Source organism: Lissotriton vulgaris, chromosome 3_2 (assembly GCF_964263255.1).
Source record: "Lissotriton vulgaris chromosome 3_2, aLisVul1.2, whole genome shotgun sequence".
Lineage (NCBI taxonomy): Eukaryota > Metazoa > Chordata > Amphibia > Caudata > Salamandridae > Lissotriton > Lissotriton vulgaris.
The window spans coordinates 300,516,152-300,804,509 of record NC_141690.1 but is presented as its reverse complement, the minus strand read 5'-3'; positions in this window follow the sequence as shown (position 1 = coordinate 300,804,509).

Sequence of the window (288,358 nt, the reverse complement as noted above, 5' to 3'; positions counted from 1 at the left end):
AAAAAGTTGAACACACATACATAATGAGTTATATACATATATACTTTAAAACAATTAATAAACTATTAATTCAAATTTATTTTATAGTTTTTAAATTATATAAAAATGTACCAACAACATAGAATCTAATAAAAGAAATTCTGCTATAAATTAATACATTAGTCAAACTTAAATTTCCCACTCCAGTCAGTGCAACCGTAGGGAAATTGCTAGATAGTGTAGGGGTAACAATTACTATTCCCACTTCAGTGAGTGCAACAGTAGGGATAGTGTTGGATAGAGGAGGGGTAAAAATGAATATTCCCAATCCAGCGAGTGCAACAGTACGAAAGTGTTGGATTTCAGAGGGGTAAATGACTTTCACTATTCCAATAATTGTCACAGTAGGGAAAGTGTTAGATAGTGGAGGGGTACAAAATAGTATTCCCACCCCAATGAGTGCAATAGTGGCAAAAGTACTGGATACCGGAGGGGTAAAAATTACTATTCTCACTCCAGTGAGTGCAACAGTAGGGAAAGTGATGGATTGCAGAGGAGTAACAATTAATATTCTCACTCCAGTCAGTTCAAAACAACAAAGTATTAACAACAACAAAAATATTTGAAAAACAAAATACAAGAAAAAAGATATCAATATATTAAAAATGTAAATACAAATATATTCAACATTTTAAATGAATTATAATGTTACAAACCTATGACAAATACCTACAAATATTATATTAAATAAAACAAAAAATGTTAAACAACATTTTTTTCATTAGAAATGTTTTAAAAACAAAAACATTAATGATTACATAATGTTTTTTTCTATCCTATAACACCACACAATTCACAACCCACATCAAAATGTAAAAAAAGTATAGTTCCTTAATTAACATAGCAACAAATTAACAAACTCATAAACTCACAAACTCATAAAAATTAATACACTTCCCACACTTTACCATATAATCCCCAAGACCCACAGCTAAAATTAAACTGTAAAAAAATTAATTACAGAATTAAAACTTATTTTCAATAAAAAACTAATTATATTTACCAATTAATTCAAAAAGTAGGTACAATTAATTTACTCCCCACACTGTACCACTATAAAAGTAAAACCCACACATGAACATTTTAAACTAATACCCTAATTAAATGTCAATTAATGAATTAATATTAATGATCAATTAATTATTAATTCATTGAACTTAAATTACTTCCCACCCTTTACCTCTATAAACCCCACAACCCGCACCAAAAACAAATTTTACATAATTAATTACCTGTTAACATAAATTAACAACTAGGTAATAATATATGTTTACAAATAAATTACTTTCCGCAATTAACACTATAAAATCTCAATTAAAGAAATATTAATAAATAAAACATTATAATTCATGTATTATAATTAAATTACTTCCCAACCTATCCCCCTATAAACCCACAACTGGCTACAGAACTAAAAAGAGCAAAAAGTACTTAAAATAAAATTAATACCTACTAAAAATACAGCACATACATTTAAAAACATAAACAATTCTTATACAAAAAAACATACATTACATACATTTAATATATAAACTAAAATACATAACACTATCTACATTTCTGCAAAAGATATTATTAACTTCTGTTTTTGAAAACAATATTTCTTATCTTAATTCAATATTCTTAACCACAATATTCTTGCTGTTGATATTTCGGTGTCACAATATTTCCAATTCGATACTTGTGTAAGTCGATATTTCCAACTCGATATTCTGTCTGAATACCAACCCTGAATTGTTACTTCAGCCACATTGGAGACAGGGTGGGGGTCAGGAAATTCCGTACACTTCACAGAACCTTTCCAGAAGCCTCTCCCATATTAGAGAAGAAGAGCACCAGGGTATTCAAATAGGATGTTCAGGCCCACTCTTCAGTTCATAACTGGACCTGCGGAAGTACTCTCAGGGGACTGCCTGCTAATGTGACCTGCTGTGCACTTTGTTAGACTGCTGCTGTACCTGGAAGGAGTGTTTTGATGCTTGGAGCCTGTCATGAACCCTAGGAAGCCAGCCCAGCTGTTGAGCCCTATATCTTCACCTGCACCCAGAATTACCAGAAGTGACTCCAAGGGCTTGTTCATTTATTCTAAACTTTATTTCGGTTTGTTTATGAACCATAAAAGTACAACAAAAAAAACCAAATAAACACATTTTAAGCAGTGAAATAATACACATGTTACATCCCAGTTCATATACATAGTCCACAAGTTTCCATTTGGTGGCGGAGTCCCGTTAAGATATTTAAGACAATAAGTTATATATTAACAGATTAAAAAGTTAAAATACAGTAGAAACCCAAAGTTTTCCTGGGAGAGTTATCTAACAACAAACCAGGAAGCTTTGTTACTTCCGAAACATTCTCTGTCTTGTTAACCACATAGAAAACAGGAACTTAGCAATGGCTGTAACTATTAGTGCATTAGTATCGGATTTTAAAATTCTAAAAAACTCTAGATAATTCCTAACTCCCAGGTTCACACATAGCTGTATAATCCATTTCTTTCTACTGTTGCAGTAGGCAGGACAGAACAAGATTACATGCATTAAGGTCTCGTTAGGGTTTTCGCATCCTGGGAAGGGGCGAGCTGGGCCCTCTTTCCATTTGTCTGTGCAGAGGCAGTGTAGAGGCAGTGTGCCGTATCTAAACTGTAGATACAGCTTCTTTGCTAGAACCGGTTCAATCATATCTAGTTCCTTCTAAAAGCTGTAAACGTTCTTAAGATCTAAGAAACTATCGGTGAGACTGGAGGGCCTGGCTGATTGGAGAGCTTCCTGTAGATTATGGTGTTTTATGGTCTCAGCCAGGGTTTGTCTAGAGGTAGCTTGGCATGCGGCCTCCGGATTGGACCACAGATTCTCCATGCCAATCCTGGTCGCCTGCCCCCTTATGAATGATAGCCACTGTATCCTGCCTACACTCTGACAGGCCATCACAGTCTTCAGTTCTTCTCTATAGCTCTCAAGCTCCGGGACACTCCACAATCTTCGCCAATAGAGAAGTGGGCGAGAGGCAATTGCTTCTGCAATTGGCCTCAGGTTTAGATCCAGCCTTAGTGGAATTAGCGGTGTGCTTTGTGGTAGAGAAAGCCACTGTCTAATAAAGTTATTCTCAGTAACACCGATCTCAATTGCTGGTCGGTGCCCCCAAAGTTCCGCCCCGTAGAGAGTGGAAGATCTGGCTTGAACTTTATATATTTCTAGCGGTGCACTCACTAGTTTATGCACACAAGTTTTCTGCACTCTTAAGATTCCCCCCGCAGTCTGTGAAAGCCCTAAATTAGCCTTAGAAATTTGAGTGTCCCACCCCATTTTGTCGTTCAGCGTCAAACCTAGGTAGACAAAGTTATTTGCCCTTTCCAGGGGTCGTCCATCCATTTTCGGGTGAGGGCAATTGATTGTGCTGGCGTTAAACACCATGTACTTTGTTTTATCTATGTTAATCACCAGATTCCTTTTCTTACAGAATTCGGTAAATTGGTCTAACACCCGCTACATCCCCATTGGTGTTTTTGAAAGCAGCAGGGTGTCGTCCGCAAACATTAGTGCAGGGAATTTACCGCCAGCTAGGCCATTTAAAAAGATGGAAAATAGAGTGGGGGCAAGTACACACCCCTGCCTGACTCCCTTCTCGATTGGGAATGCTCTAGTCAGCTGACCAGATTTACCAAAGCGTACCTTCGCAAAGGTTCCTTCATGCAGTCTTTTACATTGATGGCACAAGTAAGGAGGAATCCCCATATTAGTTAGTATGCTCCACAGTTGGTTCCTATCCACCATATCAAAGGCGGATTTGAGGTCCACAAACGTTAGGTACAGGCTGCCCCCATCCAGGACCACATGCTTCCAGTAAAGTACCTGGAGCCGTAGTAGTTGGTCAATGGTCGATGTTTTGGCTTTGAACCCTGCTTGCAGGTGAGAGAGAATATTGTTCTCTATAATCCAATCCTGCAGGCGTTGTAAAAGGAGTCTGGCATAGAATTTTTGTGTGACATCAATAAGGCTAATTGGCCTATAATTTGATGGTACCAGCGGAGAGCCCTTTTTATAAACCGGAATGATTCCGGCCCCCAGCCAGGTGCTAGGGAGTTCTTGTCCGTCCAAAATGGCGTTAAATAGGACAGTCAAGTAAGGGACCCATATCTTCAGCTCATCTCTGTAGAGATCACCAGGAATCCTATCCAACCCCGGGGCCTTATTAGGTTTCAGTGCTAGTACCGCTAGTGTCACTTCCGACAAAGTAAAGAGAGGAGGGTGCCAGCTTGGATCCAACCTCAGGGGAAAACTTGGTAAGTCAATAGTTAGGGAAGCGGGACTAGAATAAAGATCTCTAAAGTAAGCACACCAAGCTTCCTCAGCGATGTTAGGGTCGATCTTAGACTTGCCCTCTACCTTCCCAGTGTGAACCAGATTCCAAAAGGATCGAGCATCTTTCGCAATTAATGCCTGTTTGATTGCTTGCCATCTCTCAGTTTCCCATTCAGATTTTGCATTGAACAGGAGATCCTTATAAGCCTTCCTTGCAGTCATAATGGAAGTCCTACTGCCTGTTTTAAGAGCGAATACTAAAGTAGTTTTCGCCCTCCTACATGACTGGTTATACCCGGGATTAGTGTCCCGTGGCTGCCGTTGGCTCTGGTTGGAGGGTTTGTAGAAGCTGCCCGCCAAGGCCGTCATTAATTCTTTCTGGATTTCTAAAACTTTAGCGCCTTCCGCAAAATTTGGGACACTCTTGTACAGTGCTGACAACCGCTCTAGCTGAGGAATTACACTTTTGTACATCAAAGCCAGATTGTCTGGTGAAGTCTTAATAGAGGCCCAGCGGATTCTTTTACCACCCTGTATAATCCTAATATTGCTAGAAACGGTGTCAGCCTCTTGTTGCACCGCCTCAGGATGTGGCAGATCCAGCTCCACCACCAAAGGGTTATAATCACTTTCCGAGCGATCGTGTACATGGAAGCTACAAATCAGTGGCCATAAAGACAAACTAGCCATAAAATAATCGATTATTGACGAATGGCCCATTCCATTATAAGTACACTTTCCTGGACTATCCCCCGGAAAGCGACCATTACATGCTCTAAGTGAAAATGTATACGTCAAGTATGTGAGCTGCATAACCATAAGTGACCAGGATTTAGTTTGATAGACATTAGGAAATGGAATCTGGCAGGCGTCATCCTCGTCTGACAATATCTGAATAACCCCCCCAAGTGGCCCGTAGTGGCAGTTGAAGTCTCCCCCTATTAACACCTTAGCCTCGCTAGGGAGGCTATTCAATAAATTAGTTAAGGACTCTAGAGTCTGTGATGTCCCTCCCCCACGAACAGGGCGTAAATAGATATTGATAATTGCCAATTTGGGTGTGTTTGCGCGAGCTAAAAGAATACATAATATGTCGCGGCTATTAGTGTTGATCCTTTTAACCGAGAACCCAAGGTGGACACCCACCCATATGGTCAGGCCACCAGATGGCCTGCCTCTAGCACTCTTTATGGCAAGTTCAGCGTAAGTAACAAACCCCATTCTATGGTGGGTGGTCATAGCCCATGTTTCTTGAAATATACAGATACCATAAGTATCCACAAAATCACACCAATCAGTGCTGTCTAATTTTGTAGTCAAACCCGCCACATTCCATGATAAGGCCGCTAGGTGTCTACTTTGTCGGGTTGGTGGATCAATTGGCTGATTGGAAGGTGTAGCAAATTCTACGATTGGGTCACCTGATTCAGGGCTCATCTGTCCCTTAGATGAGTCGTGGCTAGATGTGTGGAGTTTGGCCTCGTGTGATATGGAGGGGGCAATAGTAGATTGGAAGAATGTAGACACCAACCTAGTCCCACTCTGAGTGTCCTCCCGGGCTGGCTCCCCTTTACCCACCCTTGAACTAGTTAGAGGAGGAGTGATGGAGGCGGGAAGTCAATCACAGCCATCGAAGCAGGAAAGGACACCATATCTGTTAGAAGTTTCCAGCGGGGTAAAAGGGATCAAATGCTCCATACTCCTGTTCCCATACAGGTGGTCCAACCCCCCTGGAAGCATACTGCGGCCACTAGCAGGAACTATATTCCACCCCGAAGTGTTCCCAGTAGGCAAGGGCCTGAGCGGATGGCCCGTGTGACTGTTATAGGGAGGCATATACGCATTCTTGTTGCGGTGAGGATCGGCTAGCCCTCCGGGGAAAAAAAAGGGGAGTCACATGCGATCTTGGATAAAAGTAGGTTAGATCGTGTGGAACTATGGCAGTATTCGAATTCCCCGAGGACCCTGTTAGTATACATCTGTCTGCCTCTGGGTCCCTAAAGTTTATTACTACAATGTCTCCCTTTAGGTTTTTTTCCCTACTGCCCAACCAAGGGAGGCGCCTGACGTGGACTATCTCCCCATTGATGTAATATGGGAGTGGTCTGTTATGTCCTAGCCAGTGCAGAATCTTGTTTTTTAGCTGGGAATGCCCCTCCCTTTTACCTGCCTCTAGAGTAGGGACTCCTGTGAGTACAACTACGAAAGGTACAGCCTCGGGGGGTAGTTCAACATTGTGACCCTGTGTTTTATCATTAGTGAGCGAGCTCAACCTTCCCCTTCCCAGTTGCTGATTCATGACACTGGGGTTTTCACCACCCTTCTGAGGTTCTCTTGCAGCCTGGGCTATAGATTTTGCCGCTGTTGCCACAGGAGCCTGGGCATGCTGAGATACCGAATTTTTCCGTTGGATACTACTAGGGGGCTTGTTAGCTGTAATATTATCCTTACTGGAGCTCTTGGGAGTACCTACAGCTCTCAGTTTGTTATTACCAGAAGGTTTGTTGGCTCCAATATTGCCATTGGTAGGACCATTAGAGGCAACCAGGGTAGGAACAAGGACATTTGGAGTCTGAGGTAGAGTTGTCAGCAAAGTGGTGGGCCTTGAGATGGTCGTAGAAGGCCCTGTCCCAACTTTATCAGCAAACAATGCCTCTAGATTACCAAGTCGATGTTCCACCCTCTTTAGAATATCCAATATAGGGAGCATAAAAGACCTAAATAGCTGCTCTGGGGAGTCCCACGGGGTGTCAGAGAATGATAAAACTTCTTGACATGGGGGGGAAACTACCCCAGTTTCATTTACTAAGTTGGTAGCAGACAATATAGCATTTGTGTCTAGGGTTGGTATTGCTGCCAACACTATATCAGATGGTACAGGGGCCTTAGTTATAGTTTCACCAGTGGCCTTGCTTTTCAGGGATTTGCCAAACTCGGAGTGGCTAAGCTTACCCCTCTGGGGAGGACCCAACCCCCTCCTCCTTTTAGATGGTGGTGGGCCAGGGGCTTTAGTCGTGTGTAACATCTTGCCCGTCCTTTTAGGCAAACTCCCTAGCTGGGGCACAAGGCACATTTTCTACATCTAGTCCTGTGCAAGGAGGGCATGAAGACAACACATTAGGTGAAGGGTCGATGGGTGCTGTGCCAGGGAACGGTGCAGTGTCTCTGAGGAGTAGGGGAAATTTATCCATGGACAGTGGATCTTCGGTATAAGTATCGATGATAGTATCCGGCTGGGCAGATGTAGGCGCCAAATCAGTCAATGGTCTATTTTTCAGGGACTCAATAGAGCGGCGACATTCAATCCTACGCTCAGTCAGCAAGATCCACAGAGGCCCTGGTGAAGTAATTCTCTAATGTTCCTTTACTGCCCCCCATAGTGCTAGGTTTATCACAGTTTGTAGCCATAATATTATGTTCCTACCTTCCACTTGCAATTGAAGGAGTAAAGGGGGTGGCCCGTCCCGATCTCGGGCGTCCCCGGACGGCCACAGACGGCCCGCCCTTTGCCTGGGCTTCGCTCTGCGTCCCGCGAGACGGCCCAGCGGCAAAACCTATAGGGGTAGGGCGGCCGGGGGCAGGGCACGCAGGGGGCGCTGACCGGATGCTACTTGGTCACGCAGGGACTCCTGGTAGAGTGAGTCCCTGCAGCGCAACACCCCTGCAGCCTCTCAGCCCTCGGCGGGGATCTTCCCAGGCAGACAGGCACCAACGCTGGATCGTCGCACAGCGCAGCGGCTCCCGCGAAGCGGGAGCGGCAAGGAGAGGAGTTGGCAAAGGAGCCGGCAATGACACCGGCAAAGCAGCAGCAATTTCAGCGGGTCCCAGGGAGGTATAGCAGTCACCAAGGGCTTGTTTTCTGGCTTCCTGTTCAGCCACATTGTCATAAAAGGCACCCACCATCTTTAACCTGCACTTGAAACCAGCCTGAGTGAGTCCTGAACCCCTAAAAGGTGTTCCACCAGTGCTGGACCCTTGATTATGGTGCTAAAGATGCCCAGACAACCAATTCCCAGAACTGAGGACTTGTAAGCAATTTGGCTAAAAGCAGCTCTGAAAACCAGGAGGAGACCGGGAAAACAGACTTAAGTATTGCATTGCCCTTGCAACAGCGTGCATGATGCCAGTGCAATGCAATGCAATGATACATCTGGCTCCGCATATTATACAATTCTGTCAATCTTTGCCTCAAAAAGGTTATATGTTTTTGAAACTGAAAAATATTGAGCTATACACCTTGACAGAATATGACTTTCGTCAAATCATTCTACAGTACACGGTATGGAAAATCCTCCCATCGTCTAGAGTGGTTTCATGGGGATGCTGTTGACCTGTTCTATGTAGAGAATGATATCCATAATGGTGGCAGCAGAGTTAAGGTATAAATCTTCTGATTCAAAAAACATATAACACTGTAATTCAGAAAGCATAGAATTTACGGTTTCAGCATCCCTATCATCCGAATGTAACCCAGGTACTATTACATCACCCATAGAAACTTTTAACACCTGTATTATTTGCAGAATCTCCATCGGACCGAATATTTTGGAATTAAGTTTTCCCAAACAATTCCATCAGTCTCTGGAACAGCTGAAATGTTAATGAGGGACAAGTCTCTTTTCATTTTATGCGATGAAGAATGGGTGGCCAACACCCAGTCGACCAGATCTGCAGCAGAATGTTCCGTAAGGTAATGGCCGTTGATTAATAGGAAAGCAACTGTCACAAATCCAATCCACATAAATAAGGATACCAATGAAAGTATGATCCAGAAATATATACAATGAGGGACTAGATAAGTGTGGTTAAAGATAAGTGTGGTTTAACCATGAAATAAAAACACAAATTCAGAACAATCGTCTTTATCCTTATAGTACCCATAGGTACTCATCTGGAAAACAGGAGGTTGGGACTCAGCAGTAGGACTTGAATAAGCCAACTTGGATGTATTCACAATAGTGGAACATTATGAATGACATCTGTTGTAGAAGGTGTGATAGTAGATACAGGTAATTTGTTGGCAGAGGACTCAGCTTCCCCCTCCCTCCCTCAGTCGGCGAGTATTAGCCTCAATGGTGCTCTAAGGTTCTAAAGGGAAAAAAAGGAACTATTCCGTGGCATACTATGAAGTGTTGGCCACATGGTGTAGCTTGACATGTTCAACGGAGACAAAGCTCTTGTTTTTATAATCCGGGAGAGGTGGCACAATCACAGTTTGTGTACCTGGAAGACCAAGGACCGAAACACGAGTACAGTAAGTCGGGCTGAATTCTTTTTTGATGGACGCCTTTTCTAAAAACAGATCTCCAATTTTTGAAAACCTACCGGAGACCGGAAGAGGAACGTCAGTAGTCAAAAGATGAGATGCAGATAAATGGTCTTGTGGGTTGCAGAAACTGCCACATCTTGATGCAAAAAACACTTTGCATGGGGTCTACCCACCCAGAGATTTTTGGGTAGAGGTTACTTGCTCTCATTAAACCCCATGCAGATTGTTCAACCAACCACGCCCTGTACCTTATACCCTAGCCGTTAAGGACTGCTTTAAGTCACAGTTCATTCTCTCCACAGCAGAATTACCCTCAGGTCTACATGGAGAGGTAGAATTCACTTACACACCCATTGATTGAATCATGATACACTTTAGAAACAAAAGCTGGACCTTGGTCCTAGTGGAATGCGTAACTGGCATAAGTCCTGGTGTAGACTTGCAAGTCTTTAATAACAGTTTGAGCATCAGCTGAGTGCTGTGGCCAAACCCAGAGGAATCTAGAGCAAGAATCAACTGCAACCAAAGTACATTTTAAAGCAGCATTCAAAATCATTGGACCGCAATTATCTAAAGAAATGTAGCCAAAACGCTGCTTAGAGATAAAGAGTTGTGTCTGCGGTAGGCGATTGTACTTGTATTTTTTGGTATTTGTTAATCACATATATCACTCTTAGGTCTCACAGCACTAGCTTGTATGCAGAAACCGGGGGAACGAGAAGAGGGAGAACTGCCAGGGGGAAGGGACTCAAAATAGCAAGGTTTTGAGGGATCTGCGGAATTTCTTAGGGTCAATTTCCATATTGAGGTGTATGGGCAACGTGTTCCATATTGTAGGGGAGATTTTGGAGAATGATCTGCCACCTTTCTTGATGGTGTGGATTTTTAGTGTGGTTAGAAGTTGTTTGCTGGCAGATCAAAGGGTTCTTATTGGTTGATATTTTATTAGTTTTTTCCTAGATACTGAGGCACTTTTCTGTTAAGAGTTTTGTGTACCAGAAAGCATAGTTTAAAAGTGACCCGCTTTCTGATGGGGATCCAGTGAAGGGTCTCAAAACTGGGGGCCGAGGGCGAGTGAGAGGGGAGGTTGAGGAGCAGCCTAGCTGCTGTGTTCTGCAAAACCTGGAGCTTTGTTAAGTGTGCTTCATTTATGGATGCTAGTAGGGCATTGCCATAGTCCAAGCGGCTTATGATTAATCCCTGCACTAAAAGCATGCATGACGACAATGTGATCCATTTAAAGATTTTTGTAAGGCTACGCATTAGCCCATAGCATGTGCGAACCACATGATTGACATGATCAGACATGGAGAGTTTATTGTCTATTATCACTCCAAGATTGCGGCCTGCTGCCTTAGATGAAGGGCAGGAGCTTAGGGTAGCCGGCCACCGGTCATTGGTCCACAACTTTTGTGTATTTCCGAAGAGTATAATTTCTGGTTTTCCAGCGTTAAGTTGGAGATGATTGTTTGTCATCCAATCATTGATGTCTACCATACATTGCTGAAATCTGAGTTTTGTGTTGTTGGGATCAGGGCCAACGGTAATTAGCAGTTGAATGTCGTCCGCGTACGACACTGTATCAAAGGCTTTAATTATCGTGGCTAAAGGAGATAGATACACATTAAAAAGTGTGGGGCTTAGAATGGATCCCTGGGGATCCCCCTTGGCAATGGGCTAGCTGCTGGATGTGAAGGCTCCTATTTGGACTTTAGATGTACATTCTGTCAGGTAACTTCTGAGCCAGCGATACACAGTAGAGATTTTAATTTGCTGACATGTGTCACAACATAAAACATATTTTCTGGTTTCTTGGTATAATTTTTGCCACCAATATCTTTGCTGTAATAGTGAAATGGCGGCAGTCACACCCACAAGCGAAGAAGCTATACTTCATGCACTGCTACAATTATTAAATCATGTCTGCCTTGGGAATCATGCGACCACCAACACCAGGAATAGTTGCAAAAGGAACATTTTGGTGATTTAATTGATAGGAATATTTAGAAGGAAAGCCATTTGGTAATGGGGTGCCACTTTCAAAAGCATTAATGGCAACCAAAATATAATTGTCGATACGAGTCTTAGAGCGAGTGATTGCTACTGTTTTAGCTGCGGATACTGCATATTTGGCCAATTCATTAGCCAGAGAATTCCTTATGGTGTATGCTTCCACACGTTGATGACTCAATATATGTATAACATGAGTTTGTGTCAACCTATCCTTAAGATTTGCCACTTTAACCTAAAGCATCTTTTGCTTGATTTTGCGACCCTTGGTGTAGGAAAAGTCACTCCGGTGCAGAGAATAAGGAAGCGAAGACGAAGTAGATCGAAGACGTGGTTTATTTCCAAAAAGCCCATCTGACTCGTACAGAGGTTATCTCATGAATGCCCCTACAACATTTTCTCCCACCTCCCAACCTTCTACCATATTTGAAACAATGCACTGCCACATAAACACAAAGCAACCACGAGCTTTGACAGGAGATGCATGCTTGTGTCTGTCACACACCCAAGCACTCAACACACCTTCCTCGCTTACAAACACAAACAAAAAAATGTAGGTCATGAAAAAATCTTTCAACCTTGCATGAAGGCAATGATTTTGCACGATCTTGGAGGAGAGATGTTCATGATTGACAGGAAATGAAATATAGTTCCCAACATCATTATTTTACCCAACAGCTAAAAATACATTAAACTCTTCCTGTTGGTTTATCATGCCTTTAAACAGGGAGACTCTGTTTAGATTCCATATGCTTCCTCCTTTGATACTGACAGCACTTTTGAAAACCTGAATGACTCATTTGGGAATTGACCAAACAGGGAGACCCTTGGCAACCCCCTCCTTTTTCATTGTGCGTACCAAATCAGCAACAACAATGCCACGTTTGTTTACAGAATCCATTTTCTTTTCCATGGCTTGTTTCATTTTTGTTTTGTACGCTTCAACTCTCTGTCGAACTATTTTATAATCCACTTTTGAGAAATCATTGCTTTCACCTAGGTTCTTCTTCAACCACCAAAGAGCTAGTTCAGTACAGGGTTTGCATCCTCTCAAAAGTTTGAAAGGACTAACCAAAGTGACAGAAATGGGCAAGGTCCTGTATGCCAATCAGTAGTGAGTAGGTGTTTAGAGGTCTGCATGGGAAGTGCTCAGGGGATTGTAGCAGTGTATGTGTTAGTGTCTGGACCTTTGCATAAGTACATGGTGCTGGCTGGGTGATTGGAGGATTGCATGGGTAGTGACAGGGCGATAGCTGGACTGCATGGGTAGTGCTTGGGGGATTGTAGCAGTGCATGAGTTAGTGCCTGGGTCATTGCATGAGTGCATGGGTAGGGACAGGATGATTAGAGTGCTGCATAGAGAGTGTTTGATGAATATAGAAGTGCTTGGGCTTTGGCTGAGTGATTGGATAAGTACATGGTGCTGGCTGGGAGATTGGAGGAGTGCATGCGTAGCGACAGGGCGATGGCTGGAGTGCATGGGTAGTGCTCAGGGGATTGTAGTATGACATTAGTTAGTGCCTGGGTCATTGCATGAGTGCATGGGTAGTGACAGGATGATTAGAGTGCTGCAAAGAGAGTGTATTGTGAATTTAAAAGTGCTTAGATTTTGGCAGAGTGATTGGATAAATACATGGTGCTGACTGGGTGATTAGAGGAGTGAGTTGGCAGTGACAAGGAGATGACTGGACTGCATGGGTAGTGCTTAGGGAATTTTAGCAGTGCATGCGTTAGTGCCTGGGACATTGCATGAGTACTTGGGTACTGACTGGATGATTGGAGTACTGCAAGCAGAGTGCCTGGTGAATTTATAAGTGCTTGGGTTTTGGCGGAGTGATTGGATAAGTGCACACATGTCAAATCAGGCCCGCCCCCTCCCTTCTCCACTTTGCAAACGCGCTGCCTGGCATGGTTTTAAGTGTCTGGGATCAATTCCCCTTGAATCAAGATTCAAGGGGATTTATTAATCTGTTGTTATGTTTTTTACAATATTTATATATTTTTTCTAATTGGCTTTATTGATCCTTTTAGAAATTGAGCGCACAAGTAATAGTCTGTTAAAAAGACCCTTCACGTGACATGGGAGCAACCAGTTAAAAATGGCAAAAACTTTATGTGTATTGCTGGTGAACAAGCTTGCTTTGCAGGTGAAACGCGTCCGGCATTTTGCTGCAACTGACGAAATACAAACTACGTTTTAAGCAAAGACAAGGCACTGGCAATCCTTTTTGTACGGATTGTTGTGCTATATATATATATATATGTACGTATGTATATATATGGTGGTCGTCAGTAGGTTGTTATAGTTAGGACCTAGTTTCCATAGGAAAAGAGTTTTTTGTTTTCCCCTTTGGCGCCGGTTGAGGAATCTTCGCAAAATTTTCAAAACTAGTATTCAGCTTCGGTCAGCTCCTGTCTTGAAAGTTTCAGGGTGATTTGCCAAGCGGGAGCCGAGAAAAAAGGGGGGTCCCAAAACGCTTTTTCCCTATGTTATTTTCCATAGGAAACCTTAGACTAAGCTACAGCCCAAAGTGATGAACGGAATTACACCAAATTTGGCAAAAAGGTAGTGATTGGTTCAGAAAGCGACCTTTATTTTAAATGGTGTAAATCTGTTCAGTGTTGCTGAGAAATTAAAAAAATAAAAGTTTCGATATCTATGGCCACAGTGGGTTTGTGAGCCCTCCCGGCCACGAGCTTCACTGCGATTGGCTGCCAACACTCCAAACCAGAATGTGTTGGCAGCCATCGTAGAACCAAGTCACATGAAAACAGTGAAACAAAGGTGAAAAACAAGAAAAGGGGGCAGGGTAGAAACACCCTGACCCAAGGCCTGCTCAGGGGATCCCACAAGGACCCCCAGGGCCCAAAAAAGCATTTAAAAAAAAATAATTTGCTGGGGTCGCAAATCCCGCCGAAATTATTTTAAAAAATGAGGCCCCTGGGTGGGCCAGGTTCTGGGGGCATTGCCCTATTTATAATTGCGGGGTCCTGCCACCTCCCCGGTGTTCACTGGAAGTACCTGGTGGGCTAGTTGGGCCCCAGGGAGCCTCAGGATTCAAGGGGACTTAATACCCCAATTTAAAATGCGCCACAGGCTCGTTTACACATTTGTCACATCAGGCCTCATTCCCTACATTCACCACTGTGCCAACAGGCCCACGGGCATGTTGTAAATTGGGGGATTAAGTCCCCGTTAATCCTCAGATATTCCCTTGGGTCCAAAGAGCCCATCAGGTACCTCCATAAGGCGCCACAGACCTGCGTTGCAGAGACGTGTAAAAAGGGGCGTGGTCTTGGACCACCTCTCTGCAACGCAGCTCCCTGGCGCTTACTGGAGGTATCTGGTGGGCTACTCGAAGCCATAGATATCTGTTGGCCGAGCGGGTTAGAATGTTGTACTACAACAAATGTAGTATGCAAAGGTTTGAGTCCCGAGTACTTTTTAACTTGTATCAATTTTATGAATATGAGTGTTTGGATTTATTAATCTGTTGTTATATTTTTTACAATATTTATATATTTTTTCTAATTGGCTTTATTCATCCTTTTAGAAATATTCATAAAACAGATATCTATGGCTTTGAGTAGGACAAGTGTTTAAATTTGTACAGCTACTGTTTCCTATTACAGCAATATTGTTAATGTTTTCCTAATTTACCACATATGGTCCTCTATGTGTTCAGTGCATGGAAACCAGCAGTTTTTTGAGCGGTCAGATACCCATTACTTATATTCACATTGTGCCCCAGTGGGCAATCTAAGTAATTAAACAGCATTGATGGTATATCCATATTTAATGTGAATTTCATTTCATCACCCCTTTATTGTACCTATCACAATTCAAATGACAGTTACCTGAGTTATGCCCAAGTCAGCATGTTTAGGATCATCTGTTGTAATTTTAAAAGAATTAATTTGAACTAATCTGTTATAAAGTGCCAGTGCCTTTAAACGCATTAAAAAGATTAAAAACAGTTAAAATAAGGGAGAGAGGGATGCGGCGTCAGTAATTTGATTACAAGTGGGTATGAAAATCTTCTTCCACATTAAGACCTGCAGGGATCTTGGTATTAAGTAAGATTATGTAGTTGGACTTTAATCTTCTCAATGTTCTCATTCTATTCCTTCCCCGCTCGCTTTCTGGGATTGCATCTATCACATAGTACTGCAGTCCTTTCTCGTCTTTCAAATGGTGTAGACTAAAGTGTCTGGTCACTGGGTACGTTTTGTCCCCATTTTTGATTGCCCTCAGATGTTGGAGGATTCGTTTGTGAACAGCCAAGATAGTGCTGCCTACGTACCTCAGACCGCAAGGGCACTGGAGGACGTAGACTGCAAAATCAGTTTTGCATGTGTATTGGCCCTTGATTTTCTTTTCATGAGGAGAAAATCCTATTGTATAGGAGGTAGTGTTTTTACCATGGGTGCATGCTTTACACTTCGCACACTTAATAAACCCATCTTTCCTTCCTAACCAAGTCTTTTTCGTATTGTTCTATATTGGTGGCAGCATGTTACTCACTAAACTTTGCCTTAATGATTTCGCTTTTCTAAACGTAATTAAGGGCCTCCGTTTAGTGAATTTTTTCAGGATGGGGTCATTGTAGATGTTGGTTATTGAAGCTGGTAATCATTCTGCACTGGTTCTCACCACCCTTACCAACTTTGCTTGTTTTTATGGATTGAAAAGGATCTTTCTTCTAGTTTTTTTCTCAGCTTCCCAAATTGCTGTATTCACCCAAGTCTGGGGGTAGCCTCTATCTGCAGAGCGGTTTTCAAACATGCAACTCTGCCTCCAAGTCCTGATCATTGCTACAGTTTCTCATAGGTCTAAGGCATTCCCCATTGGGGAAACTCCTGACTAGGCTGTTGGGATGAAAACTCGTAGAGTGCAGTAGGGTGTTACTACCAGTTAATTTACGGTATAGCTTTGTGTTCAACTTGCCCTCATGTACATAGACTGTCACATCTAGGAAATTCACATTTGTCTTACTTATGTCACAAGTTAGTTTCAAATTAAGTTGATTATCCTGCAGATTATCAACAAATTATTGTGCGCTCTCATGTGAACCCTTCTACACAACAAAGAGGTAATCGATGTATCGATCCCAATATTTCACATTGTTGTGCCATTCATTGTGCCACCGCTTCTGGACCACCTGCTCCTCCCACCAGCCCATATGCAAATTCGCATGGCTGGGGCGAAGCAGGTGCCCATTGCAGTGCCACACAATTGGTGAAAAAATTCCCCATTTAATAAAAATAAATTGTTGGCAAGACAAGTAGATATCATCTTGAGCAACATTTGTGTATGGTGCCAATATATATATATGTCAGTTTACCCACCTGTAATTTTAAAACACAACATATGCCGTTAACATGCATGCCTTGAGCATGAAAATATAAGTAGTGTACGTGTTAATATAAATCTAATATATATCATGCACCAGATTGCTCCATGAAGGGGGGCCCAGCCCCTAGCATAGTGGCTACAGTATAGTGGGCATGGAACTTCCCACCTTCATATCCAAAACAACACAACACTTCTCTGGCAAAGAAGAACTTTGAATCAAAATTCCAGGGAATCCAAGTGCTTTATTTAGACACAATAACATAGTTTGTCAGCCAGCAAAATTATCTGTACCAAGAGGTTTCAGCTCTGCTTTAGAGTCTTGCTCACGAATGAACCTTGTTTTCAGAAATGACCCTGTGTTTAAAGGACTCCTCAGTTAGATGATTCACAGAGCCAGAAGCTCATTTACCCGAGAATGGGCAGTGAGCGTGAATCAGCACTTACTATCATACTGCAGCATTTGAAATCCTTCATGCAAACACTGCATTAATGTCATTTTTAAAGCCAGTTCAGTGTGCAAATTAAAAAACAATCCCAAAGGAGGCATGCATCTCATAGCTGAATGTCGAACACTGAGCCTTTCTTCATGAGTATTTCGTGAGCCTGAAATGCATTTCAGCTCACATCCCTTACTCGTCTTCACTGGTATCATTTAGTGGCAATATCCAGTCTTTTCTAAGAAAGAAGCAAGCAAGTTAGCTTGACCTTGTGCATTTCATCTACACAGCCACACATAAAGAAAGGGTAGGTGTGTCTGAGTGCCCGTCTGCATACTGATGGTTTATCCTGGTCACGGTGGGAAGGAAGAGCCGACACTTGCTCTTAAATGGGCAGTGTCCTGTCCCCACATACAGTGCTGATTAACCCCTGTAGTGCGTCTGGAGCCAGGGATAGGGAGAAAGAACCTCTGTGCACTTCAAAGGCCTTGGTATAAGTACTCAATCTCTGACCTCACCAATTAGGCACTTCTGGATCTGTAAAGAACCTCTCTCAGAAGAATGACTGTGTTGCTACAAGGACTATCACTCTGCTGGACTGCTGCTCTTGAAGAACTGCTTTTCTGCTGTGCTGCCCTGCTATCCAATATTCTCTGACCCCACTGAGAGTGAGCTGGTCTCCACCTTGAACATAGAGTGATATCCATGAGCTTGTTGGCTTGCCTCCTGTTGCTTGAGACTCAGGGATATCAAAGTCTCATCACCTGCTCCTGTGCCTGGCCCATTGGAAGTGGACCCAGGTGCTTGCTCCAGTTGAACAAACACATCTCCTGTCTGTGGGAAGAAGAACAGACGCATTGCTCTCAGAACTGACGCATCGTATCTGGAACCATCTCTTCGGAACCAACGCATCTCTGCCACTGTGTGGAGAAGATTGACACATCCAGGGACAGACTTGCTGCAGCAGGCACTGAGCATTTCCCCAGTAGGCCGACAGGGTGGGGCCGGTTTTAGACTGATGGAGGGTAGTTTTTGTTCCCGGGATCAAGTTTTGTAGCATAGGCCCCCTGTAACATAAACAGCTGCAGTGTTTTACACATGCACACCCCAAAGCTTCCCTCTTTCACCCACAGCTGGCCCGACTCATTTGCTAGGGCAGGTTTGTGTTCCCAGTACGGCACCGGACAAATCGCCCCTCCACCATGGAGTAACCAGGCGCATCGCCTTTAGAATCATCCCACTCAAAAACCAGCACCCCTCCCAAAGGACCCAACGCATCACCACAGAAGCATGGAGAAATCCGGCACAGCACCCCAACTGTGTGGGGATCGTTGATGCATCTCATGCTGTGACGAGGATTAAGGTACATTTAATAAGTGGGACCTGCTTGGGTCCTGTTGTCGGCCTGTGCTCCATTTCGGTCAGCCTGAATTTATGACTTTGTCCTGGTCTAGCCGACAAATTAATTCTTTGAGCGAAATTTGCTTCTAAGCGCTTTTACTTATTTGAATTTTGACGTTTTGGTCTGGTTTTATTTATAAAATCATAATCTAATTTTCTAACCTGATGTAGAGTCTTTTTGTGGTGTTTTCATTGTGTTACTGTGTGTTGTATTGCACACATACTTTAGACATTGCTTCTTAAGTTTAATCTGACTGCTCCGTGCCAAGCTAGCAGAGGGTGAGCACAGGTTAATTTAGAGTGTGTATCTGACTTACCTGAGCTAGGATTGTGGTTCCTGCGTGGACAGGGTACATACCTTTGCCAACTAGAAACCCAAATTCTAACAATACATTCCTGCACATTATGGTGCAGAAGCCCTGTCATCAGGACAGAGTAAGGATGAAATGGAATATGTGAGGGAAACCTAGACAGTGACATAACCTTCCTCAATAGGCACTGAGAAGAGACGTGTGAGGATAGCAACCAATACATTTTTAAAAAGAGAGACAAGAGGTTGAAGTGATGAGGATGCATAGCTTAAATATATTAAACACATTGTTTTTAAGCTTTCATTAATGTTGAAGAGAAATATAGTGAGGCAGTTTAATTTAATGTATTTCATTTTTTTTGCATTAAAGAAAGACATATGACTTTTATTCTTATATTTATTACTAGGAAAATGAGTCCCCAACCCTTGTAGAAAATTAGAATGCCCACTTGCCCAGTGTTTGGGTGCAATCGACCCCTTACACCATGCTATGATGCCACTGAAGGTTGAACTAGTAATAACTAAGCCTGTGGGTATCATTGAACAATTACAGACGAGCTTTGGCTTTGAAAGGGATACAACTGATTTTGCACTAGCCATTCCTGCCTTTCTGTTGTGGTGACAGACTGTGAAATCTTGTTTTTCCACTCTATGCATGTCCATCACCAATAACTGTCAGCCCATCCAGGCCCGAAGGGCAGGACATCTGACTGCTATGCTTTTGAAGTAAGATTCAGATGGTTGGAGATTTGAGAGGGACAAACAGAAGTGAAGGCTAGGCAAAGAACAGTGAGGATCAGAGTCACAAAATAGTGCCAGAAATCAGTTTATCTTTTAGCAGGGAACATGCATTGACAAACTGAGGCCAAAGCCCGACTGCTGGGTCCAGGCTCATTTCATGAAAAACCAAGAAGAGAGGCAAAGGGTTTGCTCCCTGTGTGTCAATCCACCAACCAGGCCTCCTCACTGCTCTTGAAAGTCACAGAGCTCTTAGACAGCAAGGTTTGAACCAAAGACCAGAGTACTGGGTGGGCAAAGCACACAAAGAGGCTTATTTATGGGATGATGGCGTGGGACAGCGCAGCAAGGCACCTTCCTTCATTGTCATATGCCAAAGTGAAAGGGCAGGAATACATTGTATTTAAGCAATACAGTGCATTCCTGTCCTTCCTCCCTATGCTGAGGCCGTTTCAGCAGCCTAGGCCCAATGTAGGCAGCCTTGCACTATGGTGCACGGGTGTCTCCGTTGCTTGCATGCAGGATTGTTATTGTGCAGGAAGTTGCATCTTCCTTCATAAAAGCAATCCTAAGAGACATGTTCCTGCTTGGCCAGATTGCAAAAACGGCTGTTGCTTGGTTCCATTGCCAAGATCTAGATCCTTCAGAACTGCTTTCTCAAATGTTGGCACCTCTGGAGGGACCATAAGGGCCGGGGGATTGATAGTCGATTTCCTACTCAGATATGTATTCGCTGGGATAATGTCCACATTTGTTTCAGTGTTCTCCACACAGAAAAACTGTAGTCTGATCGTGCGGAAAAGTCAGGATAGTTCCTGATGAACTTGAAAGGATTTCCCTTTCTGAGTGGGAACAAATCCAGGTCCTCTACTTAGCCCTCTCTGCTCATCAGTAGTCAATATCCAGGTGCTGAGATTCAAAGTCATGCACTGCTTATACTCGGTTGAGGGTTCGTCATCGTCATGCTCCGAGTATGATGGGGTGACGGAGGGGGGCTCCAATGCATGTGTTGTTGCTGGTGTCTACTCCTGCACTGTCATGAAAATACAACACAGCAGAAATCTGCATTTATGCACATGTTTTACATACATCTTTCTCTTTTTTGAAGTGCCTGGAGTTTTCCCCTTTATGTTTTCCAAGGAATCTTTCGTTTCTTTTTCCTATGATTGCTGTATAGGACAAAGAGCATCCTGAGCGTCATGCCAGGGTAAGTTGAGGCGTGACACCCAACAGTAGCAGATAAGCCTTACTATCTATGTAGAATTAACTCTATGATTGGCAATACGATGTATTTTCTCCCTCTACTGTGGTTAAAATAAGGAGGAATATACATCAGGGATCTGTTATCATATCTGATGCTCTAGTAATCTTTTTTCTACATATAGAATGATCACGGTTGTTAATTTGTCTAAAACTGTTTACTTTGCTGTTTTACCCTAACCTTGTTTTCTCAGACACAAAATATTTGCATAAAAAAACATTTTGGTACATGTGTTTCACAGGTTACAGTCAGTGAATTCTCTACCTTGTAACGTCTCATATGATGGGTTTCATATTTGTCATGAATATCATTTGAGCTTTTTGTTTTGAGCACCTTGAGTAGCAGCACTGATAGAAGTGTCCTGAAGAAAGCCCCAGTACCTCAGCTGAAGATATAGACTGAAACATATCGACCTTTTTCGGACACTAAAGCGAGTTGAATCCCTCCTGCAATGCCTTGCTTTTTATTCCTGGCCCAGGGACTCCCTTATAAATTTGTGAGCCTGTAGCTAGTTTTAATCATCACTTTCACTTGCTCTGCTGCCCTCACCAGCCCAGGCTCATCAATTGGGTATTTATTATTCCTCTCTTTCAAAAAACATCTCTGGGCTCCTCCCTCTTAGTGAGGTTGTGGCCCGTACCATGACTAGGCATCATGGTACGAGGAGGTCCCCCACGATAAAGCATGCCACCTATGGTGGGTGAGGGAAACCATCCTTTAAACTGGACATTTCACCATGGTTATGTTCCCAGCTATGGCAGCAGTATTGATAGAACCAAGGGTTTCTTTTTGTGTTTCACCTCATCTGATTCCTCCATGCTGATGAGATGGTATTGTGTTAAGAAGCCAGGAATCATAAAATCTCTGACGTTTTAGCAGTTTATTTCATCCCTGTCGGATTTTTACAGGAGGAAGTAAATGCTTTTTTATATTGCTATTTTACAAGCATTGTTTTCGTTGACAATTTTAATGAACTGTTATTGTGTTTTCATATATTGCGGCTTACTATGTCGATTTCTATTTAGTTTGCACAGTACCAGTGTTTCTGGCAACCAACTTGTTTTACTTATTTTTTCTTAGCTCAGGACAAAGTATGAAAATTAAAACAGCTAAGTCAGCATTTTAAATTATGGCTGTTTGCACATGGATTTCAGCAACACATGCTTAACTGAGCTATTCTACACCTTCAACAAGGAAAGAAAGAAAAACATTTGATTGATACATGCTGATAGGTTTAGAGGTCCAATACCACCTAGTTCCTAAGCCTTTTTTCTATTTAGGAAGGTACTGGGGGAGTAAAGGACACTATGGGGCCGATTCCGATGTTGGACCGACCTGAGTCTGTCCAACATTGGTCCGGAACAGTAACCCACCGACCTGATGTCGTGGGTTACTGGCCTTGTAGTAAGATGCGACCGAACATTTCGGTCGCATTCGTATACCTGACAATGCAAGCATGCTTTCCGGTCGGAAAGCATGCTTGCATTGCTGAAAGGAGGGGTGCAGTTCATCCCTGCACCCTGTGGCCGGTACCCCAAGGGGATCAACGTAGGGGCACCATAGGTGCCCCCAGGCCTCCGTCCGGCAGCCTCACACCCATGGGGGCTCCCAGAGCCAGCTTCCGACTGCCTTTTCGTGCCGGTCCACTCCCTTTTTGTGCCGGACAGACCGACACGAAAAGGCAGTGAAAAGCTGGCATCGTACTCCCTCGGTCGGAAAGAGGCGACCGGGGGAGTACTGGAGGATTTCCGGAGCCGGTCATCTGCAATCTGGAAATCCGAGTCGGACTCCTTCCTGACCGAGCCCATCGGAATGGCTCGGTCGGAAATCGAAATCGGAATCGGCCCCATAGAAGGAAAGAACTGCTTAACTGGAAGGATCACATTTGACTTGATCCTTTCCTAGAAGGCAGCTGCTGATGCTCCTAGTTTGCCTTTGTTTCATCACACTCCTTTTTATCATTCAGGCTGGCTTTGATGTGACTACTTGTTCACCTCCTGCGCAGCTGCAGGCAGAACAGATACTCAACTACCGGAGGTCACGTGCAGCATGGTCCAGCCGGTGCAGCAGAAACACTAATAAAGTAGCAGCTGCCTTAGAATGCGTGTCTTGTTATTACTCGGCAGGGCTGTTTCTGCAGAGGCGACTCCACACTAAGGTGGGGGAGGATCACCCCACTGTTCTCAGAGCAGGAGAAAAGAAAAATAAAATGATAATAACCTCATCCTTATTGGTTTTAGTTTTCAGTGCTAGGCTGAGTTAAGGCTGGGTGGGGCTGGTAGCACAGGGGAGGAGTGGTTTGCACCCTCAAAGTGGGCATGACTGCTTAGCCAACAGTCTTGAGTTGGCCAAGCAGTCATGCACAGTTTGCATTCCTCACTAGGCTGCATTACACAGCTTGGTGAGGAACATGCAAAAGTTCCCTGTCTGAGTGATGACCTACAGCGCTCAGACCAATCACAACGCTGCATTGCTGCATTTTGATTGGCATGGGGGTCCTCAGGTGCTTTATGTTTGCAGTGGAACGTGAGGAGAAACAATGGCGTTATGAGGTACCGGTGCTGAGGAGAGACGAGGACCTGCAATAGGTAAGTGTTTTTTTTTTTGTTATTTCAAACTTCCCCCTCCCTTTGCACGCAATCCCTGTTCCCTGCCTGCCGCCACTGGGTTTCTGTCCGACGAAAAGGCCCAACACAAGACTGCAAAGAATAAGTCATTAAATGAAAGCTATAACCTCCCTCTCTCTCTGTCAACAAGCAAATAACGCCACCAGTGAGTCTCCTCCAGCCATTTGAATTATCACACAAACAGCTTTGCACACATTTTTGAAATGCAGTTCTTTGGTCCACAAGCATTACTGTTTCAGTTTCTACAATGTACTCATGTTGCTGACAAATTATTTTGAAACAATAAACTTTAGTTGACCACAAAACCTTGACAAAATGATGACGTTCCAAAATGGCAGACGTTTGCGCTTAGTGAAGCCTGCGGTCAGGTCACTCTGTATTTCTGCAAACTTGTTATCCTGTGTGATGTCTACATGGACATCGAGATGGAATATGCTTAGAAAGCCCTGCCCTTCTTAAGGATCTGGGACTCTCACAACAGCTAACTGCTCCATGTTAAAGACAGGCTTTGAATTGAATTCTGCACTATTTCGGTCTGACGTCATTCAACTTTCATATGGACCTTCCCAGCGCCATGATGGGAGTCTTAAAGTAAACAGCATGGATGTGTGGCTGTGGAGTAAGATGGCCCAAAGTAACACTAATTAGACACTACATGAGTATTTAGAGGCTTTGGGGATGCTGTGTGACCATAATACCAAGCTACCAGGATCCCTGCATATAGTGGCTGATGAGTACCTGACACAGAGCATGGACCCAAGAGGCACTAGGCACAAAGTTTGACCATTAGACTTAACCTGTGCCGGTCACTATTCGCTCAGAAGTGCCGGGTGCAGCCTGATCAGTGCTAGTAACAAAAAATAGAACCTGAGGAGCCTGTTGAAACTGGCACCCTCCAGTTATAACCAGTTTGAACTGGTTGAAAGCAGAATGATCTTGCACCTAGTTAGAGCCATTTGTGAAGTGAGAGAAGTAGCATGGACCAGTTGAAACCTGGGACTCCTAAGAACCAGTTGTAACTTTAAAAAAAAGATGAGCTCGTAATATTACCAGGTTGAAACCAGTATAAACCAGGTAAAAATTACAGTAATCAGTTGAGGCGTGTTGCAAGTGGTCAAGACAAGTAGGAACCAGTTGTCACTGATTGAAAAACACAAGAAGCAGGTGAACTTTAACAGCTTAAAACAAATAACATTCAGATGCAATTGATCCAGACCAGTGAGATTCAGAGCGATTTGTAATTGCTAAACTAGTAAGAACCAGGCGAAACTATCTGAAACCAATAAGAACAGGTTGGAGCTGGTAGAAACTCATAAGAACCAATTGTAACCGATCGAATATATAGGAATGGGCATTCACAACAGATGGAGCCAGTTAAAGCTGATTAAAAAGAGGAAATGTTAGAAATAGCCAAAATCAGTAAAAGCATTTAGACCTATTTGTAAACATTATGAAGCGGTTGACATTGGTTGCACATAGCGTGCACTATGAATCTGCTGACTGTCCCTGTTTGCACAATCTGCTATCGTTCCATTATGTACTGTGTGTAACCTTTTTCCAGGTGCTGTCCCCAGGAACATACACCCATGCACTCATGTTTAATGGTTATCACAAAAGAGTCACAGATTGCTCTCTTCAATCATGACTTGTACCTAGAACTTTGGTCACAGGGTACCAACATTAGCTATGGTCTGATATACAGATGTGTTTAGTTATGCTGTCAAGTGCTTATTCTATGACAAAGGAGCCATAAATAAACTTATATTTTCAAGATCAATAAAGTGTCTGCCACTGGTCAATTAAGAAGTATATTTGCTAAATACACATTGATACCTGCCAAGGGGCGAGCCTCAGTCACTCTTGAGTCACTCCTTATGTCATCTCAGATGAAAGACAAGCATGCCCACATAGAAGGCCCGGAATTTTGCACAACTTTCCTGCCGGTGAAATACAACAGATATTAAAGATAGTTTAACTGTCTCCCTTGATACTGTGTTTATAAATGATAGGTCACAAGGTGCAATAAAATGATATTACTAAGTGGAAAAAAACAAACACTGGAGACTTCTTTGTCTAACACACTGGCCGCAAGATCATATCTAGGCAGAGACAAACCGGGGGCAATTCAGTATTTTATCCCTTGAACGGTATTATTGAATTGACCAATAATGACAGAATGCCAAGAGGTAATTCAGTTTCCCAACAAAGAGCCAAGTATCTTAGATGCTGTTACCTTCCACCACGGAGTCGACTCTTTTGCCTTAGATTTGTCCTACATTTATAACGTCTAGTTTATTTTCCAATCCACAAAGATTAAAGCAATGGCATGTTCTAAATACCATCAAACTTCATGATCTGAATCTATTAACTTTGGGCCTTTAGTAAGCTCAGAGAAGGATGAAAATTGTGGTAGTTTGCAGTCTAAGCGAAATGGTTCACCCACGCAAACTCAGAATATTGCTATCAAGTTTAAAAGATTATTCCTTATTCTTCAATTTAAGTACATTTTGATCCAATGATCTTCCTAGCCCTGCCTATTTGTCTGCTGGGACCCACAATGCGATCTTGAGGTCTTATAATGCCTTCTGCCACTCTGATGGATGGAGTACAATCTGCCTAAGCTTCAAATCTGGCCCTTCTGAGCAGATTCCATCTCTGCTTTTCATCAATAAATGTTGATCTGTAGGATCAGGCCACATAAGTCCCAAACAACAGGGGCCCTCAGAGCCAATAGAACAATCTATGCAGGACAATATTCAAAGTCAAAACAAACATTATTTTTTATTAGTAAATCTGCTCTAACCATGATCAAGCTCGAAAAAGGAAAATAACTCTTCTAAATTACTCTACTCCATTTACCCACTCACTCAGTGACTCATTCATCCCAACAAGCTACATTATGACTTAATCCCATTTACTAGCCCGCTCCTACTCACTAACTAACCCAATGTTATCCACCTACTTACTTCCTCATACTGACTCACTCGTTCACTCACTTACTAACTCGTTCATCCCATCAGTCTACTGAGTGCTTACTGCCACTCAAAGGCTCACTCACTAGCTGACTCAAATTAATCTGTCTACTTACGCCAATTAACTCACTTATTCACCGAGTCACAATCTACTTCTTCATTCCCACTCGCTAACTCACGAATTCCATTCAACCCACCTACTTACATACAAAGTCAAAAGTCAAAAGTCAAAAGTTTTTATTTTGTTTCGGTACTCTTTCGAGGACCACAAAATTATTTAAAAGAAAAATACATTTGTTTTTACATACAAATTAATACATTTTCAATGACATTTTCAAAAATTTAAAAATTCTATAACAGACATATTCGTTTGGTGGCTTAACGCATACAGAAATAAAATCCTTTGCATTGACAATCCTGCAAGACCGATATATGGGCTCTAAGCATGATAAGCAGTGACAACATTTATATTTGGACATATGAAGAACAGATGTTCTAGATTCTGTTTACCCCCCTGACACAAGTTACATTGCAAGGTACTGTTCTGTCTCCAGGAAGAGGTAAAAGCTAATACGGGGAGTATACCCAAACGTAACATCATGATCGTGCGCCTTGCGCCATGGGTGAGAGTATATTCCAAATACAGCTGTTTTTGCTTATATTCTTGGGAGTCAGCATAAATCCTATACATAGATAATTTAGTACAGTGGGAATGATCAAGCTCGTAACTCAATTTGGGAGAAAAGTTTTTTAGAAATAGTTTAAGTTGTACAGGTGTCCATGATATCAACATTTCTGCACTCATTTTTGCTAAACGGAAAGCCTCTCCCATGTTTTTAGAGAATATAGAATTAGTGGAGTCCTTACTAAAAGTCTCGATTTTTAACAAATGTCGTAGGGTACCCTCTTTGGAATGGAGAAGGTTATGGGCCCACCTAATGAGGCTTGCTACTGATGTCTCATATGCGCTTGTGATCGAACATTCCAATCTTAGTGCCTGTACAGGTGTTGAATTGGAAACTTTCAGTAACTTTTTTAGAATTTTGCCTTCAGTTAAGTCCATATAACTCCATTGTTTTAGGGGAATATATTCAGAGGCATATGATAGAACCGGGGGGATCTTAGCTCTATAGATTTTTATTAGTGCTGAAAAATGCCTGCTTCCAGTGGTCGTATACAGGCGTGACATGGCCCCAGCATGTAGATCACTTTTCCTTTTTAAATGGTTAATTTGTTTGCTGTTGCTCATGTTATGTGAGAAAATTCTACCAAGATAGGTATATTCCTTTGTCTGTTCCAACATCTCTCCTCCCAGTTTCCATTGGTACTTCACATCTTTTTTCTTTTTTGAAAATGCAACTACTTTAGTTTTACTTATATTTGGAATTAAAAAATGATCTTTAGAGTAGTTGTATAAGATATCTAGAAGACTTTGAAGTCCAAAAGGTGTTAGATCGAACATGACTATATCGTCCGCATACAGCAAAGCATGTATGCGTTGAGCGGCAATTTTCGGTGGAGTGCATAGCCCTTGTTGTAGATGCGATGGTAGGTCACTCAGATATAGAGAGAATAAAATCTACTTCTTCATTCCCACTCGCTAACTCACGAATTCCATTCAACCCGCCTACTTACATACTTTCAAACCCCACTCATTCACCCACTTACACACACCTATATTCTCCCATTCCCTCACTCATTCATCTCACCCACCTATTTACTCACACCCACTCACTTATTCACTGACCCCTTCATCCCAATGACCAGCTAGCTCATCCCCACTCAGTCTCTCACTCACTTACACATTTAACCCGTCTACTCACAAACTCGTGCACTCGCTCCCCCATCAGTAAAAAAGAGGCAGAATACCACTGCAGTGCTAATATTTTTTTTGTCACTGTGTGCACATATACAGAGTACCCACTCATGCACCTCCATTCAGATCTGTACCTCGTTGAAGTAAAGTCTGTGAGTAACAGCAGATTCCGTCCTGGTTCTCGGGTCACTCTGTTGTGCTTGGAGGAACGTCTGTTCAGATCTCACAAAACTAAAAGCGCTAAATGTGCCCAAACAGACTCTTTGGATACTACCAGTGCTGCCAGCTGTAGACAGATGTATAAATGGGAACACAATTCGACCTCCACCAATGTCCACTCTCAATTTCGTGCTTAGAAGTTGCAAGCCAAAGCATCAGTCATGGTGAGTGGGGTCATGTGCAGGGCTGGATTAGGCACCAGAAGCAGCTTGGGCAAAAGAGTTAAAATTAGCCACATTTTGCACCATGAAAGTGAGAAATAGGGGGCCCTAACAGTGCAAAGCAGAATGAAAGTCGAATAAAAGACAAATTTGTCAAATAATTGACCAATCCCTTTTAGATCTGTAACATGGCAACCAGTCTATGAGTAGGTGTAGTCACCTAATTTGTAGAGCATCCAGAAATTGTATGTATTGGTACAGAATTGCCAAATAGCCCTTCCCTGGATGCATTGTTTGTTTACAAAAGACTGAGAGACTATAAGGCCAAGATGATTCTCTAGGAGAACGAAGATCTTTGGGCAAGGATATTGCACAACTCTAAACTCAAGAAGAGCGCCAGGTACTGGTGGACGATCAACAGCCTTCAACAACCAGCTCATCAAGGAATAAATTCCCATATAACAGAGGCCAACTGGGCAAAATATCTATGTACTCATTTCAACAACAATTCATAAGAGGAGAACATGGCTGGGAAAGAAACACGGACCAACCGAATGGATGGAGATGGTACGTTCAGGGAAAAAACTAGACACAAGTCCATTGAGGGCGCAAACAATGATGCAACCCAGATTAGGCAAAAGACCCCTAGTGTCTGAGTGGCAGTTTGCCCAAAATCACCACTGAATAGCAACAAAGATCGCTACAAAATACCAGCATCAAAGATCAAGACAAAAATAGCCAAAGGAAAGCTAGAAGGAGCCACAGGTCTTAACGGAATACCACCAATACTGTACAAACATGATGCTGATTATGGGAGCAAAGCACTTGTCCCAGTCTTTAAGTACATACAGGAAACACAAACAATCCCAGAATTATGGAAAAGATTGATGATCTGTCCTATCTATAAGCAGGGTGACAAGAGCAATCCCAACAATTACTGACTCGTCACCCTAATCGACATAGAAGGCAAGTATTGTGCGGGAATGATACTGGTAGAATTAACATCCTAGGCATTGTCAAAATCCATAATTTCCATAAACCATACTGGGTTCTGTAGAGGACTAGGAACCACTACTAACATTATGGCACGAGCTCTGCTAATGGATGCGGCCGCAGCGGCAAAGCATCCAAAATTCTTATGCTTCATAGACTATAGAGCAGCATTCAATCACATAGACCGCGCTAAACTATGGCAAAAATTGGAAAAGTGGGGGATACCGAAAGCCCTCTTAAACCAGTTCATTTTGCTACACACTGACACCTGGGTCAAGATCAAGCTGGGACACACCTCAAAGCGAATCAACACTTCCAAAGGGCTAAAACAAGGGTTCATTTTCTCACCCCTGGTTTTTAACCTCCTTATGGCTAACCTCTCCGGGGAGCTGGACAAGAGCAAATCGAATGCCGCAAGATTAGAAAAAATACCCCTGTTCAACCAATTTATATACAGATGACCTGGTGTTAATAAGTCGTACACCAATTGGCCTATAACATGTCCTGAATACCTCTAACAACTTTTCACAACCCAATGCACTAAACATGAACTTAAAGAAAACAAAAATCATGACAGTGAATTATTTCAGGAGGAAAAAGACAAATTGGTATCTGGGTGGGTATTGCCTAGACTGGGTAACCAACTATAAATACCTCAGAATCTTATTGGACAGCAAGGCTCGTACAAACCCCGACTGGAGGCCCTGCACTGGAAGGGCACCACAAGCTCCCTAGCAATGAAGCCTCTGAGAAAAGTTCTGCCAGACTTAACCCTAGACCCTTTATTACAGGTTATTGGAGAAAAACTACAACCCATGCTAACATATGGAAGCAAATCAATGCGATGGCCCTGGATAAAATAATCACAAAGTGCTGACAGAGACATTTTCCATCTACCAATCTACATGTACCCCACCTAAATACGATTAGTATTTGGAATACAGAATAAGTAGAAAGGAGGAGGGCATAGATAAAAAGCTGTCATAAGATCAGGGTCGCTGAGCCAGAAACTTGAAACTTGCACATTTGGAGTGAACTGTCATCGCGAAAAATCACCTGCCAGAGAGTGAGTAAAAAAAAAAAAAAAAAAAGAGAGAGTATTTGCTTGATTCTCTGACAAGATTGTGACTAACCAACCTTTGAGCAACCACTATAGCTCACCAGAGTTTTAAAGTTTGTAATAAGAATGACATCTATCACAGAAGACAAGGAAACATTGGCTAAAAGGGCACATGGATGGACAGTGCTTAATGACTATAAAGTTCTCGTACCTCAAATTTACTTAAAAACAAGATTTAAAATGAAGCTAAAAGAATAATTCAGAAAGCTATGTTTTGGCATTTTACCAATCCTCTTGCACCTACCGCCTTGAAAAAGGAGACCAGGAGACCAGACTTGCCGTGTTTGTGGAACAGGAAACGAGGACCTTGTGCATGTCATCTGCATCTGCCCTAGTCTAAAGTACATAGGACACACTTTACTCCCCCCATTATTCAAACAGAGTGCCACCAGGACCTGTAGGCATGCAGTAAAGTCATGCTTTAACCCAGTGGAAACTCAGATAAACTGCCGACTTACAAACACAGTGGAAGAGAGACTCAAACGCAAGCCACAAAGTGAACAGTGAATAGCAAAACCCTATAGATGATCTAAACCCAAACGTTGGGTCACTTTGTATTGGCACATTCGATCTGGCCATGCTACTTGTTGGCCAGCATGCCCAGGCACTTTAAATCTGTTATGACTTTCAAATCTCCAACTTGACATCAGAACTGAGAACAGACATGTTCTTATATCGTATTATAAGCACTCTCAATATAAAAGACTGTGGGGCATATTAGCAAAAAATAGCTAAATGAGCTTAGGGCATTTTTTTTTATCGCTGCCTATCGCCGGATATTATCGCAGAGATAAAATGCTAGTAGCAACGTTTATCTCTAATGCGATAAAATATCCGACGATAGCGACCTAATGCGTGAATATCGCTGGAAATCCAGCGATATTCAGGCATTAACGCTAATGGAGACTTAACCTTAATATCCACCTCCCATTGGATAAACAGGGTAAGTTATGGTCTGAGAAGGCGTTAGATTCTGGCGATAATCACGCTTAGCGCAACTTTTTTAATCGCACAGCCTGCCTTGCTAATACGCGATAGCTGTGTTAGTGACTGCTTTCAGTCGCTAATAGTTTGGGTACGCCCACTTTGCATGTCATTAGCGATAAATATCGCTGACATGCATAGTGGGTTCAAAACCGGTCGCTATCGCCTAAAAGCTGTCACTAACTGCTGTTAGCTTGCTAATAGGGCGATAAAAATATCGCCGCTATAGCGGCAAAAAGTGCAGCTAAAGCGGTGATATGGCCCTTGCTAATATGCCCCTGTATAATCTGATATAATTTATAACTTGCTGCACAAATTGAAAGACGGACGGTTTTATGTGGAATTTAAACTTGTCGGTTATGTTTTTATATTGTGAGTTTTAATTAGCTAAGCAATAAATTACTTACTACTACTAGGAGAACCGCATGTATCCAGCTGCAAATAAACCAAAGCAATTCATGAAGTGCTAGAATCAGAAGTGTGTAGAATTACCATGAATGTAGTGGTACTACATGCTGAAATGCCCCAACTCATGTCCTCTTTCTTAGCCTTGGCTGCAATGAAGACAGCTCTGTTGACTCTGAGGTGCTTACATCAGCCAGAAGGTGGGCTGCTTTATGAGTGATCAGCTTTGGATCCAGACAAGGGGGATTTGAGCAGCGTGGAAGCTCCTGGGAAACTCTGGTCCTGTTAAGAGCTGCTCAGGTGTGCATTTAAGGCACAGATTGCAGCTTCATTACTAGCTTCAAAACATCTTTAATGTAACACTTAATTTATAGAAGACACAGTGTCGCAAGAGAGTAGCTTCCACCAGACATGTTTCTGTTTTGTTCCTGTCAGTCCATGTGTTGTCTTTGGGAAGTTTAATGGTTGATTGGGAGCCCAACCAATGTAGCTGCTTAACAGTCATGGATATGAAATAACAAACACTAGAGCCTGTACTCTGAGTGTAAAATTGACAAATAATAGTAAAGATAGAACAGCGATGAGGCAATTAAAGAAAATATGTGATACCACTTAAAAGGGTCATCTGGTAAATGATGTCACAGTAGAGCTCAAAACCAAAGCAGACATTATCAAACAAAATTAACATTCTAGAACGGTTATCTTTGGAGATTGTTAGAGATACAGAACTGGCCACTTTAAAGGGTACTTGGTGCGATACATCACTTGCCTGAACCTTCATTGATGTGTGCCTTTTTGAAAAAGAGATATGTTTTTGGATAAAAGTGTCTACAGGTCTACCCTGTTCATGGTTCCTCCGGGGTAGGTATATGCGGTCCCCGGCAGTGATTCCCCGGCGGTGATTCCTAAATAGGTAACCCTGTAGAGTCGAAGCCTTCCCAAGAATGTGACCACAGGCTTCACTCTCCCCTGGAGGAACCACAAAGTAATAACCAAACATTATTAATACCAGTGAATGATCTCCAGATAGATGGTATTAGTAAATACGCATTTCAATGGCATGCATTAAAGTATATGGCCAGAGTGATATGGCAAGAGTGGCACGAGGGAGCTAATATAATTATAGAATTTATATCCATAGATCCTGATGAAAAGCCAATAGGGGTATGGCTACAAACATGTCGACCTTTTAGGAATCAGGTACGTTGAACCCTTTTTTCCGAAAATATCCCTTTCTTTTAATCATACCCACCAGATAGCGGAATAAATAGAAAGAACCTACTAGCCAGGTATTTTTTAAAAACAAAACTTCACTCCAGCACACCAACCACCCCACTCCTCTTCCTGATATGATCTCCTTTTTTTCATTGTATAATAATTCAGGTGCCCCCATGTATCCCATAGGTCACATCACGCCCTGCTATGCAGTGGAACGGGATGAACCAGATGATGAAGCATGCCACCAAGTGGCAACCCTGGTAGGTGAGGTTTTCCTGGAAAACTTTTGTTTTCTCCTATGGAGGGTTAGTCTACTCGGTATAGCTAGGCTCTTGTTTTTGGTTGTACAATTATATATAATCAAAAAGAATATACAAGACAGAGGGGCCGACTATGATCTCATCCGGAAAGCCTCCCGCACTAATCGGTTCCGGAATGGTTTCCGAGCGACTCGACCGTGAGCTTCCGGTATGACGGATTAGGATGCATTGCATGTTAATAAACTCCTACAGAGTCGGTAGGAAATCAATCTGCACAACTGAATCGTCCGGAAACAAGCCCAATGTGACAGACTCATTCGGAAACGCTGAAGAATAGCATCCTGGTTACGAATCAGACTCGGTTTACCCCACAACCAGATGATGATGCATCCTACGCGGTTTCTGAAACGTGTCAGTTTGTTTCATAAATGGCAATTGGAAACTGATACAAATAGAGAAAACAAGCTTTGGCATTGCAAAATTCTCCTCCCAAAAATGACCAACTATTAGCCACACCCACCAATACACCTGTATAATGGGCCAAAAACATGACCATGATCCTTTGCTATAATACAGCTGCTGCTAGGTGTTATGAGTCTCAACACATTTCCTGTTCTCTGACTCTCTGCCTCACACACTCACACTTCACCCACCACACAACTTGAACAGATTTCTTAAAAAAGAATTCTTACAAACACACACTCTTTTCTATATTAACACTCACCTTCACACTCACCCTCACCTTCACCTTCACAGTCACCCTCACCATGTCCCCAAGGAAGCTGCCATGTTCCACAGAGAAGGAGTTGCAAGTGCTTGTAGATGAAATAGCCAGAGTAGACCCACTTGTATTTGGGAACATAGTCCAACAGACCCCCCTTTCCCAGAGAAATAGGATGTGGGACGTCATAGACATCAAGGCGAACACTGAAGCACCTATCCTGCGCACAATGGATGATATCGGGAGTAGGTATTATGATGTCTGAAGGAGGGTATAAAAAACTGCTGGTAAGGGAACATGCTGAAAGACAGCGGACTGCCTATGGCCCTCCTGCACCACCTGGGCATTTCACATCATGGGAGGAGAAGGTGCGTGCCATCCTTTCTCCGGAGAGCCTCTATAGACTACTAGAAGTACCATATTTTAGTAAGTACCCACTCCACATTACCAAAAAGTTAGCAAATACACCTCTAAAGAAATCAATGTAAAGGATACAGTTATACATATGACTGTTTTTAAATTAAAAAAACAAAACTAGAGTACATGCGCATGTGATGTGTATGTCATATTGATAAAAAACATACCTGCAATGAATATAAAATGCTCAAAATTACTACCATGTACATACTTCTGACAAGCTCACCACAAGACTTTGTTCTCCAAACACCAGTCACCAGTGTCAGCCATCTTGTCAGCACATATTCAAGCACTCTCAGGAAAGTTGAGTCACAGGTAGGCTGTTTGGGATGGCTGGGAAGGTGGGTGTGGGCACAGGCCTGATCAGAGTTGCAGTGACACCAAACACTCCTCCTCCCACATAGCCAAAGAGGTCCACCTCACACAAGAAACAAAAGTGTCAGACATCTTGATAGTACACTACCCCTCATTGTCTGATCACCACTCCTTCTGGTGTGCAGTTTGAGCCATGTGGGAAGGTGTGTGTGGGCCCATGCCTGATGGGAGTTGTAGTGACAGCAAACACTCCTCACACCCATCCAAAATAGCTTATCTGTGCCTACGGCTACCTGACAGGGTGGGAATATGTACTTGCAAGATGGCTGACACTGCTACTTTTTGTTGAACTTGAAGCTAAATCCATCATGGCCTTGTGCTACAAACACCAGGCCTCAGTGTCAGCCATCTTGCCAGTACATTTTCATTCACTCCTCCCACCCAGCCCAACAGTCCCACCTAGAACTGAGGGGCATAATATCAAGGGGGTTTATCCCCGCTTTTTTGGCTTTAAAAGCCAAGAAAGCGGAGATAAAATTATCTCCCTATTACCTAGCTGTCGCTAACACAAGTTTACGACAGCTAGTAGGAGATAGCGACCATCTTGGGCCCCACTTTGCATGTCAGTGATATTTATCACTAATGACATGCAAAGTGGGCGTGCCAAGATGTTAGCGACAGGAAACAGTCGCTAACATCGCTATCTCCTATTACCAACTTTTGGAGATATTCGCGCTAAGCGCGAATATCTCCAAAAGCTAACACCTGCCCTGAGCAGTTCTTAGCCATGTTATTCAATGGGAGGTGGATAACATGGCTAAGAGCATTAGCTCGGTAATCCATGAATATCGCTGACTTTTCAGCGATATTCATGCATTGCGGCGATTTTTATCGCATTTGCGATAAACCTTGGTAATACCAAGGTTTATTTGCGGTAAAAATCGCTGCAGCTCTGCAGTACATTTTTGTCTCTAACCAAGCAATAGCGATAATTATCGCTATTGCTTGGTAATATGCCCCTGAGTTTCCTGGCAGTCAATGAGAATGTACTGGCAAGATGTCTGGCACTGCGGACTGGTTCATCTCCATAAACCAGTCTGGGTTCTGTAGAGGACTAGGAACCACTACTAACATTAAGGCGCTAGCTCTGCTAATGGATGCGGCCACAGCGACAAAGCATCCAAAATTCTTATGCTTCATAGACTATAGAGCAGCATTCAATCACATAGACCGCGCTAAACTATGGCAGAAATTGGAAAAGTGGGGGATACGGAAAGCCCTCCTAAACCAGTTCATTTTGCTACACACTGACACCAGGGTTAAGATCAAGCTGGGACGCACCTCAAAGCGAATCAACACTTCCAAAGGGCTAAAACAAGGGTTTGCTTTCTCACCCCTGGTGATTAACCTTTTTATGGCTAACCTCCCCGGGGAGCCGGACAAGAGCAAATTGAATGCCCCAAGATTGGGAAAAATACCCCTGTTCAACCATTTATATGCAGATGTCCTGGTGTTAATAAGTCGTACACCAATTGGCCTGTAATATGTCCTGAATACCACTAACAACTTTTCACAACACAACACACTAAACATTAACTTAAAGAAAACTAAAATCATGACAGTGTATTATTTCATGAGGAAAAAGACAAATTGGTATCTGGATGGGTATAGCCTAGACCGGGTAACCAACTATAAATACTTCAGAATGTTATTGGACAGCGAGGCTGGTACAAACCCCAACAGGAGGCCCAGCGCCGGAAGGGCACCACAAGCTCCCTAGCAATGAAGCCTCTGAGAAAAAATCTGCCAGACTTAACCCTAGACCCTTTATTACAAGTTATTCGAGAAAAACTACAACCCATGCTAACATATGGGAGCAAATCAATGCGATGGCCCTGGATAAAATAATCACCAGTGCTTACAGAGAAATGTCCCATCTACCAATATACATGTACCCCGCCCAAATACGCTTAGAATTTGGAATACAGAATCAGTGGAAAGGAGAAGGGCATAGATAAAAAGCTGTCATAAGATCAGAGGCGCTGAGCCAGAAACTCAAAACTTGCACTTTTGGAGTGAACTGTCATGTTGCGAAAAATCACCTGCCACAGAGTATTTGCTTGATTCTCTGACAAGATTGTGACTTACCAACCTTTGAGCAACCACTATAGAACACTGGAGTTTTAAAGTTTGTAACAATTGTAAAAAGAATGACATCTATCACAGAAGACAAGGAAACATTGGCTAAAAGGGCACATGGCTGGACAGTGCTTAATGACTAGGGGTTCTCGTACCTCAAATTTATTTTAAAAAAAGAGTCAAAATGAAGCTAAATGAATCATTCAGAAAGCTATCTTTTGGCATTTTACCAATCCTCTCGCACCTACCGCCTTGGAAAAGAAGACCGGGAGAGCAGACTTGCCGTCTTTGTGGAACACGAAACAAGGATCATGCGCATATCATCTGTATCTCACCTAGTCTAAAGGACATAGGACACACTTTACTCTGCTCAATATTCAAACAGAGTGCCACCAGGACCTGTAGGCATGCAGTAAAGTTATTCTTTAACCCAGTAGAAACTCAGCTAAACTGCTGACTTACAAAGTTCTTTAACACAGTGGAAGAGAGACTCAAATGCAAGCCGCAAAGCGAACAGTGAATAGCAAAACCGTATAGATGATCTAAACCCAAACGTTGGGTCACTTTAAATTGTCACATTCAATCTGGCCATGCTACTGGTTGGCCAGCCTGCACAGTCCATGTTTACATCCTATACATGCTATAATACAGCTGCTGCTAGGTGTTATGAGTCTCAACACATTTCCTGTTCTCTGACTCCCTGCCTCACACACTCACACTTCACCCACCACACAACTTGAACAGATTTCTTAAAAAAGAATTCTTACAAACACACACTCTTTTCCTAATTCACACTCACCTTCACACTCACCCTCACCTTCACCTTCACAGTCACCTTCACCATGGCCCCAGGAAGCTGCCATGTTCCACAGAGAAGGAGTTGCAAGTGCTTGTAGATGCCACTTTTATTTGGGAGCATGGTCCAACAGACCCCCCTTTCCCAGAGAAATAGGATGAGGACGTGATAGTCATCAAGGTAAATATTGAAGCACCTATCCTGTGCACAATGGATGATATCGGGAGTAGGTATTATGATGTCTGAAGGAGGGTAAAAAAAACTGCTGGCCAGAGAACATGCTGAAAGACAGCGGACTGCCTATGGCCCTCCTGCACCACCTGGGCATTTCACTTCATGGGTGGAGAAGGTGCGTGCCATCCTTTCTCCGGAGAGCGTCTATAGACTACTAGAAGTACCATATTCTAGTAAGTACCCAGTCCACATTACCAACAAGTTAGCAAATACACCTCTATAGAAATCACTGTAAAAGATACAGTTATACATATGACTGTTTTTAAATTAAAAAACAAAACTAGAGTACATGTGCATGTGATGTGTATGTCATATTGATAAAAAACATACCTGCAATGAAAATTAAAATGCTCAAAATTACTACTATGTACATACTTCTGACAAACTCACCACAAGACATTGTGCTCCAAACACCAGTCACCAGTGTCAGCCATCTTGTCAGAACATTTTCAAACACTCTCAGGAAAGTTGAGTCACAGGTAGGCTGTTTGGGATGGCTGGGAAGGTGGGTGTGGGCACAGGCCTGATGAGAGTTGTAGTGACAGCAAACACTCCTCCTCCCACATAGCCCAAGAGGTCCACCTCACACAACAAATAAAAGTGTCAGACATCTTGATAGTACACTACCCCTCAATGTCTGATCGCCACTCCTTCTGGTGTGCAGTTTGAGTCATGTGGGAAGGTGTGAGTGGGCCCATGCCTGATGGGAGTTGTAGTGTCAGCAAGCACTCCTCACACCCATCCAAAATAGCTTATCTGTGCCTACGGCTGCCTAACAGGGTGGGAATATGTACTTGCAAGATGGCTGACACTGCTACTTCGTGTTGAACTTGAAGCCAAATCCCATCATGGCCTTGTGCTACAAACACTAGGCCTCAGTGTCAGCCATCTTGCCAGTACATTTTCATTCACTCCTCCCACCCAGCCCAACAGTCCCACCTAGAACTGAGTTTCCCTGAGAAATACTGAGAATGTACTGGCAAGATGTCTGGCACTGCGGACTGGTTCATCTCCATAAACCAGACTGGGTTCCGTAGAGGACTAGGAACCACTACTAACATTATGGTGCTAGCTCTGCTAATGGATGCGGCCACAGCGGCAAAGCATCCAACATTCTTATGCTTCATGCACTATAGAGCAGCAGTCAAACACATAGACCATGCTAAACTGTGGCGGAAATTGGAAAAGTGGGGGATACCGAAAGCCCTCCTAAACCAGTTAATTTTGCTACACACTGACACCAGGGTCAAGATCAAGCTGGGACGCACCTCTCCAAGTGAATCAACACCTCCAAAGGGCTAAAACAAGGGTTTGCTTTCGCACCCCTGGTGATTAACCTTTTTATGGCTAACCTCCCCGGGGAGCTGGACAAGAGAAAATTCAATGCCCCAAGATTGGGAAAAATACCCCTGTTCAACCATTTATATGCAGATGTCCTTGTGTTAATAAGTCGTACACCAATTGGCGTGTAATATGTCCTAAATACCACTAACAACTTTTCACAACACAACACACTAAACATTAACTTAAAGAAAACTAAAATCATGACAGTGTATTATTTCATGAGGAAAAAGACAAATTGGTATCTGTATGGGTATAGCCTAGACCGGGTAACCAACTATTGGACAGCGGAAGGGCACCACAAGCTCCCTAGCAATCAAGCCTCTCAGAAAATTTCTGCCAGACTTAACTCTAGACTCTTTATTACTGGTGATTCAAGATAAACTACACCCTATGCTAACATATGGGAGCAAATTAATGCGATGGCCCTGGATAAAATAATCACCAGTGCTTACAGAGCAATTTTCCATCTACCAATCTAAATGTACCCCGCCCAAATACCCTTAAAATTTGGAATACAGAATCAGTGGAAAGGAGGAGGGCATAGAAAAAAAGCTGTCATAAGATCCGAGGCGCTGAGCTAGAAACTCAATACTTGCATATTTGGAGTGAACTGTCATGTCGCGAAAAATCACCTGCCAGAGCGTATTTGCTTGATTCTCTGACAAGATTGTGACTAACCAACCTTTGTGCAACAACTATAGCTCACCAGAGTTTTAAAGTTTGTAACAATTGTAACAAGAATGACATCTATCACAGAAGACAAGGAAACATTGGCTAAAAGGGCACATGGCTGGACAGTGCTTAATGCCTATAAAGTTCTCGTACCTCACATTTATTTAAAAACAAGAGTCAAAATGAAGCTAAAAGATTAATTCTGAAAGCTATGTTTTGACATTTTACCAATCCTCTCGCACCTACCGCCTTGGAAAAGGAGACTAGGAGAGCAGACTTGCCGTCTTTGTGGAACAGGAAACGAGGGCCATGTGCATGTCATCTGTATTTGCCCTAGTCTAAAGGACATAGGACACAGTTTACTCCGCCCAATATTCAAACAGATTGCCACCAGTACCTGTAGGCATGCAGTAAAGTTAGGCTTTAACCCAGTGGAAACTCAGAGAAACTACCGACTTACAAAGATCTTTAACACAGTGGAAGAGAGACTGTAGTATTCTCTGTGTTGTGCCTCTCAGGCACCTGTAGGTAGAACCTTGTTTCATGATGGTTCCATGCTTTATGCTAGAATGTTAGTTGTTTGGCAGTTTATTGCTGTTTCTGCCTCATGTCGCTGTATTTCTCCTGAGCAGAATAAACTCTTAATTGAAGTATCAAATCTAGTATTCTTCGAACAAACACTACAAAATTGTTGGCGACGATGCTCAGGAGAAGGTAAAGAACCTGCCTTACCTCGTACGGCGAATCCTGTCTACTATTTGTGCATTGTAGAGTACGGCGAATCCTGTCTGCTTTTCGCGCATTGAAGAAAGCATTACCATAACAATGCTGATATAAATAAAACGAAGTCTACGCTGTTTACACTGAATACTGAATGCCTTCTGCTTTTTACGCATTCATAAATAAAACAAAGTTTATTGCTGTTTCTCTATTTTTGCACGCTGGTGCCCTCTAAAGGAGAACAACAAATAGACACTGTCAATGCAACAAAAGAAGTGTGAATTAAATAAAATCTCTTATGGTCAGCGACAGGGCAGGTCAATGAAGTTTTGGAATTAACTGACACTCCTTTTAAAAAAAAAAACATTTTGCTCAGCATGCAATCAGTTTCACCTCCACCTCCATTTCTGGAGACCCTTGGAAATCCACCCATAATTTGGAAAAAATGGTTCGATGCATTCGAGACTTATTTGGGTGCAATCGGCGCGTCAAGATATCGCGCAGAGAGGAAGAAATGTTTATTATTGCATTCTTTAGGTTTTGAAGGGAGAGAGATCTATAAACACTTACCCCCTTGACAAGAAACAACGCAGAAGAAGATGTAGACGAATACACCGAGACCAGAATGAGACTGGAGTTGAGATTTGATGTTAAGCCTAGTCTTGTTGTAATTAGACACAAATTCTTCAAAAGAGAACAGCTACCTGTGGAGGATGTTGAGACATATGTCTCTAGTTTAAGGCAGCTGAGTGCAGAGTGCGAATTTGAGGGCTTTAGAGAACAATTAATTCGAGATCAATATGTTTGTAAATGTCCTGACAAGTCTATTAAATAAAAACTACTCACGTTGGGCAACCCAACGCTTGAAGAGACTATCCGTATGGCCAAGAGTATAGAGTTGTCTAAAAAGGAAGTGAAGTAACTTGAGAAGAAATGTGAAGAAGCAATTTCCATAGTTAGAACTAAGGAGAACAAGGATAATAAAGCGGCTTTTGGTCAACAACGTTTTGAGAAAAACAATTTTTCAAGTTCACAACGTTTTGAGAGAAATGCTTTTTCTAGGAATGACATTTGTTATAGATGTTGTAATCCTTCACATAACAAGAACAACAAATTTTGTCCTGCAAGGAACTCTACCTGTCGGAATTGTGGAAAATGTGGTCATTTTACAAAAATTTGTCAAGTAATAAAACAGGGAAACTCTACTTTCACCAATAAATCTCAGGGACAGAGCAATGTTAATGTGGTAGGAAATGTCACAGAATATTATGAAAGTACCGGAAGGGACTCGGATCCGATCAACAGTATCCAAGATGACCTTAGGGACATGGTTGTGGTGGTACGGAACGATGGTGTTATCACTGGGGACCCCTCAGAATGTGTTGACCCTTATGAAGATTTCGGTGTTGGTAACAAAGTTATTTCCTTGTTAGTAGACTCAGGCGCTAAAGTAACAATGATCACCCAAGAACTGTTTGATGAAACTTGGCCTGAAAGGAAGCTCTTACCACCTGATAGAGCTCCCGTTTCTTATGAAGGACGTAGGATAGCTCTTCTTGGTTTTTTTGAGGATATCATTCATTTCAGGGGAAGGAAAATTTTGGGGAAAATGTATGTTTCTATAAAGGGGTTAAACATTTTGGGGTGGTTTCACCAGGGATTGTTTAAGATGATCCTTAGACCAGGTACTAAAGAACAGGTTAGTATCACAGAATCTTGTGACTATATTGAAAAGTTCGCAGTCGTAGAGTCAAATGACTATATTGAGAAATTAATTTTCAAGTTTCCTACTGTTTTGGGGAACAGTCTTGGAATGATTAAAGGTTTTAACCACGAGATAAGAGTGAAAGATGGGGCTATCCCTGTTAAACATAAGGTCAGGAGTGTCCCTTTCAGCGTGAGAGATGATTTGGAAAAGGAGTTGAGTGGCTTGTGCAAGAAAGGGGTAATAGAACCTATAGAGTCGTCCTTGTGGTTGTCTCCTCTTGTTGTCGCCAGGAAAAGGAATGGTGATTTGCGCGTCTGTGTGGATTTGCGCAGTCTAAATAAAAACATCTGGATTGATTCACACCCCTTGCCAAAAATTACAGATTTGTTGTCTCTTACTAGAGGTGCAAGGTGGTTCACAAAGTTGGATTTAGCTTCCGCTTACCACCAGGTGGTGCTGAGTCAATCCTCGAGACATTTGACGGCATTTGTTTCTCCTTTCGGGAGTTTTCAATACTGCAGGATGCCGTTCGGCCTTGCGTCGGCGGCAGCAGTTTTCCAAAGACTAATGAGTCAAATGTTTAAAGATACTCCTGGAGTAATTGTTTTCCAGGATGATGTTTTTATTTTTGGCGAGAACAAAGAGGATCATGACATTTCTTTGAATCAAGTTTTAGAAATCATGCAAGATAAAGGTATTGTACTTAAGAGTGAAAAATGTGTTTTCCTAAAGGAAAAAATGGAATTTCTAGGACATGTGGTCTCACATGATGGGGTGGAACCACGACCTGGTTTGGTGAAAGCCATTGTAGATGCTTCTCCCCCTGTCGATAAATCTGGTTTGAAGACTTTTATTGGGCTCAGTGAATTTTACTCCAGATTTATCAAAGATTATGCATCTAAAGTTCAACCCCTCACAAACATGTTAAAGAAGAATGTGCCATTTATTTGGGATAAGAACTGTCAAGTAATTTTTCAATGGATTAAATTACAGTTAGTGGGAGACAGTGTTCTTAAACCTTTTGATCCTAATAAAGAATGTGTTCTGACTGTGGATGCGAGTGGTTTTGGTCTTGGGGCTGTGCTCACTCAGAGGAATGGCCAAGTTGACAATGCCATTGCATATGCTTCGAGAGTGTTGCGTGGTGCTGAGGTGAATTTCTCTGTCATTGACAAGGAGCTTTTGGCTTGCTGGTGGGCGGTCAGGAAGTTCAACCCTTTTCTTTGGGGTAGTCATTTTGTGAGTCGCACGGACCATAATCCTCTAGTCTCTATTTTGTCTGGGGAGAAGATTAAGGAGCATACTCCTAGGATTGCTAGGTTGTCTACCAAGTTACTACAATATGATTTTGACATTGTTTATCTGCCTGGTTCGAAGAATGTCAGGGCAGATTATTTTTCACGTTTTCCTATAACTGGGAATGATTGTGATTTTGAAAAGGAAGAAGATCTAGAGGATTGTTTTGTTGCTGCTTTGGATCTTGAAGGAATGTGTGCTATTAATGAGGTTGAGTGGAAAAAGGAGTTGTTAATGGATGAGGTACTTGTTCAAGTTGTAAATTACTTGAAATCTGGTTGGCCAAAAGAAAAGAATGTTTCTGGACATTTCCAAACCTATGTTAAGGTTGCTGATGAGCTCACTGTTGAGGATGGTATTCTTTTGCGGTGTGGAAGGCTCATTCCTCCTGAGAGTTTGAGGAAACGTCTTGTTGATGGTGCACATGAAGGTCATTTAGGGAAAACTTTCACGAAGTTAGGTTGAGGGATGTGTTTTGGTGGCCACAAATGGATGTTTGTGTTGATACTTTGGTTGATAATTGTGTTATTCGCAAGTCATCTGACAAAAGTCACAAGGTAAGGACTCCCCCTTTGGAACCTATTCAATTTCCGGAGAGAGCGTGGGAGAGGATTGGAGTTAATTTAGTTGGTCCTTTCTATCTCTTACCTTCTTCTTCTCGTTTTGCTATTGTTGCCATTGATTATTACTCCAAATGGCCTGAGATTCGTTTTATCAGCGAACCTTCCTCTGCTAACGTTATTCTTTTTTTGAAAGACATTTTCCTGAGAGAAGGTTTTCCTTCGTTGTCATGACGGACATTGGTGTACAGTTCGTTAGTTGAATTTGAATGCTTCCTTAAACAGGGTGGTGTTACTCATAAGAAGAGTTCTTTCTATCACCCCAAGGCTAATGGCCTTGTTGAAAGGATGAATCGTGTGCTCAATAACTGTGTGCAGTGGGCCATTGCCAGCAAGTGCGTAGTTGAGAACGCTGTGCGTTCCTTGTTATGGTTTTACCGTACTACTGCGCATTCTTCAACTGGAGTTTCTCCTTTTGAACTTTTAAGGGGAAGGAAACCTTCTACGAAAATTTGTCCAGGTTGGATGTCTAATGGGTGAAGATGAATGTGATGGATGGCATTGATGGTTTTGTGAGTGACAATGTTGCTGAAGTTAAAAAAAAACAAAAAAATTATTTTGATGAAAGGAAAAAATCTGTTCCTCATAATATTTGTGCTGGTGATGTTGTTCGCATCAAAAATCCTGTTCATGTCACCAAGGGAAGGAGAAAATTCCCCGAGCCATTAGTGTTGATAAGGTTTGCGGAAATGCAATGTGGGTGAATAACAAGAATTGGTGGAACATTTGTAAAGTTGTTAAGGTTGGTAGAGACGATGTTTTCTCTAATAACCTTTTGTCAAGTTCAAGTTCTGATACAAACGATGGTAGTTCTAGCTCTGTTACTAAAGATGGAAATGGTAGTAATAATGATGTAACTTTTGTGCCAGAGCTTCGCAGGAGTCTTAGAGTCTGTAGGATTCCTGCCAGGTTCAGATAACTTGATTCCTGCCAGGTTCAGATAACTTTTTTTGTATTCTGTTTTATTCTCAGTTGTGTCCTGCTACTCTTCTTTTCCCTGCTACTTTTCTTTTCTTACTCGTCCTGCTACTTTTCTTTTCTTTCTCACCTATGTTTCTTCTTCTTCTTTTCTTTTCTATTTTCTATCTATCTTGGTTTTATCTTTAGTTTTATAGAAAAGAGGATAATGTAGTATTCTCTGTGTTGTGCCTCTCAGGCACCTGTAGGTAGAACCTTGTTTTATGATGGTTCCATGCTTTATGCTAGAATGTTAGTTGTTTGGCAGTTTATTGCTGTTTCTGCCTCATGTCGCTGTATTTCTCCTGAGCAGAATAAACTCTTAATTGAAGCATCAAATCTAGTATTCGTTGAACAAACACATTGCAAGCCACAAAGTGAACAGGGAATAGCAAAACCAAATAGATTATCTAAACCCAAACGTTGGGTCACTTTAATCTGGCCATGCTACTGGTTGGCCAGCCTGCACAGTCCATGTTTACATCCTGAAGCACAGGCACTTTAAATCTGTTATGACTTTCAATTCTCCAACATGACATCAGAACTTGGAACAGACGTGTTCTCCCATGTATATCGTATTATCAGCAATCTCAATATAAAAGACTGTATACTCTGATATAATTTATAGCTTGCTGTACAAATTGAAAGACGGACAGTTTTATGTGGTTTTTAAACTTGTCGGTTATGTTTTTATATTGTGAGGTGCTTACATCAGCCAGAAGGTGTGCTGCTTATGAGTGATAAGCTTTGGATCCAGACAAGGGGGATTTGAGCTGCCTGAAAGCTCTGGCGAAACTCTGGTCCTATTAAGAGCTGCTCAGGTGTGCATTAGTGACACAGATGGCAGCTTCATTAGTAGCTTCAAAACAACTCTCTTTAATGTAACACTAATTTATAGAAGACACAGTGTCGCAAGAGAGTAGGTTCCACCAGACATGTTTCTGTTTTGTTCCTGTCAGTCCATATGTTGTCTTTGGGAAGTTTAAGGGCTGATTGAGAGCCCAACCAATGCAGCTACTTAACAGACACGGATATGAAATAACAAACACTAGAGCCTGCACTCTGAGTGTAAAATTGACAAATAAAAGTAAAGATAGAACAGCAATGAGCCAATTCAAGGAAATATGTGATACCACCTAAAAGGGTCATCTGGTAAATGATGTCCCAGTAGAGCTCAAAACCAAAGCGGACATCATCAAACAAATCAACATTCTAAAATGGTTATCTTTGTAGATTGTTATAGATACAGGACTGGTCACTTTAAAGGGTACTTGGTGCAATACATCACTTGCCTGAACCTTCATAGATGTGTGCCTTCTTTAGAAACAGATTTGTTTTTGGATAAAAGTGTCTACTGGTCTACCCTGTTCATGGTTCCTCTGGGGTAGGTATATGGGGTCCCCGGCGGTGATTCCTAAATACGTAACCCCGTATAGTCAAAGCCTTGACAAGAATGTGACTACAGGCTTCACTCTCCCGTGGAGGACCCATGAAGCAATAGCCAAACATTATTAATACCAGTGAATGATCTCCAGATAGATGGTATAAGTATAAACAGCTTTCAATAGCATGCAATAAATTATATGGCCAGTGTGCTATGGCAAGAGTGGCACGAGGGAGCTAATATAATTATAGAATTCATATCAATAGATCCTGATGAAAACATGTCGACCTTTTAGGAATCAGGTACGTTGAACCCTTTTTTCCGCAAATCTCCCTTTCTTTTAATCATACCAACCAGATAGCGGAATAAATAGAAAGAACCTACTAGCCTGGTATTATTAAAAACTTCTCTCCAGCACACCAACCACCCCACTCCTCTCCCTGATATTATCTAATTTATCATTGTATAATAATTAAGGTGCCCTCATGTATCCCATAGGTCACAGCACGCCCGCTATGCAGTGGAACGGGATGAACCCGATGATGAAGCATGCCACCAAGGGGCAACCCTGGTAGGTGAGGGTTTTCCTAGAAAACGTTTGTTTTCTCCTATGGAGGGTTAGCCTACTCGATATAGCTAGGCTCTTGTTTTTGGTTGTACAATTATATATATCCAAAAAGAATATACAAGACAGAGGGGCCGACAATGATCTCATCAGGAAAGCATCCCGTACTGATCGGTTCCGGAATGGTTTACGACCGACTCAACCGTGAGCTTCCAGTATGACGGATTAGGATGCATTGCATGTTAAACTCCTACCCCAATGAAGCTGCCATGTTCTACAGAGAAGAAGTTGCAAGTGCTTGTAGATGAAATAGCCAGAGCAAAGCCACTTTTATTTGGGAACATAGTCCAACAGACCCCCCTTTCCCAGAGAAATAGGATGTGGGACGTAATAGTCATCAAGGTGAATACTGAAGCACCTATCCTGCGCACAATGGATGATATCAGGAGTAGGTATTATGATGTCTGAAGGAGGGTAAAACAACTGCTGGCCAGAGAACATGCTGAAAGACAGCGGACTGCCTATGGCCCTCCTGCACCACCTGTGCATTTCACTTCCTGGGAGGAGAAGGTGCGTGGCATCCTTTCGCTGGAGAGCGTCTATAGACTACCAGATTTACCATATTCTAGTAAGTACCCACTACAGATTACAAAAAAGTTAGCAAATACACCTCTATAGACATCACTGTAAAGGATACAGTTATACATATGAGTGTTTTTAAATTAAAAACAAAGCTAGAGTACATGCACATGTGATATGTATGTCATATTGATAAACAACATACCTGCAATGAAAATTAAAATGCTCAAAATTACTACCATGTACATACTTCTTACAAACTCACTACAATACTTTGTGCTCCAAACACCAGTCGCCAGTGTCAGCCATCTTGCCAGCTCATTTTCAAACACTCTCAGGAAAGCTGAGTCACAGGTAGGCTGTTTGGGATGGCTGGAAAGGTGGGTGTGGGCACAGGGCTTATGAGAGTTGTAGTGACAGCAAACAATCCTCCTCCCACATAGCCCAATAGGTCCACCTGAACCTACTAGGCTTTCCTGACAGTGAGTGGAAATGTACTAGCAAGATTGCTGACACTGCTGCATGGTGTCTGGAGCAGATGGCCTTGATGGGAGTTGCAGTCAAGTCAAACAACAGGCACCTATGTCAAACATCTTGCATGTACACAGAGGAGTGTTTTTACTGACTACATCTCCCGTCAGGCTCTGTCCTACAAACACCTTCCCACACAGCTCGAACAGCATACCTGGGATTATGCTGTCCCTGACCGTGAGTGAACATTTACTGGCAAGATGGCTGACACTGGGGACTGCTGTTTGGAGCACATGGCCATAATGGGAGTTGTGGTAAACTCAGACAACAAACACCAGTGTCAGACATCTTGACAGTACACTACACCTCACTGTCTGATCACCACTCCTTCTGGTGTGCAGTTTGAGCAATGTGGGAAGGTGTGTGTGGACCCATGCCCGATAAGAGTTGTAGTGACAGAAAACACTCCTTACACCTATCCAAAATAGCTTATCTAGGCCTACGGCCACCTGCCAGGGTGGGGATATGTACTTGCAAGATGACTGACACTGCTTCATGGTGTTGAATCTGAAGCCAAATCCCATCATGGCCTTGTGCTACAAACACCAGGCCTCAGTGTCAGCCATCTTGCCAGTACATTTCCATTCACTGTCAGGTAAGGCATAGTTCCAAGTGTGCTGTTTGGGCTGGTTGGGAAGGTGTGTGGAAGGCAGGGCATGATGCTAGTTAAAGTCAGTGCAAACACTCCTCCCACCCAGCCCAACAGGCCCACCTAGAACTGAGTTTCCCTGACAGTCAATGAGAATGTACTGGCAAGGTGTCTGGCACTGCGGACTGGTGTTTGGAGCTCAATACACTGTTGAGAGTTGGGGACAAATCAGACACCAACAACGCCTTGTGTAGGAAACACTATGCAACAGGGTCAGCTAATTTGCTAGTACGCTACCATTCACTGCCAGGTAGAAATAGGCCCAGATAAGCTGTACATGAGCAGTGCATATGGAGTTACTCTCAGGAAACCATAGTTCCATGTGTGCTGTTTGTGCACGGTAGAAAGAGTGTGTGTAGTGTAGGACCAGATGGGAGATCTGGCTATTGCAAACACTCTTCCTCCCACTCATCCCTACAGGCCCACTATCAACCATGCTTTCCTGACAGTGAGTGGAAATGTACTGGGGGATGTTGTTTGGAACACAAGGCCATGAGTAGAGTTGATGTAAAGTCAGACTCCAGTGCCCAGTGTCAGGCATCCTGTAGGTACATTCTTTCACACTGTGGGATAACCTCAAGTCCTTTTGTGCTGTTTGCGCTGGACAGGAAGGTGTATGTAGGACAGGGCCTGATAGGAGATGAAGTCAGTGCAAACACTCCCCCTCCCACCCAAACCAAACAGCTCATAAGGGCTTATGGTTACCTGACAGTGAGGTGATGGTAAGATGGCTCACAGTGATCCCTGGTGTCTAAATTGAGCACAACTACCATCATGGCATTGTGCTCCAAAGACCAGTCCCCAGTGTCTGTCATCTTTTAATCCACTCTCCCTCACTGTCAGTTAGCCTTGGCCTAGATGAAGTTGATGTGCCATTTGGGGGGGGAGTAGTGGTTGCCATCAATCCAAATCCCATCAGGCAATACCATACACACATGTGTCTCACCAATACCAAACAGCAGCCCCGGGATCCAGTGTGAATGATACAAGTGGAAATGTACCAAAAAGATGTCTGACACTGGTGCATGGTGTTTGGAGCAGAAGGCCCTGATGTGATGTGGTCTCAAGGCAGACACCTGTCTCCAGTGTCAGACATCTTGCACGTACTTTACCGCTCACTGTAAGTAAAGCATATTTCCATGTTGGCTGGATGGGCTATGTGGGAAGGTGAATGTAGGACCCGAACTGATGGTAGTCGGAATAACAGCAAACACTCCTCCACACACAGTACAACCAGTTCATCAGGGCCTATGACTACCTTACAGTGAGTTGATGTGTACTAGCAAGATGGCTGACACTGGGAACTCCTGTCTGAACCTATCACAACTAACAAATTTACCTTTGTGCTACAAACACCAGCCCCCAATGACAACCATCTTGCAAGTACACTCCCCAGCATTGTCTGGACAAGACTCTTCCTGGTGGCCTAAAGGGCTGGGTGGGGAGAGGAGTTTATGTTTCACCAATAGAACCTAAGCACTCAAACCGTAGCTCATTAAATTAGTTTGCCAAAAATGGCAAAACGCAGAGTTTGTGATCTCATCTGACCATGGAATAAATGTACAAAATTCATTATCTATGTTGGCACAAAGCTAAGTAGTCACATATTTTGTTCCTCACAGCAATTCTCTTGTGTATATTAAGATGAGAACAAGAAGCATCTCACTCACACCATTCCCCCCAATTTTCAGGGTAAATAAACAGACTGTGAGTGTGTAGGCAGCCACACCTATGTGACTGCTAAAGACATGGACTAAGCCCAGTACACAGGCCTAAAAAATACCAACATTGGGAGATAAAGAGCACATATGTCACGTGAAAGTACAGATGTGGACAACACCAACCCACCTGTGCCATTCGCATGGTGTCACAAACCAGTCAATGACTTTGGATATGCAATGTCAACTAAACACAACATGCCCATGTATGCACATAGCTGGACATGTTCATTAATCCCATTTTGTCAGAATTACATTGTCCTCCAAAAACATAGGCCAGCATCTTGGTTGAAGGAGCTCTATCTAAGTACATTAACTCATCATTAGGTTAAGTAATCGATGTAATGGGTATGATTTGAGGGGCAGTGTGCATTCACATCAATCATTGTGTCATTTATGTACCCATAGGGCGAGCTGGGAGCATCCCGGTAACCAACCAGGACAGCCAGTCCCAGACTCCGGTTGACCAGGAACTCTCCGGCATCGACCTGGTGAATCAGGTGTTGGTTGGACCACAGCACCAGAAGCAGCTACAGCAGGATCCTCTGGGACCACTCCCACCTCAGCTGACAACACCCAAATGACCCCTACCCTGACAGATACAGCAGCACAGAGCACTCTGGAGTTGGCGGACAACAACACCCCTGTCAATGTGGAAGGAGGATCAGTGTTGACTGTGCCACCACCAGCTGGTCCTTCTTGGGTGGCTAGGGATGGTGGGAAGGGCTAACAAGATGGTACGATCTAGGGGCCATTTCTTATTCGCTGTTTAACTTGGAAGTTTCAAAACTAACAATACTGCCGAATAGTCAGACAGGTGACTGCCTAAATGTTTTGTATATTTCACCCATCTCTTCAGCGCTATGCTAATTAAGAAAAAGTCTAACCAGGATTTATGTTGATATTTTTTATTATGAAAGGTATACCCTCTTCTACTTCCCATTCTGTCCCACCGTATATCTATCCAATCCAACTGTTTCATTGTGCATATTAGAGAAGATCTTATTTTACAGTTTTGTGCTGATCTACTGCTATAAGGTCTGTCTAGCAAAGGGTCTAAAACCAAGTTAAATTCTCCTGCAAGTGTTAAAGGGTCTCTAAATGTTAGCAGCTTTACAAGGAGTTCCTTTTGTGGAGCTGGATCGTCCAGATTGGGTCCATAATAGCCTGCCACTGTAAATTTATGCATATGAAATCTAATACTTACTATAGCCCATCTACTCATTTTATCGACTTTGAAGCCTTCCACTGATAGGGCAGAGTTTTTTAATAACTATAGCCACCCCCTATGTAGTTGTCTGTTGTGTAGTGCAAATAACATCCTGAATCCATCTTCTGTTTTTACACACAGTCCTCATCTCTTTCTCTGTTAAGTGTGCTTCCTTAAGAATGAGAATCTGTTCAGGGGTATCTTTTAGATATTGGAGAATTCTCTTCATCCTATTTTTCACCCTCAACCCATTCAAATTCCATGACAAGGCCTTCAGATATATTGCCTGTTCAGTTATGTTTTGTGGCATTCCTTAATTTATAGTAAACTGTTTCGGCGAATGTGACTTTTTTTCCCCTATGCTCCCTACCCCATGACTCCCCCACTTTCCCCTCTCACCCACCCTCTTGCTCCCCTGGAGAACCCTCACTCTTTCTCTTATGGCCCTACCCCGGCCTTGAGGCTTCCCTCTCGGCGTTCAGGACGGTAGGAAAATATAAGCTCTTTTTATTTATTTATTTATTTATCTATTTTCTTAAATGCTACTTACTATAGCTATTCGGAATATCCTATTCCAATCTTTTGAAAAAAAAGAAAAAAAAAGTTTAAACTTAATATATAAAGACAGAGAAAAATGCTAGTCATGGTGATGAGCTATTGCTGCAGAAGTAGTTCCCGCCTCTTCCACCCGCTTGAAGACCCGCATTTTGTTATTAAACATAGCTTTTAATGTAGTGGGTATATTATAGCTGAGCAGTTGCACCTAGCTGCCTAAATGGATCTAATAACTGACATAATTCCCATTGTTTAGAGGCATTTATCGATGTAACATCCGATCTAATTTGGAAAGCTACCCCATCTACACTCAATACATTCTTCTTAAGAGCTTTGTTTAGTATTTCCTCTTTCAGAGTATAGGTGAGGAAATGGACCAGTATTTTTCTGGGTCTAGTTTTGTTAGGGTTTAATCTAAACGGATCTCTATGGACCCTTTGTATGTCAGTCAGAAGGATTTGCTCTGAGATGTCAATTTGTGTTGTTTATTTAATCAGTTTAACCACAGACTCCTTAATGTTTTTTCCTCTGCTCCCTCCGGTACTTTCAGTATAGAAAGGTTATTCCTTCTCTGGGAGTTTTCAATGGCCTCAAATTTCTCCTGAAAATCCATTTCACGTTCCTTTAGCTGAGAAAGTTCATTTTTAATTTTCCTCGGTTTTATCTGTCTGCTCTGCCACTGTACATTCCAAAACTGTAGCTCTGGCTGCCAGAGAATCAAGCTTTTCTTCAATTTTCTCACAATTTGTTTTACATTTCCACTTGATTTTTTTTCAGAAACGAGGAATCTACTTTTCATCTCCTCTGTTAAAGATTGCAATAAGTATGGGACAGAAAGATGTGTTGGTATCTAAGCTCTTACTTGATTTAGCTATATTCTCTATCTTCTTAGGCATAGTTTGATTTGTCTTGGACGCAGCCCTCTCAATAAACTGTTAGCTATGTTTGGTATGTTTGGTATATCACCCCCTGTGTTTGACATCTCGAGAACTTCTGGTTCACCTACTTCTGTCTCACTCTCAAGTAATTGAAAGCTATTGGGGATTAATATATCCTCTGGATACCGGGGTAGCACCTCTACACTGCACCCTTGATTATTGGCCATACAATCCACTGGCTTTAATACCAGGGTGGTAGGCACCACTTTAAAGTAGTTTCTTAGTGAGGCCGCAGGTCTTGTTTTCTGTTCGTTTTGTTGTGTTTGTGGGATAGCTTTTGATTTTCTACTTCTCTTAGGCTTAACCTTGGACTTTGCTTACTTAACTTGATTTCTTTTGGCCAGACCGTCAGACTGAGTTTGAGTACGTTCCCTATGGCCTGGATCCTCTATTTTGGAATTATTTTGGAGGTTGCAGATTTTATCACTTAAACTTCTCAGGGTTTAACACGATATTGAGCCAAAGCCTGATGACTCCCCTTTACCATTTCTATTTCTATTTAATTTTTCTATTTAAAATTATTTATACAGCGCACGTACACCAGCGGTTTCATGGCGCTAAGCTGACCAAGGACTGGACAGGAGAGCAGAAGCTAAGTGGGGACAAGAGTGAGAAGTGGAATATTAATTAAAAAATTTGGCAAAAAGATGTGCCTTGAGCTGTTTCCGGAACAGTAGGTAAGAGGTGGAAGCTCTGAGCTCCAAAGACAATGAGTTCCAGAAAATCGGGGGGAAGGGTCGCAAATTTAGAGCCTCACCATTTCTTTCTCCGGAACCGTGGGACAGTAAGAAGGGATTGGGTAGAAGACCGCAGTTCCCTAGAGGGAACATAGGGGATAATCTCAGATGAGATAAAAGCTGGTGCCGTGCCCAGTCGTGCTTGAAAGGTGATAGAAGCAAGCTTGAACTGGACACGAGCACAGACAGGAAGCCAGTGTAGGAACTTTAGAAGGGGAGTGGTGTGGTGGGACTTAGGAAGTTTGAACACCAGGCGTGCCGCCTGGTTTTGGATCTGCTGCAACCGCCGAAGACTATATGCAGGAATACCTGCATATAGGGCGTTGCCATAATCCAGGCGGGACACGACCATGGCGAGGGTAATCAGTTTTAGTGCATCAAATGAAAAAAAACGTATGGTGCGCAGTGCCAGAAAAGAGGAGGAAACCACAGAGCTGGCCTGGGAGTGAAGGGTGAGTTGGGAGTTGAGCTTGATGCCTAGAGTTTTGACTGAGGTAGAGGGGGCAGGTGGGGAACCAAGGGAAGGGGGCCAAAAGATGGGGGACCAGGGGCTGGATGAACCACCCGTCAACACCAGCTCTGTTTTGTCTGGGTTGAGTTTAAGATGATTGTGGTTCATCCAGTCACGGATGTGAATCATGATGGTTTGAAAATTAAGAGCGGAGTCGGGGGAAGAGGAAAGGTTGAAGACAAGCTGGAGGTCATCCGCATAATTAAATACGGCGACCTCCATTTGTTGCAAAGAAAAAATAAGAGGGGAGATGTAAAGGTTAAATAAGAGGGGGGAAAGGGAGGAGCCTTGGGGAACCCCGCACTGAACATCTCGGAAGTCCGCAGTGAAATCACCCAGGCGGACAGCCTGGGTGCGGTCCCTCAGGAAGGAGGATAACCAGACCGACGCAGTGCCTCCGATCCCCGCCGCCCTGACACGGGAAAGCAAGATGGAATGATCCACCGTGTCAAAAGCGGCCGAGAGATCGAGGAGGACCAAGGCCTGAGGTTGGCTGGTGTCCATTCCCTCCCATGGAGTTTCACACACCCCTTCTGTCACCCCTCTTCCTCCCGCTTTAGCTACACTTACTGTCTTTGGCGACTCTGAGGAATCTGATCCATTCAGCAGGTCTGCTTGCTTCCCAGTAGGACCTTGTATTCCTTGTGCTTTCTTGATGGATTGTGGGAGTTTGAGCCCATGTCTACCCCTGCCTTTTCCACTATGCAAGCATCTTGCTGCCGCTCTTTGGCTCCGTCTTATCTCCAAGGCTGCCCGGGTCCACAGCTCAATCCCGGACCCTTGTTCCCCTTGCACCTCCTGTGACCCCAGGCTCCCTCCAATCCGCCGATCCATGGCTGCCACCGCAGTCTCTGAAGAAATCACTTCTGCCACCTCCACCGTCAGGCCAGAGAAGCGTACTGCGGAACGTAGAAGACCCGAGACACACGACTGAGCTCCACCACGGAGCCGCAACACTATCCCAACAGCCCTGCCTCGACAGTCTCAGTCCGAGAACACTCCGCTCCCGACTCCTCCACTCCTCGAAGTGCATCCTGTGAATCCAGTAGAAACAGTAAGGTTCAGTATTTCCTTCTTCTAAATTGACTTTTTTTGCTTCAATTTGTAAAAGGTATTACGCACCAAATCCTGCGTGTTTTTGAGCTTAAATGCTCATTTTCACATCTTTAACAGCAAGGTCCGTCCTAAACTGCCAGAGCCTCCTACTACCCGCTAACCGCCGTCTGCCATGTTCTCCCTGATCATACTTGATGGCTTTGTAAACCATGTGTATGATGCATCACTTTCAGATTGAGAGATGTCAAATGTGCATAATCTTGGAGTAAGTTACCAAAATGAGATAAAAAGCTGTACAAAGTGTGTAATATGTCGAATTAGAGGTTCTGCACAGAATATGCACCCAGACAGGACAGTGGCATGGTGTTCTACCTGAAGCATTGTGAAAGTGCAGTCATCGGACTTGGAAATGTGTTGACCATTGTTCACATCTGAAAATGGTATGCTATTTATAATGCACACAACATTCTGATTCATCTTCATGACACTGTGCATAGATGACACAAGACAGTATGTCTCGTGCCTCTCACCCTACCTGTGCCTACTACCTAGGTGTCGTCACAATAAGAGTCAGATGTGTGACCAGATATTAGAGAACCTAGGGGTGCCGCTCGTAGTCGCGTGTTGCCAGCAGCCTTTCAGCGCCCTGGGATTTTGTTCCTCAATTGACATTGCCCTCTGACCTGGGAGCCCGCGTGCTTGGTCAATACTGCTTGTGAGAGGAGACCACACCCTACCTACAGGGAGCGGGACTGCGAGGACCAGAGGTGCTTGCGCTGCAACATCTCACGCACCTGGTGCCTCTTCCCATCCCCTTCTTTCTGGGAAGCTTAAAACGACTCGCGGCCCCGCTTCGCGGGAGCCGCTCGTAGTCGCGTGTTGCCAGCAGCCTTTCAGCGCCCTGGGATTTTGTTCCTCAATTGACATTGCCCTCTGACCTGGGAGCCCGTGTGCTCGGTCAATACTGCTTGTGAGAGGAGACCACGCCCTACCTACAGGGAGCGGGACTGCGAGGACCAGAGGTGCTTGCGCTGCAACATCTCGCGCACCGGGTGCATCTTCCCGCCCCTTCCTATAAAGCCCAGCCTCCTGACGCGAACGCGGGACGCGCGCGGGCAAAGACCGGGCACAGGGTGGGCCGTTTTAGGCCGTTAGAGGCCGATTAGGGCCGGGCCGGGCCACCCCCCTAACTCCTGGGTTAAAATAGATTTCATAACATTCTTTAACTCGTTAGCATGTCTCCTAGAAGAACCAGAAGCTATACTGCGGCTAAAAAAGGGCAACTTACTGGACCTATAGACAGTTTTATAACAAGGGCAAACTCCTTTATAGACCAGAGCATCTCACTTATTGAACGTAGGGTATCCCAAGACCTACTAGAGGCTAGAAGATCCTCTATGGGACACCTGGCAAATGTAAGAACGCCGGTCCCTCATAAGGATCAAAGACAGAGTGAGGGTGGGAATAAAAGGCAGAGCCTTCCAAATATAGTCGACCTATCGGTCTCGCAACTGTCGCAACTTTCGGAATCCCAACTAACATCAGATTTAGAAAAAAACCCAGACTTAGTCCCGCACCCCACCCCTGAAGAGGTAAGACAGGCAAGAGGGAGGAGGGAGGGAGCCATAAAGAAGAAGAAACATGTAGCGGCAAGCAAAACACCAACAGGTAAATCAACTCCACCTATAACAGAGACAATAGAGAATACATTTAGCTCCCCTCTGCTGGAAAATCAGAATAGGCATACCGCGATGATACATCATGTACATGATGTTTCACCTTCTACAAACTTAGTGATAGCACCTGACGTCTCACCAACAAAGGAACCTGATCACAATTATAATACAGATCTACTAGCAAAAATCGGAGATCTTTTACAACAAACCCTCATACCCATACAAGTCACACTAACGAACTTAGAAAAAGCCATAGCTGAACTCTCAGCTCTGATGAAATCTAAGCATAACCCTAACCGTACCCAAGAGCCACAAAAAGCATAACAGCCAGTGACGGCTAAGCCGTCTAACTTAACCTCTATGGCCCAAGTCAAAAACCGACCCCTGCACCCACTGTAGCATCTAACCCACAAGTACGACAGTGGCTAAGAAAAAAGTAATAGACAGCTTACCTGCAAACACCTTAACTGTAAAAAATAATACCCCTTGCGACCCCATCAGCACAGCCACGAAAACTAAACAACCTCAAATAAATAGAGAGAGGGAGAGACAACAACTGGGCGAAACACGCCCAGTAACCCTTCCGCCAGAAGCGAGCCCATTTGTTGTCATTCTGAATGGCGTTCCAGAACAGGTGGACCAAAAACCCGAACCAAACTGGTCACTAAAAAACAAGATACAACATTGGCTTAGTATAAACCGCCCACCCCCCCCCTATTGCTCAACCAGAATTCTAATGGTTAGAAGAGCCCCCTGGGTTGGTCAGGGTAGAAAAACAATACAGGGTGATTGTATCTTAATCACCTTTGAAGACCCTAGAATAGTGGAGTACATTTGCTCAGGGGAGGATCTAAGCTTAAATGGGGGGATTGGCACAAAGCGCCTCTCTTTTTTCTATCCACCAAGATTCCCGGATGGTCCCTCCCAAAGGGATGGACCTTGGTACACAGTGGGCCCTCGCTATCGGGGAAGAGAAAGGGAAGAGTGGAGGGGGCAAGAACAGCGGAGAAATTATAGAGAACCATCTCGATGGGAGGGTTGGAATGGAATACCATTAACGAACATGTATAGTGGCTTAGAGTCTGTGGACTGACCATCACAGCCAGAAGACCATGACCCCCTAACTCCAGATAACCCCTCAACTCCAGATAACCCTGATATCCTTCATAATTCCCAAACCGATAATATCCCTAAGAGTGAATCTCCACTTTTGACCATGGTCTCCTGGAATACTGCGGGATTAGGGCCAAAAATTGAGGATGGGAGTATCATGCACCTCGTACGTAGACACCAAATAGTCTGCCTACAGGAGACATGGTCGCCAATAGAACTTCACCTACTGGGCTACAAGACGTACTTTTCTCCTGCGCTGGTGGGCCCAAAGGGCAGGCCAAAGGGAGGACTGAACATCTATATAGCCAATACTATCCAGCAAATAAAAATAAACACAATTTTTTATTTTTTTTATTTTAGGTTTTTATAGAGCGCGTAGTCACCCAAGAGTATCCCAGCGCTAACCTCGAGTTCCTGATGGCTGAAAGTAGGGGAAGGTGATGATTTAAGGGAAGAGAAGGGTTTTGAGAGACTTCCTGAATCGCAGGAGGTTAGGTTCTGATCTGAGACTCAAGGGGAGCGCGTTCCATTGTTTCGCTGTGTTGACTGAGAAGCGGCGGCCACCTGCGCGGGCCTTCTTCACCCTGGGAACCAAGATAAGATTTCCATGGTCTGACCGAAGCACTCTCGTAGGTCTGTAGGGTGTGATCCAGTTGTTAAGGATTGGTGGACCTGCGTTGTGCAGTACCTTATGAGCCAGGCAAAGGGCCTTAAATATCCCTCTTTCCCTGATCGGGAGCCAGTGTAGTTTTTTCAGTGCAGGTTTGGCTGATGTTCTGGCTGGGGTATTCGTGAGCAGTCGGGCCGCGGCATTCTGGGTTTTTTGTAATATTTGGAGAGTGGTTTCCGGGGCTCCTAAGTAAATGGCGTTGCTGTAGTCCAGCCTGGACACAATTAGGCCTTGGATAAGCAGTAGTCGGGACTGGAAAGGGAGTAGGGAGAGCACCTTTCTGCATGATCTTAGTAAGCCGTAGCAAATGCCGGCCGTTTTTCTTGCCTGTGTTCTGAAGGTGAGATCTTTCTCTAACCATACTCCCAGACTCTTAACTTCCGTCTTAGCAGTAGGGGGTTCACCCATACAGGTGGGCCAGATGTTTGGGGGTAGATTCCGAGTTTGGTGCCCTAGGAGAAGAATCTCCGTTTTTGACCCATTTAATTTCAGGGCTGAGTCGCTCATCCATTGATGGATATTCAAGAGGCAATCATGGAGATTGGAAGGCTCTAGCTTGGGGTGAGAGAGAGTTACCACCAGCTGAATGTCGTCAGCATAACTGACGATGGTGACTCCAAATGGAGAGACCAACTCCTCCAGTGGGGCCATGTACACGTTAAACAACGTGGGGCTTAGTGATGAGCCCTGTGGCACACCACACCGGAGGGGGATGGAGGGGGAGCGACTTTCACATTCCCAGACTTGGAAAGAGCTTTGGTGAAGAAAGGACGTGAGCCATTTCAACGCTGTGTCTTTCACTCCGATGTTTTCTAGGCGTTGGGTTAAGACCTGGTGGCTGACAGTGTCAAAGGCCGCACTCAAGTCTAGGAGGACCACTGCCATTGATCCTCCTGTATCGAGTATTTCTCTGGTCTTCTCCACTGCTGCCAAAAGAGCGGTGTCAGTGCCCTGACCTGGTCGAAAACCTGTCTGTGAGTTCTTAAGGAGGTGGTTGGTTTCCAGGAATTGAGACAGCTTTTTATTCACCAGTTTCTCGGCGACCTTACCTATCCAGGGGAGGAGAGAGATTGGTCTATAATTAGATAGATCTTCAGGGTCCAGTGATGGTTTCTTGAAAAGCCCTTTTACGACTGCCTCTTTCCAACTTAAAGGGACTTCCCCTTGGGCTAGAGAGGTGTTGATAAGGGCAGTCAGCTGGGGCACTATGGTGTGGGTGATATCTTTAAGAAATCTTATGGGTACTGGGTCACTGGGGGCGCCACTCTTGATTGACGCAAATGTTGCTGCAACTTCCTCTGTAGTGACTGGGCCAAATAACGCCAGATGAGGCGTATCGGGTTTCGTGGAGGGATTCCACTGTAAGGGAGGTAGGTCCTTAACTTTCCCCGTGGTGCCGAGTTTAGCAGCAGGAAGAGAGGCAAGGATTTTTTTAATTTTTTCGTCGAAAAAGGTGGCTAGATTGACGCATTTTTCTTCTGCTGCTTTGGGGTCCATAGGTTTTTGCGGGGGGTCCGGGACATGGAGGAGCTCTTTAAGGATACTGAAGGTCTCCTTAGCTGAGCAGGAGGAATTCTTTATTTTTTCCTCGTAGAAGGCACTTTTGGCATTATGGAGTGCTTGTTTGTATGCTTTCATGGCTAATTGATAGGCCTCTTTCTCCTTCACCGACTTATTTTTCCTCCAAATGCGTTCTGTCCTTTTGCACTCCTTCCTTAATGCATTAAGGGAAGGTATGTACCATGGGGCAGGGTTGATCCTTTTGATGTGTTTAAGGGTGCTGGTTAGTAAGGCAAGGCTGTCTAGGGAGTGGGTGAGCCACCCGTTAAATTCTCTGTCAGCTGTGTTGGGATCCGCAGAGAGGGGTACGGTGGATTCTATTAACTTCGCTTCCCACTCCTCTGGTATCAGCTTATGCCACCGTCTACCGAGTGTCCTGATTTACTGTTTAAAAGCCGGGGTGGTCTGGCGGTACCAATACATGGGAACCATTAAGTGGTCTGTCCATGGGAGGGGGGTGGGATCTTGGGTTTTAAGGTTCCTGATATTTGTAAAAATCGGGTCCAAGAGCTGACCTTTCTCATGGGTGGCTTTTAAGTTCAAAAGATAGAGGTCGGCTGACGCAAGATCTGCTAGTAGGTTGGCAGCGGTATTGTCCGCAGGGTCTAGAAAGTGTAAATTAAGATCCCTAAGAGGAGGTAGTTGGAGGCTGTAATTGTTTTTAGTATAATGTGATCCATCAGGGTGCCGGAAAATTCCCCTAGCGAGCCTGGCGGTCGGTACACCAGTAATCCCGATAGTGAGATGGTTGCCGAGATCTGGAAAGTGAAGTTGCAGTTTTCACAGTCTTTGACAGTTCCACTTTCGATCCTACAGGTGAGATGGTCTTTGTAAAGTATGGCTAGCCCGCCACCTCTGCCGACCGGTCTGTTCAAAGAGCAAATTTGATAACCTGGAGGAACTGCATTGACCATGTCGAAGTCACTGTTAGGTGTCAACCATGTCTCTGTCAGAAACAATACGTCCAGCATAGAATTCTGGACGAGGATATTTATTTCATGAGCATGTTTTACGAGAGAATTTTTACTATTGAACTGGATCACAATTTCCAGATCATCTGTCTCTCCCTACCCAAAAAAGAGTCTGTTGTCCTCGTTAATTTTTTATAATAACCTCGAGGAACCACAGCTCCAGAGAGTGCTGGTATATCTATATGAGAAATTAACTACCCTAAGGCAGAAAAGAGGAGCAAAGGGCCCAGTATTTATAATATGGGCATTGGACTTCAATTTACATTATTGTAACTATCCAGAGAAAAAATGTGCAGGGATGGTGACAGAGGAAGGTAATCCCCTTACTCACTTTTGTCATAATAAAATCGGTGGAATAATGAACGACCTTCTATCAGATCTGGACCTCCAAATAGTAAATACCCCAGATGGTAGAACTAAATCCCTAGAACCGACCTACGTGGGAAGGGGGTTTAATACAACGGTTGACTATATTCTAATATCGGCTAGTCTTCAAACTAGAGTTAACCATTTTGAAGTTATACCAAACACCCTAAGTGATCACTCAGCCCTCAAACTGGAATTGAACTTAATCCACCAACAATCCCTACCCCTGACAATAACTAAAGCACTGAGCCAGAATAATATAAATCTGGGCCAATTAAATGGATATACAATAAATGGGGGAAGATAAACCCCGGGGAACTTACCGAAGAGCTGATAAAATCAGCATATCCCCATATTAAGAAATGCCTAGACATAATGACAGAAGATGAGGAAGTCCTTAGCAACTTCTCAAAAATTATGGAAAAAATTAAATCCCTACTTACAGCAAAACCAAAAACTGGTCCTCATCCTGATCAAGGCTGGTTTAATCACGATTGCACTCAGGCTCATTCCAAGCTCAAGATAGCACTAAATAAAGATGACAGAGATCCCCACATAATATCCACATTAAGAAAGGAATACTTTGCTATCCGGAAAAAGAGAAAGGCGGAGTTAAAGCAAGCTCTGTGGGATGAACTTCACTCCAGCGCCCAAGCAAAAAACAGTGAAGCATTCTGGAGTGTAGTGAGAGCTCCATTTTTGGTTGATGAAAAAACTCCAAAAATTGAAGTTGCCATAGAAGAGTTAGAATGGGTATCGCATTTCTCAAAAATATTCCAAAATCAAACAATAGATCAGGAAACTGAAGGAAGAAATTTAACAGCCCCACTTTACCCCATCAAAATAGACTTTGAAATTTTGGAGGTCCTTTTGGCCCTGAAATCAAGCAAAAACGGAAAAGCCCCAGGACCGGACGGAGTCCCGGTAGATTTTTTTAAGCACAACACAGATCTCTGGGCCCCTATCATTACCAGGGTATGCACGGCAGCTGCAAAAAAAGGAATTCTGGAGTCCTGGACGAGGTCCGTGATGGTTCCGATTTTTAAGAAGGGAAATCGCCAGGACCCTGCCTGCTACCGTCCAATATCCTTGTTGGATTCGTTGGGAAAGATAGCAGGTAGGGTGATCCTGGAGCGACTCCAGCAGTGGGTGGAGAAGAGAGAGATTCTGTCCGAGTTGCAATTTGGCTTCCGGGAGGGCGCCGGAACAGTGGAACAGGCCCTAAACATTTCCATTATTATGGGAAATTACATACACGCAAAGCAGGACAAACTCTATATGGTTTACGTGGACTTGTCCGCCGCGTTCGATTGTGTCTCTCACACTAAACTATGGTCTCTGCTGTCACAAACGGGGGTAGATTTGCCACTTTTGAACTTTCTGAGGGAACTGTATTCCAAACCTTCTGCTAGAGTCCGTTTTGGCACAAAGGGCGAGCTGTCGACGTCTTTTAGAGTGGAGCGTGGAGTCAGACAAGGATGTGTCCTGGCGCCTTTCCTTTTCTCCCTCTATACTAACAACTCGGAGGTCGAGCTTTTGAAGGGCGCCCAGGACCTCCCACAGGCAAAACAACGCCCGATTCCCCTCTACTCTATGCGGGCGACGCCATCCTGCTGGCACGGACCCCTCGTGAACTCCAGAGGGTACTTAGCAGATACTCTTCGTTTATGGGCACTCTAGACCTCCACATAAATGTGACGAAGACTTTCGTGATGACGGCAGGCACAGGGAGGAAACACCCTAAAGACTTAATCCTTAAAAACCAAAAAATAGAGTTCACATCTGAATACTGTTACCTGAGCATTACAATAGATGACAAATTGTCCTGGAAAATGGCAGTTGAAGCAAGGAAACACTGCTTTAAGAGAGCTATAGCAGCCCTGGTGTCCTTTTCGCAAAAACTGGGAAAACAACCACCCCTGGAATTACTAGCAATCTATAGAGTCAAATGCCAGTCAACAGCTCTATATGGGGCTGGTGTATGGGGTCACATGGACGTCTCTGCCCTACAAGCTGCAGAAAATGCTTTTTTGAGGTTCCTCCTGATGGCCCCAAAGCGATCCTCAATGTACGCATGCCATGCTGAACTAGGCGTTCCATACGTTGAAGATCTGGCAAGAATACAACCGCTACTCTTATGGCACCGCATCTGGACCTCGGAAAAAAATGCACTCACCAAGATGATAGTGGCAGATGCTATGACACTAGATCACGCTCTAAAAATAAAATGGCTAGCCTACATTAGGAACTTTTTTATTGACCTAGGGTTAGAGAAATATTACTCCACTCCTGAAAAGATCTGTGAACTCTTGAAAAAGGAGCTAAAAGTTCTAGCCCTGGGACATTTGGAAAATCTAAGGCTATTATCTGAAGCAGGCAAACCGTCTGTCCAACATGCTGTAATGGTTCAATCCACTTTTTCTATTCAGCCCTATCTAAATCTTGAAATCAGCCTCTTTGATCGTTTCCTTCTGACAAGATTTAGATTAAATCTATTTCACAGATTAATAGCATTCCCAGTAACAAATGCATGGGATCTAACTTTACCACCCTGTCCTTGTGACGAAAAGTCAGCACAATCCACTCTACATGCAGTTATGTTGGGTAAATTTTATAATGAACATCGTAAACTCTGGTTATTGACTCTGCTAAAATCTTGGGGCTTTAGGCAGTGCCGTCCTGCCATGTTGTGTTTACAGTTTCTAGACACAGAAATCACCTGCTATCACGTTCTTAACTTTTTGAAATGCATATTTAGACACAGAAAAAACCTGTAAAGTAATTTTCTTAAATCAAAGTACTGTAAACAATCTGTGAAACCTATTATTGTATGTGAAATTGTACTGCATTCCAAAATTTTATGCTCTCAAATTATTTAAAGAATGACACTATTATGTATTAATATTGCTTTTATGGATTTCTAATACTGAAATTCCGAATACAGAAATTATTATTATTAGAGAACCTAAGTTACAGGACAAATGAGCACAATCACTGTGATCTGTGTGATATGACTCATACAATAACTACACCAGCCTAAAGTTTGACAAGGAAGTCATTTGTTCTGTAGCATTAGAGCCAGTGGTTCCTAATTTGATGACTAGGGATTGCAGAATTGATAACATGTCTTAATTCAATTATGTGAATCCTGTTTCCATAGTGAGCTTTAAATTCCCTTGCAGGAGATGAGACAGGTATGTTCTGACTCAAGACCGTCAGGAGCAAAAGATGATACACCACCTGCTAGTAGTGAAGTAGTTGACACACAATTGATGGACGGAATGCAGAACAAATCAAAACATTCACCCCCAGTCAAGAGGTCTGGGTTAAATCCATCATTTTTTTGCTCACCATGCCACCCCAGCCTAGACCTGGCCATATGCAAATCAGTCTTGACCATGTGCCTCATATAATGTAATGTAATGTAAAGTATATTTATAGAGCACACTGCAACTCAACGGGCATTCTGGCGCTAAAGAAGAAGACAGTAAAGACATCTATGACAGAAGTAGTAGGTATTAAACTCTGGAAAAGAGCCAGGTTTTTATTTGTTTATGGAAAGGCAAAAGATCGATCATCTATCGCAACGCCGAGGGTCGCTTATTCCAAAGTCTTGCGGCAGCAACACTGAGAGCTTGCTCCCCCAGCTTAGCTCTTCTAATCAGGGGTACTTTCACCCAATTAGTTGAGGAGGACCGAAGGCAGCGGGAGGGCATACCAGCAAAATTTACTCTGCAATGGTATAGGCCCCAAACCATGCAGTGCCTTAAACACAACACAGAGGGATTGGAAGTGAATCTTCTGCACTATAGGGAGCCAGTGCAGCTCTGCAAGGGCCTGAGAGGAGGAAGATTGGCGAGGACCTGTCAAAGCCAGCTTGGCTGCCATATTCTGAATTCTATGCAGTCTCCCAGTTAAAAACCTGGGAGACTCTAGCAGTAGGGAATTTCAATAATCCAGCATGCTCAAAATCACGCTCCTAACTACCAAGGAGCATGTGTAAGCAGGGAGCGGAGGAAGGATTTTCCTCAAAATTCTGATAAGGGAGAAGCAACTCCCCACGGTTTTATTAACGTGAGTTTCTGTTAGAAACGGGATCCCTGGCTGGCCAAGCCTTGCGCCAAAGTGAGTCACAGATCACCATTCCCTAGTCAGGGCAAGGGAGTTACACACCAAGATAACCCCTGCTCACCCTCTAGGTAACGTGACGTGAGCAGCAAGGCTAATCTCGGAGGCGATGTGTAAAGCGTTTGGGCGCGCACCCAGCAACAACACCCAAGGCCCACCACAAAGGAAACTCCACACAAGTTTATATAAAAAAATAGCCTTTGTATTATAGGAAAAACGCATTAGATAAGCACACACTTTACAGTGTGCCAACAGGCACGGGCAGAATTTACAGGGGATTATGTACAGGACAGGGCCACATGGAGGACTGTCAGGGGTAGGCAGTTTTAGAATTAGCACTTGTTCTAAGAGTAATAATAATTGTAGGTATAACACTTAGCACATAGACATATAATGATTGTAGCATCAAAATAGTAAATGTAGCACACAACCAGTAATCACTGGTAAAGGGTAAATACCTCCTACGCAACCCTAACCACCTTAGGAAAATCACGCAGGGAACTAGGACCTTATTATCAGGACCCATAGGAAACATAAAACAATCACCTAAGCAGGTCACATTTAGCAAAGGTAAAGAAACATAAAACAATCACCTAAGCTGGTCACATTTAGCAAAGGTAAAGAAACATAAAACAAGCACCTAAGCAGGTCACATTTAGCAAAGGTAAAGACAATTGCGCAGGAATCACATTAGCAAGTAAATCATAAATTGCGCAAGGTGCACATGGCACAACACTAGAACTGTCCCCCAGGCCAACTGGCCTCGCAAGGGCTGAAATACCCTTAGTCCAAAATGTCAGGGCAGGCTGTGCAGGCAGCCAAAAACACAAACCTAAACGTGGCAACTGCCCACGAAGTGCTGGGCAGCTGTAAAGCAATGATGAGCCAACGTTGGAGCCTTGTGGGCTCAAGGACAATGGTGAGGCAACACAGCGTGGGAGCCACGGGGCTCTAACCAACTGACTGTCCCCTGAGCCTCGCTGGGCTCTGCAAAGTAATGGCACCTCAAGCCTCTCTAGGCTCGTAAAACAAATATGGGTACTCAAGAGCTTCTCTGAGGGCTCTAGAACAAATGTGGCACCTAGAGCCTCTCGGGGCTCGAAGAACAAGAAGGCGCTGTGAGCCTCGTGGCTCTTCCAACAGCTGTGGCGCCTTGAGGAGCCTCTCCGGCTCTGAATAACAAATGTGGGCGGGTGGAGCCTCTAGGGCTCAAAAACAAATGTGCCCCTGAGCCTCTCGGGCTCTAAATAAAGAAATGCCCCTCTCAATGGAGGCCCTTGTGTAAGTAACTGTGCCCGTTGGAGCGGCCCGCTGCCTCTCGGGCCGCTCTGTCACCAATGGGGGCCGCCAAGGAGAACCAACAAGGCCCACCCACACTCGCCGGCTGCTCCGGGACGCTGTATGGAAGCTCCCTCTCCTCGGGGCTCCGGCGGTGTCCTGGTGCTCGGGCGGCTCTCCTTCTGGCTGCGGCAGAGGTCCGGGGCTCTCCTCTCACTCGGGAGCCTCGGCAGGATACAGCAGGCTGCTTCCTGCTTCTTCCGCCTCCCCTCAGCAAATCCGAGCGCGGCGCTGGCGCTGGGGCCAATCCCAGCGCGGCGCTGCTCGTGACGCAGCGGGCAGGCTTCTCAGAGCCTGTGGAGACTCGGGCTTGTGACGGTGAAAACGGGGCAATGCCGGGTGGACACCGGCTTTTAAAATAATTAAATAAATTGGGGCAAATCAGCGGCAAGGTCCGTGATAGCACAAACTGCAGGGTGGGCACCTGCCTGGACCATAAAGCGCTCCCCAAGCGCTAGGAGCAACTAAAGCGCTTTCAGCGCTAAGCAAGTAGAATAAAGCGCTCTTAAGCGCAAGGGGCCAAAAGTAAAGTCATGAAGTCCTTCAGGTCGGCAGGGGGGCAAGGCTGGGCCCAGAGCCAGCTCACTGAGTCTCTAGGCAGGGAGACAATCCAAGTGGCGGTCCTCCTGGCCCCAGCAACAGCAGCAGCCCCCTCAGGCAGGATCCTGGAACAGAACAGAACCAAATGTAAGCGGACACAGCCCCTTCTCATACTAATAAATCCTTTGTCTTAGGGTGCAGGGTGAGGGGAGAAACCAGTCGCAGCTGGTTTTGGAGCACCCTTGATGTGCTCAGCCCCTCACTCTTTTCACTGGCAGGGCTAGTGTCATCAGTCGCACCACAGGGGGCAGAGCCAGCATTGTGTGGGGCATGCCCAGCCCTATTCAGGAACCAGGTACACTCCTCCCCAGCCATCAGCATGCTAATCTCTCCACTCACCACTGGGCAGACCCATCCAGACTTCCTGGAGCCAGGCTTGCCAGTCAGCTCCAGCCAATCACATGCCAGGCACATTTTACACTAATATGCCAACTCCTACAAGTGGCACTTCTTCACAAGACACAATCATGCCACATACAGCATTGCGAAGCATTCACTCTCATGAGTTTGCACATACCAAACTCGAGCCTGCACTCCCCACGCATCAGTAACTACCAGGGACACAGACATTCCCCATGCATTCCTATGGGAGGGCAGGCCAGCCTTACTACGTGCATGCACTTTACTCTGGGACACAGGGAAAAAGTGTGCAGAGACCCAAAAATCATCAACACAGATCACATATTAAAAGCAAAAAGATTAGGGGTGAACCTGCCATAAGGGCCAAGTCCAACACAATCCCCTTCCAGCCAAAACGCAGGGCAGACCAATCACCACCGTGATGGGCATCCCTGCTTGGGGTGATAAAACACGGACGCGGGGCCCACAACTGCAGGGACACCCTCCTGTTCTACGCCACTGTGAACCCCTGGGGTTCCTTCTAAAACTACTGTAGGGACTAACTGGGCTACCCCACTGGTACTCTCCAGCTGTCCTTAGCCAGGAACAGGCCCTAGGCCACCCAGGTGCCACTGGTTCCTGCCTACTCACAAAGTGGGGGGTAGTAACCTCTGGCACATAGTAGCCATTCTCCACTCTTCCTGTCTGCAAGACAGGGCTAGACTGCCACTGGTTCTCCAGCGTAGTGTCTACAACCTTAGGTGGACCAGGAGTCTCAGGGAAGGCTCTCCTCCCCCTACCTCTTCTCTTAGGGTTCCTCCTCCTCCTGCGAGGGGTCCCCTCAAAACACCATTCTCCCAACCTAGGGTTTAACCCCTCAGGTTGCACTGGGGTCAGAGGTGGGCTCTCCCACCTTCTGCACCCCCTTCCAGAGTCCTGCTCCCTCCCAACCGGGGCGGTACCTCTGGAGTAAGAACTGGTCAGGACACTGATTTCAGTAGTCCCACCCTGCAGGTCAGGCGAATCCTGAACCTGGCCTCCCAACCTCCGGTCTAAAACCTTTGGCGGAACCAATGCATGGCACTCCAGGACTTCTGGGGACTCACATACTATTCCCCAATCACTCCTTTCGCTGCACTCCTGTACTCTCCCTACTGGAGCGGTACTGCCAGACTCTAGAACCATAGAAGCTCCGCTTACAGATGCTCCAAGTCCTCTACACACTAGGAGATCTCCCTCAAGAGAACTAACAGGTAAGCTTAGGTCCCCATCCTGGTGTTCCCTAAAAAAACCATCCAGGCTCTGAGGCAGGGCTTCTGGTGTCTGGGGACTCTCGGTCTCACACTCACTCCCGCTCCACAGAGACAGGCAGTAAGCCCCTACACCCTCCTCACTATACTGGGACCTAGCTGGGCTACTCTCACCCTCCTCCACCACGCTGGGCTGGAGGACACCTGACCCACTATTGTTGGAATCACTCACTAGTGACTCTAAAGAACCTCTCGCACTTTCCCAGCGGTCTGCTTCCTTTGCAAGGTCCCAAGGACTAAAACATTCTAACCTCAACAGGTGCTGGTACAACTCTCGACAACAGATACTGAGGAACTGTTCTTTGAGAAACATATCAATTGCTCCCCCATCCTTCTGGTCCGGCCAAGTCACCATCCAATCACACGGTGCATCTGAACAGTCATCCACAAACTCCTCCCAATCCTGGTGAGACAATTTCCTAGGTCTCCTGAACTTCAACCTGGACTCCTCTTCTGGGGAAACAGGTACCATACTCGGGGAACTGAGAGTGGGACTTTCTACACTGACATTTAAATAGCTGCCACCACTGGACTCAACCCTCCCTGGGGAATCCAGAAAATTAAAATTGTGCGCAGGGGATAGTCTATCCTCTAGGGCTGCTCTCTCACGGATGATGGCCCTTCTCTCCTCCTCAATCCTCTCCTGCCCTAAGACCATCTCGATCTCTAGCTGTTGCTTCTTAACACCCAGCTGCGCCATAGCCTGGGCATGCTCTAACCTGAGCTGTTCCATCACTAGCTGATACTCCCTTTCTTTCTCCCTATCTTCCCACTCCTCTGGGGACAGGACAAGGGATGGGGCGCTGGTACTGACACTGGACCCAGCAAGGGACTCCCTACCTATGGGGTCCTCACTATCTGCTGGTGCCCATTCACTGTTATCTCCATCAACTTCACATTCTTCAGGGCTCCCCCAGACTCACCACCCTCATGGCGTGCGGCCCGGGCCCTCTCTCTCTCACTGTGCTCATGATCCCACTGACCCTTTTGCCATAGGATCAGGCTGTCCCTCAGCTGGGACTGAGTATCCGACTCACTCACCTCTATGTCTCCTTCTTCACAGAATCTGACCAGCTCTAACCTACTGTATCTAAAAAGACCACAGAGATCAAAAGCAGGCTCCATTTTGGCGGACGTTCTCAAGAAAAGTTTGACACAGGGAACCTTGGGGTCTGAGCTTAACAGGAGTACACAATTAAAAAAATTCAGCAAGCTCCCTATCTTGGAGAACTCTCACTCCTCTGTCCAGTGTTACACACCACTCATTCACACACACCCCCCCTCGGTAAGGCAGTTTCGACCACCCCTGATTTCTCAACCTGACCATAAGCGACACAGGTACCAATCTGGGAGCAGGGCGGGGAGCAAGGTACTGGACACAATTACAAAAAAACACCTTTCAGGAGAAGCAATACTGAAACTTCACCTAAAAACAATAATCCCCAAAATGTGGTTATCTAAAAATGTAGAGTTTTGTAGTGCGGCCTGTCGCCACTCTGGTACAGCGCAAACGCAAGTCCAATCCGCACCACTTGCCACCAATGTTAGAAACAGGATCCCTGGCTGGCCAAGGCTCGCGCCAAAGTCAGTCAGAGATCACCATTCCCAAGTCAGAACAAGGGAGTTACACACCAAGATAATCCCTGCTCACCCTCTAGGTAACGTGACGGGAGCAGCAAGGCTAATCTCGGAGGCGATGTGTTAAGCGTTTGCGCGCACACCCAGCAACAACACCCATGGCCCACCACAAAGGAAACTCCACACAAGTTTATATAAAAAATAGCCTTTGTATTATAGGAAAAACGCATTAGATAAACACACACTTTACAATGTGCCAACAGGCACAGGCAGAATTTACAGGGGATTATGTACAGGACAGGGCCACATGGACCACTGTCAGGGGTAGGCACTTTTAGAATTAGCACTTGTTGTAAGAGTAATAATACTTGTACGTATAACACTTAGCACATAGACATATAATGATTGTAGCATCAAAATAGTAAATGTAGCACACAACCAGTAATCACTGGTAAAGGGTAAATACCTCCTACGCAACCCTAACCACCTTAGGAAAATCACGCAGGGAACTAGGACCTTATTATCAGGACCCATAGGAAACATAAAACAATCACCTAAGCAGGTCACATTTAGCAAAGGTAAAGAAACATAAAACAATCACATAAGCTGGTCACATTTAGCATAGGTAAAGAAACATAAAACAAGCACCTAAGCAGGTCACATTTAGCAAAGGTAAAGACAATTGCGCAGGAATCACATTAGCAAGTAAATCATAAATTGCGCAAGGTGCACATGGCACAACACTAGACCTGTCCCCCAGGCCAACTGTCCAGGCAAGGGCTGAAATGCCCTTAGTCCAAATTGTCAGGGCAGTCTGCGCAGGCAGTCAAGAACACAAACCTAAACGTGGCAACTGCCCACAAAGTGCTGGGCAGCTGTAAAGCAATGATGAGCCAACGTTAGAGCCTTGTGGGTTCAAGGACAATGGTGAGGCAACACAGCGTGGGAGCCACGGGGCTCTAACCAACTGACTGTCCCCTGAGCCTCGCTGGACTCTGCAAAGTAATGGCACCTCGAGCATCTCTGGGCTCTTAAAACAAATATGGGAACACAAGAGCCTCTCTCCGGGCTCTAGAACAAATGTGGCACCCGGAGCCTCTCGGGGGCTCAAAGAACAAGAAGGCGCTGTGAGCCTTGTGGCTCTTCCAACAGCTGTGGCGCCTTGAGGAGCCTCTCCGGCTCTGAATAACAAATGTGGGCGGGTGGAGCCTCTAGGGCTCAAAAACAAATGTGCCCCTGAGCCTCTCGGGCTCTAAATAAAGAAATGCCCCTCTCGTTGGAGTCCCTCGTGGACTCGGAAAGTAACTGTGCCCGTTGGAGCGGCCCGCTGCCTCTCGGGGCCGCTCTGCCACCAATGGGGGCCACCCAGGAAAACCAACAAGGCCCACCCACACTCACCGGCTGCTCAGGGACGCTGTACGGGAGCTCCATCTCCTTGGGGCTTCAGGGGTGTCCTGGTGCTCGAGCGGCTCTCCTTCTGGCTGCGGCAGAGGTCCGGGGCTCTCCTCTCACTCGGGAGCCTCGGCAGGATACGGCAGGCTGTTTCCTGCTTCTTCGCCCTCCCCTCAGCCAATCAGAGTGCGCCGCTGGCGCTGGGGCCAATCCCAGTGCGGCGCTGCTCGTGACTCTGCGGGCAGGCTTCTCAGAGGCTGGGGAGACCCGGGCTTGCGGTGGTGAACACGGGGCAATGCCGGGTGGGCACCGGCTTTTAAAATAATTAAATAAAATAGGGCAAATCAGCGGCAAGGTCCGTGGCAGCACAAAATGCAGGGTGGGAACCTGCCTGGACCATAAAGCGCTCCCCAAGCGCTAGGAGCAATTAAAGCGCTTTCAGCGCTAGGCAAGTAGAATAAAGCGCTCTTAAGTGCAAGGGGCCAAAAGTAAAGTCGTGAAGTCCTTCAGGTCGGCTGGGGGGCAAGGCTGGGCCCAGAGCCAGCTCACTGGATCTCCAGACAGGGAGACAATCCAAGTGGTGGTCCTCCTGGCACCAGCAACAGCAGCAGCCCCCTCAGGCAGGATCCTGGAACAGAACAGATCCAAATGTAAGGAGACACAGCCCCTTCTTATTCTACTAAATCCTTTGTGTTAGGGTGCAGGGTTAGGGGAGAAACCAGTCGCAGCTGGATTTGAGCACCCTTGATGTGCTCAGCCCCTCACTCTATTCACTGGCAGGGCTAGGGTCATCAGTCGCACCACAGCGGGGGGAGTCAGCATTGTGTGGGGAAATCCCAGCCCCATTCAGGAACCAGGTGCCCTCCTCCCCAGCCATCAGCATACTAATCTCTCCACTCACCACTGGGCAGACCCATCCAGACTTCCTGGAGCCAGGCTTGCCAGCCAGCTCCAGCCAATCACACGCCAGGCACATTTTACACTAATATGCCAACTTCTACACAAGACACAATCATGCCACATACAGCATTGCGAAGCATTCACTCTCATGAGTTTGCACATACCAAACTCGAGCCTGCACTCCCCACTTATCAGGAACTACCAGGGGCACAGACATTCCCCATGCATTCCTATGGCAGGGCAGGCCAGTCTTACTACGTGCACGCACTTTACTCTGGGACACACGGAAAAAGTGCGCAGAGACCCAAAAATTATCAACACAGATCACAAATTAAAAGCAAAAAGATTAGGGGTGAACCTGCCATAAGGGCCAAGTCCAGACTGAAAAAACAGTTGCCAGAGGAAATATGAAGATGTAGTATGTGTTTGCTGCACCTTGCTGTCTCCCAATGGATGTTCATGACTAATTGTTTTAATGGCTGCTTTGAGTACACTGGCATATGCAAAACCTATTGGCATCACAGAACAAGTTGCTTCCACCTAGCCTTGCCTTGTAATGTGTGGGCATAAGTGACGAGTTACCCTTTGAAGGAAGTTATTGTCACTGATTGGTCATTCTTGCCCTTGGATACTGCTGTGGGATGGAAGTGGTGATTGCTTATATTGAAATGTCATGATGATGGAACTTTGGATGGCAGTCCATTACTTACTAGGGCTATAGACCCCTAAAGTGAAAAGTCAAGGATGTGTGTTGATGTACCACCTGGGGTCAGACTTTTCCTCTGCTCCAGTGCATACCTCTCCAGATCCTGACATAGTCGAGGTCTGCAAACCACCATGATTCTATTATTTGCCTTTCTGTTGAAATTTTACGTTTCACTGTACTTTACTGTAAATCTAATTCTTATACACATGTTATGTTCAAGAAATCCTCATGCTTGTTATATATGCCTTTTATGAGAATTTTAATGTAATGCTTATTTCATTTATGTATTTACATTAGCTATTAATTTCCATCAACATGTATTATATTGTTGTATCCATTTCCTGTTTTTTCCTTTCCTTCCCCACCTTTTTTCCTCCCTTTCTTTATTTCTTCAATAAAATCAAACTTAAAAAAAAAATAACATTCAGATAGCAGGAGAAAGTAATGACCACTATTACAAATATAATTATCATTTTTCACAACACTAAGCAAAAGCAAATCCTAAAATCATCTAGTAAACATTTTCTGGGCTCCTATGCATTTCAGTGACTATTCATTTTAATTTCAGAATAGCCAACAGCACATATCTAATAAAACACTTTTTTAGTAAACTTTTCAATTGTTCCCTTTATGAGGGCTGGAACATCAATTATATTTGGGACCAGGAGGACCACACAGGGCCATAGGAATTAGGACGAAGAGCTGCAAAGGGCTGCTCCTCCTTAAAAACGGAACATCCAAAGGGGTACATTATTGACAAGAAAAAGAAGAAGTTTTTGGGGATATTGAAGGCGCTGTACAACCAACCCAGAGGGGAGTCTTCTCCCTGAGTCCGTTTGAACCTCACAGGCAGGCTCTTGTTGTTTACACAGTGGAGCTGCACAACTCACAACTTAAGAATCACAGCCCAGTTTCAAGGAAAAAAAAGTCTCTTCTTTCAGGATAGGTCAGTCACCCACCAGGCAAATGCTCTCAGCGATCCTGTCCAGTGTCTCAGGCAGTGCACCAGTTTTCTTCACTTCAATCTAACGGGCACCAGAGACACAGCACCTGTACCCTAATTTCAAGTCCTTCCCTAACTCCTGTATTGCTCTGCTGGCGCACTGCTCATTCGTTGGGGCCACACATTGCATCCAGTGTGCTCAGGTATCTCTTGACCAACAAACAAAGGTGCAAACTTGCATTCACTTTGGGAACAGGATTCAGAGGCATGATGCTAGGATCCCTGAAGAAACCCTTGTTTCAAAAGGGGTCACCTCAAGCAAAGCCTTCTCGCCATTCTGGTCGGTCTGTGACTCTCAGCTGGGCATGATCCACGATTTCTCCTTTCTGATTTGTGACCCCATCTTTCGCCCAAGAAAGGGGCAGGGGTACACACTTGATTACAGGGCTTCCGCCTTCACTAAGGTCCTAGTTGCCACCAATGCCTGTATGGGTTACCTACACTTTGGCTTCAAGCTGGACTGGTGCTGACGCTCACTCCCCAGGCTGAATCTGATGTCCGGGCCCCTCTGGCAATGGTTGTAAGGCAGCAAATATCTATTGGTGGACAGAACAAAAGGTCTTTAGATAAGGCACAGAAACAGTCTATCAAGAGAGAGGATAGTGTCAGAATACTTCTTAGTCTTGGGATGCCCCATATATTAGCAAGGCACCCAAGAACCACTTCCATCTATCTATGTGAGAGTAAAAAGAAAACAACCGCCTGGAACTATTGGCAAGTATAAAAGGAACTCTTTGGTGAACTGACAAGATTAATACATTACCCAATCCCAAGCAGCCAAGGAAGTCTGTATTCATTTTCTAAATTATGAGGAAAAGAGAAAAACATCACATGGCATTGGTGTATTCCTATGTGCTAATCTGAAAACCCTCAAACAAAGGAAATGTTATACACTTTTGCTCATAAATTTTACATTACTGGTACAGGACTGGACTGCAGACACTTCTAAAATGATTCTTCTTAATAAAACCACCTACTTTGTACGCTTAGGACTATGCTCTCATGTTATAGGAGCAGCAGGAAAATCTAAAACTGCTAATTTAACAGGGTTTGCTATCTATAAAACAGCATTTCCTTTAAAACCTTTTTTTTTTCTAAGGATCACATGGACATCTTCCCTGCGTTCTACTTTTCATGATCCAAACTATGCAACATCAGCTCTAATAAGGACTGTCAGTTTATTTACACGGACTAGCTAATAAAAAAAACTAGCAATGCCCTTGCAAAACTATGTAGCATGGAATAACATACACTATTGGTGTTATCACCTAAGAATTTTAGAACAAAAACTACCCACATGTCAATCAATCAATCAATCAGTGGGCTTAAAGCCCGCTACTCACCCATGAGGGTTTCAAGGCGCTAGGGGGAGGGGAGATTCGCTGCTCCGTGTCACTTGAAGAGCCAGGCCTTGAAGTCTTTCCTGAAGGTTTCCACGTTAGGGGACCGACTGATGCTCACCGGGAGCATGTTCAATGTCTTCGCCGCGATGAAGGAGAAAGCCCTCCCACCTATTCTGGTTCTGTGGATGCGAGGGACTTCTGCCAGGGAGAGGTTTTTTGACCGGAGGTTTCTTTCGGGCACGTGGAAGGAGAGTCGTTCGTTGAGGTACGTTGGTCCGGCATTGTTGAGGCTCTTGTATGCGTGAGTGAGGAGCTTGAAAGTGATTCTATCTTCCACGGGCAGCCAGTGGAGTGTGCGGAGGTGTGGAGTCATGTGTTCGAGATGGTGCACACCCAGTACTAGTCTGGCGGCGGCGTTGTGGATGGTTTGTAGTTTGTGGATCAGGGTTTTGGTAGTCCCGGCGTAAAGTGCGTTGCCGTAGTCCAGTCTGCTGGTGACAAGTGCGTGGGTGACGGTCTTCCTGCAGTCCACGGGGATCCACTTGAAAGTCTTACGGAGGATGCTAAGACAGTTGAAGGTGGTGGAGGCCACGGAGTTAATTTGGCGACGCATGGAAAGGGAGAAGTCAAGGATGACGCCTAGGTTTCGAGCGTGGTCGGTGGGGGTGGGCACGTGCTGAGGGAGGCGGGCCACCACGTGTGGTCCCAGGCTTACTGGCAGGGTCCGATGATGAGGATCTCTGTCTTGTCACAGTTCAGTTTCAGGCAGTTGTCCTTCATCCATTAAGCCACGTTCCTCATTCCTTCTTGGAAATTGGTCTGATGTCCTCTGGGTTATGTGTGAGGGAGAGGATAAGCTGCGTGTCGTCGGCGTAGGAGACAATGTTGAGTCCATGTCGACGTACGATGGCGGCGAGAGGGGCCATGTATATGTTGAAGAGGGTCGGGCTCAGAGATGACCCCTGGGGTACCACGCAGATGACGTCGGTGGGTTTGGAGAGGAACGGTGGGAGTCTGATCATTAGAGTTCGGCCCATCAGGAAGGATCTGATCCAGTCGAGGGCGTTGTCCTGGACTCCGGCGTTGTAGAGTCTGGATGCCAGAGTGTGATGCTAGACAGTGTCGAAGGCCGCTGAGAGGTCCAGTAGGATGAGGGCTGCGGTCTGTCCCTGGTCCAGTAGCCGGCGGATGTAATCGATGGCGGCGAGGAGGGCGGTCTCGGTGCTGTGGTTCTTGCGGTAGCCGGACTGAGAGGCATCCAGGATCAAGTTTGCTTCGATGAAGGTGGTTAGTTGGGTGTTGATGAGTCTCTCTGTGACTTTGGCCGGGAAAGGCAGGAGGGAGATGGGTTGATAGTTCTTCAGATCTGAAGGGTCGGCTGTGGGCTTCTTTATGAGGAGCTTCACCTCGGCCCTTTTCCAGATGCTGGGGAAGATGCCAGTTTCACAGGAGGAGGTGATGGTCTGGTGTAGCTCGGGTGCTATGGTGGCGGCTGTCCTGTGGAATACGTGGGGAGGGCAGGGGTCCGTAGGGGCTCCTGAGTTGGTTTTCCGCATGGTTGTAGTGATGACTTCTGTGGTGGAGGGGTCCCAGGCCTTGATGGTACGGTTATCTGTATTGACGGCAGGGGCCGTGATTGTATACGGCGTCTGTTAACTGAAATTGTCGTAGATGTTCCTGATCTTCTGATGGAAGAATGAGCTCAGTTTGTTGCAGAGTTCCTCAATTCAATTAATTTAATTCAATTAATTTATATAGCGCGCTAAATACCCAGAGGGTCTCAAGGCGCTAGGAGAAGGGTGGGGGATTACTTGCCGAATATCCAGGTTTTAAGTTGCTTTCTGAATGCTAGGTGGTTCTGAGTGAGGCGAAGGTGAATGGGAAGTGAGTTCCAGGTTTTAGCCACCAGGTAGGAGAAGGATCTTCCTCCCATGGTGGTTTTGTTGATACGAGGTACAGCAGCGAGGGCTTGGTTGGAGGAACGTAGCTGGCGGGAGGGGGTGTGAAAGGAAAGACGTGTGTTGAGGCATTCGGGTCCAAGTTCGTAAAGTGCTTTGTGTGCGTGAGTTAGGAGGCGGAATGTTATCCTCTTATTGACGGGGAGCCAGTGGAGGTTTTTCAGGTGACCAGAAATGTGGTCGTTACGCGGGATGTCTAGTATGAGTCTGGCTGATGCGTTCTGGATGCGTTGGAGTTTTTTCTGAAGTTTTGCGGTGGTACCGGCGTAAAGGGTGTTTCCGTAGTCCAGGTGGCTTGTGACCAGTGCGTGGGTGACCGTTTTTCTAGTTTCGGTGGGTATCCAGCGAAATGTTTTTTTGAGCATGCGAAGAATGTTGAAGCAAGATGAGGAAATGGCGTTGACTTGTCTGGTCATCGAGAGTGAGGAGTCCAGAATGACGCCCAAGTTCCGTGCGTGGTCTGTCGGGATGGGTGCTTTTCCAAGAGACTCTGGCCACCAAGAGTCGTCCCAGGCAGAGGGGGAGGTACCTAAGAAAAGGACTTCTGTTTTGTCGGAATTCAGTTTCAGACGGCTGTGCTTCATCCACTCGGCTACTTCTTTCATTCCTTCATGTAGGTTGGTTTTGGCGGTGTTAGGGTCTTTGGTGAGTGAGAGGATAAGTTGAGTGTCATCAGCGTAGGAGATGATGTTGAGGTTGTGTTGGCATGCGATGGCCGCGAGGGGACTCATGTATACGTTGAAGAAGGTGGGACTGAGCGAGGATCCTTGTGGCACGCCGCAAATGACTTCAGTGGCCTCTGACTTGAATGGTGGGAGGCGGACTCTCAGGGTTCTTCCGGCGAGGAACGAGGTGATCCATTCCAGTGCTTTTCCCTGGATTCCGATGTTTCTGAGGCGTTGTATCAGGATGCTATGACAGACTGTGTCGAAGGCTGCGGAGAGGTCGAGGAGGATGAGGGCGACTGTGTCTCCATTGTCCAGTAGAGTACGAATGTCGTCTGTTGCTGCAATGAGTGCGGTCTCAGTGCTGTGTTTGGCTCGGAAGCCGGACTGTGAGGAGTCGAGGGATTTGTGGGTTTCGAGGAAGGCGGCGAGCTGGTTGTTGACGGCTTTCTCAATAACTTTGGCCGGGAACGGAAGGAGCGAGATGGGGCGGTAGTTTTTGAGTTCAGTGGGGTCAGCTGTGGGTTTTTTCAGAAGGGCGCTGAGTTCGGCGTGTTTCCAGCTTTCCGGGAAGGTGGCAGAGTTGAAGGAGCAGTTGATGACGTCTCGGAGGTGTGGTGCTTGGTGTTTTTCAAGCGGCGCCAGGATTTCTCAAGACTTCTGCAGGTTCGCTTGGCTTCTTGTAGTTTCGTGGTGAACCAGGCGGCTTACTGCTGGTGCTGTTTGGTGGGGTGTTGGAGGGGTGCGAGTTTATCTGCGCAGAGGGTGATCCAGTGGTGGAGCTGTTCAGCTGAGTCGCTGTGGTTGGCCGAGCCTGAGGGAGGGGCTAGTAGGAGGGCAGCGGTTAACAGGTCTTCTGTGACTATGATCCACTTCCTCTGCAGCGGGCGAGGCGGAGGCTTGTGTGGGGGGAAGCCTGGTAGGTGAAATGGACGCAGTGGTGGTCCATCCAGGAGGGTTCAGTGGTGCGACTGAAGCTGATGTTGGTCCCTCCCGCGAAGACGGGGTCGAGGGTGTGTCCTGATCTGTGGGTGGCGGTGCTGACTAGTTTCTTTAGCCTGAGGTTGGCGAGGTTGTCGAGGAGGGCGATGGAGTCGTGGTCATCCAGGTCGTCGAGGTGGAAGTTGAGGTCCCCAAGTAGAATGTAGTTTAGGGAGGCGATGGCTTGGGGCGCTGCGAGTTGGTGATGGTCATGGCGGTGCGGGTCTGCAGTCCCGGTGGTCAGTATATCTAGCTCCCCTTAAAGGTCAAAATAAGGGAACAACAATCTAAACTACTGATCCTGTCATAATTTCATCAAACAGGAAGGGCAGTAACATAATGTCAAATTTTTATTCATTTTATTAATGCTAACAATGTTTAAAACAGTATTACTGAATAGCCAATTAAGTGACCCATTGCTATTTCACAGACAATATAGACAGGCTAAAAAAAATTGAGTAAAGGAGAGCGCAACATACATATTACCTAGCCTTAATTTGTAGAGGAGATAGCCTCCTTCCCCCATTTTTACAGTAGGAAACCTGAAACAGGTTTCACTTCTGTCTACACTATCAACCCCTATTTGTAGCAACTGGGCATAAACACAAGTTATAGGAGGTAAATAGTACTTTTGAGGAGGTAAAGAATATGAATACCCAAACCCCAATTCTTTTAGCAAATGTACAAGTGAAACATGAGGGCGAATGAATTCAAACTAAATTTCATTGCCTCAGCTTTTAAGCATTAGAGCTGTATATATAGCCAAGCTCACATATACAATTGTATTGTGGTATGTTCATATGAGTGCCAACAAGCAATAAGCACATTCCTCCTTCTTTCCCTGCGCTGCCATCTTGTCTTTCAAAAAGTTTCAGATGTCAAATTGTAAAAGCAGACCTTGCTATGGTAGCCCTGCCAGGCTTCCAAATGTAAAACTGACTTTTAACTTGTCCCAGCTGCCCTATTCTGTGTGCAAATTTTCCATGCAGCTTTCCCTATTCAAAGTCACCCTGGAAATAGAAAGCTGACCCATTCCCCTGTTTGTCAGTTTAATAATTCTGTGGTTTTTTATACATATTTTCAATTGTGAGCAGTGTGCAATTTACTTGTCTAACAATATAGAAGTCAGCTATTTGTATTATACCTAAATGTATGCATTTACTGAAGCCTAAGTCACTTTAAAAGCTGCTCAGTATGCAGAATTTTGTTTTTAAATTATTGAATTTTGCCCAATTTCGACTTTGATATTTGGGGCACTTAAAAATGAATATCCTATAATTTCCTTGCATAATAGTCATCCTCAGAATGTTCTCTACATAGTCCAGGAGTTAGAAATTAAAAATGATCATATATACCCTTTTTTAAATGAGTTTTTTTGCCTGCGCGGAGTTATATTTCATACGCAAATATCCTCATTATGCGGTACAACACAACTTACATTTAAATTTAATGCTGGGAGGTCACAGTATGAGTATTAAGCTTTATAAATATAAAAAAAACTAATTTAAAAACACTTATTTTTTAATACTTTTTAAAATAATTAATAATTATTATTTTTTTTTTAATAAAACCAATCATTTTGATAATTCCACATAGGAAAAGCAAGCTTCATTCCTTGCGTATCATATTTAGACGTATTCATTCATAAGCCTAAGCACCGAAGCCTAACTTGAAATATGAAACATTTTGCGCCACTTTTTTAAAAAGGACAGTCATTATTTAAAATCAGAATCATGGATATGCTTATGTAAAAAGGCTTTAGAAAAGGAAATCCTTACTTTAAATGTTTTCCTGTTATCCAAAATAATGAACCTGATTTTTGCAAATTTTTAAAACAGCAGTCTGAAGTGCAGGGTTTTACACCATGTTCTGTAGTGACAAAATCCTGGCTGAGTCAACATTCCTGTCTCTCCGTGGCCTACAATCAAGACAACAGCTGCTGCTCAGCAGTTAAAACACAGCTGATGTAAAGCTTTTTTAGTGTTGAAATGGAAGCACAGTGACTGTCTATTTTTAAACTGAGGCATTTCAAAGCATGTTCTATAATATATGTTTTAGTTCAATAACAACCAATTTACTCAGATGATGTGTTTGCCTGTTTTTATCTAATACAATGTATCTAAGGAAAATGTTTTATAATTCTTTATTTATTGCAAAACACACAATTTTGTTTTTGAGGCCTATTTTATTCCTATTGAATGTGAATTCTAATTTTATCTTTTAAGCATTAGCAGTTTGTACATGTGCATAGTTGCTTACTCTTATCAATTAAATAGTAACATGTAGTTATTTAGCATATCATATGGTTCATTGCTGGATATTTATTTAATTTGTATTTAATATTAATTAAATGAAATTTTGCATAACAGACTGATGACTGAAAGAAAACACAAACACACACATTGAGCTCATTCCAGACATATACAGAAGGGGTCATACACTCAGAATCACATAATACAGCACGCTTAAGGCTAGCAATCCTTACAGAGAGAGCGCAATCGCTATTTACTCACAGAAGTTGCAATGCAAAACCACGGACCACAAAGACATTTAAACACACATGTAACCCACAGATCAACACTTAGGACAGAAACAAAGAACAGCCCACAGACTGTTCTTAAACCAAACCATTTGTAAATACTAGTTGCAAGTCATTTTTACAAGAAGAGCTTCTCAATAGTATTCCAAAAGACTGCAGAAAAAAAAACAGCCCAACAAAATGTTTTATTTTCAAGAAGCCAAAATACACTCAATTTACTAGCTTAGGCTGGCAGAACACCAAAAAAATCGCTCTGCATATCTCCATTTAAAAACGTGCGCAGAAAAAGATCCTTGTTTGTATTATGTTCATATTTGAATTCCATGGGGATACAGAATCACCAAGGAAGAAATATGTTTTTATACCTAAACCTATTATGGTATTCCCTCAAGGGAGACGGCTAATTCACTTCTCATCTCACTATGATACCTCCAAAAAGCAACACATTCTTCGATGTGAGTTTGAAACAGGCATGCCAAAAATATTGCAAAATATGCAAATATTATAACTCTTTGTACGTTGGGCCGTTCAAACAAATTCAAACAGAGAAAAATCTCCTCATTACCTGCCTACATAAATTGCAATTTATATATTACATACATACTAATCAAAAGTTGGCCAACGCAAATCTTAGCCACAGTAAGTGTTACTAAACTACCTTACGAATTCAAGGCATCAAAACCATCAGCAAGTGCCGCAGAACGACTCTTGCCAATCAAATGGTTGTCCAAATTCTAACTGCCAAGTTCTGAATGACCTAACGGTCGTTTTTTAGAATACTCATGCCAAAAAGGTTCTCAGTCAGGAGTGACATCATGTGGAGGGTCAAAATCAGGAAGATCAGAAATATACTGGGCTGCAGAGACAGAGAATCCCCAGAATCTCTGTGCACAGAGTACCTCCTTAGTAGAGTCCTGTCCTATCCTCCACAGTAGATTTCTGTCTCCTTAGATAGCCACTTCTCTGATGAGGTCCACGTTGGAGCGCCATTTGTAGAAAATAGAAACGTTCTTAGGGGTCCCACTGATACTTTGTCCTTTTAAACCAACAAAGAAGAAATTGGTACAGAAGCTGAAATATAAAAGTACCATCTTTATTAACCTCAAATGAGGGAAACTACATCACACAGAAGCCTTAGCAAATGAATGAGGCAGTGTGAGGAGTACAGAAAACAGAGGCCTTATATATATGCTTAGGGTTACATAGTCAGCATAAGACCAAGGGGCAGTCCTGGCGCATGTAAGCATACAAAAATGACTAATATGGGCATGCAAGATCTGCTTGCTCAACAAAGTGGGAGGAGCTAACAGTTGCTAATTCTGGTGAACACATCCTGACATTTACAGACTAGAAACAGTTGCAAGGCAGCTGCAAGCTCAACTGAGCATGTGCGAAGGTGGAAGATGCTAAATATAGTTCGTTTCTAGGCGGATTACAAGAGCAGCCAACACTGAGGGAGGACAGAGCACATGGCGAGCACGTGGCAGCACATGGCAAACAAGATGGCTGCCAGAAATACAAAATGGCTTTCAGCTCATGCTAACAAATCCCTGCAATATTTAACAATCCCATCATACTAAGATGAGATCATTCTTCATTGACTTATATTGATCAAATTCCCGCCCATAATTTATTTTCTCACGATTTTATTCCACCTAGAAATATTGGTATACAAAGTAATTACATTGTATTTTGATACAGTCTGTTCGCTTCCTCTTCAGAGGCCAGATGAGTAGGTTCCCAGGAACATCGTGGGTAAGAAGTGTGTTGGCAGCCATTCAATGTCAGTGGGTGCATGACTTTCAGGGATTCTCTGCGCAGGCGCAGCTTTTTCAATATGGAGTTTCGCGTCACTTTCAGGCCCAAATACGAGCTAGTAACAAAGTCAAAGAGAAACATATTAAAATACAAAAATCAATTAATGCACTGTATACCACTTATCTCTACTCTAACCCCATATACTTTATTTATACTATAGCATTAATAGTTATGCAGAACAAACAAAGTTTAGTACCAGCAGCAGCATGTGCATTAGTATGAGTGAGCATGAAGCAGACATCTTGGCACTAGTGCGCTGAAGCGAGAGTTTCCCACCAAAGCAGAGGTATGTCACACCACGTAGATGGGGCTGACGCATGTGCAGAAAAGTTCCTGCGTTCTTGGTGGCCATTTTAGGACACTCAGGTTATTGTAAGTAAATACGCAAGCTTCCACAGCTTACTAAATATTTTGTTTGATGGCAAATATTAATAGACAAAACATGTTGATTAATATATTAAACATTATTTCAAAGGGGGCTGAATACAAGCCAGTTTCCGTACATATGAAACCTTGCTCCATCAGGGCCAACAACAGAAACTTGCCAACCCTGTGGAGAAAAGTCTTACCTCAAAAGAAGCTTGAAGAAAGATGGGCGGCCCAGATGCTGCTCCTCTTGTTTATTTTTGGAATTACATGGTATAAACTTATTACCTGTGAAGAGTTCATTCTACCCAGGCTGTTCAAACTATGTGTTTTTGCAAACTCAATTTGTATCTCTCGGTGTACAATAGGAACAATGAAAAGTAATTAGAAGTAGATGCAATAACATAGCTGTACTGGAACACCATATCACCAGCTAACAGACTACAACCTAAATGCCCTTTTGTATTCTCAAATGGCATTCTCGGTTCCTAATGTGTCATGCTTCTTCATTTCTCTGAGAATCTTTAATTGTCTCCGTTTCTGTCCTCACTATAGCTGTAAGATCTTGCAACATACATTAGTGAGGTTCTCCACAGCCACTGTTTAATAAACGCCATGCTTTTTTCAAATTCATCCAATGGATATGTGTTTGCATTGATCCAGGCACAAGTACTAGGAAGTCATTCTCCTACAAACGTTCTTGGTTTACCACTGGAATGTGGAAAACTATGACACACAAACTGATATTCAGGTGAGGTGGTGTAGGTGAGTGCCAATCAGTAGTGTGACAGACAAAGCACGTGACTTGCCTGGCTATGCCTGAACATTAATTAGTTGATTTGGGTGAAGGCAATGTTGTCTTTTACAGCTTAATGCATTAAAACAATTAAAACAATTAACACAATTCTGACATTATTTTCTCTTGAAACATCCACACTCTAATGTTAGTTTATGTAATATTCCTAATTTATTCCTGTTAAACTTAATTTTTCCTATATTTTGGTAATGTAGCAATTGTGCTTCTGTTGTTGCGGAACAGAGACTTTGTGCCTGTGACAAATGTGCATTACAGAATTCAGCTCTTCTGCAGGGTCACCCCTAAAATACAATTGACCTCAGATTAGAATTGTTCAGTTGGAACTATTTGTTCACAAAACATTATTGCAATTTCTGACTCTCCCTATATAGCTCAAATTCCACACACTGCCTCTAAAGACAATGGGAAAATATGGGAAATGAGCAGCCTTCCTAGTCTCCATGCCCCATAAAATACTGTTATATGTCATAGGGGAAGATATCTGTAATAGCATAGCAGGAGCAGCTTCAAAGTGAGGCCGACCGGTGATGCAGCTTGGGAAGCTCAATGAGCAGGTTGGTCCTAATCTTCCCTTCAGATTGCAAAGCAGATTTTAGCAAAAAAAATCCCAAGTTTGAGATTTTGGCTATCTGGGCACCTTTAGTACCACACCCAAGAGTCCAGTACTGCGGGACACCACTTGGAGGTTCAGGACTAACTCACGCTGGGTCATGGTGCAGATCCAAGATGGCAGGAGCCTTTTATGTCCCTGTGGCTTTGAACAGGAGGTCAGTAAACTAGCCCTTGGAGTCACCATTGTAACCCTAGATTCCATTGAAGGTGCAGGGCTCAAACAGCAGGGATGGCCTCTGAGGGTTCAGGGAAGACTCCAGGAAGCAAAGCCAGGGGAAGCAAAGCAGGCTTATGAAGTACACAGCACACCACAGCAGCGCACAGTCCTCTGACAGTCCATCTGCAGGTCAAAAAAGTGAACTAAAAAGTGGGTCTGAGGGTTCTGTTTTCATACCTGGTGGTTTCTTTGAAGTTGGGAGAAGTTTCTAGCGGTTCCTCTTTGAAGTGGTTGGAATTTCACGACTCCCCTATCTGGCTGCAAAGACAATGTGAAGGTGCTAAGCCTTTTGTATGGAGACAGATCATAGGCTATTCAGTTGCAAGGGGGCTGTACCCAGCTCCGCCCCCATCCTGCCAGCAGATGGCCTATTCAGGCACACCCAATCCATCTGTTGTGTGACTGTCTGAGAGGAATCCACAAAGTCTAATTGTCCGATATACCCATTAATGTGACTCAGGACAGGCTGCATGTGGCACCAAATGGATAAACACATCAAAAATACCAACTTTCTAAAAGTAAACAGAACAAATGATGGATGGAATTATGAACAATGCAAACATTCACCCTCAGTTACAAAGATCTGGGTCTCTTTTGTAGTTTCCACTAATCAGTAGGAACTGCATGTTTGTGGGCGACATAAACGTAGGATGGTTCCTGACTGATTCCGTGCCCACCTGTAAGATATGAGTTACCTCACAGTGCCACCATTAGCCCCCCTAGGCCTAAGCAGGGATAGAACCTTTCTTACAACCACTGAACATAGTGACTCTGTTCCCTCAGGAGCCGTGCAGACAGATCTAGAACTTTTCATTCAATAACTTATGCTTTCTTTCGCTCAGTAAAATATATAAAGAATGCACAAATGGACATTCACAATATTTATTGAACTGAAGTGATTCTTGGATAGAACATATGGGTTGCGATGATTCATAGAAGCAGACAAAATTCATAATGAGTGTCAAAACTGTGACTAAAACAAAGAGTTCCACCATCTTGTTGAGACAGCTTATATATGAATACATATACAGTATTTATCACATTCTAGCACACTCCTACGATGCTAACCCAAACTACGTGTCTAGGGTGCAAATGTGTGTTCCACCACGAAACCCCCTTCTGGATGAGCTAACCCCTGTATCTGCTGGGTAAGAGTGTAGACCCCGTCTTGGACATGAATTGGACGCTCCTCACGGAGATGTTGGGCAGCTTCTGGGAGATGTTTCAGCATGCAGGGACCCTTCAAAGTCAGCAGAAGTGTCTCCCCTGACTGTATTCAGAAACAAAAGTTTATATACAGAAAACAGCATCATTGCCTTCGGCCGTGATAGTGATCAGGCTGCAATTGTTTGTATTCCACAGATAGCTGTGTCACCATGTGGATGGAATAAGACATTTGTATCACGCACATGAAGACATTGCAAATAATGACAGGGCATAGTGATGGTGTTCGCATGAACTACTCTGTGCCAGCAGGTTTGGTCTTTCTTAGATCTAACCCAAGTGCCACAAATACAAATCTGTGTCAAATGTGGATGCGGCAAAGGGGAGGACAACTTAATGAAAGAACGGTTTATATGTAAAATGGTAATATTTCCTTACAGGTCTGTTTGCATTGTTCATGATTCCGGCCATCACTTGTTCTTTATGCTTTTGTCTCCCGCTAAGGGAGAAGCGTATAATCCCCTGATGTGGGTCCTGTCCTCACTACGCTACAAAATGTAAGCCAGCATGTCTGAGGATGGGTTTCAGGATGCTTATTTCTAGTCCAAGGAGGGCTTAACTTGACAGTCAGCCTAGACTGCTCCCATGAGGAGCAGGACTGAAACTGATTTGCCTATGGCTGGGTCCAAACTAGGGTGGCATGGTGAGTAACACAATGATGGAATCAACACGACAGATCTATGTTACTGGAAGTGAATGTTTGCATTGTTCAGCCTTGCGTTCATTATTTGTTCTTTTTGCTTTTATTACCCTAAGGAGGAAGGGTATATGTAGATTTGGGTCCCTTGCTCACTGCTACGCTCCATTCAAGCTAGCATGACTGATGAGGGGTGATACCTCGAAACCAGTTCCAGGATGCTTGTTTCCAGCCCAGGAGTACCTGGCTTGGAAGTTCGGGCTGGACTGTTCCCATGAGTAGCACGGTAAAGACTGATTGGCGTAAAGCTGATTACAAATGGGGGTGGCGTGGGGAGCAAAAAAACCCAAAAAATAAACACAGATCTTTGTTAATGGGGGTGAAGGTTTGCATTGTTCAGCATTCGATTCATAATTTGACCTTTTGGCTTTTGTCGCCCTAAGTCTGAAGGAAATTCCCAGACATGGACCCAGTGCTCAGTGTGCCACTGAATTCAAGCTAGCCTGGCTGAGGAGGGTGATACTCCGAAACTGGACCCAGGAATGTTTGTTTCCAGTTTAGGGAGGACCTGGCTTGGTAGTTTGGGCTGGACTGTTCCCACGAGGTGAAGGGTCAAAACGGGATTATGAAGTTAGCCAAAAAACAATGGATTGAACCGAGATCTGTGACTGGGGGTGTTGTTTGCATTGTTTAGCATTATATCCATAATTTGGTCTTTTGCTTTTATCGGCCAAAGGGGGATGGGTATACCTAGATGTGGTCCACTGCTTCTTGCGCCACTGGATTCAAGCTAGTCCGGCTGATGAGGGTGATACTCCAAAACATATACCAGGCTGCTTGTTTCTGGCTTAGAGATAAACTGGCTTGGCATTTCAGGCTGGACTGTTCCTAGTAGGAGCAGGGTCAAGATTATTTGCATATGGATGGATCCAAACCAGGGTGGCTTGGTGAGCAATAAATGACAGATTAAACCAAAATGTTTGGCTGTAGGTGAATATTTGCATTGTTCAGTATTCCGTGCATCCTCTGTTCTTTTATTTTATTGCTCTGAGTGGGAAGGAATGCCCAGAATTGGGTGCCATGCTCCCACTGCCACTGGATTCAAGATACCATGTCTGATGTGGAGTGATACCAGGAAACCAGTCCAATGATGTTGTTTCCAGTTCAGGGAGGACCTGGCCTGGCAATTCGGCTGGATTGTTCCCATAAGAAGCAGGGTGAAGACTGATTTGCAATTAGCTGGGTCCAAACTGGGGAGTCATGGTGAACAAACAAATGATGAATTAAACCCAGATCTTTGGTTGGGGTTGAATGTTTGCATTGCTCAGTATTCTGTCCATCATTTAATCTTTTTATTTTTTGTCGCCCTAAGAGAGAAGGGTGTACCTAGATGTGGGTACCGTGCTCACTGTGCCACTGAATTCAAGCTAGCATGGCTGATGAGGGGTGATTGCATTATACTGGTTCAAAGATTCTTATGTCCAGTCCAGGGAGGATCTAACCTTAGGTTTACAAGTGCTTAGAAACTTGGGACTGCATCAAAATCCATGAAAGATACATGGGAACATCCAAACAATGCTGATGAAATGCCTTTACAAGGCATATCAATGCAACACTGTGATTTGCGCTGCATTGCATTACTCCAGATTTTTTAAGCCACTCAGAGCCACACAAAGTGGCTTTCCATGGCTTAAAAAATCTGCCTCTAGGTTTGCAGTGATGCAAAATGGGTCATGAATGAGTCACTTATTTAAAAAAAAGAATTAATTGTGTAATAGGCTGGCAGCGGTACACTTCTAATAGGCCACCCACAGTTTGCACACTTTGTTTTTTTTTACTTAATATTTTTAAGAAAGCCCATCAGTGGCACAAAGTAATTGGGTCCCTCACATTTTGTATCCCCCAACAGCATTAGTTTATTTTCAGGATTATTTTTCTTCCATCTTTCAAGACACACTGCTAGTAGGCCACTTGCATGCTGCAGCACATTCCTGCCCGACCCTCCACATTAATATTTTTTACAATTGCTTCACAGCAGCACATTGTTACCGGACCACTCAGGGGCATATTAGCAAGAAATGGCAATAACTATCGCTAACCTAGGTCAGTGCTAGTTTTTTTATCACTGTTGATCCCTGTAAGTTATCACCCTGTTAGAGGCGTATTATCCAACGTGTTGCTAACTGGCAATAGGTTCAGGGAAAACTGCTGCTAAAATTAGCGCAATGGCGTTGATGAAACCGGCGATAGAAGGCGGAATCCAGTGAAAAACCCTTAGCGATAGAAAAAGGCACACTAAGCAGCAAGTGTGGACTTAGCCTATCAGTCCACCTCCAACATAAAAGATTTACAAAAAAAGTTTAAATGCAGATTTGAGCATCCAGGGCTAAGTGCAGTACACATCAACAACCCCGTCAAGCCACCCAACATCCCGGGTGACCAGGATGAGACCCTGGATGCTTCTCTGGACCAACATCATGTCCCTGGATCCCTCACTGGACCTACGTCTGGTTCCTGGATCCCTAGCTGGATCTGTGTCTTGTTCCTGGATCCCTCACTGGACCTGCATCTGGTTCCTGTATTCCTCGCTGGACCTGTGTCTTGTTTCTGGATCCTTCGCTGGACCTGTGACTGGTTCCTGGATCCCTCGTTGGACCTACGTCTGTGGCCTGGAGTGGGATGTGGAATAGCTGTGGAGTCAATGAGCTGTGACGGGAGACATTGATGTGCGACGATCGCTCGTACCTCGTGGTGAAGTCTGGCAGGTCGCATGGAGACACGTTACTGACCTGTGTGAGAAGCCCGCCTTGTGCACCTTGGTGCAGTCAATGGTAGAGGTGATCCTGCGCACCATCGTAGTTAGGTCCGCTTTGCATACTATAATCCACCACTACGCCAGGGTGCAAGGAGGGGATTACCAAGGGTGGGTGCCGTCTCCCTGCATCACAAGACGGGTGATGTTGAGCTCGCCGGAAGCTCTGGAGGGGGGTGAGTCCCTTGTTCTACGCTGAACTTGTGTGGTCTGAGTGCTGCAACTACACACCCTGCTGCATCAACTTCATTGGGTGGACTACGCAGTGACTATTGTACCCAGCCCAGTGAAAGCACACCTAGCTCAGGCTCCTGCTGGCTGAGTCACAGATTTGGAGTGAGTGCAGTGGATTGCATCACAAGGTCAATGTCCAGGTAAGGAGAAGGTGGGACGCCTAGCGCAGGAGAGACGGGGCGGGAGTCACTCATGCCAATCACACGTAGATTATGCACCCCCAGTGGCGGCTCCACCGCTATGTTGGAAGAGCATTGACTCACCACCTCAAGCAGGTCAGAAGAGGAGCAATCATGACATGATGATAACTCAATCAATCAATCACTCAGGGGAATTGTAAGTGTGCTACTCACCCGTGAGGGTTTTGCAGCACTGAGGGGGGTGCAGATCTCTTAGCCAAAGAGCCAGGTCTTGCGAGTCTTCCTGAAGGTGTTCAGAAAGGGGGCATCTCTGATGTCTGCTGGTAGGTCGTTCCAGGTATTGGATGCAATGTGGGAGAAGTATCTTCCCCCTGCTCTGGCTCTGTGGATGTGCAGGGTTTGGGACAGTGCGAGGTTGGAAGATCGGATGTCTCATTTGTGTACGTGGAAGTTGATTCTGTCATTGAGGTATTTGGTTAAGTTGTTGTATAGGCATTTATAGGTCTGAGTGATGATTTTGAAGGTGGCTCATTTCTCCACGAGGATACAGTAGAGTCTACGTAGGGGTTCGCTGATGTGTCAGTGCCGGGGGATGCTGAGAACGAGTCTGGTGGTGGTGTACTGTAATTTTGGTAGTTTAAGGAGTAGGGACATGTAAATGGAGGTATAGAGTTTGTTTTCATAGTCCAGTCTGCTGCTGATGAGTGCATGGGTGACTGTCCTCCTTGACGCTGGGTGTATCCATTTGAAGGTCTTACAGAGGATGCAGAGGGTGTTAAAGCAGCTGGAGGTGATGGCATAGACCTGTCTGTTCATGGTGAGGAATGGGTCGAGTACGATGCTGAGGTTTCTGGCATGGTCCGAGGGGGTAGGTGGGCTTCCCAGGGTGAAGGCCAACTGGTGTTGTCCCATGCTAAAGGGGTGGTTTCAGAGACAAGGACTTCTGTCTTCTCGTCGTTGAGCTTCAGGAAGCTGTTGGTCATCCAGACTGCAACGTCCTGCATTCCTTTTTGGAAGTTGAGTCTGATGGTGGTGGGGTCCTTGATGAGGGAGAGGATGAGCTGGGTGTCATCAGCATAGGATACGATGTTGAGGCTGTGTTGTCGAACTATGGCGTCAAGGGTGCCATGTAGATGTTGAAGAGGGTCGGGCCCAGAGATGAACCCTCTGGGACACCGCAGGTGCTTTACGTGGCATTGGAGAGGAAGGTTGGCAGTCTGATCTTTTGGCCTCTTTAGGGGAGGAATGATCGGATCCAGTCGAGGGTGTTCCTTGTGTGCCGGCATCGTGTAGACTGGTGACTGGTGTGTAGTGGGAGACAGTGTTGAAGGCCGCTGAAAGGTCGAGTATAATGAGAGCTGTGGAGTGGTGGGCTGGCTGGTGTGTTGGAGGGGCGGGGTGCCGGCTGTGACTTCTGGTGGATGGACAGCAAAGTTGTTGTGGAGTATTTTTGATCTTGAGGTGGAAGTAGGTTCCACGCTTATCGCAGAGCTCTTGGGACGAGGTGATGTCTGGCTTCGCTGCGTGGGTTGGTGAACTCATGAATGACCTTGAAGAGTTGCCTGGAGTTGGTGGGGTTGTTGAGGATTCGGTTGTGGTGGTCCGTCATGGCGTCCTTGTAGGTGGTGTATATTTCCGGTTTCTTGGGGCCCGATTCAAGAACTAACTTAAGACAAAATTCTAAACTTACTACTTTTGGTATTCACAGAAGGCATTTAGCAGTAGTAAAGTTAGGATTTTGTCTTAAGTTCGACTTATGACAAACTATAGGCAGACTTAAGACAGATTTAAGACAGACTTAAGACAGACTTAAGACAGACTTAAGACAAACTTAAGACAAACTTAAGACAGACTTAAGACAGACTTAAGACAAAATCCTAACTTTACTACTACTAAATGCCTTCTGTGAATACCAAAAGTAGTAACTTTAGGATTTTATCTTAAGTTAGTTCTGTGAATCGGGCCCTTGGTGTTTCTCCAGTTCTTTTCCAGGCATATGCGGCTGTGTATTGCTTCTTGGAGATCAGTGGTGAACCAGGTGGCTTTTCTGGGTGCTGTTTGTCAGCTTGCATAGCAGGGCGAGCTTGTATGGGCAATTTGAGATCCAAGTGTGGAGTTCCCTGGCTGCGACGCTAGTGTTGGCTGTGTTGGAGGCCGGGTGGTGGTTAAGGTGTGGCGGCAGTGGAGGCAGGTGAACTGGCCATAGGTCGTGTTTGGCGAGGCCTATTGTCAGTCTCTGAGTTTCTGGCACTGGTCACAGTCGTGACACAGATGGACACAGACAGGCTTACCTTAGGTGTGCCTTTGGCTCAACAGCGGCACGCATGTGCTGCGCGGCTGCTCAGCAGCTGCCATTAAGTAGGGTAGGGGGATGAATGATCATTTGGGATGCGGGATGGGGGAATGGGCGAGGAAAGGATTGCGGGTCCGCAAGGGTAGCAGCAGCAGGAATCAGGAAATGCGGGCTCAGGGAAGACAGAAAATACAGAATGAAAAGGGAATGAAAAGAGAAAAACAAGGGATAACTAACTGATGTGATCATGCTATGTATCCTCAGGGGGTGGGAGGGTGGGTAGGACTCCTCCAAACACAGAGCAATTACTGTTTGATCAGACCACTCATGACGCCCAAAGCAGTCATGCGCACTTCCCTGTTCCCAATGCAGGCTTCATTTCTGCCTGTATGGAGAACTTGGCCAACCCTCCGGCCCCTTGCTGCATGACTGTCCCATTGCTAATTACCAATCACACCGCTGCATTGCACCATTGTGATTGACTATGGGGAGGGAGCCTGGCTGCCTACTTCCTTTTCCTGGAAGCAGATGCAGGAGAGCAGGAGCTTCGAGGTAAGACTTCCCTCAATAATTTTTCGCATCACCCACTCACACACACATCCCCACATTAATGCACCATCCAGTGTTCTTTCCGGCGTTTACCACCTCACAGCTGTCCAACCCCCTGCACTTCTCAATGGTGGGCGGTGTGCACCCATGCACAGCAGGCCTACCACGTGTGTGCCAAAGGCACATACGTAGTTGCAACACATGCCATAACATCATATTCAGTAGAGTTGGTGTTGCATAGCGGAGACTTTAAGAACATTATTCCCACTTCAGTGAGTGCAACCCAAAACTGTCCCTTGCACCACAAACCCAACTGGGAAGCCTGGAATTCCTTTTTGAGACCCCAGAACACACCCAGAAATCTCATTTGGGACTAATGCACGCCCCTTTTTTCATTTTTAACCCCAAAAGACACCCCATTTTTCATATTTTCCCCAAAAATACACCCCATTTTTCATATTTTACCCCGAAATACACCCCATTTTTCATATTTTACCCTAAAATACACTCCAATTTAATATTTTCACATCCAAAACCCATACCCACCCGAAAAACTTTAAATTACCCCATTACTGATCTCACAATGCGTTGTATTCATATGCGATGTTAAGGTGCCTGCATTGTCAGAGTTACGTTGTTAATGATGCATTGCCTGCATTGTGATGGTCATCTCCTGTGCCAAAGGCAACCATAGGCTACGCTGTTTGCATCCATCTGCCCCTGGACCGTCCTCAGCATCAAGGAGCATTATTCTTGGACACTCCACCGATACGACGCCAGCAGCCTCCTCGCCATCAACTCTGGACACTACCTCGCCTGCCAGGGCCAACCTCTGCTCCGGACCGGACATCGCCATCGCCATCACTGACGGCTGCATTATCACTTCAACCACGCACTCTAATGACTCCAAGATCCGGATCAATCCCAAGAACATCCTCTGCTGCACCCTCATTTGCAGGCCCCCTGGGCCATGGCCTCCCCATTCTCCAAATATCATTGTAGACCTCATTGCTCCCTATGGTCTCCCATCCACCGACGACATCCTACTCGGTGAAATAAAGTTCCACCTGGACAACCCCAGTGACCAGGACACCACCCCCTCCTTTGAAAGGTTCCCTACATCAGATGCAAACAGCAAGTCAACGCAAAAAGCCACATAACAGGACACATGGCCGAGCACATCACCTCCGCCAGCGTGAACTTCAACTGCAGCCACACTCTCCTAGATGGACCATCACTGGTAACAAAGCATCTTCACCTTGCCCACCGGATGCCTCCGCCTTCATCGCACCCACTTGCAGCTGGATCATTGCCACCGAAGAACATCTTGTCAACACCCTCCGCACCAACACTCCACCAATACTTCAAAACTATGACACCGCAGCACTCAACCACCACTGATGGATCTCCAACAGCACCAACATTCGGGCACCCCTCATGAACAGCACTGTGTCAGTTCAGTACCTTCCGCCTGGCTGATGGCAGGCGTGATGGTGAAACAATGCCACAGGGATAGGCTGGCCCCATGCATTGCTGGAGTTGTGTCATGGTTTGTCAAAGTAAGAAATCGACAAGCATAAAAAACAAGAAAAGGAAAATAATAAAATAAATCACAACACCATCTTTGCTGGCCTGGTGGAACATGCAACCATCATTACGCTGCACCTCATGGAGATGGAGAGCAGCCTGAAGCCACCAGTATTCAAAATAGGTGGCCATGCTAGATTATGAGACAACTCCAGCACCATCCAAGAAATTCCTCAAAACTCTCTCAAATTCCTTGAGTTTATCAATCAGTTTGTAGGCGGTCCATTCATGGAGTGCTACTCTATGCATTTCAAAGTAGGTGGCCATGCTAGTTTAGGAGACAATTCCAGCGCCATTCAGGAAATTCCTCCAAACTCTCTCAAATTCCTTGAGTTTATCAATCAGTGTGTAGGTAGTCCATTCTTGGAGTGCTACTCTATGCATTTCAAAGTAGGTGACATCCGAGATTAGGAGAAAACTCCTGCACCATCCAGGAAGTTGCTCCAAACCCTCTCAAATTCCTTCAGTTTATCAATCTGTGTATAGGTGGCCCATTCAAGGAGTGTGGTCTATGCATTTCAATAAGCCATTCACCGATCAAGAGACTAGTAGGTTACCTCTAATGGCGCAGTATACATATTTTATCCACCACTATTGACATATCAAGCCAACGATGTGCATGGGAATCTAAGTCAGTTGTGTTGGAAGTGTTGTGAAGGATTGCCAGAGGAGCGGGTAGGAGGAAAGATATAGATTTATTGCAGCTGAGATGTCACCGTTGTAGAGTATGAGAAGACCATAACACGTAAAGCAGATTGTAAATCTCCTCATCGCACCACCAACAAAGGGCATGGATGAGCCGTAAGGCCCAATTATATTTCCACAGAGTCCAGTGCCTCTCGTAGAGGATGCTAAAGTTCAAGCATTTCAACCATGCTCCCTGAGAACTCTATCATGTTCAAGTAAGAGCATTGCTCAGTCCTCTGGTGTATACTCCCTACCCAGAGTCAACTGCCATGTTGACAGGGTTAGGACCAAAGTGTATGGACTTGATAAGGACACCGTAAAGGCTGGAGAATACATCCCTGCACTGGCCCATACCCGCTGATACTAAAGAAAAGGTGAAGTCTCTCCACAAAACCCTTGTTCTATGTGTGTCACCCCTCTTGAATTCCAGGGGTCCCAATAGAAAGGTTACACCACCATGCCCAGGGCTGTGTTATATCACAGGGGTGCTCTTTGGTGCACAAATGGTGAAATTCCTAACAATGTGTGTGCAGAATGCTAAGCAAAGGCAGTTGCATTTATAATTTGATTCCTGGCAATGAGCTAATGCGTCCTCACAATGTAAACTGCCAGCAGTGCATCATGGCTTCCCAGGAGATGACGTTCAATTTGCATCCACATCGAGGCATCTTTAAGTGCACACAGATAAGAGGAAAGTTGTGATACATGAAAGACTAGGTTTTACAACATCATATGAGGCAAACTAAGTCCTCTGGCTGTAGTGTCCATCCTCAATCTGGCTGCCCTCAGATGAGGCCTAAGGCCACTCCACATGCAGGACCTGATGTCGGCCTTTATTTCCTGAAGCAGTGTCTGAGGAACCTGCAAAGATATCATTCTAAGACATGATATATAGAGGCCCTCATAAGGGCCCCTCTAAAAGTGGCCTTCCAGCTGCCCCCAAGGTCCCTATGGGAGAATACTCAGCCCTCATGGTCTCGTACGTAGGAACAAATGTGTTAGCGAAGGTGTTCTTTCTGTTCAGGTTATTTATAGGCAAAGTGTTTCATTCACCACCTAGTGGTAGGGGGTGGTGTGAGGCCAAAGTCAAGGTTGAGTTGGACCAGGCGAAGTTCACGGAGTACTGCTTCTAATAAATCCCAAATGATCACCTCAAACAGTAGACACTCCTGGAGTAAGAAATAATCGATGCACGACTGGGTGCCATGAAAAAAGGAAAGTGTAATCCCTATCCCTGGGATGGAGAAGGTTCCAGCAGGTCCCATCAAGGACTGGTACCTATGGTTGTGTATCACTGGGCAGCGAGAATGTTCCAGAATCAGATACAGTGTGAGATTCCAGGCCCTACCAAAAAGGAGCATGTGTCCAAAGGAGGTAATGAGTCTGGGAAAACATGCTAGGAAGTGTGTCTTGCCAATGTTGGGAGGGTATATAAATTCCACCACGAGTCATGTCTAAAATCCTTAATTTAGCAAACACCCATTGCCCTCTTCATAAGATCATTTACAGACGACCTTGTAGGGGAGTTTTTTGTCCTATTAGGATGACCACCAGATATATACTGGAAGAGCAGTGGGAGGTAAATTGTGACCAGAGGTCCCCAGCACTCTAGAACTGCTTATAACTGTGCCCACCCAATCTCGTATGAGCTCTAGGGATTCCTCTGGTGTGAAGTGCATTTCTTGAAGAAGCGTAATGTCCGCATTTTTAATGTGTAAGTAGTATAGGATCTTTTTGTGCTTGATAAAAAGGGATAAGGCCTTCATAATCAGAGTGCAAGCGTTAAGGGTTTGGGCAACCCACACCAATATGTTTTTGTGCCATCTAGACAGTCAAAAGTGCTTCTAGTGACAAAGACCCATGGAAGGTCCAAGAGGAGTGTGAGATAGGGTCTGTGGGGTGGACAGGTCCAGTTGGCAATGACCAGTTGTGTGTGGAGTGGTGGAGTTGGGCGAGAGAGAGCAGATACGGTATCACAAACAAACCAGCTTCATAGGTGCTATCAGCCGATGAGGTCAAAAGGGATGCCACCAAGAGTTAGCAGGAGGGGCGGTGTGTCAGGAAAAGGCTTGGTCTTTCTATGGAAGAAGGGAGTTTAGGATGTGAGAGGGAGCACCATGTCTAGAGCACTGGGGAATTCCATTCGGTTTGAGCTAACTACTGCACAGGACAGAGCCAGTGTGCACCCCACCTTAGGGAAAAGAAGGAAAATGGTGAGGTGTTGGGTAATGTGGTTGTCACTGGGAATGTCCAGGATTAGTCTGGCTGTGGCTTCTGTTAGGTCTGGACCTTGTGGAGGAGGTTTGTGTTGATTCTGGCATAGAGGGGGTTGCCGTATTCTAGTCTGATGGTGATGAGGGTGTGTGTGAGACAGATCACTCATATTCTCTCACCATTGGCCTAATTGCATAAATCTAAGACAGTGGGGTAGGGTTGAGGGCGATGAGATGCAGCGGTGAGACAAGGTAGGAAACATGCATGAAGGAGGCTGGAGATCTGGGGAGAAATATGGACATACCTCCAGTGTGAGATTTTATTGTCCAAAGCTTATGACCAAGGTCTCCATATCCAGTTGTAGCAAGTAATCCAGATCCATTACCTGGGATAACTTGGGATGGGCCACAGCCTTGGAGAACAGTAATTGTCTGGTCACCAACTTGCAGAGTGACATAGGACAAAAGGAGAGGAGGCAGTTAGCACCCCCTGGCATGTTGCCCCTCACCTCAGGGCTCCCCACAGTGCGCAAGGGTGTGGCCACTTTAGGGCACAAGGGAAAATAAACAAGTGTAGGCGACTTCTCTTGCCTTAAAGGACACGCCAAGAATGGCCGGCCAAGTGGTCTCCCCTGCAGCAGCAGGACCAGCGGTCAGCAATAGCATACTCCCTAATCAAGAACATTTCCTGCCACAATTGAGCTACAGAAATGGAGGTCATGAGGCAACCAATCTCAATTACATTGCAACACGACCTTGTGGGTTCCAAGACAGCCTATAATAATGGTGACCAGTGATAACACCAGTGCAGCCTGGGAAAATGTTTAAATTGTTGGGTACTGCCAATAGAGGCCCAAAAGATCCATCAGTACTTCAGCATGGGTTACCATGCTCATCCAGAGCCTGATGCAATTTCTGGGACTAATGATGGGCAGAAAGATATTCGGGACAGGACGCTACCTTCAATCAATCAATGTATCAATCAATCAATCAATCAGGGTTGCTAAAGTGCTACTACTTACCCCTGAGTCGCTCAAGGCCCTAAGGGGGAGGGGGGAAGCTCCCTAAAGTGCTGGGGTCATCCAAAGAGCCAGGTCTTGAGGTCCTTCCTTTTGTGGTCGGCCAGCAATCCTCGAATGCAGCCAGATGTCCCTAGGAGAAAGCATCACAGGCGTGTTCATTCCGATAGACTTATTTGCCCTTCAATACAGAAAAAGTGTCTGGCCGAAATTGCACCACATTTGGCATGAAAATAGAACGTTACTCTAGGATGCGCCTTACCCTAGTTTGTTGTAAATCTGTTTAGTAGTTTCATGAACTTTTCATTTAAACTGGTGCTAGGGTTGGGCATACAGTGTTTATATGTTAATAATATCTGGACCGTTAATTCACAGAGGAGCATAGGATAACTGATGTTCTAAAACTTAAAAATACTCAGATCTGATTGGCCGAGGGAGCGTGTTCACCCATTGGCCATTTCAATACTGAGATCTGAAGAAGAATTTGCACTACGAAAACAATCTGACTGGCTGACAGCAACACTGAGGGAAAAGGTTGCCACCATCATTGCAGGGCACAGGGACCCAATCTCATTGTCCTGAAAGTAAAAAAGAAAGGGACAGGGTGAGCACACCCTGACCCCCAAGCACATGCGGGGTTGCCTTCTTGTAGTTAAATGTGAAAAAAAAGATCTTTTTTTTGCAGGATTCACGGATCATCAGTGGTTCCCAGTGCAACCCCCCCCCCCCAGGTAACACAGAACCAGTCATGGGCACATTCCTACTGTGGATGGCCAAGGGCCCGGTGAAGCTGAGGTGGATAACCAAGAAGGCTTTGGCACAAGTCCTGGTCTGTTTGCAGACCCTGTGGCACACCTTTGCTTTGCATTGCAGAAGCCATGTACAGTAGGGGTTGAGAGTATCAGATACCCCAGATGTTCACCCCTTCTGTGCATGGCCACACACCATGCACTTCAAGTATTGTCAGCTCGTGGTGGTTTGGATGCAGGGCTTTGATGATGACAAGGCCCAGCAGGCAACAACCACAATATAGTCTCTCTCATTCACTTGCCTAGTTTCATGCACTCTGTCACCGATTCTCTAAAGCACAGCTTCACTCACCCAACTATCTTCATGTAAGTCACTTGCACTGGCTCATTCAGAGCCACTGACATACAAAACAAACAACATAAAAGCTTTTTTGTTTTAATCCATAAAAGTTTGTTCTAAAAATTACTATTATCCTTTATAAAAAAGCTTTTTATTTGTTTTTACATTTATTTTCACTTTTTTGGGGATAGTAAAGATAAATATAACTGCAAAGGTGGAACAGAAACTTTAAATTAAAGAATGGGGTTTTGTCAATCAGCCTGTATAAAAGATATTGATTTCCTCATGCTCGCACTCTGTTCTTGCTGAAGGAGAGGCCCTCTGGTAATCTGTTGCCAGGAGATATGGTGTGCTGTAATTTTGCGACCTCTGAAGTTCTTCTTCGCCAAGCATTAAGATGCTTGTGCATAGATGTTCCAGATTAATATTTCCTATGACAGTCATGGCTCAGTTTTTTTTCACATCATTTTTTTGGTTGAAGGCGTTTTCTCTCCAGCAGGGATCATGAAGAATTTTCACATGATCGACTTGGGTGGAGAAATCGATTCTTTATTCTGACCATCAGTGCTCATTTCCTCTGGATTTCCCCTCTGTTTGTTATCCTGCCCTGAAGGGACAGCTGAAATTAGGAAAGGGTTCTATCCCCAAAACAGGACACAACAGTAAAAAAGCACAGCTACCTTTATGTGCTGTAGCCCTCCCCTAGAGCACAGAGTGTAATCAGATGCACAAAAAGGACTCACACTGAATGTGAAGCAATACAGCAACCGCGGCTCATGCAGGTAAGAGTGGTTGGGTGTGTGGGGATTTAGACAGAGGAGGACGAGGGAAAGTGATTATTTATTTAATTTTCCCACATGGTTGTCTTTTTAGATCCCCCATCCCCCCCTCCACCCCAACCGGCCCTATCGCATCACCCCTCTTACCAGCACACGGCGCGGTTGCAATACAGTCACGTGAACCAATAAAAGATTTCCCACGATGTGCCAGGATTCCCAAATCCTTGGTGCCACTAATAAACCCCCTTGAACCATGGCACCAGTTCCTAGTACCACAGACGAAAAAAAGGATTACAATGTGGAATTTTAAAATCTCCCACTACAGTGCTGAGTTTCAAGTTGCTCTCGGCAAACGCCTGGCCTCAATCAATAAATACATGTTCATTTTCTTATCAAACTCAACTTTCTAAAACCTAACAAGTTTCACAGTACTGGTTTTGGGTTTATGGTACCCAGAAAGAAAAACTCCTCGTTCCTGATCTCAAGACAGTGTTGCATTGTTTGGTGCCATGGAGGATCCCTGAATCCAGTTGCACAAGAAATTGAAAGGAGCTACCTGATTGGTTAAATAACCCACACTATCGGCAAATTGAGCCGACAGCCTCTAGGGACAAGAAGCTCAACCTTGGAGGACACCACTTGGCCTTTGTCTTTTTAAACCACACACACAAACCTATTTGATCACCATCATGACATCTCAGCTTACTGGAGAAAGTGACACCAAGCGGTGATGGTGGTGGCTTGATCCTTTATGTGTCCTGGTGTGTCCCAGCCTGAGTGGGCCATTGGTATGCCAATGTTCACCTATTCTGTAGTGCAGAAATCAGAGAATGCCCACCCACATTACTTGTAGCTTATGTGCTACAAAGAGGGCATACCAGACATGTACTTATTTGGTACCAGTGGCATGGGGTAACATCTGTGGGCGTGCACCAAATTCGAATCCCCTGTATGGAGATTCAAAGGCTGCAAAGGGATAAATTGCAATAAGAAAGTCTGCCACAAGATGTTCAGCAACAAGTGGAAGAGAAGGAAAATCACAACCTGGAGTTTTCTTTACTTATTACAACTTTTGCAAAATTATCTGTCTGGGGGATATTTGTGGTCGAAATGAATAAAAAGGTGATCTCCCAGACAATAAATAACCATATGCAAAATGTTAAAAAGAGGTTGAGAAAAGTTTTTTTTTTAATTAAGAAATCAAAGAAAAAAGCAAACATTACATTTCAATCAGTCAATCAAGAACTTTATTTCGCATTAAACATGCATAAACGTGCATAAAAGTCATTACGAAGTATTAATACATTACTAAAACCCAATATTATACAGATGCCCACGTTATAGAAAATCAGACATCATTTCGATAAGTTCTTTAAAAATGTTATACATGGCATTATAAAATATAACATTTTATAAAATAATGTGATAATGTAATAATAATGTACTCCTTTCTAAAATACCCACCCTTTCCATAGGGGCTAATTAGCATGTATTATACGCAATTTAATCATTTAAATATCACATTGTAGCAGAGAGTAAATGAACTTAACTCACCTTTTAGGACACACACAATTAAGTCCATCTTTATCTCATGTCAATTAAATCAGGATAACATTATATTAACGGTCTGCCTCGTTTTGTAAAAAAGACGCCATCTTAAAAAAAGACGCCATCTTAACAATACAACTGGTGTTTCTAACGGTAACAGAACTAACGTAGCTGAAGAATAATTACAAAAAGTACGATTACACAAAAGCGGGACAATGCACTGTTTCCTCTCCGTCACATACAAGATCAGACAAACAAGAAGTGGGAAGTAGTTTGTTTAGATGAGGCATTGCAAGGACATAGAGATAAGTGGTTTAGTGAAGATGTATTTTCTGGGAGCCCAACATCAGAGGAACATAATTTAATCTTAACCTTGTCAACAAATAACGGTGCTGGGGATTCACAACAGAAGAAAGATAAGAGGAATGTCCGCTTAGCACATGACGTGAGGCCAAATAAGTAATTACTGTGCTTTTTGATTTATTCCTCTCCCATCTTATCTGTTCCCTTTTCGCTATGAAGAGCTCTTTCAGTCTTGATTTAGGGTAAGATTAACAGCTGCTAGGATTTTTATACAGATCCTCCTGGCCCATAGAGATAATTGTCTGTCTGACATACGTTAACCAGGGACTAGTTACAGCGCGATCAAGTTTCATGATATCACTTATGACGTGCTGGTAAAGATGGCCGTATCTCTTTTCCAGATTGATAGCCACAGCAGTAGCGGGGCCATTTTGATCATATCGCTAATGCAGGGCACTCCCAATTCCTTATATGCAATATAGTTGCTGCAAGTACCTGGGATTGAAAGTAGCCTAGTAGCGAATTTATCTTCAATTACTTGTAGCTCATCTATATGCGTGGTTCCCCATATTGCAGCCCCATATGTGGCTGTAGTAAGTGTTTTTTCAGAGTAACCCTTAATCAGTTCTTCAATTAGTTTACTACCCAAATTGTTAGCAAATTTAAATAGGGCGCCTATGCTTTTTGTCATAAGATTTGCCCTGTTTGACCCCCTCAGTCCACTTTAATTTTGAATCAAATAGAATGCCTAAATAAGCAAATTTGTCCACCTGTCTATGCTTTTGCCCTCTATATGTAGCTCTCTCTGTTTTTGCTTGTCCCCGCCAACTGTCAGAACGAAAGTGCTTGTTTTGTTCACTTGTAAATCCAATTCTGCCATAAAAGTTGAATATGTCTTGATGCTATATTGTAGGGCCATTGATGTTCTAGCCATCAATACTGCATCATCTGCATAGAGCAGAATTGGAAGCATTGTAGAAACGGTATGGAGAACATCTTTACTTTTCTCAACCATCCCCTTATTTAATCTGTTCGTGTACAGTGAGAAGAGAAATGGGTCTGGGACACACCCCTGCCTTACTCCTTTCTGAATTTTAAAAGGTTGGATGCACTCCCTCTGCTTTCCAAAGCGTATCAGTGCTACTGCCTGAGCATATCATTGTCTCATGAATAAAATTATCCCTGCGTCAACTCCCATGGCCTCCATAATAGATCATAGTTTGTCGTGGGCAATGCAGTCAAAAGCTGCTGAGCGATCCATGAAGGCCATGTGGAGCTGACCTTCTTTTGCTAGTGCATATTTTGATGCTATTCGGATTAGCTTTAGGCACTGATCAAGTATCCCTTTGCCCTTTCGGAAGCCATCTTGAACATCAGCTAAGATGTTTTTATCCTCTGCCTGGTCCCCAAATCGATTTAGCAGAAGTCTTCCCATTAATTTAACTGTGCTATTTATTAGCGAGATAGGGCTGTAGCTAGCTGGGTTCGACCCATCCCCCTTCTTGTATATCGGGATGATCACTGATTGCTTCCATGAGGGTTGGTGGCCTGTTTTACTAATTGCATTAAATACACTTATTAGCAGGGGGGCCCATAAAGTTCTGTTTGCAAGCAAGAGATCTACCAGGACCCCATCTGGTACAGCCGCCTTCATGGCGGAGGACTGAGAGAGGGCCAATTCTATTTCTTTGATTCCAAAGGGCAACTTGGCTATTTCCCCTTGATCAAGATTAATTACACCCTCACTTGACTTTCCCCTCTTTTGGACGATTGACTGATATAGGTTACCCAGGTATCTTCATCTACATATGTGTCTAGTGATGGACCTCCATCTTCCTACAGGAAAGGAGAGTTAACTACCTTCCAAAAAGCTTTACTATCCCCAGTAGTTGATGCTTGGATTAGATTCTCCCAGGCTTCCGCCTTAAGTTCATTGAATCTTTTTTTCCTGGCTAGTTTATATGCCGTCCTGCAAGCACTAATTACCTTTCTGTTTCTTGGTACGGTTCTTAGTGCTTTTCTTCGATTTGCTGCCACAAGGGAGCAATTCTTGTTAAACCACCTATTTGAAGTGCAGGACTATTTTTGGGGGACTAATAAATAGAGTAACATGCATTCCACAATCTTTCAAATTCCTCGATCATCTTTTGTTCATTTGCTTGGGGATCTAGACATACAGAACCTCATTATTTTTTGTTAATTACAATCTCTTTTAGCAATGTGTTTACCTCCACTTTATCCCATCTTAGGGTGTACCCATTCTTACTTTGTAGACTTGGTTTTGGGGCACATTTTACCTTCTTTTTCTTATGACGACATCCTAACCATAGGTTTTTTGAGGTAACACTAACAGTCTCAGAGACAGTTATGTAGTCAATAGCAGAATATGTACCAGTTCTATAAAAAGTAGGGTCCAGCTCACCTGTACATACATTAAAATTGTTTCTGATTTCCAGCTACTTAGAGATCAGTAGTTTGTTGACGGCATTACCAGAATCTACATGGTTGAAATGGCTGATTGCCCCACCATTGTGGTCTGCTACCCCGCATATTCATAGCTCATCTTTAGGGCAACTGCTGTCGTTGAAATCACCTACCCAGAGAATTAATATGTGTTTAGGGTGATTATATATCAGCTCCTCCATAGTTCTGCAAAGTTCCTACCACAGAAACTGGATTCATTAAGTTATTATTATAGATATGTATTAGCAAAAGGTCTCTGTTGTTGTGTCCCTTTGTAATTAGTATGTGGAAATAAAAGGAGTTATTCCAGAAAGACAATAATTTAAATTTTGGGCTTACTGGCCTCAGCCATAACACCACAACGTCCCTTGGTGCCTGACTCCCAATACGAAACCCCGTCAGTACCAGGGACGGTGGATTTATCAGTATCCATTGACCTTTCTGTAACACAAATATCCCAGCTTTCTGCTCCTCACCCCTCAAGATCACTTGAGAGAAATCCTATTCTTTTTTCCAACTTGGAGGTGAATCCTCCATCCCCGAACACCAGGGGTCAACGGGAAGGTGCAATCCCGAAAAACAAAAAGAAAAAAAAAGATAACCACCCTACCCCGAACGCCACAGACTCCCAACAGGTTTTTCAGCCCCAATTTAATGATGATCTACATTTATCAACTCACCCTTTACCACTACCGGAAATTTCAAATCAGCCTAGCATCTTAATATTGCCAGAAACAATTGATCTTTCATCTGACAATCGTAGTATCGTCCCAGAAGGTACCACAGGCAAAGGGCGAAACTCTTTCCCGCAAGATATGCCTATTTTAGCCTCCATAGAGGCTCTAATTAAATTACATCTTAACCCCATTAAACTGGTTCTATCTAAGATCGAGAAATCATTAGCCACATTGACAACTGAATTAAAAACTAACACTACGACAACTAAGCCAGCAGCTCCAGTGACTCGGCAACCTAACCCAATACCTATTCCAAAACCGGTAAAATCAGGGGCCACTCTCCCCAAACAAACTTTACAACTTCCTAAAGTGGTGACCACCACAGCGGTGGTTCACCAAAAATCTGCCCCCATAACCAGCCTTAACCCTCAGCAAACCTCATCAAATTCAGCCACAAAACAACCTGTTATTCCTTCTGTTCCCGCCCCTCCTGTACAAAAGGCCACTTCTTCCGGTCCACCACCTGCTCGCCCCGCAGCTAAAACTCCAGTCAATAAAAATGCGGCCTATAACACAAGGCGCAATGTCCCTCGCTCAGCTCATCTCCCCCCAGAAGCTACACCGTATGTAGCTATTGTGACCGGGGTCCCAGCGTTGCATGTCAACTCTGAAGAACCCGGTTGGTCCTTGAAAAATAAGGTTTTTCATTGGTTGTCATTGAATCGCCCACTTCCCCCATTTGTCAACAACGGCATTGTCTCAGTCCGTAGAGTTCCCTGGGTAGGGAAAGAGAAAAAAACCATCCCAGGTGATTGCATCATAATAACTTTCGAAGACCCCCAAATTATAGAATATATCTGCCCATGGGGTGCCCAAACCTCCTCGGAAGGAATTGGCACGAAAAGGTTAGCTTTCTTCTACCCCCCAGCCAACCTCCTCCCACCGGCCCCCGAATGGAACTGGACTCAGGTAGGGAACCGACATAGAAACACGGATTGGATAAACTGGCAGGGACAAGGAGGCAGAAACACCATGCCTTCTTTGGATTGGAGAGGAGTCCCCACGTCTAACAGGTTTGACTGTTTGGAGATGGTGGACTGACCACCAACAGCCAAAGTCCTGGCCGCTGGTAACCCCTCCACTTTAGAGCCCCGACTCTTGATGCCAGTAATTTCCCCTGTCATTCAAAAACCGTCGCCCATACCTACGTCCCCATTACCACCAGCCAAGTTAACTGTTTCAGAGGATATTCGTACCTCCCAACATGTTGGTTCTCAGCTTCACCCCCATTCCAATAACCTGTGTGTAAATCATCATGAAAGTTTGCCCCGATCTCCCAGCACTGAGACGACTTCAACACAAGGCAAACAACCTCATAATGGACTGGTAGCAACTGCCAACGGACCACCAGCGACCACCTCACTGCCGATATTATTCTGGAACGTAGCTGGTCTGCGACCCAGGATGCTATCGGCATCATGGTTGGCTTTTGCTACCTCTCATATGATAATGTGCTTTCAAGAGACATGGATAACTGACCCACTGCACATTCAAGGTTACGTAACATTCCACTCTTCCGCTACTCCCTCAACACACGGCAGACCAAAGGGGGGTCTTGTGGTATATGTATCTAATAAGCTCGAAGTTAAGAAAATTTCCCTGCAGTGTACTTCCTTGTATTACCAGATTCTTTTGATTACTTTCAAAAATGGTATTTCATACTGTCTCATTAATTTTTATAATAATCTTTTACCTGTAGAATGTGTTAAAATTGTTTCTGAAATTTCACTTTATGTAGGCGATCTACGTGCAAGGTTTGCGTCAACTACATGTAATGTAATTTGGGGAGGGGATTTCAATGCACAATTGTGTTCCCACTACATGAATTCTGAATGTGGCCTCCTAGATGAAAACGATTGCCCTATGACACATTTTACTCACTCCTCTGTAGGAGATTCTTTTAATGGTAGTCTAATGTCTTTGGAATTGTCTTTTGCTAACGAACTTACTGACCCCCCCGTGGAATTTAATCCTACTTTTCACGGAAGGGGTTGTTTTAGCACCATAGACTTTATATTATGTTCTTATTCATTAAAGGGTACTGTTTCACAGTTTAGTACAGGATCTGAAATCTCAGGAGACCACTTCCCCAACACAATAGTACTATCTCTAATTTTGAATGCCCCCCAACCTTTAAGAAAAGCCTTCTGGCTCAAGAAACATTGTCCATGGCCAAAAATAATGGGTACTGTGTGAAATGGTCAAGAATTGAACCAGTAGAAACAACAACCACTGTGATCTCAAACGCACTCCCTTGGATCAACACATGCTTAAATGAGACATCCTCCCCAGCGCAAATCATCACCAGTTTTGGGGAAATTCTGAAAGTAATCCAGAAGGCCCTCTTTAGATCTCGCAAGCAGGACCGCTGCAAGGAGCCAGGTTGGTTCAATACGGCTTGCAGGAAAGCTTTAAACGCCTTAAAAAAAGAGCTACATAATCCAATCAGGGACCGAGTAAAAATAGCTAAACTAAGACAGGAATATAAGCAGGCTCAGCTTAACTGTAGGAGAGACCATAGGAACGACTTATGGGCCCAACTACACGAGAGTTGTAATAGAAAAGACAGCGTTCTATTCTGGCAAACGGTAAAAACTCCCTTCCTGAGCGAGGGTAGCTCCCATCAATATTTGGATGTAGCTGTGTCTGCGGATGAGTGGGTGTCCCACTTTTCAAAAATCTTTAGTGACCCCATCGCAGAAAGTGTCACTCAACCAAATTTTGTACCCGAGCCCACTGAGAAAGGGGAATATCCCATTGACCTTAACTTCTCTCTTAATGAAGTTATAAGCGCACTATCTTCTTCAAAAGCCGGAAAAGCCCCTGGTCCTGATGGTGCACCACTAGATATATTTCTTTTTAACATCGAGTTGTGGTCGCCTATAATCACCCAGCTAATCGCTGCTGTATTAAAAGAAGGACTCTTGGCCTCTTGGTCTTCCTCCATACTGCTCCCAATCTTTAAAAAAGGCGAGAGAAACAACCCTACGTGCTACAGGCCCATATCCCTCCTGGATTCATTAGGTAAAGTTGCGGGCCGCTTAATTTTGGATCGCCTCCAGGACTGGGCGACAGAAAAAAACATCTTAACAGACCTCCAGTACGGTTTCCGGGAGGGACTGGGCACTGTTGAACAAGCACTAAATCTAACACTTCTAATAGGGAAATATGCTGGAGTTAAACGGGGAAACCTTTTCATGGTCTACGTCGACCTCAGTGCGGCGTTTGATTGTGTAATCCATGCCAAGCTCTGGTCTATTTTGGACAAGTTGGGTGTCGACCCACCTCTTCTCAAATTCTTGCGGGAGCTCTATACTGGCGCATCGGCTCGCGTAAGATTTGGCACAGGTGGTGAGTTGACCCCATCTTTTCCAATAAATCGTGGAGTAAGACAAGGCTGCGTCCTCGCCCCCTTTTTATTTAATTTATATACCAACGGCTTGGAAGCGGCCATGCTGGAGGGGAGCCGGGATCTACCTACCATCAATAAGCGCCCGATACCAGCACTCCTCTACGCGGACGACTCCGTAATATTTGCTAGGACCCTAGTGCAACTCCAGAAACAGCTAGATAAATATTGCACTTTCATGCTCTCACTTGGGCTAAAGGTCAATAAGACCAAGACCTTTGTCATGCAATCAGGCCCCAAGGTAAAAAGCTCGAAACATCTTTGCATAGACCAATCAAAACTGGAACGCGTCACGGAATACCCCTACTTGGGTATCCTCGTAGACGATAAATTATCATGGAAAAGGGCGATGGTAAATAGAAGATTGCTCTACCAACGTGCAACTTCTGCCCTCGTTTCCTTTTCCAGAAAAATGGGCAAACCATCTCCCCCAGTATTGCTTAATATCCATCAAGCAAAATGCCTGAGAATTGCAACGTACGGAGCCGGGGTCTGGGGCTACGTAAAAACAGATGAACTACAAAAAATACAAAATGGCTTTGTAAAATATCTTCTGGCTCTCCCGCAGAGCGCCCCCTCTTTCGGATGCCATATAGAGCTTGGGATAGATTATCTAACAGATTATGTTAGGTGTCAACCAATGCTACTATGGCACCGCATATGGACAAAGCCCCAGTGTCATCTTACGCGTGCCCTGATCTCAGATTGTCTCGAGATGTCGGCCTGGAAAAACATTCCATGGCTGTCTTTCGTGATTAACTTCCTGAAAGACCTTGACTTTACTCAGTACATCATCGAGCCTTCAGCCATTACTGAGATGAGTAGAAAAACCCTGAAAGCACATTGTCTTACTCATCTAAGGGAACTCCGTATGTCCAGTGAAGTATCCAAACAATCCAATGCCCACATTCTGATGGTTCAGACGTCTCTAGGCACCCAACCATATTTATCATATTACATATCTAATTATGAAAAGTACCTATTAACAAGGTTTCGATTTAATTTGTTTTTCCGTTTAGTTACTTTTCCTAAAATGTCTACCTGGTCACACGATTTGGATAAATGTCCATGTGATAAGGTCTCCCCCCAAACAACAATGCACGTGGTACTGTTTTGCCACTACTACGCAGTACCACGCAGGCGCTGGGTCTTACCTTTGTTACGACAAATGGGGTTGAGGACCTGTCGCCCGGCGTTCTTAGCCCTGCAACAGCTTGACTCGCAATATGTGGCAAAGAATTTAGCTGTGTTTTTGAAAACTTGTATAGCCATCCGTAAAACCCTGGAAATGAACTTGTCTGATTGTCAGTACTAGTGCTGTAAATGTACATAAACTGTACCCCTAAAATGTATTAATAACAATTGTGATTTTTAATGTATTGTTTTATTACGATGTACTTTTTATGATTGACAAAACGGTTAATCGAATAAAAGAATTGAATTGACAATAATTTAAATTCTATGATATTTGAAATCAAAGTTAGGATGCCTCCCTTTGTTCTACCCCTTGTTGATGGCAATGCTGGCGTATGGAAGGAGCGATAACCATTTAGATGTACAATATCCTCCTCCCATGTTTCCTGCAACCAAATTATATGTGAGTTTGTCAGTTCCTCAGGCCATTCAAATGTAGGTCGGGTCTCTTTACTACAGGCTCTGTGTCATTTTGTTATATAATATGTTCTGGAGTGTCTTTTTTTTCCATCACCCTGGTTTACCTGATTTGTGTAGGACATAAGCCTGGCAGGGGGATCGAGGCAACTAACAACTATCCATACTCTCTAGTACGGAGAATCTGTTTCTGATAGGAACGCAAAGACTATCATTCACTAGCGGCCTAGAAGAATTGCCCACAACCCTTTGTGGTGGCCTATACGTTCTCAGCAAATCTGGCGGGTGGTTTATTAAATAACCTAACCGGACAACAGAAATCTGAGACTTTAAAGAATGTCCTGATGGTAATTGGTTTAACAGGTCGCCCTCCAAATGAGGGTGATCAAAATTAAGGATTATGCAATCACTCTCAATTATTTTTAACAATGGCCCTACCCATGGGATTCTCCTGGCCATAATCAAGTGGTCCTGTATAAGAAGACCAGCTCTAGTGAACGTTGTTATCCAGTGACCTGCTTTATCTATGAGTTGTCCTGTTGAATCTTGTGGATTTTCTCTTAGGACCAGGACATTTAGCATTATTAAGACGTATGGGCATGCAGCAGGGGGTACATTTATGTGATTAGTTTTACTTTCTCTCCCCAAAGAATCTGCATGCTGAGTCCTCCTTCCAGGTCCCTGTAGATTACTTCCAGAAAGACCATCTCTATTTTCCATACATATATTGGAGCAATGTGGCGCTGCCATAACTAGATCCTCAGTTACACTACCCTTGTTGGTAGCTATATTTTGAGTATTAAAAGATCTGTGATATGTGTTAATTGTGCAGGAAGGGACTAGTGGGTCTGTCGCCCTTAGAACCCGTGGGGCATTATTTGCGCATCAATAACCTGGTGGTTTTCAGTGGGATTTTTGATTGGAGTTTTATTTGACATGTGTCATAGCACCTTCTTTCCCCATCCTAACTGATTTGTTAGATACTAGTTCCTGCAACATCAGCTTTATGGAAGCCAAGCATAGTATTATTGGTTGCAGTAGCAAAGACAGTTTATCACTGAGTTTGTCACAAAGATTATCCTACTTTTCACCCCCATTCTCAGGCAACAATACTGCATTAATCAGGGGATCTCGAGGATTAACATTAGGCTTTGTCGATAGGTATCACTGTGGACTTTTCGAAGTATTTGGGGGATGTTCTTTTGTAAGGCTCTTTCCCTTTTCACAGTGTCTTTGGCAATGGGGATCACAAGGGTTTCCATACTGGGAGTGGAACAGGAATTAATACAGGTTGATGGCTCAGGGAGAGGAGGTTTTGGGGTTGCCTCACGTGATATCAATAGTTGGGTTACACTCTCGGATGTTACAGATGTACAGGCTCACTTCTCCCACCCCCCATTGAGAGTCTTTTTTCCGTCATAGCAATCTCTTTTGCAATGGCTGTCATTGCTTTTGCTAGGAAAGAGTATAAGGCAGTAATGGTTACCTCTTCTGATGCTGATGGGTTGATCTTATTCTTACCCATTTTTACTTATCCCTCCAAAGTCTTCCACTGGAAAGCCAGATGTTAGAGGGGGGCCCAGCCCAGCCTCCTCCGGGCTTAAACGGGCTTTGACAGGACTCTCCTTTGCCCGGGGGCGCCAGAGCGCATCCCGCACTGTCGGAAACAGAGTGTGCCTTTGATGGTGCAAGGTGACTCATCCCACCTTCCTCAGGTGAGCGATGAGCAGTGTTCGCTGGTGGACCGAGCCCCATTCCAGTTCAAACCGCCAGCTTTAGATGCACCACCAAACAGCAGACAACAGAAGAAAGGCGTCCCGTGCTGCGGGAAACAGAGCGTGCCTTTGATGGTGCAAGGCGGCTCCTCCCACCTCCCTCAGGTGAGCGATGAGCAGTGTTCGCTGGGGGACGTGTCCTACCCCAGCACAAAGCGGCTTCTCTAGATGCACCGAGAAAACAGCAGACAACCGAAGAAAGGCGTCCCGCCATGACATTTTAAACAAGTAACAAAAAAAGCCACTATTGAACTTAACCCTTACTTCAGGGTCACCAAAGTAGAGCTTTCTGAACCTTTGCTGACCCAGTTTTTTTGGGTGTTTAAAAGTCCTTGCACTTTACTCCTGCTAACCAGTGGCAACGTGCTTGTTCTCTCTCCTCTAAACATGGTAAAACTGATATACATCTGATTGAAGTATTTAATTTACTTTTAAGTCCCTTGTAGTTGATACTACATGTAACCAATGTATGTCAATTAAATGCTGCTAGTGGGCTGCAGCTCTCATTGTGCCATCCACTAATGTAGCACTGTAAATCATGTGTCAGGACTGCCATTGCAGCCTGTGATGATCTGCTGCTGGCCTCTGCTGTAGTGAGTCCTAACCCCCAAAATGTGCCTCCCCTGGTCCTGGCCCCAGGGCTAGTCTCAGAGTGTTCTCCTTCAAAAAGAACAAATGATGGACTGAATGCTGAACAATACAAATATTCACCCCCAGTCACAAAGATCTGAGTTTAATCCATCGCTTTTTTGCTCACCACTCCACCCTAGTTTGGTCCCGGTCATATGCAAATCAGTCTTGACTCTGCTCCTTCTGGGAACAATCCAACCCAAAACTGCCATGCTAAGTCCTCCCTAGACTGGAAACAAGCATCATTGGACCAGTTTCAGTGCATTACCCCGCTTCAGTCAGGCTAGCTTGAATCAAGTGGCACAGTCAGCATGTATCCCACACCTGGGCAAACCTTTCCCACTTAGGGCGACAAAAGCAAAAAGAATGAATGATGGACAAAATGGTGAACAATGCAAACGTTCACCCCCAGTTACAAAGATCTGGGTTTATTCCATTGTTTTTTGTTCACCACGCCACCCCAGGTTGTCACCATAAGTGGTACTGGTATGCCCAGATGCTGGTCCCGTGCTCACCATGCCACTGATGTCAAGCTAGCCTGGCTGAAGAGGGGCGGTACCCTGAAACCAGTCCGGGATGCTTGTTTCCAGTCTAGGGAGGACCTGGCCTGGGAGTTTGGTCTGGACTGTTCCCAAGGGGAGGAGGATCAAGACTGAATAGCATACGGCTGGGTCTAAACTGAAGTGGCACGGTGAGCAAAAAGGATTTTAGGCCCAGATCTGTGGGTGAATGTTTGACATAGTTCGGCATTCTGTCCATCAATTGTTCTTTTTGCATTGATCACCCTAAGTGGGTGGGTATGCAGAGATAAATTCCTAGGAAAACTGAAAGAGGTCTATGCACCTAACACAGCCTCTGAGATCCACCTAGTGGCCAAAATATGAATGGCGTCTCCCTTCATATAATATTCTAGAACCACTAAAGCATAACCGCATAAATCAGCCCTCAGGTATCTAATCTCTTCTGCAATCCCTACTCTTTGAACTCTCCCCTCATTATCCTAAAAAACGTAACTTACCCAGCTATGCCCCTACAATAAAAGAACAATTTTAAGCGTACCGCTAAGTATGATGAAACTAAAACTGGACTAAATGGAGCAGCCCCCCTTTCTCTTGATGGTTCCCTATCCACATTAAGAGGAGTGTAATCAACATAGCAAGTGGTAGTCAGTCTACTCCCTACAGAATCTAACCAATTTCACCTATCTATACTACATAGTACTCCCCAGCTTCTCCTCAGAGGCTTGTTTACTGCAGCTATGACTTACTCACACACCTGACCCCACAGCACCACACTCAAGAGATGCGACCCTAACACCTGAAGCATAACATATCCAATAAATCTCTCAAATAATGCTAGGAAAAAGTTTAAACAGTAAGTACCTAAACAACTTGCAGTACAAATAATTTCTGACTCCTACCATAGTATAAAAAACAGCAATAAAAAACAGACTTAATTTTCCACTCAAAATGCCCTTCAAAATGGTGAAACATCTTCCTTCTCCATCTACAAGTTACAAAAAAAAGCAAAATTATCTATGACACTAAACTCTCCACTGCTCCTTCCAAAAATTTTAGAGGGGAGATCTTCATCTCCATCCTTAGGACGGGTAACATCCCAATTCAAGCAACGACCATCACCTATCTATCTTCGACCGGCACGTCTTGTCACTTTTAACCATAGTATCTGAAAATAGTTCTGTCCCCCACCGTTCTCCCTCCCTGCTACCCCTGACTAGAAACCAAGAAACTACTGCCCTTTGGACTCCAATGACATACCTTGCACCGTTACCGCCCCCCCCCCCCAGTCACACTCCCTATGCAGGAAAGCTCCTCTCCGACCACCGCTACACCAATCCTAGTACACAACAACACAAGGCCCTTCTGCACATTCACTGATTACAATAGCACCAATCCAAAGCCTAGTGCTTTCACCACTTGAACCCACTGTGATCGCAACCCATACTCCCATTGTAGAACCCTCCCAACCCATACAATATTAAATAGAAGAAAAACTTGATTCTCTAGCCAAAGACCTCTTTGAGGTAAAGAAACATTCTTGCAAGCGTGGCCAAATTAACATGCAACCTCATTCCAAAGATTGAGAAATGGAATCCCCATAAATGATCCCCTAGTGTCAACCGCCACTTCTCCTTGACCTCCATTCCTTTGAGCTGTCTGTCCCACAGATGCTCCGAGCTCTTAATCCCCTACCCCATTTTGAAGTGGAATCACTCTGCAAATCATATAACACAAATACTCAGCAAGGGGACCACAAGCCTCCGTCCAGTATCCTAATCCATCATGAGTTCCAATAGAATCCCTTGAGTTAATATAGCACCCAGACCATCTGCCCAATACACAACGACCCAGACGCTACATACTACACTTAACTTCACAGACCTCCCTTCCTGCCTGCTTCTTAATTGCAGATCTCCAGTTAAACATGCAACAGAAATAACTGAAAGCATACTAGTTGACGGTATTGATATCGCTTTCCTAAATGAAACCTGGCTCATCCCCATACTGGACTTGCTCACTCCCTCTGGCTATTTTATCATTAGACGGGGCAGACCAAATCAAATAGGGAGTGGCCTAGCAATCTTTCACAAAGATTAAATACAACTGAGAAGATTAGACACCATGGGCTCCTCAACCTTCTAATATCTCGGAGTTGAACTCATGACTAAAGACACCACCACATCATTCTACACACCATCTACCACCCCCTGGTGATAACTTACTCTTCGCTGATAAACTAACTAACTTAATAACAAAGCTGTCCTGTACTGACAGCATACATGTGCTTCTAGGCAATTTTAACCTGCATTGGAACAGCACTGAAGACTCCGCAGTCCCAAATCTTTTAAACCGCCTGCAAATAAACAACCTTAAACAACTCTGCAACGAACAGACCCACAATAATGGCTCCGCTCTAGATGCAATAATTACCGGAAATGAGCTTGTCTCCCTTAGATCTATGATACCCATCAACTGGTCAGATCACCACATAATATTGTTCCACCTCAAGGCTAACCCCAGTTCCGACTTAACATCAGTCAATAAACTCATGTGCTAGGCAAGTAACTTCAAGTGATTCCACTAATGGAGCTGGAATCAAGGATCTACCATCTACTCACTCAACCTCTCCTTCACTCCTTAGACGACCTCATCGCCCACTATAGCTCACTCATGACCAATGTTCTTGACCCAGAGGCCCCTCTCTAACTAAAGGGATCTAGAATAATCCAATCAAGCACCTGGTTTAACTTAGACCTTAACAATGAGAGGAGACATCTTAGACTGACCGAAAGATCGTGGAAACAGAATCCCTCGCCGGCACACCTTGAACCCCTCAGATCTGAACATCTTGCTTACAAAGAAACATATTTAGGGAAAAAGCCACATTCTTTCAGAATCAACTTGACCGTGTGAAGTAAGGAGGCTCTTCAATGTAATAAAACAACAAACTTTCCATACCTCCAGGAAACATGAAACAATTGCCACTAATGAATGCTGTGAAGAAATAGCCAACTTCCTCTCTTACAAAGTTGCAAAAACTGAACAATCCCTTATCCAAGACTCTAGACTATCACCCCAGCCTGATTACTTCGTTGACATAAAAATCTCCATGGAAACTTCTCCCCAAAACTCAACCAATGACCGGGGTGCCTAAGAAATACCAATGCCAACATTGGTCGCCTACAACTAAAAACATTATTAAGTGGACTGATTTCAAATTGATGACAGAAGGAAAAGTCTTCAAAGTAATCAAGAACTTGAAGCCCATATTCCATACTAATGACCCCTTCCTCTTCACCATAGTAGTGATGCTCAACCAGATCATCTCCCCGTTTTGGGCCAAAATCATCAATGTGTGTAGGGACCTAATACCCATGACCCAGATTTCTTTGCGGAGCTCTGGAGGCATATGGACATGATTGGGTTTGGGGTGGTGGTGTGGGGGGAGAATGTAACGTTATCCTGGACCCGTAATACAATAGGGCAGGTGCCTCCTGCCGCCCCCAGCCCCGGTGGAGACCTGGCTCCAGTCTTTACTAAGGGACAATGGGTAAATAGATTTGTGGAGGGCCCGGCTTGTCACTACGGCAGAGGGTACTCACATATCTTCAGCTACCTCCTCATGGTCACGTATTGACTACTTGCTCACAACTAGAGATGTAGACCGCATGAGTGAGATAGGTATCTCATTTGCTGAGGACTCTCTCAGACCACTCCTCGGTGGTGCTTGAGGTTTCGTCCCGAACTACCCTGATCAGGCATTTACATGGTGACTAATGCCCAGTGCGCTGAGTGGCCAGGTGTTTCGAGAGGCCATATGCACAGCACTGGTTGAATTGCTTAGTCATAATGAGGGGTCAGTGAGGTCCCCCTCTGTGCCCCAGAAGGCCTGTAAATCTGTAAACAGGGGTTAATGCATAGCCAGGCAGGGAACCTTGGGGAACTCAGGCATGACTTATCCCAACTCGAGATCGAGATACGAGCCTTTGAGCATGAGTATTACGTAGGACTGCTGGTAGACTTATTAGGGGCTATATGCTGAGAAATGAACGTGTTTGAGGAGGGTGTGCGAGACGCCTTAATTCGGAAAGGAGGCGCAACCCAGACGATATGGAGAGGTGCGGAAAGAACCAAGGCTGGATTGTGTGGAGACATTGTGCTAACAATTTCATTGGGGATTTGCTCAGGTATGGAGAAGTAGCGATCACTGGTCAGACAGCTTTACAGGAGTAAATGTTGTCCTTCTACTCTTCCCTGTATCGATCAATGCAAGCTCAAGCACCTCCTGTTCTAAACTGATTTTTTGATTCTATTCAACTATTATGGATTGGGGACGGGCATCACCACTATTTGGATGAACCCTTTAAGGAGGAAGAAGTGGTACAAGTTATCAGGGCTCTCCTGGCCTGGACAGCCACATTTTATAAAGCCTACTCGTCTTTGCTGGTGCCATATCTGCTAAATATGTTTAACAAATCTTTGGAAAAGGGTTAACTGCCCTCCTCAACAAGGGCCAGATGTACAATATATTTTTGCATTTGCAAACGTGTGTGCGACCAGTTTGCGCATGCAAAAGTACCTAAGGCCCATGTACAAACCTAAATTAGCGAGTCACACTTTATTTGCGACTTGTTAATTAGGATTTGCGGCTCGCTATTAGGAAGGAACTTTTCAGGGGCGTCCCTTCCTAATAGCAGGTCTGAGGCCTATGTATGACTGTTTTGCAACCGCAATTGCGGTCGCAAAGCAGTCGCAATTTACCACCTACTTTACGTAGATGGTAAAGCATTTGCAAACAGGAAGGGGTCCCCAGGGACCCATTCCCTTTGGGAATGCATAAGAAAATATTCTTTAAGGTCAGGCAGTGGTCCCAGGGATCACTGCCTGCCCTTAAAAAATGAAGCGAAAACGTTTAATTTTTAATTTTTTTTAATGCATCCCATTTTCCTTGAATTGGAAAACGGGCTGCATTAAAAAAAACTGCTTTATTTAAAAGCAGTCCCAGACATGGAGGTCTGCTGAGGTCTGCTGAGCCCAGCAGTCCACCATCCCTGGGAGGGCCAGCCATTCACAATGGAGTTGAAAATTGCGAGTGGCTCATTAATATTCATGAGCCTCGCCTTTGACGACCCCATTGGGAATGCCTAACAGTGTCTCTGACACTGTTGTACATTTGCCAGTCGAAAAAGCAAATGGCCCTACAGATGGCCCCAAGAGAAGCACCGGTAGTCACTATGTTAAGGCCCGACAAGAATGTGCCATGGTGTGAATCGTACAGGCCATTATCCATGAATAATGTGGTTAATAAAATTCTGGCCAAGTTGATTGTGTCACGGCTCCTTCAACTGTTTCCCTTGATCACCCACTCCAATCATTCCGGATTTGTGCTGGGGAGAGCCGCCACACACTATTTGCGCACATTTTTAGCAGTCATTCAAGCAATTGAACCTTCACTAGCAGCAGCCACTTTCTTCTTGGATGCCACTAAGGCATTTGATTCGCTCAATGGGTGTATGTTTCCACTGCTGATGCATTTGGGAATCAGCTGTAAATTTATTCCGCTTATTGGGCTTCTTTATGCGAGCCCTAAAGCGTACCTTCAAATTAGTGGGGTGATGTCCTCACTGTTTCGGGTTTCTAAAGCCACGCAACAGGGATGACCCCATCCCCTATAATTGCTATCGCCATGTAGCCCCTTGTGGTGCGCCTCAACAATATCATGGGCACCGGGTCCTTGCTTTTAGCCCCGCCCCCCCCCACTCTCCCCGGCTGGTGCTGGTCTCGATTGGGTTAAGTCGGTGGTTTCCCACTCACGGATGCCACTGAGGAGTTTTCCACTGATTTTCCTCTCCAGTGGATGAGGGAATAAATTAAGGACCTGGGGATCTGGTTGAGTCAAGAGGTGGATATGCTTTGGAGTGCTAACTATGGTTGCGTGATGGACTGGCTGGAGGAGCGTGTGGACTCCTTCTCCCTCTCTCAATGGCAGGGCGGCTAGCAGTAGTAAAAATTATTACATTTCCTAAACTGCTCTATTTGTTGATTAATCTGCCCCTGCTACTGATGGGCAGCTTCCGCCGGTGGTTGAGATCTAGCTTGGTAGCTCTGACGTGGGCTAGGCGGCAGCCCAGGATTACCCGGGAGAATCTTACCCTGCCATTCGAGCAGGGGGGGGGCCTGGGAGCACCCAATATGGATTTATAAGATTTCCATGCGCAGGCGCAATTTGCATTTTATTGGCTGTACCCTACATCATTTATGGCACAAAGGGCTCCGAAGCATGATATTGCAGTGCAGCTGCCATTATCTATGGGACTATTCAGAATGCACCCCCGTCCACAGACGCGATTGGCTGCACAGCATGGGCTTGGCATGAACTTTGCTGCTGAACCAGGTTGGATGCTGTTTGCCCCATCAATCCCAATGTCAATGGCCATGCAAAGAGGAGTTTGGCCATAGAACATATTGGGAGCACGGTCTGCCTGCACAACCCCAGGCACAGGTAGGACACATGACTTTACTGTACTGTAAGTCCTTATCTGCAGTCACTCCTGCTTCACATGGCTAAAAGCCACATGCTGTAAGGGTTAAGCTGCCTACAACAGGTTCTGTACAGAGCCTGTAGCCATTTCCTACAACGCACAACAAAATTCAGAGCAGAGATGTTTAGCCATAAACAAAGGCTGAGGTGCAAAAAAATGACCGTGTGGAATATGATCAGAAAACCCCATATATCTACTGAAAAAATAAAGGTTAACATGACGCTATGGTTAGGTTGGGTTATAGTATCTCCGTGCACTCACTCGTTGAATGTGGTTCAATTGGTTCGAGCGCGTTACCTTGTCGCACTATGCCTGGTAGTGCCTTAAGTCATATATGCAAAATGTGATAAGGGAATCACTGCAAGGCGCGCAATTTCACATGAAACTGGTGGGTTTCTTCAAATGTTTATGCCAAAAATCCAAACCAAAACTTATTTGAAAGCTTAATTCAGAATTTATTTCATTCCGATATAGCGTTGATTTAAAGGGTTCATTTTTTGGAAAAATCAAACATCATTCCATCTTCACATTACTTGTGGCTTGCCCAATGCATTTCGGGTTAGTAGGTGTAACCCTTCGTCAGGGGCCTAAAAAATGAAAACATACAAGACCTTAACTTTCAGAAAAAAGAGCCATGGGGTCAAGATGACCAAACATATAAATAACATAAATGCTAGTATGATACATAATATAGAATTATCAAGCCTGTAAGGTGAGAATACATGAAACAAAAACACATCTAACCCAGCTAATATCGTGAAAATATCGGTATGGTTCAAACGTGCTGCCAGTGGTAAGTACGTGGGTCGAAAATGAAGGCGGTTTAAAAAATAAAGAATGGGATGAGAGCCTGGCAGAGGGCCAAACTCAAACGAAAACTGGGGAGCTTACCGCAATAGTAACGTGTAGTCGTCTCAAAGTTCCAAACGCGGAACCGGTCCGATAAGCGGAGAGCCAATGGGAAGGTTAGTTATAGCTATGTCAGATGGTCACGTGATGCGGGTTCGGAAAAATAATAAGGGCTCAACAAGTGAAACTACAGTGTTGGGAGTTACGAAAAAGGTGTAAAAACACCCGGAAATTAAATAGAAAAATTAATCATTGCAGGGTTAAAGCAAATTCGAAGTCTCCAAAACGCGCTGAAAAGCGTGGCAGTTAAGAGTGTTCTGATAGGTGCGCTGGGGCCACGTGTTGCGCCGAGGAAAGGTAAACAAAGGCTCATGCGGACCAACATCAAACGGGAGAGACATATACTAGCAGACTAACGATTCTAGAGAAAATGTCATACTGGTGAAGATGATTAATTGTTAGGCTGTGGCAAACGTTAAATACAAAATCAAAAATAAAACACTGTGATGTGCTGGGTGACAACATGAACAATTAAACAGGGAATGCTGACTGAATAAATCAGAACATACAAATAGTATACAGCATTAAACCAATATAATGCGAAAAACTGAGAGAGTTCAATATGAGATTGTTCATAGGATCATCCGTGGAGGAGTGGGGGGTCGCTCATATAGCCATATGGAGTGTCATAAGTTACAGAAAGCATGAAAATTCAATTCGATCATTGATCCCTGCTGGTTGGAGGGAATTCAGTTTCTTAATCCAGTAAAATTCCGCTTGTAGTCGTTGTTTAGTGGGATCAATGTCTTGGCGTTGCGGGAGTATCTCCAGTATGGTGAATTTGAGTTGGGTGATTTGATGATTATTTTCAAGCCAGTGTGTTGCTAATGCTGATTTCATATTTTTTGTTCGAATATTACTTTTGTGCTCTGATATTCTCATCTTGATCTTTCTTTCTGTCTGGCCGACATATATTTTGCCACATGGGCATTTGATTGCATAGATCACGTTTTTTGTGTCACAAGTTCCTGTGTATAGTAGATCAATTTTGTGACCTTTAGTTGGATGCATAAAGATGTTACCGGGTATTATATTGTTGCAATGTATGCAATTCAAGCATTTGAGCATACCTTTTGGTGCAGTTTTGATGACTTTTTTGGTGCTGAGTGTCTCTTTGAGGTTTTTCGATCTTTTGTAGGCAAAGGTCAGCCGATCACTGTAGAGATTGGTTAAGTCAGGTTCTGTTCTAATAAGGTTCCAATGCTGATTGATAATTCTCTTGATTTGTGTAGATGCTGTCGAGTATTTTAAGACACACACTGTCTTGTTGTCTTTTAATTGAGGCTTTGATGTTAATAATTGATCTCTTGAGAGATTAGTGACTTTTTTGATGGATTCATCCAACACATCTTTAGGATATCCACGTTTTTGGTATTGTTGTAACTGATCAGTGAGAGTTTCTTCCAATCTGTGAGGGTCCGAGGTGATCCTTTTGAGACGAATGAATTGGGAAGTTGGTAAATGCTTTCTCAAAGTTTCAGGATGAAAGCTTTGGTACAACAAACTCGAATTCCGGTCAGTGGGTTTTTTGTACACTTGAGTGTGTAATTCTTGGTTGATGATTGTGATCTGTACATCTAAAAAAGCAATGGTTTCTTTCTGGATGGTATGCGTGAATTTGATTCTGGGATTTAGCTGATTTATTTCCATGATGTTAGTCAACAATTGTTCTTTGTCACCTTTCCAAATTAAAAATAAATCATCTATATATCTTTTGAACGTCACTAAGTGATCATTCCAGTTGGTGTTGTTCAGGATGTTCTCATGTTCAAATTTAGACATAAACAGGTTAGCATATGAGGGGGCCCCCCCAAAACCCATTGAGGTTCCATTGCACTGATTGTAGAACTTGTTGTCCCATTCAAAGTAGCTGTGGTACAGCGCAAAATGCATAAGTTCCACTAAAAAGATTTTGTTGGCTTCACATTCATCATCTCTTAAAAGACTCCATTCAAAAGCTTCAAGACCTTCATTGTGTGGTATGGAAGTATACAGTGATACTACATCAATTGTACTGAGCCAATATTCTGCATCGGGTTCCAGCTCTATGGTTTTGAGTAAGTTCAGAAAAGATGTGGTATCCTTGATGTAGGTTTGCCCTCTCTGCACAATCGGCTGTAGAAAACGGTCTAGATATTTACCAATACTGTCAGATATTGACCCGCACGCAGACACAATAGGTCTGAACGGTGGTCTTTTCAAGTCTTTGTGAACTTTTGGCAACATATAGAGTTTTGGTCTCCTTGGATATTTGGTTACCAAAAATTTGTATGTTCTATCGTCGATCCATTTTTGTTCAAGAGCATGATCCAAAATTACTGTGAGAGTTTTCAAGTATTCCTCAGTGGGATCTCCATCCAAAGGGATGTAAGTGTTCTTGTCTTGTACGTGTTGATTAACACTCGAATTATAAAAGGTGGTGTCCATGACGATCAGGGCTCCCCCTTTGTCTGCTTTCTGAAAAGTTATTTCAGTATCATTTGACAACTGCATTCTTAGACAGATTGTTTTTAGTGATTTTGTTGAAGTTGATTTTTTGAATATCCGTTAGTATCATTCTTTCCACAGTTTCTATGGTTTTGTGCGAATATGGAGCACAGAATGTGCTCTTTGGTTTGAAGACTGTAATATTGGTGGTGGATGAAGGTGTCGCATCTTTGAAAAAATATTTCAATTTGAGGTTTCTGAAAAACTTGAATAGCGCTATCTCCGTTTCCGCAAGGCTGGTCTTATAAGTCGGTACAAATGTAATTCCTTTGTTTAATACCGCCATCTGGGCTGGTGTCTAAAGTTTAGATGAGATGTTGATAACTAGGTCGGTTTTATTGACTTCTGGCTCCTTGTTCGTTTGGCTATTTCTTCGGGAGTTTCTTCTCCCCCTCCTGATGCGATTGTGGGTGGTGCGTTGGCTGCGGGACTGATGTCTAAAAAAGGCTGCTTCTTGGTAGATGTACTTGGTTGTTGGGTTTTCTCAATAGGTTGTCTTGTCTGTGCAATGTCCGATTCAGATACTAAACTTTCTTGTGACGAATTGGTAGATGGTTTAGTTTTGGGTTGTTGCCATTTCTTTTGATTATAAATTTCTGCCCAGGTGTACACTTCGTCATATTTATAATCAATTGTATCTCTTTTGTATTTTCGGACTTTCCGATCGTTCACTTCTTTGGCGTATTTGTCTAATCTTTTATTTACATCCTCGAGTGTTGTTTGTAAATCTGGAAATTTTTCAAGCTCCTTTTTCATGTTATTTAGATCGACGTCGATTTCTTTGAGAACTTTGGAAAGTTCCTGTATAATTAATAAAATTAAATCCAGTGAACATTTGTTCAGAATTTGGTACCACTTTTCAACAAAATTTTTACTGTTCTTGCACAACATAGGTTTTAGAGCGATTCTCAACCCTCTGGGGATTCTCCTGTTTTTATGATAATGTATCAGTGTCGTCGCATGTAATCTTTGGTTGATTTCTTTTTTGCTTAGAAATTCAAATTGCCGGATTAATTGTGCTGTAGTGGAAATGTTAGGACTGAAAGCTCTGGTCTCTTGTATGAGTCCATAAATTTCTTCTGCCGCTTCAGAAGTGAAGGCTAACAACTCTGCTTGATTGGACGTTAATTGCGCTATTTCGTCAAACTGCATTATTCAAACTGTTTATTGGTGCGCTGGGAGATGAGGTAGGCAAACGTCAATGAAATTAGGTTATAGTATCTCCGTGCACTCACTCGTTGATTGTGGTTCAATTGGTTCGAGCGCGTTACCTTGTCGCACTATGCCTGGTAGTGCCTTAAGTCATATATGCAAAATGTGATAAGGGAATCACTGCAAGGCGCGCAATTTCACATGAAACTGGTGGGTTTCTTCAAATGTTTATGCCAAAAATCCAAACCAAAACTTATTTGAAAGCTTAATTCAGAATTTATTTCATTCCGATATAGCGTTGATTTAAAGGGTTCATTTTTTGGAAAAATCAAACATCATTCCATCTTCACATTACTTGTGGCTTGCCCAATGCATTTCGGGTTAGTAGGTGTAACCCTTCGTCAGGGGCCTAAAAAATGAAAACATACAAGACCTTAACTTTCAGAAAAAAGAGCCATGGGGTCAAGATGACCAAACATATAAATAACATAAATGCTAGTATGATACATAATATAGAATTATCAAGCCTGTAAGGTGAGAATACATGAAACAAAAACACATCTAACCCAGCTAATATCGTGAAAATATCGGTATGGTTCAAACGTGCTGCCAGTGGTAAGTACGTGGGTCGAAAATGAAGGCGCTTTAAAAAATAAAGAATGGGAAATTGCGCGCCTTGCAGTGATTCCCTTATCACATTTTGCATATATGCTATGGTTAGGTTGCTCATAACATCATAACATCTTAACATGTGTTAAAAGAAACTCTGAAATTCACTGACAAAGCTACAGTTAAAGTGCAGTGTAGTTACAACGCAAAATCTTAAAAACACTGAAATTTGCCAGTTCTGCAATCTAACCGTAACTAAAGTTATTGTGTGTTAAGCAAACTTAACCATACCTCTACTTTGAACTCTGTTTTCTCTGTGGATGGCGGAAATTTTCAAGGTACATATACGTATATTTAAGTATTGTAAACCTATAGTTACTTTTAAATACATACCTTTTTAATATATTGGTTGTCAGGATATTTCCTATGATAGTTTTGTTTCACCGTATTTAAAACGTGATATTCTGTTCCCTCTGCCTGACTTATTCGCTGTGCAGCAGGAAAAGGAAAATGTAGGGCTGCACATTGATGTTATATACTAGCTGCATCGTCAATGACAATATTAGTGGATGTAGCAAAAATTAGATAATTGGAAAGAGAGTTCATTCATCCATGTTTTTTAAATGTTCTTCTAAATAGGTCATCTTGAAGTTTAAAGATATGAAAATAAACTATGGCTTTATCTTTTCCCTAAAGATAGTTCTTCAGGAAAGGCAGCTGTCTCCACATTGCCCAGGCCAGTAATGAGGATAAAGCCACTTTATTTGAGGTGTTTGCGGGGGCGGGATTTTGATCGCTATCTTATCACCTTTGATCTAAACCCAGTTCTGGTCGACTGAACCTTTGTTTCCTGTCTTTGAGGAAAGAAGGTGCATCTCTTACCAGGTTAGTTCAATCAATAATGGACTCCGCTCGGAAGAACCACAAACAACTTCTAGCTTTCAAGGATTTATTATAAAGTTAGGGTAAGTTGCAAATACAAGCATCTCAGCATGATATTCACCAGATACATGGGTACGATTACATACATGTGCTCTCTGAAAACCCTCAGACGAGCAAAGAAAACTACCAGGACTAATTCCAGTATTAAAAGAGCTGCAAGCATAGACACGTATTGTGATCTCTCAATCATTTACAGCCGGAATAAAAGGGTCAGGTTAGGCTGTCCCTACCCTGCTCTGGATGGTATCCCTACTTAACAGAATCCCAACCTAACCAAAGGTGTCAGCGGTGAATGACTCCCTGGGGAGATCACCCACTCTTAGTATCTAGATGAAAACCTATGATCGCCAGTCATGACCCCTCTCTGCCTACCCATCCGCTCTCTAAAGGGTCCTCAGGCATCTGCTCTAACTCCACCCAGGGGTGCTGTCCCTAATACCAAAATACAATAACATTTGAGACGCCCCTAGTGAGACGCCCCTCACGTGGTGTTCCTTCTGGCTTTTTCCATGATGATCCTCATTGGGGCCTCGTGCGTTAGAGTTGACCTTGCTTCTCAGACTCTTCTCCGGCCCGCCGATACCCCCCAACATTCCTAAACCCTCCTCCATGTCTGTTTCCTTCTCCTGAACAGAACCCTATTTATCCAACCTTTAATTGGATCCCTCCTCACACCCGCAGACAGACATTTGCAGCTAGGATCCCATTTCTCATAAACTTCTAACAGAAGTTGCAACATTATGTCTCGGCGTCCATGGCTCCTACCAATACGTGTAAATCAAGCATGGTTAAACAATTCAGGCCTATAACATTGCTCATAAGGATTATATTCTTCAACTCCTTTCATTAATCAATATCTCGTGTTAATACTCTACTTTAGGACTATATAACACATCTATAAAATATAAACCTATTGCAAACATAACTACTAAATATCATTTAGTGCAATCCACGTCGTGCAAATGAATACCTTTCCCAACCCTTTCAGCTCTGGCCCTGAGGCCTACTGGGTTCTGTGTTTGCAGCATGTCATTCTTTCATTTTAGCAGCTACACGACATGGATTCAGGATTAATCACGTCTAATAAGGTTATACATGTTCACACATTTCTGCATTAGTTCCACTTCTACATAAATCTCTAGATTAACTACACATGTCAGAGTATAGGCGAATATATTCTTGGCACCCATGGCATTTCTCTTCATGATTGTGCGTACTACGTGTAAATGTGATGCACTGATACAATCCGTTCAGTTTACGCTCTCTCAGTTCCCCCCTTTGATGACCTCTCGGGGTCATCACTAACATTTAAACTGAAGTGATTGCTAGTGTTCCTCGTTTCTGCGTTTCTAGAGCCCACAGGCTCCTGTACTGATTGTCTTGTATGGCAGCTAATCTCTGTAGCTGTTCCCTCTGGGCTCTCTCCAATCTCCTGGATCTATACCATTTGTATGCCCTCACCAATCCCCACAACATGATCACACAGATCAATATTATGATGATAGGTTTCAACACATACCACGCGAAACTCTTTCCTATGTTGGCGAACCAACCTCCAACGTCACCCATTCCATGGCCCACTTTTTCCCAAACATTTTCTCTACTCAGGTCTTCGATCTCTTTGTGGATATTAGTTATGTTCATGATAACTTTCTCCAGGGGCTTTGAATTGTCTGGAATGTAAGTGCAACATTCCTGGACCTTCAAAGCTTTACAGACTCCGCCCTCCTTTGCTAGCAGGACGCCTAATGCAAGACGGTTCTGGAGCACCATGGCCCTTATCGATTGCATCTCTCCTTCCACCAGCATTAAGGACCTTGCAGTGCTAGCAGACAACCTGTCTACGACTGTTGCCAGTCGTCTAATTTTAACATCATTGAGGATCAGTCCTAAAAGAGGAAACACAGCTCCAAATACATCTCCAACCATTTCCGCATCTCCTAGGTCTCTTCTCCCCCTCGCTGAAGCCTTGCCCTCAATGATCTCTAAGTCTTGGGCATGGTATATTTTGGGGAAGATAATTGCCAAATAACATGATCCATACCAGTTGTCAGGCAGTCTCACGTAGGCATTTCTTCCACACACAAAATATACATTTGGAATCACTTGCATTCCTTTCAAGAAATCTTTTGTGTAATATTCTAAATTGAAAGCATGTTCACAACTGACTTCTCCTACGTATACATTTTCATAATACGTTTTGGCTCTGTGAAGACATAACTTTCCTCTCTGCGCTTTATCCAAAGCTATTGGACCACTACTACCCTTTCTCTTGTGTGCCTTCTCTTCCTCGGTCCAATCTGTTTTCCATTGTCCTGATTTTTTCAAAATCTTCTGCCTTCTGTATCGATCATCCACCTGCCCTATAAACTTCTTCTCTATTTCCGACACCTTACATGTCAAATTATTTCTGCGGGCATGTGAAGTATCTAAGGTAATCCAAGGAATGAAGAACTTGGCCAATCTGTCTTCACTCTTCCAGTAGTCCCATTTATTCATCTGTTTATAATTTGGGACTTCTGGTAACACTGAATCATAATTGGAAAAATAGTATTCAAAACTATCTCTCCCATAAAATACACTAAGCAATAAGCTACATGTAATGCCATATGTCAACGGAAGGTGATGATATCTAATGCCTTCGTCTACAGACGCCGGCAACTGCATGCAGACATAGCAGTCCTTAACCTCCATGGCATCCACGTATTCATACAAAAGTTTAGCATAAGCGTTTGACCTAAAGTCACCTTGGGACTCATCCATATGTAACTTGCGGGCTTCTGCTGCTAATAACGCCTTCTCCTGTAAGTTGTCTCCTTTCTCACCAGCAACAGTGGGTTTTGGTGTCACTACAGACTCCTCGTCTAATACCCTTGCCTCCCTCTCATGTCCCACTACATACGAAACTGTGACCACTAAAGCTATTAGAAGTATCACTCCTACTATTAGTGTGCCTATTATACATTTGGCTCTACGATTCGGGGTGCCGGCTTCCATTTCGTCAGACTGTAGGATTCTCTTCCTTATTTCAACGCAAAGCTCTTTTCTTCTCGTCCCTTTACAGTCTCTTTTGTTCCTTCAGTCTTTAGAACCCCACAATTTGAAGCTGGCAGTCTCTTTTTCAAAAAGTCTTTTTGCAGCTTTAACACAGACAACCCTAGCCCTTCTCCGTCAACTAATAGGGAAGTCCCTAAGAATCTCTGCTTCCTGGGCGCTAGGTAATCTTCTTCTTCTTGCTTATTTACAAAAGTCTTTAAGCATCTACAACTAATTTCGGACCTGCGGCTTGAATAGCATAGTTCAATATTTCCAAACGAAGAACGTGCTCTTCGTGGCTGGTTATCTTTGTTCCAAAGTCGGGGAATTGCAGTTCTGTGAAAAACATGTGCTTTAACTTGCTGAGGCGGGGAGGGCTGGGGAGTGTGAAAGTTAGTGACCCTTCTGCTTCGACTCCGGGTACTAATAGCTGTACTTCCACTGTGATGATGGGCTCAGAGCTGGACACCACCACCGCTCGTATCCTCCCTGTCTCCCGTTCCAAAGACATTTGTCGCCAGATATGTCCACTCAGGGGTGGCGTATCTTCTGCTAGGCACACGCACTCTTCTTGACCTTCTTAGATCTGGTGCTTCAGAGCCCTGAGCACCTTCTTCCGGGTCTGAGTCTTCTGATATCGGAGCAAGGGTTCTCTCTGGAGTTGACCTCAGGCTAGAACTCCTTCTTTGTGGCCAATTAGCTTCTCCATGTACCCTTCTGCTCCTTCTCCTTCTGGTCTGTTCACGCTCTCTTTCAGACTGGTCGGTGTCTGATTCGTACTCCCAGCTACTTCCTCCTTCAGTAGCGTCGTCTGTTTCGCTGTTGTACTGACCGTCCTCAGCTTGGTCAGACTCGTTCTCTGCTTCCTCTGGCACCTCTACAGCTTGGCTAGCCCCCTCTATGGCTTCTCGGTCCGCAGCTGGACTTCTATCCGAGAGAGGAGCTGTTTCTTCCAGAGGTGCTGGAACCCTCCGCGTATGCGACGCGTGGATCCAATTGGGCAGGCCTCCCACCTTGACTGCAGTGTTCGTGATCAGGATGATCTGGAAGGGCCCACGCCAGCGAACATCCAGGCAGCTTCTTCTCACGTGCTTTCGCACTAGCACCCAATCACCAGGGCACAGGTCATGGCACAGCTCCTGGCACGACGGAACTTCGGCAGCCTGCACCTGAAGGGACACAGAATGAATGGCGTCAGACAGCCTCTTACAATAGTCCAGGATCATATCATCTGTGATGTTTAACAGTGCAGCAGTTGGGACAGATGGCAACCTCATTGCTCGCCCCATTAACACCTCGTGAGGCGACAGTCCCGTTCTTCTGTCTGGGGTACTACGGAGGCTCATAAGGACCAATGGCAGAGCATCAGGCCAACTCAGGGACGTTGATGAACACATCTTTGCAATTCGGGCCTTAATGGTGCTATTTATCTGCTCCACGATCCCTGATGCTTCTGGTCGGTAACTACAATGCAATTTCTGATCTATGTTCAGGGCCGCACAAATCATCTTCACAAGCTCGCTGTTGAAATGCGTTCCCCTATCTGATTCCAAAGAGGCCGGTACCCCGAATCTAGGGATGAGTTCCCTAAGCAGTAACTTGGCTACCGTAAGGGTGTCACACCTGCGTGTAGGGTATGCCTCGACCCATCTGGAAAATACGCAAACAACCACCAAGACATAACGTAGGCGGTTGCACCTTGGCATTTCAATAAAATCTAACTGTATTCGATTGAATGGACCTCCAGACCTCCCTATGTGGCTCAGTGCAACTGGTGTTCTTTTTCCTACATTCAGCTGCTGACAGGTCACACAACGTTGGCACACCGCTTCAGCTGCTACTCTGAACTTAGGGTTGTACCACGTTTGTCTGAATACTCTCATCATAGCGTCTCTCCCTAAGTGTACTGGACCATGGATCTGTCTGGCCATTGGGCTCACCATCTCATTGGGTAGCACCGCTCTTCCATCTGCTGAGACCCAAAAATGGGCCTCTCCTATTACACATCCTGCCTTTTCCCAGGTTTGCTTTTCAAAGTCGGGTGCGTTTTCTTGCATGCACTTCAGTTCATCCCAAGTATCAACAGTTTCTAATATCATAGCTAATTCAGTTCTTACATTTATTCCACCCACTTCCACCTCTGTGAAAGAGTACCCTTGTTCCGCGCAATACCTCGCAACTTCGTCGGCATATCTATTGCCTTGTGACACGAAGTCCATATTTCGAGTATGAGCGGTACATTTTACAAAATCAATCCCTGCTGGACATTGCAAAGCTTCCAACAGTAGACGCACAAACTCTCCATTTCGAATGGGGGAGCCTGAAGACGTCATGTAACCTCTTTGAGACCATAACTGCCCGTAATCATGAACTACCTCGTAACCGTATTGGCTGTCGGTGTATATGGTGACTCGAATTTGGTTGCTTGCCAGGCAGGCACGCGTCAATGCAATAATCTCGGCTACCTGAGCGGAGTGTACTCCTTCCAGGCATCCAGCTTCCACAATTCCAGAAATTGTACAAACAGCGTAAGCTGCTCTCAACTGCCCAACTTCGTCTCTTACACATGAGCCATCGACAAAGAAAATTTCATCGGGGTCAGTCAGTGGCTCATCCACGATGTCGGGTCTCGGTTTGGTGCATAGTTCAGTCACATCAAGGCAATCATGGTCTGTACATTCATCATCATCGATATCACTTGGGAGTGGCATCAAGGTAGCAGGGTTCAAAACAGAGCATCTCTTGAGGGTCACGTTCTCTGCAGCAAGGATGACTTGCTCATAGCGCGTGAGCCTGCTGTTGGTCAGATGCTGTGTTTTGGTCCTGGTCATCAACAGTTCAACAGAGTGGGGCACGTACACCTCTAACGGGTGCCCCATCACGATGTTCTCACAACGCTCAATACTGACACCTGTTGCAGCAACGGATTTGAGACATCCGGGCAACGCTGCGGCTACTGGATCTAAAGTAGCCGAGAAATAGGCAACTGGTCTACGGGCATTCCCATGAATTTGGACCAACACAGACAACGCACAACCTTCTCTCTCACAACAGTAAAGCAAGAATGGTTTATCGTAATCAGGCATTCCCAGAGCAGGAGCACGACACAGGTCCTCTCTCAGCTGCAGGAACGCCATCAAACAGTCTTTGTCCCATGGTACCGGATCACTCACCTCCTTGTGCGTCAGTTTTTGTAAGGGTTTTGCTTTCAGTGAAAAGTTCGCGATCCACTGTCGGCAATAACCCACCATCCCTAGAAACATCCTGACTTCTCTCTGCGTTTTTGGCGCATTCATTTTCATGATCGCCTCTATTCTGTCTGGTGACACTTTTCGTTTACCCTTCTCTATTCTGTGCCCCAAGTACTGCACTTCTGTCAGACAGTACTGCAATTTTCCCGGGGACACCTTGTGCCCATTTACAGCTAGGTGATTTAGCAAAGCAATGGAATCCTCCCTGCAAGCTTCTTCTGTCTCTGACGCCACAAGGAGGTCGTCTATGTACTGGACCAGAACTGACTTCTGGGGCAGTACTAGACTTTCAAGATTCTTCTTCAATAGCTGGTTAAAGATCGATGGGCTTTCTGTATACCCCTGGGGGATACGACACCATGTTAATACGCGATTTTCCAGCTTAAAAGCGAAAAGGAAATGGCTATCCTCATCCAATAGGATCGAAAAGAAAGCCTGGCAAAGATCAATCACAGTGAACCATTCAGCTTGGAACGGTATCTGAAACAATATCACGGATGGATTCGGTACCACTGGACAACATGAGACAACTATGTTATTAATCTTTCGGAGGTCCTGCACTATCCTAAATTTCCCATTTGGTTTCTGCAAACCCATGATCGGGGAGTTACATGGACTACCCACGATTTCCTTCAATATTCCCTGCTTAATCATGGACTCAATCACTGGCTTTATGCCTGCAATCGTTTCTGGAGTCAATTTATATTGGGGTGTTCTTGGAAACTCAGCATGCGGTTTCACTACAATTTTCACTGGGTCCACTCCCTTAACCAGCCCAATCTCTTCCCCCGTGAAATCCCACACTTCCAGTGCCACAGTCTCTCTCAGATCCCATGGGAGCTCATCCACGGTCAAAGTGGGATACAGCTCCACACATATTCTTGAATTTGCGACCTTGAAGTCAGCATCGTCATCATTGGTCAATACCTCCACTCCTTGTGGTGTGCAGTATATCGTACAATTTAACTTGCACAAAGGGTCTCTTCCTAACAGGCATACAGGACTAGAATCGCAGACCACAAACTGATGCTCATCGCTGTATTTCCCTATTTTCACCTGCACTGGTTCTGTCAATGGGCTAGTCATTCTCCGGTTTGCGACCCCCACCACTTGTATGGTCTCTCCTGACATGGGCAGGCCTGGAACTGCGGCTGATCTTATCGTGGATCGAGTGGCTCCTGTGTCCACTAGAAATGTCGTGGGGCACCCTGCCACTTCGGCCTCGACATAGGGTCCCCTTTGGTCCACTTCTAAGGCTGCCCCGAGGGTACAGTCTTCCCTTTCCACTCTCTGTCCAGTTAGTGGATCGACGTAATAGCATTCCTCTCCTCCTACAAACAGTGGCATCTGTCTATATGTCTTACCCATAGTCCCTACTCTGGGTGGTTGAGGGAACTGGGCTCGTGGAGGTGTGGTCCCCCCTTTGAGCACCTTTCCTTGGTATGGCGTTGCCCCTCTCGCAGGCCTACTCTGGACCTCTTCCTCCTCTACCTCCTGTTCCCCAATTTCAACGTTATAGGGACACTCGCGTTTCCAATGCCCCACCTCGTTACACTGGTGGCACCGTGTTGTTTTCTTCAATGCGGCTATATCCACCCTTGGTCTAAAGGTGGAGTTCTCCTCATTGCCCTTGCTCTGGCTATACTGTTTCTTACCCCCAGTTCCTGTTCCCTGCTGCTGTTGCTGCTGTCCACCCTTACCAGCTGCCTGCATCTGCACCACCATCAGTTTCTCTTTTAGCTTCTTTGCCTTGGAGTCTATCTCATCACAGCAGTACCTGGCATATCTCAGGATTTCATCTAAAGGTTTATTTTGCCAACAAATCAAGTGTTGCTGAATCATTAAACTAATATCCGGTCTTAAACCCAGAACGAATTTAGACACAAATTGCCCTATATCCTTAGGATCCATTACATCCAGTCCGCTATACTGTTTAAACGCCTTCAGCAATCTCTCGTAATACTCGTGAACTGTCTCTTTGGGTTCCTGTCTAGTGCGATCTATTTTGACCCAATCTATGTCCTGCATTGGCACCTTGTCCTTCAGCCAGGTCATCACTCTCTCGTATTTAACCATTACTGTCTAGGACGGTCCATTAGTCCGTGCATCTCTCTCTGGCTCTGTTGTGGGCCACTCAGCGCTAACCTTACATGCGGTCCACAAGTCTCCTGGTACCACAATGTCAAACAGGGTGTTCAGATCTATCCATAGGACCTTTGAGATTTTTACAAACCTCTCCACTTGCTTATACCACGCCACTGGGTTCCCCCTCAATTTAGGGAAGGAGTTGGTAAAAGCTGCCAAGTCCCCCCTGCTCCATGGCACATGTACATAGTTCCCATTTGCAACCTCACGCAAAGGGTATGCCTCTATTCTCTGTAATCCTCCCGGTGTCATACCAAGCATGCTTCTCCTGACGGTTCCCTTCTTGGACCACCTTTCTTCCCATTTATCCAGTGCCCTCCACGTCCTTATTCCAGTGATCAGTTCCCTTATGTGCGTTTTCAATCCTATTGTTCTTCTCTCATCTAAGTCTCGATCTGAATAATGTAGCCTGTGGTTACCCTGTAGTGCTTTGGTTCTTGACAGGTCCACCATATATTTGCCTGCTAGTTCTACTAATTTCTCATGGATTGTTCTCGCCTTTCGAGTAATGTCCTTTGCCATGAACAGTATTTCATCCTGCTCATACATTTCCATTCTTTCTAAAGGCAGGGTACCATCCACCATGTCGTCCAGATCTGACCTTAAGCTGGCGACATCGAGTCTCTTGGCTTTTATCTCAGCTCGCAATGTCTCTTTCGAAGGGGGTTCACTGGCCTCTCTACCATCCCAGCTCCGAGCCCTACGCTTGGGCTCAGGAGAGTTAAGGAGAGTCCTTCCTTCCTCCCATCTCTCTAGGTCCCATGCTCGGCCATCCGATCTTGGAAGGTGATGGAACACGGGCCTGTTACCCCCAATCCTATTTTGTCCACTCTCTCTTTCTTCTCTCTCTCCACGGCAGGTTTCCCTGCTATTCTCCCTCCGGTCGCCATTCTCTCTCTGTCTAGTGTCACTCAGGATCCGGTATGATCCTTCCCGGTTCCCCATATCCCCTGGACTGCGTTCTTGTCCGTAATCACAGGGGCTATGGCGAGGCCTCTCGCAACTCTCGTTTTGTTCGCCATTGCCAGGCACATAGTGGGTACACTTAAAGCTGTCTCTGTACTCCTGCGTTCTCCGGTCTCCTTCACTGTGTATTGGGCGAGACACCCCCCCACACTCGGGGCCCCGGTTTTCCAGGTCTGACCTCCCTCTCCTCCTGATAGGGCAAGTGTCCCCTCTCCTGTCCTGTTCCTTCCCGTCCCACTCTGGACTGCTTTCGCCAGCCCCACAGTGAGTCCAGGTCCTGCTATCCTGGCTTTCCCTTCCAGCTTCCGCGGCAATGATGTTCTTGTGAGCCTCCACTGCCTCGTCCCATTTCTTCATGTACTCACTTAGCTCCTGGAAGGAGTTTCGTCCTGATCCCCTCAGATCCTCCGGCCATCTAGGGCCCCCCGGATCCCCTATCGGATCTACTGCTGTATTTACTGGGGTGCTCCAATCTCTCGGTCTTGGCAACTGACTTGGGGAGTTGATCGTATCATTCCTCCTTGCCACCTCTGCTCTTTCCCTGTCCCTCCGTACCTGTTCCTCCCCTCTAGCTCTTTCTGGGTCATAAATCGATACTATAGGACCTATAGTAACAGGTACTTGCAGGGCATCTGGTAGTGCGTAAGATGTGGCACACTCCGTTTCCGGCACTCTTTGTACCACAAACCTCCCGACCACCTGCTGCACCTGGCTAGATTGGGACAGTTCTTTCTTTGCAGTGGGATCCCAATCGGAAATGGGAAGCGGTCCATGTTCCCCTATGCTGGCCCCCCCTTCTCCACTGGTCTCTACACTTCCTGGCTCTTTGTTATACGGGGGTGGCCTATCTGTCAGTAACCTATTTATCAGGCTGTCCTCTGTCTCGCTCTCTTCATCTTCTTCTAATGGACTTTTGTTTCCTGGCATTTCTAACACTGGGTACAATTTATTTACTTCAATGTTATGCACTCTCCATCTTTTAGCATCCGCATCCCATTTGGCATCCTGCACTGCTCTTACCGATCGTTTCACCCTTTCCTGTCGTCTATTCAGGTTCCTCTCGTGCGCTGCCCTAATCCATGCATTGAGAGCTTCGAACTGGGTCGGTCTAGGCATAGGTCTTATTGAGGTCATGACTGCTTTCAATCTGTGTAGCACCTCTAATCTGAACGTCCCATACTTTGGAAACGTCAGTTCCTCATTTCCCTCTGTAATCTTACTACACTCTGATATCCACATTATTGTATGGAGCCCAACATTTGCCGCCATATAATAAGCCGGCGTACCCTCTGGCGGGGCTTCTTCCCCTTCATAAGATCTCCGCCTCTCCCTTTTAAACGCCGCTCTTAACCATTTGAAACACTTCATAATTATACGCACAATTTCCAGCCTCACTATTCTGTTTACTTCCCGATGACAATCCACCAATCCTAGCGCGGCTCTGCTAGCTGGCCTATCGCAGCGCGGTCTTGCTCCGGCCGGCCAATCCCAGCGCGGCACTTTCTGACGTCACTCGTCTCCGATTCGCAGCAGCACCCCTCCTTTCTCAGCTCGTCTCCCGGTCATGCATGCGTCCCATTCATACTCTGGAAAAATGACTACTTCCGACCAAGCCGTCCCTTTCCTTGACTGTACGTCCACAGTCTATCTATAATTGTCACCACAACTGACGAAACGTCCTCCGTCTCTCTGATAGGTTGCTTACACACAGTAACTTCTGGCCAGCGTCCATTACTCACACACTCACTCTTACGTTCCCCCTATCTCGGTCCTGCGGGCGATCAATGGTACCTCATGACCCCCTTCACTCTGGTTGACAATTACTCTGGATGTCCGATACACCCGAACCACTTAAGCTCTCCTTGAACTTAAGATTTTCACCGGTTGCGCGCGCTCACAACCTGTTCCACAGTCACTCTACAGATGTTCAACTCCGCCAGACATTACAACATAGATACAACACAAAAACACCGCAATCTAACACGCATGACCCTTTATACTCACTCTCGACCGATACTGCTGCTTTTCTGTCTCACGTCATCCGGACCTTCTTCGGCGGGCGGCTCTTCCGATCATCGATCTCTAGGGGCCTTGGGGTAATCTAACCTGGCCTAGGTCACCTTCCTCAAGAAGGCAACCATCCTCTATAGCTACCAACTGCGGGGGCGGGATTTTGATCGCTATCTTATCACCTTTAATCTAAACCCCGTTCTGGTCGACTGAACCTTTGTTGCCTGTCTTTGAGGAAAGAAGGTGCATCTCTTACCAGGTTAGTTCAATCAATAATGGACTCCGCTCGGAAGAACCACAAACAACTTCTAGCTTTCAAGGATTTATTATAAAGTTAGGGTAAGTTGCAAATACAAGCATCTCAGCATGATATTCACCAGATACATGGGTACGATTACATACATGTGCTCTCTGAAAACCCTCAGACGAGCAAAGAAAACTACCAGGACTAATTCCAGTATTAAAAGAGCTGCAAGCATAGACACGTATTGTGATCTCTCAATCATTTACAGCTGGAATAAAAGGGTCAGGTTAGGCTGTCCCTACCCTGCTCTGGATGGTATCCCTACTTAACAGAATCCCAACCTAACCAAAGGTGTCAGCGGTGAATGACTCCCTGGGGAGATCACCCACTCTTAGTATCTAGATGAAAACCTATGATCGCCAGTCATGACCCCTCTCTGCCTACCCATCCGCTCTCTAAAGGGTCCTCAGGCATCTGCTCTAACTCCACCCAGGGGTGCTGTCCCTAATACCAAAATACAATAACATTTGAGACGCCCCTAGTGAGACGCCCCTCACGTGGTGTTCCTTCTGGCTTTTTCCATGATGATCCTCATTGGGGCCTCGTGCGTTAGAGTTGACCTTGCTTTTCAGACTCTTCTCCGGCCCGCCGATACCCCCCAACATTCCTAAACCCTCCTCCATGTCTGTTTCCTTCTCCTGAACAGAACCCTATTCATCCAACCTTTAATTGGATCCCTCCTCACACCCGCAGACAGACATTTGCAGCTAGTATCCCATTTCTCATAAACTTCTAACAGAAGTTGCAACATTATGTCTCGGCGTCCTTGGCTCCTACCAATACGTGTAAATCAAGCATGGTTAAACAATTCAGGCCTATAACATTGCTCATAAGGATTATATTCTTCAACTCCTTTCATTAATCAATATCTCGTGTTAATACTCTACTTTAGGACTATATAACACATCTATAAAATATAAACCTATTGCAAACATAACTACTAAATATCATTTAGTGCAATCCACGTCGTGCAAATGAATACCTTTCCCAACCCTTTCAGCTCTGGCCCTGAGGCCTACTGGGTTCTGTGTTTGCAGCATGTCATTCTTTCATTTTAGCAGCTACACGACATGGATTCAGGATTAATCACGTCTAATAAGGTTATACATGTTCACACATTTCTGCATATGGCTGAGATACCCGCCACCCCCTCTCAACACAATCCCCAAGGATGGGAAACTGGAAACCGATATGAAGTTTTTGGAAGACGGGAGGGAGTGACCCTCCCGGCCGTATTTATTAAAATATGAAACAAAATTAAAACATTAAAATAAACAGTTTCATATTATGTACAATTTCATTACCACATTGCGATGTTTGGCTAACCTTAACATATACTCTAATACAAAGGTTCTCCTAGCCGAACTAACATCCTACAAAACATTTACTTGAAATTTTGAAATTGTACATCCTAACGTTTAAGGGCCAACGGCAAGGTCGTCACCGGTGTCAAGATCCCTAACCCAGAAAAAATCCCCCTCACTTGTGAGGGGCGACCGCACAGAGGCATACCTCAAGTGCAACTACCAATTTCCCTTGACTTGACGGGGGCCCCAATAAAACTCGACGCCATTTAAAGGTCGTACGAGGACTCGTGTGAGGTATCTAGAAGGTAGCGTAGACCCCCCCCCAAATGCCACACAACTTACCACATCTGCCGTCGCAGACGTCCTGGCCCCGGGAAATTCCCCAGGAGGGGGCTGTAACCCCTCCTACCCAGGAAGGGGCCTTGACCGCCTTTCCTTTCCTTTCGGCGACCCATCCTTAGAAGGGACCGCCTCCCCGTTGAGGGGCCAATGGCCACCTCCCCCGAGCGTTCCCATCCGTAATGGGTGACGCCCACTCATAGGGATCTTCCAATTAGTGCTCACCGATCATGACCTTACCGCCCGACCAAAATAAATACGACAATGTTTAACTAAATTACTAAATGGCTAAATACTGAAAGACAGTAGCAACACAATTTTATTAAGAGCATGCTTACTAACGCCGAATTCTTTATTTTGAAAAACAAAACACAAAAATTGACCATTCTTTATTGCATACTCAAAGTCATCACGATAACCACAACCTGTAAACGAAAATCAGAGTTATCCATCAAACTTGCTGTCCTCAGGGGCTGGTGGGTGGGTCAAAATTGGCTCTTCGTTCCGTCTCGAGCTCACGTGCAGCGAGGAGGTGCAGCTTCAGAGCACAGGAACAAGAGGATGTCTTCTTGGCTTGTTGCTCCTTTTATCCGTCTTCAGGGCGGGCGTAAACCCGCCCCTGCCTGCCCCAAGGGCGTGGCCGGCCGCGTCAGTGTCTAGGCCAACCCACTCTAGGGCGGGAAAAGGCGCGCCCCGGCTAGGCCGCTTCGGGCATACCAGCCGAGACTCGCCTCCCGCCCAAGATGGCTTCCCGGGGGGATCGTGGTACTCTGCCATACGTTCGGGGGGGGACCGAATGGTCGCCCCTTTTCATATGGCTGAGATACCCGCCACCCCCTCTCAACACAATCCCTAAGGATGGGAAACTGGAAACCGATATGAAGTTTTTGGAAGACGGGAGGGAGTGACCCTCCCGGCCGTATTTATTAAAATATGAAACAAAATTAAAACATTAAAATAAACAGTTTCATATTATGTACAATTTCATTACCACATTGCGATGTTTGGCTAACCTTAACATATACTCTAATACAAAGGTTCTCCTAGCCGAACTAACATCCTACAAAACATTTACTTGAAATTTTGAAATTGTACATCCTAACGTTTAAGGGCCAACGGCAAGGTCGTCACCGGTGTCAAGATCCCTAACCCAGAAAAAATCCCCCTCACTTGTGAGGGGCGACCGCACAGAGGCATACCTCAAGTGCAACTACCAATTTCCCTTGACTTGACGGGGGCCCCAATAAAACTCGACGCCATTTAAAGGTCGTACGAGGACTCGTGTGAGGTATCTAGAAGGTAGCGTAGACCCCCCCCCAAATGCCACACAACTTACCACATCTGCCGTCGCAGACGTCCTGGCCCCGGGAAATTCCCCAGGAGGGGGCTGTAACCCCTCCTACCCAGGAAGGGGCCTTGACCGCCTTTCCTTTCCTTTCGGCGACCCATCCTTAGAAGGGACCGCCTCCCCGTTGAGGGGCCAATGGCCACCTCCCCCGAGCGCTCCCATCCGTAATGGGTGACGCCCACTCATAGGGATCTTCCAATTAGTGCTCACCGATCATGACCTTACCGCCACAGGCCGGATAGTTGACCGGCTATCCGGACCCCCCACAACACTCCTACCTAAAGGTCATGTTTTAACGTTTTTAGCCAAGCTATGAAGTCTCCTATGAGTAACTCATTCCCCACCCGAGACAAATGCACACCATCCCCCAAATACATACTGTCATTATTAATACAACCATGCGAAATGGAATGCAGTGTATTGGAACGGAACAACCTACTTACTTTATTATTAATTTTTCTTACAGAATGATTCAAAGCAGAAACAGAAAAAGCCCCCCGCCACACTTTTCGTGGGATCATATGGGACCACGCAATTGTACACCCTGGAACTCTCCTCGCTAACCAACTTACAGTGGAAAGCATCGCCTCAAGAAGAAGTCGTCTACCAGTGGTGACCAAATCATTGCCCCCAAGATGTACTATGACTACAGACGGCGGTGACCTCGTCCGCCCTAGCAAACCCTCAAAAAATGATTGAAACTGGTCAATACAGAGACTGCCCCTTCCGTAGAAGGACACCCTGTACCCGTATTCCCCAGCCACGTGAATCATGTCACCTGCCTTGAATACGTCCGCGGCACGCCTCACGTATGAGTGGCCCACGACCCACACTTCCTTTTTCACAGCCGGTGATGTCTGACCGCTGGCCCGGTGTTGGGTTGACTGCATAGTCCGCCCCGCCTCGTAGGCTTGCGCAACTGAAACCAAACAAAGACAAGAAGCGTGAGTATATCATAACAGCTTCACAACATGTGCAACCGCACATACCTTTTATAACAATTGGAGGACCAACGCCCCACACGTTTAACTTGTTCCACATTCAGACCCCTGGCTGTAGCCTCTGTAGCAGCCCCTATCCGAAAGGAATGGGTCCCAAACTCGCCCGGGTTCAAGCCCGCAGCCGTAATTGACATCGCAAGCACCCGCTGAAACTGAAACCTCGTCAGTGGGGTGGCGTCAGCGTGTCTCAACAAGGTCCCCCCCCATGATGCCACCCTTTGTGCTAAATAATCCTCTAAACACTTCACCGGGCACATGGAGGACCCGGGAATCCTGCGTATGATTATGCAGTCACCCATCCCGCTCTGATCGGTCTTGGACCTGACAAACGAGACAGTCATTGTCTCCCCTCTGATCTGAACGTGTTCTCGGCACAGTCCCCCCGTCACATCCTGCTTGTTCCTTGCCACTAGTTCGCTTACCCGCATAGCCCCATGGAATGCCAGCGTAAAAGCGGCTCGGAATAACACAGTCTCGAACTGAGATGAACATGTTGCAGGGAGTGTGGATAATAACAGGGCCAACCTATCCAAACCTATCGGGCGCCTCTCATCTACTCTGCGACCCTCAAGGCGTTGCCACCCACGTAGCGCTTTTTGTACAACGAAAGACGCTGTCGGGTCCTGGATCCCATGAGCCCTAGCAACAAAGGAAATGGCAGCCCGATGCCTCTGGGCCGTAGCCACCGATTTCCCTGCCAGATGTAAAGACATCAGAAATTTCACTACCCATTCCTCCTGGTCCCAAAACTCCCCTCTAACAGTCCCCAAAAAGGCCAAATAGGAACGGAACGCCCCTTCATATGCCTTCCTCGTCCTGGGCGCTAAACTCTCTCCCACGAGGTTACGAAGTTCGGGGCACCGAGAGACCAGAGAGCTTCGGGAAAGGGTGCCGGCTCCGGGTCCGCTGTGGGCAGATAACCCCAGAAGGCCTGCATACGAAAACGAGAAAGGGCATCAGCCGCCTGGTTCATCACCCCCGGGACATGTCTTGCTTTGAATAGGACATTCAGTTGCATACACAGTAATACGATTTCCTTGAGTAGTCTCAGAATCCATTTGCATCGTGCTGCCTGGCTATTGATGCACTCAACCACGGTCATATTATCAGACCAGAACACCACAGAGTGATCTCTGAACCCCTCGGGCCATGTTCTAAGGGCCACCAGAATGGGAAAAAGTTCCAGGAAAGCAATGTTACTTGTCAATCCATTGTCATGCCACCATGCCGGCCATTTTTGTGCAGACCATCGAGTGCCGAAAATGGCGCCAAAACCTGCGCTCCCCGCCGAATCTGTCCACAGCCCCAGCTCCTCAGAGGACGCGGCCGGCTTGCTCCAGACAACTCGACCATTGAAATCCGCCATAAATGCCAACCAAATGCGCATGTCCTGGCGAACCTCCGCCGAGAGCCTTGCCAAAGCTAGCAACAGGCGGTACACTAAACGGACCGGCGACTCGACCTCGAGTGACCTCCTTCCGGATCTTATCCTGTACTACGGTCGTATGCTGTAAGACCGACATCTGGTTTTTACATTTAGCTACACCCTGAAAGTCCCCCACTGGGATGCGGAAACCATATGAAAACCCGTTCCGCAACACCCCAGCGGAAGCACGATCCGGGTATTCGCTGAGCCATGGAATCATTGCCAAGGTATCAATCGGAGTAGGTAAAGGCGCCCCTCGGACTATGTTAGACCTGTTTGGCGCCTCCTCTACCCCCGTTATCACCCGTTTTGGCTCTACACGTGGACTCAGGATGGGATGATTGCCCACACCCACTACATTCGTGTTTAAATTTGCATGACCCCTGCGGCCTAGTACATTTTCCCCTGTTAAAGTTCCAACAAACCCCCCTTTTACCTGTGTTGCCGGTAGGCCTCGAGTGATTGTCGGTACTTGTACCTGAACGAAAGGGCGTCCCCGCATATTGGCGGGAGGATTCGCCAACGTTACTCCCTACTAATGGCAATTTCAACATACCAGTATCCTCCATTTTGGACCATGACACAGAATCATAACAATCCCAAGTTAAGTTTTTATCATGTTCTTTCGCTTTTCTGAAAAGATTATCATAGCAGAACCAATGATTGCCTTCGTGTGATACCGAGTACCCCATAAACCGTGACTGATAAATCGGCAATTCGGGATGCAATTCGGGCCTACATTCCCCCAAGATGGATGTAAAAATCCCCCACGCCTTACCCCAATTGCCAATGTTTTCGTTTACCTTAAAGGCGGCCATCTTTGCGCGCCAAACACTCGGATGCATGAGGTCTTTCTGGCACTTAACATGCTCCATCTCATAATGGTCAGTAAGCAACGAGAACATGTTTATATATTCCCCTGCCCATATCTTCTCTTTAATCGCTAAAGGGACATGCTGACCCAACTTTTCCCTTCGAGAGGGTGCCGACTCATCCCTCGCAATCGGCAATGGCCGCTTACCTGAACCGGTCGCTGTCTCTGAGGCTGAACCTGTCCCCTGAGGTTTCTCCACTGCCGCAGCCGGCGTAGACGCCTTCGCTGCTTCCCGTGTTTCACGCAGTTGCTTCATCAACACCTGCGCGTCGACAGCCGTGGCGCCCTCGCTATCCTTTCCCAACCACGCTGCTAATTGTGCCGCCAGCTCGGGCGGCATATCTTCCCCGGACACGGGGGTGACCACAACGGGAATCGGATTCCCTTCCGCCGGCACAGGAGTGGGTGCTTCGAGCGGGGTACTGGGCCCCGGGATGTCTCCCCCAGCTGCTCCCCTTCTGGGCCTCTTGCCTTTTCCCCCCGGAGCCGCTCCTGCCAAAGGACGTTTCGGTCCCCCTTCTTCGTCCTTATCCGCCATTCGCCTCTTCAGATCGGTCACCTCCTTCATGAGAACTCGCAGCATCTGGTCAGTAGTCATTCGCTTTCCCGCCTTCTTCGGCATTCTCCAACAGAGTATCTGGAAAACAAATAAGAACGATTACAACGCTCAAAATTGGCTCTTCGTTCCGTCTCGAGCTCACGTGCAGCGAGGAGGTGCAGCTTCAGAGCACAGGAACAAGAGGATGTCTTCTTGGCTTGTTGCTCCTTTTATCCGTCTTCAGGGCGGGCGTAAACCCGCCCCTGCCTGCCCCAAGGGCGTGGCCGGCCGCGTCAGTGTCTAGGCCAACCCACTCTAGGGCGGGAAAAGGCGCGCCCCGGCTACGCCGCTTCGGGCATACCAGCCGAGACTCGCCTCCCGCCCAAGATGGCTTCCCGGGGGGATCGTGGTACTCTGCCATACGTTCGGGGGGACCGAATGGTCGCCCCTTTCCATTAGTTCCACTTCTACATAAATCTCTAGATTAACTACACATGTCAGAGTATAGGCGAATATATTCTTGGCACCCATGGCATTTCTCTTCATGATTGTGCGTACTACGTGTAAATGTGATGCACTGATACAATTCGTTCAGTTTACGCTCTCTCATGTTTGTTTGCTATATTTTCACAACTCAGACCTGAAAACTAAGCGTCAGAGCATCACTACAAATTCAAATTGAGTGTGGATGAGAGACGAGATATCATGAGAAATGGTATCAAAAGCTGGCACCTGTGTCTAAGAAGATCAAGGCAGCTTGGCACCTTGATCCAAAATAGCCCCATTCAGAACATGATGCCCTCAGAGACGGAAATAATTCCTTCTCAAAGATCACTTAAATAATTGTAACTTTTTAGTTATTCACTTTGTACACTGCCTTCCCACAATTATCTGTGCATCTAGCTTAAGTCTGAATGATACAGCCATAACTTGTTACCGATATTCTCAATTAGTTGTCAATAGACAATACTCCAATTTCTACGCAGTTCGTGCTGAAAGGGAAGGCATTGTATGGACAATAACTTTATGAAATGAAGAAAAGTAAATAGAAGGGTTTATTTCCAAATAATGTATTGACTAACCCATTGCATAGAGAGACAAAACAGTCAGAAAAACTGGCTAGCAACAGGAATATTTGTGAATATGTGAATGAGTTATGAAATTGATAGGTTTTGTATGGCTAGCCCGGGAACTGTAGTGATTCAGACGTAAGTAAAAAATGTTTGTGAGTCTAGCACCAGACCATTGGCCTCATTCACAAGCCCCTTGCGCCACGGCAGCATCACTTTTTTTTAATGCAATAAATGTGCCACACTGTGCCCTATCTAGAAACTGAAGCTTTGGGTCCAATTCATCAGTTTATAGAACCCTGCATCACGTTGTAGCTTGGCTGGTATAATGTATGCAGCATAGGCGTTACCACACAAGGAAGCCACGTAGAACTCACACAGCGAAATTTAGATTTCACTACTTCACTCTATAACTTTATTGTGTCATAATCCTTACACCTTCTCAGACCATGTATTAAGAAGATTCTTGAATCAAAAAAAAGTTAGTAACAAATTTAATTACAGCACAGCAAAAGGCTTCTGACTAAGTTGGAGTTCAGATGCAACTGGCTCATCCTAGTGGAACCGTCCATCAAGGGAATTCCATGCAGAGTGTGGAACACATGTAGAAAATACACAAGTCACATGCTATTAAAGAAACAGGTCAGAATACATTGAACATTAGCATGCAACATAAGATAATACATAAATGAAATGTAACACATCCCCCTCATTAAAAGAACAAAAAGTGAAGGGGTGATAAACAAAAGAGTTAAACAAAATCATTAAACAATTTAGGAACACTTCTAATTCGGACATTGGTTTTAACTTTTGAATCAACAGATTCAAAACATTGCCCATTACTTTGGCTTCTGTTTTGGTGGTCAATATCTTTAAAATCAGAATCACGTGGAAAAACCCGAACAGGACATTTTGCAACCTTCCTAGTATTCCATACTTTACCATCCTTTGTGATTATGCTGTTGTTAAAAACTTTCTTGACCGGTATAGGTTTTCCATATTTATTTGCACCTTTATTACGAAATACAGGTTTTAAAATTCTTACCCAATGACCAACCTTGAAATCATGTTCTCTTGTTCTCCATTTATACGATACACCCAAAGATGTTCCCTAAGAGCACTCAACCAATATCCTCCCTGTTTTAGAGAATCAGTGACAAAACTCTTAAGCAGGCGGTTAAAACGCTCAACTTGACCGTTCTCATGTAGTATGTGTATGTAGGAATGTGTATTTAATGCCACAACTTTTCACTGGAAACCCATTCATGACATTCCCTTACTGTCCGATCAATCAAATCAAATCAAATCAGGGGCATTTGTTTAGCGCTCAAATCACCCAAAGATCTCATGGCGCTATGGGACAAAACTCCTGGGTCGACTCAAGTAACAGGAAGCAGTTAGTTGTCGAACCGCCAAGTCTTTAGATTCTTATGAAAGCAGTTGTGGTCAGTGATAGTACGTAGATAAAAAGGTTCTTTGTTCCATAGAGCTGCTGCACAAAAAGAGAAAGACCTTCCTCCATTTCTAGTCGTAGGGATTCTGAGGGGTGTAAGAAATCATTTGTTACTAGATCGCAGAGTCCTGCGAGGCTGGTACCAGGTAAGCCTATTTACCCAGTACCCTGGCCCACTTCCGTACACACTTTTATATGTCAGACAAAGAGTCTTAAAACTGATTCTCTTCCTCACAGGAACCCAGTGAAGAAGTTTCAGGTTAGAGGCCGAAGGAGATCTTGGCGAAAGGTTGAGTAACAGCCTAGCCGCAGTGTTTTGAAGAATCTGAAGCCTAGACAGAAGGTCTTAATTTATTGAAGACAGCAGGGCATTTCCATACTCCATGTGATTAATGACCAACCCCTGGACTAATGGTTTTCTGGCTTCCATTGGAATCTATTTGAAAACTTTGCGTAGGTTACGCATGATTCCAAAACAGGAGCCTATGATATGGCTGATATGATTTTTCATTGATAATTTGTTGTCCAGAAGTATTCCTAAATTCTGTACGGTCTGGTTTGGAATGGGACATGGGCCAAGATTTGGAGGCCACAAGTCGTCTGACCAATGCTCTTGGGCCTTGCCTAATAGTACAATCTTCGTTTTGCCTCCATTTGAGCTGCAGATGGTTTGTGCTCATCCACCTGTCAACATGAGATCTGCCCATACCAGGCCACCAAAAATAGTTTCTGATTAAACGCTTCATAGTGGATATACCTGGATGTGTTTTGTGAGCTAACTTGAGGATATCTTGAATACCATTAGGAGGAATGCACTTTTCTTCTTTAAAAATTAACTCGCCTTCATTATGAAGTTCATCTGCGACATTGTAAAAAAATAATACATCTTACTTCACATCCTTCTTCCTAGGCCAACCTTATATCACAAAAGTTTTAAGATCGCACCACCTGTCATAACTCTGTTGACATTATTTCTAGTGTTGTTCTGTGATTTCCTGGTGCTGTAAAGGAATGACATCAGTGATTCCTACAGAAAAATCCAACTCCATAACAACATTTACTTTGACAACATTATCGCTGCATGGAAGGCAGGACAAAAAATCAGCTGTTACATTTTTTTTCCTGGTATAAATTCCACTTTAAAATTATACTCCTGGAGTATTGAAGATAAACGGGCAATTCTGGCAGTGGAGTTCCATCCACCTCCTGTGGACAGAATATGAACTAGCGGTTTGTGATCCGTTCTAAGTATGAACTTGCTACCCCATACATAAATTCTATAATGATCCACTGCCCATACACCAGCAAGCAACTCCCTCTCAATTACTGCATACTTGCGCTCCATCTCATAGAGAGTCCTTGAAGCCAAAGCTACATTCCATTCATTCCCACTATCCTTTTGGGATAAAACACTTCCAAGGCCATTTAAACTGGCATCAACGGTTATGATGCATTCTTTCCATATGCAAAATGGTTTCAAAGTAGGAGCGTTAATAATGTCTTTTTTATAGCCTCAAAAGCTTTTTGTTGCTCATCATTCTATCATTATCATACATAACGTTCTGCCTTAATAATTTCCTCAATGGTACCATCTTGGTGGCAAAATTCTCCACAAATTTATTATAATACTCACACATTCCAGAGAACGACAGAAATTGTTCTTTGTTTATAGGAGGCGGGGCATTCTGAATGGCTTCAACATTGGATTTTTTAGGAATAAGACCCTCACCAGACAACGTATGTCCCAAATATTCAACAGACTGTTAAACATTTACACTTGTGGGCCTTTAGGGTAAGACCACAATTTTCAAGTCTCTTACATACTTCATTTAAATGGACTTCATGCTCTGCTTCATTTTTGAGAAGATTAATATGTCACCCTGAAAACATTTGACATATGTGTCAATGTCTCTAAAAATCTGAAACATTACCCTTTGGAAAACTGATGCAGCTGACGCCAGTCCAAATAGTATCCTGGTATATTGGAAAAGACCTTGAAGTGTAATGAAAGCAGTGTATTTCTTTGACTCTTCTGTAAGTTCTATCTGGTGATATGCAGACCTTAGGTCAAGTGTGGAATATATCTGTGCACCTTCTAACAATGAAACAACCTTGTTGATATTAGGAAGTGGGTGACAATCAATCACGGGCTCAATGATACCATCATCTGACAATTCTTTAATCATCTCTTTTAACTCATCTCTAATGTTGATGGGAACTCCCCTCAACTTCTATTTAGTAGGACTAGCATTTTCTTTCAAAATGATTCTATGTGAGAAATACTTCAATCTCCCCAATTTGTCACAAAACAAATTGTAATATGTATTCACCAATTTGTCTCTTCCTAAATTAACACCATTTGTGTTAACTGTGGCAATGTTGTGCAATTCTTGTTCATTACAAATAGAAACAGGATTTTCCGAACGTGGATTGAGAATCATACCCAGTTTATACTGATCTCGCCAACCTAGAACATTTACCCCTTTCAGAGCAATGTATAGCTTTATATGGGCACATCTTCCTTTGAAAAATAAAGGTACAAAGAAAAAACCCTCCATTTAATTTTTTGAACCATCAAAACTTTCAGCATTGATAACAGACTGTTGTAAATCATCATAATTACACACAGATTGTAACTTTTCTTTAAAATATTGTGTAGTGATAATTGTCCAAGGTGATCCAGAATCCACCATACATTTGGGAGACTTCATGCAAATATCCTTCTCAGGTCCATTATGTATAATGGAGACTAAAAAACCTTTATTATGATCAGGAATTTTTCTGATACTGGCGATCTTGTTGGTATCAGAAGGACCAGATGTAGGGCTTTGGGTTTGATTGTTTTTGCGTTTATCTCTGCAAACATTGCTAAAGTGACCCTTCTGCCACGAACTCTGCACTCTCTATTGATTGCAGGACAACCTTGGAAAGATGCCAAATGGGATCTACTTTCACATCTGTAACATGCGTTATAACTAGAAGAATTATCATGTATTTTACCGGCATGGCTGTAATTGTTATATCTAGACAAAAATCTTCCTTGAGGCATGTCATTTTTCACTTGGCTTTTTGTTTTAACAACACAATCTCTTCCTCAGTTGGAGATTTGTTGGAATTTTGTTTTACATCATCTATCCATTTTTCTAAAAGTTCCGTAGCTTTTGCAGTGGCAATTGCTTCATCTAACTTAGGATCACCCATGACCCATAACTTTTCTTGGATCTTTTTGCATTTGACATGCACAATGATTTGATCTCATATAATTTTGTCTGTGATATTGCCATAGTTACAGTGTATTCTTAAGGATCTTAGGGCTGTTAGAAAGTCATCAAATGACTCATCATCTTTTTGTGCCCTATTGTAGATTTTAAATCTATTTAACGCGATATTAGATGTAGGTTTGAACCTCTTTTCTAATCTGTTTAATGCTTTAACACATACATTCACGTTGTCACCCTCTCCACTTTGTTGCGTAATCTGAATGACGCAGGGCTTTTACGATGGAATACGCCTATGTGTGCTGACGCATTGCTGCATTGCGTCAGTTTTACGACCAACTCTAGCAATGCGTCACTTTTAAGGAAACATATGTGTCCGAGTAAATGAGGCCCATATTTTACACATTAACACCAACCATTACTGGTAGACGTCTTTGCACATGTGCAGCATTGCTAATTGTCGTCAGCATTACACTATTGCTACCTATCTTGCATGCACACTCACGTTCTACCTCTTTAAACTTTATTAAATACATCTTTCCGATAACAGACAGAGTGTACAAACCCAGTGCTTGCCAAACAACAGTCCTGTTCAACTCAAATATAAAATAAAAATTGTGTATGCCGATGGGTAGAGCTGTTGGCAGCCATCAGCAGTATATGTGGTATTTCAGTTGTACCCACACTGATCTTTGCGGTACACAGACAAAATATCGATTTTTTAATATCGATAAGCAAAAATATCGAAGTTTAAATATCGATATACAAAAATATCGAAGGTAAGTAATATCGACAGTCTAAATATCGATATTGGTATGATATCAGTAATATCGAAGTTGTAAATATCGATGTTAATAATATCGAAATTAATAACTTTGATGTTACTAATATCTATTTTTAAATAAATTTAGTGTATATTATATTGTATTAATTATGTTTTATAATTTTTTTTTAATGTTATTTTATTAAATATTGTGTTTAACTACTGTAGCGGGTTGTGGGTTTATAGGGGAATAGGGTGGGAAGTAATTTAATTATGTTAAATTAATTATTAGGAATTATTAATTAATTAATTGAGAATTAATTTTAAATTATTTTTAATTAATTTATTAATTGATAAATATGTTCTGTAGCGGGTTATGGGTTTATAGGGGAATAGGGTGGAAAGTAATTTAATAATAATTAATTAATTGATATATGTTTGTACATATTTTAAATAATTAATTGGTAATTAATTTCTATTAATTAGTTAATTAATTATTATAATTTTTTATCATATTTATAATTATTAATTAGTTGGTAATTAATTATTATTAATTATTTTATTAAATTAATTAAAGTAATTTTTATATATATTATTTATTGTTATTAATTAATTAATTGTGCAAAATAATATTAATTATTAAATTAAATTAATTACAGCAAATGTGCTAATATATTTATTTTATTGTTATTGTTAATTAATAATTAATTGGTAATTAAATAATAATAATTAATTGTGGGTACAGGGGTATTTTTAGGGTTCAGGGTCAGTTTTCAGTTCATGGGTACAGGGGTATTTTTAGGGTTCAGGGTCAGTTTTCAGTTCATGGGTAAAGGGGTATTTTTAGGGTTCAGGGTCAGTTTTCAGTTCATGGGTAAAGGGGTATTTTTAGGGTTCAGGGTCAGTTTTCAGTTTTTGGGTAAAGGGTTATTTTTAGGGTTCAGGGTCAGTTTTCAGTTCATGGGTAAAGGGGTATTTTTAGGGTTCAGGGTCAGTTTTCAGTTTTTGGGTAAAGGGGTATTTTTAGGGTTCTGGGTCAGTTTTCAGTTCATGGGTAAAGGAGTATTTTTAGGGTTCAGGGTCAGTTTTCAGTTTGTGGGTAAAGGGGTATTTTTAGGGTTCAGGGTCAGTTTTCAGTTTGTGGGTAAAGGGGTATTTTTAGGGTTCAGGGTCAGTTTTCAGTTCATGGGTAAAGGGGTATTTTTAGGGTTCTGGGTCAGTTTTCAGTTCATGGGTAAAGGGGTATTTTTAGGGTTCAGTGTCAGTTTTCAGTATTTGGTTTAAGGGGTATTTTTAGGGTTCTGGGTCAGTTTTGGGTTTTTGGGGTACAGTCGTACAGGGTAAAAATTAAATAAATTTAAATTAAATCAATTAAATGAAATTATAAAATATACAATTACATTACATTATTACGTTTTTAATTTATTTTAAATGTATATGTATTAGTTTTAATTTTTTTATTATGTTTTAATATTTTTATTTAATATTTGTAACATTATATGTATTTTATAATTATTTTAACATTATTATTAATACATTTAAAAAAACGATATTTTTAATTCCGATATTTTTGTACTACGATATTATTTTTTCGATATGTTTGTACTTACCTTGTTAGGGATAGGATTCCGATATTTTTGACTTCGATATATTTGTCCCGATATTTTTGTATGTCGATATTTTTGATTTCGATATTTAGTCAGACATTCGATCTTTGCACTTATCTGCTCTTTATTTGTGAGTGACTCACTTCATGTAGGTTTCATTTGCCAGAGCCCGAGAGATGCTGAACAAACCTCAACACTTGGTAGGCAGAGTATCATAGATTTACCTTTACTTTTAACACAGCTCCTGTTAGCATATGGCTAGTCTGAGATGTTGCTAGGTTGTTAGGCTGTCACTGGAAGTTATGTAAATCTGATAACAAGGCCACTATACATTTGCAGTAGATGTACAGCATTTCCCTCTACTATGAATAGTAGGGTTGTTTCACTAAGGAATGAATGTTTTTTCTAGACGTTGCTTGACATAAGGGACAGCGTTCCCAAAACACCTGGCGTTTGCAATACAACAATAGAAGTTTTAAAAGGACATAGCTAACCGTGCATTCAATAATGGACATTTTATAACCGTCTGTTTTCTGGTAGTTATTCATGATTTTTTTCTAAAGAAATAAAAATGAGTGGAAAAGGTACTTGCATATAAAAATAGAATTAAATTGTCAATTTGAAGTATAATGTCTGAAGAGAGAAAGTGTTATGGTTTTTTTCAAATAGCGACTAATTTGGTCTAAATTACTCCACTGAAGGTGCAAAATTTATTAATGAATGTGTCCAGTTGAGAACTATCTGCCTCACTGACATCAATTAAATGTCATCACAAGTAGAGATATTAGGGGAATTGTTTCTGTGCTCGTCAAAGGCATACCTATGTTGTACGGATTTGTCGAGCACACTATTACCTGGGAGGGTGTCCTTTATTCTGGGCTGTTGGGCTCAGTAGGCCAATAACATTCAAGGAAGCTGCCTTTCAGGGAAGCGTGGAATGTCTTTGAAGTACAAAGGATAGGAGCACTGTCCAGGAAGAAAGCTCCACCATGTTAGACAGGATATGAATTGGAACAATCCCTTGATCAAAAATTTAAGTTATTATATTACACTAATCTGATGGAATAGGTGGAATGGGCAACAGTAGAGACTGCTAGCCATTAGTTCATGTGTAGGAATCAATGATGGTCTAGTCTGTCATCTTGATAATAGGCTGCTTAACACACAGACTCCTAAGTTTACTTACTTGTAAGAGAGACACAAAGAATATTTGTTTAAACTGATGAGGAAACACAATGTGAGCTTTCTTAACCTCTGTTTGTGTGCTGAGGTATCTACAATGTTTTCTTTGAGCCTGATATTCAAGTCTGGAAATGGAAGTGGGAAGATCTACTATTCTGAAGATGTCTGTATTCCAGGTGCTGGCCTTGTGGGAGGACTGTACTATCAGGGGAGTTGTGGAGTTTGAGGTAGTGCCACAAGATATATCACCCTAAAATAACTGTGTTCAATAGGGCTAGCCCTGAAGAATTAGGACACACACGTTAAAGCATACAGCAAAACTGCAGAAGGCATGCATCTATCAAGATAACGTAGCTCATTTTTGCCCGAGGAGCCTCCTTAACCATTTGTAACACACAGAGGTCATCTAGCGAACATTCTTAGACACTGATTAAGAGTGAGACGACTCTAGGAAAAGCAGGTGGCTGGAGCAAACATTTGCAGCCAATGGCCCGCATCTAAAAACAGCTATTTTGAGTTTTTTGTCCCCAAAATGGGCAAGAATTATTTGGCTCAAATTCACATGCAGAGTCCCAATGGCAGAGATCAATTTGCTCCCATTTACCATCTGTTTTAAGCACATATCAGGGGGCCTGTGTGGCATGATAAACGGGGTGGTGAGGCATCAGTGGCAACAGTGATTAGTGCCAGGCTGGATAGGGCTGGTCAGCCTATCCTCATCTCATTTTATCTGCCAAATTTTCTGGGCAGTAAAATGGGAAACATCCTTTACCACGCAACTTTTACCACGCAGTGCTTTTACAACACAGGTTTTACAACAAAAACCATTACAACGCATTGCACTGGGGGGCGCTCTAGGATAAGTAATAGTTTAATTTACTATCCAACACCTTCCCTACTATCCACGGGGACTGGAGTTGGAATAGTAAATTAAACTATTCACTATCCAGCACCCCCCAAAGCAATGCGTTGTAATAGCTTGCATTGTAAAACTTGTGTTGTAACAGCATGCGTGGTAAAAGCATGCGTTGTAACAACATACATCCAGTAAAATTGACCCATGGCTTCCACCACACAGAAAATCCGGAAGCAGGAACATCAGCACAGTTGTGATCTGTCTTAGCTCTGTCTTCCCTGAAATATCTCACCACCTGACTTATAATCTGGCCTTTAATGTGCTCCTAACCTTGTGAAGGTTGTTTGTTAGCAACTTGTTGTGCATGCTGAATGTGTTACCCTTCCAAGTCAAGTCAAGTCAGAATTTATATAGCGCACTACATACCCAGAGGGTCTCAAGGCGCTTCAAGAAGGGGGGGGAGGTTTACTTATCGAATATCCAGGTTTTAAGCTGTTTTCTGAAGGCTAGGTGGTTTTGAGTAAGGCGGAGGTGGATGGGAAGGGAATTCCAAGTTTTGGCCGCTAAGTAAGAGAAGGATCTTCCCCCCATGGTGGCTTTGTGGATGCGCGGAACAGCGGCGAGGGCTTGGTTGGACTAACGCAGCTGGCGGGTGGGGGTGTAAAAGGAAAGGCGCGTGTTGAGACAATCAGGTCCAAGTTCGTATAGGGCTTTGTGTGCGTGGGTGAGGAGACGGAACGTTATCCTCTTGTTGACGGGGAGCCAGTGAAGGTCTTTCAGGTGATCGGTAATGTGGTCTGTGCGGGGGATGTCTAGTATGAGTTTGGCTGAAGCATTTTGGATGCGTTGGAGTTTTTTCTGCAGTTTTGCGGTGGTACCGGCGTAAAGGGTGTTTCCGTAGTCCGGGCGGCTTGTAACCAGTGCGTGGGTGACCGTTTTTCTTGTTTCGGTGGGGATCCAGCGAAATGTTTTTTTGAGCATGCGTGGGATGTTGAAGCATGATGATGAGACGGCGTTGACTTGTCTGGTCATCGAGAGTGAGGAGTCCAGGATGATGCCCAGGTTCCGTGCGTGGTCCGTTGGTATGGGGGCTTTTCCTAGGGCCGTTGGCCACCAAGAGTCATCCCAGGCGGAAGGGGGTGCACCCAAGATAAGGACTTCCGTTTTGTCCGAGTTCAGTTTCAGACGGCTGTGCTTCATCCACTTGGCTACTTCTTTCATCCCTTCATGTAGGTTGGTTTTGGCGGTGATTGGGTCTTTGGTGAGTGAGAGGATCAGCTGAGTGTCATCAGCGTAGGAGATGATGTTGAGGTTGTGTTGACGTGCGATGGTTGCGAGGGGGCTCATGTAGATGTTGAAGAGGATGGGCTGAGTGATGATCCTTGCGGGACGCCGCAGATGACTTCGGTGGCCTCTGACTTAAAAGGGGGGAGGCAGACTCTCTGAGTTCTTCCAGTGAGGAACGATATGATCCAGTCCAATGCTTTTCCTTGAATTCCGATGTTTCTGAGGCGTTGTATCAGGGTGCTATGGCAGACTGTGTCGAAGGCTGCAGAGAGGTCAAGGAGGATGAGGGCGACTGTGTCTCCGTTGTCCAGTAGTGTTCGAATGTCGTCTGTTGCTGCTATGAGGGTGGTCTCGGTGCTGGGTTTGGCTCGGAAGCCAGACTGTGAGGAGTCGAGTGATTTGTTGGTTTCGAGGAAGGCAGCGAGCTGATTATTGATGGCTTTCTCAATGACTTTGGCAGGGAATGGGAGGAGCGAGATGGGGCGGTAATTTTTGAGTTCGGTGGGGTCAGCTGTGGGTTTCTTCAGAAGGACGCTGAGTTCGACGTGTTTCCAGCTTTCTGGGAATGTGGCGGAGTTGAGGGAGCAGTTGATGACGTCTCGGAGATGGGGTGCGATAATGGAGTCTGCTTTGTTGAAGATGTGATGGGGGCATGAGTCTGTAGGGGATCCTGAGTGGATGGAGTTCATCAGACGAATGGTGTCTTCTGTGGTGATTGGGTTCCAGTCGAAAAGGTTATTCGGAGGAGGTACAGGTTCGGAGGTGAGTGGGGTGGACTGGTTTACGGGTTGGTTGTCAAAGCTGTTATGAATGTCGGCGATTTTGTCATGGAAGAATGAGGCGAGGGAGTCGCAGAGGACTTGAGAGGAGGTGATGACGTTTGAGCTGGCGGTGGGGTTGGTGAATTCTTTGATGATGTTGAAAAGTTCCTTGCTGTTGTGGGCGATGATGAAATAAGAAGTAGGGATTTCTTACTCTCAAGGGGTAAACAACGTTCATGACAAACCTTTTTTCATGCATGGAATCACAACGTGGTTGTTACAATGACCGCGTTGTGATTCTGCATACCATAACTCAGAAATTCGGAACGACAACTTGCGGAGGGGGTGGGGAGGTGTTGGATTTAAAATCCAACACCTTCCCTAGTGTCCCCACAGAAAGGAGTTGAAATAGTAAATTATACTGCGGGGAATGAGATTTTAATATCTTTTCTGATTACTTTGATACCTATCTCATTCGTCAAATTTGGATCGATTATTTTCTGTCATTGAGTAAAAGACAAAACCCCGCATAGGTCAAATCAACCCCAATAACGGACACAACTCTGAAGAACCACTTACAACTGATGAAGTTTTAATATTTTATATAAAATCAGAGTTATAGGCATATACAATCCTCTCAGGATAAAATCAACAAGTACACGATCAATATCAATTTCAGAATTTACAGATTAAAGCATAGACACAATGTGGTTCCGTTGCGTCATCTAAAGAAAAGAATAAACAAGTTAAATCTGTCCCTACCCTAGACTAGGTGACAACCCTACTTCACAAGTTCCTTACCTAAAAAAGGTGTCAGCAGTTTGACTTCCAAAGAAGTTCAAACTCTCTTAGCCTCTAATGGTAATTTATCTCTAGAAGCAGTACCCTATCTGCCTACCCATCCGCTCTCTAAGGGTCCTCGGCCTACTGCTCTCTTGCGCTCTGATCTCTCTCAGCGCTCGCTCCTAACTTCTCCTCCCCAGGGTGCTGTCCCTAAATACACAATCACCGTATGGGTGGAACGCCCCGTGACGCCCACCACGTATACATTTACACATCTTGAGTTTTCCCATTACTTCATCTCTTCGCTTCGTCCGTTAAGTTGACCCCTCTTCTCGGCGCCATCTTCGTCTTCGTGCTGGTGACTTCATTGACATTCCATTTGACACTTTCAGAGCAAAAGTCTATCACCTCAGCAGAACTCTACTCTTTACGACTGTATTCGTAACCTTCTTTGGTCCTGTGAATGGTCATTTCAAAACAAGACTCAAATTCCAAGCGTCTCCTATCACGTTTAGGCCATAAACTTCGTCCAACATTGTCACCTTAAATCTAACAAGACCTTTTGACTCTCGGCTCGCACATTCGGATCAAGCTATTCACGACTCCTGTGAGCCCACTAAATTACATACAGCGGACTACACTCCTGCGAACCCTTGGTCAGTCAGGTTAAAATCACACATGACCTAAACCTTCTCTAACATTCTTACAAACTCTTCTACACATTATAACCTTTAACACACATTTATATGTAATCGTATTTAGCAAATCGTTTGATTATATGTGAATACATCTTACATAGAATACAAAGTTATATTCTCGTGTTTACACCATGTTATACATGTTCTACACATTTCTTCGCTTTTACGTTTTCCGTCGTCTTCTTTCTCCTTTGATAATTACACGTACATGGATTCTACTGTGCACGTTCTTCTGTTCGTAAGCATTTCTACACATTACTACATTAGCCCACTATGTATACGGGCCTTCTAAATCCTAATACATTCTAAAGTGAATACAAAATACATTTCCTATTATTCATGTTACATCGGTTAACTTTACGCTACAAGTGTTAACTTCACGTTATAGATTCTACGTTTATGCGATATGCTTGTAAATATGGTCCATGCATATTTTTTATTCAAATTACGCTCTCTCAGTTCCCCCCTTTGATGACTTTTAGGAGTCATCACTAAAATGCAATTTGAATAACTCTTTTACACAGAACTAGTTACAAGGTTCCCCCTTTTTATCGTCTCGAGAGCTCTTAAACTTTTATACTGTTGGTCTTGTAAAGCAGCTAATCTCCTTTCTTGCTCTCTCATGGACCTTTGTAACCGGTTCGACCTATACCATTTATACAATTTCACTAATCCTAACAATGTGATTATGCAAATTAATACTATTAATACAGGCTTTAATATGTACCATATAATGCTTTTACCAAGGTTGGCGAACCAACTCCCAACCTTTCCTACTCCATGACCTACCTTTTCCCAAACATTTATTTTCGTTAAATCTTCGATTTCTGTATGTATCTGTGTAATATTCCGTATGACCTTCTCAAGTGGTTTTGAATTGTCTGGAATGTAAGTACAACATTCTTGGACCTTCAAAGCCTTGCAGACTCCGCCCTCTTTTGCTAGCAGAACATCTAAAGCAAGACGGTTCTGAAGAACCATTGCTCTAATCGACTGCATCTCTCCTTCTACTAGCATAAATGACCTTGCAGTACTTGCAGATAATCTATCTACAACTGTAGCTAGTCTCCTGATCTTAACATCGTTAAGTATTAAACCTAACATAGGAAACATCGCTCCAAATATGTCTCCTACTACCTCTGCATCACCTACTTCCCTTTTCGTTCTTATCGAAGCCTTTCCTTCTATGATCGCTAAATCCTTTGCATGATATATTTTGGGGAAGACAATTGCCAAGTAACACGAACCATACCAATTGTCAGGCAGTTTTACATAGGCATTTCTTCCACATACAAAATATACATTAGGAATCGCTTGCATCCCTTTCATAAAATCTTTCGTATAGTACTCTAATCTGAATGCATGTTCGCAATTAACTTCACCTACAAATACACTCTCATAATATGTCTTGCTTCGAGTTAAACATAACTTTCCTTTCTGCGTTCTATCCAAAGCTATTGGACCATTGCTACCTTTCTTTTTATGTGCCTTTTCTTCTTCGGTCCAATCAGTTTTCCACTGTCCTGACATTTTCAGAATCTTCTGCCTTCTGTATCGGTCATCTACTTGTCCTATGAACTTTTTCTCAACCTCTGACACTTTGCAAGTCAGATTATTTCTGCGTGCGAATGATGTATCTAATGTATCCCAAGGAAGAAAGAACTTGGCTAGTCTATCCTCCTTTTTGTGATAGTCCCACTTATTCATTTGTTTATAATTCGGGACTTCAGGCAGTACCGAATCATAATTTGAAAAGTAGTACTCAAATCCTTCTCTACCATAAAATATACTGAGCAGTAAACTACATGTTATCCCATAAGTCAATGGGAGATGATGATATCTGATACCTTCGTCTACGGAAGCCGGCAATTGCATACAAACGTAACATTCTTTGGCCTCCATGGCATCGATATACTCATACAATAGTTTGGCATATGCATTTGATCTAAAATTTCCCTGTGACTCGTCTACGTGTAACCTACGAGCTTCATCTGCCAGTAACGCTTTTTCACGGATGACATTTCTCTCCTCCTTCTTCCCAACAAGAGCAGGTTTCAAAGTCGTTACAGGCTGTTTCTTTTTCACTTTCATGTCCTACTATGTATGATATGGTCACTACTGTAATTATGAGAAAAATTACTAATGCTATTAGTGTACCTATTATGCATCTAGCTTTTCGGTTTGGGTTGCCGTTCTCCATGTTATCAAACAGCGTCACTCCTTCCTTAGCAAGGAGAAGTTTTCTTCTTCAGGTCTTTGTTTGCTGTTTGCTTCCTCAGTCTGTAAAGTGCTCTTTATCAACAAAGTCTCTTTTTCGCAACAATGTCTTTTTCTCTTTGCAACAGACAACCATAACCCTTCTCCGTCCTCTAAGTGTAATCCCTAATTTTATTCTTCTTTCCACTCGGCTCTAGGTTATCTTCTTCTTTATAGCTTAACACAAAAGTCTTTATGCATCTACAATTATTCTCGTACCTGCAGCTTTAATAACATGTTCCAATAATTCAAAACGAACAACTTTTTCTTCTTCTTCTGGTATTTGATGACCAAAAGTCGGAAACTGTAATCTATTTAGCACTAGATCTTTGATCCGACTCAGGTAAGGGGGTATGGGAAGTGTGAAAGTCAGTAACCCCTCAGTCTCGAGTCCAGGCGTCAACATCCATATCTCCACTGCCACAAATGGATCGAGATCGATTACCTTCACTTCTCTCACTCTCCCAGATTTCTGTCCCCAAGACATCTGCTAGATAAGTCCATTCAGGGGTGGCGTACCTTCTGCAGGGCACACGTACCCTTCTTGATCTTCTTGGACTCTCAGATCCTGAATCTGTAGTTTCTTCTTCTTGATCCGACTCTTCAGGAATCGGGACAAGGGTTCTTTCTTGACTTGCTTTTAAGCTCGGCCTTCTCCTTCTCTCCGGCCAACTAGCTTCGTCACTCCTTGTCCTCCTGCTCCTTGTCCTTGGACTTGTCTCTTGATCACTCACAGCTTGTTCGGTATCTGACTCGAACTCCCAGCTGTTTTCTTCTTCCGAGACGACTTCGGTCCCACTGGTGTCCTGACCGTCGTCAACCTGTTCTGACACAGGCTCAGCCTCTTCGTTCACCTCTACAGCTTGGCTTTCCCTCTCTGTGGCTTCTCCGCTTTCCGCTGGATTCTAATCCGAGAGAGGGGCTGTTTCTTCCAGAGGTGCTGGAACTCTTCGGGTGTGTGAGGCGTGTATCCAGTTGGGCAAGCCTCCACACTTTACTGCAGTGTTCGTAACTAGAATGACTTGAAATGGTCCTCGCCAGCGCACATCTAGACAGCTCTTCCTGACGTGCTTCTTCACCAGGACCCAGTCCCCCGGACACAGGTCATGGCACAAGTCTTGTGCTGATGGAACCTCTGCAGCCTGGACCTGGAGGGACACAGAATTAATGGCATCAGATAGTCCCTTGCAGTAGTCCAAGATCAAATCGTCTGTGATGTTCAATAATGCTGCAGTCGGAACCGATGGCAATCTCATAGCTCTCCCCATTAGCACCTCGTGTGGAGAGAGACCTGTTTTTCTGTCTGGTGTGCTGCGTATGCTCATCAGAACCAATGGAAGTGCATCAGGCCAACTCAGAGACGTCGATGAGCAAACTTTGGCGAGTCTAGACTTTATCGTACTGTTGATTTGTTCTACGATCCCTGAAGCTTCTGGTCGATAGCTGCAGTGTAACTTCTGATCGATACTCAAAGCTGAACATAGCATCTTCACTATTTCGCTATTGAAATGAGTTCCTCTGTCCGATTCCAAAGAGGATGGCAACCCGAACCTCGGTATCAACTCTCTAAGTAACAATTTTGCTACTGTAAGTGTATCGCACCTACGTGTAGGATAAGCTTCGACCCATCTAGAAAATATACAGACTATCACTAAAACGTATCTGAGTCTGTTGCACCTTGGCATTTCAATAAAATCCAACTGCATTCTATTGAAAGGCCCCCCAGACCTTCCTATGTGACTCAAAGTAACTGGTGTTCTCTTTCCCACGTTTAGTTGCTGACAGATTGCACAACGCTGACATACTGCTTCTGCCGCTACTCTAAACTTTGGATTAAACCACGTCTGTCTGAATACTGTCACCATGGCATCTCTTCCTATGTGTGCTGATCCATGCAATTTCCTTGCCATTGGACTAACAAGTTCGTTTGGTAAAACTGCTCTCCCATCTGCAGAAATCCAAAAGTTCATCTCACTTTTAGTACATCCAGCTGTTTCCCAGCCCTTTTTCTCATCATCTGGTGCATTTTCCTGAACACATTTCAACTCGTCCCACGTATCCACAGTGTCTAACAACATTGTTAATTCAGTTCTTTCCTGTATTCCCCCCACTTCTACATTGGTGTGAGAATATCCCTGTTCTGCACAGTAACGTGCAACTTCATCTGCATAACGGTTGCCTTGCGACACAAAGTCTACATTCTTTGTGTGCGCGGCACATTTGACAACAGCTATGGCTGTCGGCCCTTGCAATGCCTCTAACAATAGTCTCACGAATTCTCCATTCCTAATAGGAGAACCCGAGGAGGTCATGTAACCTCTTTGAGACCATAACTGCCCGTAATCATGAACTACCCCGAAACCATACTGGCTATCGGTGTATATGGTGACTCGAATTTTGTTACCTGCTAAACAGGCACGCGTCAAAGCAATAATTTCAGCTACCTGAGCGGAATGTACTCCTTCCAGGCAAGCGGCTTCCACAACTCTGGTAATAGTACAAACTGCATATGCTGCTCTCAGCTGACCGATATCGTCTCTTACGCATGAACCATCAACAAAGAATATTTCATCAGGGTCAGTCAATGGCTCATCTACGATATCAGGTCTCGGTTTGGTGCATAGTTCAGTCACATCAAGGCAGTCATGATCTGTACAAATTTCATCATCAATATCATTTGGAAGTGGCATCAACGTAGCAGGATTCAAGACGGAGCATCTCTTTAGGGTCACATTCTCGGCAGCCAATATGACTTGCTTGTAGCGTGTGAGCCTACTATTCGTCAGATGCTGAGTCTTAGTCCTGGTCATTAACAATTCCACAGAATGCGGTACGTACACCACTAACTGATGTCCCATTACCACACTTTCACTCCTTTCAATGCTGACACCCGTTGCAGCTACGGATTTGAGACATCCGGGCAACGCTGCGGCTACTGGGTCTAATGTAGCCGAAAAATAAGCAACTGGCCTACGCGCATCTCCGTGTATCTGGGCCAAAACTGCTAAAGCGCAACCCTCTCTTTCGCAGCAATATAGCAAGAATGGCTTTTCGTAATCAGGCATCCCTAAAGCCGGGGCACGACACAAGTCCTCCCTCAGCTGCAAAAATGCCATCAAACAATCTTTGTCCCATGGTACCGGATCACTCACTCCTTTGTGCGTCAGTTGTAATAAAGGTTTTGCCTTCAGTGAAAAGTTGGCTATCCACTGCCGACAATAACCGACCATGCCTAGAAACATCCTGACTTCTCTTTGTGTTTTAGGCGCGTTCATTTCCATGATGGCCTCTATTCTGTCTGGAGACACCTTCCGTTTTCCCTTTTCAATCCTATGGCCCAAGTATTGCACTTCGGTCAGGCAATATTGCAATTTACTTGGAGACACCTTGTGTCCGTTCTCGGCCAAGTGATTTAACAAGGTGATGGTGTCTACCTTGCAAGCTTCCTCAGTTTCTGACGCAACTAGGAGGTCGTCTATGTACTGGACTAGAACCGAGTTCTTGGGCAGTACTAGACTTTCAAGATTTTTCTTCAGCAGCTGGTTAAAAATCGATGGGCTTTCTGTATACCCCTGGGGAATACGACACCATGTTAAAACGCGATTTTCCAGCTTAAAAGCGAACAAATACTGGCTCTCCTCATCTAAAGGAATCGAAAAGAAAGCCTGGCACAAGTCTATCACGGTGAACCATTCAGCTTGGAACGGTATCTGAAACATTATCACTGATGGATTCGGTACCACTGGACAACATGAGACAACAATATTATTAATCTTTCGAAGATCCTGCACTATTCTGTATTTCCCACTAGGCTTCTGCAAACCCATAATCGGGGAGTTACATGGACTTCCCACGATCTCCTTCAGTATTCCCTGCTTAATCATGGATTCGATCACAGGCTTTATTCCTGCAATCGTCTCCGGTGTCAACTTATATTGTGGTGTTCTCGGATACTCAGCATTGGGTCTTACCATGATCTTTACCGGTTCTACCCCTTTGATCAATCCTATTTCCTCTCCGGTAAAATCCCACACCTCAGCTGACACTTTCTCCCTCAAATCCTGTGGAAGCTCCTCCACTGTCAAGGTAGGATATAGTTCCACGCATTCCTGCAAGTTTACAACCTTAAAATCAGCATCCTCATCGTTGGTCTGCACTTCTACTCCTTCAGGTGTACAATGTATTGTGCAATTCAGCTTACACAACAAATCTCTTCCTAACAAACACACAGGGCTAGAATCACAGATCACAAACTGATGTTCGTCACTGTAATTCCCTATCTTCACTGACACTGGTTCTGTTAAAGGATTCGTCATTCTCCTGTTTGCGACTCCTACCACCTGAATCGTTTCTCCCGACATTGGCAAACCTGGGACTACCGCTGATCTCAACGTGGATCGAGTGGCCCCCGTGTCTACCAAAAAGGTCGTAGGACATCCAGCCACTTCAGCCTCTACGTATGGTCCTCTCTGATCTACTTCCAGGGCTGCTCCTAAAGTACAGTCTTCTTCCCTATTCACTCGTTGCCCTGTAAGAGGATCAACGTAGTAGCATTCTTCTCCTCCTACGAACAATGGCATTTGTCTATAGGTTTTCCCTCCATTTGCAATGCGAGGCGGTTGAGGAAACGGGGCTCGAGGAGTCTGAGTCCCCCCTTTGACAAACCTTCCCTTCTGGACTGCTGCTCCCTTAACCACGTTGTTCTGAACCTCATCCTCCCCCTGTTCTAATTCCCCTGTCTCAACATTATAAGGACACTCGCGTCTCCAATGTCCCACCTCGTTACACTGATGGCACCTCGTTGTCTTTTTCAGTGTCGCGATATCTATTCTCGGTCTCGGTCTTTCTTCCTCATCTCTGTTTTGAGTATTCTGTTTCTTTCCTTGGGTCCCTGTTCCCTGTTGTCGCTGTCCGCCCTTTCCAGCTGACTGCATTTGCACCAACATCAGCTTTTCCTTAAGTTTCTTTGCTTTTGAATCTATTTCATCGCTACAGTACCTCGCATACCTCAGAATCTCATCTAAAGGTTTATTTTGCCAACAAATCAAGTGCTGTTGAATCATTAAGCTTATGTCTGGCCTCAATCCTAGAACGAACTTCGACACGAACTGTCCTATGTCTTTGGGATCCATCACATCCAAACCACTGTACTGTTTGAATGCTTTCAGCAATCTCTCATAGAACTCGTGAACTGTCTCTTTAGGCTCCTGAGTTGTTCGATCTATCTTAACCCAGTCTATATCTTGCACAGGCACTTTCTCTTTTAACCATGCAATGACTCTCTCGTACTTTTCCATGACTCTATCTGATGGACCGTTCGTCTGAACATCCCTCGGAGGCTCACAAGTGGGCCATTCGATACTAAGTTTGCATGCCGTCCACAAATCTCCGGGTACTACGATATCGAACAGAGTGTTCAAATCGATCCACAGTACCTTAGAGATCTTCACAAATCTCTCTACCTGCTTGTACCACTCCACGGGATTCTCTCTCAACTTTGGAAAGGAATTAGTGAAGGCCGCTAAATCCCCCCTACTCCAGGGCACATGAACGTAGTTTCCGTTCGCGATTTCTCGCAAAGGGAAAGCTTCCATTCGCATTAGGTCTCCATCCTGGGACTTCGCAAGGGTACTCCTTCTGACGGTTCCCCTCTTGGACCATCTTTTCTCCCATCTATCCAGATCCCTCTATATTCTGATACACATGATTAGCTCCCTTATGTGGACTCTTAGCCCAATCGTCCTCCGCTCATCTAGATCCTGATCCGTGCAATTTAGCCTATGGTTTGCCTGTAAAGCTTTAGTTCGTGACATGTCTATCATATACCTGTCTGCTAATTCAGATAATTTTTCATGAGCTGCCCTTGCTTTTCGAGTAACATCCTTGGATAAAAACAGTATTTCATCTGGTTCATACAACTCTAACCTTTCTATTGCCACTGTGCCGTCAATTATCTCATCCAAGTCTGATTTTAAACTCATTACATCAAGCCGTCTGGCTTTTATTTCAGCTCTCAGTACGTCAGTCCTAGGTTGTTCGCTTACGTTCCTTTCGCCCCCACTATGCGCCCTACGCCTACGCACAGGTGAGCTATGAGAAGTTCTTCTTCCATCTCTTTGTTCCCACCTCTCTAGATCCCAAGCCTTTCCATCTTCCCTTGGGGTATGGTGGAACAATGCTCTATCCCCCATCACTACATTCTGTCTTTTCGGCTCAGTCTCTCTAGATGCAAGATAGGATCCACCGTTCTGTTCTTACTCACTGCAATTCCTTTGCTGTCTGGTGTCGCTCAATAAAATGAAGGGTCCTTTACGGTCCTCCATGTTCCCGAGATCTCGTCCGTGATCACCGGATGTATGGCGAGACGTTTCACGACTCTCTATATTCTCGTGACTCCAATGTCGCGCATTTTCTCCCGGGGCATGATGAGTGCACCTGAAACTATCTCGGTAATCCTGCGTCTTTCGTTCTCCCTCACTAAGGATAACGCGAGGCACTCCCCCACACCCTGTACTCCTGTCGTCGCACACTTGCCTACTGCCACTGGTGGTATGGCAAGTGTCTCCCTTGCTTCCTTGACTCCCTCTCTCCCACTCCGGGCTGCTTTCGCCAGCACCACAGTGCGAGAGAATCCTGTTATCCTGATCTCTCCACTCTGCTTCTGTTTCTAACTTTTTATTCTGAGTCTCTTCGGCAGCATCCCATTCTCTCAAATACTCACTTAATTCCCTAAAGGATTTCGGTTTCGGTCCCCTCAAATCCATCTGTCCTCTTTGACCCCCTTGTTCTATCCAGGGACCCGTTGCTGAATCTAATAGGGTACTCCGACTCATTGGTCCTAGCAACTTCCTTTGGGAATTGATCGTCGTATTCCTATTCTCCATCTCTGCCCTTTCCCTGTCCCATCGTGCCTGTTCCTCCTGCTGAACTCCCTCCGGGTTGTAGATTGACACTATAGGACCTATGGTAACAGGTACTTGTAGAGCATCTGGCAATTGATACGACCTTACATGCTGCGTTTCTGGTACCTTCTGGACCACGAATCTTCCTACTACTCTCTGTTCAGGACTTGCTTGAGGTACTTCGTCGCCTTTCCTATGATCCCACTCTGTTACTGGGAGCGATTTATATTCTCCCCATCTAGCTCCGTCCCCTTGCGGTAGTACGGGACTTGCGACTTCGCTGTTGTACGGAGGTGGTCTATCCGTTAATAGCCTCTCTATCAAATCCTCATCTGGCTCGCTATCCTCATCTTCTTCTAGAGGTTTCTTTTCTCCCGTAGTCTCTATCATGGTGAACAGTTTGTCTGCTTCTATCTTTTGCACTCTCCACTTTTTAGCTTCATCGTCCCATTTAGCATCCTGCACTGCTTTTACTGATCGTCTCACTCTTTCTTGGCGCCTCTTTAAGCTCTTTTCGTGTGCTGCTCTAAACCATGCACTAAGGGCTTCGAACTGTGTTAGCCTCGGTAGAGGTCTCGTTGCGAGCATCACCGCTTTCAGTTGGTTCAAAACTTCTAGCTTAAACGTTCCGTATCTCGGAAATGTCAGTTCCTTATTCTCTTCTGTTAGCTTATTCCACTCGGAGATCCATAGTATCGAGTGTAAGCCTACATTTACTGCCATATGATAAGCTGGTGTGCCTTCTGGTGGAGCTTCTTCTCCTGCATGCAAATTTCTTCTATCTCTCTTAAAGATCGCCCTTAAACGCTTAAAGCACTTCATTTTCGATAATCTACGATTTTCTCTTATTCTCTTCCTTATTTACGTCCCGATGACAACCAACCAATCCCTACGTGGCTCTCGCTGATCAGCCTATCCCAGCGCGACTCTACATTGACCGACCAATCTCAGCGCGGTTCTACGCTGACGTCACTCGTCCCTTCTGCAGCAGTTTCCCTCCTTTCTCAACTCGTCTCGCGGTCTTGCATGCGTCTCATTCATACGCCGAAAAATGACTACTTCCGTCCAAGCGATCACTTTTCTCTGACTGTACGGCCACAGTCTAACTGTAATTGTCACCTCAACTGACGAACCGTCTTTCCTCTCACGGTCAGACGATCGCCTTAACTGATAGGTTACTTACACACAGTAAACGTACGACCAGCGTCCGTTACTCATACACTCACTCTTACGCTCCCCCTATCATCGGTCCGACGGGCGATCAATGGTACCTCATGACCCCCTTTACAATGGTGAACAATTACTCTGGGTGTTCGATACACCCGAACCACTCAAGCTCTCCTTGAACTTAAGATTTTATCCGGTTGCGCGCGCTCACAACCTTCCCTCAATCACACTACAGGCATTCAACTCCGCTTGACATTACAACACAGGTACAACATAAAACACCGCAATCTTACAATGCATGACCCTTATACTCACTCTCGACCGACTCTGCTGCTTTTCTCTCGACGCACCGTCAGCACCGTCTTCGGCAGGGATTCTTCTTCTGGTCGTCGATGACTAGGGACCTTGGGGTAATCTAGACCTGACCTAGGTTGTCTTCCTCAAGAAGAAAACCATCTTTCTCTGCTACCAACTGCGGGGAATGAGATTTTAATATCTTTTCTGATTACTTTGATACCTATCTCATTCGTCAAATTTGGATCGATTATTTTCTGTCATTGAGTAAAAGACAAAACCCCGCATAGGTCAAATCAACCCCAATAACGGACACAACTCTGAAGAACCACTTACAACTGATGAAGTTTTAAGATTTTATATAAAATCAGAGTTATAGGCATATACAATCCTCTCAGGATAAAATCAACAAGTACACGATCAATATCAATTTCAGAATTTACAGATTAAAGCATAGACACAATGTGGTTCCGTTGCGTCATCTAAAGAAAAGAATAAACAAGTTAAATCTGTCCCTACTCTAGACTAGGTGACAACCCTACTTCACAAGTTCCTTACCTAAAAAAGGTGTCAGCAGTTTGACTTCCAAAGAAGTTCAAACTCTCTTAGCCTCTAATGGTAATTTATCTCTAGAAGCAGTACCCTATCTGCCTACCCATCCGCTCTCTAAGGGTCCTCGGCCTACTGCTCTCTTGCGCTCTGATCTCTCTCAGCGCTCGCTCCTAACTTCTCCTCCCCAGGGTGCTGTCCCTAAATACACAATCACCGTATGGGTGGAACGCCCCGTGAAGCCCACCACGTATACATTTACACATCTTGAGTTTTCCCATTACTTCATCTCTTCGCTTCGTCCGTTAAGTTGACCCCTCTTCTCGGCGCCATCTTCGTCTTCGTGCTGGTGACTTCATTGACATTCCATTTGACACTTTCAGAGCAAAAGTCTATCACCTCAGCAGAACTCTACTCTTTACGACTGTATTCGTAAGCTTCTTTGGTCCTGTGAATGGTCATTTCAAAACAAGACTCAAATTCCAAGCGTCTCCTATCACGTTTAGGCCATAAACTTCGTCCAACATTGTCACCTTAAATCTAACAAGACCTTTTGACTCTCAGCTCGCACATTCGGATCAAGCTATTCACGACTCCTGTGAGCCCACTAAATTACATACAGCGGACTACACTCCTGCGAACCCTTGGTCAGTCAGGTTAAAATCACACATGACCTAAACCTTCTCTAACATTCTTACAAACTCTTCTACACATTATAACCTTTAACACACATTTATATGTAATCGTATTTAGCAAATCGTTTGATTATATGTGAATACATCTTACATAGAATACAAAGTTATATTCTCGTGTTTACACCATGTTATACATGTTCTACACATTTCTTCGCTTTTACGTTTTCCGTCGTCTTCTTTCTCCTTTGATAATTACACGTACATGGATTCTACTGTGCACGTTCTTCTGTTCGTAAGCATTTCTACACATTACTACATTAGCCCACTATGTATACGGGCCTTCTAAATCCTAATACATTCTAAAGTGAATACAAAATACATTTCCTATTATTCATGTTACATCGGTTAACTTTACGCTACAAGTGTTAACTTCACGTTATAGATTCTACGTTTATGCGATATGCTTGTAAATATGGTCCATACATATTTTTTATTCAAATTACACTCTCTCAATACTATTCCAACATCCAGCGCCCCCCCCTCCGCAAGTTGTTGTTCCGACTTGTGGAGTAATGGTATGCGGAATCACAACGCGGTCGTTGTAACGACCACGTTGTGAATCCATGTGGGGAAAAAAGCTGCGGGTATATTCTCCCAAGGTACCAATTCCATTACTTGATGAGATTGTATATGTTTTTATCTTGAAACATTCATAGCTAAATTTGTTAGATAGCTTATGTTTTCATTGACTATTCTCAATATTGTACCCTTATTATTTTTGTATCTAACCATTTGTAGCATCTTAGATTTTTATTCTTTTTTAATACATCCTGGGTCCACATTTACCATTGATTATTATAGGTGTTTGTGCAAAACTAAGCAATGCTTTGTGGCACCTACAGCAGGAAGTGAAAGAAATTTGTGTACCAAAAGTAGATATGAAACAGCCAAATGCCTTTGAGTTAAGTAGTGCTAAACCTTCTCTTAGTAATGTAAAAAGGCATAATGGAGCAGGGGCAGCACCAATACAGGTAGACCTATATATACTACAGTAGTGTGACCTGGCTTTGCATGGAATCCTACTGCCAAATAAAACCAAGTGCATAGAACGTGCAATCAAAATATTGAATATTTCCCTAAACAATATGTGTAATTTCTGTGAAATACGTATACTCTTGTGCGCACCAAAATGCGTGCAACATTTTCTACATGCCAGCAAGGTATCCTCTAATGCAATGGTCTTCAAGCTTCGTAATGCTGTAAAAAAAGAAAATTCATCCCCTTCCTCAATTTTTCACAATTGTTCTGTTAAATTGGCAATATTTCAAAATGCTGTTGCATATGTAAACATGGTAGTTAAGTTCTGTTACCCCTTTTACACATACTCCCGGTCACAATAGAAATAACAAAAGATGTTAGTGATGGCCTATTACAAAGTAGCTTACTGGTGCTCAATTTTTTTTCACTTAAAACATGTAAGCATGATGCTTCTCTTGGCCAGATCTTGGTGCCCCCCTGGGATCACCTACGAACCCCATGGGCCCAGTCCTGTCGCTATGGTAACAGCACTTGTACAACCATGCCTTGGATTATTAATGATGAACTTCATATGAAGCTCTTAATTGAAAGTGAAGGTATTCTGTACATGCACTGCTATATCCTTGCTGTTTGTCCAACTCTGTAGTATGCAAGGGAATTACTGGAAGCCCCTTCATCTCGGTGACCCCCAGTGTGGATGTTGTCTTTAACTGAAATGTGGCATTTTTATTAGGTTAGGTTAGTTTAGGTTAGGTTGATTTGTAGAGCGCACAGCTGCCCCAGCAAAGGAGCGTCCAAGGTGCGTCAAGCAATAAAGGCTGCTAACAGGTTAGAGCCCATCGAGGTGAGTGAAAAAAAGGCCCAAGGGTCAAAGGGCCACAAAGACAGACGGAGTGCATGGAGTAATTCAACCTAGAGAGATGGGAAAAGATGAGTTTTCAGTGCTTTCCGAAACGTCAGATAGTTATCTAAACTCCGGATATGAACAGGAAGGACATTCCACAGTGTAGCTGCCTGAATGCGAATAGGGCGCCCGCTGGAGCGAGCCCTCCAGATCCAGGAGACAACTGTGAGGTGCTGGCCTACTGAGCGCAGGTGACGAGTAGGAACATAGGCGGTGAGAAGGCAAACCAGAATGCCAGGAGCAGGGGAGTTCCGGATCCTGAACGCAAAGCAGAGAGACTTGAACTCCACCCGCTTTGCCACTGACAGCCAGTGAAGCTGATGAATGGCGGTGGAGGTGGGTCAGCGACTAGGCAGGCCTAGAAGAGTTCTGGCGGCTACATTTTGGACTCTCTGCAGTCTCAAAATCTCTGTCTTGTTGACCCCCAAGTAGAGCGAGCTGGCGTAGTCCAATCTCGACAGCAAGGATGCCTGGACAATTACTTGTCGGATGGAAAGGTAAAAAAAAAAAAGCCGAGGTTTAATACCACACAAAGTGCCAAAACATGTCCCTGCCACCTTCTTCGTCTGGGTTTGGGAACTAAATAGACATTATAAACAATGAGGGAGGGGAGTTAATTTTGGGCATCTTCAGGATTCATCAGGCACATGCATCAAACTAAAAATAGTGATTCGTAAATTGTGAAAAATAAGGAATGGCAATTTAGAAATCGCTGTCCGCAATGCATGAACCCGTTAGCAAAAAAATACTGATTTGCTAAAAATCGCAAAAACTATTTGCGAGATCCAAAATGCGATGCTCTAAAACGGAAAATACTATTTGCGATTTCGCTTTTAGTGAAGTCGCAAATAGTAAAATCGCTATTTGTAATTTTGCAAAAAGCATGTCACATTGTAAGCATGCTGATGACATCACAATCAGAAAGTCATGCAGCCCATGCTTCATTCAGTGCCCAGAGGAGCTCAGAGGAGGAGCAAGAGCACTGGGGCTCAGCTGAAACACACCCAAGTCTGTTTCCTGAAACTTTCTGTGCCCCAGGATGGACAAAACAGCATCAGGGGATAGTGCCACGCCCAGAAAGAGGAAGATGAAGTTCAGTGGGAGAGAACTTGAAAATCTCATTGAGGAGGTCTGCAAGAGCCATGACAAGCTTGTTTGGAAATAGTCACTCAAAGTGCCAGAGGCTGAAAAAAGAAGGATATGGCTGTGTGTTAGACCTGACATCATTGGCTTGAGTCTCTCCTCCATTTTTTCTGTTTGCCTCTACTGTTTTACGATGTTTTGCTGGTATATGCTTTGGGCGCGGTGCCACTGCTGATCAGTGCCACAGCGCAAGTGCTCCCTATGTTAAATTGATGTATCTATTGTATCCATGTTTGGCTTATTTGGTTTACTATCAGTCCCTAGTCTAGTGCACCAGGAGTGCCGGGGCTTGTAAATACAAATGTCGCTCGTGGGCTTGCAGCACGTGTTGTGCCACCCACAGGAGCGGCCTCGTAAAAGAATGTCTACGGGTCGGTCATTGCGAGACCCACGTGCAGTCTGGTACTGTCACGCCGGCTGCGCAAGTATACCTACTTGCCAGCCCCCCAAACCTTCCCTTGGCTTCATGTTAGTCACCCCTATGGTAGGCCCGCGGGCAGGGTGCATTAGAAGTCTAAGGTAGGACACGCCTGACCAAGTTGGCATGTCCTAATAGTGAATTACCGCCATCTTCGTTCTTCACTATTGCGAGGTAGCCTGCTCTCCATTAATTAGAATGGGCCGCCGGGATTATTAATGCTATGATCCTAGCTGGCTCGGGGAGCATGGTGCAATGTCGAGTTTGGTATCCCTGAACTCGGGGTCTAATTACGCATCCGTTGGTGTGGATGGTTTTTGGACTCTAGGTTTGAAAATAGCACTTTTAGAAAGTGTCTATTTTCTTGTCTAACCATATCTGGTTTCTGCTGGTCTTGCGTGTGTGTGACAGGAGCTGGGTGGCTCCACAGGTCTGGATGAGTCAGTGTGGGATGAGTGGGACATTTACGTTGAGAGTAGGGGGAGAGTAGTTGTTGATAGCCTGCCTTGCCTGATACAATGCTGGCTCCACCTCCTGCCAAGCGGCTGATGGCTCTGTGCCTGCCATGGACGATCCTAGCCCCACCTCCTGCCAGGAGGCCGATAGCTCTGCTCCTGCCAGTGTCAATGCTGGCTCCACCTCCTGCTGGGCGTCTGAGGACCCAGCCCTGCTCAGTGAATAGGCCAGGTGCTTCTGCCTGGCTCCGCCCACAACAGACCCAGGATGTTGGGAAATCCCCGGCATGGACAAAGGGATCAAAACCCGGAAAGGGGTATAAGAGAAGGACCCCTGAACCAAGAATTTAGATCACTTCTGACAAGGAACCCTGTAACCAAGGACAAGAGGCCTGCTGATCTAAGGACTGCCTACCCCTTCTGCCAGTGTGCTGTTGTTGGGGGAATCCTGCAGTGCTTCTTTATTTTCGCCAAGGAACCAGGAGAGAGGAACTGTGTGTGTACTCTCACGCTTGCTAAGAAAATCTCCAAGGACTGGAAGAGTGCCAGTCTCCTGCCGAAGTCACAGGGCTAAAGGACTTCATCTGCTAAAGTGCTCTTTGCTGGAAGCGTGCATCCAGCACCTCTGAAAGAACCAGCAATCACGACGACCGGACGCCGGGCCCGACCGACGCCAGCAGCAACGCCAGTGAGTGGAAGCACGGCTCTAGCTCCAGAGGACCTCGTGTCTGCACCGCTGCTGATCGCATCACCTGTGTGCCCCCCTCGACGCCGTGAGCGCTGCTCACTCTGTGCAACCGCATCATCGACGACGCCTGCTGAGGCCTGATCGACACCGAAGACGCGACGCCGGATTGCTCGACGCCGCTGATCATCGTGTGCTTCATTTTCCTAAAGGTACTGTGTTGTTGGGGGTCCGTTTGACTCCGGGCTCGACGTAGCGCTCCTCGCGGTCGACGCCGAACCTTTGGATTAACTTTGCCTCGACGCCGTGTAGCCCCCGTGTGGGTTACCCTGTTGCTAAGAACTGTATTGCCAAGAAGAAGATTTGCTTTGATACGAAAGACTTTTGTGCTAAAGAAGAACCTACCTTTGAACTATCCTTTTTCCTTCCCAACGTATTTATTCCGATTGTGTACAGTTTTGTCGTTATCTGGTCTTGTGCTAAGCCTTATATAAAAATACTTATTTTTATAATACTACTGTGTCGTGTCCATTCGTAGTGTATTCACGGTATTACTGTATGTGGTCATAATTGCTTAACACACAGCCTCTGAGATAAGCCTCTTCTGCTCTGCCAAGCTACCAAGGTGGTGAGCAGGGGTTATCGAAGGGTGTGATCCCCTTGCCCTGACTAGAAAAGGAGTGTCCCTATTTGTCAGAAGTGTATACCTCTGCCAACTAGAGACAGCCGCTTCTAACAGCTGTGCATAAAGACCAAGGTGAATGCTGTGGGTGTCACACACCGCAGCATTGTTGACCTTAAAAAATTGAGGTACGACCTACGGAGCCATGCCAAGTAGCGCACTGCCGAAAGTCTGAAGCATACCAAAGGGAATGATAGATGGAGCGTTTGAGCAAATCAAACACTCATGCCCAGTCAACTGATCTGGGTTTAATCCATAATCATTCTTTAGCTCACTCCACAACCCCAGTTCAGACATGGCCATATGCAAATCAGTCTGACCTTGTGCATCATTGGAACAGTCCAGCCCGAACTGCCAAGCCATGTCTTCCCTGGACCGGAAACAAGCATCCTGGGACCGGTTTCTGGTTCAATACACTCATCAACCAGTACTACTATTACTAATATTATCATTAGTAACAATGATAAAAATAATTTATAGTAACACTCACAACAATAATATTATTATTGTTATCGATAATAATAATAGTAATAAGTACACAATTAATACCTTGGCTTCCGAGGCGCTGTGGGGGAGGAGGGGGCAAAGTGCGGCGCCGCCATGCTCGTGACGGAACCACGCCGTCATGAGTCACAGGCGAGCTGTGCTCATGATGGCGTGGTTCCGCCACGACCCCGCCCACTCACTAATTCACCCGAACAGGCGGGGAATCAGTGCTGCGTGGGTTGAGCGGCCCCAACTTGATGGAACCAGCCCGTCATGAGCACACGCCGCCTGTGGCTCATGAAGGCGTGTTTCCTTCATGCGCAGGGAAGGGGTTATTATTATTATTATTATTATTATTATTAACGAATTTTGTACCGCGCACGGTTACCCAGGGGCATCCCAGCGCTTATAGAGAACCTAGAGCAGGCTGCCTATACAGAACGGAAAAGAGCTAAAAATTATTCTGGAAATAGATAAGTTTTCAGATGTTTCCTCACACCAACATTATTATTATTATCACCATCATTGATAATAATAATAATTGTAGTGATAATTGATATAATAGTAATAATTATAATATTATTCATACATGCCTCAATACCGACATCACAGTGGCTGCTTGCCTCCTGGGAAAGGTTGCTTTGCTGAAGCAGGCAGTAGATGGTGGTTGCACTTTGGACACATATAGGTGATTGCATTAGCCAGAGGTTAGTGGTGTCACTATAAATAGCCATGGCTGTGGGTCCCTTGCAGTGCTCATCCCCACATACATCTTGGTGAGAGTCACGGCCCCTGATGCTGCGCATCGCTCATGTCTCATCATCGCTAATGATGATGGCGCAGAAGACCTCTTCTTTATCGCACTGCATATGTTCTCGGTGCTATACATAGTAGTGACAAACGGATTTGTTAGGTCGACACCAATCAGTTTCCAAACATTTTGTCAGCAAATCAGCCATACGGTTTCCACAACTATCCTTTTGACAAAGAGCACAGAAAACAAATCCCCTGCATTTCAATGATGTGCACTGGCAGTCACTGGTTTTTCTACTTGCCTTAAAACAGGAAACCATACATAGGCGAACCATACAAAAATACATATAAAAACATATATAGGTAAATGGTGCACACCTTGTTAATTTCTGTCTCGAGAGCGCAACTGCCCCACCCTGTGTAATAAAGAGAAAAAGAGCTATAGGTAGCACTACTAGGGAGGGGTGCTTTATACCCACCCGTTCATGGACCTCCCTCCCTACTGGATTGGATTGGACAAATGTTTTGCACTGCACGATTGTATGCATAGATTATGCTCCATATGGCACCACTGTGGTGGTTATAGTGACATGCCAATGGTTGACGATGTAGGTAGGTTTGGGGCATTGGAAACATTATTTTAGATGCCGAAGGTCTAACCTGTTTATTATGAAAAATTATTGCAAAAGTTAAAATCCAGTATACTTTAATGGAACTGCTTGCCAAAATTCATACAAAGGGGTTTTACTTTGCAAACTCTGGCAGCAAATACAATGGGAAGTGTTTTTAAATTGCAAACTCCTTTGCCATATATGGGGGCTTTCAATCAATCAATCAGGGTTTTATAGAGCGTATCTACTCACCTGTGTGGATCTCAAGGTGCTGAGGGAGGCTGCTGATCTGTTTGGGCGTTCAGTTGAATAGCCAGGTCTTGAGGTCCTTCCTGAATTGGGTCAATGATGGGGCTTGCCTGAGGTGGCGGTTAAGCAGGGTAAGAGTAGGACTTTCCTCCAGGTCTGGTCTTTTAGATCCATGGGACAAAGGCCAGGACAAGTTGAGCAGAGTAAAGTTGTCTGGCTGGTATGTGGAATGTTTGGCAGTGGTTCAGATATGCTGGTTCTATGTCGTGGAGAGCTTTGTAGGCATGTCTGAGGAGTTTGAAGGTGATTCTCTTGTTAATTGGGAGCCAGTGGAGTTGTAAGAGGTGTTGTGTTCTGTGGCTGCGGCAGAGGATGTCAAGGACCAGTCTTGGATGTCCTGTTTCGTCCTGAGCTGTTTCTGGATGACGCCAGCGTACAGTGCATTGCCATAGTCAAGTCTGCGAGTGATCAGTGTGTGGGTAACCGTCTTACTGTATTCTCTGGGGGGTCTACTTGAATGCCTTTCGCAGCAGGCTGAGCGTGTGGAAGCAGGATGAAGATACTGCGTTGATTTGGCAGTTCATAGCGAACACTCTGATAAATGCCATAAAAAATATTTTTTAATTGTGAACTCTTGTAACTTCATGACAAACACAATAGGAAGAGGATCCCCTAGGCAATGTAATAGGGAGGGCTTTACTACATAAACTTCTTTATAGATCTGGCCACTCTATATGCTTGGTGTCTTCATAAGGAGAGCTAATGTTCATGACAATGTGTAATCAGGGGCGGTAGGAAAGGTTCCACGGCCAAATTGAATAGAAAAGGAGATAGGGAGTAACCTTGGCACACACCTCTGCCTAAATCAAAAAAAGGACAAATTAAGCCATTGGCACATACAGCAGCACGAGTATTTGAATATAGGACGGAGATTAAAGAAATGAACTTTAGGCCGAAACCAAACCATCTAGGGACGTAAAGAAGGAAGGCCACTCAATTCTATCAAATGCTTTTTCTGCATCTAACACTATTGCTGCAAGGGAGTAATTTAGATGGGAGGATTTGGCTAAGATATCGCAAAAGAGTCACGTGTTGTCTGTGATGAGTCGGCCTTTTACGAAACCAGATTGTTCTTTGTTTAATAGACTCAGTGAAAACAGTGAAAAGTGAATCTAAACGCAGAGCCAAGGCTTTGGAAAAGATTTTGTAATCAATTTTAACTAGGGAGATGGGCCTGTAATTTTTACGAAATGTTCGATCTTTGCCTTCCTTAGGAAAATAGACTGATGTGTGCCTCGGAAAAAAAACAGTGGAGCCTTTTGGGAAACAAAAAGAGTGTACTAAAGTGTGTAATTTGGGTATTAATAATTTGGAAAAACAAAGAAAAAATTCAACCATAAAACCATCCGGTCCTGGTGCTTTATCTTCTTTAAGGTGCTGAAGGGCGTCAAGAAGTTCCTGCTGTGTGAGATCAAGTTCTAGAAGAGATAAGTCCGGGAGAGTATGCAAAGGTGTTTGGATAGTAGAAAAGAATTGAGATAATAAAGAGTCTGTTGGGTGAGTTTCTGCAGTATATAATGAGTTATAGAAGAGGGAGAAATCAGTTAATATATCTGTATCTTTGAGTTTTAAAGAAGAGTGATCATCATAAATAGTCAATATTTACCTTGTTATGCTTAATATTCAAATAATTGGCCAAACTTTTCCCTGCCTTGTTTTGGCCACCATAGAATTTCGCACTGGACTTTAATAAATATAATGAAGCTTTGTCAGTAGATTCCTTATTAAACTGAAGTTTAGCTTTTATAAGGGCAGGTAAACATTCTTTTGAAGTAGAGGAGTAATAGGATTGACCCAGTCTCTTTATCTCCTGAAGGTGGTAATTAGTATGTGCAGGAGCGCTCTTATGCTTCTTAGCAACATAGCCAATGATAAAGAACCTAGCTGAGGCATTAAAAGCATCCCAAATAGTTGATAAGAGCATAGAGTTGTTTTGATTAAATAAAAAGTATTCATTAAAAAAGGCTGTAAAAGAGGAGGTAAAAACAGGATCCAGGAGGAGGGCATTATTAAAACGCCATCTCCTAGAAGCATGAACCTTTGGTAGGATGTCAAGTTGGATTGAAATAGGGGCATGGTCTGACAATAGGATTGAACCAATCTCTGCATTCATAAGGGCTTGGGATTCAGTATGAGATACAAAAAAGTAGTCAATTCTTGATTGGGTATGGTGGGCAGGAGAATAAAAGGTATACTCCCGGGTGGTAGGGTTACATAACCTCCATGCATCTAGGAGCTCATGCTGGGTGTTTATGTGAACAAAGGATTTGTGTGGTTTATTAGGGAGAAAATAAACTATAGAATTTCGATCTAAAAGCGGGACTAGGACCATATTACAGTCACCAGCTAATATGAAATTGTCTTCAAAACATAAAGCAATTTGTTGGGAGAGTGAGGACCAAAATGAGGAATCACCACCAGTGGGGGCATAAACAATAACAAAAGAGACTGGTGCATCTCCCAACAATAATTTAATGCTTAACCAGCGACCAGTTGCGTCAGAATCTTGTGAGATAAGTTTAAAGGGAAGTAATTTGCGACAAAGTAACATAACTCCATTGCGTTTACCATCTCACGGAGAAAAGAACATTTCCCCCAACCAGCCCCTTTTTAGTTTCAATGATTCAGCCGCCGTAAGGTGGGACTCTTGAAGACTCACTATATCCAATCCTAATTTAGCAAGATGGCTTAAAACTCTCCGCCTCTTAATGGGAGAATTGAATCCCCTAACACTCCACGATAATATTTTCAAAGTCATGAAAGAATAAAAAAGGAGAAGAAAATTGAAAAACAATCCAATTCAATGCAAGGACTAAAATAGATGAGATAAGAAAATAAAAGTAGAAATGAGTGCCCATAATTACCATAGAGTAAGGATAGATAGAAAAAGTAGATGATAAAACCCAGCAGTAAAACAGATAAAAACAGAAAACCAAATGAGTGAAGATGGTAAACGTTAGAAAGAGGAAAAAAGTGTAAGAAATAACCGATGAAAGATATTAGGAGCACACAGGGAGAAGAGAAAAAAAACAAAAGAGAACAAGCATTTGCAATGCAATAGGTCTCGCATTTACGCAAGTTTAAGCTATTGGCATTGTAAATGACAATGCCTTTATTTATGTTTTAAATTGAAAACAATAATAAAAGGCATTGTTATTTGCATTGTCAAAAGCTAAAACTCACGTAAAAGCGAGACCTATTGCATTGCAAATGCTTGTTCTTTCTTGACATGATTTCTCTTGCTTACTTTGTCTACCTAGGATATCTGTGGAACAGCAGAACGAAATGCGGCTCAGTACCTATATATACTAGCCACAGCCAGTAACCTAGGGTACTCTCTGACAGTTTATCTCATAGTGCAGCATGAATAAAGAGGTCAAAATCACACTGTTGATTAGGGGACACGATATTCCAGGTAGATATTGTGGTGTCCACCACCAACCAATGGCACAAATGAAGTACATGTTAGTGTTAAAACCTTAAAATTAGAAGCACTCACAGTTGCCTCTGTTTAACATTTTAGGCAAGTAGGGCATTTGCGGAGTATTATTGATACATAAAACACTTGCAGAATTACCTTATGGGCGAGGTGTCAGTTTTTATGTTTCGTGGCGTTCGACAGCGCGTCAGCGCGGTCTCGCCACAGAGCCATATAATCAGCGACGCAGCTTTCCAGGAGACAGGAGCTGGCCGTGCGCTTCTCCTCTGCCAGAAGGCGATTTGAGCGGGCCACGCGCACGAGAACGCGCTCGCTGTGGCCAGCTCCTCTCTCCTGGAAAGCTGTAACACACAGCCACACCTCCCCCTGCTTACGCATGCGCACACACACGAGCGCACCTACACACACGCACGCACATACACACACACATACAGAGACCCCCGGCTCCCCACCCCGCACACATACACACACGTGCAATTCCATTGCAATGCACGGTTACAGACACAACTCGTGCTTGCCCCATTATGTGCGGGTGGCGTCACACTACCCCGCCCCCCAGTGCGCGCGCCGCTTCCTCTGGGTCTGTTGGTGGAACATGGCGACGGTGTCGGCCTGGTTTTGGAACGAGCGCTTCTGGCTTCCTCAGAATGTAACCTGGGCGGATCTGGCAGAGGTGGAAGGTGGGCCGCAGTACCCGCGGGCAGGGCACGTCATCTCCGTGCTTCCTCTGGCACTCGGGCTCTTCGTTGTGAGGCTACTCTTCGAGAGGTGAGTTTGATGGATGACTGGCGTAAGGGATGATCGGGGGGCAGCGTGGAAGACAGTGTTGCGGTAAGTGACGGGAGAGTTGCAGTGAAATGGTAACCCACAATTGTAACGTGATGTGTGTTATGAGAGGAGGTTGACACTAGTAATGGCATACAGGAGGTTACGTCCGGAAGTGGCACAGAGGCATGTGCTAACAAGTGTCATGGATGTGGTATACAGTTGGAGGATGTGGGCTGTGACAGTGGGTGTGTGAGTTGGTGAATGATTGAAATGGCTTGTGGGGGTGATGACTGGAGATGAGACAGTTAAGTGCATGATAGACATGGACGTAACAGAGTGACGGGTTTGGTTAACGGTAATGTCAATACAAAGATCCCTTGAATAGCACTTGTGTTGTCATATTGCATTAGTACATCATTTGCTGGCATTGTTATTGTATCTAAACACATTCTCAATTTGGCAGACATTGTGAAGTTTTGCGATTGCCATCCATTGTGATTGTTTGTTAGTGTTTGGTTGTGTCAGGTTAGTAAAGGGTTGTGTGATCAGGTTTCAAATTTTGTATTTATTATGTATAGTTTATGAAAACCATTGCACAGGTATGTGTGGTCAGTAAAAAACGTTAATACACATGATAAAAGTGTTGTGCAGTGCTTACATACGAATGTGCAAAAAGGCTAATAAAACGATTCGATAAGTGCCATTAAAATGTAACCATAAAAACAAGAGCCCCAAGTATGCTCTGCAGTACAGTATAGCTGTGATGATAATGGTTAGTGTGGCCTGCGATGTGCATCTATTGTATAAGACAGGATGCCAAACAGCCACAGGGCAAGATGCGAAAAGTGCATACATATCAGGAGAAGACTCCGGATAGCTAAGCGTCAGGACGAAACGGAAGTCCCGCCCCACGGTAGTTTTCGTCACGCGCACGTCTTCGTTTTTTTTTTGTCTTGCACTTGTTTAATGAAGTTAGTGTTTAATTTTCAGATGGGACATGGTCTTGAATAATAACAGCTGTGAGCCCGTGCCTGAGGTGCATCATCAGAGCTGTGTGAATAATAACTGCATCAGCCCCGTGCGTGAGGTGCATCATCAGAGCTGTGTGAATAATAACAGCTGTGAGCCCGTGCCTAAGGTGCATCATCAGAGCTGTGTAAATAATAACTGCGTCAGAGCCATGCGTGAGGGTCATCATCAGAGCTGTGTGAATAACAACTGTGAGCCCGTGTATGAGGTGCATCATCAGAGCTGTGTGAATAATAACAGCTGTGAGCCCGTGCTTAAGGTGCATCATCAGAGCTGTGTGAATAATAACTGCGTCAGCCCTGTGCGTGAGCTGCATCATCCACATTGCTCAGGTCACCCAAATTCCTGCACTTTCTACCACACTGCTTTCAAAAACAGCATACTCTTGCACACACTCTCACTGCTCACCAATTCAAAGTTTGCTAAAAATTTTATGCAACGCATTGTCATACACAATGCCAATAACTCAAACTTTAATGCTGCAAGACCTATTGCATTGTAAATGCTTGTTTTGTATGGTCATGTATAACAAGCCCTATGTATCCAGTCTTGGGGTCTGGTTTATGTACATGTGTGACATAGCTTAGATGTGGTGTGGCGGTGAAGATTCACATCACCTACTAGTGGGATCTATGCGTTCTGGCTCTCATGCTCTTTCCAGGCACTGGAAGGCTGAAGCAGGAGGCATTCTTGTCTGTGTGCTCCAAGTCGAGGACACTCAGTGAGGGTGGAAAGGGCATGTGACTATCTGAGCAGTTCCCAGCCCTACAGCATCAGAGTTTGGTAGAAAGAATACCTGTGTTATACCAAAAGCACCCAGTATACACAACTTTGGCACCATAATATGCACAACATGGATCCATGCCTTCTTGCTTATTGGACATTTACCGCCTCATCTGCATATGCAGACCAAAGTATACTCGCACCTTGGTCTGCAACAACAGGAGACACTCAACACAACGCCTGGCACAACTTGCACACAGCAGGGCTGTAGTTCAGGTAGTTGTCCAAGCTTCTAACACCTCAATCATCCATCCAAGTCATGCTGACACCTCTATACCCCATCACTAATCAGTATCTACGTTCTTTTGAGACCTTAACCTACAACCCTCAGATACACATATAATGGCATCCAGGCCACCCTTTGGGTAAAGGTGCCTTGAAACAAAACAACAACCAAACCACCCTGCAGAACAAATCAAAGGGTAATGTCTGTTGGCACACAATGCTCCAACTAGATTCGTCATTGGATCAGGCTGGCCTCTAGCTGATCTAATCCTTAACCCATCTGGTAGGTGCAGCTCAAGCTATTGTTACCTATTTATAGAAAAACTGACCCCTCTGCCTCCCTAGGCCATTTCATATTGATCATCTATAACACAAAGCAGTTTTCGTTACACAGCGCTACAGTGAGCAGGTAAATGTGTGACGTCATTAAAATGGATATACTGTGCATAGAGAGCTGGCACTACAGAGCTATGCCTTGGTGTCAGAGAAAGAGACGGTGGTTTTCTGGCAGCAGATAAAAGGGTCACGTCTCCCAAACATTTTTTTGCTCTATTTTATATAGCACCGACTCGACCCGAAAGTAACACAGCGCTTTACATGACCACCAGTTGCATTACAGACGGACACATTCATTTCGAGGCGCGGGGAGATTAAGTGATTTGCCCAGAATCACAGGAGCTTGAGCCTCCTGTGCGACTGGAACCAGGTTCCCAAGCTTCAAAGTCGGCCGCTCTAGCCATTAAGCCATACCCTCGCCCTATTGTATTAACAGTTCTCGTTTCTAGAGAGAGGTCATGGTCTGTGACCAGGTGGTTCTTACAAGAAAACCTTTTATCTGACTAGCTAGCTGATAACTCTGAATGAAGACACCCCAGAGGGCGGCCATTATACCAAGATGTGACAATATGCAATCTTAGGAAGATGCTTCAGGCTAGCTATTTGCAGGGCTTTAAGTGGGATAAAAAAAACTAGAGGGTTCTGTCTCAAAAAGGGGCGTGGCCTAACTAATTAAAGGCATGGATTAAAAACCTAAGCTAAAAGCCTGTGTTTAGCATAGTGTGCGGCCCGACTGGGTGGGATTTTGCTGTTTCTGTCATTGCATCTAGATATATAATACAGTAAGTAACATAATACCTACAACAAGCCAGTGCTATTGGCTTTGTCTATGGTTGTTTGGGTGCATAAGATAAATAAGCAGCAACCATGGCTTTATTGTATATCACATTGAAAATGCTTCCGGTCTGAAATGATGAGACTAGGAAAGAACTACAACGAGCCTCTCTGAAGTTACATTAAAGGCAGTGACAGGTGGTACTGCTGCAGAGTTAAGATTTTTTTTCCACCCTGAGGGTGAGGGCAAAAATGCAGAGCCCGAGAGAGATCCGTCTCAGCACATGCTTTTCAGAACTGCCAGTGCAGAGCCCTGGCAGGACCCGGCCCACTTAAAGCCCCGGCTATTTACCTCGTATTGATTTAGCTCCCAGCAGCATTAACGCTTGTGAAACACGAACCGATGCCAGACAGTGGCATCCCTATTGCTTCAAGGAGGCATTCCACCAATGGATTGGATATACTCTTTGAGGCTGTAGGACCCCACTCTCCGCTTCCCTGATGGGGAGCTGAAGATGTTTTTTGCTGTCACACTTCAAGTTTCACACTTCGTACTTTTCATGTTGCACATAGTTCATTCATCGCTGCTATCACCAGGGAAATATGCTGCGGAGAATGAATGACTATACAAACTGGATGTTACATAATGATCTAGTCTGTTTCTGAAGACTGAGAGTTGTTAGCATGACAACCTTTTCTGCAAGCGTCAACATGTTGTGCAATTATCCAAAAGAGAAGGTCAGCGAAGCACACCCCAATTACAATTGTGTAAAGTCTTGCCAATCTCAAGAATGTGAAATTAAAATAAACCCATGTTACACAAATACAAAATATAGTCAGTGACATAAACTGATCCCAAATTTCATCAGGACAAGATGACCAAATCACGATGACCTTCTCTTTTGGATGTTTGCAACGGCCTTTTGTTTCGATCTGCTATTACCACTTCTTGGTAGTGAATGGCACTGGTTTCTAGAGCACCCCCGCTGTACTTACAGCAATCTTGACTTCAGTGTGCCCTTAATATATGGTTATCTCACACTTATTTATGTTTTGATGTGCGGTTATTCCCTATCAGGGAACACTCCTACCAGCTTGCCCATGTTGTACAATGGCCCAGAGGGAGGCCAAGTAAGCACCGCTTTGTGCCAGTCACTCGCCACCTAAGGTAGCCTTAGGCTTATGGTGTTCCTTGCAGGCTAGATAAGGCCCGGTTATAGAATACAACAGTAGACATGGGGCTCAGTTCTATTGATATAAAGCAAACAAGTTGAAATCTTTTGCAGTGCATAAGTGACTGAGCAACAGTAAACACAAGATCTGAGTACAAACAACCCCTTGTGCATTACGTTAGTGGCATTTCTAGTTTCCAGTAGGAGCTCGGTAGCGCGCGCATGACTCAGTACAGGGCGCCATGTCAGTGGTGTCTTTGCAACCTGGTCTCCGCGGGGCATTCATTAGGATAATGGCACCTGCTGTTTATGGTGTCACCAGCTGCCAGACTGGAGGGAGCGCAGCGCAATTTATTTCCACATCTGAATTTGTGGGCACAACAAATTACCCAGTTGGTAATTTGTAAAAACAAGCTGTCTCCGTGGAGCCGACAGGGGACAAGCCACGAGGATGAAACATTTGTAAAGAGGAAGAACAACAGATATTAACACAATTGATAAAACTTACAGTGAGCAGGAGAACATTAAACTTAAACAGGTGAATGCGACAAGCACAGAAACCTGACTAAAACATTAGGCCAATCTAAAGCCTAAGAAAAGCGCATCAAATGCTAAGTCTATCAAAAATCAAAGGCTAACATTATTAAGAGAACATTGTTGCAGAAGAGAAAACAAAACAGGAGGAACATGAAAAGAAAATGTAGAAAGTCAAGGGTTGTGTGAGAACAAAGGTCCGGAAGATTCCATGGCAACTGTCTTGCAAGAATTGATGAACCTTTGTAGAGGCAGTGGATCCTCATATGTTGTTGTTCTGTTGCTATACGTGACCTCAAAAAAGACAAGGGTGAAAGAGGCCATACCGAGCTCCCATCGATCGAAGATCAGGCCTCATGTTGAGAAATGCCTTACGTATGGTTGCAGTAGTCTTAGCATAATCCTGTGCAAAAAATAAAGTCGCGCCGGACCAAGTAATTCTTTGAGCAGATTTGACTGCTGACAAAACTTTTAAGAGATACGTGTATTCTAAAAAATATAGAATGACTCCTCTTGGTCGTTGAAAGGATGAGGCAGCTGAAGGAACTCGCCCCCAATCTATGTGCGCATTGGATATTAAGTGAGGTATCCTCTGGCATGTGAAACAATTTGGGGAGGAAAAGAAGGTAAGAGGATCCGTCCCCTCAACTCCCTCCGTCAGGCCATAAATACGCAAGTTGTTCCGCCTGTTGCAGTTTTCAAGGTCTTCGACCTGCCTTTGAAGCCTCGAGACTTGAGACTTAAGATAAGAGACATCAGCATTGGTTTCCCCAAAGGAAGACATGTTATGTTGAACTGTGAAAAGCCTTGTGTCAAGTTGAGACCATTGATCGGTGAGAGTTTGTATGTTGGTGTTTGTTTCTTGCACAAAGGGCCGGAGGACCTTATTTCATTCAACAACATTTCCATGGAGACAGGCAATACTGGTTTAGGCGGGGAGGGGGGTTCTTTTTCAGGCGCTTAGTAACTGATTTCCCCGATGATGTAGGAATGGCTGCAGAACTCTGATATGGTAATGCCAAGGAATCCTCCAGTCTGGAGAATGCAGAAAATATTTTCGAGTTTTTAACAAAAATATGCTGTGGTCTCGAATGCGAAGAAAGAGATCCCTTCAATCTACCCATAATGCAAAGGATAGCACGACTCTTGACAACAACAAGTGCGCAACTGAACCGTTCAAAAGTAGATGGGATCCGTAAATGAAAAAAAGGTCTAAGAACTCACCCACATTAAATATGTAATACGGCCAAAGTCACTTACTAGACATTATTCGCAGAAGGGGTAGAAAGATCAACTTCATACAGATTTGAGTAAAATGAGGGAAAAAATGAGCAAATAAAAAAAAGTGCAGTAGAATTTCCACTTGTTAATATGAAGTGAGTGAAGTCCAGATGACGAAGTGAAGGAATTCTCATTAGCCACATAGTCGATCCAAGGGTGCTCCAATCCCCAAGACTCGGCCGCCTTTGTATCATCTAGAAACCAGAAAATGATCTCATAGCAGTCCTCGGACTGTGAGATTTTGGAATTTTTTGATCGAGTGGAGACTGAACAGTTAATGTACCCGGGGTTTGTTTTTTTTTTTTTCTTTTTTTTTTTCTTTTCCGGGTTCAATGATTAGGCCTAAGTCTCCATGTCCAATGGGAGGCACCCTGCGCCATATCGCTATTGGACTTCCAGCCAATAATAGGCCTGAATGGAGATAGTTTGTGCAGGGTTCTTCACTGTCTGGGACAGCCGCACTATCATTTCTTGTCATCCACTTCAGGAATTAAGCTGAGACGTCGAACTACCCTTAAAAAATACACAGGAGGAATGGTATTCTCACAGAAATCCACTAGGTATTAGAGTAGATAAAAACATTAGAAAGCTGGTAGCCCCTAAGGCAGCGAGAGCTCTGTGAAGCGGACACAAAAAAAACCCCAAAAAAGCAAAATTGCAGGCACAAGAACGTGACGCCAAGAGTTGAGAATTATTGATGAAAAAGAGTAATTCTGTTTTGAAAAAAAGAGTGACAAGGTCAACATTGTAGACAGGAAGTCTTCAGACACTATTAGCTTCTTGTGTCCTTCGCTGAGGATGTCTTGGAAACGAGAGCCTCCACGTTGTTCTGGACAGCTTCACCCGGACACTGCCATGCTCCTCGGGCGCAAAGCCACGCCCCCAGACTTGACCTTTTATTATCGCGAAAAGCCTTGTATGTTCTAATAGACCCATATAGGCTCATTGCTGCTTTTTACAATTAGACCCTGCTGGTGCATATTTCGCCACATTGTACCTTACAGATGACGGTAGCAGACTACATTTATAGGGTTAGTTGCACACTGTGATTTTTCTCTAGTGTATGGGAGCTGTTAAAGGAGGGGTTCCAATATGCAATAATTTCAGTTGAGATCTTTTAAATAGTCTTTATTTTGATTATACTATTTAATTGTGTTGCAATAGAGAACCTTTCAAGATTAAAGAAAATGCAACGACTTGACATTGGTTTATCAAATGTTATTGTTGTGTGTTGCTGTGGTCCTAGTGTCTAGCCTACAGCACGTCTCTGTGTCAATACTATAAGTACCACGCACCTACAACTTGACTTCCACAGGAGCAGAAGAGCTAGTCCCAACTCCCAGACTCCATTGCACGCTAATTATATAATCCACTTGCAGTAGAGGGGGGGAAGGTGAATGGGATATCAAGAGAGACTGCCACCGCTGTGCTACTCCTCACTGATGCTTTGCGAGGGTCTCCACGAACACCTGTAAGCACAAACACAAGATTGCTACTTTTGCACAGACCCCTTCCCAATACCCTATCCTCCTCCCACGTGCTTACTCCTATTACCTGAATTACGCAGTGGACCTTCCGCTCTCCTATTATGTTTGAATAATAATAATAGTCATAAAGGTAAGCCTGTAGATGAATAAAGTTCTTAGTTTTCATAAAAACAGCTGTAGTTATTTTTACTTGAAAACATTTGTAATTGAGTGCCTCAATTGATTTAAGTTAATGTTCTTTGTAATTTCCTTTCAGATGCTGGAAACGGACTACTGGAGGTGATTATAAATATATATATATAATTATATCTACTGAATTGGCTACGAAGATTAAGGGTTGATTGAACTAGCAGAGTAGCTCAATGCTGACTTCCAGAAAATATTAGTTGTAAGTAATTGTAGTTCTACTTCACTTCTTTCTGAGTTTAAGTGGTTCTTGTCCTTATTAGTCTTCTCACTCGCAGGCAGTTTAATTGTAAGAGGATTTCTGTCACTGTTCAAATTAAACTGCAGGCTTACTCAAAATTCTATTGGCTTCCTTCTTCAAAACGAAAATGTCTCTAAACTGAGTCACTCACCCAGCATCATGGACTACAGTACTTTAAAATAGCTGGAAATCCGGAAAACGAGATTTCAACTACCAGGTCCAGGAAATGGATATTCACTGAGGTTGGCAGGCAGAGCAGCGTAGAGGAGAATAAGCTACTCCCCTGATGCAAATTCAGTCAGCGACATGCACAGGAACAAAACACTGCTTCACTTCAAGGAAAGACGGTTGAAGTGTGCTCAGCGCATAGAGCGCGAGGGCGATAGACCCAACACTTCTCTCTTTGGCAAAACAATAGACCGCTCAAAAACTGTGGCACTTTTGGCAGCCGCCATCTTGGATTCCTGCCGAAAGCCCAAATAGATCTGCTTAAGCAACACCTGAAGGTACCTGTGTGACATGTATTGGTGTTGCTTGCCCAATTGAATACTAAGTAACTTCTTAATCTTTTGCCCAGAAAAGGGGTTGAAACGAGCACTTTGAACAATATCGATTAGTCCTGACACTCTGATTCATTCCTGCACTCCTCTGACTAGTTACTAGTAGAGACATCTGCTCAAAGGGGCACTTTGTCCTGTGTACAAGGTCCTGCCTTGGATACCGCTGGTAGCCTCTGTTGGAGTGTGCCCTAACTCCCATGTGGTGCCTCCCCAGGTCCAGGAACCTTGACTAGTTTTAGAGCCTACTTCTCCAGTTCCCAAGTACATGAGCTGGGACTTAAAAATGTTTTGCCAACTTTTTGCCTGGAGAATCAACGGACCTGAGGAACCACAGCCATCGATGCTGAATTGCTGATCGGCATCAGCTCGCTGGTTTGCCCTACTGAGGGAGATTTAACTTCCCAAAAAGTTTCCATGTCCGAATGAAGAAAGATTCACCAGGACCAACGTCTAGCTGAAGCAGATCATTTTTCAGACCTTCCTGGGCATGGACTTCAGGTTTTGCCCGCTCAGAGCTTTTTCATATTTGCTGATGACTGCACCGGGTGTCCCCTCTTCAGCGACCTGCTGTTGTGGAGGATCACTTCAGATCCAGGTTGCAGCTTACCCCACTGATGACCGGTTGATGACAACTTTTCCTCCATAAACTTTTTAAGCCTAAATAAGGTACATATTCCACTGGGATGAACATGGTACCCTGTTTCTGACCCATCAACTTTTGAATTTGACCCGATCTAGTGCAACTAGATACCTGGTTGGTACTTTGGACTTATGATGCTAGTTTTAATTTAAACTTAAAAAATCAACTCTCTGGTTCTACTATTTTTATTACTTTGCTGCCAATTTCTTTTTTATATTCTGCTTTTTCAAATTAGTTTGGGATTTTTCTTGTATTGTGTTTTCACATTATCACTGTTTGAATGCTGCATAAATAATTTACACATTGCTTTCTAAGTTAAGTCTGACTGCTGGGTGCCAAGTGACCAGAAGAATAAGCACAAGTTTATTTACTGACTTTCGTGGTACACCCTGACAAGTATTGTAAATATTACTTGAGATGGATTCTCACTCACCTCAGCTAATATTCCAATTTATTTACAATGACCCCCTTTGACTGCTGTCTCCCCCTCCCCCGATCTTGGTTTTGTTGATAGTTGCATACTGTTGTACATGATTAGCTGGGATTTCAAACAGTAAAAGGATGCAATAGGTATGTCTAATTTGAAGACCATACAGTGAATCATAGAGGAGTCCATGAAACAGAACCTAGGAAGAAAAGGTGGAATATAGGCAGAGTTGTGGACTCTGAATCATAATTCTAGATGTCAAGTATTGGATTTCATGCATCTCAACTAGTGCCTGAACAATGTTGCACTAGTGACCAGTGCTTAATGTGAAAATAAATAAGTGACGGGGGCTTTCGTCGGGAGACAACTGCAGCTGGTACCACACTTGGCCCTTGCCATGCTGCCAGTGATAGTGACAACGAAACTACTAACCATCACACTCCTACAAGTGAGACAATTCAGACTATTCTAGGCCCGAAAGCTATAACAATGGCTTGGGCGGCAGGTAATGGTAATTTTCAATGTATATTGATTTAATATATGGCAGTTGTTGTTGTCATCTGAGACAGCGCCACCTTGTGGCAGACTATCACAAGTTCCCGTATTGACAATTAAGTGCCAGTGCGGAGCACCGGAAACCACCAGGCTCAAGTTAAGCACTGCTAGTGACCGGACAATTTTGGCATCACCATTTGCTCTGACTGACATCTATCAAATATTAGTTGGAGCCACTGAAAATGTCTTCTTGCACTGATCTGTGAGTGCAGATATCACTTGCGTTGATTAGTCAGTGCAAATGAAGGGGGAAAATAGAGCTGTCACCAGCACAGAATTAACCAGGTAATTATGAAAAACAGGATGTCAATAAAACAATCAATGCCTGACCTTCGACTTGTGACCATCTAGGAAGCATCCTCCTCCTAAGAAAATCGAGGTCTGTGAGCCAAATTAATCAGGTTCGAAATGCAATAATACTGCAACACCTCATGTTCAAGAGATTCCTCTTACAATAAAAACAAAGTTTCACTCACAGCAAGTGAGCGGCAAGAAATAATGCTGTCCTGAAGTTTGTAAGTTAAAGAATCTTCCTGTTTCATTTGCAAGACTATTTAATTCCGAAAAACATATTTTTTTAATGTTACTGTAGTCTAATTATGTTATTGTAAGTGTATTGCATCCTGTGTGTTTCAGTGGGAATAAAAGCTGGGAGGCTTGAAAATGTGTGAATACACACGGCGGGCTGTGTCTGCTGGGCACAAGCAGCGGGTCTGACATTTCAGCAAATGGATGTCTTGGAGCCTTTGCAAACAGCTGCACTGACTCAAAACAGCAGGGCGACCCCGTGGATCAATGCAGCACATTCCCAGCCCCAGTGCCTTCCTTTCACAAACCATTACATTCAGGTAGTTTAATGCGCTTCTTTGTAAAACCCGGAAAACGAACCCAGTCAGTCTAGGCTTGATAAATGAAAGCACACGGCAGGAAACTTAGTTCACACGACATGGAGCTAATTAGAAGGCATTGTTCGTGATATAAATTTAGCTTCTGTACTTGTACTCAAAATACAAAGTACAAGGACAGTGGTCGGTGGGCTCAAAGGGAGGCCTGAAGAAGGCAAATGGCAAATGTATTCCCAATCCACAAGCCCTAGTGCACATGAGAAGATAATGCAAATATTTGCCACGGAGAAGTTACAGAATCCATCCATCCATTCATCCATCCATCCATCCATCCATCCATCCATCCATCCCTCCAGATTGTGTTTCCACAGGACATTCATTTTTTGTCTTGGTAATAACTTTGGCTCCACTAGATGAATATCCGTGAAACTTTCCAAAAATGTGTCAAGCTGGGGCCCAGAAAAAGGGTGGGTCCTAAAATTAATTTTCCCCATTCCTTTTCCCATATAAACTTTAGACACAGCTACAGGCCAAACCGCTGAATGGATTGACACTAAATGTCACAGAAAGCTAGGTCTTGGTACAGAAAGAATGCTTTTTTTAATTTGGTGTAAATCCTTTTAGCAGTTTTAGAGCAATAAATTCTCAAACTGTTTGTAAATCTAGGGCAAAATCTGATTGGCTGCCACACATCAAAAAGGAAGATGTGGCAGCCATTTTAGGACTGGGAACTTAGGGAGATATTTACAACTGAAGTGGCTGAGTGAGGCGTTATTCATCATGGCGTAACGCCGCTTTCTGCCACTTCAGAAACGCAAGGCTGCATCATATTTATGAGAATATGGTGCAGCCTTGCGTTTCCCTCTACGTTGGCGCTACACTTAGCACCAGAGTGCAAGGGTGTCTACGTGCAGGGGAAAGATTGTTTATGTACAGGAAGGTCCCTCTTCCTGTACATGAACAATCTTTATATGCCATTTTGACACTTTTATGTGTGCTGCTCAATGCAGCAGGCATGGAAGTCACAACATATCTTGTTTTAAAGATTGTTTATGTGCTGGAAGGGGGACCTTCCTGTACATAAACAATCCAAGGCTTTTTGCTTTTTCCATGTGTTCTGCACAAGGCAGCACACATGGAAAAAGCAAAAACGAGGCGAACTGAAGGATTTCTTCTCATTTCGCCAACTTAGGACAAAGTATACCCTGGTCTTAATTTTAGCGCTGCCTCCGCAACACCCACTGCCAAGCCCTTTTACACTAAGCACAGCGAAAGGGTGCCTTATTTACAAGGTAGCGTTAAGCCACGTTACTTAGCCTAACGCTGCCTTGAAAATAAGGCGTGGCCCCTATCGCCACAACAACGTCACTTAAAGTGATGTTGTGATGGCGATAGAGGCTTGTAAATATGCCCCTCAGCCCTAAGTCCTAAAAATCAAATAAAAAGACAGGAGGGAAAAGGGTAAGGTTATCTTGACGACCTAGGCCTGGTGGTGGGGTCAGATGGTGAATCGGACTGTTGATAGGAACATTAACCTCATAATGGATCTCCTGGTCCTTTTGAAATGTAGGGCAATGGGGCAGATTTACGAGTGCTTTGAGTCAAGGTTTAGAAGCATAATGGCATATGGCACACACCAGTAGAAAGTGTTTTTCTTTGGGATTCTCTTCCTTGCACAGATACAGATCCAGATTTGCTGCAGAAATTAGCTCTAAAGTCGGTTTAAGTCACTGGACTCCATGTTCTGCCTCATTATCCTCTTTTAAACTTGGAAAAGAAGGTATTTACCATGTGTCTATTTAGACAAAATCTTACAAGGTCCAGGACCTCTCTGGACCGGAAACAAGCATCTGGGACCGGTTTTGGGGTTTCACCCCTCATCAGCCAGCATGGTGGCCTGCACGGGAAACATCCTTTATGACGCAACTTTTACAACGCAGTGCCTTTACAACGCGGTATTTACAAAGAAAACCATTACAACGCATTGCGCTGGGGGGCGCTCTAGGATAGGGAATACGTTTAATTTACTATCCAACACCTTCCCTAGTGTCCACGGGGACTGGAGTTGGAATAGTAAATTAAACTATTCACTATCCAGCACCCCAAAGCACTATGCGTTGTAAAGCTTTTCATTGTAAATACCGCGTTGTAAAGGCATGCGTGGTAGATGTATGCGATGTAACGTCATACATCCGCCTGCACAGGTAAACACTGTGTGGCGGGGGCAGGCCAGGTGGTGGGTAGTGGAATTTCACATATAACAAGAATGTGAAAAGTAAATAAATAAAACCACTTATCTCGTGCTCGCTGTATTGCGACACCCTAGCAGACTTCTTTCTTTCACAGCCTCCTCAACCTCACTGACTCCAACTCAAACCTAAGGTTTAATTTACAACATGGGAACAGCTCACCACGCGGACCACCTCGGCCATCATGAGCTCCATTCACCCAGGAACACCCAGGTACCCCTGTACCATTACATGTTCAATCTTGGGAACAACAAGGTCAGCAAAGAACTCACCACCATCTTCAATACCTCCATCACTTCTGCTGCCTTCCCAGAGGACCGGAAACATGTGAAAGTAAAACCACTCCTCAAAAAAACATCTGCAGACCAGAAAGATCTTAAGAACTACTGGCCCATCCCCTGCTCCCATTCTCTGCCAAAGTTCTGGGAAAGGTCATCAACCTCCAACTAACCAACTGTTGGGATTTGTATAGGCAATCTAGTCCGACCTCATTCTGCATATTGATTACCAACATTTATTGTGCATTTTCCTTTTGACGTGTAATTATTTTGGCTATGTCATATCATGTTTAGAGTCCCTTTCCATGATTATTAATATTGTCAAAGGAGTATGCCTTTATCCAACCAATATTCACGAATGTGTTTCCATGAGACAAAAAGGCAGTTTGCAAGTGTAATAGCTTATTTGTTTAAACAGCACGTTGTTCTGGCAAGTGCTGAGTCATCCTGGCATGTTTCAAGTACCCCACCCTAACCGGCAGATCCCCACCCCTCCCTTTGCCTTTAAAAAAAATGCTGAAGCAACGAGACACGCTTGCTTTTGTTAGCATTTCTTCCTTACCAGAATTCCAGCACGGACGTATTTCCTGGCAGTCTTCAGTTCCTCAGCGACGCGGCTTCATTCAAATCTTTGTTCAGATCTTCCGGCAGCTTCTCAGTTCCTCTTTGGTTTTCAAGACAACTTCCTGGCATCTTGGTACTTCTGTTCACACTCCGGTCTGATCCCTGAATCTTCGTACCTACAATAAAGACGAAGAAAAAACAAACAAGTACGATCTTTCTAATTTTAAACTTTATTAAAAGGAATATGGTGCGTAATTATGTGATCATTTAAAAAGCAACCAAAAATAAAGGTAAAATTATCTTCGGTTTCCTGGCTTGGAAGGGAATGAAACTCATTTGGATTTCAAAGACATATCTACTAAGAATAAGAAAAAGAAAAGGAACCTCATTTATATAAGAAAAAACTTGTTTAAAAGGACAAGAGTGAACATTTTATTTTCTTCAAATGGAAGATGTTAATAAGACTCATTCGAGATTATTAGTAGTAAATTCATGATAAAAAGGGAATAATAACCCTGATTTTCATTAATGTGAATACATGTATAATGACACCTTATTTTTTACAGCATAGACAAGAATAGTCCTTGAAAATCGCACTTCAGTGAAAAGAGAAAAAGACCATGCGATATTTAAAAGTTTGACAAACTAAAAAGTATTTAGTGAATATAGTGCATATATATTAGAATAAGTAAAAATAAGGAAAGCAGAGGTTTATATTTATAATGTTTTCATAACTATCTCTATGTGTATAGTCGCTTGGTCACTGAAGAGTAACATCTTCTGAAGTTTTAAACACATCTTCAGGCAGAGAAAGAGTCACATCTAGAGATGCAGCAATACTGGAGTGTTTCTTTGTTTTTTTTCTTTTATTATTTTGTCCCATTTTTCCCCTTCCCTTGGAGATCTATTCTAGCCAAAGTGTATATTCTTATACAGTTTAGGCTGGCATAGGTTTTTGGGGGCGTAGGGAAGTATCCTCAAACCTCTCAAGTTGAACATCCTGGAATTTAGGTGAGTGAAGGTATAACACCTAATACCTAGAAAAAAACAACGTCCTGAACTCATCCCAATCTGGGTTTTGCTCGAATCACAGCACAGAAACCGCCCTAATCACAGCCACCAATGACATCAGGACTCTCCTAGACCAAGGAGAAACTGCCACCATGATCCTCCTCAACCTCTCAGTAGCTTTCCACACTATGTCCCACTAAACCCTCCTAAAAAGGTTCATTAGATGGGGATTCACAGCGGATGCCCTGAAGTGGAACGCATCCTTTCTCACCGAAAGAACTCAGAGCGTCGGTCTTCCATCCTACATCTCAGGCTCGAAGAACATAATTTGCTCTGTGTATCATTCCACAAAATTATGACCCCACTCAGCCTTACCCTGTTCAACACCTATATGACCGTCTCTGTCATGACCTATGGAACGAACACCATATTATACGCTGACAACACTCAGCTCATCCTCTCCTTACCGCAGACTCCATCACCACCAATGCCAACTTTAATCTGTGAATGACCAACGTAGCCCACTGGATGCAAAACAGCTGCAGCAAACTCCTGAGGCGCATTTCTCCTGAGGCGGAAGCCGGGAGCAGCATTTAGCGCTGTGAGGGGAACGGATTACAAGTTTAGTCGCCATCTTAGGGGAAGGTTCTGGTTGACGGTGCAGTTGGCCGGCAGCTCCCACCCCTGTCAGTACTTAAGTCGCCCTCTTAGCCCGCGTGCATTATTGACAGAGCGCATTTCTCCTGAGGCGGAAGCCGGGAGCAGCATTTAGCGCTGTGAGGGGAACTGATTACAAGTTTAGTCGCCATCTTAGGGGAAGGTTCTGGTTGACGGTGCAGTTGGCCGGCAGCTCCCACCCCTGTCAGTACTTAAGTCGCCCTCTTAGCCCGCGTGCATTATTGACAGAGCGCATTTCTCCTGAGGCGGAAGCCGGGAGCAGCATTTTGCGTGAATTTTAAAAAGTGTGTTTTTAATTAATTTGCTTGCTTACTTTGCACATCCCACTTCCTTTTCCTGATATTTCATTTGTCCTCTCCCTCTGCAGCCGATTAGGCGCTATGAGGGGAACTGATTGCAAGTTTAGTCACCATCTTAGGGGAAGGTTCTGGTTGAGGGTGCAGTTGGCCGGCCGCTCTCACTCCTGTCAGTAGTTAAGTCGCCCTCTTAGCCCGCGCACATTATTGACAGAGCGCATTTCTCCTGAGGCGGAAGCCGGGAGCAGCATTTAGCTCGAATTTTAAAAAGTGTGTTTTTCAATTAATTTGCTTGCTTACTTTGCTCATTCCATTTACCCTTTCCTGATATTTTATTTGGCCTCTCCCTCTGCAGCCGATTAGGCACTGTGAGGGGAACTGATTGCAAGTTTAGTCGCCATCTTAGGGGAAGGTTCTGGTTGATGGTGCAGTTGGCCGGCCGCTCCCACCCCTGTCAGTACTTAGGTCGCCCTCTTAGCCCGTGCGCATTATTGACAGAGCGCATTTCTTCTGAGGCGGAAGCCAGGAGCAGCATTTAGCGCTAATTTTAAAAAGTGTGTTTTTGGAATAATTTGCTTGCTTACTTTGCACATCCCACTTACCCTTTCCTGTTATTTCATTTGGCCTCTCCCTCTACAGCCGATTAGGCGCTGTGAGGGGAACTGATTGCAAGTTTAGTCGCCATCTTAGAGGGAAGGGTCTGGTTGACGGTGCAGTTGGCCGGCCGCTCACATCCCTGTCAGCATAAGATGATTACATCTTGTTGGCCGCGCAGCGGCCGCGAAGCGGCTGCGTGCAGCGGACGTGCCGCTGGCACGCAAAAGACACGCCAGAGGCAAGCCCGTCTGCGGCCGACCGGGGCCAGGGGCCATAAACCCTGCATTTTCCGCTACAATTCTTACATCATACAGCTCTGGGAAGCTCCTTGACCTTAGGCCCAACATTCAAAAACCCTGTGATCACTTGTGAGACCCAGCCTCCCCCCAGTCCCCTTGCCCCGGGTGCATTTTTTTGGGGGGACTGCCACCTAATGAACCCCGTCAATAAAATACAAGCTCATTGATCTAAGCGTAGGAATTGGCCCAAATTGCCGTTGGATGACTGGCAGTCGACTCTGGTGAACGCCAGACCTCTTGACAATTCAGACCCTACCTCAGCTAATGAGGACTTCAACCGTTGGATCTCCAACTCCTTAGACCTGGTACTCCACCTAAGTGGCATGGATCCTAAGCAAAGTTCCAAGACGGCCCCCTGGTACTCCCCCGCACTATGGGAATTAAAAACCAAGTGCAAACGTCTTGAAAGGAAATGGATACTAAACTTCTCCTTTGTCAGTAAAAACAAGTACAGACTCATGCTCAGAGATACAAAAAGGAGATCAAAATGGACCAATCGATTTTTTTCGCAGAAAAAATCAATACAGCGGCATCTAAACCAAACAAAATCTACAGGACCGCAAAAACCCTGCTGAAGTGCCCAGAGCAGCCCTTAGACCTGGGCAATGCACAAGCCAGCTGTAACGATTTAGCAGAGTTCTTCTCCCAGGCATGCAAAAAAAAACTGCGCTGCTGGCAGTAACGGAGTAGGCACGAAAGATCTTGGACCAGGGAGGATCAGCGGCCATAATCCTCCGGGACCTCAGTGCCGCTTTTGACACTGTCAACCACAGTACACTTCTCTCACGGCTTACTAACATTGGGATCTCGGGCACAGCCATTTCTTGGCTTGAATTGTTCCTTTCAGGTGCTTGAGGGTTCCTCCATCTCCCCAAGCAAATCTCTTCCTTGCGGCATCCCCCAGGGCTCATCCTTGAGCCCCACATTGTTTAATGTCTACATGGGGCCACTAGCTGAGGTAGTCCGTCCATTCGGTATTAAAATCATCACATACGCGGATGACACCCAGCTGGTGGTCTCCCTCAACCAACTTGACACAAACCCAGACAACCTTAGGAACTGCTTGGAAGAAGTTTCAAACGGGATGACCCAATCATACCTGAAAGTGAACGGTGATAAAACCGAGCTAATGTTTTTAGGCAATCCCTCCCCATCAGCTCTCAAATCACTCTGGCCCCCCTCCCTGGGCGCGCCTCCCTCACCCAAGGAAAAAATCAAGAGCCTTGGTATATGGCTCGATAAAACCCTCAGCTTCAATGCCCAAGCCACCAAACTCTCAGCAACCTGCTTCGGTCTTCTCAGGCTAATTCGAAAGATCCTCCCCTTACTACCCTTCGAAGCAAGGAAAATAATGGTTCAAGGCCTAACCCTATCCAGATTGGACTTCGGAAACGCCCTGTACCTAGGTGCCCCCCAACTCACTCTCAACATTTTTCAGGTGGTGCAGAATGCTGCGGCCCGGACTCTTCTCCAAATCCCCCGTCGTCTCCCAATAAAGGCCGGTCTGAGGACCTTACACTGGCTACCAGTCAGGCGTATAATCGAGTTCAAGACCCTTTGTATTTCCCACCAAGCCTACTGGAAAACTGGTCCATTCATAAACCATTCTCTGATCACCCCTCACAACTCTGTAAGACACCTCAGATCAGCTACCTCCTCACTGGTCACAGTCCCTAGGATTAAAAAATCCAGAAGTGGAGGCCGCTCCTTTTCTTATAATGCCTCCAAACTTTGGAATTCCCTCCCCCTCAACATGCAATCAGAATCTAATCTGCTTTGTTTCCGCAAACAGTTAAAAATGCTACTGTTCTCCTATCCTGATTAACTTTCCTTTTTCATCAGCTCGCATCTGTCTGTAGCGCTGGGACGCCTCAGGGTAACCACCGCGCTTTATAAATTTTCCTTTCATTTTATTTAATTTCATTCAAACTCAACCTCAACAAAAAGGAGGTACTCATCTTTGGGATCAACACATACCAGTGGGATGGCTCCATGTCCAGGTTCAAGCCATTTCGACTTCGGGCTGTCAACGAGAAGGAAACGAATCGTGACAGCTTCAAGTGCAGGATTTTCAACCCGAAAGAGGAGACGCACTAGAAGAAATTGAATGATCTACTTATCTTTGGATGAGGAGATCCAAACTCCTCTGGAATCAAAGCGTACTACCGTCAAGAATCAGGACAAGTCAAGACTGGGCTCACCCCCTCTGGTTCCCCATAGGCGACATCACTCCTTCCCACCCCCCAGTCCTGATGAAGACCCGCTCTAACCCGTGAATCGGGAGTTACTAGGGTCGAAACGTCAACAGCAAAAACCCTTGGACCAACAGAGAGTATTCCATAGAACCAGCAAACTATAGTGGCACAGAGGAATAACTCCAATTGAATACCGCTTTGGCCAACATTCTACCCCCTTCCCCTTCACTTGTATATGAGTCACTGATTTTATATCACCACTGCACAATAGATCACTGCAGTCAATATCACGATCACCTTGGTCTAATGTGCCGTTTTGTAAAATATACTTAATTTGTATTGTGTATATTGAAACAGGGTATTTATGAATGCAACTGAATTCATAAAATAATTTGTTTATACCCTACCTGTTGTTTTGGAGTTGACAAATCATTGTGAGAATTAATTTTGAAAGCTTGAATCAATCGTTTTTACCCAACAGAACTATTTTTTATATAATAAAAGGCTCCTTGTGGCCAGCAGACCTGGGACCCTCACCCACAACCACAGTATACACTAGGAACCCGAGGCATCATACTGGACAGCAAACACACCATGAAAAACCAGAACAGTGGGGGGCGTTGCTTGGATGCCGATGTAATCAGCAGCAGACCTCGGAGTTCCTCCACCGCCGCCCTCCATTATCAGTGATCCTAACAAACCGTAAGGGGCCCTGACACCGCAGACTTTTGCCGAATATCCGGTGACCTGCTAGAAGAAATATCAGGGTTTAAAAGTGGAAGAACTCAGAGAAAATCGTGATTTCCTTACCCGCTGCAGCCCGCCAGAACAAGAGTCAAAATGGCGGCCCCGTACAGAGGAGATGATGACTGCCGCTGAGGACTGCTAGTGGCCCGGGAGCACCTCCTGGAGGAAATACTGCTGACCAGGGGATGGCAGCGACTCACCTGCGGTCCTATTGATCGGTGAAACCAGGGGGCGACGGGAGCGATCCAGTGTCCCCTGGCTATCCATGAGTTGCTGCCTTGCCCTAAGATAGCGGAGCGCGGGACTCTGCCTGTACAGAGGTGTGACCGCTCCGCTTTGGACCGTACCTCCTACGTGGAATGCGTTCTGGGGTGGACCAGTGCTATGCCAGGTCTGGATTGACAGGAGGACGGCACTCTGCTACTCTGGCACCGAGGTGCATAGTGAGGTCCCAGTAAGTAGCGCTGTGGAAGGCCATGTGCACGAGGGAACTGTTGCGCTGATGAAGCTCAGAGCGCGCAAAATGCAAGGAGATCAGTGAGACGATCCAGGGCCCGCAGGGATAGTGTGCCACTACCAAGTGAAGGATATGGTCAGAAGCGTTCAGTGAGCTTCGTGTGGAACGCCACCAGGTGGGTGCTTGTGGGTGCTGGGCAGGCCTTCATTGCCCGCACCTTGCTACAGGGATAAGTGAGGGTGTGGAGTGGCTATTGACTGTGGAGACTTGCTTGGATACAAGCGCTGCTACCAACACGGATGGCCTGCGCTCAGGAGCATTGAGGGCTGGGCCTATCTGCTGAAGGGGACATGAGCTACAACCCCCCTAGAAGCGCATACACAACCTGATATTGGAGCTGGGCATAGCACAAGTTGCCGCAGTAGACAAGGAATACTGAATACAGAACTGGCTGAAGACGAGAGCCTCAGAGAGAACTCAGCAGACCTACCTAATTCTCGATCCTCTACAGGGACGAGGGCCTTTGCTCCTTGATGGTCCACCTCCCACGTTCCTGAGGCATCTGGGGGAATTCATTGGGGAACCTACGAGTTGAGACAATCAGACACACAGGCTTTTGAAAAGAATTGGCGACAGTACACCTGTGGGTGTGCGGCTGCAACTCCATTTGACTGGTGAGAGTGGGGTGCACAGACCTCCCTTACACAGCTTACTGCTACTGCCAATGGATTGCAAGATGGGCAGAGTGTCCAGGAAAAAGGATTTGCGGTCCTGCGGATGGACGAGGTGGAACAGCACACTGATGATGATGAAACTGCCACTGGGCGGCGGGGGTCTGGGCAGCCTGGAGACCCCTCCTTGGAGGATATCATGCAGGCCATTATAGCTTTGCGAGAGGCGCTTGAGGTGAGGATGGATGCCATTGGGTCGGATCTCACTCTCTATAATGATGACCACCAAAAACCTAAAGCGAGAGTAGCGACCAATAAGACTAATATGAAAGACATACCGGACACGGTCGCCACCCTACAAGACTCTCTGAAAGAAGTGGTGAATAGAGTCAAGCTGCTGGAGATGAGGGCGGAGGACAGCGAGGGGCACGCAAGATGAAATAACTCTGCATCGTAGGCGTTCCGGAGCAAGAGGAGGGAGCTAATGCGGTCTAGTGCCTAGAAACCTAGTGGAAAACGTAGGTGGCACCGGAGAGCCTATCCCCCTTCTATGCGCTGGAGCGTGCACACAGGGTTCTGGCTCGCTCACCTAAACCTGGGGCCCCGCCCAATGGTGGTGAGACTGCTGTACTATCAAGATTGCGACTTCATACTGCAGAGAGCCCGGGAGCAACAGAATCTACAGATCGGGGACAGCAAGGTGATGATATTCCCAGACTATACCAGGGAAGTACAACGACAAAGAACCTCCTTCCTGGCTGTTAAACTGAAGTTGCGCAAGCTCTGTCTTCCCTACACAATGTTGTTCCCAGCCCACCTTAGGGTAACTGCAGAGACAGAAACGCACTTCTTTCTCACCCCGCTGGCTGCTTGCGACTGGTTGGAAACCCAATGCACCACTGGCACACGCTTGCCACAATTGAACTCACCCCGAGGACGGCTGTCCACCACATCACCAATACAGAGGCCCATCTCTCCTGTTGATCGTCGCCAGGAACGAGACAGAGCGGTCCTAGCAGTGGCGGCTATTAGCCATGGTGAAGCCAGTAGCACTAGCAATGACATGGACAACGAGAGAGGCGGAGGCGGAGCGGAGAGCTCAAGATCGAGCAATGCCCAGGGGCTCTCCGATACTGAACTTCTGAACATTACTCTGCAGACAGCGGATGGGATGTTTGGATGATTGGACTGCAGAGGGTATGTGGAAAAGATGGTAGGATGCCCGCTGTGACTCCTGGGCCTAGAGACCCAACCGCTAGAGTGCAGGGGAACTTGTATGGGTCATGGGGTCCCATTGGGAGAATTAGCTACAACGGGGGGATTCGGAGGGGTTCTGGGGCCAACGGATGCGAGCCACGCAATACCTTCTTTTTATGATTCTTTGTATGACTGACATAGTTTAGATGGGGGTCAGTTTTCGTGTGCCTGTCCTGGGGTGTGGGATTTGGGTAAAGTTAATAGTTTAGGGCAAGTGGGTGGGGGTCAGACATGTCGCTATGGGGGTTCTCTGTGGTCAGAGCCTAGAATCGGAATCATGGGTACCGCCGTAGGAATCAAAAACATGACCTGGAATGTCAAGGGGATGCACACTATGAGCTGGCGGCACAAAATACATGCATACCTGGTATGAAGAGGAGTGCAAATAGCATTCCTACAAGAAACCCACTTGACGAAGGTGGAAGGGGTGGCACTACAATGCCAGTGGAGGGGCAGGTGTTTCATACGACATATTCAGCCTTTGCAAGAGGGACCTTAATGTGGGTATGAGCGAGGGTTGCTTTTCAATGTGTCCAGCATATTATAGATACTGAGGGCGGATTCTCAGTGGTGGTGGGATGCCTAGATGGCCGGGATATTACAATTGGAAGTATATATGTTCCTAATATCGACCAACCTGCTTTCTTTGCAGTTATCACAGAAATTGGCATCGGTTCTGACGACCTTTGCTTCTGGGGGGAGATTTTAATTGCATTATTGAGGCGGCCCTGGACCGCTCCCACCCACTCCTTCCTGACGCTCCCACGCATAGAATTGCAGAAGCCCGACGAGACTGGCAACGGTGCTGGAGACTGACGGACACGTGGAGGGCCCATCACCTGGGGGAACGGGACTACTCTTATTTCTCGGCTCTACATGAGTTGCATGTACGACTGGACTCTATGCTTTATTCCCGAGATGTGCATGTAGAGGTCACACAGAGTGAGTACTTAGCCAGGATTATTTCTGATCACAATCCCCTGTTGGTGTCCATGAATTGGGTTTGAATAAGGTCCACTATCCCCAGTTGGCATCTTCGCCCGGAGACATTGGAGGACCAGGTCTTTAGAACCACAATAGGTACTGCTATAGAGGAGTACTTTCAGAACAACACTAACACGACCACTAGCTTACACAATGAGTGGGATGCATTTAAGGTAGTGATAAGAGGTCGCTGTATCGGGGAAGCGGTGGGAGTCCGTAGAACCTTACTGAAGGATGTACAGAAGGCAGAACAACAGCTCAGAGATGTAGAAAGAGATAGTCCAGAACGAGAGGATAGAGAGGAGGATCTTGTGGCGGTCAGGGAAGAATTGGTGGCCCAAGTGGAACGCTTAAGATGTTTCGATTACAGGGCGTTTGCGGCATGGACACACGCTGAGAGGGACAAATCTGGGGCACTGCTGGCTTGGTTGGCCAGCCCGGCGCACAGAGGGACACCAATGTTAGAGCTGCGGGCGGTGATGGAACAACGTACTATGGGCAGAAGGCTATCAATGCACAGTCTCTGTAATACTATACTACTCTGTATCAAAGTCATTTAGATCCAAGGGTATTGGAGGAGGAGGGTTTCCTGGATATAGAACTCCAGCAGGTTGAGGCAGAGCATGCAGAGGTCTTAGGCCGGGCTGTGGAGCTAGGAGAGATCAGGGGAGCCATAAAACGTATGGCCAGAAACAAAACCCCTAGCACAGATGGGCTACCGATAGAGTTTGTTGCCACATACATGGACTTGTTGGCTCCCCACCTGTTAGCCTCTACAACAGATCAAAACAGGATGGCTGGCTACCTTCCTCAACTAGAGAAGCATTAATCATACCGCTCATCAAGCTGGATAAACAGGCATGGGATCGCGCTACCTATCGCCCCCTCGCTATGCTTAACTTAAATTACAAGATATTGAGTAGCATATTAGCCAGCCGTTTGATGACTCATATGACTACACTTGTGCATATGGACCAGGCCGGATTTATTCCTTCCCGGAATACGACTATGAATATACGCAGACTGTGTCAACTGGTACATGGTTCAGCGGGGGGCGTACATCTTATCAATTGATATTGAAAAAGCCTTTGATAGTCTTGAGTGGCCATATCCGTTTAGGGTCTTGCGGGCATTTGGACTGGGCGAGGGTTTTTTGGCTTGGACGAGAATTCTGTACAACCTCTTGACTGCCAGGGTTAGTACGGGGGTATGATTTCAGAGACCTGCAGCGTGGGCAGGGGGACGAGACAGGGATGCCCACTGTCTCCTCTCCTGTTTGCTCTGGCAAAAGAACCACTGGCTGTTCATGCAAGATTGGGCGATATTACAGTGGCCTGGATGGGATGGGCCAGGCCCACTATATTGCCCTATGTGCAGACGATCTTTTAATGTTCCTCGCCAACGCTGATGAGGAGTTGCAGGGTGCCCGAGAACTACTGACCAGACTGGGGAGGGTGGCGGAACTCAACGTCAACTGGAATAATACGTGCCTTTTCCCTGCCCAGGGTGGTAAATATGAACCGCCGGATGGGCTAGACGTGAGGTGGGAAAGCAGCTGTCTGCCTTACCTAGGAGTCCGGAACTATCATGACCCGGCTGACTTGTTGGAAGGTAATATAGGAAGAGCCTTGAGAACTACGAGGAGCAACTTTGACTTCTGGGGGACCCTGCCACTTTCAGTAGCGGGGAAGGTGGCGCTGCTAAAGATGGTAACCCTGCCTAGACTACTTTACTATTTTGGCTCACTACCTTTATGGGTACCCCGAAAATATTTTACCCAACTAAACACCATGGCTACGGGATTTTTATGGGGCTCTGGGAGACGCAGAGTGGTGCTCACCACCATGATGCAGTCTAGGCAAGAGGGGGGGTTTGCAGCCCCTGATTTCGAGGCATATTACCACGCTGCCCAATTTCAGTGGTTCACAAAGTGGTTGGCAGGGAGACTGCATACAGATGAGGACCAAAGGGGCTTGAGCCCAGGACTCCACCAGCCTTCTTTGACTCTTCTCTGGCTCCCTTTACGAGAAGTAGAGATGCCGAGGAATCTGTGGGTGGTGTGACAATGCAGGAATTGTGCCAATAGGAGAGCTAAGGGGGGCCCTCCATATGCCCCTGAGATCCCATTGCAGGTCTTCGAGGCGTTATGTTATGTTATGTTATGTTATGTTAGTTACATTTTAATACGCACAGCTGCTCCAGCGAAGGAGCGTCCTGGCGCAGGGAAAGGTAAACACAACACAACACTAGGTCCAATAACAAAAGGCGAACAGTAAAAGCTAGAAAACAGTTAAAACAGGAAGGTTTTCAGGGCCCTACGAAAAGACATTAGGTCATTCAAAAGGCGGATTTCCAAGGGGAGCGCATTCCAGAGGGTTGCGGCTTTCACGCGGAAAGAGCGACCCCCCATCCGACTAAGTCTGAAGCGAGGGACGACCACCAAGGACTGTCCAAGGGAACGTAGTGAGCGGGTAGGGACATAGGGAGAGATCAGTGTATTCAGTATTCCAGGTGCCAACTCTCTCAGAATTTTAAAAACCAGGCAGAGAGCCTTAAATTGGATACGCTTGCATATCGGTAGCCAGTGCAAGGACCGCAGGGTGTTAGAGGTAGGGCAGGTTCGAGGCAGACCAACCACCGCCCTAGCCGCCGCGTTCTGGACTCGTTGTAAGCGGAGAATCTCGGCTTGGTTCGCTCCTAAAAGGAGAGAACTGGCATAATCCAACCGCGAGATGATCATTGCTTGAACGACCAGCTGTCTAGTAGGAGCATCGAAGAATCGCAGCAGGGGTCTTAGCCCGCAAAGTACTCCAAAACAGCAGGCCGCCACTCTCTTTGTATGAGTCACAAAGCTTAGCGTGTGGTCAAGCCATACTCTGAGATTCCTGAGTTCCAGGACGGGGGCCGGCGCTGATCCCAGCTCTGGAGGCCACCATTCGTCCCCCCAGTGGTCCGCTTCCCTTCCAACGATCATCACCTCTGTTTTTGACGCGTTCAGCTGGAGACAGTTGTTATTCATCCAGCTGGCCACCTCTCTCAGTCCACTTCGGAACCTGAGGGCATCCTGCTTAGCATCCCCGCTAATCGTAACCGCCAACTGAGTGTCGTCAGCATAGGAGACCATGGTAAGGCCCCATTGCCTGACGACCTCAGCCAGCGGCTGCACGTACAGATTAAACAGCGTGGGACTGAGCGAGGAGCCCTGAGGGACCCCCAGGTCCAAAGGATGGTACTTGGACTGAAAAGGAGGGGTGGCAACACAGAAGGAGCGATCACTGAGGAAGGAGCGGAACCACTGCAGAGCTGACCCACAGATGCCGATGTCCTGCAAGCGGTGTAGCAAGATGCGATGGGAAACAGTGTCAAAGGCAGCGCTCAGGTCTAGTAAAATAAGCGCTGCCGTTTGACCTGCATCGAGCACACTTCGCAAATGCTCAACCATTGCCAGAAGGGCCGTCTCAGTGCTGTGGCCAGCACGAAACCCATTCTGCGTGGGATCCAGGACATTCACGAGGGTCATATGCTCCGTGAGGGCCCGATTTACATGGGCCTCCATAACCTTGGCCGGCCAAGGGAGCAAAGATATAGGGCGGTAGTTTTCAGGTCTTGATGGATCCAAAGATGGTTTTTTTAGGATCGGGGAAACCACCGCTTGCTTCCATTTGGCAGGGACCAGGCCAGAGGTTAGGGAGAGGTTAATCAGGGAACACACTGCTGTGCGGCCCTGAAAAGCAGCATCCCTGAAAAGAGCCGATCTTACCGGGTCTGCAGGCGATCCAGACTTGACTCGCAGGGCCCATTTTGCGAACTCCTCATTGGAGATGGTAGGGAGGGAGTGCAGCGATGGGCAGCTGCTAGAGCCGCTCCAGGGAGTCACAGGAGACAATATGCTTGGAAACGCCAGGTAGATCTTCCTGACTTTGTCCAAAAAGAAGGTGGCTAGGGCTTCACAGTGGGCAGTAGAACTATCCGACTGTGGGGGAACTCTCTTTGCCATTAAATCTTTTATGGTTTTAAAGATGGTTTTAGTCGGGTTGAGGCTATTCCGAAATTCGGCTGCGTAGTACGCCGCCCGGGCCCTGCATATAGCTCGATGGTAAAGCTTAACTAAGGCCAGGTAGATGGATTTCTTGTCGGCATCGTACGACTTACGCCACGCCCTTTCCGCCCGTCTGCAAGAGGATTTCATTGCACGCAGCGCGCTGTCATACCAAGGGCTAGCCTGCCGGGGACTGGACTTGCTGGAGATGATGGGTACCAGGACGTCCAGCGCCCTGGTAATCCAGTTACAGAACCGGTCATAGCCCGAAGTGGCATTCAGCAGGGGACCTAATGGCTCAGCACCCAAAATGCGGTGAAGATCCTCTAACCTAAGTTTGTTCCAGTGACGCCGGGGTATCCGCAAAGGAGGCGGTATAGTGGGAATAGCAGGGAGGGGAAGCCAAGCAGACACCAGATAGTGGTCAGACCATATCACAGGATCAACCGCCACAATCCGAACATCCGAGAGAGTGGTAAAAAACGGATCAAGGGTGTGGCCGGCCACGTGTGTAGGCTGAGCAATAAGCTGGGTCAACTGCAAAGCCTCTAAATCGGCCAAAAAACCACTGATGGTCAGAGATTCTAACCTATCAAAGTGGAGATTTAGGTCGCCCAAGATAGAAAAGTTAGCACATCCACTAGCCAAAAGGCTCACAGCCTCCGGAAAGGCACCTCTAAAAGCTACATCGCTGCCTGGAGGGCGATAAACAACCATCCCTGACAGCGAGAACTGAGGGCTGATGGAAACCTTAAACAGCGCACTCTCACATCCAGCAATCTGCAAGACCGTCCAGATACATGTATAGGCGGATCTGATAAATAAGGCGATCCCACCACCTCTAGAATGGCGATTTGACCTAAAGCATGAATAGCCCGGAGGACAGGCGAGATTGACTATGGCGTCGTCAGTATCTTGTAGCCAGGTTTCCGTTACAGCCAACAGGTCTGGAGTCTTATCCAAAATAAGGTCAGCCACAGACAGATGGTGTTTCACTAGTGATCTGGTGTTCAGATTTAAAAAACGTAGACCAGCTCCCAAACCATCAGGCAACGGAGAGAGACCAGGAGGGGCTCGTGGGGCGGGAGAAATGGCGAGCTCGCGAATACCTACAGGCTGGTCCAATGACCATCTGTTGCAAGCACACTGAAATGGGCCACACAGCGGATGGTGGGGTGAGGTAGAGCAGCGTGGGAGAGTATCTCTGATGGCAAGAAGCGCGGCACCGGAATACCTAAACATCCTGACAGGGCGACAGCTACAGGCACACAAATATACACTAAGTGGAAATAAAAGAGAAAATCCCTGGCGTACCGCGCGTACTTAGCGCGGACGGGCGCAGACGGGCAGACTCTGGCTCGACTCAGGCGCGAGTCAGGCGCTACCGCTGCGCGTCACCGCTGCGCTAGCAGAGTGAGCTTTAAATACCTGCTCACCTGGGCTACATGAAGCGCTAGAGCGCTGCAGCAAGTGGCCCACGAGGCAGAGACCACCCCAAGATGGCGGCCAAGCGCCACGAAGAGATAACAAAACCGGTGAAATTCCGCGAAAAAACGCGGTGGGGGCACAATTTAAATGCAGGTAAGAGGCCAGAAAACAGTTATATAATTAAAACGAAGCTCCAACAAAATAGTGCAAATATCAGAAAAACGAAGCTTAAAATCAATAAAAAGCGCAGCACGCTTAAATGCGACTAGTATAGCGCATGCAGGCACCTTTCCCAAGGGAGGACAATGGGAGAGCTCGCCTTAAATACCTGCTCACCTGGGCTACATGAAGCGCTAGAGCGCTGCAGCAAGTGGCCCACGAGGCAGAGACCACCCCAAGATGGCGGCCAAGCGCCACGAAGAGATAACAAAACCGGTGAAATTCCGCGAAAAAACGCGGTGGGGGCACAATTTAAATGCAGGTAAGAGGCCAGAAAACAGTTATATAATTAAAACGAAGCTCCAACAAAATAGTGCAAATATCAGAAAAACGAAGCTTAAAATCAATAAAAAGCGCAGCACGCTTAAATGCGACTAGTATAGCGCATGCAGGCACCTTTCCCAAGGGAGGACAATGGGAGAGCTCGCCTTAAATACCTGCTCACCTGGGCTACATGAAGCGCTAGAGCGCTGCAGCAAGTGGCCCACGAGGCAGAGACCACCCCAAGATGGCGGCCAAGCGCCACGAAGAGATAACAAAACCGGTGAAATTCCGCGAAAAAACGCGGTGGGGGCACAATTTAAATGCAGGTAAGAGGCCAGAAAACAGTTATATAATTAAAACGAAGCTCCAACAAAATAGTGCAAATATCAGAAAAACGAAGCTTAAAATCAATAAAAAGCGCAGCACGCTTAAATGCGACTAGTATAGCGCATGCAGGCACCTTTCCCAAGGGAGGACAATGGGAGAGCTCGCCTTAAATACCTGCTCACCTGGGCTACATGAAGCGCTAGAGCGCTGCAGCAAGTGGCCCACGAGGCAGAGACCACCCCAAGATGGCGGCCAAGCGCCACGAAGAGATAACAAAACCGGTGAAATTCCGCGAAAAAACGCGGTGGGGGCACAATTTAAATGCAGGTAAGAGGCCAGAAAACAGTTATATAATTAAAACGAAGCTCCAACAAAATAGTGCAAATATCAGAAAAACGAAGCTTAAAATCAATAAAAAGCGCAGCACGCTTAAATGCGACTAGTATAGCGCATGCAGGCACCTTGCCGCATGGAGGAGATTGGCAGAGATTACAAGACTGGTGAGTGGTGGGGATCTCCACTAGTGAAGACCTCCATGAGGATGGCACCCTTATACCATTCCAAGACCATTTGGAAAGATATGAATTGCCAAAAAAAGGCCGGCAGCCATCTGTAAGCACTGGAAGAAAGGAATGGCGGAACCGCCGACCTCACTCCCTTGCCAATATGTGGTCTCTTCAGCAGGGACGATCAAAGTGGTTACCTGCCTGTATAGGCAAATTACACAGGAGGTCAGATCTCCTTTGGAACAGGCGTGGAAATGTTCTAAAAACGTGAGATTTCAACTAATACAGTTTTATGTGTTCCATAAAGCGTATCTCACCCCTCACAAAATACGTTGCAAACTAGAAAACGCTACATTTGTACACATGTTTTGGTAGTGCCCACTACTGCAAAAGTTTTGGGGGGAGGTCACGACCAAACTAGGTGAAATATCAGATCGAGATATTCAGCGGACCCTGGGATTTTGTCTGATACACTGGCTCCCCCACACTGCCCGTAATAAAGTTACCAGTAAATTTATAGATTTGGGGTTAGTCCTAGCTAAAAGTGAAATGACCAGCCATTGGAAGGCAGTCACTGCACCTAATGCTTCACGATGGCTGCGAGAATTTATAAAGTGGGCTGACTGCGAGGGGATTTTTAGACTACAAATGGCCAAGAGAACCAACAAAGACAAATTTCTGGACACAGCTAGGGCATGGGTTTTGATTTTGGACTTGCTCAAGAGCCCGACAGATGACACTGACTGACTTTCTAGGGGGGGACTTGTACTTTTGAACTGAAACATCGCCTTTCTTGAGCAGGAGGCTTGAATGTGGGGTAGCAAGAACAGTCTGAGGGTTACCCCGTGAGTGGATGCCTGCTTCCTGGTACTGTGGTCCCAAATGTCCTGCATGACACAGAGAGATTCAGGGTAGAGTGACATGTCTGATGCGGGGTATATATGATTTGAGGGGGGAGGAGGGTAGGGGGGATTTGTTTACTCGTTAATCCATTGACTGTTAGGATAGTTAAGAGTACGATCCAGCAGGGAGACGTAAGGATTTGACTCTCTAGGTAGAGCTGTAGATTGCAAATATCATAGAAATGTTGGTTAGGTGAATGACTACAGGAGCACGGGCGGAGGCGAAGACACCAGCAAGGAAGCAATTCTTATGACTGTGTAATCTTACCGGCACATGATGTTGAAGAACTTGATATTATGTATACGGTTTCCTCCGAGCATTGGCCCTAATGCATTGAGTGTAACTGAATAAAGTCTGTTTACAAAAAAAAATGAAAAACCAGATCAATGTAGTATTCTCAGCCTGCTTCCACGTTCTCCCAAAAATCAAGTGGTTCCCTGTCAGCACCAGACACAAAGTCACCCAGGCTTTTCTCACCAGTTTCATGGACCACAGCAACGCCTTCTATGTAGGAATCACCTCACATCTGCTAAAGAGAGTACAGACTATTCAGAACTCAGCCGCCAGCCTCATCCTTTACCTCTCAAGATGGTCCCACATCACCCCTCACCACAGAAAGCTTTGCTGGCTACCCATCCACAAGAGGTGCCAGTTCAAAATGCTAACCAATGCCAACAAGGCCCTTTACAATCAGGGACCAGAGTACAGTAACCATTGGTTGAATTTATACCAGCCCCCCAGACAACTGTGCTCCGCCTCCCATCTCCCTCACCCAGACTCCCTGCATCCACTGAAGCAAGAGTGGCAGACTCTCCTACTCCTACCTGGCCACAAAGACCTGCAACGGCCTCCACCTTTGAACCCCCAGTTCCTACAGGAGTTCAGAAAGGATCTAAAAACTTGGCTGTTCTACTGACCACACCCAGCACGGAAAGCCCCTAGCACATGGATACCCTCCTGGGTGAAACTCAGCGCTATAAAGATCCCATTTAATTGATTGAATGATTTTATATGAGTGACTGAGAACAGTGAGGAGGGATGCAGGGTAGGAAATATTCATCCGTTACTAGAGTTTCTAAGAATAGGATGTGTTCCCTGTACTGGAATATTAAACAATATTAAATACTAATAAATAAATGTTAAAATAAAAACAATAGTAGTGTAATATGTATTTGATGATTTAGTACTGTAAATTAGAACACACTTGTTAATATTTGCTGCACCATGAACATTTACCCTATTCACACTTGCAGTGTGCTGCTTCCCTGCCAGCACAACAAGCAAACACTAAGTTAAAAAACCTGTCTAGAAGCTAGATAACTAGTGAGCAAATATAATCACATCACCTAAATAGAGAAACATTTTGAGAAGCTTTGTACGTCAGAAAAGGATGTAAGATCGACTTAAAGCTGTTAAGGCTACTATGAAGCCAAATATTATAATTGTGATGGACTTGGCCCTTTCTGCCTGGGTCATCCCCAAAATTGTTGCCTTGCCCCTTCTATTTTTTTAACCCATTTCTGTTGACGTTTGAGACTCTGTCCACTTTACCACTGCTAACCAGAGTTAAAGTGTTTGTTCTCTCTATTTGAAACATGGTAACATTGGCTTACACTGAATCAAAATAGTTAATTTACTTGTAAGTCCCAAGTAAAGTGGTTCTAAATGTACCCAGGGCCTGTAAATGAAATACTAATTGTGGGCCACTTACTTAGGTAGCACTTTAAACCTGTCATTGCAGCTTGTGTGTGTAGTTTCAATTTGACAAAAGAAACCTTTCACCTGGCCCAAACCTTCCTTTTTAGTACATAAACGTCACCCAGAGGGTAGCCCCTAAATAGCCCATAGGGCAGGGTGCTGCTTATTTAAAAAGTTGAACATGTACTTTTAACCTTTACGTGTCCTGGTGGTGAAAAACAGTAACATTAGTTTTTACTACAGAAAGACCTCCCTCTCCCCTAGTATAATATTAGGTTAACTTATTTCATTTAATACGTGGTCACCTTCAAATGGGAGCAGGTAGAAATACCACGTTTGGTGTCTAAAGAATTGTGATTTAAATCCCTCTTTAAGGGTAAAGTCTGATTTTAAGTCACAATTTTTAAAATGCTACTTTTAGAAAGTTTTAGCAGCAGTTTTACCTCTGACACCTTCAATCACAATACATTTTCAATTACAGATGTCCCTTTTATTTACTCTGTGGTTTCATGCTCTATACTTCTTTTTATCTTCATCAAAGTAGCTTTTTAACATTGAAGTGTCCCTTCACCAAGTACATTAAGAACTCATCTGTATTTCATGGTAAGCATCACACTAGTACATAACACATATATACACGACAAAAATGTTTCTAAACAACAGGAAACATTATTGAGACATTCTTGCATACTAAACAATGAAAAAACGTTATTGAAACAATAATACACAGAAAAAACAATTGTAGGTTTGATTTTCCCATACATCGTAACTGTAATTAAATTCACTTCTAACATTACTGTGAGTTACTACACTCGTGTCTGGGGAATCGCCTGTGTCTATGTATTGTCCCCAATTCATTAAGTGTCCTACTTCTTCACGTGCCAGAACGAAATCCCACTTTGTTCTAGGCACATTTCTATATTTAGAGTCCTGTCCAATCAATCCGGTTCTATCAGGCTCTACTAGCTCTACTAGGTGAATCAAACAGCATCCCTTGGTGTCTTCTTTAGCTCTGGACCACTAAGAAAAGCCAACGCATTTCGACCTTGTGGGTGTGGAACCGTCACTTTGTACAAGGTCTTCTTCAGGGCAGGATAGAATTATGGTAGGACATTGTTGAATCTGTGTGGGGGATAATGATATACCTATTTTAATATTGATTTTAAAAGATTAAGAAAATGTGTGGCCTGAATCATTCACACCTTACGTACCGATATCTGTTGCAGAGTATTGTTGATGTAGGTTTTCTACCTATTTCAAATAGAATTGAAACAAAGAATAAGTTGTCTAGTTGTTGGCCTTCATGTGACCGAACTATTGGTAGTTCTCTTTGATGCAGACATACCTCTCCTGCTGGTGTGTATCACAGCAGTTCGTCTCTTTTATCTTCTGTGGCGTACTGGGGTAAGTTGGGTACTCGTGCAGCTGGTAAAAACAATTGTTAGAACTGAATTACCCCTTTAGCTAGTTAAAGGTGGTCAAATCTAAATATAGAACTGGAACGTCCTTTTCTTAATAAAAATGCTTATGTGGAATTCATTGTGGTTTGGTCAGCGGGTAAAGGTGATTATTACTGCTCCATTGGTAATTTTGTGCACTGTTTTCCCTATTTATATCGTGATTCGATGGAAACAGCGGTATCCGGTGGTGCATAATACTGGTCTCTAACAAGGTGTGCCTGATTTATATAAAGAATACAGCATCCAGATAAGGTGGGATGCAAGTGTTAGTGCTATACCTCGTTAAACATATTCAGAGTTCTCATTATGGCGGCCTTATGGGCGAAGGTCATGCGGGCGTCAGGAAATAACAGATGGATGCTTTTGTGCCTACTGTTTCACTAGTGTGTGTGTGTGTGTGTGTGCGTGTGTGTGTGTGTGTTGCTCAAACACTCTACAGATTGCCTCTGGGATAAGCCTGACTGCCCCGCCAAGCTACCAAGGGGGTGAGCAGGGATTATCTTGAGTGTGTTACCCGCTTACCCTGACAACAGTTATGGGTTCTGCCTGGCTCAGGTGTATACTCTAGCCAACCAGAAACTCCATTTCTAACACGTGGTCAAACATGCAGATGTTTGTCAGGGAAAAGGCAATACCCATTAAAATTGTGTTTTTTTTACTCTTTACCCTATTTTAATATCACCACATAATTAATTTGTTTTGCACTGCACATTGTCCCATCGTATTTTTAATCTCATGGTCAAGCAAGTGATTGTAGGCGTGACCCAACCCAGAATGGGCTATGGAAAGATCTCAAAGATCAAGAGACAATCCATCTCAGTTTGGATGACCAAATGAGAATATTTGATCTTTACAATACTTTTGATGGGATTCCAATGGGTCTCACCATCAATCAAATGTGTTTCTGTACATAAAGGTTTCCTGTGACTTATTGGCTTAGATACATTCACTAGCACTATATGCTTTAACTCACTTTGTTAGGGGTTTTTAGCTTTTTGGGAGCTTTCACTAGCTCTTATACAGACCCCCAGTTTTTCTTGTTATTAGTATCAGAGGAAATATGCCCAGTACTAACTAGAACATGCTGATTTTTAGGTCGAGCCAAGGCAGCGTGTCTGGAAGACCTGCTGTATTCACTTTACAGAGTATAATCCTACCTGTTGCTTGGGATTGGTTCACTCCTGAGTTGCTCTTCTGTCCCGGCTCCTTATTGGTTTGTGGTCACATACAGCATTTTCGTTTTTAGCAGAGACAGCACAGACTAAGTACAGTTTACTTACGCTGTACGTGTTTATCAGTTCCATTAGGGACTACTTATTTTATTTCATGGCAATGATCACCACAGCAGACGCATCATGGGCCGCAGCTTTGACATACATGGGCGCTGCGCTTTATGTTTAGCACAGCACCTGCTTTCATAACTACAACACGCACTTTAAATTCGGACTCCGGATTTCTTCCCTCGCACACACTGCCCTCCATGCAGTTTCACCACAGAAGCATTAACAAAAACATGCCCCACCAGAGCGTACGTATCTGGCCTAATGGTGAGTCTGTTGCTACCCAAGAGTACATAGAATGAGGTACGCACCGCTGCGCTCTTCAAAGGAGTTCATGAAGCCACACACGAGGCCTGGTGCACAGGACTCTGCTTTCCCCATCCCAGTGGTGCAAGTGTAAACAACAGAGGTGGGTGAGGCAACAGATTACCAGGGAACGCCAAGCCGAGGGTCTGGTCGATGTCTAAGTGCCCGCGCACAAGCTGCATGCAAACTGGGCAACAAAAATAACATAAAAATATGATAAATGAAAAAAATAAAAAACAAGCATTTCTTTATCATGCTGAACCGTTTCAACTTGGAACAACCAATTGCTTCACTGCAATAAGATGTTTAAAGTGAGTTTTTTAAAATGAGCTTAACCATATTCATACCCCTGCCACATTGAGCAATTAAGCTACTAGATGAGTATCTCTTTCTGTCCCAGGTTTACATCAAAAGTTATTTTTTCTTTAAGTTCGAGCATGCATAGCAGGAAGAACCCACATGGAAGCTCGGCTCATGTTGGACTCGAAGGTCCAAATGGACCTCGAGCTGAGCCAGAGCCAAGCATCTGGATCCAGCCATGAGCTTTAGTAGTGGCTTGCCCATCTCTTGTAAACAAGCATGTTCAATCCTGCTGCAGGGGACTTAACCGGTCCATTTTCAAATATAATTAATTGGAGGTGTATTAATTTGTAAAGCTGCTATCTGAGGCACATCATTTTCAGTTTGAAATCTGTAAGTAGCTTGAAATGTGTGATATACATGCTTAGAAAACAGGGACTTCTCTGCATCACTCGAAGTGCATTAAAAAATATATGGGAACTGTAACCCTGAGGGCAATGGGGGCGGTGGTCACCGAGTGTGGGGCCAGATGTGAAGAATGGCTAAAAAGAACACTTTTGCGCTACCGGTGCGTCACTTTTTGTGACGCACCAGTGGCATTAAAAATGCGCAATGTTGCGCCATATTTATGAAGTGACGCATCTAGGTAGATGCGTCACTTCGTAAACCCCTGCGCCACATTATACCTGTGCCAGGTATAATGTATGCAGGGGGGCGTACCCCCGCAAGAAAGGGTCATAGTAGTGGCGCAGTGAAATCTATGAGATTTTGCTGCGCCACTTCTAGGAGGCCAATGTGTCAAAACCTTACGCCTGCCTCATGACAGGCATAAGGGTGACGCAGGTCCTTTCACATGGGGCTTGCGCCATGTGAAAGGAACATTGATGGAGTTGCGTCACTTTTGCGACATACAGATACGTCAGAAATACTGACGTATCCGTAACTCCTTGCAACATGATGCGTCATACAGTAAATATGATGCATCAATCATGTCGCAAGGAGTGCGCACTGAGAAGTGACACATCGCTGCTTTCACGCAGCAATGCGTCACTTCTCATAAATGAGGCCCAAAGTATTTGGTAACTAATATGTTGGTGTTTCACCTTCAGATAACTGCATGTAAAATAATCTACACCGTAAATAAAAATAAATGCAAGTTAAACTAATTGGTAAGAGGTGGACTAGTGTATAATATGAAATCTCTATTGGTTTATATGAACACTGCACATATGTGCGTATGTACCATAGAGCCACAAAATAGAACTGTGGTTGGTCCAGTGGGTAATAGTGTTTTTAGTGTTATGAATTCCCAGCCTATCGCAGAAAGCACTGTGCATATGTAAGTCATTATTTTAAGCATGCATTACACACTGTATAAGATGGGCTGCCACAAAATGCAAAAAAACAATTTAGGTACGAGAGTGAAAAAAGTGCTTCTAAAATATAAATGTTGCTAATACTCTGAACCCAATGTAAACACTATTTTATAACTGTCTGTTAAAAGTATGCACTCCACTGGTCAGTTGGTAACACCCTTGGAATACCACTCTAAAAGAGTACATCATTGTCCTCAGGAAGCTTCAGGTGAACGCCATCAACTAAAGCCAATAGTGACTTCCAAGCAGCCTTTACATTTGCTAATTAGCCAATTAGGCATGTTTACATTTCTTGCGGGCAGCAGGCGCCCTCGCAAGAAGGCCTGTTTCTTGTTTAGCTGTCTGCACCTCCCTCAGCTTCACAGCACAGGAGACTCACTCCTACCACTTCAGCTCAGGCATCTCCAAAGTGGAAATTAACCATCCCAGGACAGTTCTCTTGTAAGAAAAGTAGAACTATTTTACTCAAATTAAAAAATATCGTGCCCCTCAGATCCCGCCCACTTCGACCTCTAGTCCTCTGTAATGTACAACCCATGGCATGGTCAAAATTTCTCTCTGATTGGCACCCCCATGCATGCACAGTGAACTGAGACTAGCCTTCAGGTACATGCTCAGGTAAAAGTAATCAAAGGGTGTATTTGAGAGTCTGGCGCACCAGTGAGGCCATCAGGACTTACTTTACGGACAAAAGTGTTTTAGGTCCCTGCCATGATCACTGCTCCGCTGGTCTTACTTCAAATGTCTCAGGTTGCTGGGCAGCAACCCCATTATTTTGGGTACGACTATCTTAAAGTGAACATTTACCTTAAAGCTCGCAGGAGAGCATAGATTCAGTTTAGAACGAGATACAGCCACATCGGTCATATTCTTTGCCTTTACGCCTTTACGAACTTATTCAAATCTTCATGAAGAATAGAAAGACTAATAAAGAAAAAGTAATTCGTTTAAAATTATTTGAGGGTACAGCATAAACCAAGGAGTAGAAAAAAACATCTCTAATGTCAAGGCCGGGCTAGAAAACAAAATCAGACCAAGGCAAGTGTTGTCAGTCCGCATACAGTGCAAGGTGAGAAAGATCAGTTTGGATGCCCCTCTAGCTCAAAAAAGACCGAGGGGTTCCACCGCCCTTGGAAAACATTTAGAAACATTGGGCAAAACAATATATTTTGACAAGTGTACTGATTAAAATATCGAAAATGTAAATTACAGTATCATTTACATTTTGTCCCTCTGTGTGTCTTTCATTTGCCAGTGGATAACCACATTTCCTGTAAGCTTTTATTTGTTTAATTTGCGTCCGTTTGCTTTTCATTGTACTAAGGGCTACCTGCAGCTGTGTCCGTCCTGGGGTACTGTAACCACCCTGTGTTAATGTTATGCAGTGCAGCTGCATAGGAAGTTTTGCAGATGCAGGGTAGCAACCGTTTGCTCACATTGAGACCCCAAGCATTAGCAATGCAATAGGATAGGCCTTGCCTTACTGAAAGTTTGAGCTATCAAACCTTCAGTAATGCAAGACCTATTGCATTGCAAATATTTGTTCATTAGATAAGCACACAAATCTGCATGTTATTCCCCCAAAACTCATAATTTTGTGATATTTACCACACCAGATAAATTCCAACTCAGGGGGGTTGGAATTTATTGAGTCCCGTGCTCACCACGCCACTGGAGTTAAGCTATCCTGGCTGATGAAGGCTGATAGCCAGAAACCGGTCCTAGGATGCTTGCTTCCGGTCCAGGGAAGACATGGCTTGGCAGTTCGGGCTGGACTGTTCCCATGAGGCACAGGGTCAGACTGATTTGCATATGGCTACATCTGAACTGGGGTGGGGTGGTGAGCAAAAAAATAACGATGGATTAAACCCAGATCTGTTACTGTGGGTGAATGTTTTGCCATTGTATAACATTCCGTCCATCAATTGTTGTTTTTTCATTTTACTTAAAGATGCGGGGATATATGAACACACACATATATATATATATATATATATATATATATATATATATATATATATATATATATATATATATATATATACACATATATCTGTTGTATGCTGATTTAGATGTGAAAGGTTAAATAAAACATCTTGCCTAAGTGAAGAGGTCCGTTTCTCCTTCTTCGCCGCCGCGCTATGGTGGAAGTAGCTGGAGTTTTGGTTCGGAAATATATATATATATAAATAAAAACGTCTATTGTACCAGGAATTTGTCAATAAAATATATTGCTAGTTGATATTTATGAAGCAAGCAGGAAACATTCATCAAATGCAGCAATGCAAAAGACACATTCACATTCACAAAGTACCAGTAGTTCGAATCCGCTTATCCTCAGGCTGCAATGCTTAACCCCTCCCATGCTCGTGACGGAACCGTTCCGTCACGAGCCTCGGGTGGGCTGTGCTGGTGACGGAACGGTTCCATCACGGCCCCCGCGCCGCGCCTGCGCGTCACGAATTTCACGCCAGCGATAACGTTCTCTAGCGCGGGCGGGGCCGTGACGGAACCGTTCTGTCACAAGCACAGCTAACCCGCGTGCCGTGACGGAGCGGTTCCGTCACGAGCACGGGACCGCCGCGTGGCCCCCCCACCCCCTTAGTACTGCGGCGGAATAGCCACCGCAGTGAAGGGGTTAAAAGGGTCATATAGGGAGTCAGTCATTGGAGGTACAGGCAAATGGCACCAATAGTTGGTAAACCTTCGAAACTTGTGACTGCCTTGGAGGTCATCAGCCAGGCTAACTTGAATCCTGTGGCCACCTTGTTCAGTGCAGGTTCTGCACAATTGTATTTGATCTAAAAGTGTAGCATAGGCTTGTATTACAGCCAGAACATGCAGGCGAATGATCCTCTACTTTTTTTTATAAGCCTTAAACATAATAATGGACACACAAACTTATTTATCTACGTGAAGCTCCACGTTTTTATTCAAGGATCACGTCGAAAGGTGTCGCTGCCTGAAATCTTCATTTTAATTAAAATTATGTTAAAGTGTCGTACAGATCGGCTCTAGTAAATCACTCGTCTTCTTTTTTAGGTCAACAAAAATTACAAAGACCAAAGCAGTACTTGTGTTCGAAGAAAGGTCTGCATAATCGCGCATGATCCTGTATAAAATATACAGAACATTAATGCTTGTCTGTGTATAATTAAGCCCATAAGCAAACATATCATTACCATACGAGGTGCAGAATCCATAATGCAACACGTGGACTCCTTGGGCCTTTGCAGAGAGAGAAGAAAGAAAAGCCAGATGAGAAGCAATAGAAGGTATTTAATAATAACAACTCATCCTTGAGATGAATACGCCACATTAACTTCGCATATTTTTTTTGGGTTCATTAATTTCTTACTATTTTTCAAAAGTAGGCAACACACTCGAACTATGGGGCATATCAACAAGGCCAGGCGATAATTATCGCTAAGCGCACTTAGCGCTAGGATAATTATCGCTGGTCAACTCTGAATTGTATCAGGAAGATAGCGTGCTATCAGCAACACTTATCTCCAAAGCGATAAAATTCAGAGGGCAAGCTGCCAATTGTGAGATTATCGCTGGAAATACAGCAATAATCCCACAAGGTTTGGCGATAGCTTGCTGATAGGGATAGACATACATACATCCACCTTACATAGGATATCATAGCTAAGTCAGAAAAATAGTAAAAGGGTGCTAACATGCAAATTTGCGTGTTAGCACCCTGTTGCTGATAGGGCACTAGTTTTATCTCTGCTTTTTTGGCTTTTAAAGCCAAAAAAGCAGAGATAAAGCCCTTGTTGATATGCCCCTATCTGTTATCATCAATAATATTCCTTTAGGCCTTAGTATGAGTTACCCTGTACTTGTGAAGTTAATGCTACATGCGGGCAATACCAATAGCGTGGTGTGAGGTATTTGTAGGGTTATGGGATACTCAGCTTGGGCACCCATCAACCAACCCTATACAGTGGCTCTCAGATCACTGGTTTATGCACTGAAATGTAAAGAAGGGAAGGCATGTCTGTGCCTGACACTGCTCCAGGTATGTCCTCTTTATGAAGTTTCAGTCTCTCCCAGATGCTATTGTTTAATTTCATGTGTTCTTGTTCATCTCCACAATGACATTTATTATAAGACTCGAGGCATCACATCAAACATATTAGCCCATGCACTGTTTTGGGCTCAGGTCATTATAACCTAAATTGGAACCCATTCTTATAGGTGTCTGCACCTCAGCAGACCACCTTTTTCGTGTACCTAACAACTCTCTTCCAGATTCTATGAACTCATTAAATCACTATATGCAAACTTATCAGCACCCAACTTTTGGGGGTCTTTTTTCTTTCCATAGGTACTTTTTTAATTGTTCGACCATCAGCGGGGTTCACTGTAGATTCAGTTTGCCTCATGCGGTAATCCTCTTGCAACTATGCCACTTTCTTCAAAAGATCCATCCAGTCATCGTCTCCTGTATTTAAAATAGCCTAACAGCTTGCTGCTGATGGCTATACCGTTTGCTAATGGTCCTAAATCCGAGTTACAGACACGCGCCACAAGCGTGGGGCTATTTTGAGGGCAAGGGCCTTGAACAACCAGCATAGCCTGAGGCAGAGACCAGAAGACTTCTACCAGCTATAATAAGCCTGGAGCTGTTCCATTGTCTTCAATAGAGCACTCAACATTCAAATGTTTAAATATGTTCTGGCTCTTGATGCTAGAAGGGGTGGTAGTAGCTTTAGAGCAGCTGCCCCCAAACTCTGGAATGTACTCCCTCTTTTCATCAGAAGCCTCCCAACTGTATTTGCCTTTATAAAGGCCTTGAAAACCTGGCTATTTGAGAAATAGTAACTTTCGTCTCACGGATACTGGCATAATCCACTGTTCAGCGCCAAGACACCCTCGGGTATTCGTGTGCTTGCTTAACAAATTTATTAACATAACATAACCCATTGTTCCTCAACAACCAGCTGCCATCAAAATCTATCATCTTCTCTGTTCACCTCGATTCCCTAGCTCTCTCCTCTCTATTTTCATCATTTTAAAATTAAAGAGCTGTGTAAATTATGTTACGTGTTCCTTTCCTGCTTGACACCAATGTGTTTAATTAATGCAAGAACAGGAGGAGGTAAAGAACTAGTAATCCTACTTAATTGTCGCTTCTGCCATGAGACACTCCAAAGTGTTATCTACCTCTTTACTTTTAAGGTCTATGTGCTCCATCCAGGATACAGTACATTTCTGTACTGAGGATATACAGATGTAAAAGTAATGGGCTCCACAAATCTCCTTGCATGCACACACTCTAAAGTCCCACTGGCTTTGCCCTATAATCTTGACTTTGGGGGAGATTGTCTCCAAAATTTAGCACCCTGGTCAGAGCCCCAATAATGTCCAGATGTTGTATGTTTGCCAGTGACATTATCTAAGTCTTACAACCTTTTTGGTGACAGTCCAGTGCCCTGGCCAAAGTTCAGGTAACCACACAACATTTAAAATATGTCCTACATACTTCCAAGGAATAGCATCAATAGCAGACACATGGTCATTGCAGACATTTCATCTGGCATGACTCACATCAGTGATAAGTTGGCTAGTTTTTGCAAATTTGCAGCATCCCAAGTCAATCACATTCACCAGGATGTACAGTTGATACATATATTCATTTAGTATCATTAAATATCTTCAACGAAAAACAATGTATTAGATCCTGTGTGACTTACCAAGACATTGATACATTAGGAGATCTGGTACAGGCTCTCAAGATACTATTTACATCTTGTGGGACACCCTTTAAGAGGTTCTAGATGGTCATTCTGACTTTTGAGAGCTGTTTACTCTAAATCTGCACCAATAGCAAGACTCCTACTGATTGTTGTTGGTTAGGCAATGTGGTCCTCTAAAGCTATGCTGCTCTGAGGCACACATGTAAAAATAGTAGCTGTAGATGCCAAAAGAAGAATCCTGTGAGAGTCTGTCCAACTATGTGTAGTCAAAGTCGGATAAATTGGAGTGTGTTATACGTTCTCCACAGATTTTCACCCACACACTAATGCATATGGAGAGATTTTCAACAAGACCCTGAGGAGCCCAGGAAGAGAATAAAAGATTTGCTCTTTGGTTTGCAAGGCCTCAGGTTCTAGCTGAAGAAGAGGGACAGGTTATAAGAAGACAGTCAAAAGGTGCTGAAACAATGACATGTCGTAAAGCAACTTTGAACAAAAATGAATGAATTCATTAATGAAATGGGTTTATATAGCGCAAAACAGCTGCTCCAAATAGGAGCATCCCAGCGCTAGGTGACAGTAAGACACAGTTAAACAGATAAACAGAAGAGCGATCCCTCAACATTAGATCTCTATAAAAATGTTTGTTTGTAAAAGGCTCTTGAATGAGTTCTCTGATGTGGCACCTTTCATCTGATCCGGTAAAAGATTCCAGAACTTCGGGCAATAGAAGAGAAGGAGCGCCTACCTGCTCTGGTCTTTTTAATCCTGGGAATGCTGGGGCAGATTCACAGAACTAACATACGACAAAATCCTAAACTTACTACTTTTGGTATTCACAGAAGGCATTTAGTAGTCTTAAGTTAAGATTTTGTCTTAAATTAGGATTTTGTCCTAAATTAGAATTTTGTCCTAAATTAGGATTTTGTCTTAAATTAGGATTATGTCCTAAATTTGGATTTTGTCCTAAATTAGGATTTTATCTTAAATTAGGATTTTGTCGTTAGTTAGGATTTTGTCCTAAATTAGGACTTTGTCTTAAATTAGGATTTTGCCCTAAATTAGGATTTTGTCTTAAATTAGGATTTACCTTAAATTAGGATTTTGTCCTAAATTAGGATTTTGTCTTTAGTTAGGATTTTGTATTAAATTTAATTTAAGACAAACTTAAGTTAAACTTACGTTTAACATAAAACAAAATCCTAATTTAAGACACATGGCCTCTCCCCCTGAATGAAGCCTGTGTGAAATGAGCAGTCCCCTCCTCTTTAGCTACACCAAACTGGTGCTGAGACCTGCTCTCCCTGCCATTGGGCTGTCGCCCAAATGGCTACAGATGGCCCAAAGAACAAAGGCCTTCCCTTCAGGTCTCTCCTTGCGCTTAACTGTGTATAGGAAAGCCTACCCCTTGGCTTGGCTTGAAGTTCATGACGTTTCTGGTAACCTCCCCAGCAGCTCCTTCTCAGCTGATAGGTATCACATATGCCAAACCAAACCCATTATGTTACTAAGCCTAAGACACTTGTCCCTGCTCTAGGAGAAGTTTTCACACCTAATTACAGCTAAGCACAGGTCGGGCAGCCTCTACCAGGTTAAGGCAAATTAGTCCACAGGGGCATTATGCATGAAAAGATAACTTTCTAAAAGTTGTTTTTTCTAAATATTTATCAATTAGGTAACATTTATATTTTAATCTGCACTCTAGTTTTCCTCTTGGAACCTTTCACAGTGAAAATAGCTTTTGGATATTGTCAGTACAGGAGCATAGGAACAAATTCAAAAATGCCTCTCGTTTAAATACCATGCACCCTACCTGGCAGGCTACAAGACCAACACATAGGTGATTTAGTAATAATAAAAAGGAAGGCTTTCTCCTTTAAAAGGGTTATTTTGACAGGTCAAACGGCAGGCTTAGACTGAAGCAATCAGGTGACAATGGTGAGCTATATTTCTGGTGTCACAATAGTGGATGGCATAGTAAGTGTGAGAAACTGGGTTATTGGTTGAGTGGGGTGGAAACTTTGCTCACGGAACAGACACAATCCCATAAAGGGTAAACCACTAAAGTCACCAAATTAACCTCTGCTTACCGATCTGGGAGCTTGGTACAAAAGCAGTCACGATTAACTGAGAGGCAATATGTAAAGTATTAATGCAACATACAAACAGCAACAAAGTGAAAACACAACACAAGAAAAATCTCACACCAATTTGAAAAAATATAGTCAATTTTAATCAATTATTTTGACACCAAAATGCCATGAGATTCAATCATTAGAACCATAGTTCTAAATTTAGGGTAAAAACTAGCACCTAAAAGATCAAAGCACCAAACATGGACAGTGATCAAATCTACTTTTATTCAAAAACAGGCAATCATTTTGGACTCAATAGCTAATAAAAAATAGTTATTGGCATAGGTTGGTGTAGAACATTAATTTGCTTTTAATTTCAGTTGTGAGCACAGTGTACCAGTAAGAAGAGTCTTTTAATGAACATCACCATATAAGCACTTGCGCCCTTACAATGACTGCCAAGCAGTAATTCTCTTGGCGATATTGCCAAAAGCATACCTGTATGAATCTTATACCGCATTGCATAGTTTAGTCCACCTAATTGGGTTACTGTGAGCAATCTATTCTGCTCTTGTTAAAGGTCACCTGAGATGCATAACTCCACCTTCAGTGGCCCATGCAGGTCGACTGGCTGTTGGATGCACAACGTTGATCTCTTGTGGGTGTAACTGCAACAAATGATGGACGAAATGCTAAATGATTCAAACAGTCTCCCCCAGTCAAGAGATCTGGGTTAAATCCATCGTTCTTTTACCCACTACGCCACCCCAGTTTGAACCCAGCCATATGCAAATCAGTTGTGACCCTGTGTCTCATGGGAACAGTCCAGACCGAACTGCCAAGCCAGGTTCTCCATGGACTGGAAACAAGCATCCTGGGAACGGTTTCAGGTATGTCACCCTTCATCATCCAGGCTCGCTTGAATTTAGTGGCACAGAGAGCAAGGGACCCATATCTGGGCATACCCATCTCACTTAGGTCAAAAAATGTTACTGCAACAAATGATGGACAGAACGCTGAATGATTCAAACATTCTCCTCCAGTCAAGAGATCTGGGTTAAATCCATAGTTCTTTTGCCCACTACGCCAAGCCAGTTTGAACCCAGCCATATGTTAATCAGTCTTGACCCTGTGCCTCATGGGAGCAGTTCAGATCAAACTGCCAAGCCAGGTCCTCACTGGACTGAAAACAAGCATCCTTGCACCGGTTGCGGGGTATGTCACCCTTCATCAGCCAGGCTAGCTTGAATCCAGTGGCACAGTGAGCCTGGTACCCACGTCTGGGCATACCTATCCCACTTAGGGAGAAAAGTGTAATTGCAACAAATGATGGAAGGAGTGCTGAATGATTCAAACATTCTCCCCCAGGTCAAGAGATCTGGTTTAAATCCATTGTTCTTTTGCCCACTACGCCACCCCAGTTTGGACCCAGCCATATGCAAATCAGTCTTGACCCAGTGGGTGGCAGTGTTTGGAGGACGTTGTATCTCAAAGGATATCCCTGGGAAATTGCAGATGCTTTCCAGCACATATCAAAATAACCCTTTCTATCAGCCACACAGTGCTCAATGGCATCCAGCTAAGTGAACTTAGCAGATTTTGAGAAGATGCTGCCTACGCTGACACTGCAGCTCTACTATGAGAAGAAGGCATCACTATTTTGGATTTAATTGGACAGAAGCACATAATACTTTAATGATGGTGGTGATGATGAACATGTATATACAGGGCACTGATATGCAAGGGCTCTCTAACTACTGCAACATTCCACATGTAACATACACTGGTCCACAAGGCATATATATATATTTTAAAAAGTGCCACTCCAGACAGAACAGGCCCAGCATGATCTTTTTGGATGCCCATTGCCCTGTTTAAGGTGTATATCTGTATAATACATAGGTGTTCATGGCTGAAGGTTCTCTGCCTCACCTTTACAAGAGTCGAAGAAGAAGTGAGCTGCAGAACTTTCATTAGATCCCTAATCAAACCACTGTCATCAGGGAAACCCCGTTAGAGTCAGGGCTTTCCAAATGGAGGAAGTCTTGTCAAAATAGACCAATGCATTACATGGAGACCTAACTTATATGAAAGCAAGAAACTGCAAATACTCTGACAGTGCCAAATACCACAGAAAGCATACCAGCACTAGCTTCAGATAGTAATTAACTGGCACTGGCTCTCCTAGCTCTGGAAAGTGAAGGCTTTTGAATCTGCTTTCAGAACTGTCAATCAAGCACTGACCTCATCATATACTGACATAGCCAAATACATGTTAATCAGCATCCCAGCACCCCTATTTAGAGCGTCCTCCAGGCTAAAGCCCATCTGATCATAGAACTAAAGAATTTAACAGGATCACCCCCACTCTCTGAGAATTCCACTAACTCCTCCCTGTCAGCTTGTATCACCTTACAAAGAGGCTGCATCATATTAAAGATAGTACACATACAAAGCCCTACACAGCACAGGACCAGAATACTTGAACAGTCTCATATGGCAAAAGCAACCAAGAAAAGGTATGACTTCCTAACACATCCTGACTGCTTGAACTCTGCAAGGAGCTGAAGACCTGGCTCTTCATATAAGCATCTTGGGATCATACACTTACACGCTTTGCCCAAGCACCTGGATACCCCCTTGGGTGATTAGTGCACTATATTTTTTATTTTTTTATTTATTGAAGTTTTGTATAGCTCTAGCTTTACCCGGGGGCATCAGAGCGCTTCACAGAAAAATACAGAAATGCAAGAAGGAAAATAAGGACACAAAACAGGAATCATGAACACAGGCAGGAAATAGAGTCTGTATAACAACAACTTGAGCGCAATATGGGACGGAGATCAGGATATGGGTGGGTGGAGTTCCAGATCTTGGGAGCATTCCCCGCAAAGGATTTATTTGAGGTTTTGTGTTTCAGAGATTTCAGAGGGATAAGTAGGAGTGTATTGGAGCTTCTGAGGTTCCTGTAGTGATCGGCCCTTTTGAGTTTGGTGGAAAGGTATTCTGGTTTGAGTTTGGAGGCCAGGTATTCTGGTTTACCTGTATGCAGGGCTTTAAGTGTGAGGCAGGCTGTGCGGAAGCTGGCTTGTTGGTCAATCGGGAGCCACTTCAGTTCCTTGAGTGCCGGTGAGATGTGCTCGTATTTCTTTGTTCCTGTGACCATTTTTGCTGCTGCATTGAGGGTGGAGGTGAGAGGTCCCAGGTGCGACTTGGCTGTTCCAGTCAGCACTGCGATGCCATAGTCAATTCTGGAGAGCACAAGTGCCTGAGTGGCCTGTTTCAGGTCTTTGCGGGGGAGGAAGGGTTTGATTTTGTAGAGAAGTTTCAAGTTCAGGAACGCGCTTTTGGCGGTTTTTGAGATGTGTTTATTCATGGCTAGTTTGGGGTCGAGCGTGATCCCTAGGGATTTTGCGGAGTACGTTGGCGTTAGAGAGACATTGAGGGCATTTAAGGCTTTGAGCCGTTCCACTATTTGTGGGTTTTCATCTTTGTTGGAAATGAGGAGTACTTCAGTTTTTTCTTCATTAAGTTTGAGGTGGTTTGCCGAGAGCCAGTGTTGGACCTCCATGAGTGTAACATTTAGGCTGTGAATGTCTGCGATCGATGTGGTTTCCGGATTGAGTTGTGTGTCATTCGCGTAGAGGTGGAAATGGATGTTGGAGTTCCTTAGAAGTGAGGGTAGGGGTTCCATGTAGATGTTGAAGAGTTGTGGGCAGAGTTCTGGCCCTTGCAGTACTCCTCTGCTGATGGGGAGGAGGTCTGATTCGAAGCTGTCGATCTTTATTCTTTGAGTGCGGTTGTTGAGAAAAAAAGAGAACCATTTTAAGACCGTCTGTTCAATGCCCGCTCTCTCCTGGAGGTCATTAAGTAGGAAGGTGTGATCCACTGTGTCGAACGCAGCCGAGAGGTCAAGGAGGATGAGAAGGACACATTGGTTGGAGTCGAGTGACATGTACATATCATCTAGGACATTTAGGATTGCAGTTTCAGTGCTGCAGCCCTTTCTGAACTCTGACTGGTGAGGTTCAAAAAGATTAGTGTTCTCTAGATGTTGGGTTAGTTGTGACAGCACACATCTTTCAAGAATTTTGGATAGGAACGGAAGGTTGGAGACTGGTCTGAAGTTGTTCATGTCCATGGGGTCGAGGCCAGGTTTTTTCAGAAGTGGTGTGACTTGTCCTAGTTTAATGCAAAAACCACAGTTGATGAACAGAATGCAGAAAAATGTCATACATTCACCCCAGTACAGAGATCTGGGCTCAAATCCATCATTTGTTTGCACTCCACACCACCCCAGTTCAGACATGGCCATATGCAAATCAGTCTGACGCTGTGCCTCATGGGAATAGTCCAGCCCGAACTGCCGAGCCATGCCTTCCCTGGACCGGAAACATGCTTCCAAGGACCGGTTTCTGGCATTCCAGCCGTCTTCAGCCCGGCTTGCTTGAATCCAGTGGTGTGGAGAGCATGGGACTCACGTCTGAGCATACCCATCCCACTCGGGGTGACAAATGCAAAAAATACAGTTGATGGACAGAATGCAGAACAATGTCATACATTCACCCCAGTACAGAGATCTGGGCCCAAATCCATCGTTTTTTTGCACTCCACATCACCCCAGTTCAGACATGGCCATATGCAAATCAGTCTGACCCTGTGCCTCATGGGAACAGTCCAGCCCGAACTGCCAAGCCATGCCTTCCCTGGACCGGAAACAAGCTTCCGAGGACCGGTTTCTGGCATTCCAGCCGTCTTCAGCCCGGCTTGCTTGAATCCAGTGGTGTGGAGAGCATGGGTCTCAGGTCTGAGCATACCCATCCCACTCAGGGTGACAAAGGCAAAAACCACAGTTGATGGCATATGGCCATGTCTGAACTGGGGTGGTGTGGAGTGCAAAAAAACGAAGGATTTAGGCTCAGATCTCTGTACTGGGGTGAATGTATGACATTGTTCTGCATTCTGTCCATCAACTGTGGTTTTTGCATTTGTCATCCAGTGCTGAGTCCTTCTTCTAGCTTGTCTCGGGGGACTCTGGAAGTGTTCCTGACCCATTTATGGGGGCTTGAGTGGGTGGGAGGGATAGGGCCGGCTGGTTGATATTGAAGAGAATGATGTGGTGGTCTGACCAGTCCACCGGGATTATGTGATCAATCGAGGCTGCACTTTTGTTTGCAATGATGGCATCCAGGATCGCTCCTCTCTAATGCGTTTCCTCTGAGCAGTGTTGGATCATATTGTTGTCATGCAGAAGGGTGTTGAGAGATTGAATCAGCAGGTTATTGGATTCGTTCCATCTTAGGTTGAGGTCACCCAGAATTAAGCTGTGGTCGCTAATGAGTGCTGATTGGGTGATCAGATCCGACAGCTGAGCTCTAAATTCATTGTAGTTGCCTGGAGAGTGGTAGAGGAGATGGCATTGAGGTGAACTGTGAGAGTGAGTTTTGATGTTGATCGACAGGCATTCGAAAAAATTGTGTAGGCAGCAGGGAGTTTCAGAGATGGAGAGGTCACTTTTGTGGATAATGGCTATGCCGCCACCTTTTTATGTATGGACCTGTCTTTGCGGATGATAGAGAAACCGGGCGGCACCAGCATGTCAATAATGGGGAGGAATAGGGTGCTTAGCCATGTTTCCGTGATGAAGGCTAAATCCAGGTCATGAGAGACGATGTATTCAGCTATTTCCGTTGCATGCTTGACTGCGGACTGGCTGTTGATAAGCATACAGTTCATGGGGGTGTCTTCTTTTGATTTAAAATTGTCAGGCTTGGCTCTGTTTATGGAGGAAAGAAACAATGGGGGTCTAGTGGCTCTGCGGAAGGGCAGGTCCCTACCCACTCCTGTGGTGACTTGGATCGAGGAGGTGAGAGTCGAGTTCGGGGGTGGGACCTGGGCTGGCTGGTTCGAGGGGAGTTCATAAGATGCGACGAGTGTATTCTCTTCCTGGGGGGAGAGGGAGGTTATATTTCTTCTGGGACTGACTGATCGCGACACAGTCAGGGCTTTAGTGAGAGGAGGCAGGGAACCTTGGAGGGCGTGGGCCCAGTTGGTGGGCAGATAATCATTCCTAGGGAGAGGTGGCAGGATGTGGGGTGGTACAGAGTGAGGGGAGGGCAGCTGGAGATTCCCTAGGGCAGATAAGGTTTCCTGCAGGCCAAGGATCAGGGTCGCGATCTGCGCTTCAATAAGGTTGAGGCGTTGTGACAGCTCAGGTGAGGGGGAGAGGAGGGGAGGGTGGGTGGAGCTGAGCCCTATATGTGAGGGGCTTTGGGGCGAGTACCTACTGGGGGGGGTTCATAGGAGGGGGGTAGCTGGATCCCGGTTGGGGTTCGGTTGTGGGAAGGCTGGTAAGGGAGGTGAGTTGCGGTCCCTTCGGGGGTGGAAGTTATCTTCAATGAAGGGGTTGGTGAGAACTAGGGGAGAGTGGGTTGGCGAGTTGGGGGGTTGAGTCTCGGAGTTGTAATGTCTATGGATAAATTGTGGGAGGTCTAGAGAGTGAGGGGGTTGTTGTCCAATAGGGTGTGAGAGTTTTCTTCCATGGCTGGGACAGTGTGAGCTAGATGAGTGGGGGTTGGCGGGGGACTGAGAAATTGAGTTGTTACGGGTTCTGGGAACTCTATGGGGGGAGGCTGAGAGCTAATGTTGCTTCAGGAGCTGGGGAATGGTCTGTGATCTCTAAGGTGGGGAGGCTGAGCGCTAGTGGTGCTTCAGGAGCTAGGAAGAGGGGGGTTGGGAGTCCTCTGGGGGGGCAAAGGGGGCTGAGTACTGGAAGGTTGGGAGAGATGGGTGGAGGACATGAGTTTGGAAATAGGGGGAGCCAGGGCTGGTTGAGGCACCTGATTGGCGGAGTGACTAGGCAAAGTGGGGAGGGAACGCTGGGGTGGCGAGGACATGCTCCGGAGACTAGGAGTTTGTAAGGAGCCGATTGGGGGGGAGGGGGTAACTTTGTGCGGGTAATGAGCAGTAGCTAACTTGAGTGAGGGGAAGAGAGAGTCGAAGAACTCTAGGTTCTCGTCTTTCGCCTGAATTAGAATGGTGCCATTGGCATAAATGGTGATGGAGATGTCTCCTGTCAGTGACTGTAGGTTCAGTGGGGCGATAGTTAGTTTGCGGTTAAGTTCAGTGGAAGTGGTTTTGGAGACGGGGAGGAATGAGCTAAAGATGGTGACCCATACGTTAGGTCCGTTAGTGTGGAAAATTAAATCCATTTTCCTCTGTCCTCTAGTTGCGCAGTGGTAGGTGTCAAGCACTAGCGTTTCGGGGTGTTGCCTGATTAAATTCTGTTTGAAGAGTTTTTTGGCTTTGAAGGAGAGGGTGGGAATGTTATGGTGAAGGAGCTCTGCCCTTGAGGAGATAGGTGGTTAGGAGAGGGGGAAAGATGCATGTCCAATTGCGAGGCCGGAGGCATCCTAGGAGGAAGGCTTGATGCCTTCTCCAATCCTACAGTGGCTTTAGCTACACCCGCAGGATTTAAAGTTCACTGGGTAGATCGCAGTGTGGGCAGAGGCGGAGGCTTAGCCATTTGGTATGGGGAAGACTGGACCTTCCGGAGCAAAATATCCACCTTTTGGGGTGACTGTGAAGCCTTGAACTTCAGTCTTCAACTATTAGCCCAATTTACTTTGGGTGGCTCCTTGATTTATCGGCCCCCTGGGCCTGCAAGGAATTTTTTGGCGGCTTGTAGAGAGGCTCTGGCCGAGCGGGCTCTACGGTTTTCGAAGTGTGTGCTTCTTTGGGATATTAACATCCACCTTGACCACACTGATGAGGGGGACTCCATAGCTTTGATGGACTCTCTCCACCTAGTGAACCTCTCTCAAAGGGTTCTGTTCCCCAAACATTTGAGCTGGGCATACGTTGGACATCATCTGTGCCAACTTCCCCATACTTGTGATGAAACCGCGGCCGGTGGCCTGGTCAGACCACTTTCCCATATTTTTCTCATGGGATCTGGATAACTCCCCTCAGCAGGCCAACTGCTGTCGCCCACCCTGGCCAGCTAAGCGCCTCGCTTGCCGCTTCCCGGCCTTCTTTTTTGGGTGCTCTGGAGGAGAATGTAAATCAATTTGCTGATTGGATTGCAGGCGCTGTTGCTAATGGGTCGGGCAGTGTCAGACAAGGCTGCGGCGTGAATCCCCTTCTAAGCCATGGTATACTCCTGCGCTGAAGACTTTGAAGCATGCCTGTAAGGCGGCGTAGAGGGCTTGGCGTTTCGGCGGCTACTTCCACTCTGATAAAAACATCCTCAGATCCAAACAAAAACTCTATTATGTGGCGATAGGAGAGGCCAAAGGACAGTATTACGCCGCTCGTATTGAGCGGGCTAATAAAAATTCCAAAGAAATCTTCACAATTGTGCAGAGTTTCCTGTCCCCCAGAGCCAAGGTGTCGGCTGCTCCTGCCACGGAGTCCTGGTATAACACCCTGGTGTCATTCTTCAGGGATATAATAATCAGCATCCAGGAAACTTTTCTGTCCTCTCCCTGAAACAGCGACCCTGTGTTGCCGCTGCATTTGTCCAGTGCAGACCCGGTCTCCCCTTTCTCAGAATTCTGTCCTATTGACCTCGCTAGTTCTCTCCAAATCCTCATAGCCCTTAAGTCCGGCTCTCCCAACGACCCCTGTGTGGCCCGTCTACTATCGGACGTAGCAGACACCATTAATTCGGAGGTGAATTTTATGGTCAACAAATCGTTGCGGGAGGCTTGTGTACCGACAGCTTGGAAACAGGCCTTGATCCTTCCTTTACTCACAAAACCATCACTCGATCCATTGCTCCCAGAAAACTATCGTCCTATCTCACTTCTGCCAAGTCCGGCTAAAGTTTGTGAGAAAGCGGTCACATTCCAACTTATCAACTTTGTTGAGGGGGCTGGTTTGCTTCATCCGGCGCAGTCTGGCTTCCATGCCTCTTATAGCACGGAATCCACCTTGCTAGAGGTCACAGAATCGATTCGGGAGTGTCTTGATGGCGCGGGAGAGCAGCATTGGTTATGCTTGATCTCTCTGCGGCATTTGACACCGTGCCTCTCGCCATGCTCCTGGATCGCCTATCTGAAATAGGAATCTCTGGGACGGCTTCGCAATGGATCAATTCTTTTTTGGAAGTAAGGTCGCAGCAGGTTTGGCTCACTCCATGTGCCTCTGCGCCCATGAAGGTTTGCACTGGGGTTCCGCAGGGGTCATCCCTTAGCCCACTGTTATTTAACATCTACGTGACTCCGCTGATTTTTTGGGCGTAGTCACTGGGGGCTAAGGTAATGGCCTAGGCCGATGATACTGAGTTGCTGTTTACCTGTAGCAAGGAGGAGGACTCCGTTAAGAGACCCCATCAGTGCTTGTCATCGGTCTTTCATTGGCTGGCCAACGCGCAGCTTAAATGTAATGAGCGAAAGTCAGAAGTACTGCTATTCGGTTCTTTTGCTCCGGATTTCAGAGAGAGACTCTGGCCTCCTGGTTTTCCTTGCCTGTCTGAGAATAATGCTGCCGCCAAAAACCTAGGCGTTTGGTTCGATGAGAATCTGAATTTTGTGACGCATGTAAAAAAACTGGCTGGCACCTACTTTGGTGTGTTGCAAAGTTTGAGAAAGTTCCTTCCCTTCTTGCCGAGCACGGCCAGAGAGACGGTCGTTCGGGCACTGATTCTTTCTCGCTTGGATTACGCCAACGCCCTCCTAGTTGGCAGCCCAGGTTTCCTTGTGAAGAAACTTCAAGTGGTACAAAACTCGGTTGCCAGACTCCTAGGGGGGCTGTCATCCAGGCACAGTGTCCGGGCTCTTCTACGGTCATTACACTGGCTTCCGGTTGAAATTCGCCTGAAATTGAAAATGCTCTCAATTGTGCAACGGTCCCGGTCCCATCTATTTGCAGAAGAGACATGCTTTTTACACACCAGGGAGACAGTTGCGTTCATCTTCGCAGCTGCTGATGCAGACTCCGAAGTTTAAGCGTCAGCGACTTGGGGGGAACTCCTTTGTGCGCAAAGCTTGTCTGGCCTGGAATGCGCTGCCCTTGGCTTTGAGGGCCACTCAGGATCCTCTTCTGTTTAGGAAAGCCTTAAAAACCTTACTGTTTTTATTGGTAATTGTGCATTTTCTGCCTTTTTGCTGTAAGAGCCGGGACACTTCCGAGTAGCTGTGCGCTCTACAAATTAAAATAACATAACATAACATAACATGGTGAGACCTCTGGGGCAGGGAGGGGGGAGGAGTTGGACGGAGAGGTGCAGGGTAGATTGAATCTGGGCAGAAGGTAAGTTTGCCTGAGAGGTGAGATAGGGTCTGAGGAGTCCAGCGATTTCAGGAAGTGGGTAGTCTGCTACGATTATGGTGCGAGGCGCTGTTAGTTAGGGGTCTCTGCTGTCCCTTAGCTGGGAGAAATTGGTACGTTGAGGTTAGGGCCTTAGTAAGTCCAGTTTCCTTGCCCATTAGCTGTCCAGGGTGATCTAAGCTGCCAGGGCTGCCGTCTAGAAACTGGCAGAGCATGTAGACTAGAATGGTCAGAGCGAGTCCGAGCACCTTGCTCAAATATAATCAGTCAAGTCAGATCACGAGTGAGTTACAATCGGGTGGAGCAAGTTAGACTTCTCTGATCAGATGATGTCCCGTGTGTCGGCCATAATAAGGTCAGGCGACTCTTAGTGAGAGAAAGTGCTCGCCGGGGCTGAAGACTTGAAACCGGCAGAGCACGCAGTCTAAAACGGGCAAAGCTGGTCCAAAGGCCTGCTCCAGTACTCTGGTCAAATCAAGTCAGGAGTAGCCTTAAATTGGGTGGATCATGTCCAATTTCCCTGCCCCAGTGATGTCCCGAGTGGCGGCCATATTGCGGTCAGGCAGCCCTTATTGATAGAAAGTGACTGGTACCTGCATGGTGGGTGGGGGGAGGTGCCCCTGTGGGATGGCGCTTGGGTCCACAGGATGCGGCGACGGTCTAGTGGTGTGGGGGCCTTTAATTCTCCTGAATTGGGCTCACCTGGAACTTTTGTGGCCCTTGCATATTTGGGCGGTCAGCCATCTTGGGGCCAGGCAGCCCTGTCGGTGGAGAGCGTCGGGACCGGCCCGGGGTCCGCCGCCCGACGTGAGGTCCGTCGATTTTCGACGATGTCAGATCATCTGCCCCGTCGTCGGAGGAGGCGTCCCTCCGTTGTGGCTGCCAACAGGTACTCCAAAGCGCGTCTCGGCACCGCCCCCTCTGACCCGGGCTCTCCGATCCGGTGAAGCCATTCCAGGAGGGAATCACTGCCGCCTAGCATTACGGTAAGTGAGGGGGGACCGCTCACTACTTGCAGTGCGTTTCAGCTGGTGGGGGTGCGGGGCGAGGCTCCTGCGAAGGATCCTGGTGTTGGTGAGGGTCTCTTGCGTGCCTCTCTCTCCTGGTCCTACTAGACGGGCAGGCTACCCCTGCAGATGGTTCTTCAGGGTCCCGGAGGTAGCCGGTATCGGTGTGAAGGGGTGGTGGGTTACGGGGGGGTTAGAGTGGGGTCGCTCTGGTCTGGATTTACACAGAAGTGATCCCTTGACCCGGAGCTCTTCCCACTCACTCCCTCCTTGCATGATGCAACGTAACATAACATAGTGGAGAACCGGGCCTTATGGGCCTGGCGGCGCAGGGCACGCCTTAAATCCCCGAGTTCACATGCCTTGTTGAACAGAGACACGAGACACTCTGTTGGGCGTAGAAAACCACGTTTATTAGCTGCAGCTAAGCACAGTTGTTCCAGAAGTACAGTGTATGTTCTCAGGAGACTGCCACTTTAGTCCGTGGCGCACAATCTTTTATAGCACACATATTTACAACGTATACTCCCAGTACATACAAAGCAAGCCAATAGGAAAAGTTGGAAAACAAACTATCAGGTGTCCCAAATATGCCCCTCTTTCAAACCCTGCGTGTCACCCCTCCCCACAAATTAATCGGTGCTAGTGCCTACAATCCAATTTGCAGGTGGCAGGATGTATTGTGTGCCTCAAAGGATAGTTGTGTAACAAGAGAATACAAGGAGAGAATAGCGAAGGCCAGTCGGATAATATAATGTAAGGAAAGAAGAGGAGAAGCCAAATAGTCAGTCGAGACAGGGATCAATCAACCCAGACATGGATTAGTGAACTCGGCCAGATCCTGACATCGGTTTCGTAAACAAGGGCAGGGGGTTACTTTTTAACAGAAGAGACACGTAGCAGCTGGGAAAAGCAAAAACACTCCGTTCTCCGTGCTGCCTGAGTGAGGGCAACACAAAATGGCGACAAGACACAAAATGGCGGCTAAATACGGGACGAAGTCGGAAACCGAAAACCCTCAATAGCACAACACCATATAACATAACATAAAAATGAGGACCCCACTCAATGGCCAATAAGAATAAAGTCGATAGGGATCTTTGTACACTGCAGCACTGCCATCACTAAGTGGGCTACAGATTAGAGAATGAAGTAAGGAGAATACAACCCAATTGCCCTTTTGTGTGTTGTCCTTGTTTCTTTCTGCTATTTGAAGTTTCTTCCCTGCTGTGTAGCTCCTTGGTTGTGCAGCTCCCCACTGCTTTGTAGTTATCTTTGTTTCGATCAGAGCCAGTAAACACATACATCCATACAAATGACAGTATGCTTAACCAAAGCAACATGGATGCAAAAACGTAAAATAAACAATAGGATACTGAAGGAAACAACGGTGGAAACATTAAAGTTAACATGCATTTCCCATGTAAAACAAACGGACTGTACCTGGCTGCTAACATTGGCTATAATAATGGGTTTGCCTAATTCCAGCTTCAAATGTAAATGTATGTTTAATATAGATGTTGCTAAAACAATTTACTGAAAGAATCAGTTCCAGACAGTTCATAGCGTGCTGTGGGGTAACTACACACTGTAATGCATACAGAAGGTCGGCAAGTTTCAGGCGAAAGGCATAGGAATGTGCCACTTCCAAAAGTACTGCAATCCGTTGAACCCTGTAGATAACAATGTCATGGTACACCACACACGCTACACACTGGAGGGTGCTTGCTTTAGAGGAATGAGGTTTATAGCCATAATAGATTCTTGTCCTTTGTGGATCAGTGTGCCAGTTTAACAGAGAAGACTTGGCAAAGGGGGCATATGCACTTCAAAGGAAGCTGGAAATGAAACAATCTTCACTCTGAGTGAAACATGAGCACTATTGCTCATTTGTTTAAGAGAGTTGCAATGGAATAGTGTGGTAGGTGAGGAAAGGCAAGAAGGTGAAATGACATGTGCCACCCATACGGTCTGGGAAAGACATGGCTTGGTAGTTCGGACTGGACTGTTTTGCAATTTTCATTCCGAGTGTGCTGGGTATACTCAGACGTGAGTCCCAGGCTCTGAACACCACTGGAGTCAAGCTATCCAGGCTGATGAAGGCTGATAGCCAGAAACCGGTCATTGGATGCTTGATTCCGGTCTGGGAAAGACATGGCTTGGTAGTTCGGACTGGACTGTTCCCATGAGGCACAGGGTCAGAGCTGATTTGCATATAGCCAGTGTCTAACCCAGGGTGGTGTGGAGTGCAAAAAAATGATGGATTTAGGCCCAGATCCTTGTACTGGGGTGAATGTATGATATTGTTCTACATTCTGTCCATCAACTGTGTTTTTTGCAATTGTCACCCCGAGTGTGCTGGGTATACTTAGACGTGAGTTCCAGGCTCTCCACACCACTGGAGTCAAGCTATCCAGGCTGATGAAGGCTGATAGCCAGAAACCGGTCATTGGATGCTTGATTCCGGTCTGGGAAAGACATGGCTTGGTAGTTCGGACTGGACTGTTCCCATGAGGCACAGGGTCAGATCTGATTTGCATATAGCCAGTGCCTAACCCAGGGTGGTGTGGAGTGCAAAAAAATGATGGATTTAGGCCCAGATCCTTGTACTGGGGTGAATGTATGACATTGTTCTACATTCTGTCCATCAACTGTGTTTTTTGCAATTTTCACCCATACAACTGCAGTATAATCGATATTCAATGTCAGTGGATTTGAAGTTTTCTCAGTCCTATGATGCACCAGAGGTAAGCTGACTGCAAGGGAACTCAGGGCTCAGTTAACCAAATGTGCAGAAAATAAGCATGACATGTCAGGTAGGCTGGCACAAATTATTCTAGCTAGGCCAAAACAGAGTTCAGAGAGAATCTCTCCCAATCCCTGGTAGCTATGGCACAGGCAGCATGGAATCCCCAGATAAATGTGTTTTAAGTTCACATGGTACCAGCAATTTTCAATTATTCGAAAAAAACAGAAACATTTAATGAGAAAAATACATCTAGATCACCAAATTAGGACTAAAAAAATTGGTTGTGTGATTTTTTAAAACATATATGGCAAAATAATCATGAAAAAATAAAGCCCTATTGAAACCAACAGTTCATGCTTGAACAGGACCTAGGTACAATTGCATGCAGTCTGAGATGGAGCCGATATCACACGCAACAAACTCGTCATGCCAGTCAAACTTTTTTATCAAACTGTGGGGCTGATTTAGAGTTTGGAGGAGGGGTTACTGCATTACATGGCATGACAGATATCCAATGGCACTTACAAGGCAAACAGGATATCCATCACGTTTGCAGTGAAGTGCCCTTCCACCAATCTCAAAATCAAGCCCTTTCTCATTGAAATGTAAGTAGAACTCTTCCAGTGGGGCAAGATCCAGGCCAGCAAAGGTCTATTCAGATCAGACACATTGTATTAGTACTCCTGCAAAAGCTGTTGATTTTGGTGCGAGAACCTCTGATTGAGACAAATTTACAGAATTTGTTTTCACTGTAGTAGAATGGATGCCTTGCACCACAGTAAACAATTCCCTTGTGAGCAGGGACCCCCACGGATTCTGCTACCTCACCCACACCTTCTAGCCCTACCATAGTGGACCAACAACTGATTCCCATATTCAATTTGTCCAAACACATCTTATCCTCACAGGAGACAACTCTCTTGAGCAGAGGACTAACCTTCGTTCCAACTGAACAAAGCAATTTTTTCGACCTCCAGGAAAACCTACTTCAGTTTTTCAGACGAATCAGTTTGCGATACTTCTTCTCTGATAGACTGTCATCCAACCAGATGACCAGAAGCCTCTTCCACCCACCTTCTACCTTCAACCCCCTATCTGCCTCCATACCCCCCAACATACTCTCATTTGAACACATAGTACTGCAAGAAGTTGTGAACCTTAAAAACCAGTTCAAATACACTCCTTACAATCTACCCTGAGCCGGGAAACAAGCATTGTTGAACCTCAAAGAAAACACTGACTTGAACATCCAAACCAGCAAAGAAGGGCGGTGGGATTGTTGTTATGGACATTGACAAATATGACCAGGAAAACAAGAGACAACTATCCAATAGATGCCACCACCGCCCATAACCCCTTCAGACATTAAAATGAAAATCTAAAGGTTGACTAACCATGACAAGACTCTGAACATTATCTCGCAGAAAGAATTTCTTTTTTTGAACAGCCAACACCCTTGTATGCCGTCATCTATGTCCTACCCAAAGTACATAAGGACATTACTAGCCCACCCGGCCGACCCATTGTTTCTGGATGCAGTTCTATTCTTGAACCTCTGGGAAGGTACATTGACGCAGCCATTAAAGACTTCATACCACTGACGGACACTTTTGTGCGTGACAGCATGGACCTCATAAACACCATCGAGGACAAACGATTCAATATCAGTACTGTACTCATAGCGGGACTCGACATTGAGTCCCTTTATACCACATCCCCCATGATGAAGGCCTCCGTGTCATCCAGGACCTTCTAGAAACGAGGCCAAAGCCTACTTTAATTTCTACAGAATTTATCATCAACCTACTTAGGATTGTCCTGGAAAACAACTATTTCCTATATCGAGGCATCTTCCACCTCCAAATCAAGGGTGTGTCTATGGGGGCTTGATTTGCCCCTAACTTTGCAATCCTGTTTGTACATAACCTAGAAAAAACTCACATCCTGACTCCCAACAACCCCTTACAGGACCGCATACTGTTGTGGCGACGGTACATAGACGATATTCTCCTACTATGGAAAGGTCCAGCCGACACCCTGGATGCCTTTATAAATTGGCTCAACCAGTCTCAACCACACCTGAGATTCTCCTCGGATTGCAGATCCAACGACCTCTCATTTCTTGATATCACTCTTCATGCCGAAGAAGGAAAAATTTGTACCGCCCTACATAGGAAACTCACGGAACGCGACACCCATCTGCACTGCATCAGCCACCTCCCCCTTTGCCTCCGTGATGGTCTACTCTATGGACAATTTCTCTGCATCAGAAGGAACTATAAGTGGCGCCAAGACTACTTTAGTGAAGCTGCCAGCGTCACCAACAAACTATTTCAGGGAGGCTACCCACCACGTTTGGTTTCCCGAGCGCGCAAGAGAGCCTGGTACTGCCACCAAGAGCATCTTTTCACCCCCAAATACAGACAAGAAAACACCCGGATTCCATTTGTCACCACATTCAGTCCCTGCAGTAACCGGGTTAGCAAGATCATTAAGAAGAACTGGTCCCTACTATGATCTCATGAACCCTTCCAGCAACCGCCCATGTTTTCATACAGAAGAGGAGACAATCTCTCTAACCCTTAGTCCATGCCATCACATGACATACGAAACTAAACCCATTACATCTGCTTGGGGGCTTCCACCAAACATTGGATACTCCAGATGTCAAAATTGTGTTGTTTGCTACCTCACAGTGAACACTGAAGAATTCAGAGCCAACAACATGATCTACAAATTGAAGACCTTCACCAACTTCTGATCATCCAACGTGATTTATGCCATATGGTGCACATGCGATCTGTTCTACATTGGCTAGACTACACAAATGGTGAAACAGTGGATAATCCAGCATGAAAGCTGCATCCACTGCAAGGTCATGACCGACCCTCTGGGGGCCCGCTAGGTGGAGAAACAACACAGTGAGCTGGTTATGACATGGCAGGTCATAGACCAACCCACACTACCGACCAGAGGTGGCAATTTCAACTTCTACTTGATAAAAGTGAATGCAAATGGATCACCAGATGCAACTCTGTAAACCAAGGGTTGAACACCATTGATGAATGGAATAACACCATACAACTATAACACATACATCTGTACCTCCTTTTAGCTATCAACCATTCTGACACCTTGATTCCTGTGTGTTTTGATGTCCTCAACCATATTAATTAGCCCTGTTTAAGATTCTCGAAATGTGTCAGCAATCATGTCGACCTTTTGACAAAAGATAGAGCTTTTTTGTTTTGTTATGCCTTGTCCACCTGCATACCTATATTTTTGTACTGTCCAAAACACAACTACATTCCTGAAATGTTTCATGAAGTATTTTAAATTACACTGTTTGACCACCAACTTTTATGTACATTATTGTTCTGTAAAATGCATACCTCTGCGTCCTTGAATTAATGGCTTTTGAAGTTTCTCTTTCACTCCATTATCCCACCCTCTTCCTCCCTCTCCCTCTTGCCTCGGGTTGATACCTTCGCCAGGCTCGGCCACTAGCCGGCTGTTTACCCGCCCCCCTGCCCCAACCCCTCCCTCTCAACCTAGATGCACTGATGTCATCATGCCCCATATTTTTGAACTCCCTGGTGTTGCCACAGGTTCACATACTGAACCCAAGCCGATCACTCCGTGACGGTTTCCTGCTGATCGGGGACCCGACCCAGGTACAGCGATCAAGGACTCTGCCTTGCCACTGGCCCCCTCTGATCTAATCTTATTTATTTATTTATTTATTTATTCAACTTGTTAAGCGCAACTGCAGGTATCCTGGCGCTGAGTGGCTGAAGAGTAAGGTTGAATCGGGTCGGGGTGCTGTCTAGATCTTAGGGAAACAGCCAGATTTGAACACGTCTTCTAAACGGGAGAAATTCTCTAATTTGTCTAATTTCCCAGGGAATTTTATTCCACAATCTGGCTGCTGCCACTCCAAAGCATCTACCTCCTGACCTGACTTTCTTAAAGCTTGGCACCTTCACCAGTCTGGCCGAGGACGAACGAAGCAATCTCGATGGAGTGTACCAGTCAAATTGTTTTCGCAGGATCAGTGGTCCGCCCCCATGAAGGGCTTTAAAAACCAAACAGAGCGATTTAAAGTGCACTCTCTGTCTCACGGGGAGTCAATGGAGTTTGGCTAAGGCCGCAGAGGCAGAGGACGTTCTAGACAGACCTAACACCAGTTTTGCAGCCGCTGATTGGATCCTTTGTAGTCTATCCAGGAGAAAATTAGGGGAGTCTAGGAGGAGGGCATTACAGTAGTCAAGCCTACTGAGAATTGTGCACCTCGCCACTGTGGCACACGCCTGACAAGGTAAAAGAGGAAAGATTTTACGAAGGGACCTGATGATAACGAAACAAGTGGCTGTAGTTTTTGTAACCTGCGTTTCCAGGGAAAGCTTGCAGTCAAACATAATACCCAGGTTACAAGCATTTTTTTATTGGCTGCACAGTGTTAGAAAAACCTGGAGGCCAAAAGTTGTCAGGAAGAGAACGGGGATATTATTCGCAGTACACACAATCACCTCAGTCTTGCCTGCGTTGAATTGAAGGGAGTTGGCCCGAAGCCATCGAGCCGTATCCTGCAGGCATTCATGGAAGGCCTCTATAGACGTTGGATCCTCTCCCTCATAGGAGAGGATCATCTGAGTATCATAGGTGTAATTCACCGTGTCTATGTCGTAAGATTTTATGACCGCAATCAGAGGTTTTAAGTAAATGTTAAAAAGGATGGGACTAATTGCCGATCCTTGAGGCACGCCGAACTGCACATTAGAGAAGGCGGATTGAAAGGGAGAGAGGGATACTGCCTGCTGTCTGTCGTGCAGGAAGGAGTGAAACCAGCGTAAAGCGCAGCCTCTCACTCCAGCCTCGCTAAGTCTCTCCAGCAGAGTCCCATGATTTACCGTATCAAAGGCGGCAGACAGGTCAAGCAGAATCAGTGCAGCTGCCTGACCCCTGTCTGTTTGCCTTCGAAGCTCATCCATGACGGTCACCAGGGCCGTCTCTGATCCATGTGCTGGCCGGAAGTCAAACTGGGTCTCCTCCAGCCAGTTGTGTTGTTCAAGGTGCTGGGAGAGTGCAATGGCAACAGCACATTACACAATTTTTGATGGAAAGGGCAGAAGGGAAATAAGCCTGTAATTTTTCGAGCATTCCGGATCTAGAGACAGCTTCTTTAATAGCGGGGACACTAGTGCTTGTTTCCATTGACTGGGCACTATTCCACTCACTAGCGACTGATTGCAAATCAGCCGAAGGGTAGGGAGGAGATCCTCCTCATACTCCTTCCAGATCTTATGTGGCACTGGATCCGGGATGGAGCTGGATGTAATGCCATGTGCTATACGATTAAAATCCTCCGTTGAGAGTGGTCTAAACTCGGATAGGATTTCAGTGTCTTGCCACCCTAGGCCATTATCCATATCCTTCAGTAGGGGTCCTGGGTGCTTGGCCTTAAGTCTGGGATTCCCGGTGGCCGGCTAATCACCCGGAAGGTCATTAATAATCAGTTGGATCTTTTCTTGAAAGAAATTAGCCAACTTTTTGCAGAGGTCTTGAGAGGGGACTATCTCATTCTTAGAACAGTCAGGGCTGGTAAGACTGTTCAAGATATTAAAAATACTCCTAGCACTATTTGATGCATTGCAGATGATGGAGGTGAAATAGTCAGCTTTAGTCTTTTTTATCGCAGATTTATACTCCTCAATTTTATGTTTCCACAGCATCTTATCTGTCTCCTTATAGCCGTGCCTCCATCTCCTCTCTGCCTGTTTACATCCCAGTTTCAGGTCTTTCAGCAAGGCATTAAACCATGGGGCAGACGCTTTTCCTTTACCTCTGTGCTTTTTAAGTAGGGCGCTGGTGTCCAGGGTTGCAGTAATCTTAAGACACAGTGAGGCATAATTCTCTTCAACAGTATTGTGGGGAGAGAAACTTTCCATGATTTTAAACACCGGCCCGTCACTCCTCATGTGCGCGAACGCCTTCCAATTTCTACTAATATATTCCGTCATAGGGCGCCGGATTTGGGTTTGAGAAGACTTAACTTTAACACAGAATTTCACCAGGAAATGATCCGTCCAATCCATGGGAAGGACCCCACCCATCTGAAGAAGGCAGTGTTCGGAAATCACTAGATCAAGAAGACGACCGGCTTTGTGAGTAGCCTTAGAAACCTGCTGGTAAAGACCAAGACCTTCACAAGAATGAAGCATATTGAGAAGACCAGGGTCAAGAGAGCCATTAAACCACAGGTTAAAATCCCCCAGGATGATCAATTTATGGTGGGTGGCCCCCAGGTTGGTGAAGGAGTCAAGCAATTGATGTTGATGCTGGACACTAAAGGCCCCAGGAGGCCTGTAGCATAAAATCCCTGTGCAAACCAGACCCAGTTCATTTTTTATAGTCACACCAAGTACTTCTAAACCTGTAATCGCATCAATATTAAAATGTACAATCTTCCAGGAGTCTCTGTAAATGACTCCAACTCCGCTTCCCCTTCCATGAGACCTGGGTTGATGATGGATCTTGTACCCCGGTGGACATGCCCACCCGAGATCGACCTCACAGTTGGAGCTAGTCCACGTTTCGGTCATAAATAATACATCAAGCTCGTGAAGTTGTAAGAGCAGCTGGATTTCTACATTATGTTTAGGGAGTGGCCTCACATTGAGGAGTCCGCACATCAGCAACCCTTTGTTAAGGAAATCTCCGAGGGGAGTTGCCGAAACTGAAAGATCAAGGGTACCTTTGTCAGCATAAGAGTCACCAATTTGAAGGAGGCGCTCCCTGGAGTATTTAAAAGGGCCTGGCTCCACCATGGAGGCACCACTGGAGGGCAAACGGGCAGCATGGCTGACGCAGAGCGCTACCTTGGCGCAGACGGGCTTGCCTTTGGCGTGCCTTCGGCGCCATCCCGGGTTAAGTAGCCCTGAGCGTCGCCCCCACTACCACCAAGATGGTGGGTCCGCTCGCACGGACGGACCCCGCCGCCTTTGAATTCAGTGGCCGAGACACCGCCCCTGTCCCCTCAGCAGTACAGGATATCACTAATAGCTCTCACGGTAAATTATAAACATACAAGTAACACCTTGTTAAAAAATTTATAATTTTAAAAAATCGGGCAGTAAAAGAGCGTGTGACTGAACTGGCAGGTCTCTGCCAGGCACACACAGCTACCTTCAGCCACTATGTAGTGTCTTCAATTGGTAAGTCATGCTCAGCGATAATTGTCTCTGCTGCCAATATCCTTTGCAGCGTGGGTTGTTCAGAGACCTGTATTTTCTTAAATACTGGCCTTCTCTTTCAGTTTCGGCCCTCCTGCCATCCCTCACAAGCCGCTCCCACTGACAGCCTCCTGTGGATCAGGACTCTGTCCCAGGTTCCACATTAGGAATAGGGGTGGGCGGAATGTGCGTAATCGCGTTACGCAAATCTCCGCAAAATGGTAAAAAATCTCCGCAAACACGCAGAAATTCTGCCAACAAGCGGAATTGCTTGTTCGCAATGTTTTTTTACTGTTCGCAATTGCTGTTCACATGCTCGGGGAGAAATATCTTGCGAACACGCATTTGAGAACGCAAACAAGCAAAACATTTCGCGAAGCCGCGGAACTCAGAATTTGGGGTAATTTCGCATTCTCTGTGGAATGAGAAATTACCCAAATCACCCAAATTCCACAAATTCCGCGAGCGGAACGGAATTTACATCCCAGGCCTAATTAGGATCTCACCTGCATCCAAGGCCCCGGTCACCACTTCAACTTGCTCGTAAGTCCTGACCTGCTCTAGTCACTATTCAGCCGCCAACTGTGGCAGCCTTGGCCCTTATCCCTGGGCTTTTGAATTCTAAATCCTGGCCCTTCTGTTGTCTTTTCAGGCACCTCCTCATCCAGATTCCACCCTGACCGGGTAAGCCCACAATTGTTTAACACCTCACGCTGTTTCCCAGCGCCCCGGTCTCTGCTCATTAAACAATTTCTCCTTTTCTCGTAGGGGTTGCCTGCATACTAGGACTCTTCCCACGAGTTCCTACAGGATTTTATTTGGACCCTCCTGTACCATCCGATCACCTCCTCTCCCTTCTCTCCCATTCCTCTTGGTAAGTGCACAACAAGGTACTCATTTTCATGCCTGTGTCCATCCTAGCAACCTACTAATTGGCACTTCCTTCCCGTCGCAGCTCCCTTTCTTGCATAAATTGGCAGCCACTGCGGTGGGTTCAAGCTGTGCTGATTCCCCGACACCCTACTTCTCCTCCTTCGTACTGCATTTAGGTAACTCCTGACCATCCCCTTTACCCGCCCTCTTCTCTTCCTTCATCATTTCCAGACCTCATTTTCCTTATCTCCTTTCTTGAACAGCACCTTCATTCAGTAACCTGGTCCTGATGATGATCCTAAATCGATAGGATCGAAACACCGTCAACATACCAGGGCATATTCCGGAACCCTTTACCATGGTTCACTAAAGAGCATAACATTTGTAAAATGCACTAAATAATTATCTGTGAACCAGAAGTCCCTTTGTATTTTATTGTCACGTTTTCACTCTGCACCGTCACTCATTTCACTTGTCACCTGCGCCGCCACCTTTGAGCGTCACGAGCACTGGTGTGCACAAAGTATTTCGGGTTACTTATGTATTAATTGCTTACAGTGCTGCTACAATTGTTCCCAATTTGTCCGTACCCTTCCTTCTCACTCTTGTCCTGCAAATTTCTTGTATTCACTCAAATATATGATTTCTTGGGCACATTCAAACAAATTATGAGTCTCCCTGCCTTACTTTCTTGCAATGTTTGTACATGCCTAATTACCAGTCTTTTCAATAAAACTGGTTGAGATATTGTTGTTTGCTCATATTGCACCAGAAAAGGACATTCCTTTTGGACCTAGTCAAATTTTTGGAAGTCGAAATTCTCCAGCAGGGCAAAGCCAGAAGCAGCAGCCAGAGAGGGCTCCACAAGGCCAGAAAACATTATCTCGAGGCTTCTCTGAACCAGTTCTCAGGCCAGCAAAATGTTTGCTGTGGGACAAACCTATTTTCCTTGACTGCCTCAGTTGCAACCTTTCTAGTCAAGCCTCAAACCTCATTCTTAGTGCTCGAGAGGTGTAGAAAATGGTTCACGTTTCCCCAACTGCTGAGGAAGCTCCTTCTGGTCAGTCCTTCAGCCTCTAGTTCCTGAGGGCAGCGTATAGGCACCAGGTCTCGCTCCAGCTATGTCTCCTGTAGAGTCCAGTCTTCTATGTGCAGTTGGACCCTATTGGAGTAAAAAATTCGAACAATCTGTGGTGAGCATGCACAAAAGGTAAATTACTACAGAAACTACATGCGTAAGTGTGATAGATACCCACAAGCTTGCATGTTCGTGGGTGTTGACCTGCTGGAACTTCCAGGAAAAAAATCAGTAGGTCCCTCCCACATACCATGCCTAGATGTCTCATAAGACCAAATTCATAACAGAGCATAGGCCGAGGACATACATTCTTTCAAGTGCCGCTGCACATTTGCAAGGAGAGAAATGCCAAGGTTGCAAATATTAATGGCACATCTTCATGACATAGCGTTACAAACATTAGCTGAGTCTAGGTGAAAAACTATATCAGGGAATGTGCTAAGGTACTAAGAGGGTCATTAGGATGGCGGACTGAGCTGCGTCCGTCCGCCACCCCCGAGGTGGAGGGACCGTCCGCAGAGGCAGCGGCGGTCCCTCCATTGCAATTAGGATGTGACCGCGACCCTGGTGGTCACATCCCGTATCTTTAACCTTGCGGCTGGTGCTGCTTGAAGCAGCACCCGCCGCAAGGTTGAAAATGCATGATTTACATTTACATGCGCAAAGCGGCAGGCACCATGTGGTGCCTGCCGCTTTGTGCATGTAAATGCAGGGGGGTACCTATGGTACCCCCCATGTGCACCCCACCCTCCCCCCCCTTCACCCTGGGGGCCTTTAAGGGGCCTCAGATGCAACGTTCCACAGCGGAAAAGCTGCCGCGGAAAAGCATGTCTCAACACACATCCTAATTTGGCTGACGGTGTCTTGCAGACACCGCCACCAAAAAGCACTCATCATCCCACGGATCAGCGGTGGGCGAACATACCGTCCGCCACTGATCCCAACGCCATCCCACCGCCATCCTAATCTGGCGGTGGGTGTTTTCTGTCACCGCGGCGGTGAATACGCATATGCCGGGCCGGAGGTGGCTTCCGCCGGCCCAGAGGATGCGGATTCACCACCATCCTAATGACCCCCTAAATTTGTACCTAACCAATTACTTAAAGGTAATATTCAATACCCCTAGTATAGTACTCCTCGCAATAAACCTTACGTGTGAGACCGTCCTGCCTCTAGACAGAAACCGCTTACCCAAACTTTCTAATATTTCTTACTTAAAAAGCGAGCACAATATGCATCAAATCCCTCCTCTCTACTCCCACTTCCTGTAATGTTCAAGATCATATAATTGGGCTCCAGGAAGGGAGGTAAGGTGGGATCTTACTACGGCGAGGTGGACTATCCCATGGGTAATGAAGATTACCAGTAAATAATTAGTTCATTACCCCTACATCCGTCCTGTTGCCATAGTCCTAAGTGTTTGTGTGTCCCCAAGCAATAAGAATTAAACAGACAAAATGATATGCTACTTATCATAACTATATTTACAACAATTACTTTATTGCTGTTTTTACTGCAGAAACACCAAAATTGTCAACTTGTATTGAAAAAAATCCAATTTATGATGGGAAAGAATAATCTTGGAAGTTACTCATCTGGCCACCCTACATATTTCCTGGAAGGAAACAACTCCAGCCTCAGCACAGGAAGCGAGTACAGCTCTAGTAGATCTTGCCATCACATTCCCTGGTAGTTGCAGATCCACAGAGGTATAAGTCTGGGATAGTACTTGTATAAACCACCTACTGATGGTTGTAGCTGAGGCTTTTCCCCCTGCATGATATGCCACAGGAAATTAAGGGAGACTGAGACATCCTGTAAGGTTTAGCGTTTTGTAGGTATATTACAAGGGCTTTCTTCACATCAAGGGATGACGGAATATTTTCTAAGGCCTTAAAGACTGGAAGAACAACCTCCAAACAGTAGTAAAATTGAGACTATGCTTTAGGCTTAAATTTCAGATAAGGTCTCATAACCACTTTGTCTAGAAAATAACTTAGGTACAGGAAAGAAATATTAAAGAAGTTAACTTGCCTATTCTTCTGGCCGAGGTTATGGCTACTAGGAAAGCAATATTTTCTGAGACCCATGATATATCAGCATGATCCAAAGGCTCAAAGCCCTCCAAAACATCAGGTAGATTCCAGGAGGGAAATGGAGAAGAAATTGTTGGTTGTTTTAATCTAAAACGTCTTAGAAGATTTTTTGCTAGAGGCAGAATTATGACTAAATTCCGCCTACATTCCCTTCAAGATCTGATAGCTTCCCACTGTGAGGAAAGTGTTGAGGGAGTGTACCCTTTTGTGCACCAATCTCTTTAAAAATATAGAATCTTAAGAGGATCTCCAGAGACCGGATCGTAGTCAAATTCTGAACACCAGGAACAGAAGTTTTCCCTGTGTTTAGAGTATGCTCACAGGGTAGATCTTTCTTAACCATTTGAAATCCAAATGCTACTCTTTGGAGCATCCCAATTGCTGCATTTCAAGCCTCTCAATTTCGGGGCCGTCGGTTTCAACTGATTTATTTGTGTAGATGTTAGAAATGGAAACTGATGAGGACTGGGATGAAATTGGAGAGTTAGATGTATCTCTGTCACAAGATGGGTTAGCAATGGTGACCAAGGCCTCCAAATCCAAAAGGATGCAATGAGTATCACTGTCACATTCACCATCTGAATCCTCTAAATCACCTCTGGAAATAGGGGAATTAGAGGGAAGGCGTACAGGAGTTCCCAAGTCCGTGCAACTGTTAATGCATTCGCGATGCATGCTTCCAGACCTACCGTCTCCGCACACAAATGGAGAAGGGCATCTGTTGGAGAAGCAAAGAGAAATCGAGAGTGGGGTAACCAAAATGACTTGTCATTACTTGGAATGCCTTGAAACTCAAATTCAAACTCAAACTGAAAAATGTTTGAAGATGGCATGTATCGACTGAGGCTGCCTGCTAGGAGATTGACTATCCCCGTAACATACATGGCCCGAATCAAATACAGGTTAGGGTCTGTCCAAAAGAAAAGGTTTTCTGCTAATGTGGCCAGGGCCTGTGACTTTATCCCTCCTTGTCTGTTTTCACCAATACAGGTTTGTTGATTAGAAAAGGGGTAAAACTCTGAAGAGCTTTTCCGTTTGCTGCCAATTCCCATCTGTTAAATTGGCTTTCTGGTTGGCAGAGCTATGAAGCCTGTCCAAGCAGGACTCACAATCCTAGTCAGTGGTCATTCAGATATACACCATAATTTAATTTGTGCACACCCTCTGGTAGCTTGGCACAGATGAAGCTTCCTTAACTTAAGAGGCACTGTGTTGAGTACCTGTGCAACATTTCAAACAGTAACTCAATGAAAACACCACAAAAAGACTCCACAACAGTTATGAAAAATAGATTGTGATTTTATAAATAAAACAAGATCCAAAACAACAAAATTCCAATAGGTATAAATCCAAATACAAATTTTAAAGAATAAAAGTGAAAATAGTGGTCCACAGCAATAAGAGCCTATGGGGGGTTTCTAGGCGCGCAGGACTGGGACCAAGTCAAGAGCTGGAGTGCAAGCCATGATACAGGACCCATTTAGGGCCCGTTGAGTGAAAGTACTTTAATCCTGGTCACAAACACGAGATGTGGGTGCAGCCAGCGATGCATCAGTGTTGATCTCGCTGTTGAGATGTGTCGATTTGCTCCATGCAACTATGACGATCTGCTGGTGCCCAAGAGAAAACACCAATTTTGAGTGTGATGCACCGAGTTTCTCCACGCAGTTGAGGGGATGTGTTGATTATCTCTCCTGCAGCTGCAGCAATGCAGTGTTTTGGATGCATTGGTTTCGATTGCGGAGCACTGTTTCCAAGTGCATTCAGCTGGTTCTGTTCCCACAAAAGCGGTGATGCATTGATTCGGCCTCAAGTAGCAGAGGATGAGTCAGTTCAACTGGAGCAAGCACCTGGATCATCTTCCATTGGACCAGGCACAGGAGCAGGGGTAAGGCTTTTTTGTCTCAGAACAGGAGGCAAGACAGCATGCCCCTGTAGATGTCAAGACTACACTTCTTCCTCAGCAGGGAAGAGGTAGCAGTCAGCAAGGACAGCACAGCAGAAAAGCGGTTCTTCCAGATCAGCAGACCTGCAGTCCTGCAGAGTGACAGTCCTTGTAGCAACACAGCAGTCCTTCCTGCTGGCAGAGTATTTCTTTACAGGTCCAGTAGTGTCTGATTTAGTGGGGTCAGAGATTAATTCTTATACCCAGTAATGCCTTTGAAGTGGAGGTGACTTCAAAGAGGGGCTTTGAAGTGGACAGAGGTTCTCCCTCCCTGCTGTAGCTCCAGACTCACCATAGTGGGTATGCAGCCCTTTGTGGACAGGACACTGCCTATTCAGGTGTAAGTGAGGCAGTGCTCAGCTCCACCTCTCCCTCAAGCCAGTAAATGGCCCAATAAGGCCCAACAAGTCATAACTAAGCTCCCACTGTGTGTGGCTGTCTAGAGGGAATACACAAAACCCAGCTGTCACCCACCCCAAACGTGTATTCAAAAACATGCAGAATGCATCAAATGGCTAAAGTAAGAAAATGCCAACTTTCTAAAAGGGGCTTTTCAGAATTACAATTAAAAATCTGACTTGACCATAAGTTGTGATTTTAAATTGTGACTCCAGAGATACCAAACATGGGTCTCAATTGGAAATTACACTCATAAAGTGTAATATGGTAATCCCAGTGTTATCATATGTGAGAAATAGGCCTTGCAGGATTGAGGAAGAATTTTTTAGTACCAGGACGTGTAAAACTTACAAGTATGTGTCCTACTTTTAAAATACACTGCACTCTTCCCTTGGGCTTCCCAAGGTCTACCTAAGGGGTGACATGTGTATTACAAAGGAAGGTTTAGCCTGGCAAGAAGATTAAGTAGTAGTAGTAGTAGTAGGTCCATTTATAAAGCGCAATGGTTACACTAATGCCAGGGTGTTCCCGCGCTGCGGTCGAGTTAGCCAGGATACAGAAACCCCCTACCCTCACCCTACTATACTTGGGGAAGATGAAACGTTTTTAATTTTTTCCTGAAACAACTCTCCTGGGCCTCCATCCGGAGCTCCATCGGGAGAGTATTCCATTGCTTGGCCGCCAGTAGGCAGAAAGACCGACCTCCCATCCTGGCTTTCTTGATAGCAGGAACGCATACCAAACCAACCGCCCCTGACCTCAGCTGACGTGTGGGGACAGAGGGGGTATGGAGTTCCGACAAATACGAAGGGGCCTTTCCCTGCAGGATCCAATGGCAGACACAAAGTGCCTTGAAAGTGACTCTTTCTTTTTCGGGAGCCAGTGTAGCGCAGCCCGAGCTGCCCCAGCCAATGACCTTCTCGGGCGCCTCAAGATGAGGCGGGCTGCCGCATTCTGCACTCCCTGCAGACGGATCAAACACTTGGCTGGCGCGCCTAGATGAAGGATGTCACCATAGTCCAGGCGCGATGTCACCAAAGCATGAACCAGGACCTTCCTAGCCGCCACAGGTAGTAGGTCCAGGGTTTTTCGCAGGACCTTCAATATCCCAAAGCAGGCGCCTGCCATCCCCCTGGTTTGATAGTCAAAAGAAAGGCTGGGGTCTAGCCAAACTCCCAGATTATTTGCCTGCTCACATGGCGTAGGTACCACCCCCAAATCCTGGGGCCACCATGCCAACGACCACACAGTCGGGGCCCCTCTCACCACAGGCACCTCCGTCTTGTCGCCATTCAACTTCAGACAGTTCTTAGCCATCCATGCAGCCAATTCTTGCATACATGTCGTGAAGGTGGAGGCGGTCGACTCAGGCGCCTGGGTGAGGGAGACCACCAGCTGCGTGTCGTCGGCATAGGATATGACCCTGATCCCAAACCCCTTTGGAATCTCGGCAACGGGAGCCGCATGAAGATTGAACAGGGTTGGGCTCAGGGTCGAGCCCTGCGGCACCCCCTGGTTCAGCTTGATGACCCTGGAGTAGTGTTCGCCCTGTCTCACCTGGAAGCAGCGTCCCGATAGGAAAGATTTTAACCAATTCAGGGCATTGCCAGACACCCCACCCTTCCTCAGACATTGCACCAGAGTGTGATGAGCTACAGTGTCAAAGGCGGCACTTAGATCCAACAGGATCAAGGCCGCCGTTTCACCTGCGTCCACCAATTGCCAGATGGATTCAGTGGCAAAAAGCAGAACCGATTCTGTTGCGTACCTCGAAAGCCGTTCTGGGTGGGGTGAAGAAGATCATATTCCTCCATATATGCCGTTAGCTGAGTATTCACACCTTTTTCTGCCACCTTTGCAAAGTATGGCAGAAGGGAGATTGGGCGTAGGTTATCCAGACGATCTAACCCAATGTGCGGTTTCTTAGGGAGCGGCAAAACCACTGCTGCCTTCCAGCATCCGGGAACACGGCACGTTCTGAAACAAGTCGCCACCAGATGTCTTATAAAGGGCTCCAGGCATTCCAAACTCCCTTTTAGCCTTTTTGGAGGAGCTGGGTCCCTAGGGGTTCCGGTCTTTATGCTACTGCAGATGTTAATCAGTTGTTTCGGGAGGGGCATCAAGTATTCCTTCAATCCTCCACCCTCCCCCACAGATTCTCTTTCTTCCAGCCCTTCCTCCTCAACTCTGGTGGATTCCGGGAAAGTGGAATACATTTTTTCCACCTTCTCGGAGAAGAACTCGGCTATCTGATTACAGAGCTCCTCTGAGCCCACAGCCGGTGCAGCTAAGCTGGTAATGGAGGTTAACTCCTTATAAACCTTAAATAGCTCCCGAGTAGAGCTACTAGCTGAGTCAATTCTCTCCAGAAAGTGATCAGCCTTAGCACTTCTGATTAGCTTATGGTAGTTCCTTAGCGCCTCTTTATAGTGCTCTTTCCCCTGCTCTGAGAAGTCTACCCTCTAGCGCCTTTCCCGCCGTTTGCACCCCGCTTCTACTGCTCTCAGGGCCTCTGAGTACCACGGGCCGATCTCTGAGTTCTGTACTGTTTCCTCTTAGCCCAAGGGGCCGTACAGTCCAGAGCCTCCGTGATATGTCTCTCTAAGTTTTTACATGCTGAATCGACATCGTTGCCCCCCGGCGGGCCATCCTGCACCAGGGCCTTGTTAAATAGTCCCTGCGAAAACCACCCCCACCTCCGACAGACCGCTATCTTATTGCCGGGTTCTGATCTCTTAAGCCCAGGGCGTATAATCGCGAATGGCACTAAGAAGTGATCCGTACATGCAACAGGGAAAGGGGTATGAGCCACAATATCCTCCCAATTCGTGAACAATTGGTCCAATAGATGTCCTTCTATGTGAGTAGGGGCTGTGGATCTAAGTCCTAATTGCAATGTGGCCATTTCCTGACAGAGTTCAGTGGCCATGGTGCAGGCCCTGTCCTCAAGATGCAGGTTGAGGTCCCCGAGCACCATGAAATTCTCATATCGCAAAGCTGGTTGCGCAAGGTGATCCAGCATGCTGGACACAAAGCCCTTGGCGTGGCCCGGAGGTCTATAAATTAGGACCCCCTTTACAATATAGCTTTGGTCAACCTTAAGCGTGAAGGTCCCTGCCTCACAATCGTTCAGATTGATATCCTCCAAAGTGCAATGGACATGATGTTTATAAATAATCGCTATGCCAACCCCCTACCATCTCTCCTGTTATGATGGCTAATCGCATAGCCCTTGGGGACAGCTTCAACAATATCCGGGGCCGACTCCTCGTCCAGTCAGGTCTCTGTAAGAAAAAAAATATTGATCTGGTTGTCTACCAGTTGGTCGTAGACCGCCAGTCTATGTTTCCCAAGGAAAGCACTTGAGCTCGCTGATAGCCCCCTTCACCTCCCCTCTTCCTCCGAGAGTGAATGAGCAGAATCTGCAGCCTCCCCTTCTACTGTCACCCACCATACTATGTTTACAACAGTCCTTAGTGTGGGTGCGCAGCTCATGTAAATATTGGGAGCTATACTGGTATTTAGTTTTGCCCCGAGCAGGGGTTCGGGCCCCTGGCCCCGTCCGCCCGAGGACGGGTGCAAACGGGCTTGCCTTCGACAGGCCTTTGGCGTGCCCACTGCACGCGCCCACTGCACGAGTCCGCTGCTCGGTCACGGTAGCATCTCAATAAGTAACTGCCTGTCAGCAACTAAACCGCTGACCGGCCCCCAGGAAGTGCCTGGCTCTCCCTACCCCACCCTCCGCGCAACGGTACTGTTTACCGCATCAGACCAGGGCGGGTAGGAGTGAAGATCGAGCACAGGACCCACCTCAAGGTAAGAATTGTCCCAAACAAATTAAAAGGATTTTAAAACTCGGTGCAGGAGCTAAGCGCCACAGCGTTAGCACTCTCTCAAAATTTTAATTAAAACAAGCCAGTAGCGTGACGCGGCAACAGGGCTCTGCCACCGCCCAAACTCACCGCTAGGTTGACGTGGTAGTTTAAACTTCCCCACACAGACTCTGCAATGGGTGGCCAGAGACATTTTTAAGGGCTACTCAAGTGGGTGGCACAATCAGTGTTTAAGGCCCGCTAGTAGATTTTAATTTACAGGTCTTGAGCACATGTAGTGCACTTTACTATGAACTTTGAAGGAAGTTAAATATGACAATTGTGGATAAGTCAATCAAACTATGTTTTAGGGGAGAAGCACATGTTCTTTGGCACTGGTTAGCAGTGGGAAATTGCCCAGAGTCCTATGGCCTACAGAAACAAGGTCAGAAAAAGATGAGGAGGAAAGCAACAAGTTTGGAGTGACCCTTTAGAGAGGGCTATTTTCTAACACTGCCACCTTGAAGGGTGCAGGGACTTCTGCTGCAACAAGCTTCCTTAAGCCTCCTGAACAGTGAGAGTATCTCCCCAGCCCCACTGACTTGCATCCATTGTCAAGAACTATGGAAGTGGCTCCACCATCTGAACTCCTTCCTGAAGATTCAGAGGGCAAAGACACCATTTGAGGTCGGGAACGACTTTTGGAATCCCGGATTTTGAATATTGAAGTTCAGTGATGCTGAAGACCAATGAGGTAATACATCTTTAGATGATGTCTGGCCCAGGGAACTACCGCTGTGCAGGCTGACATTAGTTGCTGAATCCTTAACCACTGATGAGCGGTAGCCAAATGGGCATGAAGAAGGTCTTGAAGGTGAGCTTGCAGTTTAATTGTCCTTTTTTATGACAGAAACACCCCTGCCTTCTCTGTGACAAAGAGGATATTAATGAAATCCATTTGGTATGTTGGATTCATTTGCGATTTGTCTTTGTTGAGAAAAAAACCCAGAGAAGTTAGAACTTTCACACCAACGAAACATCTTCCCCTGCCATAGAAAGAGAAGATGCAAGAATTAGCCAGTCGTAAAGTTAGGGAAAAAGATGCACAACAGGGGCCCGATTCACAGAACTAACTTAAGACAAAATCCTAAACTTACTACCATTTTGGTATTCACAGAAGGCACTTACTTATTTTGATATTCACAGAAGGCACTTACTCATTTCGGTATTCACAGAAGTTAGGAGTCCTAACTTTAGGACTCCTAAATGCCTTCTGTGAATACTGAAAGTCTTAAAGTTAGGATTTTTCTCAGTTTAAGAGTAGTAAAGTTAGACTTTAGGACTCCTAAACTGAGAAAAATCCTAACTTTAAGACTTTCGGTATTCACAGAAGTCATTTAGGAGTCCTAAAGTTAGGACTCATAACTTCTGTGAATACCGAAATGAGTAAGTACCTTCTGTGAATACAACATGGTAGTAAGTTTAGGATTTTGTCTTAAGTTAGTTCCGTGAATCGGGCCCCAGGTGTACGTAAATGGGCAACCACTGGTGCATGTGCCTCTGTAAAAACCCTTGGAAAAGAGGAGAAATGGAAAAACCTTGAACTGGAAATGCTGTTTCCCCACCACAAATGGAAGAATCCTTTGAGAATCCATGTGAATTGGTATGTGACAATAAGTGTACCGTAAGTCTTGGGTCATTACAATATAGCCTTGAGAAATAGAGGGGAATCCCTCTCTGTACAGACTCTATTTTTAATGTAATGTATTTCACAAACTTGTCGATGTTTTTCAAAACTCCTGTGCGAGTTAGGCCCAAGGAGGACTAAAGAATAAAAACCTTCACCTCATTCGACCTTTGGTGCAGACACAATTGCTCCTTTCTGTGCAAGGGCTTCAACTCTCTGCAATGATGCTTGCTTTTTTATTTGATTCTTGGGAATTGGAGTTTGCAGGAAGTGTGGTTTGGGCGGAAGAGACTGAAATTCAGCAATAACTTTGACAAACTATTGACAGGACCGATTTGTCCGTTAGCCATTGGTCCATAGAGACTCATTCTTTCTCCTGCCATAGGTAAGCAATTGTCATTGTTTCTGTTGTTGCTGCTGTTGGAGGTGTGGTTACTCTGGCCATGAATGTCCACCTGCCACAGATCCCTGACCTCAAGCCCGGCCTCAAAATGGCTGTTTATTTTGAAGACTCTGATTATGTCTTTGGATGAATTACCTCTGGAGCAGTGTAATTTAGTCTGCACCCTTACTCGTAACGTGAACCTGACATTATATTCACTGTGTGCATACATTTCATTAACATGAGTAAAGCATTGAAACGCATTACTGAAATGTATTCATGTGCAAATTAGAGATGTATATACGTGTACACTAATGTTTAGTGTAACCATGAATCATGTATTCAATTTGCACTTACACTTCGAATTATATTGCACCTGTAAACAAGCATTCTTGTTGCTCACGTTTTACAGTTCATTTAAAGTTACTCGTGTGCATGTATAACCATGTACACGTAGGTCACATAAAGGGGCCCATTAGGATGTCGGGCAGATTGCCCCCGCCAGGCTGGCGGGGGCAATCCGCCCGACATCCTTCCCTGAATTCCTCCCCCGCCATATTACAATGATGGGGGGGACCGCAGCGGAGGAAAACACCGCCCGCCACTTTTCCGCCCTGGTCGCCTTGCGGCCTGGGCGGAAAATGTTTAATATGGTGGCGGTGTCTATTAGACACCGCCAGCCATATTACAATGGGCTTTGGTAGATGCCTTTCTGTGGCAGAAGGCATGCGGTCTTCACTCTGAGGGGCCCTGCGGGCCCCCAGAGTGAAGGAGAGTACGGGGGTGCACACGGGGGGTTCCTGTGGTACCCCCTGCATTTGCATAATCAAAGTTGCAGGCACCGCCCGGTGCCTGCTGCTTTGATTATGCAAATGCTGAAATGCTTTTTTAGCATTGTGGCGGGCATTGCAGAGAGCACCGCCCGCCACAATGTTAAAAATACAGGATGTGCCCGCCACTGTGGCGGGCACATCCTAATACTCCCCACGGGACCCCCGTCCTTATGGCGGGCGGTCCCGATTACCACGAGGATGGCGGGCGGGCAAAGTCCGTCCGCCATCCTAATGACCCCCAAAATGTTCAATTAAGTTAGCCTGACTACAGGCCTCAGTCGAAATGCTTTCTGCTTTGCCAGAATGGTTTCCCTTTCTCCCTTGCAGGTTTATTATCATGATCTACAATAGCTAATGAAAGGTTAATTGTTTGTATTAGATGGCTGGGAGAGAGACTTGGCAGTGAACGTGGAGAAAGATGTTTATGTTCGCGGTGTGCCTGATGCATTGGGTACTTGGAGCAATGTCACATTCACAGCATTCTGATTGGATGCTGGTAGTGTGATCGGAAATAACATATATTGTAATCTCATATTTCTTTTATATTGGTGTTCTCACAGCTTTGAGCTAGTGTGGTCGGAGTTAGGGAGAGATCCCATTTAGACGTTGAGAGGTGCAGACCTCCCTCCTTGCCCTGTTCTTGTAAGTGCGACGCTTTATGTTAAATACTTATTTCCTCTTCTTCGATTTCTACTGAAGTCCGATCATGCTGACATCTACTTTTACTATTGCTCTCGAATTAGAAATCCTTAATAGATGATCCTATATCTGGCCCGCATTAGAGTAGAGAAGGAAGATTTCTTTATGGAACGCGTACTCGCTTGTATTTGTTGTAACATGCTTGTGGCTGTTACGATTCTGTATGTCATGTTATTGCATCGTATCCAGCTGAGTTATTTTTCTTTACCCATTGTACTGATGTACTTCCTGAATCTGCATATGGCTTGCCTATTGACTGTATTGATCGGTAATCCAAATAAAACCCTTTAATCATATTAATTGATTCTTGGTCCTCATTGCGGAGTCACATAGACTTCACAAGTCAAATTGTATTGTGGAACTTTTCTCCCTTTCAACACATAGGGCCCATTAGGATGTCGGGCGGATTGCCCCGGCCAGGCTGGCGGTAGCCACCGTCGGCCTGGCAGGAGGAATCCACCCGAACATCCTTCCCTGAATTCCCCCTGCCATTGTAATATGGCGGGGGGGACCGCTGCGGAGTAAAACACCGTCAGCCACTTTTCCGCCCCGGTCGCCTTGCGGCTGGGGCGGAAAAGAAATAATATGGTGGCGGTGTCTATCAGACACCGCCAGCCATATTATGATGCGCTTTAGGCAATGCCTTGCCGCCACGGAAAGGCAGGCGGACTTCACTCTGGGCTACCCGTGCGGGCCCCTAGAGTGAAGGAGAGTAGGTTGGTGCACACGGGGGGTACCGATGGTACCCCCCTGCATTTGCATAATCAAAGCAGCAGGCACCTCGCGGTGCCTGCCGCTTTGATTGTGCAAATGTAAAAGTGTTTCTTAAGCATTGTGGCGGGCGGTGCTGAGAGCACCGCCCGCCACAATGCTTTACATGCAGGATGTGCCCGCCACTGTGGCGGGCGCATCCTAATACCCCCCACGAGACCCCCGCCCTTATGGCGGGTGTCCCGCATACCGACAGGATGTCCGCCCGCCATCCTAATGACCCCCTTAATGTCAGCTAATAATGTTCAGCAAATTTGTTGAGTAAATACTTCAACGACATGACAGAGAGACCACAGGGCTTATTCATAAGAGCCCTGCGTCACATTCACACCACGTAAAGAGGTAAATGAGTGATGAAGGGCTCTCATTTCGATTCATGAAGCCACGTAAAGCCACCCGGCATGGCTAGAAGTGGCCTTTAAAATCATGAGTAAGGTGATGCAGCATAAACTCTGCGCCCTGGGTCCATGCACATTGTGCTTGGTTGTCCCCTCAACACTCATGGAATTTGACACTTTCCCAGATCTACAGATCTAAGATGCCCCTTCCTGCACAAAAACAATCTTGTCTGAAATGTAGGCACCCTTGCACCCTCGTGTAACAGTGCGTATGTTGGCGCTAGGGTGCCAAATCAGCTCCCGAGCAGGGAAAAAGGACACACATGCACTGTATTGCTTAAATGCAGTGCATTCCTGCTCTTTCACTTTGGCGTACTGGAGCACAGCAAAGTGCTAAGCTGCGCCCCTCTATGTCAAAATCCCATAAAAGTGCCCCATGTTTGTAAGACCCAGGACGCTCCAGCACATTTCAGTATTGTATGGTCTGAAGGGCTGAAGTAACTTATTTTCTTCAGCTTTTTAAAAAAGTGTATCCAATTGAGAGGAAAAGAGTTTCTCTTTATGAAAGGAAGCCAGAAAATTAGAGTTTTGAACTTGACCAAGCTGCCGAATGTCCAACTAAAGAAGGAGTCATGAAGCTATTGCAGCCACTGCTGAGGTAGCAGGCAACCAAAGGAAATCAAAAGACAGGTCAGAAAGAGATTGAGCTAAGATTTCCATATTTGCCAATATTTTCAAAGGATCTTTTTTATCCTGGGGACAATCACCAAGGAGCTGGAAATCCTAAATAGGGGCCTGAGAAGAATACACAGCATATATTGCTGCCCGTAAAGCAAAATTAAAGGCTGCATATGTCCTTCTTAAAGTACCTGTAACCTTTGTATCTGTAGGATCAAATAAAGATTCCTCCTCTGATGCCAAAGAAGCAGCTGAAGTTACACTGGCCAGAATAATGTTGACATTAGAAACTTGTGGAAACTGGTCATCATAGGATTGCAAAAGGTATCTTTTAATAATTAAACAAAGGAAATGTGTTTTGTCTATTTCCTTCCATTCCTTATTTATCATGGTGTCAATAACGGTAACTACACAAAATATCAATGTAAAGGTAACTACACAAAATATCGAGTGAAAAACATAAATATCGACTTCAAAATATAGAATGGACAAAATATCGAATGGACAGAATATATAATTTAAGGTAAGTAATGTATTATCGATTTTTATAAATATAGAAAGTCAAAATATCGAAGTATATAATATAGGTTATTAAAATATATTGAATTTTTAATAATATCAATTGTCTTTAAGTATTTTGTATGTTGGTATATGTGTGAAAAGTGTATATTTTTGTTTATAATTTATTTAAGTAATGAATTTTATGTTATTTAATTTGTGCGTAATTTAATTCTGTAGCAGGAATAGGGTGGGAAGTAATTTAAATATGTTAAATAAAACATAAATTTTTAGAAATTATTAATTATTTTTAATTTAATTTTGCGTTTTAGTTTTGTAGGGGGTTGTGGGTTTATAGGGGAATAGGGTGGGAAGTATTTTAATCGTAATTAATTAAATATTTTATTTTTATTTTTATTTATTTTGAATAAATTGTTAATTCATTTTTAATTGGTAATTAATTAATTTGTAATTGGTAATTATTTTTTATTAATTGATTAATTGATACTTTTGTGAATGTTATTCATTTATTTTCTGTAGCGGGTTGTGGGTTTATAGGGGACTAGGGTGGGAAGTAATTTAATTGTAATTAATTAAATATTGTAATTTATTTATTGGTATTTATTTTGAATAAATTGTTAATTAATTTTTAATTGATAAATAATTCATTTTTAATTGGTATTTAATTTTTATTAATTGATTAAATGATAATTATGTGAATTGTATTAATTTATTTTCCGTAGCGGGTTGTGGGTTTATAGGGGAATATGCTGCGAAGTAACTTAATTGTAATTAATTAAATGTTTTTATTTATTTATTTATTGGTATTTATTTTGAATTAATTGGTAATTAAGTTTTATTTGGTAATTAATTAATTGTAAATTGGTAATTAATTTGTAGTAATAGTTTATACATTTTAATAATTAATATGTATGTGTTTTTTAATTGATTAAATATTATATTATATTACATTGGTATTTACAATGCTTTCCCTACTGTTGCACTCACTGGAGTGGGAATAGTAATATTTACCCCTACGCTATCCAACTCTTTCCCTTCTGTTGCACTCTCTGGAGTGGGAATATTAATTTTCAACCCTACGCTATCCAACGCTTTACCTACTGTTGCACTCACTGGAGTGGGAATTGTAATTTTTACCCCTACGCTATCCAACGCTTTCCCTACTGTTGCACTCACTGGAGTGGGAATAGGAATTTTTACCTTCCAGCTATCCTACGCTTTCCCTACTGTTGCTCTCTTTCTGGAGTGGGAATAGTAAATTTTACCCCTATGCTATCCAACGCTTTCCCTACTGTTGCGCTCACTGGAGTGGGAATAGTAATTTTTACCCTTACGCTATCCAACGCTTTCCCTACTGTTGCACTCTCTGTAGTGTGAATAATCATTTTTACCCCTACACTATCCAACGCTTTCACTACTGTTGCACTCACTGGAGTGGGAATAGTAATTTGTACCCCTATGCTCCTTGCCCCGCTACTGGAGCAAAGTTACAGTGAACCTATGGATGAACGCCCTTATCACCACTCATCCCAATGCTGCAAACAACCTTATACTTGCTGTCAAGAGCGTCTACAAATGGATCACCAACTACACAGACAGAGTTGCCCTATCAAGCCTGCCAAACCCAGAAGACCCACCAACCAAGCCAGCTGCTAGTATCCTGAACTCAGGGCCATAATGCGCAACTGCAAGTGTCTAGAAAAAATATGGCGCACCAGCAAGGATCCCACTGACCAAGACAGCCCTCAACAAATACCACCTACACATGAACGACATTAAAAGGTGTGCCCTGGCAGATTGCATTGAGGTGATCTCCAACCAGAGCAAAGAACTCTTCAATATCGTCAAAGTTCTCCAGCCAATCAGCTACTGAGAACGCTATCACCCCTTCCCATGAGCTCAGCGACACCCTGGTGGACTAATTTCCACAACAAAATATCCACCATATACGGAAACAGCTAACCCAATCCACCGACCTGGAGAGACCCCCAGCCCCAGCTGATGACACTTACAACCACCCTCTCATCGCTTGAAAACAGCTCCCCACACAGAACATAACAGCATAAATGCCATAACCTGGTTCAGAGACAGAACAGGAAGTGTGAGTGCAGAGAAGGGATTTTATACATAATGTACTCTTCAAAAAAATAATTTAAAAAAGAATAATAGAAAGCTATTTAAAGCGGTTTCTGCCTGAAGTTAGGACAGCCTCACAAGTTAGGACTATGACGAGGAGGACAAATGCAGTTAAGTGCACACATCTGAACCACTTGGTTTAACGTCGGAAAAAGTTATGTTTAAACAATACAAGTAGAAGGCATATTGTAAAAGATAGGGCCATATTATCAATATTTTAATTATTTATCATTAAGCGATACATTATCGCCACTTTTATCAGAAGGAAACTGCAGCTAAAGCGGCGATAATTGGCGTGATAATAGTCCCTTGTGAATTCCCATAGAAGCCCATGTTCTGGTGTGAACATGGGCTTCTATTGGAATTCACAAGGGCATATTATCAAGCCCATTATCGCCGCTTAAGCGGCAGTTTCCTGCCGATAAAAGCGGCGATAATGTATCCCGCGTTCTTGATAATATGGCCCGCAGTTTGTTATTTAAGCAACGTAATTAGATTTGTGTCCGGGCGAGTAAAGACAAATTGTAAGAATGTTAAGGATGCTGGAACAATGTCATGCTCTTAAAAAGTGCAATTTAAGCAAAGAGACAGGAAGTCTTCACGTTGGGATGACCTTGCTAATCACATTTTAGCTGAATTTCACAACAGAGTATTCATAATGTTCTCTCCTAGAATGAGTGTCCTGAGTTAAATGCCCGTTTTACAACCCTGCAATCAAGTTGATAATTATAAGTCAGCGCTATGGGAAATTCTGAGCGACAGTCTGAAGTGGAAATGGAAAGCAATTTTCTGCATTTTTTGTGTTACGAGTTACACGCCTGGTACCGAGCATGCACTTAAATTGCCCTTGCGGTGGTAGTATGCACATATGTTCCATGCTGAATGTATAACATAATATATGAGCATGTGATTTCACTTCATTCGTTTTTAGGGATATCATAAACTGAGATTGTGAGAAATTGGGTCATTGGTTAAATAAGGGTAACCCCTGTTCAATCAACAGCCACAATCCCTTTCAGGGTGAACCACAAAAGTCTCTTAATTAACCTGTGCTTAACCCTCTGGTAGCTTTGCGCATTGGAAGTCAGGCTTAAATTAGAGGCAATGTACAAAGTAAAGTTCAGGTTGGTCCCCAAGGGAGGCATTGTCCTCCCCAGCAGTCTCTGAAGCGGCCTCTTCTGGTGCCTAATCTACCTGTATGTGAGAGTTTCCCTTTCTTGGCAGCTGTCTGGGCCATTCTTCCAGGCTCTAGACTTCCTTGACTCCTCTCCTGGGCAGTCATGGACCTGGTAGTCACACAGACACACTCAGGCAACCCCAACATCTCAAAAGTGTGCCCTGAGTTCTAATTCCTTTCAGGCAGTGTGCTCCAGATCATATCCTAGCAAATCGTCCATGCGCATAGCTCACAGGTACCCTAGGAAGACCTGAGAACCACCTACCATTCCACCTACTATTCAAATGGAAACAGAGCCAAAAGGTAGTGACTCTTCTGGTTGTGTGCTACTACAGCCAGGTGGAATGTATTAGGTCTGACTTGCTCTGAGTATACTAAATGACAGCTAACAGGAGTCATGCTGGCCCCTGTGTCTCTCAGAGCTTCTACCCTCTGCCCATTGATGGTGACCCACTGCCTGCACTTGGAAGTATTAGAAGGCATGTGGATTTCAGACACCATTACTCTGTCACTCGTGTACACTAGGATAACCTCAGCTGTCCCCCCACACGAACTGCAGCCATCTCTTTCCCAAGCGTTCCACTGGCCAACCCAGCGGTCTGCCCAACACCGAGGGTCTGTGCCCTCTTGGTACACTTGGCAACACTCTTGGTTTGCCCATACTGATCACACTAATAACATTTGGGGACAAACATACCAGTGTTCTTATCAACAAATCACTTTTTGTGGCCAGATTGTGGCTGGGACCCTTTCCCCTGAAAACCTTTTACGAACCTTTAGAGAACTCCCTCCTATTTGTATCTATCACCTCCTTCTATTGAGAACCCTGACAACCCTTTTGGGAGACTCGCCTAGATACCTTCTTGTGGATATGGTGCTGATCCATCGGTCAATCTCACTAGCAGGCTCCCTGAGGTCAGTGAGTGTACTATCCACAAGGTGTTGGCGCAGCTCTGTAGAACAAAGACTGAACATGTGCTCTCTAGCAATCAAAATATACAGCCCTTTGTAATCACTCACTCTGCTGCCCTTCACTTAACCATCCAGTGACATGCAAAAATGATCTGCACAATTCAGGCAGATCTGGTGGGGCAGCTTCTGGCTGTCCCTAAACTTATGCTTATACTTCTTGTGGGTGAGCCTATATTTCCAGGTCAGGGCCTCTTTTATGAGGGCCTACTTCATCCTGTGCCCTTTCCCTAGTACTAACAGATATCCATCCCTTCATTGGGAGTAGGCCTCCAGAGGCTGCCCCCCCAATCTTCTTCTGGGACCCTACTCATCTCCAGTGCAACCTCATAGTCCTCAAACCAGTTGTCTATGTCATCTCGCACAACGTTAGGCACCAGATATATTTTCTCCAATGGATACTAGGGTAATGTTGCCACCAATACTACTGGAATCTACTTGCTTGGATCGGATGTTCAGCTCCTTGAGATTGGCCATCCTCCTTTCTGCATGGCCAGCCCCTCCCTTGCCATTACTGTCTCAAACTCATCCCTTTTCCCTTATCAATAGCTTTTTCTCTGGCTAGATCTCTCTCAGTTGCATCCATCCTCTCTTCTGCTTCCAGCCTCATCTTGGCAAGCTGTAGTCTGAACTCCCTTTCCACCTTCCTCTCCTCCAGCTCCTCTGCGGACAGACGCAAGGCATACATACTGCTCCCTGCCCCATCCTGGGGAACCTCTGGGGATGAGTTGTGCTCGTCCTGCTGTCCAGGCGCCAGGTTTATGTTCTCCACCTCCTCATCATTCTCCAAGTGTGCCTCCTCCTTCTCATCATCTGGAATGGACTGCCACCTCGGTACTTCCTCATAGGCTCTCAGGGCTACCCAGAGATCCAACTTTGTAGCCTTCCTACATGCCTCCAGTCCCTTCTCCTTGCAGAGCTTAAGCAGCTCAGCCCTTTGACGGTGTCAACGTTGATCCAATCAATCCCCATAGTACAAATGGGAGGCAGAGCACTTACATTTGGAAAAATGAGAAAACAGGCAATGGAAAACTAAGCGGAACTAAAAAGACATCAACTCTGATGTCAAATTATTTATATGGGATTTTGGTGTTACGCACATAACTACACAGCACTGCAAAAACACAAGTACTGGACCCAACCACTGAACACCCATGTGAGAAATTAGGTTCTTGGTTGAATGGGGGGGGTAACACCTGTTCAAGCAACAGCCACAATCCCTGACACTGTGAAACACAAAAGTCAATAAATAATCCTATGCTTAACCCTCTGGTAGCGTGACACAAAAGCAGTCGGCCTTAACTTAGAGGTAATGTGTAAAGTATTTATTCAGCACCGAAACAGAAATAAAGTGGAAACACAACACAAGAAAAATCCCACATTAGTTTAGAAAAATGGAGTAAAGTTCAATAAATGTAAACCAAAATGACAAAAATCTATTTAGTAGAACCTTTGCTATGAATTTCTAAAGTTTATTGTAAAAACTAGCGTCTCAAAGATCAAAGTGCCTACTGCGGAGATCTAGTCTTGCAAGACGGAGCCAAAGTCGAAAATATGGCTGATCTAGAATGAGCACAGGTCGGATAAAAAGAGTGGGTTCGGGCCGGTCCATGTGTGCATTCAGACATAGAGGAAATGAAGAAAAATGTTCTGACAAGGTAAAGGTGAGGTAAGGCTGGAGGTGGTATATAGGGGCAGTGTAATCGTCAGGGAGCTGCTGGACGAAGTCTCAGTAAAGATTTATTTGGTCGTACTTAGTCACTTTTTGAAAGTCAAACATCTCTAGTGGCATGAGTGTAGAAGCTGTAGTCCACAAGAGTTTCAAGAGGTTGGGTACCCCTTTGGCAAAGGACAGCAGAACAGGATTTACTGCTGCAGAGAAGAATGTAACGGGAGCTGCCACAAAGTCAGACCAACCTGTGAGGCACCTTGGGTGGATGGAGAAGCAGGTTGATCCCAGTCTCCTCTTGGTTCTCAGAGCAGTTTTTAGCCCAAAAAGTTTTAAGTCCCAAGTTTTTGCTTTTGGCTAATTGGGCACCTTTAGCATCACCACCAAGGGTCCCAGAGTAGAGAGGCACCACTTGTGGAGTTAGGGTTCATTCAGGCTGGGTCCAGGTGTGGGATCAAGATGGCTGGAGCCTTTTCTGTCCCTGAGGCTCTGAACAGTAGGCCAGCCAACTAGCCCATGATGTCATTCTGGTACTCCTGGATTCAGCAGTAGAACAGAGCTCTGAGGGTTCAAGGCAGACTTCAGGCAGAAAAGAATTCCTTCTAGGTGCATCAAAGCAGTAAGCAGTCTTCTGAAGTACACTGCAGGCCACAGAAGCTGGTAGTCCTCTGAGAGTCCTTTTGCAGGCCCAGAAAGGGACTGGAAGAGTGGGCCTTCAAATCCTATTTTTATCACTGGTGTCCCCTTTGAAGTAGGGGAAGTTTCTACTGAATTCCCTTTGAAGAGCTTGAAGTTTCCTGTTTCACGAGCCTTGGCTCGAAGCTGGCTGGAATAACAATACATGTGTGACAAGTCCTTTGTGTGAAGGCAGAGCACAGCTTATTCAGTTGCAAGTGGGGCTGTGCCCAGCTATGCCACCCATCCTGCCAGTTGATGGCCTATTCAGGCACACCTAATTCCTCAATTGTGTGGCTTACTGGTAGGAATAAACAAAGTCCAGCTTTCAGCTTAACCCAGTCATGTGACCCATGAATGTAGGCACCAAATGGATAGGGCAGAAAATGTCAACTTCATAACAATTGCATTTTCAAAATTGTAACTTAAAATCCGACTTTACCATTTAGGAGGATTTTTCATTACAATTTACCAAGCACTAAACATGAAATGCTCATCTGTTCCTAATCAAAAGTTAGCATGTATTAAATGTAAAAAAACAACCCAATGTTATCATATGGAAGAGGTGGACTTCAAAATAGTGAATAATTAATTTAGGAGTTTTTCACCATACATGCCTCATCATTCAATTACAATGCACCCTACTCTATGGGGTACCTAGGGCCTAGCTTAGGGGTGACACACACACACACACTTATATATATATATATATATATATATATATATATATATATATATATATATATATATATATATATATATATATATATATATATTCAATGAAAAAACCATAGGTTATAGACCATATATAGTTAGGAATTCGCATTTACAAAACCTTATTTTACTCGCACAAAACCATTGAAATTCCATATATAGTTAGTTGCACTAACTATATATCGCGCACCCGCAATCCACTGCTGATGATGTCACATATTACATCATTCATGACATGGTCAGTGACATCACTGATGACATCACTGATGACAACATCCAGTGACTGTATGTTTCTGTAAAGTTAAAATATCTCTTACATATTGAAGAATGAGTGGATGTATAAGTGTCTGGATGAAGGATTTAGTAGGTGCATGTCTGACTGTATGAGTGAGCTATTAAATGTGTCTCACTGAGTGCATGGGTTAGTGACTAAACTGTCTTAATTTGTGCATCATTATGTCTGTTGTTCTGTAAACTGTTGCATGTGTTGATAAGTAGCTAAATGAGTAACTATATGGGTTATTGATTGGTTGCCCAAGTATTTGTATGGGAGACTGTGTGTGTTTGTGGGTGGCTGGGAGGTGTATGACTCTGTGCATAGATGTGTGAGCAGTTGATTCACTAGATGTATGGTTTCAAAAGTGCATGTGGAAACAACTGTATGGGCGGTTGACTGTGTGCATGAGTGTATTGGTGAGTGAATGGATATCTCAGTGCTACATGTCAAAGTAAGTACATATGTAAAGCACAGTACATGTGAGAGTTGACATATATAAATAACTGTGCATAAGAGCCAGTGAATGTGTGAGTGGCTGTATGGATTATTGTGAACTTGTATCAGGGATTGTATAAGAGAGTAAATATGTGTTAGTATATGTTTGAATAAGTAAAGTTTGTCTAACTGTATAGTTGAGGAAATGGAGGTGTGATTGATTCTTTGCATGACTGACTAGGTGTGTGAGTAACTCCATGGATGAGTGACAGTCTATGAGTGTCTGTTTACACTGATTGTATCTAAGGTTATATTAGAGTCTGAAGAGGTTCATCGTATTATCACATGAATGATATCATCAGTGATATGATCAGTAATGTTAAATGAGATGTCATCAGTGATGTTATCAGTGATGTCATTTGAGATGTCATCAGTGATGTCATCAGTGATGTCACTGACCATGTCATGAATGATGTAATATGTGACATCATCAGCAGTGGATTGCGGGTGCGCGATATATAGTTAGTGCAACTAACTATATATGGAATTTCAATGGTTTTGTGCGAGTAAAATAAGGTTTTGTAAATGCGAATTCCTAACTATATATGGTCTATAACCTATGGTTTTTTCATTGAATTTCAATGGTTTTTTAAATGTAAATTTCTAACTATATATGGTCTATAACCTATGGTTTTTTCAGTGAATTTCATTGGTTTTTTAAAAGCTAACATCTGTAGCTGTAAAATGTATTATTCTTTAAATCCCAAAATATATATAGATATTTATTGATAATTTTTTTTAAATATTTTTTTCTTCGCTTCTAGTTCGCGAACCGGGAAGCTTTCCGTTAGCTCATCTTGATGCCGCGATCTAGTCCGCGAACCGGTCAACGTTACGTTAGCGGAACAGTGACGCGTCGCGGAAGCGCGACATATCACGTTATCGCGTAATGCGTCTAATGACGCGTCGCGTTAGCGCTCCCGGAAGTGCTCCGGACCGCGGTCCAGAAGCGATCTGGGACGCGGCGCGCGCCGCGTAACGTAAGCGGAACAGGTCATGTGACTTGTTTATCAAACTTCTCATTGGTTCATTTCACTTTTGGTTTCCAAATGATGTATGACTAGGTCATGTGACCTAAAAATAACACTTTTCATTGGCTCAGAACTTTTGTTTTCCCCAAATCATGTAAACCCCTCCTTATTTCCTCACTCTGACTTTCATCTTGGTGAGAGAAAGACCATTTATCTGAAGATCCACAATGGCTTCCATTCTTGCTGCAGCTGGTGCACCCCCACCACCACCTCCTCATAAGAAGAGAGGACCACCTAGAGAAATTATGACTAACAGAGAGGAGGAAGATGAGGAAGAAGAAGAAGAGGAGACAGAGGAACAACAATTTGTTGATGAGTTGCCCCGGGTTTCCAAACGAAAATCCAGTTTCATATGGCAGTTTTTCACCATCCCTCCTGGAACAAAGAAAGTGAATGCAAAATATGCCACCTGCCTCATCTGTGATCACACATTGTCGAGAGGCACAGAAAAGAAGTACAGTATGGGGAACTATACAATGCATCGTCACATGAGCAGGTGGCATCCCTTGAACTACAGCCGGGCTGAGTTAAGGGATCTTGTAGACAATCCGACGGCAACTCCTGTGGCAAGATCTACATCCACATTGTCTTTGACGGGAAGAGAGGCACAAGAGACTGTGCCAAACATCCAACCTAACTTCCAGCACATAAAGTTATCTTGTGTTCACTGTGGTGAAATGCTGTCATATGGCAACATGAGTGTCAACCTCATGAACATTGCATATGAAAATCATAAATGCCCTAATGCACCCAAAAAGTAATTTTCTTTTTTTTGCTCCAGTTGAGCCGTTTTGAAAGCCTGTTTTTTGTTGTCTCCCCTCCATAAAAAAAACAAAAAAAACATAAAACAGTTCTAAAAATACAAAAAAATCAAAAAATGTTCAAAAAATAAAAAAAAAATATAAAACACCAAAAACAAAAAAAAACAGTTCTTTTCAGAACTACCTCCCCTTTCAAACAAAATTGCTAGAATGTTTATCACTCTGGCAAGCTCTATTTCTTTTGGTTCGCTTCAAGTTCGCTGACCGGTTCGCGAACTTTAAGCGAACTAAAAAAATATTTTTTTAAAAAAAAGAAGAGTTAGTATAAGGGAAGTAATCAGAGAATAATGTAAAAAGAAACACAGCTAGAGAGAGTAAATGAGAGATAGTGTCAATGACATCATCAGCAGTGCATTGCGGGTAAAAAGAGTGGAAAACATTTACCTTATAATTCTTGTTACCTTTTTTAAATATTTTTCCATACTTTCAATCTGTAAAACAAAGAACAAACATTTCAAAAAATATTAAAACATGTATTTAAAAATTAGAAAAGACAAGGGAAAAGGTTCAAAAACAAACAGTTTTTCAACAACTTTGACATTTACAGAAGTCTCTGCTTCTCTACGTTCACTACACAATCCTAAAGATATATATTCGAAAGAAACTGTATCTTGATGTTGCTTAACTGAGGCCTATTTTGGAACATGATGTTTTTCTTGCACTGCTAATGTCTCACAATAGTGATGCAATAGCAGCGCAAAAAAGATGTAAAGCCATAAAAAAATTGTGTCTAACATTGTAAATGATTGTTTTAGGATGCAAATAAGATGTGTGCTTTCAAGAGCTTTCTTTGAGGTGAGGCCTCTTTTTTTTATAAAAAAAAAAACACTACCCAGAAGTACAGCACTCTAAGCATTAAAATTGATATTTACAGAACTCAGCTTACCCATATGTACCACACATTTCTAAATGTATATCATAACGACAAAAAGCATAACATTAATTATACATGTTAAATGGTTTATTTTTGCTGTTCTCAGAATGTATCAAATTTCACTTAAATCAGTGACTTGAAGGTATTCATCATGTAACAGCGGGGAAAAAAAAACACAATCAAAATGACTGTGTTTAAAAAACCCATACAACCTAAGAAATCTGATTTCAAAACTTCTTAAAATTAACTTACTTTCAATGACGTCGAAGGATCTCCTATAAACAGCATCCACTCTGTTGTGCTTTAAATATTTTCAGCCCGCCACTTTCTGAAAGAAAACCTCCATCGATACGTGAAATATGTTACATAGAAAAAAAACTTCTCTCATTATATCACATGTTTCCACTAGGCCAAATCATGTTGCCGCGATTCGCAAATCTTGTAATTCTTCCAATCAAATCCCGACATTTTCTATTTTCGCAACTTTCAAAAATAAAATATTTGAGATTATTTTCACAATCCTGGACTACTAATATCTTACTCTTCTTTGTCACTCATGTTCTCCTTTTCCTATGACACTGATACTGCTTACTATGAAGCAGACTTACTTGCATCAGGTTTATATAGTTGAATTTTTAATCGAGACAGCATTGCAGACTTACATTCCCTCTACTTAAAATTTTGGTTTTAAAAACACCAGGTAAGAATTTTTAAGGTCAAACGGCAATTTTTTTTTGAACGTTACAACAGAATCATTACAGAATGACCAGCCGTTTCCAGACTTTAAGTAAGCTGTATAATGTCCTGATGTAGTTGATGAACCATCGTGATAGATAATTGCTACAGTAACAAAAGTCCTCCCTGATATTGACAGCTGAGAAGCCACAAAATTTTTTATTAAAGTTGACAATTTTGTTCCATCAGGCCTACATCGTTGCATCATTAAAATGACATACTGGCCATATCTACGTATAAATAATGTTGACATCATATCACATTTACATTGACTACACTCCATGTTGTGATCCGCTGCATTTACTAGCTTATTAAAGGAGACTGATTTACTGTCTGGCAAAGTTAAATATATAAATCTTTCTGAGTCTACACTAGTAGTACTTGATACCATACAGTTCTCGCAGTCATGCTGCCATTGATAAGAAAGCCCAAACAGGTGATCTACATCTACACCCTCAACTTGCAATATATCAAGCATATACATTAAAAACTCCTGACAATCTTGCTGATTATTTTCAGAGAAGTCTGTTTGACCTGAACATTCATCTAACAGATAACGAACTTCAGACACACTTTCTACTTTTGTTCGATCAGTGCTACATTTCTCGAAAACAGAATTCAACAAACAGCATAAAATTTGTTCAGAATTCAACAGAATCTGTTCTTTTAAACTCTCTAGTGAAAAGAGAACATTAACCACTACATTTGCATAGCAGTTGACACCAGAACTGTTTTCAAATTGAAAACCGACAACATCTTCAACAGAATCCACTTTATTTCTGCTAACAACTTTCGGTTCATTGACTTTTAGTCTTTTTGCAACAACTTCCCTACTATTACTACTATTTCTACGTTTCCGGCCTACCACACGTTTCTCAAACAAAGGATATTGAGGCAAATGTGGCGCATACTCTCTTCTTAACCTATTGTATTCCTTAACACAATCTAGATCCGCACAAATGTTTGTGACATCACAGTCAATCAAGTACAATCCCGATAAAGTTCTAACTCGCGACAATGCCACATATGCCATACCCTCCTTGAACACTGAACTGCCAATATTCACCAATGCACAGTCTACACTTAAACCTTGCGATTTATGGATTGTCACCGCATATGCCAAGCAAACAGGAAACTGTTTACGGCGAACATATAAGTCTTTAACAAGCAAAAACCTAGCAGAACAACGAGCAATTTTCTGTACTTCCTCAATACCATCAAATTTAATTCTTAAAAATTCTATTCCATCTCTATTTCTGTATTTCTCAAAATCAACAACATTACCCATTGATCCATTTACCAGACCTCTTTCTACATGTAAATTCCGTCTCAAAATGATTCGGCAATTTAAACACACATTCAGAGTCTTTTCAAAACCCGCTGTCTTAGATATAGTCTTCTCTAATGAATCCAATTTTGATTTCAAATTATCTGACAAAATAATTGTTGATCCCATATGCTCTAATTTGTCGATAGCTTCAAGTTTCACAATCTCTTGCTTTTCTAAATTCAACATTTTGTTGTTGAAGATGGCACATTCTGCAAGAGTTGGCATGAGACATATCCCGGATTTCTTCTCAGTAATTTTCTGAAAAATATTCTCAGGCACAATCTCTTGTTTGGGATACAAATTTGACAGTAACCGTGCATTTAAAGCTTCTTTCCCATACTCGGTCACTTTTCCAATTCTAATATCTTGTAGAATATTCTTGTAATCTTCATCCTTTGCCTGACGCATATTTTGATGCAGTTCTGCATAATTGAAGTTTAACCATATATTGACGTTGCCAATGCTCCCTAGGCACTTCCTGGTATCTTCATGCGTGAGTATTTTGAACACAGGTTGACCTTTTACTGGTGTCAGCTGTAGAAGATCTCCGAAAACAATAATGTGTTTCCCACCAAATAAGACATCATATTCAGTTTTAAGTACTTCTTGCATTCTCAAATGCACAAAGGCAAGCATGACATTGGAAACCATGCTTACTTCGTCAATGATAAGTAGTTTCATTTTCCTCAAGACTCTTGAAACTTCACAGCAAGCATCTCCAGATAACTTGTTGTATTGTAATTTGTTGTCATGCTCCACCGGCAGCATCAATAGACGATGCAAAGTAATACCTTTAATATTATGTGCTGCCAGTCCAGTAGGAGCGGTGACAACACAAGACAGCGATGACTCAGTCCTTTCCTGCAAATAACAAGAGATTGCTTTAATGAGGAAACTTTTTCCAGTTCCCGCTTCTCCACTCACGTACAGTCGGACAGGCTTCAACGACGTACACGAGCACTCTTTCTTCTCATGACTTAATCCGTGCTCAATTTCCTTGGTAACTTCATCATATATTTTCCTCTGCTCAACGTTGAGTTGTTTTTCCAAGTCTTGTAAGTTAACTGAATCCTCCTGAGCATGTGCCATGGCTCTTTCTACTTCATTCATAGCAGTGGCAGCTTCATTTTCGATAATAGGTCCTCCAAGTGGATCTTGACTCAATGAAACAGAACTCTGACTGTCCTGAGAACTGTCTCTGGCAATCTCGGCTGCAATCGTTGCTTCCTGCTCAATTTCCAAAGTTAGCATTTCTTGATATTTAGAAAAAGCAGGACATTCTATGGACTCCTTGGCTGCATTGAAAGAGTCTTCGTAACAGAGGAAATCTCCAAGCAGTTTCTCTTCTGCACGCCAAGGCTTGAAAAGTTGCAAAAGTGCTAAATAGAAAAACTCCTTTTTTTCTGGAGATTCGCCACTTAATTTTCGATGGTTTACTAATTGGCATTTTCTTTGCTTGACCAGGCATCCCTCACTTCCAATTACAGCATACACTCCTTTCTCAATATCTTCTTTGATGTTCCTCTTGAATATATAATTTTGGAGAACCTCATATAGACAAACATTCTCAAGGAGACTGCTTCGATTTGGATAATATGTATCCAACATGTTGGTCTTCAAAATGTCGGTACTGTTTGGTTCCTTTACTGCCAAATACTCAATTTCCCGAACAGGTTTTAGAACTCGATTTCGCGTTGCAGCAAGACCAAGACTCGCCCAAACGAGACTCCTGGATTTGGCATAGAGACTTGCTGAAGACAATCGATCAGAACATTCGTAAGCTCCGATTTCTCGATGCGACAACATCTTCAGACTGAAACTGTACAACTTCTTGCTGAGGCTCTTTTCATGGGAAATGTCCTCCCACATATCCTTCAGTTCGGTCTTTTCTTTTTTGGTGATGTAAGATGTCACATACCGAGCCACTGCCATACAGTTGTCAGCCACAAACTGTATATCCATGTTCGCATTCCACATGGACAAAATCACTGGGTTGTAGTCATTGATGTACTTGGACTCTTCGTTCCTTTTCAAATTGTATGTATTCTTGGGTGATTTCCTCGTCACATTATGTCGCAGCGAAGACATCAAACTGTTCACTCTTCCTTTAGAAATCACCGGTCGTGGAAAGTTGAAACGACATTTGGTGTAGAACTTGTCCTTGTTTCTGAATTTACGACGACAGTACTTCCCACAACGATGGCTTTGGAAACGTAGAACTTGTTCTCTTAGACTTTTCTTCTCCGTTGCGTTTGGAACAGCACATGTAGAATACTGTTCGATGAAATTCATCACTAAGTCATCCGGATCTGTTCCAAATTTAGGTGCATCCTTGATCCACAGCAACATATGTATATGAGGGGCACCTCTTGCTTGATACTCCTTTCTCCAGAAGAAATCCAACACCTCTCCAAGAGGTGGATTCTTTTTATTTGTGATGAAAGACATCATAGCTTCAAATCTATGATTGAAGTACCTGCATACATTCACAGGATCCAAAGAACACAGTTCTCCAGGTGTCTTGAATTCAATGTTTTCAATATTTCCATTTGCCTCTCGTAGAAATTCAAGTAAGTCATCCCAGCCATACTCAGCACAGCTCAGAGTGAGGAACCATGTCGGAGTTCCTAAGTTCCTCAGCATACATTTTAAATCACCATGACGACGGTACCAGTACTCATTAGTACCACGCTGACACGCCATGAGATTAATTAAGTGAGAATCCAAAATACTGTCTTGGACATTGACTTTATGCATAAAGTCACTTGCCGAGATGTTTCGCATCTGTATACCACTTTTTAAGATGTGGTTCACTGCATATGAAAGTCCAGACAGATCGCTTTCAAACAGGAGATGAAACAAATAGGGAATGCATTGCCGAAACCTAGGATCTTCTGCATACAATCGTAAAGTCCGGTATTCAGACGCAGGAATTTCACGAGGTCGCTCATCATATCTTCCTCCTTGACCTATGGGAAATAGCTGTGGGAAACACCGAGCTTCCAAACTTTCCTCCCAAACACTAATGGGACTCCCTTTGGCTTGTTTCATTTGAAACAACTCAATAGCATTCCCCATGACTTCCTTGGAATGCAAAGGATGAACACTATAATGTTCATATATTTCTTCACTTTTAGAGGCCTCTAGTTTCTCAATTTGGCCAGCACACAAATCGCTATCCTCTTCATCACTTACTTCCTCTTCTGCAACATATACATTCTTATAGTACTTATTATTTTTCTTCAAATACACTGTTGCCTTTTTGACTTTCCTAACATCCACTAAATCTTGCCATATTTTCTTATTCTTTGTCGGAACCCCATTAACCAAGATAACCAGAGGTTCCTCTTCCACTTTTTCTATTCCAATTGTGTTAATGTTTTTGTTCAAATCTAGAGGCAAATAAACAACTCTTCCCTTTAATCCTCTCTGTAAATCTGCTGGAGGCAACTTCCCTGTCTTTGGCTCCATTCTTACAATAGCCTGAAAGGGATGGATACTTTGAATCAAAATAGATTCATAAGTATTTAAATCCTTCAATTCAGAAGGAATCTCAACCAATTCCAGATTATTATGAACTGCCCTAGCAGGCATCTGGTTTTGGTTTAATTTATTACAACAATAAGTACACACACGTTGATCCGATCCCAAATCAAAATAATTTTCTACCATCAAGTATGTGGCTAAATCCTTCCATTCACTATTATTTTCCCTTTCACTTTTTGCATATAAATCCACTACCTTAGTCTGATTCTTATAATAAGTGCGTCGACAACATACACAAGTGAAATTAGGCCTCTCACTTGATTTCATCTGAAACGTGGCAATTTCCTTCTGAAAATTATCTGTACTGGAAACCTGTACATTATCTTCCACATTACCCTCTACTTCAGGGTCAATTTGAACATTCTCATCTTTATTACCAAAGTAACAAAACTCAATTTCTTCACAAAGATTCTTCACATCTATTTCAGAACCATGCAAAAGAGCAGCACATAACTGTTTAAGCATAATTGCTGGACTCTTAGCATAATACAACATTCTCACTAAATTTCTCACTTTATTATGATGCACTGCTAGCATCCTGAAATGATGAAAAACACTCTGGCATACTCTCCTGGAAAGACAAGCCAGTGAATGACCACGCAAACCTGTCATTTGTCTCACTCTGCAAGGATCTAAATTTTGCAACAACTTCATTTTCTGCTTCAAACTTTTCTTATTAAATGTCCGTATAAAATCACAAAGCAAATTGATGGAAACCTGTCGCACACTGCAAATAGAACTACACTTCCAAATGTACACAGGACCCTTAGGACGTCTTCCTAAAACCTCATCACTTAGCGCCTCTTCTGTCTCTGTTGTCACAAGTTGTTCTTTTTCAACTGGACAACCATCCTTCACTTCATAAGCTCGACCATTGATGTCAACTGCATGCACCAAATCATTATCCTGAAAATAAGTCTCTTCATTAAAAAATGCCTCAGAACTTGAACTATGCATCCATTCTCCAGAAAAAACTTCACAAAAGTTAGTACGATTTACTACTCTCTTCCATCTACTTTTTGTTTTGAAATCAGAAATTACCTTGCTTAGTTTCCTAATTCTATTAATTACCAAAATAAACAACTTTCGCTTGATTTCAAAAGCATGATCAATAATTTTCTCTACATTTTTCTTCTTCCTATAAAATGCTGCTTTCTGTTGGCCTTTCTTTTTAATATTTTTCAATAAATTAACTAATATCCTATTACGGAACATTCGTTGTCGAATGTCCCTAAACTGTTGTTTCCTTCTACTATCATGCACAGAGTTATCTCTTCCTCTACCAGTAACATTTGTGATGTGTCTCTCCTTTCCATTTAAATTACGTTTTTTTTTGTGAACAGACACATTTTTTTGTGCAAAATTTTTTTTACTACAAATATTTCTTAAGAATGATTTCGTGCTCTTACCCGGCCCTTTCTTGGTGTTTTGACAAGTATTTGGGGAAGAGGACTGCTGCAATAAAACATCATCCTGCTGTCTTTGACGTTTTCTAGCCTTTCGTATTCGACTTTTGGAAGGCATTTTCCAAACTATGAAAGAATCTGCAGTTGAATCTGTGAAAAAATATAATATAAAATGTTATTAACCACTATTACCAAACAGTAAATAAATAACAGTCATCTAAAACTTAATGCCGTACTAATTATTTAACATAGCAAATATTTTCCACCAGCACTGCATCACAAAAATGACACTCAATGGTACAAAACAGGCATACAACACTCATAAATCACTCCCTAATATTTTAAATCATTAATTCAGGATGACGATAAGATGTAGCCTATCTAAAGGTTTGTTTAGGCCCAGATCTTTGGACTGGGGTGAATGTGTGTCATTGATCCACATTCAGTCCATCACCTGTTTTGTTTATTTGAGGTGAGGCCAACACATGGTTGCAGATAAGATTTTCACTGAAAAAAAACCAAGGTAAAAAAACATATAAAGGCCTACCAATGAAGTAAATCATTAAATGAAAACCAATACATTTCTGGGAATATGCACTACTAGTGCTTCATAAGATGTTTTGGGTCATATTTATAAGTTATTTGAGTATCTAGTATGCTATTTTACATTCTTCATGGTGCAAATTTATTGTAAATACGCTCCCACCTACGGTTGGCAAATTTAGATTTTGATTATGGGAGTTAGATAGGCATGTTAATAATTTCCCAAAAATGGTATATAACCCCAAACAACCTTTGTAGCAAATGCTCTTAGCCATGTTATCCACCTCCCATTGGATAACATGGCTAAGAAGTGCTTGCAAATGTGATAAAAAAAGGCCTGCAATGCATGAATATCGCAGAAAAATCAGCGATATTCATGCATTCTCCAGCAAATGCTCTTAGCCATGTTATCCACTTCCTATTAAATAACATGGCTAAGAACTGCTCAGGGCACCATGAGGAACGCTTTCCATTTAAAAAGGGAAAAATAACATCAAAGACACTAAAATGCCTTCTAAATATGAACCCAAACAACCTATGAAGCAATGTGGAAAAAACTGCCGCAATGCATGAATATAGCAGAAAAATCAGCGACATTCATGCATTTTCCAGCAAATGCTCTTAGCCATGTTATCCACTTCCTATTAAATAACATGGCTAAGAACTGCTCAGGGCACCATGAGGAACGCTTTCCATTTAAAAAGGGAAAAATAACATCAAAGACACTAAAATGCCTCCCAAATATGAACCCAAACAACCTATGAAGCAATGTGAAAAAAAACGGCCACAATGCATGAATATAGCAAAAAAATCAGCGATATTCATGCATTTTCCAGCAAATGCTCTTAGCCATGTTATCCACTTCCTATTAAATAACATGGCTAAGAACTGCTCAGGGCCCCATGAGGAACGCTTTCCATTTAAAAAGGGAAAAATAACATCAAAGACACTAAAATGCCTTCTAAATATGAACCCAAACAACCTATGAAGCAATGTGAAAAAAAACGGCCACAATGCAAGAATATAGCAGAAAAATCAGCGATATTCATGCATTTTCCAGCAAATGCTATTAGCCATGTTATCCACTTCCTATTAAATAACATGGCTAAGAACTACTCAGGGCCCCATGAGGAACGCTTTCCATTTAAAAAGGGAAAAATAACTTCAAAGACACTAAAATGCCTTCTAAATATGACCCCAAACAACCTATGAAGCTCTAACAGTACATATCCTGAAATTTAATTCATTTCAAAATTCGTTTTTAAACACAGCATATAAATCAATTGTATACCTGCATTCATGAAGAAATAACTAAAAATATCCTTGAGACACATGAAAGTGTTTTCTGGAATGCCCTAGCACCATTTTTGGGACACTATTAACATGGCTAGGTAACTCCCATAATCAAAATCTAAATTTGCGAAGCACAAGTGGGAGCGTATTTACAAGACACTTGTCCCATGAGGAACACTTTACATTTTAAAAGGCGAACACAACATCTTAGACACTCAAATACCTTATAAATATGGCCCAAAACAACCTATAAAGCTCTAGCAGTACATATCCAGAAATGTAATTGATTTCTTAAATCGTTTTTAAAAGCAACATATCTGTTTCAGCTTACATAACAGACCATGAAATGGCCTCCATGTATTACAATATCTTGTGTTACTGCATGCCAGAATGTTACACCAAATATGCAATTATAATTTCTCTATGAAACTAATTCTATTAGTATATCACTAGAGACAAAACCACATTTTAAAAACACAGCTTTCTTCATCATTTTCTCCTTAAATCATACTATTCTCTATCTAAATTAAATAAATCTTTTCTCACCTTAGCAAATATTTTTTGAGTTTTGAAAACAGTCTCAGAAATACACCAAATTGTCTTCAGCAGAAGAAAAAGGATGCACTCCAAAGGCTGCAGCTATTGAAAGCACAGAAATACAGATATTCTTTTCACATATCTCTCATATTAGCCAATCATACCTCTTCCCTCACTTTTTTCAAATCAAAACCCTTCCCCCCTCTGCCCTGTCTGCCTTGTTTCCATAGCAACCACCTCCTGGAAGACCTCTCATGTTTCCAAATTCACAAAACAATGTTTCAATTGAACTCTGAACTCTCAGTGCACCTGCGTATCCAGTGCAATCTTTCATTAATTGTTTCTTCCTTGACCATTCAAATTACATCTTTCAAAGAACACATCCATGCACCCTAACTTTCTGTTTTCAGAAATCGAAATGCACCAATCACTGCTAATGAATCATTAGCATAGTAAAACCACAGTTTTTTTTCTTTAGAAACTCCTACTGTTTCAACTGCCCTTTCATTACCACACTTCATCTGACTGCAGAACAACCTTCTTCCACCATGTTTAACGTCTGGATTGTTGGACATAGTTACATCCACTGGGCTCAAAGGTATGCTGAGAGCAGAAATTTACACAACCTCAATTTACAAGATGTGGAAATTAACTGGTTGGGCCAAAGAGGATTAAAATGTCACCAATTGATTCCATTGGTGAAAACCTTTATGCATTTGCCAAAACCTGACCTGTTAATAGTGCACTGTGGAGGTAATGATTTGGGCACTTTGACAGGGGTAGGTCTGGAAATGCTTTTAAAGGACACCTTGGAGCAATTAATGGCACTTTTTCCTCAAACTGCCTTGGTATATTCCAATATATGCCAAAGACAGAAATGGAGGTGGTCCAACCAATTTTGTCCACAAATTGAGAAAGCGAGGAAGCATGTAAACAAATCTGTTTCAGCTTACATGAGAGACCATGGAATGGGCTCTCTGTACAACAACAACTTGCGTTACTACATGCAAGATATCTACAGAGGAGATGGAGTTCACTTCTCAGATGAGGGCAACAGAATTTTCATTCTGAATTTAAGACTGTGCATTGGTACCTACTTATAAGTACCTAAATGTACCATAAACCCAAAAGCTCTTCTCAGAGCTACCCTACATCTGATCACTCACAATTATTATTTTTCTCTAACTTTTTTTCACTAATTTTCCACAAAATTCGCTCCCCGGAGCGCTACCCGGTTCGCTAACCGAAAGCTAACCTCGCGGAATTTTTTTAAAAAAATTTTTTTTTCCCGCACATATAAGCCTCCTCAGCCACGCTCAGAAAACCTAGGGGGTCAAGATAAGTCTACCATGACCCCTTCTACCCATTCTAAACATTATTTGCCCTCCATCTTGTATCTTAATGCGAACGAAACACAAAATGGTGGACTCCCGTGACGCTTAAGGTTCGCTAACCGGGCAGCTTCCCGGAAAGCGGTCCTAAAAAAAGGCGGGAAAGTAATTTACAGAAAAACGACTAGAGACACTCTCATCAAATATAGATTAGCTCATACTACATAACAATCCCTTCCATTCTCACAAATTTCATTGAAATTCCATTTAGCCATTTAGCCTGTAGACCTCTCCAAGTACCGTGAGGTAAATTACTTCACAAAACA